Source organism: Eumetopias jubatus, unplaced genomic scaffold (genome assembly GCF_037043125.1).
Source record: "Eumetopias jubatus isolate StellerSeaLion01/CBP00866 unplaced genomic scaffold, mEumJub1_p1.0 scaffold_3, whole genome shotgun sequence".
NCBI lineage: Eukaryota > Metazoa > Chordata > Mammalia > Carnivora > Otariidae > Eumetopias > Eumetopias jubatus.
Genome location: NW_028274809.1, coordinates 35,081,379 through 35,357,263, shown reverse-complemented (window position 1 = coordinate 35,357,263; position 275,885 = coordinate 35,081,379). Strand labels below are relative to the sequence as shown.

The following is a 275,885-nucleotide window of genomic DNA, read 5'->3' as shown; positions in this document are numbered from 1 at the left end:
TGGTACACAAGCATCTTTATTAAAAATCCAAGGAAGATCCAGGGTACAAATACTAGGCCGGTGAGGGAAATTACCACCTCCAGATCTCACTTTCCTGAGAGTTTGGCAGAGTTTTTAAAACATCTAACTGCCTCCTTTTATTTTTTTTTTAATTTTTTTTTAAGATTTTATTTTTAAGTAATCTACACCTAAGGTGGAGCTCAAACTCGTGACCCCAAGATCAAGAGTCTCAGGCTCCGCTGACTGAGCCAGCCAGGTGCCCCTTTTTTATTTTTTTACGTGTTCCTCCAGACGTCCATGGACCTACTTGTAATTGTTTCACAAACTTCTGTTGAGAGCCTCCCAAATGTCAGCACTGAGCTGGGCACTTGGGATACAGAAATGACACACTGCCTGTCCCTTGGGAGCTCACAGTCAAATGCAGGGATCAGATGCGCCAGCAACAATTAACAGTGGAGCATACAGAATCTGGGAGTAGAGCAGAGAGCAAGAGGTGGGATGGGGAGAGACGAGAGAGACTTCTCCAGAGAGCCAAACTGAGCTAAAACTTGAATTGTAAATAGTAGTTATCAGGAGGTGGGGAGGGGGAATGAACGGGACATAGAGAGGGAATTCTAGGTAAAGTAAAAATCATGCACATTGGCTTGTGGCTTTGAAGAACTTGTAACTTTCAGGAAAAACAAGCAATTCCAAATGACTAGGCCGTGGCATGTTGGAAGGTCTGCTGTAACCCCACTCCTACCCCATAAGGTGAGGCTGGGCAGGGAAGAGGCGGCCAGATCCTGATAGGCCTATAATACAGACCTAATGGATATGGAGTTTTTGTACACGTAATGGAGAGCCATTACAGGATTTTGATAAAGGATATTTACAGTTTTGAAAGACCACTCTGGCTATTGTATGGAGAAGATTGGGTTATGAGTGAATGCAGGGTGACACGTGCGTATGGCTGCAGCCCAGGAGAGGGACGGTGGTTATCTCGGATTAGGGTGCTAGTAGTGGAGATGGAGAGAGAGGACAAATGGGAGAGATAGTTAAGAGGCAAAATCAAGAGAGATATTGGTGGCGGATTGGATGTAAGTGGGTGAGAGAGGAGCAGGAGGGGTCAGGAGTGACTCCCTGGCTTTCAGTCTGCACAGGGAGATGTGAAATTAGAAATGAGATACTGGAGCAGAAGCTCCTTTGAGGGATTTTCACATCCTTTTTAAAAAATCCAAAGAGGAGTGACAGGTAGGTAGTTGGAAGCTCGGAGGAGAGGTCGAGATTGAGTGTTTACAGTTACAAACCATTTGGGCTCAAAGCCAGGGGAACAGTGAGTACATAGCTGAAGAGAGGCCCTGGATCAAAGTCCTTAGGGGTTTCCAACAGCTAATGAACAGGTGGAAGGATGAGTGGACTCGAGAGAGTGAGAATGAGGGGTCAGACAGGGCATACCAATCAGAAGACAGGAATTCCAGAAGCATTGAGAGAAGATGTTTTGAGAAGGAGAGAGTGGTCAAATGCACAAAGTATTGTTGAGAGATCAAACAGGAAGAGAACAGAGAGCAGTGACAGAAGTGGTGATGTCAACTATCACAAAAGCAGGAAGGAGTGTGTTGCGGGAGGCATGGGAAGGGAGGAAATGGAGTCAGGGAGGCCAGAGTGCTTAGCACAATTAGCTGAGGGAGAGAAAATAGAGAGCACAGCAGCTAAAAGGGACCTGGGATGGAAGGTTTTGAGTTTTGCCTCTTGTGTTATGAAGTTTGACTGTTGATGGGAAGAATACAGGTAAAAGGGAGACACTGAATACTTACGAGATGGGAGGAGTGGGTCCAAGGCATGGGCTGAGAAACGTCTTCTCCATTTCTTTCAGAAACCCTTCACTGAAGCATTCCTGCCTAGTTTGGGAGGAGGCCCACAGTACCCCCTAGAACTCTGCCTTTTCCCACAGGGTGTATTCTGCCCAATGGCATTGCCTATCTTCTCACGAGGTTGTGAGCTCAAGTCAGCTCTGGGAAGCAAGTATGGTCTTCACCATTGTGTCACCATTGCCTAGTACAGTGACTCTCAAGCTTTTGAGCTTTTGGTCTCAGGGCCACCTATACCTTTAAAAATTACTGAAGACCCTAAAGAGCTTTCTTTTGTTTATGTGGGTCAATGGATGTTTGTAGTATTTGCAATTAAAACTGGGAAATATTTTAAATATTTATTTATTTACTTGAAAACAACATGGGCAAACCCACTGCCCATTAACATAAATAACATGTTATTCATGAAAAATAACTATATTTTTCCAAGGAAAAATCATTGAGAAGAGTGGCATTGTTTCACAATTTTTGCCTAGCTCTTCAACACTGGCTGAAGAGAAGACAGCTGAATTCACATGTCTGTGTCTACATTCAGCCAGACATGATGCCACACAAGATCCAGCCTTTGGGAAGCTCCACTGTAAACTCATGAGAGAATGAGAAGGAAGAAGGCAAATAACACGTTGCATTATAAAATCATTTTGACCTTGAGACCCCTGGAAGGGTCTCAGGGACTCTCAGGGATCCTTGGTTCCCCCTCAGGGAACCAGTGCCCTGACCTGTGGAGAGGAGCATATGAATTATTTCATTAACCAGAGCTTTTAATACGTCCCCAGGGACTTCCATCTCTCTGTCATCCTTTCCAACAGAACACACAACGGAAGGCAACAATGACAGAACCCTTATGATAAAGAACTTCTCATGTAGCCAATCCGCCTTTTATTATTGTTCCCATTTCCATTTCTTTAGTCAGTTAAGCAGCTTCTACCATGATTTTTGTTCAGTGTTGAAATTACTCAGTGTGAAACAATTTATGAAGACACGGAACTCTCACCAAAAGATTTGCCCTTTCGATGGCTCCCACAGTAAACAAAATAGTTCTGCATAAAATGTTTTTACAAGGGTATTATCAAATTTAATTCCAAGGAAAGTAAACAATTCAACTCCCTTGAGAAATGGTTCCCTTGTTTATTATTAACCAGCAGAAGTGGTTTAAACCATGTTTCTTCTGGACACATGGAGCCATTTCAGTTTCAGGGTACTGGGCAGGGAGCCTGACACCCTCCGGGTCATGGTCCCGTTCACATGAACCATCTGTGTCACCTTCACCAGGTCACTTGCCCTCTCTGGGCCTCACTGTTACTTTCTTCTGCAACACTAGGCCAGTGCTTCTAATCCTCGTGTGAAAGAGCAATGGGAAGCCAAGGGCTTTTCCTTGAATACCATATTCTTTGCTGAGCACCATAAAATAGTGGCAAATTTAGTTAGGCTGAGTGGAAAAGGAAGTTTTAGACTTAGAAAATTATATGATCCCTGTACTGGATCAAACCAGTGGGCACAGAAGTTCATTAAAAAGAAAAGAAGAGAAAGGGGAAGAAAAGAAAAAAGTCATGCAATTCTGCACGGTCAACTCTCTGCGAATTATCCTCACAAAGAGTTATTTTTTATTTGTTTAGTCCATCTTACTGTCAACTATCACTTGTGGAGCCATGGCTTTTAGAGAAAAAGATGGGAGGAAAACTTTAAAGAAAGTCTGTCCATTAACTACCTGTGCTAATTGAGAAAAGTCCCAGTTTTCAACTATAGCTTGAAACCCCTCAATTTTGCAGTGGAAACAACAAACCTTCCTCATCGGCTTTAAAAAGTCCAACATTCTAGGCTTTTTGCCTCAACAAATAGCCTCTAAAAGCCAAAAGAGCTTCTAGTCAAATCCGTAATTGTAGATAAAGCAAAGCCAGGCCTAGAGAGATTCTGGGGTTTTCCTAAATTACTTGGCTCACTTGCAGCCAGGCTGGACTTAGAACCTGGGTCTCGTGTTCGCTGGTGTACTCCGTGTTTTTCCACTCTATAAGCTTGCCTGATAATAAATCGCATAAACGCTCCAGTACACATATAGTTTATTGTCTGTTGATGTTCTATCATCATTTGTAACTTAGCCAACAATTATTTCTTTGGTTGAGAAGTTGACATTAGAAATCTCATCTCTGGCACATAAGATTCTTGTTTGTTTATAAGTTAAGATTTAATTAAAATTCACTTAGTTCTTTTTAAGCTATAAGAGATGGAAATATGCAAAGCAGTGAATTTAATTATGAATTGATTAGGCCACTGTTCTGTAAGTGTCTGTCTTCGTTTTTTTTGTTTTGTTTTGTTTTGTTTTTGTCTTCGTTTTGTTACCCATGGTAGGTTCTGTTCATTCTTGTTTGGTTTGTGAGCTATAATGAAGTCTATGTGTTTGTCATTGAGATCAGCATTAAGTCTGCATTTATCTATTGTAGTGGATGGCAGAAGATCTCAAAAAGAAATTTCTGACTGTCCATTGGGAGAAGACTGCCCGGATCACTGTAGAAACCCTAAATGACCTTCCAAGAATGAAGTACCCCCCTCGTGTGATGGGGAACACCTCTCTTGGTGGGCAGCAAAGAACCCACAGTTCCCACATTCCCATATTGAAAATCAAAGTTCATGAAAGAAGATGTGAGTTGTAGCATCCAGTCACCAATGAAAATACATGCATGGTGAGTCAAACCTACCATGTTGCCCAACTAATAGCTGACTTGTTATATAACTAGTATCTCTAGCTCCTCAACAGCAATTGAGCACCTCTTTCCTACTCTGGAATGCAACTGGATTTTTTCTGAGGTTAAAATTTCCATTCTTTAAAGTATCAGTAAATAGTTAAACAGATGTTTCTCTCAGGTTCTAGAGTGAAGAAGCCTGGAGATGGGTTTACTGCTTGGGTCAAATTCCACTCAAATATGGGGGAGGTTGCTGAGGCAAAAAAGCTTATTTGTCGTAATTTTATTTCACTTTGCCTATTAGGCTTATAATAATCACTTCTAGGTCATAGCATAACACAAAACCTAACTTGCTTCTTTTCCTCTTATGATAATTCTACCTTTTAGGGCCTGATAAGAAGTTTAAAGAAGTTTAAAGTTTAAAGAAATTTTCCATCCAAGGGTGATGTCTCTTGCAAGGATTTAGGGATTATTTACAGTGACTCGCATAGAAGAAGGTATGTTCCGTTTATTATAACAAAGTCCTTATGTTGCCGATGTTTCTGCTAAAGAAAGCTAAGGCTATTTGACACTAACTGAATCACAGGATCAGGCAGATGGAGGAAATCATATTTGGTCCTGTGATGCTGACCCACATCTGATCTTTTGAAAAGAGGATGTCCTTGGATTCAGGAAATCCTAGTAGAGATGGTTCATCCTCTCTCGAGACTCCATTTTCTGCTGATAGCTGGGGTTCCACAAACGTTTGTCAATTCATCCAGAAACTCAGTCAGCTGTCTCTAGCCACCTCCATTATTCGCGGAGTCCATATGCTGTTTGTCGCCCCCAGCAGCAGATGAGAACAACTGCCACAGTGTCTCCCACATCACCCGCAGCGTTGTCGCCGGCCCACCCGCCACCAGCTGTTTCTTCAGGGTCCCTCCTCCCACTCAGCAGGACCAATTTCAGTGACTGTCCCAAAGGTATCCAACAGCAAGAGCCATGTATTTTTTTTTTTTTATGTTCACAATTTAGGACTCAATTCTCTAGATCCGTATTGCTCTGTTTTATGAATGTCATCGTTATTCAGTGTTTACCCTGTGCCAGGCCCTGGACTGTAGGCCAGTAAATCAAGCCGACTGAGAACGACAGGATTTCTTCCTGGGGAACTCATGGTATTATGGGAAAGATATTTTAAAAGATAGTTATAGAGTGATATAATAAGTGTAATATTTGACCTTTATATTTTCCTTTATCATCAGGGGAATCTTCCCCCACAATCTAAGGAATGCTTTCCAACTTCTACTGTTTTTGCATTAACCCAGTTATAGCAATGTTTAATTTCAATTAAGGAGTATTTGGGGATTTTGAAGGAAGGAAAAGATGAAAACAAATACCCATTTCAGATGCTGCATACATTAATTGTAAAGCTAGATATAAAGTTATAAGCACTAAGTAAAATAAATACCTTGTGTATTTATCCCGTTATTCACACTTTCTCCTGTATTTTCTATTAACAAATCTGTTTGACTTTGATAATGAGAAAAAATAGGGTTTTTTTAAAAATTGTGTTTTCTATCTTATAGAAATATACTAATTAGATTTGTACAACAAGAGCAGGGGTGATACTAGGGAAACTTCTATCTAATATGCTGTTTTCTGTCATTATTACAGTTTTTTGAATAACTGGAAAACTGTAGTTTACACACACACACACACACACACACACACCCATCTGTTAGTGTTATTGATTCACCTCTGATTTCAATACTGCAGAGTCCCTTCGTGGTTCTGGCTTTTAATCTGAGAGATGAATTTATTTTCTCAATCTTTATTTACTTTGCCTTTGAACTTGGATCATGTGTAGTAAACATCCTTTGAAGGCTAAATAAATATCTTTTTTATAATCTCAAAGGGCAAGTGTTCAATGTCAAATCATAGTCATGTTAAAACAAATCAAATAGGGGTGCCTGGGTGGCTCAGTTGGTTAAGCGACTGCCTTCGGCTCAGGTCATGATCTCCGGGTCCTGGGATTGAGCCCCGCATCGGGCTCCCTGCTCAGCAGGAAGCCTGCTTCTCCCTCTCCCACTCCCCCTGCTTGTGTTCCCTCTCTCGCTGTCTCTCTCTCTGTCAAATAAATAAAAATCTTTAAGAAAAAAATCAAATAAGTTTACGTCCTGAGTTCACAGCAAAATATAAAAGGCCATAGAAATGTGGACATGTAAATAGTTGTCGTCTTTCTAGATGAATCCTTAAGCTCTTCAACTGGGATACTTGTTCTAAGTTAGACTATTTGGTAAGCAAAACAGAACCTTATTGAAAAAAACCCTGCCCACAAATGAACTCATTAGTCACATCTATTTATGCAAATGAAAATTTAAATTATCCTTAATCAAATGGTCTTTGCTCCAAGAAGTACTAAAAGGAAACCTTATTTAAAATGAGAGCTGCAAAGTTTATTTCAGGTTCTTTCTACAAGAGCCTTGCTTTCTGTCCAACTTCCCAAAATTAAAGCATGAGCTCCCTCTGCTGAGTGAATTAATATATGTCGATGAAACAGGAAGGAGGAAGGCAAGCAGGCGGGTCTGCAATTACTTACAGTGTCGCTTAGGATGATGCTTCAATTACAGACGATGCAGGGCTAATCATATGGAACTGGATACAACCTTAGCAGGAACTGAGAGAAAGGGGAGAATTAATGAAGGCATGGTGAAAGAGCTGTGGAATTCAAACCCAACCTTAAAGGTGGGAAGGGTTTAGTCAGGTTAGACAAGGAAACAAGTATTGTGTTAGGCACTGGGGATACGATGTTTTACTAACAAGAGGAGGGGGGAGAGCATGGACCCTGTCCTCACGAAGTCTACAGGCTGACAGCGAAGATGAATTTCAAACAAATAAGCACCCAAATAAATGGGGTGGGAGGGGGGTTAGGGAAGACTTCTCCTAGTGGTAATCAAAGGGTAAGTGGGAGCAACCAGGTAAAAAGGGGGGAGGGGGCACAGCTTGTGCCAAGGGTCAGAGACAGAAAAGAGCACTGTTGCTGGAGTCAGGGAGGAGAAGGCAGGAGACTGACCTCACAGCCTGGGGAGGGGGCACTGTCTTCGTCCCAGGAGCAAGAAGTGGTTCTAATGGTTTCCTTCAGTTTTTCAGGGATTCTAAGTTATTTTTACTCTTTTTCCTATTTTCTGTACTTACAAGGTGGTCTACTACAAGTGTGTGTTACTTAAAAATGAGAAATACACAACATTTATGAAAGAGAAAGGGGGCATTATATGGCTACCATAGCCTTCTTGCCCTACTTGCCTTATGCTTTGTCAGGCTTACAGGATTAATGAAGGTATCTCACTTTCAGGCTGACACCAGGTACTGGCCCGAGCCTGGCCAGGTACAGGGCATCCTGGGAGATGCCACCCCAAAGCTCCCAGTCACAAAGACACAAACATAAATCATCTGAGGACCTCAGGGACATGGCAGTAGATTCTCTTTACCCACCACCTGGGTATGGGTACTTCAGTGAGGATATTCTCTCATTTCATGTTTTTACTATTTCCTGATATAGCCATCTGTGTTTTTCACATGGCTGAATCAGATGGATTCCTTAATTTCACATCATTGTGGCATAAGCCACTAAAATGACCGCCTCCCTGGTCCCCCCCACCCATTACCCAAATCTTGTCTTTGGTTGTCTGTTAGGATCTATCCTGTCCAGAAAGATCTATATTTAATGGCTCCCAAAGGGGTTCTTCAACTTGTTACCTTAGAAAGACAAACTAATGGTTTCATCAAGAGTAACTGGCCTCTTAACAAATGCAGAGGAGTCCAACACAATTCACTCAGCCTTTTAGGGTAATTCTAAATTGTAACAACTGCAATCTATAATAGTAACTATGAAATAGCGACTGTAACATAACACACATGCAAATAACTATATCACTGGGGGCAGAGTTATCCTTGTTAACTCCATGTCTCTCTGCTTGAAAGAATTGTTGGGCTGTGTCTGCAGCCCAGTCTAAATTCCTTCCGTGAGAGTGGTGGCCTTGTGTTTCTGCTGGCGCGTCGGGGACCCCGTGACGTTGGCATTCTAGCTGCCTGAGTTAGAGGCTGCATCTGTCTGCAAGGGCCCTGGGCGGGGGAGGATAGTCTCAGGCCTTGTACCTGCAGGTCATGGTTCAGAGCGAACTGCTCAGAGTTGGAAGCCCTCATCAGCGGCCTTCCTGGTGTGCAGCTTCCCCAGACGGAAGGCCAGGACCATGTGCCCTGCAGGCCGTCTCTCCTCCGCCCCCACTCCCCTCGGACTGTGTCACCGGTCAACTCTGCATCACCCACATCGTTACTGCTGCCGCGGGAAGGATTTTACAGTGCCCGGCCGGGAAGATTTCCATGCCTCAGGGATGTTTCCTGTCCCCTCCATCGCTCACATCCTCCTGCCCTACCCGACACCTCACCGTCTCCCCCCTGCTCCACCCCTACCCTATCTTAGTTCAGGTTATAACAAAACACCGCAGGCTGGAGCTTATAAACAACAGAAATTTATTTCTCACAGTTCTGGAAGCTAGAAGTCCAGGATGGTGCCAGCATTGTCACATTCTGACCAAGGCCCTCCTCCTGGTTCATGGCTGGTGCTGTCTCACTGGGTCCTCACATGGTGGACGGGACTAGGGCTTTCTCTGGATGAGTACCTCTTTTATAAATTACTTATCCCATTCGTAAGGGCTCCGTCCTTATGGCCTAATCACCTCCCAAGGGCCCTACTTCCTAATACCATCATCTTTGGGGGTTAGTATTTCAATATATGAATTGGAGGGGGGAACATAAACATTCAGTCTATAGTACCCCCCCGCCCCCTACACACCCTGAACCCCCCCCCCCGCCACTGCCAGCTTACTCTGCTTCCTTACTGTTTAACCATTTTTGTGTATTTATGCAAGGTACACATGCATCATTTCAGAATGAATTCTTTATACATAAATCATAATTTGAGTCCCTCTAACTCAGAAGTTAGAAGTGGGTGGCATTGAAGTGATTTTCACTATTTGTCTTCATAGTTTCTGTTGCATAAATAAGTAAAGGAATTCATGATTCCGGTAAGACATTTTTAGGATTTGCAAGGACATCTCTCCTGCTGGCATTTTTTATTCTAATTACCCAGAGTGAAAAGAAATGCCGTCCTCTATTTAATTCAGCATTCACAGTAAAAGCCCCAAGGTTGCGGATTCATCTTTCTTTTGGTCCTTAGGAAGCCATGTTATGAGCAGACTTTTAACTTATGACGCCAACCCATTTGGAGTATAGGTAACTGCGTCCTCAAGGTGGTTTCAAAAGGCAGGCTGCCAAACCCCCTTTTAAGTGCTGATGTCAGTTTTGTAAATATATTGAACACAGAGCGTTGGGATAAGATGAACCCTCATTGTTGTCACCGGATACGGAACTAGCTCTTTCTTGCTGTGGATAGCAGTGAGAGCACATGTGTCATGAGGATAGTGGGTAGAAATGAGACACCGTAGGTAATCAGAAAGTACCAGTGAAGCACCGCAACTTGTCCTTCTTCTCGATTCCTTATCAGGAGATAAAACGTTTGCGATTGAAATAAGTTTATGATTAGTGTTATATACAGCAAGGCTGTGATGTAATGGAGCATAGAGGTTTGTTTTAGGGGCAGATTTATTTTAATATCTTTTTGACTTTCTGTCCTGGACTTATATTTTCAGGCTTTAAGAGAGAATTTCCTTTTTTTTTTTATTTATACTTTGGAATCTTTTATGGAAAAACTTTTTAACTATAGTGGAATCCCTGGGAAAAGATTCGTGGGGGTTACAAGACCCTGAGGGCAGGGTATCAGGAGCCAGCTGAATATAAAATATCTAATTTTATACTGAGCTTGTCAGACACACTAATTGGAAAGGAAAGTTTCAACAGGACCAGCCTGGGGAAGTGGCCCCTATGAGGTGAAACTGAAAACAAAACAACATTTTTTGGTTAATGGGCTACAAAAAATATGTCTCTTTCTCACTTGACTTTTGACCAAAAAATGTAATGGCCAGTCTGACCCCTGCCTTACCCATCAAGCTGGCTTCTGAATGTCTTTTACCTCTTACCACTCAAACCCACCTTCAAAGGATAAAGATTTATCGCCACGAGGGCCACAGGCTCTGCAAGAACATGCCCCAAAAGACTTCCCAAAATGTCCTGAGGAGGCCAGCACTATTGAGATAAATGTGTAATCTCTCTTAAGGAGCCAACTTCAAAAGGAATACCATTTATTTGCATGTCTGTGTTTCGGGATTGGGTTGAAAATAATCACATGACTTTCTGGCCATCTTTCATGTACTAATGTTCCTGTTGTCATCTGTACATCATTTGGTGACGTCACTATGCTCCTGAGTCATATACCCATGTTCACCTCTGTCCCTCTTGAGATATTTCAACTCTTTGAACTCACCCTCATGCTCTTCCCACAACACAGCCATCTGTCTTTATCGTCGTATTTACCTGCTGATTCAGACCATTCTGGCCTGTAAATCACACATCGTAACTTTGGCACCGTGCCTCCCATAAGCTGGAGGAGTTCTGCTCTGTTAGCACAGGCAGGAGACTGTTTTCCCAAGGCAGGGTCCCAGGATACATCTGGCTGGGACCACATCATGAGAGAGTCATGATATTATGAGTGGCTACTTTTCAATTTCACTTTAACTTTAGAATGCCCTTTTATAATAAAAATACTACCAGATTTAATAAAGTACAAAATAATTTCTGTAGTATATGGTACCTTTAAATGAAATGCTTCTCCCCCCCCCACCCGCCAACAGAAGGAACACCAGCAATTATTATTTTCTTGATGGAGCAACAAATGCAAGCCTTAAGCCAGGACAAGCCCTGGTTTCTGTTTTCATTACTGTCTCTAAAAAGGTACAAGATTATGAAGTTTATGATGTCCACTTTGATCTGTTTGTTTTAATGGTTTTATTTTTATCTTGAATTAAATTTAACATAATAAAAATAGAATTTTCAGCAAATACCCGATGCATGCCTAGGTGCAAACAATAATAACAGGTTAAATGTTAATCTGTTTCATTAGACAACTTCAAGACATTGCACTATTTTCTTCAAACACTCTGCAAACCTAGGGTCATTTAAATCACAAATCATGTCATTGAAAGGAGTAATTAGCTAGTTGTATAGGTGAGGGACTGAAGTACGAAGAAATTTAATTATTTCAATGAAGTTTCATGGTGAAAGGGAGGCAGAACCAGGACCAAAATTCTTATATAATAAAAATACTGAAACTGAATAGCATATTCTTAAATTTTTTTCAGTAAAATGCTTAGGGTTAGCAGGAACCCAACAACAGGGGGCAGCAGAGACCTCTTCTGGCTGCACATATTTTATGTTCCCAGTTTAGGAATGTGGCTTTTTCTGTGACGTGGTTTCAAAGGTGACAACGTGTAGCAAGAAGGCAGATTTGTGATGAGTTCTTGTCATCTACTAGTGGCTCGTGGCAAGGTGGTATCTCTGGGGCCTTCTCTCCGTATTTTATTGTAATTAAATATGCACATCCTACGTAGCTGGAATCTTGTGGTCCCACCCATCAGAGCCCAATGGATGACATCACCTCTGCTCCTAGGTTTACTGAATTGTGCCGCTGTCTTCTCAGGAAGCTGGCCTTTAAATCACCAGCACTCTCATCTGGGTTTTCCACTGAGAATCCTTTCCAACAGTCAATAAATTAGGCAAAGTAGAGCAATGAAAGTAGGAAACTGCCATAAATTCTCATTTGCCTTTCTAAGCAAACACCAGCAACCATAGTCCTGTTGGCTCCGTGGCTTCTGGGTTGGAAATGAGGAGTGGTTGGGAGGGGAAGATGAAAGATAAAATCTGAATGTGAGAACAAAAAAAAAGGACCAGACTGAACCAGTTCCCTTCCCTCCTACAAGGCGCAGGGGTGGGGCTCGGCGGGGAAGAGGGGTGTCAGTGCAGGCTCCCTCTCCAACCTGCTGCTTCCAGGCTTTTTCCCATGCTTCCGTCCCTTTCCTCCTGGTGTCCTCTCTGCCCTCCCCTGGGTCTCGCATTTGAGACCTTCCTGTGCTTCCCGGTCCCTCACTTGGGACTCAGACCCCAATTTCCACAAATAAAGGGCCGATGCCTATTCCTGCACTTGTCTTCAGCTCCCATTGAAGAAGGCAGTCCTACGCCCAGCTTAGCTGACTGTGGAAGTGGATTTCGTCAACTTTAACCTGTGCTTATCCAGCAAAACAGTCGTTTTCTGGGAACACCTTTTCTTCTATGTCCCCTGGAGTCAGAGTTCACCCTGCCACCTGCAAAGCTGCTTTTAGAAGTCCTGGGGACATAGGTCCTTCATTGGGTCTAGGGCCAGGGAAAGTACAAACTGAAAAATCAATACAGAATGTGTGTGTACACATAAACACATACATATTTGCACTTTCTTAATGTAAAAGTAAAACGTGGCCTTTAAGAGATTGACATATATAAGAACAACATCAAGGAGAAAATTTAAATCTCCTGAAACTTCCCACCCATACACAGCCATTGTCAAACTATTTTTAAAATATTAAAAATTTGATTCTCATACAAATCTCATTAATGAGGAAAGCAACAAGAGGATAAACTGAATGGAAGTGGATTTGAGAGTCTGAGGGTACAGACGCTGACAAAACAGTGACAGAAAATTGTTAGTTTAGATGCAAAACTGGTTAATGTCTTATAGAGAATACAACTGTAACCTCTGAGAGCAGAACTGATTTGATTTGCTACTGGAAAAAAAAAATCCAATGTTATCATGCAAGTTCACAGGGTCTAGGTCCTATTCAATAGTAAATAATAACATTCCTTAGAGTAACGTCCCAGCGGGGCATCAGGTAATCCTTGGGTGGGTCTGCTAGACTGTTGCCATATCACATGGAAAGGGTATACAGTCATGTTTTCGCTTTTTTTCCAAGTTCTAGACTGTTTTTATTTTAATAAATTTTCTTCCATTCTTAAGAATTTTTAGAGCACATATAAATATACGAATAAATAAAACACATATTTTTTCAAAGTGAGGATTAGATAGCATGTATAATCATAAATATTTTTTCTTTCACTTAATAGTACATCATAAACGTGGTCCAGTCTCTTCCCGGTCTCCTCTTCCTCACACCTGTCCTCTTTAGCTTCAGACAGATTAACAATGAGGAAAAGAAAAATCTGGTTTAAGCTAAATAAACTCACTTGGAAAGTCCCTCATCACATGGGGGAAGATCTTTGCATTTCTTAGCAGATATTTCTATCTTATAAACACTCCTGCTGGGTCAATTTGCTTTCTTTTCTTTTTAGAGTAGGCTCCATGCCAAGCATGGAGCCCAGCGTAGAGCTTGAATGTGAGATCAAGACCTAAGCTGATATCAAGAGTGGGAGAGGGGCACCTGGGTGGCTCAGTTGGTTGGGCGACTGCTTTCGGCTCAGGTCATGATCCTGGAGTCCTGGGATCGAGTCCCGCATTGGGCTCCCTGCTCGGCGGGGAGTCTGCTTCTCCCTCTGACCCTCTTCCCTCTCGTGCTCTCTATCTCTCATTCTCTCTCTCTCAAATAAATAAATAAAATCTTTAAAAAAAAAAAAAGAGTGGGAAAGTGGGACGCTTAACGGACTGAACCACCTAGGTGCTCCTATTTGCTTTTTTTTTTTTTTGAGAGAGAGAAGTGGGGAGGGGTAGAGGCATAAGGAGAGAGAGAATCTTAAGCAGGCTCCACATCCAGTACAGAGTCCGATGAGGGATAAATCTCACGACCCTGAGATCACAACCTGAGCTGAAATCCAGAGTCAGACGCTTAACCAAATGGGTCACCCAGGGACCCCCCCCATCTGCTGTTTTTTTAAGCATAGTGTGTAGATCCCCAGCAGCACCCCCAAGACCCAGTTGGACACCTCATCATGCATCATCCAGGTGTTAAATATGGCAGAGGAAAGGGTGCATTTTGTAATGACATGCTGCCTTGGCAGGAGAACCTTTCCTGGCTGTGGTAACCAGCACCAGGCTACATGCTAATATTACACAGAGAAGGGCAGAGCTGGAAGGCCAGTTTTACCCAGTAGGCACTTAAAGGCATAGTGATCTATCAACAGCCTACTCAACTCAATACACTGACTGAAGTATTTCACAAAAAGCAACCCCAACATTTAACTTGATAAAACAAAATTTAAAAGAAAGGGGAGTGGATACAAAAGTAGATCCCTGCCGAGATAGAAAGCTGGTATCTGAAGAAGCAGCGGTTACTATCTGAGAATGCAAAGGGTGAAAACAACTCCGTCAGCTCATGAGATCCCAAAGAGCTTTAATTCTCTCCACTGTTTTTCTGAATGTCCATCTTCCAAGGAGCCTGAATTCCTCGGAGTGCTGGGGACTGAGTATTCGTTTAGGAAACTTGAGGATACGCCCCCAGTGGAAGGTGAGAATGGCACACTCTCCCCAGAGGACGCCTTCCCCCTTAATCCTCCTTCGAACTTTAGCTATGGTTTCTGTCTCCTTCCCTTCTGAGACTGATTTTTATATCAATTGCCAAACCCTCTCTACTTCCTTACTTTCCATTTATGCCTCAACGTACTGCTTCTGCCAAGACCACCAGGGGCTCAACAGTTCTTCAATCAAAGAGACACGCTCCTGCCCTTTCTGCTCTAATGCCGTCTACACTGCAGACCATTCGGTCCTCACAGCTCTACTACCCTGGCTTCTCTGACACTACTCTCTCCAGTTTCTCCTTATGCCTATTTGCTCTTGCTTTAATTCCCCTCTGGGCTCCTCCATCTCTGTCTGGGCCTGTTATTCCTTTGGGAGCCCAGATCCCTTTGAGAGTCTAAAGGCATAGACCTTTCTCCCAGATAAAAAGGACATATGTTCTATATAAGTAGCACTACCAGCTACAACAGAGAACCCCCAAATCTTCACGAATTAGCACAACCAAGGCTGATTTCTTGATTGGACAAAGTCTAATGTGGATGTTCTCCTAGACATGTCTCCTCTGAGCATGACTCAGGGATCTTTTTTGTGTGGCTTTTATGTGGCTCAGCCATCTCGGATTGTTTGGCTTCCAGATGGAAGTCAGGGCGGATGAAAGATGATTGTGATCCTGCCCCCATTCCGTTGGCCAGAACTCAGTCATACAGTGGTACTTAGAAGCAGGAGAAGCTGAAAAAAATGTAGTTAGCTACATGCTCAGAGAGGAAAAGAATTGGATATCAGTGAACACAATGCTAAGGGTCTCCAGACTCCTTGAAGCCTAGAAAAAGAGCTACATTAAATGTTAGCGTTCCATTGGATCCCCATAGTCCATTGCTTGCCCTTCTTTTTCAAGGTCTTATTGGTGCTCTCACTGCCTCTCATCTTTTCTCTGCCCTCTTCATACTGAAAATTACCCACTATGTATCTTGAGCTTTGATCTTTCCCCTGAAGATCTCATTTTCATATCTAAGATATTTCATTTGGTTGGGCCATAGTCACTTCAAAATCAACAAGATCAAAACTCAACTAACCATCTTCTTCCTTAAGCCAATTTCTTACTCTGTTTTTGACCTTAAACAATGACCTTATCATTTACCTACTCAGATAAGGCAGAAAACCAAGTGGCATTTTTAATCTCTCCCTCACCCTCACTTCCTGCAGAAAACCCTCCCAATTACCTCTTAAATGTTTTTTAACTATTCAATATATTTCTCTTGTTTTACTATTTAAACTTTTTATTTTGAAAAATTTCAATCATTTAGAAAAATGAACACCTATAGACACTCTTACCCTGGATTCACCAGTTGTTAATATTTTGCTTCATCTGTGCTCCCCTCCCTCTCTCTGTTCCCCCCACACCCTCCCCTATCAGTGTTCATTCTTCTGAATCGTTGAAATTTTTCAAAATAAAAGATTTAAAAATAGCAAAACATAAGAAAGAAATAAAATGTTAAATATCTATGTATACACACATATTCCTATAACATTATCCTTCATAATCACAGCACAACATTCTTGGGAAACTTAACATTGATAGAATAATATTTCTGATATAATAGTAATATATGAGTCTTATTTAGATTTCTCCTATAGGTTTGATAATGTCTTGAGGTTTGTTTATTTGTTTTTTCTGGTCCAGGACTAAATGCAGGATCATGCACTATATGTCTCTTTTAACTCCTTTGAAACAGTTTCCCAAACTTTTTTTTTTTTTTTTTTTTTTTAATGGCATGAATATTTTTGAAAAGCCAAGAGAGTTATTCAGCGGAATATCCCTTAGTTTGGGTTAGATGGTTGTTCCCTCCTGAGTAGATTCAGGATAACTATTTTTGGCAAGGGTGTCTTTTGAGGGCATCACACCTAGAGGCCCATGACATTTGTGTGGCCCATTATCAGTGATATTCAGTTTGATGATCTGGTTAAAGTGGTACTTCCAGGTTCTTCGTATGCAAGGGTGGCTTTCCCCTTTGAGATGAATAAGCTCTCTGGAAGTGTTCATTTGAGGCTGAATGAATATTCCGTGCCCCAGGAGTCTTTCACTCATTTTAATTTAATTTAATTAGTTAATTAATTAATTATTTCAGATAGAGAGAGAGGGAGGGAGCGAGGGGAGGGGTAGAGGGAGACAAACAGACTCCCCACTGAGCGGGGGCTCCATCCCAGGACCCTGAGATCACAACCTGGGCCAAAATCAAGAGTCAGAGTGATGGGGTTTTGGAATGTAGGTGAGGTTTGGTGGGGTGCGGTCCGGAGCCAATGACCAAGAAAGAATTCTTGAGACATCTTTGGTGCAAAATGGTGGTTTTATTAAAGCCCAGGGACAGGACCCGTGGGCAGAAAAAGCTCCCCGGGTTTGTGAGGGGTGGCTAGTTATCTACTTGGGAGCTGGGGGACTAAAGAAAAGGGAGGTTTCAGAAGGATTTTCGTATGTTAAAGAAGACTCACAGGATACCTGGAGGCCTTGCCACTGTCAAGTTAAGGTTGTTTCCTTCTGTGTAAAATCAATGCACAGAAATCAGTTGCATTTCTATACACCAACAACAAGACAAAAGAAAGAGAAATTAAGGAGTCGATCCCATTTACAGTTGCACCAAAAACCATAAGATACCTAGGAATAAATCTAACCAAAGAGACGAAGAAGCTGTACTCAGAAAACTATAGAATACTCATGAAAGAAATTGAGGAAGACACAAAGACATGGAAAAACGTTCCATGCTCATGGATTGGAAGAACAAATATTGTGAAAACGTCTGTGCTACCTAGAGCAATCTACACATTTAATGCAATCCCTATCAAAATATTATCAACTTTTTTCAAAGAAATGGAACAAATAATCCTAAAATTTGTATGGAACCAGAAAAGACCCCAAATAGCCAGAGGAATGTTGGAAAAGAAAAGCAAAACTGGTGGCATCACAATTTCAGACTTCAAGCTCTATTACAAAGCTGTCATCATCAAAACAGTATGGTACTGGCACAAAAACACACATAGATCAATAGAACAGAATAGAGAGCCCAGAAATGGACCCTCAACTCTATGGTCAACTAATCTTCAACAAAGCAGGAAAGAATGTCCAATGGAAAAAAGACAATCTCTTCAATGGAAAAAAGACTCTCTTCAACAAATGGTGTTGGGGAAATTGGACAACCACATGCAGAAGAATGAAACTGGACCATTTCCTTACACCACACACAAAAATAGACTCAAATAGATGAAAGACCTAAATGTGAGACAGGAATCCATCAAAATCTTTGAGGAGAACACAGGCAGCAACCTCTTCCACCTCAGCCCCAGCAACTTCTTCCTAGAAACATCGCCAAAAGCAAGGGAAGCAAGGGCAAAAATGAACTATTGGGTCTTCATCAAGATAAAAAGCTTTTGCACAGCAAGGGAAACAGTCAACAAAACCAAAAGACAACTGACAGAATGGGAGAAGATATTTGCAAATGTTTTGTCAGATAAAGCATTAGTATCCAGTCTATAAAGAATTTATCAAACTCAATACCCAAAGAACAACTAATCCAATCAAGAAATGGGCAGAAGACATGAACAGACATTTCTGCAAAGAAGACATCCAAATGGCCCACAGACACATGAAAAAGTGCTCAACATCACTCGGCATCAGGGAAATACAAATCAAAACCTCAATGAGATACCACCTTACACCAGTCAAAATGGCTAAAATTAACAAGTCAGGAAACAACAGATGTTGGTGAGGATGTGGAGAAAGGGGAACTCTCCTACACCGTTGGTGGGAATGCAAGTTAGTGCAGCCACTCTGGAACACAGTATGGAGGTTCCTCAAAAAGTTGGAAATAGAGCTACCCTACGACCCAGCAATTGCACTACTGGGTATTTACCCCAAAGATACAAATGTAGGGACCCGAAGGGGTACGTGTACCCTGATGTTTATAGCAGCAATGTCCACAATAGCCAAACTATGGAAAGAGCCTAGATGTCCATCAACAGATGAACGGATAAAGATGTGGTATGTATATACAATGGAATATTATGCAGCCATCAAAAAAATGGAATCTTGCCATTTGCAACAACGTGGAAGGAACTAGAGGGTATTATGCTAAGTGAAATAAGTCAATCAGAGAAAGACAAGTATCATATGATCTCACTGATATGAGAAATTTGAGAAACAAGACAGAGGATCATAGGGGAAGGGAGGGAAAAATGAAACAAGATGAAACCAGAGAGGGAGACAAACCATAAGAGACTCTTAATCTCAGGAAACAAACTGACGGTTGCTGGAGTGGAGGGGGGTGGGAGGGCTGGGGTGGCTGGGTGATGGATACTGGGGAGGGTATGTGCTATGGTGAGCACTGTGAATTGTGTAAGACTGATGAATCATAGACCTGTAGCCCTGAAACAAATAATACATTATATGTTAATTTAAAAAAATTTAAAAAAAAAAGGTTGTTTCCTTCTAGCAAGACATTAACAGTTGGGAGCTTCCTGGAGGAATATTACACTCTGCCCACTTCAAGTATCTGTCAATGAGCTGAGGGTTATAAGGACATTTCATTGTATCTACATTTCCTTCTGGAAGCTAGGTTATTGACAGAAATGCTTTGTTCTTGTAGATTGCTAAGACATTTGTAAACTGAGGGAGACTTCTGTCTTGCAGGATTGCGGTCTCTCTACATTAACTATTTGTTTGTCCTTTCCTTAGCTTTAGGGCAGCCAAGAGTGCCTGAGGAATGTCACACATGTCCCACCTTGAGGGTGGAGGGTTGGGGTATCAGCTTCTGCTTTGTCCTCAGCTTGCCTTCTGCTCCCTCATCAAGAGGCTCAACCGACTGAGACACCCCGGCACCCCTCACTCATTAGTTTTCATGTCACTGATGAGTCTTGCCTGGCAATTCTTCTAACTCTCTTATGCACTTTACATTTATTACTTGGCATTCTTCTATAAAGAACTTTAAAATTTTTTTGTATCAATGTGGACTCAGAGTCTTTTTTTTTTTTTTAATTAATGTGTCAAAATCCATTCTGGCCATTATTTTTGATGCTCAAATTGTCCTAAATGTGGCCAGTAGGAGCCCCTCCAAGCTAGTTCCTATAGCCTTCTAGATGAGGGAGCAGAAGGCTAGCTGAGGACAAAGCAGAAGCTGATACCCCATTCCCCCACCCTCAAGGTGGGACGTGTGTGACATTCCTCAGGCACTCCTGGCTGCACTAAAGGAAGAACAGATGGTTAACTGATAGAGATCCCAGTCCTGCAGGACCGGAGTCTCCCTCAGTTTGCAAATGTCTTAGTGATTTACAAGGAAAAACTTTCTTATCAATAGCCTAACTTCCAGAGACCCGTAACTCAAGTTTCCTGGAGCCGTAACATCACCCTCCCCTCCATGAAATTGAGGGAGGCTGAGGTAGAAGGAAATGTAAATAAAATTGAATTTCTGGTGCTGGGGTGGCTCAGTCATTAAGCGTCTGCCTTCGGCTCAGGTCATGATCCCCGGTCCTGGGATCAAGCCCCGCATCGAGCTCCCTGCTCTGTGGGAAGCCTGCTTTTCCCCCTCCCACTCCCCCTGCTTGTGTTCCCTCTCTCGCTGTCTCTCTCTCTGTCAAATAAATAAAATCTTTTAAATAAAATAAAGTTGAATTTCTTTTGAAACTGCCACCCATTGACAAGGACATGTGATACGAGGAATTTAACATTCCTCCAGGAAACTCCCAACTGTCTTCATGTTAGTGCCTCATTAGAGGGAAAAACAGCCTTAGCTTGACAATAACCAGGCCCCCAGTATCCTGAGAGTCTTTAGAATATGACAGTCCTTCTGGACACCCCCGTTGTCCTCACCTCCCCAACTCCTGAGTGTATAATCAGCCTGCAGCTGGCCTTTCCTCCAAGGAGGCCTGATTACGTTTAGTGGGAAATGGTGTTTAGAAACCAGATCTGATGCTACCGGGCTATCTTTGCTCTTAGGCTTTTTCAGTGGACAGAGCTAGGAAATATATATTTTTTTAAAGAAATGAGGCCATACTGATAACTCTAATTCCAATCTGACACCACAGGATTCTTCCTCACTTTTCCCCATTCCATATTTGCATCTCCCGTTGCCCACAGTGAAAACCTTAGTTTGCAACAATATACATGTACTTATTCATTTGCTCAATCATGCAATACACTCAAAATGGTTTCAGAATCACTACACTCAACACTGCCATATCCAAACTTACTAAACACAGTTAAGCTTTCTTTTTATTCTAACAGTCTTTCCCAGTGAGAAGGTATAGCCCAAATATCAAGTTCAAAGATTACTTGGATTAATGTTTTTTGATAATATCAATTTTATATATAGCTAGGTTCATTTGTTTCTGGTTACACATTCAATTTTAGAATATTTTCTCCATTGCTGTTTACTTAAATTTTTATTATAAAAACATCCTCATAAATATTAATGGCTGGGGGCACCTGGGTGACTCAGTCAGTTGAGCATCTGACTCTTGATCTCAGCTCAGGTCTTGATCTCAGAGTACTGAGTTCAAGCCCCACATTGAGCTCCATGCTGAGTGTGGAGCCTACTTAAAACTGAAATAAAAAAATAAAATAAAAATAAATATTAATGGCTGTGTATAATGCTTCAGTTATTGAGATTTTACTAACAAGATATTTGGCTTAATTTCAGATTTTACAAGGATTTCTTCAGGGGCCCCAGAGAGTTTGCACAAATATAATTAGTAATTTGTTTTCCCCCAGTGCCCCTGTACACCTGAGAGTGTGACATACCATCTCCTACCAACCAACCTACCATGATTATCTAGGTGTGGCTGATGGGGGAACAGAAGGCAAGCTGAGGACAAAGCAGAAGCTGACACCCCTCCAACCCTGCCCCCATGGGGTATATATGACATTCCTCAGGCACTTCTGGCTGCCCTAAAGGAAAAACAAATAGTTAACCTGTAGAGATTACAATCCTGCAAAACCTGAGTCTCCCTCAGTTTACTTACAAAAGCCTTAGCAATAGCTTCCAGAAGGGAATGTAGATATAATTAAATGTCTTTATAGCTTGCAGCTCATCAACAGATACTTGAAGTGGGCAGAGTATAATGTTCCTCTAGGAAGTTCCCAACTATCTGAATGTTAATACCTTACTAGAGGGGTAAAGAACCTTAACATGACAATGGCAAGGCCTCTGGTATCCTGTGAGTCTTCTTTAGCATATGAAAGTTATTTTGGAAACCTCCCGTTTTCCTTACCTCCTCCAACCCCATAGTATATAATCAGCCACCCCTCACAACCCTAGTGCGGCAGCTCTTTCTGCCCACGGCTCCTGTCCCCGGGCTTTAATAAACCACCATTTTGCACCAAAGATGTCTCAAGAATTCTTTCTTGGTCATTGGCTCTGACTCCACCCCACTGAACCTCCCCTGCATTCCAAAACCACATCATATGGCGCCCAACATGGGGCTTTGAGTCTTTACATCTGGACTCTGAGCTTTGGTGCAGAATTGGTGAGTTTTTTCTTTTCTCTTCTTTACTCTCATTTTTGGGGCTCTTCAAAGAGTTATTGGAACACTTTCATATAGATTGCTCTTGATGCAATCCTCTAGCCCGTGGCTACTCTATGGGGAGGAGAAAGCCTGCCTTTTGGCTGGAAGTCAGTACCCTGGCCAGGATGGTAATAAGACCCAGAAACTTGATGCCCTCTCTTTATTCCTGTCCTTATGCAAAGTTGTCTGTCTTGGGCACAGGACAGCCACCTAAGTGACTAGCACAGCTACCAATCTTAAGACTCCATATGAGGTTTCCTCCTGATCTAATGTGATCCCCTTCACATCCCTGGTCTAGCCACTTCTGGCCATGGGAACTTCACTGGGGGCCGGCCGAAACCAGTACCCAATGGAATAAAAGCCCAACCATGGACCGTTTCCTAGGGAAGTTGGCTGTGAAGACCACATGTGTTGGAATGTCGCTTAGATCATGATGGATTTCCATCTTTACTGTTTTCCGTCAAGGCCCTCTACTATTTAGGCTACAAAATTAGGTAATTTCCCCCTTGTAAAACTTTTCTAGTATTTTCCTTGGGTTAAAATGGCAGGGTAGTACGCAAACTTCAGGGCATATGATGGCACGGCATGGGTATTTCAGTCCATTCACCAGGCACCCATCGGCAGCCTAGGGTGCGATGGGGTAGGGGAGGGACCCTGGCATCTCTCCAGGGCCTTTTACAGCAGGAATGCCTTCACAGGAAGGCAGGATTGTGATCATTAGCGATGTCTTATTTGAGGGACACCTCCAGTTGCTTTTGACACATGGGAACCTCTGACATATCCTGCGTGGGATGCCACCTGGGAGTCAGGGGGGATTTGGTAACGGACCTTCTTTACTTTTCTGGGAGCATGGCCTCAGTAGGCTTCTTCAGTTCCCAAGGACTCTCCCTTGTGTGCCTTCTAACCCACTGGAAACAATTTGCATTTGCAAAACTTAGGAAAGGACTGAGCTCCTGTAACACTGCATGGCCTCCATGAGATCTATCAGTTAGATCTCTGCAGGAAATAGGGCAAATGGACCTAGGGTACCTTCATTGCTTGTACCTGGGCCTTCATTGCTCTACACCAGGACCCTGACCTAAGGGCCTCTTGCAGAATGTGTTTGCCTGAATGGGTCAGCTAGTAAACTCTCCTGACACTGGATGATAATTATCTAAATAGGCCTCCTCCAAATCAGGTTGCTGGAGGAAACACTAACTAAAGTTGCATTTTAACTAAGAATAGTAACATGGGACTAAATGAACTAAAAGTTGATTATAGTTTTGTACTCTTTTTTGAAACACTGCTGGCTCTCTAATGTTTGCTCTCCTAGATTAAGGAAACTTTATCTTAAGATCTGATTGTCTTTAAATGTTTGTTGTTTACCTAAGCTAGACAACTTGAAGTAAACTTCAGAGAAATTGCACAATAGTTCATATAGAAAATCTTCATGCTTTTTATTCTGTGGGGATAATAACAGGAACCCATGGACACATGATTATTTAAACAGCTGGAAAATGGGATTGATTCCCCAACAATTGTATAACTCAGCTCTCACTTTGACCAATTCCATGTGGCTGGGATGACAAAATCATTCCCTAAAAGCCAGGGCATACCCCATTCCATAGGGTTAACTATGGACTTGTGGAGATAATGGATGACCCCACTTTCCTTGTGAATGGACTGGATAATGATGTGGGGATGCCCTTATCTCTTGACAAGTCTTCCCCCACTTGCCAGTGATTCCTCATTAATTAAGATATTAAGGCTAGACCTCAAAGAGGGCTTCTTGATGGCATCATCCCTCATAGTTATATTTATCCTAGAAGCCACCTCTGTGGATGTACAGTTACAAGTAGAGGCTTTAGCCAAGCATACAACAGCCCTCTTGGTAGGAGCCTCAGATCTCACAACAGGACAGTCCCTGTCAGTAATGACTTCACATCAGGTCCAGAATGTCTTAGAGAACAAAGGCCACCAATAGATGATAGGAGGCCAGTTTATTAAACACCAGGCAATGCTTATAGGTATGCCTGAAATAATACTTGAAACCTGTCAGACTTTAAACCTAACTACCTTTATGCCTGGACCTGACCATTGTACTTGTATAGAGCATAACTGTTTAGAGGTTATCGATTTTGTTTATGCTAGTTGACCAGATTTAAAAGATGCCCCTATTGAAAATACAAATGACAGGTGGTTTACTGATGACAAGAGCTTCATGGAAAAAGGAATAAGAAAAGCTGGGAATGCTCTAGTCAGTCTAACTCAGACTGTTGAGGCCAGAGCCCTGTCAGCAAACACATCTGCCCCTAAAGCAGAATTAATAGCTCCCACCTGTGCTTTGCAATTGGCAAAATCCTTAAAAATTAATATTTATATCATGACCCAGAGTCCTGGGATGGAGCCCTGCATCGGGCTCCCTGCTCGGCAGGGACCCGACTTCTCCCTCTCCCTCTGCCTGCTGCTCCCCCTGCTCGTACTTGCTCTCTCTCTGATGAATAAATAATTAAAATCTTTTTTTAAAAAAGATGTCATTATAGTGAATAAAATAAAAATTCTATGCAGTGGTGCTTTGATATTAATTTTCAGTTAATTCCTCATCCAAGAATTGGTGAGTCTTCAGCCCATTTTAGCTAAAGACTGTCCTTATCTTCTTTCTCTGCCCCAATTCTACACCATGTCTATGTCTCTAGTGTCTTTATTATCTCCCATGGCTCTGTGGCTGTCCGATTCATGGCCCTCTTGCACTCCACAGATTATTCTCAGTTCCTACAGACACCCAGTCCATTTGTCATTGCGTTTCCCCAGGGGCTGCTCCCACCATCACTCACTGCAAAGAACACCTCCTGCTCATTCTGTGGCCTCTAATCCAGAGGAACCTCCAGGTCTTCCTACCTCTCTATGCCAAGTGTCACCCAGCAGAGCATTCTACACCAGTGGACCAACAAAGTGGCAGGAATCATTTTCTGATTGATGTCTGGGTTAAACGGATCCTGTGCTAAGCAGAAACATAGACATCATAGAAAGAAAGGGAGGCTCCTTTCTTTAAAGTTCCTCCCGTCCTGCTGCTGTGGGGTTACCCTCACCACTTCTCACCTGCAGCAGTGGGACCATTTCCAGCTTCCATCTGGCCACCTACTTCCAGCCCTGCCCCTGTGTCCGCCACACACCCAGGTTTATCTTTGCGGCACATGGGCTGCTGCCACGTAAAAAGGCATGAGGCATATGTTCTATTTTAGTAGTTCAACTAAAATTAGGAGCTTAAGAGCTTCATAAAGGAGGTAATATTAAGTGGAATATTGAAAGAAGAAAAGAGTGAGGTTCAGTATACTGAAGGGAAACCACTAGGTTTCTGTTATGGGAGTCATAATCCGAGGGATGTTTCCTTAGAAGGCAGCCTCTGCCCCTTTTATGGGGTGGGTTGAAGATGGAAATGGCCAGAGAAGACTCTGGAATTTGAACAACTGCTGTAGTTGGGATGCAAGGAAATTAAGTCTCAGACAAGAGGATGGCTATTGAAATAAGAAAGCTGGATCCTGGAAATGCTGTGAGAGAAGAACTGAACGGCAGGATTTGAAGATGGATCAGTGTTTGGATGAAGAATGTGAGAAATTGGACTTAAAACTAAATTTTGCAAAGCAGTTAATCATTGATGTCATTAATGCAAAATGAATCTGGCCAAAAGGTATCAGAAAGGAATAAAAAAAAAAAAGTCTTAACCTATTCGGAGAGTATCCAGTGAACAGCTATTGATGACCAATCTTAAAAACTGAGAATTGTGCACAAAAACAACCGCAAAAAGTGGTCTATCATTACTCCTAAGAAACAGCTACAGAAAAAGAACTTAAGCATTAAGATAGCTTTCTAGCTGCCTCATTTATTGTGAAAAGCAAGAAATTCATAGCTTCCTACTCTTTTCTGGGAGTAATTCTACTCTTTGTCTCTTGTATACGCAAGAGGATATCAGTGATTTCTGGAACATTCCACAAAGCTGAACTCGCAATCTCAAGTCATATAAAGTTGTGATTCTCTTGTTTTCCTCTCTAGGACCTATCCGTTTTGTTCTAGAACATGAGGATGGCATGTTAATAACTGGAGAATGCCTTCCACTGCTTGGTATGTGTTAAGGTAAGTGGAAAGTCATTATATTTCATACAAATTCGGTGATTCACCAACCTGAAGTTCCAAATATCTGCAGAGCCCTGTGCTCACCAGGATTCCCCAGACAGTGTGATTGCTGCACCTTTTTATCAAGCCTCACTGCTGCTATTCTATATGACAGTTGAGTCACTGCACATAAAAGGGAGCAGGGGTGAGAGAAAAGCTAAAAGAAGATGAAGATGTGAGCAGAAGCTATGGCATGTACAGATCTCCAGTTTCTGAGGCCCTCAGGAATACAGATATACTAGGATCTGGGTTGAAACTTATGCAAGCCTGCTTCATCCAATGCATTTGTAACCTAGTTATACAAATGTTCCCACTTCCCTAAAGGATATTCTTCAGGCAACTTAAGCACTGTGGAATATAGCTTTGAATCTAGAAGGAAGCAGAAAATACCACCAAGAATCTAAAATAACCATTGCAAAGCTGCAGCATTAAACCTCAGAAGAGTTCAGGCTGTAAGAAAGGCTCTTTGGTTCTCACTCAGAGCTTTATCGAGCCTAACTTACAAGCATGGGTGGTTTCCCATGCCACCACAGATTAGAAGCAATCCCTACTCAGGTATCATCCTCCCTAGGAAATCTCCCTGAGAGAGCCTAGATTCCCTACAGAATTAGTTCACTCAGCATCAGAATTCATGGGCACTTCCCACTTGCCAGATGCTGTCTCTCCTTCCTGGTACCTAGTACAGACTTTGAGCATTGAACTTCCCAATCTGAATCAAAGGTCTGATTATAGGCCAGTCTCCCTGCCAGACCATTGGCTTCTTGTGGGAAGATGGTCCCTGTCTTTGCATTTCTATTTTCCTAGTATCTAGCACATAAAATACACATAAAAGATGTTCAATGAGTGTGTGCTGAAATGCAGCATGTGAGAGCACACTATAAAGCAGTCAGGGAGGAAGAAGTCATACACGCCTGCCTTCCTTGGAGTGATCATTCATTCATTCCACAGATAGATAAGCAGTTGAGGGTCCTTTGATAGGACTTACCAGAGTATCAAGTCAACCAGAACAGTGATTTGAGAAAAACATCATTAAAAACAGTGGAAGAAACCCAAAATGCTTAGTCTGAGGAACAAAAGAGCTGAGGTACAGTCAAGATACAAGAAGTCCCCTAGGGAGGAAGGGCTGCATGTGTGAATGCTGGAAACAAAATAAAACAAAAACACAGCTATTGGTCAGCCAGGACAGAATTCGCCCCCCCTTCCCCCATCCGCTCCCTGCAGTCTCCGAGCTGGGGCTTTGGATTTCCTCCCCTGCCCTGCCCCAACCCTCTGGCACCTACTGTCACACATAAGAGCTCCCCCACACTGACCCTCGGCAAACCCATCTTCAGCTGATTTAGGCAGCTGGGATTAGGACTCCAGTGCAGCCCATCCAGGGGGCTGGCCCTGCTCAAAGTTCTGAAGAGCTGTGGAAGGAAGGAGTAGAGCCATTCCCGGGTCTAATGGAAGATGCAACCGGGGAACATTGGATACGAGTGGAAGGCAGACTTCCATACTGTATGAGAGCTGGCCAACATAAGAACTGCCTCCCTGATGCTGTTCCTACTGGCCCACAGGAAGGGGTGCTTTAGGCCAGCTTTCAAACTATTTCACCATGTTTCACTTCTGCAGAGCTCAGTCATCCTTTGTCCTCTCCCCCCGACCTCCTTCACCCTAGGCAAGGCCAGTAAGGGTCAGAGGACGTTCTTGGTGTCCGGAAGGAGGGCAGAGTTTTGAGACTGTCCCAGGCAAATCCCTCCTCTGCTTATGGCAAGGGAAACGGTCTACCTACACACCTGTCAGCACCTCCTCCCCAGCCCAGAGCCTGGGCCCATCCTTGGCCCTCGCCCAGGCCCAGCTGCCCTTGCAGTGTCTCATGCTCCAAAATCACAGAGCCCCTCCCATGGCCTCTTTCACTCACTGTCTAATCCCTTGACAATGGGTTGGAAGACATCACTGGCGTCTTTGGCTTTTTTTCCACTCTGCCCCGGTATTTCTGCCTGTCCTAGAACCTTCAGCACTTGTCTTTTCTCAACCTGCTCATTTCATCAGAAGGAAGCCCCACTTGTTACCTTTGCTCCCTAACGAAACCTTAAACGGAAACCCACATTGGACTCCCGAACGGAATTTTCATGACCCACCCACCTATGGTTTTATGACATGCAGGTTTTTTCTTTTTTTTAAATGTTTTATTTATTTATTCATGAAAGTCAGAGAGAGAGAGAGAGAGGCAGAGGCAGAGGGAGAAGCAGGCTCCCCGCCTAGCAGGGAGCCTGATGCGGGACTCGATCCCAGGACCCTGGGATCATGACCTGAGCCGAAGGCAGACGCTGAGCCACCCAGGCGCCCTGACATGCAGGTTTTTTTGTTCATTCTCAAAATAAATATATTCTAATTTAAAAAGCAAATGTGCACTAGCACCTTGGAGGAAAAAATGCTGTCCTGAGATCCTAACTCCACAAAAGGCTGGGAATGACTGCGCCCAAGTGGCAGAACTGGTCTTTCCCTTCTTCTCTCCACCTGGCAATGGACTTGCTGATTCGAGGCCATCAGTACCAAAATGTTTGGTTAGGTCATTATCTGAAACTTTGGACTTTACTTGAGGCTTCATGTTTTAAATATGCAGAAAGAAAAATGGAGAAGATCTCAGGAAATACTAAGGAAGTCTCTAGCCTAAAGGAAAAAACTCTGAGTATCCATAACACTCAACATTTTGAGATGTTAGAAAATTTTTTAAAAAACAAACATTAAGTTGTTCCCACTTCTACCAAATACAGAATATAAATTAGTTCAAGTTGCAGAAATACCTTTTATCTATTCATATAAGTATGGGCATATATACATCTGTATATGAAATACTTGTAATTTAAAATTAAGTAGCTGGGTCCTTTCCAAGCTACCCGGGGAAGGGTCCATACGGCGTTGTTTTGCGTTCCCGTCGTAACTTAAAGGGAAACTTTCACAATGTCCGGAGCCCTTGATGTCCTGTAAATGAAGGAGGAGGATGTCCTCAAATTCCTTGCAGCAGGCACCCATTTAGGTGGCACCAACCTTGACTTTCAAATGGAACAGTACATCTACAAAAGGAAAAGTGATGGTATCTACACCATAAATCTGAAGAGAACCTGGGAGAAGCTTCTGTTGGCAGCTCGTGCCATTGTTGCCATTGAAAACCCAGCTGATGTCAGTGTCATATCGTCCAGGAATACTGGCCAGCGAGCTGTGCTGAAATTTGCTGCTGCTACCTGAGCCACTCCTATTGCCGGCTGCTTCACTCCTGGAACCTTCACTAACCAGATCCAGGCAGCCTTCCGGGAGCCAAGACTTCTGGTGGTTACTGATCCCAGGGCTGACCACCAGCCTCTTACAGAGGCGTCCTTTGTTAACCTGCCTACCATTGCTCTGTGTAACACAGACTCTCCTCTGTGCTATGTGGACATTGCCATCCCTTGCAACAACAAGGGAGCTCACTCAGTGGGTCTGATGTGGTGGATGCTGGCCAGGGAAGTTCTGTGCATGCGTGGCACCATTTCCCGAGAAGACCCATGGGAGGTCATGCCTGATCTCTACTTCTACAGAGATCCTGAAGAGATTGAAAAGGAAGAGCAGGTCGCTGCTGAAAAGGCTGTGACCAAGGAGGAATTTCAGGGTGAATGGACAGCTCCAGCTCCTGAGTTCACTGCTACTCAGCCGGAAGTCGCAGACTGGTCTGAAGGCATGCGGGCGCCCTCGGTGCCTATTCAGCAGTTCCCTACTGAAGACTGGAGCGCCCAGCCGGCCACTGAAGACTGGTCTGCAGCTCCCACTGCTCAGGCCACTGAATGGGTAGGAACAACCACTGAGTGGTCTTAAGCTGGTCTTCCACAAAGGCACACAAAATGGAAATAGAAATGGAAAAGGTTGACGGAAAATAAACAGTTTGTAAAAGTCAAAAAAAAAAATAAGTAGCTGGTCACTGAGGTAGGTTGCTGGGGAACCTGTGAGGTAGTTCTCTCTGGTTGCCTCTGAGAATCAAGTAGAAAAATACATTTCAGAAGGGCTGACATTCCTCCGGCCTGAATAGGGAATTTGATTATTGCCTACTTAAGGTGGCATCAATCCAGATTTCATCACTCTAATCCCCTTTGTACTTGGAACACTTTTCAGGTAATAGAAAATGCTTTACTCAAGCAAAATGCTTATAAGGTTCTTAACCTGTGGGCTCAAGGCCGAGCCTGCAAAACTAATCTGCTGTCCAATAGAGCTTTCTAGGGGGTTGGGTTTTCCCCAAGGAGTATTTGTTTTTTAAAGAATTTTTTTTTTAATTTATTCATTTGAGACAGAGATACAGAGTGAGAGAGAGAACAGGAGCAGTGTGGAGAGGCAGAAGAAGAGGGAGAAGCAGACTCCCTGCTGAGCGGGGAGCCCGATGTGGGGCTCAATCCCAGGACCTGGAGATCATGACCTGAGCCGAAGGCAGACACTTAACGACTGAGCCACCCAGGCACCCCTCCCCAAGGAGTATTTTTAACAGAGACTTGGATGGCAGCTATAGCAGCCAGATGCCACCTGCCACCAGAGAAGTTAACAGACAGGACCTAGTCATCAGAAAAAGTCTTCGAACAGATAGAAGCACAATCTTTTCAGTTCTTAAAACTGTTGAATCTTAAATGCTTAATTTTTCTTCAGTATGTTCTTTCATGTTGGTTCCATAATATTCTACAGGCTAATCTCTGTCATGGACACACATTGTCTGTGGGTCTTGCGAAGCTTGGCATCTTCACCCTCCAGGTTAGGGAGTTAAAAGTGTACAAAACAATTGGTAGGACAACTTGCAAGCAAGAATTTGATCCAAAGAATCTGATAGGATGCTGGCAGAAATGTGTGAAAACTCTTCATACTCTAGCAGGAAAAGAGCTGTAGAGGAATTTAACCAGCAGAGTTAATGGAAGAAGAGAGGAATTGCCATTATCCCAGTAAAATTCTCAGTTAGATTCCAAAGACATTTTATTATCAGGTAATTTTCAGAAATGCTTCTAAGTCTGAAAACAATTTTCTAAGAGCTTATAATAAAAGATGTATTGGTACTGGGCGCCTGGGTGGCTCAGTTGGTTAAGCAACTGCCTTCAGCTCAGGTCATGATCCTGGAGTCCCAGGATCGAGTCCCACATCGGGCTCCCTGCTCAGCAGGGAGTCTGCTTCTCCCCCTGACCCTCTTCCCTCTCGTGCTCTCTATCTCTCATTCTCTCTCTCTCTCAAATAAATAAATAAAATCTTAAAAAAAAAAAAAAGATGTATTGGTACTAACTTTTAGAAAATTATCTATCAACTCTCAAGGTTTTGGTACTGGTTTGGCAGATATGTTTCCATTTGCTATAGCAGTCACATGCTATTGGTTAATGATCAATTACTGACAACAAAGAAGGCCTGTAAGGAAAACTGATACTAAAAACACCAAAGTGTGTTTTTAGATACAGATAATTTTGAGGACTACCTTAAGTCACAATCCCACTTAACAGCTGTTGTCATGCTTTTGTGTAACCCTTAAGTATGACTTTTGGAAGGCTTGTACTGGCCCTGCACCACCTACTCTTGGTTTTTAACCGATTGAAGTCACACGATGGTGAAATTGTTGATTTCCCTTTAGGGCTTCTCATTATAGGCTGTAAGATAAGCCCTTGCCTTAATCATTTCATTATTCCTCTGCAAGCACAAGGCATAAATGTCTGGATGGATGGATGGATGGATGGATGGATGGATGGTTTGTTGGTTAATGGATGGGTGAATGGATTGTTATGTTACATAAATGAGAAGGTGAAACAACTTTTTGAGGTATTGGGTCTTCCTTTCTAATGTCTTTGAAATTGCTTTACTAGTCTAGAAAAATAAGATCCATGTTATGGTCTTTCCTACAAAGGCACAGTGGAATCATTGGAAAACTACAGAGAAGATACCATTTCTGCTAGCGATTTGTGCCATTGAAATCAAGGAAACTCAGATTCCTGAAAGGCAACGTTAATGAGTGCGGTTTTAGAACAATAGTTTTAACTGAGTTTTGTGAGATTACACTAGATTATTGAGAAAAAAGTTGAAAATATATGAACACTGCTACATAGAATATTCAGGGACTCCTTGCCAAAGAGATGAAACTCTACAAGATGTTTCTCTTGCTTCTCGCAACCACCTTCCCATGGGTGTCCCTGGGAAACAGAGCAACTCCAATGTGTTAAACTGCCCCAAATGGATTCATGTGTCTACTTCAGCAATTTCATTTACCACTAGATGATTTGAAAACATAATCCTTACTTTGTTAACAGAGATTTCTTTGAATAGTGTAATTAACCACACCCAAAATTGTGATTGTAACCAACCATTAAGTTCAGGGAAGACAGTGACTAGCTTAGTTTTTTTTTCCCCAAATTAATGTATATGTATATTTACTAACATGCCCAAAGTTGCCTGTGATCTGCCCTCCAGTCATACCTGTCTCCCAGAACTTTTTACCTGACAAGGTCCTATTTGCTCAAGACATTATCCCTTCTGCTCTGGAGAGACACTAACTTGAGATTATAGATTAATGAATTGCACCCACCTGGTAAAATCTGTATTTTAATGAGAGATTTCTAGAACAGTGCCTAAATCTCCATGTTTTCCCAGTTTAGCAACCTCTGACAACATTCAGAGCCCCATCAAATACATACTTGGACAAGGGGTTGCCAACCATTTTTTATACCTGACCACATAGATAGCTGCTTAGTATACCTTCTTTCAAGGAAAAGTTGTTAAAATATATATTTTAGTGGCCAATGTTTTTTTCTGAATGAAAATAGCTTTACTGCTTTTTTAGAATACATTTTTTTATTTTTATTTATTAATTTATTTGAGAGAGCGAGAATGAGAGAGAGCACATGAGAGGGGGGAGGGTCAGAGGGAGAAGCAGACTCCCCACTGAGCAGGGAGCCCGACATGGGACTCTATCCCGGGACTCCAGGATCATGACCTGGGCCGAAGGCAGTCGCTTAACCAACTGAGCCACCCAGGCGCCCTATACTGCTTTTTTAAAAATAAATAATATGCTTTTTGTAATTATATAAATAATACGCTTATTGTTATTATAAAACATGTTCACTGATACATTAATATCCTTTTCTATACCTCTCAATGCATATGTACATGTCTGTATAACTTTACACACTAGAGTTTCTTTTTTACATGCTGTATGTAGTTGTAGGCACATTTTAAAAGGTTTTGCCTTTTTTGTTTTGCTTTGTTTTGGTGGGGTAAGGGAATATTGCCTCCCCCCCCCACACACACACATACCCGCAGGTAACCAGTATTAACAGTTTGGTATACATCCTTCCATTTCTTTCTCCATATTTATATAATCATAAGTAAACATTCATCTACATAAATGGAGTTGTGGCATACAATATCTTAATGTCTTTATGTGAGAATATTCCCTCATCTGCTACTTCCTACCATTCTTCTTTACCTAGTGATTGAGTAAATTGAAACAAACCTAGTATCAAGCTGAGTGGAAAAGCCGTAGCTGAAAGGGAACTGTAATGAGGTGGGGGTGGCAAAGCCTCTCTGCCTCCCTCGGAATCCACATTATATACATTCCCTCTCAAGTCACTTGTCATCTGCTCTCAATCAAGAAAGAGAAAACCCAGAGCCACTCAACTCTGCACACCTTTACCTGGCACCTGCAGTGAGACTGATGATGTAATCGAGGCAATAGGTTGCAAACAGGATTTGCTACTAGGAGGTCTGGGTTTGTGCCCTGGTTCTGTGTGTTGAACCCTGTGTAACCCTGACAGATCTCCAGTTCTCATCTGTTTCCTCATCTGCAAAATGGGAATACAATAGTCAATCTCAGAGGATTGTCAGGTGGATTAAATGAGATAATACATGTGAAAGCATTCTTAAGTTATGAAGTGTGTTAGATAACGTGGGAAATATAAAGGAAGTGTAAATCTTACCCACATTGATGAGATTAACATGGAATTGCTGCAGTCCTGGGGCAGCTGGCTGCTGAAGGGTAGCGCCATACACCCTCACGACCAAGGGCAGTAACTCCTCCGGAGAAGAAATGTGCCCATTCATACGCTGTACCAGCTTCATCCCATTGGTGGAGTGACACCCTTCCATCCATGAAAAACCCTCAGGGAAGGCCCTTGGCCTAGATCACACCCACCAGTTAAGGCTGGGCCCACCGGAGCAGAGCAGATTCAAAATGCTACCTGTCAAAAGTGAAGTCGCTTTTATGGCGGGACTGTTCAGGAAAGCCCTTCCAGACCCCCAGGCTCAAGGGCATTCCTATAAGCAAACAATAATTACCATAACATAAAAGCCCAAGCAAGAAAGCAGAGAGTCATGCTGGTGAGGATATGGCTGAATGTGCACAATTACAAAAATAACTATAAACATTTTACTACACATATCCTCAGACCTACTGCTTTCACTGCTAAGAGTTAACAGCTTCATTGAGATATAAGTCATATACCATAAAATTCAGCCATTTAAAACGTACAATTCAGTGGTTTGTAGTATATTCACAGAGTTGTGTAACCATCACCACAATCTAATTTTAGAATATTTTTATCACCCCAAAAAGAAACCCTGAGTCCACTGTCACTTAGGAATTTAACCAATGAACATATTCACGAAAACTTTTTTGCCAAGGTATATACACAAAGACGTTCATTGTGGGGAGATATTGATATAAGACTTAAAAAATCAATATACAAAGTATGCCTTATTTGGGACTTGTTAAATAAATTATGATGCTTCTATATAATGAACTACTGGGAAGATATTAAAACAAATGAGGTAGACCCATATATGTTGATATGGAAAATTATGTAAGAATTGTGTTTATAATATACCTTTTAAAAATTATTTCAAAATATTTATAACATTCATAAAAATAAATTCTAGAAGGAATTACAAGGAACTGATGTCAGCAGTTACTTTTAGAGGAGCAGGACTGATGAGCGTGCAGGGAGCTTTCATTCTTCATCTCATGCCTTCTTGTATTGTTTGATTTTTCTAGGTACATGTTCATAATCCCTTCTATGGAAAACTTGAGGCCAGATATAGTTTGGAATTCTAAATTTTTTTATTTTAAAAGATCATATCTGTATTACACATATTACATAAAATCTTCAGTGGAGTCTAGAGCAACATACCCTATTTAAACGTGTTAATATTTCTGCAGTGAAGTGTATGATTATTCACACTAACTGGAATTTTTTGAAGACTATGAATCTTATAATTGGATGAGATTGAGTCAGATTTGTCCACCAAATTGGTTGTCAGGGTTTTTTGGAATTCAGAATTGCAGTTAAGGGGTTGTGGACTTACATTAGCACTAATTGATTTTTCTTATAATAACAGGGTGTGTGTGAGTGATAAAATAATGGACCACTTTTGTCTTTATATGTTACTTTCTCTTCTTCCTTACTTATCTGCATGCTTTTTACTCCGCAGAAGCAGCTGAGAGTAATATGCTCAGAGGACTAAGGAGAATAAACTCACTAGGACAATGTCAGTCCCTAAATGACAACTAAAGGCAGTCTGCAATCTAACAAAAGGCAATAAGGTCTAAATTCTCCTGGTTGCTAACAGTTTGAGTCCATCTGTTATTGCTTTGCAGAGTAGGTGAAGCAGGGTGAAGAGCTCTCCTTGCTGAAATCAGCCGCATACTAAAAGAGACTCAGAGAGGAGAACTGTGCCCAGCAGGCCTTCAAACTATGACTAGTTAGTGCTGCAGAAACCAGCCAGAGGACTATGAGACAGCTCATGACCAAAGTCGAACAATATGGTACACATTCGGGCGTTTCCTTCTCGGTTTTCATAGAACGGCACCTTTGCTATTCACAAGTGGCACACACCTTTGAATGAAACCATTGGTCCTGTCCCTAATAGCATGAAACTGTGGCTTTATTCTAGGGGCTTTGGGTAACTGTTCTTGTTAGTGCCTCACTGTCAAAGATTCTGGTACAGGTGGCAGGAAGAACCGATTTCTCATTTTTATTTCCAGGCTGCTTCTCTGGTTCAAGTCTACGCAGATGGGTCTGTATTGGTTGCTCATGGTAGAGTTGAATTGGGGCAAGGTGTAAATACCAAAATGAAACAGGTGAAAGAGGTAGGTTCAGTTTTGCCATCAGTCAAAAGTAGAATTTATGAAATATTCCCAGACACTGTATTATACAGTTTGGGGGCTTTGTGATGCAATGACCAAAATCGCCCACAAGTGTCCCTAAGGAGCTTATTCTGGATTACCAGGAAATAAGTCAGCTGGAACTTGGGAAGGGGGCTTTACCTCCCTTGTCTCTCACCAAAACTCCCCTTCCCCAGGGACCAGTGGCTTCTCTCCCTCTGGCAGAAGGTCTGTAACTTCTCATGGGCTCCTAAGTCCAAGTGCTAGGCTGCCAACATTCCCAGAACAGTCCTACCCATAATTAGCACCCCAGGTTCCGACTTCCTAGTGCCAGACAACCTATCCATTGCTCCATCAACAAGTCTACTTTCTCATGGTCACCCTCTACAAAGGGAACCCATGATAGAGTTAGGGCCCCACCTCCAGAATATTGCATATCCAGCAGGCCTCTCTGTGGGTCATGATAGGATGGAGAATCTGTGCTTTCTCTCTCTCTGAGATTCCCCTTTCCACAATAAATCCTACTTTAACCCCATGCCATGTGATGTTGTAGGATTTGTCCTGACCCATGGCACTTGAGAGGTTTGGGGTATAGAAAAACACTTCCCATTTTAAAACTTTAAAACTCTTTATAAAAATTTTGGTTTGAAAATGTCTATTTGAACCATAGATGATGAATCTCCTTATCACTTTTTGAAAGAGAAAAAAAGCTTTTCTAATAGGTTTAGGTTATTGTCCCAGTTTCACTTTGGGACCAGCACATTCTGTTTGCCTGTGCAGGTGGCCAGCCATGAATTAAAGATACCAATGTCTTCCATATGCCTTGGCGAGATGAATACCATGACAGTGCCCAACACAATTCCCATGGCAGCCTCTACTAGTGCAGATGCCAGTGGAAAAGCTATGCAGGTGAGGATTTTACTGATTCCTAACCTTCTCTTAAGTCTCAAACCCTTTTCTAGAGGAGCCTTCTGCTCCAGTCTAGAAAATTTTTCCTGATGCCTTTCCCCAGGAGCACTGAGGTCATAGATGAGATCCCTGATGTATGGAGAGTATAAGTCACTTGCAGGATGAGAAGAAGCAGAGCCCTTCCATCCTAGGGATGTCCGACTCCAGAACCCAAATCTCTTCACACCACACTGCCTTGCTCTGTGCCCGGTCTAAGGATAGCTCTTGTGCTTGCTGCTCTGGACAATGGTTTTCATGGCCTTGTTAAGTATTCAGCAAATCGTACAGGAAACCTTAACATAAAGCAAATAAAAGCATAGCTGTTTGGGTTGAACTGGGCAAATAGGGCTCACTTTTTATCTGGCTTACCTCTAGCTTCTGGGTGGTCTTGTAAACCCCACATCTCTGTCCCTCTTCTGCAGGAAATCCCAGCCCAACCTCATAGTCTTACATTCCTCCCTTCCCTCAACTCTCAGTTATTCTGCATTTCCACCTCTTGTTCCTCCTTTAACTCCTACCTCAGCAGAATTCCTTCTTCCTCCCAAGACAGACCCTCTAACAGGCTTACCATCCTATACCCTCCTTTCTCCTCTGAGAGTCCATTCTATCAATTATCCCTGTCTTCAGATCTTTCTTCTGGTTCTTCAGCTTCCTCTTACAAATATATTCAACTTGCCCAGATCTATTAAAAAAACAAATCAAACAACAGTTGACTTCTGCCCTCAAAGTCCCAGAGATTGATCCACAAATAAGCTCATTTTTCCTTAGGAGCTTCAGCTTCAAGCCCTGCTGTAGAATGCTGGCCATTACATGGGAACACACTTGGAAATTCCTTTGCATAAACTGGAGGTAAGAAGGAGAGTTTTTCCATAAGATAGAGCTTAATCCTTACCCTGGGCATTCCCGAGTTTGGTTAGCTCCCTTTGGGCCGTGCCCCACGCTTTTTTTCATTAACCTGGGAGGAGGAAGAGTCAGGGGTCAAAGAGGAAGGAGAGAGAGTGTGTGCCTAGCAGCCTCCTCCCAGGAGAGGAGACCCAGGGCTGCCTCTCACCTCTCCAACCTCCCTTTGATGGGGGCAAGAGAGCATCTAGAATTGAACTTGTCACTAGGAAAGCCCTTCTCATTGAAATGTCCTCACAATGAAAGCAGTAGCCAATAAAATATCCTTAGCCTTTGGCCTATTTTGGTAGCAACAGTCTTTCCTTTTAGAGAAGAATGGAGACAAGGAGAACTCTGGATTTCCCTTAGCCCACAGAACAGCCTTTCTTTCTGAACCTTTAGCCATCTACTGCAGGTTTCTTGGGCTGGCTTCCCCCAGTTAATCACATAATGCCCACACAAGGATCTCAGAGCCTGAAAGATCCCACCCCACTCTTCGACCACATGATGGAGGAGCTAACCTGCACTGCTAAAAATCTGAAAACAAGACTCCAAGAACTTGTTTCATAATCAGCTTGTCTGGATTATATCCTGAGCTATTCTCAGGATTTGGGAATGTCTACATAGCAAACCAGCAGTGGAGGCTGCTCACCTTCTCTGAAAAAACAGGTGAACTAGCAGATGATGGTCAGTGGATTCCCTTAACCTTGTTAAGCCTCTAGACCAGAAGCAAGTATAAAAGGAATGTCTTCCACCCCTTCAAACAAGAGAGAGACTGTAGCCTATAATACCTACTCACACAGTTAGACAGGGGGATCTTTCTCCACCACCATCACTACCATCCCTCAACCAAGAAGCAGACTAAGTTCCCAGCACTGTACCTTTTACTGAGGGCCTTCCTTCCTGAAGCCACCCTCACCAGTGAGAGGGTAAACCTAACCTTCCAAAAAGTGAAATCTACAACCTGGAGCAAAGCCAGGGCATCCCTGTTAGCCAAGTTCAGGATGCTAAAGCCGAAAGCTGGTACTGTCTCCTTACCACTTCCCCTTCTAATTTTCCCCCTACCCCATAGGATGCACAAAGGGATCCCCTGTACTTCCTTACCCCCTCCAGTGTGCAGCCACAGATCCCCTACCTGAAGCCAAGCTCACAGAGGTCAGTGTAAATGGAACTTAGCCCATTCTATAGTAGTAACATAATCAGCCCTCTCCGTGGGTGGCTAATTTGATGTGTCACCTCATCCAACTTTCTAGGGCCCCCAGTCCACTCCCTCCTGTCAAGCCAGTTATACTCCAATTTCTCAGGAACTTTTGTGATGTTCATTTTTCCTATTAAAAGTAGCTGAAAATTTTATGGAATGTCACATAAGGGGATTGAGTCCTGGGGTCCCATTTTAATATGGGTGGAGTTTAAGGGCTTCCATCCCCGGAGAATCTAAACTTCCATTTGATTTTTCCATCTGTTTTTTAAGTTTTAAAGACTGACATTGTGTGTGATAGTTGATTTTTTTGCCTGTCTCTAATCAAAGCAGATCTATAGCTGACCCCCAGATCCACTTCATCAGCCTGTTTTTACCCACAAAAAGTGTAGAATTCACTATACTGTACTTCCTAGACAAAGATAGAAATTGTTCCTTTCCTTTGCCCTTTCCTTTGCACAAAGGCAAAGGTAAGCACAGGCTTCCCATCCTATACTCTCCTTCCTCCTCTGAGAGTCCATTCCATCAATTATCCCTATCTTCAGATCTTTCTTCTGGCTCATCAACCTCCTCTTACAAATATATTCAACTTGCCCAGATCTGTTAAAAAACAAATCACACAACAATTGACTTTAAAATTTCTCAGGTGAGCACCTGAGTAGAGTTTTTCAACCTACAGTTCACTGCCTATTAGAGGATCATAGAGTTAACAGACTAGTTACAACCACCATTTTTTAATTGAGTAGAATATATTAGTGTAAAAAATATGAAAATGTTATACACATAATAAGGGAAACGATTTGTTTCTTAAATATCTGTGTGTGTATGTGTGTACATGCACACATGTTGCATAAGTGAGTGTGCTGATAAAATGTAAAATGTGTATCTTACATTGAATTACGGCCAAAAACGTTTGAGGAAACACTGCCTGAAGTGTCCACATCCTATATCCAGGTCAAGTGCAATCCCAGTAAATTTATCTCATACACAACATAGTGTGATACATATCCTTCTTCTTCAGCCCTAACAAGCATCATGAACTTTTTTTTTTTTAAGATTTTTATTTATTTATTTGAGGGAGAGGGAGAAAGAGAGAGAAGAAAAGAGAGAGAGCGCAAGAGCAGGGGGAGGGAGAAGCAGACTCCCTGTTGAGCACGGAGCCCGACACTGGGCTCAATCCCAGGATGCTGGGATCATGACCAGAGCCGAAGGCAGCCACTTAACTGACTGAGCCACCCAGGTGCCCCAAGCGTCATGAACTTAAATCCATTCTGGAACAAGTTTCAGAAGTAACTTTTTCATGTGAATAATTTCATAAAAGGACAGGCTACTCAGAAATTTGGGTCTTGTGTTGTCACTTAGATTTTTTCTTTTAAACAGACTTCATCAAAATAAAAATTTAAATGTCATGATACATTTTGCCAGAATATATTTTCATATCATCAAAATCATCTGTTTCAGAAAATGCATAGCCTATGTGGAAAGGATCACAGGAGTTCTAGACTAGATAAAAACCTATGAAATTCCATAAGCAAGGCTGGATGCCACTGGAACTATGCAGGCCTGTGAAGGTGACACATGATTCCTGCATGCTGCTTTTTCCAGAGAGCTTACAAGAGGGACAGCGAGGTATCTATTCCAGACCCTAGAAACAAGGGTATTAGTGGTAGAAGAACCTCCTTTCCAATGATTGTGGCCTTTTGAAATCCACACAGGGAAAAGGCCATAGTGATGCATCATAAATCTCTTTCACTTATTGACTTTTGTGAGGTGTGCATTTTTCAACCAAGACATGTTTAGATTACAAGAGACCTCTCGATCCAGCACAGCATACACATTGTCTCCTCATTTCCTCCTCCACCTACTCACCCAATCCCATACCGGTCTAGGCCATAGGACAGAGGAGAGTGGGGGGAACCTCAGTGGAGAGCTGGGATTATCAACCTGTCATATATCCTTTCCTTCCCTTTTGCCCTGGGAGGCATTTGTATCCAGGGCCCTGTTCCACCCCATGTCTCTTCACCTTGTGAAGCCTCCCAGCCCTGGAAACTCTGCACAGTGGGCTTCCATCTGCTTGCTCTCCTATGTAGATAGTTGAGGCATGGGGCCGCTAGGCCTGAGCCTAGACCCTGAGGACCTCCACCACCTGTAGCCACCTGACCCTCGGCAGGACACTTGGAGCGCAGGGACCTCATTTCCCAGGGTGGTTGACAGGATTCAACAGAAGGGCACCAGTGGCATCATGCAGAAGGCAGGTGTGAAGAACCACAACCATAGGCTCCCTCCTGCCTGCCAGCAGCACTCTGGCCTGCCCTGTGGGGTGGGAGGGGGGAGGGTGGGAGGTGGCGGTGAGCCTGTGTGCCTCCAGCTGCCAAGAAGATTTGACTCCTGCTGAGAACAGGCCTGGCCCCATGGTCACTGCTGTAGGCCCAGACTGAACCAGTGGGGCTGGGTTAATGAGCCACCTGTTAATGTCACTTGAAAGCCTTTGAAGGCCTTCCTGAGCCAAAATAACTCCCCTACCCACCTGCTGATTCCCAGCGTTAGTCACACTCACTGCTGGAGCGATGTCTGAGGTGCATTACGGGAGGTAGGGCATGATGGACCTGTTAGGTAACGGATTAGCCACAGGGTACGTGAGTAAAGAGAAGGTTATGTAATTCACAGTCAAAACCCTTTGATGGCTTCCCTTGCACTGATAATAAAACACATCATTCTTAATGTGGTTTCCATGATCCACGCTGCCAGGCTTTCCCAAAGCTCCTTGAGCCATGATTACCACACTCAGGCCAACACGGCCTTCTTCGCTTCCTCGAAAGGACTCGTCTTCTCTCTCCCTCAAGGCCTTTGCACACGTCACCTGCATAAGTCAGGATTCTCTAGAAAACCAGAACTAGGGTGCGTACGTGGATGTATGCGTATGCATATGTGTGAATAATATATATACCCACACACATATATAACATATGATTTACACATATATCCATACATGCACATACATACACACGTGCGTGTGCATATATACATATGTACACATATACACACACATATATACACACACAGAAAGATACTTATTTTAAAGAATTGGCTCACATAATTGTGGGCACTGACAAGTCCAAAATCTAGGGCAGGCCAGCAGGCTGGGAAGTCAGGTAGGACTTCTGTGGTACAGTTTTGAGACAGAATAGTTCCTTCTTCTCTGGAAAAGCTCAGTTTTTGCTCTTAAGGCCTTCAAGTGATTTGGAGGCTTGCCCACATTGTCAAAGGTAATCTCTGTTCCTTAAAGTCAACTGATTGCATCTGTTAATCACATCTACAAAATACCTTCACAGCAGCATTAGACTAGTGTTTGACCAAGCTACTGGGTACCATAGCCTAGTCCAGCCGATGCACAAATATAACATCATACCGACTCCCTGCTGGGATTTCCCCTCCCACGGTCCCTCCCCTGTCTACAGCCTTCTCTCCTCTTAGATGACAGCGTAAATATCACTTCTTCAGGAAGCCAGCCCTGTCCCCTCACCTTATGTAGGTACCACAGTTGTTCTTCCTTTTTCCTCTGTTGCCCTGCCCCGATTCTAAGCCCACCTTTGTGTCTGCTTACGTCCTCACTGTCTCTCCCTCCTGGGTCTACGCTCTGTCCGGGCAGGGCCGCGGAGGTTCTGGCCGCCCCTGCATAGCCCAGAGATCATCTTTGGGTACAGGAGGAAAAGGCTCCCTTCCTCCAGGTGGTTGTGCCTGGGGAGTAAAGTGGGGCGTAGATTTCACCCCACTGCCTGGAAGCCCTTGTTCAGGAGTCCACCTGTACAGCCAGGCAGGATGGGAGACAGTGGGTGCTGTCAACAGAGGACAGGGCCAATGAGTGTCCCTGACTCAGCTGAGCAGGGACCAGGTGCTGGGATGCTGAGATTTCATCCGGAGAGGACCATAGGCAAAGAAGGGAGGTTGGGGATGAGGAAGCCAGACTCAGGATTGGGGAGAGGGTGGGACTCAGGCAGTGGGAATGCCTTCACCATAGTAGGGGGTAGGCACAGAGGAGAAGCCTCCAGGGTGAGAGGAAGAGGTCAGTGAGGAACACCCGGTCTCAGGAAAAGGAGGACAGGGTGGGGGCATCCGTGGCAATAGCCAAGGACATAGAAACATATACCGTCAGAATTAGAATAGGCCCCAGGGGAGCTCTCGCCCCGAGACTCTCAATGGCAAGCCCCACCCACCAAGGGGACACATTAAATCTCCAGGGAGGGGCATGTGTACCTGAAAAAGCATTGACTCATTATTAGAGTACTCTAAGTTTATATTTTGGGAAAAGCTTTTTAAAGTCTATTACTTTCTGAATTTGAAGTACAGAAGATAAACCTCTGGCACTGGCCTGACTAGAAGTGTAATCAAAAAGCAAGAAGTTTCTAAGCCTTCACAGCTTTTGAAAAACAGCTCAGTTCCTGCTGTGGATAATCCCTGAAACTTTGGCCAGCTTTGCCAGCCCCACCCACACCATCCCCCGGGGCATCTGCATGCTGGGCCTGATTGTCTCCTGTCATTTGGCAAGCGGGGCCAGCTTCTGAATTGCCACCTGGGCCTACCCTCCTCCAGAACAGGGCTCCTTCAGGGCCCAGATGGTTCCCACAAGAGAAACCAAGCTCTGCTGCAGAGTTCAAAGCTGCCGGTGAATTGGTCACGAGGGACAGTTGAAAATGTCTTAGAAAGAACGAGCCCAGGCAGGCAGTGATTTAGAAGAGGCCAGAGACTGTCAGCCCGGACTGACACATGGTTAATCAATAGTGTATTTATTCGACAGACATTCTCGGAGCCCCCGCGTGGATCAGTGGCTGAGCCAGGCCAAAGGATACAGCAGTGAGCAAGACAGAGAGATCCACTCAGTGCCTTCCCAGTGGTCTGCCGGCTGGCTGCTCCGGGGGTGGAAGGGAGGGGTCCCTTCAGATGCTTTTCTAAGCCAGGTCAGTGTGCCCTCCCCACCATGGGCTCAGTGTCTCAGAGTATGTTTATTAAAACTCCTCCCTTTTAATTTTGTCTTCTCTGCCCCCAGGGCCAGGGAGAGTCAGGAATGTATCTGGGGTTGTCTGTGTTCTTCACCTAACAGACACTAGGACTGCCCCTGGCACAGAGAGGGGCCTGGCCCCGACTTTTACAACGAACAGCCAATTCAAATGGCCTGTGTGGATGGTCTGCAGAGGTGGCATGGGGTCCCTCCTTGTCTTTTAATTCTCTGCAACTCCTTCAGACATGCCTAACGTACTTGAGGGCAGGGAACATATGTTAGTTTAAAAGTAAATTCACAGGGGCTTCAACCCCCCCCACCCCCCGGCAGTTTATCTTCCGATATATCAACTCAGATTCACTTCTCCACACCTCCTGCCTTGCAAAAAGTGGTTGCTTTTCTTTAAAGAACTTACCAAGGGGCACCTGGGTGGCTCAGTCGTTAAGTGTCTGCCTTTGGCTCAGGTCATGATCCCAGGTCCTGGGATGGAGCCCGGCATCGGGCTCCCTGCCCAGCGGGAAGCCTGCTTCTCCCTCTCCCGCTCCCCCTGCTGTGTTCCCTCTCTCGCTGTGTCTCTTTCTGTCAAATAAATAAATAAAATCTTCAAAAAAAAAAAAAAGATTTAAAGAATTTATCAAACTCAACACCCAAAAAACAAATAATCCAGTCAAGAAATAGGCAGATGGAATGAGAAGACATTTCTCCAAAGAAGACATACAAATGGCCAACAGACACATGAAAAAATGCTCAATATCACTCGACATCAGCGAAATATAAATCAAAACCACAGTGAGATACTACCTCACACCAGTCAGAATGGCTAAAATTAATCACTCAGGAAACAACAGTTGTTGGCAAGGATGCAGAAAAAGGGGAACCCTCTCACACTGTTGGTGGGAATGCAACCTGGTACAACCACTCTGGAACACAGTATGGAGGTTCCTCAAAAAGTTGAAAATAGAGCTACCCTACAACCCAGCAATTGCACTACTGGGTATTTACCCAAAAGATACAAATGTAGTGATCCAAAGGGGCACATGTGCCCCAATGTTTATAGCAGCAATGTCCACAATAGCCAAACTATGGAAAGAGCCCAGATGTCCACTGGCAGATGAATGGATAAAGATGTGGTTTATATATATATATATATATATAATGGAATACTACTGAGCCATCAAAAAAATGAAATCTTACCATTTGCAAAGATGTGGATAGAACTAGAGGGTATTATGCTAAGCAAAATAAGTCAATCAGAGAAAGACAGTTATCATATGATCTCACTCATATGTGGAATTTAAGAAACAAAACAGAGGATCATAAGGGAAGGAAGGGAAAAATAAAATAAGACAAAATCAGAGAGGGAGACAAACCATAAGAGACTCTTAACTATAGGAAACAAATTGAGGGTTGCTGGAGGAGAGGTGGGTGGGGGGATGGGGTAACTGGATGATGGGCATTAAGGAGGGATGTGATGTAATGAGCACTGGGTGTTATATATAATTGATGAATCACTGAACACTACCTCTGAAACTACTGTTATCTTGAGAGTTAGGATCTCAACACAAATTTGGGGAAGACACAAACATTCAGTCTAGAACAACCTCTAAACCTCCTTCATCCCTCAAGTTGCTCTTCCTCCCTGAACCTTTCCAGTTGTTGCAGGATTTCTTTTCCTTCGGTGCCCAAGGTTCTTGGTCACACCGCTTTGAAGAATGAAGAGGTCGATCAAAGAGTGGTGGGCAGCAAAGCAAGGTTTATTGAATGATAGTAAAGCAAAGTTTATTGAGTGATGGTACAAAGCTCCCAAAGAGGGAGGGGACCCGAGAGGGTTGCCGCCAGAGTTTCCAAGTCTAGGGGTCTTTATGGGCTTGTTGGCAGGCTGTTTTAATCTGATAAACCCTCCCTGTGCCTGTCACCCAATCAGGTTTTTGTCATCTACCTATCACGTGGGAAAGGGGGGAGGGCTCCTTCCAGGGTAGTGTGAGGGTGGTTTCCTCTTAGGGCTGGGGGCCCCTTGTCCCTGCCTGCCTTCTTCCAACTATCCTTCATTACAAAGACCCAGCCAAACTAAGCAGCCCACATCTGCCCCCCATTACATTTGTGTTCTGAACAACACCATTTCAGTTTGGTTCAGTTCCACAAACACAGTCTGTGTGCCCGCTCTGTGTGAGGTGCTGTGTTGGGCCACGAGAGAACCATTCAGAGGACATAAGTCCCAGCCCGAGGGAGGCCACAGTCTGGTGGAGAAACAGACAGGGAAACAAGCGATCGCCATACAAGCTTTCCAGTGCCAGGGACTGCACACCAAGGGAGCGCCAAGGACTGAGAGATGTTTTCTCACTCAGAGTGCTTCTAATTCTTTGTCCCCAGCTATACGGACTGCAAGCTTTAGAACAGGCAGCATTTCTTATTTCTTCTGCCTCCATCACTGAGCTTCGATACTCACAAAATGCTGACTGACTGGAAAAGTTTTGAGTGACATGGTGGCTTTAAAACCAGATGACAGGGTTCAAATCCCAGCTCTGCCACTCAAACCAGTCATAAGTGGGACCTTGGGCAACTTTTTGACCTATCTGTGCCTCAGCTTCCACATTTGTCAAACAGAGAAAATAGGGGACCTACCTATTAGAGTCCCTGTATTAAATGAGTTTAAGTGTAAAAGTGTTTAACCCAGGATGGGGGCACATGTTAACAACTCAATAAATGTTAGTGATGATTATTATCATGATCTTCATGATGACAAGTATTACTCCTCAGCTAGTCCTTTACGCTTCCTCATGTCTTCTGCTTTTTCTAGCCTACAACCCCATAATGGAGAAGTGAGCAAGGGACGTTTGACTGAGTCACAGTGGCAGAAGAAGATAGCTATCTGAGGTTTGGCAGAATGCTATGAATAATAATCCAATATTCCAACTTAGTACCAGCAGAAACTTCCTTTAGCCACCAAGACGTCTTCAAACCTGACTTGATTAAACAATATATTTTAAAATGCATGTGAAAAAACTTATTACAGTTCTGGATGCGTAAGGTATGTGGCAACCAATTAATAATTGTACTGCAGTTGTTTTTGTGGTTTAAACTGCTAGACTCATTCTTCAGGATCTAAGGCAAAGGAGGGGAGCAGAGAGAGGCTGAGATGCATAATCTGAATGAATAATGTAGTTGTTCAACAAAATCTTAGGGAGCAACTAAAAGTTATAGCCGGGCATCTAAGGAATGGCGAAAATAAATCCAAGATCCCACCTCATAAAGCTTATAATTTAATTATATATGGTCTTATAATGAAAGAAATGCAAGGTAGAAAGTGTTGTGCCAGATGCAGCCCAAATATAGTCCTGCAGAAGGTGAGAGATAACATCCCAGTTAACAGGTAAGATCTAGACAAAGGGGCACAAAAGAAAAGAAATTCCAGGTGGAGGAAAATGCAGAAGCTAAGGATGGAGGTCAGAAAAGATCCAGATATTTACCAGAGCATAGATAATTTGGCTTAGCCGGAGGGTAGACTATGAATGGGAGAAATCTGGAAAGAAAACTGGAAAACTAGCTTGGATCAGATCATAGATATTCTTAAATATATGTCAACAGTTCAGGTTTCCTTCCATCAACAGTGAAGACTTTTGAAGGTTTTTTATCAAGGAAATGACATAATCAGGATGATTTAATCTGGTGGAAGGTATAGCATGAATTAACATAGGAGATAAAAGCAACTGATGGGGTCCAGAGCAGGCTGCTGATGGGGTTCAGAGCAGGCTGCCCCCAAATGTGCCACACTGACCCTCCTCTGTACCCCTAAAAGCAGGAAACAAAATTTTCATGTGAAGGGTACACTCTCTGCACCTGGAGAGTAGAAGGCATCCTTATCACCAGAGATAGGGAATTCAGGGTGAGAAGGCTGTATAGACAAAGAAACCTTGTTACTTCTTCATTAATTTGCTACCCCAAGCCCAAACTTCTTTGTCTTATCAACTCTTCACAAATTTCCTCATCTAAAAGGTATAAAAAGCTGCCTGCTTTGGTCACTTCCCTAAGTCTCATATTTCTATGAGCTCCCATATATTCGAAATTAAAATTTGCCTTTTTCTCCTGTTAATGTCTTGTTTAAATTTAGTTATTTGACCAGCCCAAGAACCTAGAAGGGAAAAAGAGAAAGTTTTCCTCCCCTACACTACTGTGATAGTCAAGAGGTGACAAAGGCTTGAGCGCCGACAGTGCTGGCGGGAACAGAAAAAGATTCAAGGAACGGCCTCTGCCCTCTGACAGGATGGGGTGGGCAAGGCAGAAGAAGCGGGGGGGGGGGGGGGGGGGCGGGGGGGTGTAGGAAGGGGAGGAGGAGGAGGAGGAGGAGGTGCTTTCAAAGGAAACGTGAATTTGATTTTAGATTTAGAACCTGGTTGTCAGCCAAGGGATTTACCCAATAGACAGTTCAATTTGGGATTGGCAAGAGGTCTGGGCTACAGAAAGATTTATGAGTAACGCATGTAATTAGTAATGTAATGTAATTAGTAATCAGAGCCAGGAGACTGGATGATAAAACTCAAAGTGTGACACTGCAGAGAGGGAAGAAAAAAAAATGTGGAAGGGAAGAAGAGAGAGGGAAATAGAAAATAAAAAAGGAAGGAGAAAGAGAGGAAGGAGTAAGTCAAGGACGGCTCAGGGAAGGAGTACCTGAGGGTAGGAGTAGGGGCAGAAGCACTAAACGCCTCAAAACTAAGGATGGGGTGCTTGAGGCTCTGTGCCCACACTCACAGCAGTAACACACCCTCAGACACAGCCCACCTCCGCCGGGGGTGGGGGTGTTACCATTAGCAAGATTTTAAAGGCCCTGAAAAGTCCCTTACTTAATGCCGCCACACCACCCTCACACACACCTACTTAAAAAAACCTCTCCTCTTTTGGCCTCAAACCACTCGATCATAATAACCCTAGAGTGGAGGAAGGCACTCCAAACTGCGGGAAACCTCTCTTAATGTGCCCCCAAATCTAGGGGTGCTCAGGGGCGGGATGGAGCCTGGAAGCCCTCTCTCCCGGCTCTCGCTGTCCCCTGCTCTTACCACACCCACAAGGCTACCACAAGGACCACTGGCCATGCTGACCCAGATCCTCCCGGTGCCCAAACCCCCCATCCCGCCATTCAGTCAGAGCCTGCTAAGGCGGTGCACCTCGTGACCAGACGGAACGCCCGCGCGCCTAGAAACTTTCCCGCTCTGCTCAACTGACACTTGTAGCTGCCACGTGGATCCGCCAACGCTCTGTGCTTTCCAGTAGAGGCCGAGGAACTGCGGCCAGCCCCGCCCACCACGCCTACGCGGGAGGCGGACCCTCCAGGCCAGGACACCGCCCCTGCACGTGGAGGCCGGGCCGTGCCTACGTGCCCCCGCGACACGTGCGGAACCTGCGGCGGTTGGGTGCGCCCGGCCGGCACCGTGGACCTCGCGGCGCCGCCTCCTCGCCGAGCTAGTCCCGGGACCCATACGCCACCAGCCCTGCCCGCGCAGGGACCACGACCAGGTGACCACGACGGGGCCCAGGCGCGGCCACTCCTCAGTGCCGGCTCCGGGACCGCCTTGTGGAGAGCACACCTGACCCGCATTTGAGGCCCGCGACCACAAGGCGAAAGGATGGCGTTGATCGTTGTGCAAAGAGTCTTTAAATTAAGTATGTTTAGGCTCTCCGAGCTGTTTTCTCTTGGAAAGCGTCTTGGTAGGAAAACAAACGGAAAATGGTACGCAGCAGGGGCCAAAGGATTCCACTAGTTCCTGAAACAGCTTCAGACACCTTGATGTTTCTTGAACCCGTTTGTCGGACTTTTCAGAAACTCAGAGAAATTCATTTGTGTTTTAGGAATGCAAGTGCGAATGGATGTATATCCTGCTTTCAAGAAAAGGATTTTTCTTGTTCGTCTAGTGCCTGCTAGATGCCGGTCCAGGAATTTAATTGGAACGGATACCTGGTTCCCCAAGTGAAGGAAAGGTGTGATAATTCTCTTTCCTTTAGCCTGAGCAAGGACAGAAACGTGCCGGCATTCATTTGAGGATTTTATTACCAGTGGTCTGGCCTCCCCGAGAATACTGGACAGAGTATCTCACTATTGCAGAAGGGCTGTCCTCGTTTCCAGTGTATTGGTTTGCTCTGCGCTGGACGGAACGAGGTGGTGGGCGGGACCGAGGAAATCAGTAAAGAAGGCCCCGGAGGGAATGGTGCGAAGAGCCGGAGGAGTTGCCCGGGGGGGTGAGTACAGTTGGTGTGCGCAGGTTGAGCTAATTTGTCACGTAAATTGTGAGCTTGCTCTTTTGTAGCTCGAGACGATGAACCACGTGGCAGGTCTGTCCGCTCACCACTCTGAAGCGCCAGTATTCAGATTACATTCGCCCTCTTTCCATACCAGCACGTGTTCAAGTTGGACAGCAAAATTCTGATCTTTGTGCGTCTCCTTAAAATTTTCTGTGTAGATCACCAGGAAAGAAACAGCCAATGATTGTCATGGGCAAAATGTGGAAAGCTGAGAGGCTCATCAGCTGGAACTTTGCAAACTTGTTACGCCTGTTTTAAATTTAATGACCCCACGGAACTAAGTTAAGGTGCCTAACAGTGAAAAAGTTTCTCTCTGAATGACTTTCCTTTGTCATGCTCCTTTGCTTGATATATAAAGGAAAGATTAAAAGTCCAGAAAATGTCTTTTAAGACTATGCTATGAAGGGGCACCTGGGTGGTTCAGTCGGTTGAGCGTCTGCCTTCAGCTCAGGTCATGATCTCGGAGTCCTGGCATCGAGCCTGGCGTCAGGCTCCCTGCTCATCTGGGAGCCTGCTTCTCCTTCTCCCTCTGCCTGCCGCTCCCCCTGCCTGTGCTTGCTCTCTCACTCTCGCTCTATCTCAAATAAATAAAATCTTAAAAACAAAAACAAACAAAACTGCTATGAATACATCATCTTGTGCTTTGGGTTTCTAATGAACAGACAAGTACTGAAAAAATTCAGGAAATTCTGTTCTGTGCAATAAATACAAATTTACTTTTTAGATAAATTTTGCCCCTACCAGATATTAGTGAATTCTAGTTATCTGTAAATCTTCCCTTATTTACATAAAAGATTGGTAAAGGAAGAATTTGGTAGCCTAAATGTAAATTGTTTTACTTGTGTGTTCAGCTTTTTGCACCTGTTCCATACCGACTCCTTCAGTTCCCATATCCCTCCAGTGACCACTTGGTTTTAAAGACTACATTAGTTTTTTGGTTTTTTGAAAACCAAAAGAAGATGAGCTCTTTTTTTAACTTAAGACAACTTTATGCTAATTTGTCTTTGCTTTTACTTTATTTTACCTCTCCTTATAAGAAAGAAAAAGAATTTTATTTCTTTTAAAGATTTATTTATTTTTTAAACTTTATTTCTCAGCATAAAGCAGGGGGAGCGGCAGGCAGAGGGAGAAGCAGGCTCCCCACTGAGCAAGGAGCCCAATGTGGGACTCAATCCCAGGACCCTGGGATCATGATCTGAGCTGAAGGCAGATGCTTAATCAACTGAGCCACCCAGGCGTCCCAAGATTTATTTTAGAGAGGGAGAGCGAGAGAGAGACAGAGACAGAGCACACACTTGAGCAGTGAGTAGGGCTGCAAGGGGGCAGAGGGAGAAGGAGACAAGCAGATGCCCTACTGAGCGTGGAGCCCCACTTGAGGCTGATCTCATGACCCTGAGATCATGACCTGAGCCAAAACCAAGAGTCAGACACTTAATAAAATCTTGCTTTGTCATTTGTACTGAATCATTATATGCAACTGTCAGTTTCTTGAGGGCATGGATTGTGTCTTGTATGTTATAAACATACACACACATATAAACCCCTCAGAAATAAACATTCTTAAACTGACTGCCAGGTTGTTAAAAGTAGAAGATTTGCTGGATTTGGTGATGAAGGAGCTATTAAGGCCATAAGGAGACTAAGGACACCATCAGAGAGGACTGTAGGAAAATCTGTGGTGAAGGGGCCAAAGTCAGCAGGCTGGACACAGGGAGAGAAGACTCTAGGAATCCCCCTCATCAGGGTTAATGCTGGGCCAGAGCCCTTCACATCTTGTATACAGAAATCTTCATTATATTTAATGGCTAAATTGTTTTCCATAGTACCCTACATACCATAGTCAGCTATTTTTTCCATTGAAGTGCATTTGTCCCAAATTTTTGGTAGGATGAACAATGCAAACTTATAGCATAAAGTTGAACATAATGGTTATATCCTGGTTCTTATTCCTAATTTTGTTTATTTGAATTTTCTCATTTTAAGCATACTTATTAGATATTTAAATTATTAGATTTTCAAAAAAAGAGTTTTGGTTGTATTTATCAATTCTACCCTTTTTTCATTTCCTAAATATTTTTTCTGCTTTTGTCATTGTTATATACCTATATCTACTTTCTCTTGATTTTTCTTTTCTACTTCCTTGAGATGAAAATTTAGTTCTTTTATTTCTAATCACTCTAGGTTAAAAATAAAAACATTTGAAGGTAAGAAATTTCCCCCTGAATATAGTCTTAGTTGCATCCCATGGATACTGATAGCTAACTTTTTCATTGCTGTTTATTGTTATGTCTGTATTTTCTGTTTTTATTCCTTCTTTGAACCTAAATACTTAAAATTTAAATATTATCTGTGGCTAGATGTCTTTTTTATCTTTAATTTCGAATTTGGTAACATTGTGATCACAAACGATTGTCTAAAGGGAAAATGAGTAGAAAATGAAATAAGGAACAAACTGGGAGGGGGGAGGACAAAAGCATGAGACATAGCACTAATGAGCAGAGAAAAATAAAATGAGCATAAATAAGAAAAGGAAGTAAAAGGGCCCAAGGCAGAGCAGAGGACTGAGTTTTGAGAGTTACTGGCATGGCAGTAGGTTTGGATTGTTGTATAGGGTACATGATGCACAATAGTGTCAGGAGACCAGAAGGATAGAGGAGAGGAAGTGTATGGGAAGAAATGCACAGGAAAGACAGTCCTCGGAGAAAATCCAGCTGCTCCTTGGTTGTGACATGGAAGCCTAGCAAGGAATGTCTGGGCACCACCTGATATGCTCTGATGGTTTAAGTGTTAAGATTTAAGACATTAACCCTTTTCTGGCATCATTCCTTGATCTTTTAGCTTCTTGGGTGAATTTAATTATTTCTGTATCTTCCATTAAATTAGCAGACTGGACTTCAACACAGAAAATGAGCCAGGAACCCAAACTGAGGAACCCATCCCACTTGTGTTATTTTCTTCATTCAACAGTCTTTTTGAGTTCCTATTATGGCCAATACTGTGCCATAGGATAAACACAAAAGGTCATCATCAGCTTCTAAACATCTAACTTATCTTCAGCCCATATCTGTATGCCAGTTTTTTTTTGCTGAGCAGAAGCAGCTTCTCCCACTTGAGAAAGAGTGACTGGCCCAAGCAGCAGTTACTTCCCAGCCAGAAGAAAATTCCATATACCCACCATCTACCTGCAGTACCACAGTCACCAGGGGAGCAGGAGATGAGATGGGTTCCCTGAGCCACTCCCTAATAACTTCTTTCATTGACAGGCTTGATTAATGAAGCTACCCAAAAATATCATAGCCTTCACAAGTCCCTAGAGACGCCCCTGGTACTTAATAGTGACCAGCCAGGACTCTGGAGCCAGGCCGCCTAGGTTTGAATCGTGGCCATACTATTTATTAGAGTCTGACCTTGGGCAAGTTAGTTAAACTCTCATGCCTTGGTTTTTCTGATCTATAAATGGGCATTATAATAGTCCTTGCCTCATTAATTTGGTTTGAAGTTTAAATGGGCTAACACTTAGAACAGTGCCCAACACATACTAAGCACTCAATAAAAATGAACTCTCATTGTTATTCCAGAATTCAGATGCCCTCACCACTGTGCAGTCATAGAGACAGTGCTGGTCCTGCAGAGAGAATGAAGCTACCAAAGAGAACACAGATACAGGATGCTCAAGTTAAACAAAACCACAGCAGCACAAAGTCCTTACCATTAGAAAGTTAAACAGACATCTGGAAAGCTGCAAAGCAAACTGGAGAGAGGCCAAGACTTCACTAGAAATCACTGATGGGGATTTCATACTTCATGACTTTTCCTTGAGCAAGTGCAAAAGCAAAAAGCTGAAGAACTGTCTTTGATGAGCACTAAGAGTCCTGAAATAGAATGGGACTCACAGAAGGACAAGAACTACATAGATCACCCAGAAGAGGGTCCAGAAGGAATACAGATTATTCTCAGCCACACTGCATAGGTTTATCATCAGTTCTTTAGTGAGGAAGAACAAGAAATCAATAGCAGACCCACTCTAAAATCTTTACTATAAAGATCTCATTATAGTATGGATTCAGTCATTCTTTAAAAAAAAAAAAATCTTTGTAAGTGCCAGACATTGGAGACACATGGTTAACAAGACAAATACAGACCCTGCCCACATGGGCTTTATGATCCAATAAGAGAGACTGGTATTAACCAAGTAATCACACAAATGTCATTGCAAGCTTTGATCAGTGCTCCAAAGAAATACGAAGTGGTCAGTGAAGATAATATCAGGGGCTTTTAGATTTGGGGGGTCAGACTCCTTCCTGAGAGAACAACAGTTAGGCCATGCCCTGAGGGATAAGGAGGTGTTACCCGGGAAGGAACTGCAGCAGATGGTGCCGAGGGAATAGCATGCTTGAAGGCCCTGGGATGGAAAATGAGGGGTGTGGTCCAAGAACTGGGACGCCTGTGCTAGGAGCATGTCAGTGGGATGAAGAGTCTGCATGGGGCAGGGCCAGACCCTCAGACCACGTGGGCCATGTGAGCATCTTTGTTTTTTTTTTTTTTAATACAGGGCAAGTTACAGAAAGACTTTAGGCCACACACAATTGACACTGACATATTCAGATTTGTGTTTTTAATGGATCATTCCAGCTGCATTATGGAAAACAAGTTTGAGGGACTAGAATGGAAAAGGGAAGTCCATTTGGGAGGCTTTGGGCCTGGCCATTAGAGTCAAGGCTATGGTGAACACAACCACATACGAAGAGCCCTTTGCTGTGTGGAGTCCTGAAAGTTTCACATCTCTCTAGCTCTATATCCTACAGAGTGGCACCCAAATCATAGAAGTTCATATGAAGTAGAGTTCCTCAAGTAGTAAAATTTTTATTTGGATTAAATTCAGTTGAATGAAAAGGTATCAGAAATAACATTTAGTCATATAGTAGTTTGTGAAAAGAATGGCTTTGACCCACTGAAATAAGCAGCTGGGAATTTGGGCAGAGAAATGGTTGTTTGTGCTGATGTGCCAGAGTTTAAAGAGGTCACCTGGATGCAGGGCAATTGAGCAATAGATAGAGAAGTTAGAGGAGGATCAAATTACTGTACAGATTTTATTAAAAGCAAAGCTGGAGAATTTGGTTTAGGTCTGTGGGCAAGCAGTGTTGCAAATATTTCAGCCCTGAATTCAACCTGCCCCAACCGACCAAAGTAGGCCCTGCAACAGGGGGAGGTGGTGCAGGATAGAACCTGTTTTGGAGGCTTTTGCCTTTGTGGGCTCCTTCCTCCATAAATATTGAAATTGTATTTTACAACTGCATTGGTACAAAAGCACAATCCAATTTCATCGGTACTCATTTTTTTGCTTCTGATTTTACAAGGAAAACATTTTCGTGGACCCCTAAACTGGGATACATCAGCCCACCAGAGGTCAGAATCCAGGAATTTTGGGTGGGTGGGTCCTGAGATAGAGGAGGGGCACTTGAGCTGAAAAGTGCCAATAACAGACAGTGTTGCTCTCATAGGGTCCACCTTCCACCAAAGTACACTAAGATTCAGATGTGTTCTGGTTCTGGATGACCAGATTTGCATACTCACAGATTTCATGTTCCCAGGGATCTGTGTACCAGCAGCACTAAGAAATATAGCCTGGTAAGCAAAAATAATGTTAATATGTTTTCCAATCTTTGTGTCTCTTGAAGAATGTTCATCGAAATCTGTAACTCATCACAACACTTCTAAAAAATCCAATGTCCTCCTAATTCTCTCAAGCCCCCCAACTGGTCTTTCTCCAAAACCCACCAAATTCTCTCCCTAGTCGCACTTGTCTGTCTGCCCCCAACTCCATCGTCGTTTTGTTTCCTCCCTTCCATGACCCGGCTTGTTCTTAGGAAAGCACAGAGACCAGTGAGGAGGAAGAATGCTCCTCCCTAGGAGAGGTAGATGGGACGAAGGAAGGAGTGCTGAGGATACACCTACCTCATCAATCTTTGCCCAATCACAACTGCAAAAGCTAAAAGCCTTAAAAATGACCCATTTTATTACAACCTCAGTATGAAACGTATCAACAGAAATGCCCTTTGCGGAGACCAGCTGTCTGCAGAGATGCAGGAGAAGGGGGAGCATAGGGGTAGGTGAAGTGCCAGGAGAGACCTGCTCTATCTCTCGGCTCTGACACATCCACGGAGAATTGCTGCAGCAGTCCACTTTTTACCGGAAGAAGTAAATGTTATCCAGCCCTCCATGGGAGAGTTTTAGTTCCTGGAGTAGATAACTGCATGGCAGAAGAATGCTATGGAGCTCTGGGCTAGCCACTTGGTGGCAGAACCGAGGGCTCCGTTTTATAGATGAACCAGAATTCAAAAACAAAATCAAGTACCGATTGTAAATTATAGACCAAAGCTACAGAAATGTTGGAGGAAAGCAGTACTTTTTAGACTGTTCTGTCCCAAAGAGCCTTATTTCTGTCTCGGTGTTTGATTCGTTACTGGTACTTTCTGGCTGGAGAGGGGGAATACAGGATGAGGTCTCCAGACCTGCAAGGCAGCTGAGCTCTGAACACCACCTACATTTCTGGGGAGAATGAGACTTCCCACCCAGACAATGAGCCGTCCATAGTTTTATGTCTGAGCAAACAAATCCAAGCCTACTGATAATGCAGGCACTCAAGAGCTATCGCTCCCACGTGTAATTGTCCGTTTTCACATAGTAGGAGTGACTGCATCACTGTATTGTTACAAGCTTAAAGAACCATAGGGCTCTGGAAGGATCTCTGTGCTATTAAATCTCTAACAGCTGGTATTCTACTCACCAGGGAGACACTGCAGCTCCATCTGCCTGGGAAAAAAAAGTCAAAAGAGCCTGGACCTGGAATTGCCAATACACCTCAGGAGGGTCATACTGGGTCTTCCTACTAAGCATGTCCCATCAGTGATAAAACTAAGCTAAACCAGCTGGTGGCTGGAAGGCACCCAGAATCGGGCCTTAAGAGTTTTTGAAAATTTGCTGGATAAAAACTAGGAGAAATTGCACTGACATTTAAAAGCTGCAGTCGTCTGCAGTGGAAACTTTACCCGGTTAGGGTAAAATATCTAGCATTCCAGGGAAACCGAATTATTCTCTGTCTCACCAGGGGGTTGAGGAAACAAGTGTGTGAAATTTTAGATAGAATTATTTGATAGGGCACAGACTCATGTACAAACGTGACTGTATCCTCTGAATGCTTCAGATCCCTCATTTGTAAAATGGAGACTTTATCCCTACCTTAAAGTTTGTCATGAGGATTAATTATGCTAATACAGGGAAGCATTTCCCTTGGCATATGCATGAGTACTAAGTGAGGTTGGCTCTTACACAAATGTAAAATAATATAGAAATAGATGTATAGACACAGACTTAAATTCTGTCTCAAGCTCCATTCCACCTGGCAGCAGAAACTCAGTCCCGCTCAACTAGAGGAAACCCCGTAGTACCAAGTTCCTGTAGTAGATTCAGGACAGAGGCACGGGAAGAGGACACTTGCCTTTGGCATTCCCTGTCTTTGGTCCTGGCGTCTCTGCCAAGAGCTTCAAGGGCCTCTTTTGAGCCTACACTAGATTTTTTTTTTTTTTTGCTGCATTCCTGCCATAAGGACCCACTCTAAAGGCCAGGAGTGTGCAATGCCCTCACTTACACCTGCAGAATGGGGAAAGGAACGGCCAGGAGGAAGCACATCGGCCAATATTTCAAAATATCTTGCCACAAGAAGTGTGACTTTTTTTTCTGGTACTTTACAGTTCCCACAGAGTGTGTGCTTACATCATCTGTGAGCTAATGATTCTTCAGTTGGCTTCTTCAGTCTGGACTTCTCTGACCTCTGGATTCCTGTATCCAACCGACATGCGCACTTGGAAGTCCAATTAGCTCAAACTGAAGAGACCCCCTTGGTTCTACCTCCAAAATTCATATCAATCTGTTCCCTTCTCTCCACCTCTGCTGCTACCACCCTGCACCCTGGCTGATGCTCCTATCAGCCTCTAACGGGGAACAGAGAAATGGCTTCAGAACTGGTCTCCCAGCTACCCTCTTGCCAGCAGTAACTCGTTCTCTGTACAGTGGGATGATATAATACAAATCACACGATCTTACATCTTCACTCAGAAGTCTCCAGTGGCATCCCTTCCCACCTTAGAAATCTGCAAACCCCTCGTCCTGGCCCCTACCATCTCTCTGACCTCCCCTCACTCCCCGTTCGTCCTGCTGTTCACAGTCCACCACACTGGCCTTTTAGCATGCCAACCTCAGTTCTTTCTCAGGGCCACGGGAGGCTCTTATCCCATGCCATCTCCATGGGCTTGCCTTTAGTACTCAGGTCAAACGCACTCCAGCACTGACTACCCAAAACTAAACTAGTCTCCTAAGTCTCTTTGTATCGCCTTAACCTTTGATCGCCTTGCTCACCATCTCCTGAAGTTACCTTGTTTCTCTAATTTATTATCCACCACATTAGGAATACATGTCATTTTATCTAATGCCTTAAGGTTCCCACAGAACTCACATATGCACACACACACCCCTAAGCTCCATGAGAAAAGTGATCTTGTCAGACACACAAATATTTTTGAATGAATGATATTATTTGATACTCATTTCTGTCATTCATTCCCATGCAATTCACACATAAGGATAAAACTACTTGTAAATCTCTGAAACATAATATGCAATTTCAGACTTCCTTGACTTTACACAAATGGTTGCCTCTGCTAAACATGTCCTTTCTTTGTTCTGGTAAACTGTTGGTCCTTAAAACCCCTATTTGGGTAGGGAGCAATCAGAATGAGAATAGGAACTGTGGAGGCAGTGAGGCAGGGGAGTATGTAGGCATACTGCTCTGTTGGTGAGGTCAGAACTTGGAACTTAGAGGAAGACTGGATTGGAGTCTCTGAGGTGAAATTCTGCCCCAAATCTGGAGTCTTCTTTCTCCTCAAGACAAAAAACAAAAAAAAAAACAGTTTTGAATATCCAGCAACCCACTCACCATCTCCATTTGCATGTTTTTTAGGCTTTCCAAATTTAACATGTCCAAATAGAACTTACGGTGGATAGCCTTGTCCACCTGCCCAACCCAAAAGCTGTGGAGACATCCTTGACTCGGGGCCCCCAACACCTCACATCCAGTCGGTCGGCAAATCTGACCCCTTCTTACACATCTCCCCACTGTCACCCTTGTCCTAGCCTCACCATCTCTTCACTGCGCCACCCTCTAACTTCGGATCATCTCTCTTCCACTCTGGCTCCTACTTTTCGTTCTCTGCAAAGCAGCCAAAGCAGTCTTTTTAAAACTTAAATCGGATCCTGTCATCCCCTCCTCAAAACCCCCCAATGGCTTCCCATCATATCTAGAAGACTCAACGTAACCCTCAATAGACCTACAAGACCTCCCTACATATTCTGGAGTGCCTACTCCTCCAGCCTCGTTTCCGACATGTTTCCATGTGGAGCACAGGAAGGAGATTAAAGACACAGACTCTGGAGCAACTCTGCCACCCATTGCCTGTGTGACACTGGGCAAGTTGTTTAATATCTCTGTGCTCCCATTCCTTTGTCTCTAAATCAAAGATGATAAGACCTTACCAAGCTGTTGAAGGATGAAAGGAGTCCCAAGAACAGACTGGAGCATGCATGGCAGGCCCCTGTACATGTTTATGGTTTTAGGTAGGTTGATGTCATGAACCCTTAAATTTGAAGAAACAAGGTGAGTACAAAAAAAAGATTTAGGAAGGAGAATATACTTGCTGGTTGTTATAGTTGAGTTTTAAAGACTCATGAAGTCTTTAGTTACATGCATGGTAGAATCTTCCCTTTGCATGGGAAAAATCAAAGAAAGTTTTAGGAGTTTTAATAGCACTGTGTTGATTGATGACTTGGCCAGATAACAGCCTGTTTAAAACTCACTTTTTATTTATTAGTCCCTGGCTTTAAACACCTTCCCCTGGGGAAACGAGTCAGATTCCAAAAGGGATGGGCAAAGACACTGACTTGATTTGTAAGAAAGGAGGAACAGGGCGCTGCCAAGAACCATTCAAAGTCCCTGTGGGCGGGGGGCGGGGGGCGGAGGGCAGAGAGCCCTGGTTGGTGCTCCTCATGTGGCAGTGTGACTATAAATCACCCCATGATGTCGGCAAGGCTGATAGTTACCCAGGTTTTTGCTCTAACTTATCTGCTCTTTAGAACAAACAAACAAACCTCTATTCTGGTGGAGGCATTCTTTTCCTGGTATAATGGCTTCTGTTCCCAATTCTGATGAACTGATTTTTTTTGTGAATGGAAGAAAGGTAAGTTTATGAGATGATTAATGTGAATTTTTGTATACCAGGGACAAAAGCCAAGCTTTTTTTTTTTCACTGCAATGCCACTTGTTATGTCTTTATCCTCTCCTCTCTTTTTCAAGTCATATATAGTAGTGTGAACCTGAACATCGATCATTAGTTCAAGGTTTGGTGCAAAGTATTAAGGCATTGGGGCCTTTGCTTGCTCTTTGCTTTTCTTTTGGAATCAGTAAGGAACTCTCATTTTCTTTGTTATATTACAACCAAAGTAAATTCTGACACAGGTATGAAAAATTGTCATTCCCTCTTTTATTTGCATATTAGCTCTACTTGAGCTCACCCATGCTATTTTAATAGAAGGCATATATGACATTGAAGGTAATAGTAGCAAAGAATGATTTTGTTTTGTCTTAAGCGTCTCACACTGATCAATAAACCTAGAGGCGGGAGCCTCTCTGTCTGAAACATGGAGTACTAATTAAGCTACCTTCTCCAGAAAAGATGTGGCAGCTCTAATGCTTAGCCTGGGCCAGTTGTTCTCAACCCTGTACTTTAATGAGCAAAATGAATACATGGAAAGTTTGAGATGCCTTGGGAAAATTAGAGGGAAAAAATTAGTAAATTATTAAAATGAAAAATTATTTTGGACAGTCATTTGGTGCTAATGCTTTTGCTTCTCGAGCCTCAGTTGTTTTAGATTACTGATGTTCTTCCATAAAGAAAGAAACACAACTTTAATCAAGGCAAAAATTCTTGGGATTTTTGCCTGTCAAATAGCAGGGAAATACCATTTTTAGGAAGTCTATGAACTAACAACAGAAAGAAAAAATAAAAAAACGAAGGAAAAGTCTGGGTTTAGCAATAATGTTTACCTGTAGGTCAGGATCTTGAATGACCTGAAGCCAACTGGAACATCAGAAAAATTATTGCTGAGCGAGAATTTGTAGTAATTCAAAAGCTGAGAACTTACTCTGAGTGTGAGGAAAATGGCTTTGCTGCTTTTCCTTTGTTGGGGAATAAAACCATTTCTCCCTTAATATCACATTAGAATGATTATTCCCTTCAATCTTTTGAAATCACAGCTGATATTTTGCTGTTTTTACCCTTCTCTGTCTTACAAATTTCTAAGACAAGTTACAGATGGCCAAAGGAGGGAAATTATACACCTCTTTGAAGAGATTGGTTTTGTTGTTATTTTTGTGGTTGTTTTTCCTTCCTTTAGACCCAGGGGCACAGAGTTCAGCAAAGCACACTCATCTCTGGCTGTGGCACACCATCATCACAGTCTGGACAAGGCTCCTCTTTCGTTTTATATTATTTCTTTTTTTTTTCTTTTTATGTCCTATCTTCTCTTTATTTCCTTCCCCCATAAGCATCCACTCTTGTGCATTTTAAATATATGTCCTTCCCATCTACTTTCCATATGGTCATTTAGAAATATAGGTATGTCTTTGAAATATACAGTATTTGGCCTGCGGAGTGTTGTGCACAAGTGTGTGTGTGTGTGTGTGTGTTCTTATGCAAGTGGTGTCGTGACTTATGAATTCCCTTTGTGACTCATCACTGTTCTTGAGATTTATCCATGTTGTTCTTTGAAAACCTGTGACTTCTGCATGCTAGTTCTCCAGGCTATGCACATCGTTCATTCTGCTTATCCAGGACCCTAGCAATAGACACATAGGGTGCTTCCAATTCCCCACTACCCCAAGAAATGCTGCAGTGAACATCCTACGATGTGTCTCCTCGCCAACACTGGCAAGAGAATTTCTAAGTGAGATTGTACCTTGCCGATTTCAGAGGTCCTGACAGGTGGCTTTCCAGAATCTTGCACAAGTTACCTCTCCCACAGTTCATTGCATGACAGATGCTGTTTCCTTGCCAAGAGATGATTTGCCAATCTTTAATGTGCCAAAAGTTGTTATAATCAAACTTCCTAAGGTTCCCTAATCTAATGGGCATGTTGTCTCGGGGGTTTCTGCTTGCATCTCTCCAATTACTAGTGAGCTTTCCCCTGTTTTCATATACTTACTAAAAAGGGATTTATTTCCTAAGTGTCTATAAATTACTGGAGGAAACAGGATGTACCTATATAATTTTGTGAGTGCGGCTATTGGTGTGACCAGTATTTCTCATATGATTACTGAAATATTTTTTTAAATGACTGGGAGTACCATATATTTGATAGGTCAGAATTGCAGTTGGCAGCCTTTAATTAATTTCCCAAAGTCTAATCTTGCCTTTTCCTGCATTTGGAACCTGAGGCCATGTCATGATTGAAGGAGACAGCATTAAATCAAGTGTTGCACTCATTGGGCAGCTAAAGTGGTTGGGGAAGGTTTACTATTTAACTGAAATGTTGTCTCAGGTATATCAATGTCTTTATAACACAGAATAGGGTCGTCAGGCTGTATTCCCCCATTATAGAGACAGGAAGAAGTTATATTAGTCCTGGTTTGCACACCATTACTCCCTATCCCCTCTTTTGTTCCCACCTTTGGAAATAATTCCCATAGCCACACAATTAGGGTGTTAAAGTAAATCTAACTATAATGCTTTGTTTCTGAGATGCCACTATACTTAGCCTCCTCCTCATGCTATGATTCCGAGTGGAGGGGTGATAAGCTCATCTCTGGCTGAGTAAAGCTAATGAGGACTCAGAAGTTTTGGAAATAGGAGGCAGCATATGAAGAATAATGTGGCCTGTTGCCTTTTTCTGGGGTGATAAAAGTAAATACTTTTAATGGAACAATGTCCTCTGTTTCTGGGCTCATTGCTACACTTCCTTGTAAATTTCTCTCCCGTTCTCCCTAATCTTGCCTGACTGTCTCTAGCAGAAGAACTGTCTGAGCCAGTGAAAGCAGAGAGTTTTCATCTCATGTGCCAGCTTCTATCTATTGGCAGTAACAGCCAGGAGTGCGACATGAAAGGCAGAGCCAGATTCATGCTCCCTTCTGCTCTTCCTTTGCATGGTGGCACCTCCCCTTCACTAGGGGACTGGGAGCTGGGTATGGGAACAGGAGGGGCTCCCGTTATAACGTGCATCCCATGACTCCATTAAGAAATCTCTGGCTAACCTCTTCTATGACTTCCTATGGCCAGGAGTTATCTGAGTCAGTTTTGGAATCTATGTATCTGTTTCCCTATTTGGGCCCTTTCTGGGTAACTATAAGGAAAAGCAATCCAGAATTTGTAATTGTCATATATATTCAGAGACATTGAAATAATGCTCCATAATTTCTTTAAAATTGGTTCCAAGTCTTAGAAAGTTTTCCTTTGTTATTTTTTTCCCCTGTGAAGCTACCATCTGTTAAAAACATGCCCCCAAAACAATGGCTAGAATTGCCCTAACATGTTGGTATTATCTTCCTAAAATCCCTGTTCTCGTTTCACAATGTAGGTCATAGAGAAGAATGCTGATCCTGAAGTAAACCTCCTGGACTACCTGAGGAAAGTCCATATCCTTATATTTTACTATAATGAATCTGGACTGGGTGGTAAAAAGTGAGCATGCTAAGTCTTCTGAAGAAAGTCACCCTGTATTTGCTCAAGGTTAATACCCTTGTGTTCGATCTGTAGAGTCTAGTTGGAATTGACAAAATGCATCCAAGAGTGAGAGATCCATGCCTTATTTGTGATGTTTTTCACCAGAGCAAAACCAAAAGAATCATCCAGTGAGGCATGAGTGTGCTAACTTTCGAAATAACTTTATGACCTTTTGAGTCTCGTGGCCCCCTGACGACAGTTTTATATTCGAGAGTGTTAAAGTGAAAACATCCAGCCAGCTGCTCAGGGGTACATGGTACCGACAGTGGTCTCCCATGAGAACTTCCCTGACTTGTCACTTAACACCTTTTCATAAGTCTTATTAGAGAAAACAAGGTTCAATAAACATATTTCAAAATTCCAACATAGAGCTACTGTACTCTCAGCTCTCCACCTCTGATCTGGACCTTTTTTCACCCCCTACCCCTCCCAATACCTTCAACAGACCTGCAATAAATAATTCAGGAAGAATGTCTTGGGTTTGAGGAAGCACAAGTAATTGTGGCAGTGGTGACAGAGATCTGTCTGTGAGATAAAATTGCCTAGAACTGTACGTATATGGTATGCGTGCATGTGTAAGTGGTAAAATCTGAGTGAGCTCCCCAGTCTGGTTATCATTGTAATACCCTGGTCAACTTCCTGCTTTTGATGTACTATAGCTATGTGGGATGTCATCTTTGGGGGAAGCAAGGTGACAGGTATTGTCACTATATTATTTTTGCAACTTCCTGTGAAACTATAAATATTTCAAAATAATAAGTTAAAATATATATGCTTATTGAACACCTACTAAGAGCCAGGCACTGTGTTAGGCTCTGGGGATTCAACGGTATACAAGATAATGTTATCCCCCCTCTTCGGGATCTTCACTTCCTTGCCCCCACTTCTGTCTTTTTGCCTCCCAACATACCCATCTAAAAACACTACTTTGTTTCTCCCTGTTATTTCCTTGCCAAATTTATCTAAGAGATTATGTGTACCTGATGCCTCATTTTCTCTCCAGACTTTGTGTCTCACTATGTAACCCCTTGCAATCTGGTTTCCTAACCCATCATTCCAACTGCTCTAGCCAGTATTGTCCCTTAATGTCCCATTCAACTCACTATTCTGCCCAAGCCAGTTATGATCTCCGCCCATGAAATCCTTTTTAAACTCACCCAGAAAAGGCCCCAAGCAAATTCAGTAGATTCTTACAGAACCTAAAGCAGGAGATTTAATATATTATTTGTTCTCTCTTTATGCAAACATCTTACAGGGAAAAGGTACACAGTGCTTGTTGACATTACCAGTTTAGGAGCCATGGTTATTAAATTAATATTCTCTAATCCAATAAGAAGGTAGACGCATACATTGGTGAACAGAGCAAGTTAAGCCTCCCAGAGACGGTTTTCCAAATTTTCCCATGCACTACTTCCCAGCACCTCCACAGTGACCCATTGTCCACAACTCTGAATTCAAAAGCCTTTTTACACCTCATTTGGATGTAAACCCTGATCTCTCACGAGGCGCTTGGTAGTCTTCCTGTTCCCCGTCTAGTGTGAATATCCCTATGGTTCACTGTGAAAATATTAATGTGTTTGATTACAAGGTACTGCCCTAGCCCCACTTGGGAACACTATCTTACTACCTTTGTAAAATATGGAGATTTTTACATTAGAAATGCATCCGGCCAGGAGAGTTTCAGGTAAGGCAGTGTGAGTCTGTAAGGATTTCTTCTCATCTTTCATCACTGGGCTCATTTATATGCAAAATAATGGAACAGCTGTCTAAACAAGACACCTCGGTGAGACTCAAGAAAACATGTTAGTCGTTACCTGTATCTGAGGAAGAACAGCGTAAAAAGCAAAGTGGCCTGCACCCCTCTTTTTCCTTGACTCCCTTCCTTCCACTCTATCTCACGGGCACCAAGGACAGCTGTGGGGGAGGGGGCTGCGGCGCCTGCACTGTCATGATGTCAAGATACAACCCCAAGACCAAGAAGATCCAGTATCCTTTGTGTCTGGGAAGGATGCAAAGCCTCCATCTTTTCCTGCCCACAGGCACTCCCCTCTTTTCTTTCCAGGTGTTTATCGCACTCAACACTACCTCCCAGCCTGCTCAGCCCACAACTTCCTAAGCTCTGGATCTTTCCCGTGGACTTTGTTTCCATGAGAGTGTACCTGTCCTTGGTGCCCCTCTCTCAGGGTCATGGTCTCTGTTGCTATATAAATGCTGCTTTGCTTTTAAGCAAGAGATTTCAGAGTGGGGGGGTCAGGCAAGAATGGCTTAAACACAAAGTAGTGATACACTTCTGTCTTGGTAGAAGATTTAGGGCTTTGACATACACTAAGAGGAATTTGCCTGGAAGGGCTGAACAGGGTCTCAAATCACCTTAGCCTAAAATGCAAATTTGCTCACTATGATTGAAAGTGGTGGTGAAGGAGTTGTCTGGCATGATTCCAAGTTCTTAAGTCACTGGGTGGTGCTGTCCACAAAGTAGGGAACTTGGGAGAGGAGGCACAGAGGAAGGGAAAGCAGTAAATTTAGCTTTGGACACATTGCACTAGGGCAATTACGGGACGCCTAAGAAGGATTGTACACAGGCATCAAGATAAACGGTTCTCTCACTCGGAGAAGAGGTCACATCTGGGGCTATAACTTCCTGGAAGTTATCACTGTAAATATCAACAATGGTAATAAAAATAGCTAACGCTTTTTGAATGCTTATCATATCAGTGTTCGAAGTAGCTTGCATATATTACCATATTTAGTCCCCAAAGCAACTTTGAGATAGGCCTTACTATCACTCACATTGAAAAAAGAGGAATCCAAGGCAAAGAAAGTTAAATAACTGGCTCAAGATCATGTGGGCCAGTTGGCAGTGAAGGCAGGTGTTCAGCCCTGGGCCATCTGGAATGTAGCACACTGCAGAAGAATTTAGGAGTGCAGGACACTATAGAACAACAGACATCTCACAGAGAGGAAGAGGGAGTAGTCCGAGTTGAAGGAGGAACAAGAGGAGAACGTTCCAAGAAGGTAGAAGTGATCGAGAGTATGAGACTCCAGGGAGTAACCCACTGCCATTAGATTGCTCCTGGAGCAAGCAAGGTCAGTGGAGAGACGAGGCTGGAGGATGAGGTACAGATGGCACAGGAATGGCTGAAAGGCTGGGAAGTTGTGGACAGCTCTTAAGAAACTTGACTAAGAAGGGAAAGAAAGATGGGCCCATAGCTGGAGAGAGACATTGGGTTTGGTTTGGTTTGGTTTTGTGTAGTCACAGCAAACACTTGAATTTACTTTTAAATTCAAGGGAATTGAGGGAAATGAGACTGTAGAAAGGAGAGGTTAGGAGGACTGTCGGTGGTGGAGCAGGTCCATGGGGAGAGAAGAATGAATGAGAGCCGGAACACAGGAGAGGAGGAAGGATTCCTGCCCTCCTGGCCTAGAACGCAGGGGAGTGACTGCGACTCTGGGTGAGAAGTGGTGGGCTGAGAGTGCATGGGGCTTATGCTTCTATTTTCCAGATGAGGTACAAGGGTAAGACTGAGGAGAGCAATGAACACTGGAAGAGCTGTTGAGAGAAAGGAAAGGGGAGGTTGAGATTAAGAGGGAGGAAGTTATACGTAATATGGGAGGGGAGTACTTAGAGGACACAAAAAACAAAAATTTATCCGTTGCACACTCTCTCTGTACACCAAGCACTCTCTCAGGGTCCCCCGCCAGCCAGCTGGGTGGTTTCCAAACACCTCTGACCAAAGGGCTGGTGGAGCCAAAAGCAGCACCCTTTTTTTTTTTTTAAGATTTATTTATTTATTTTTAGAGAGAGAGAGGGTACAGGGGGTGGGAGGGGCAGACAAAGAATCTCAAGCAGACTCCACACTGAGCACAGAGCCAGATGAGTGGTTCAGCCTCATGGCCCTGAGATCATGACCTGAGCCAAAATCAAGAGTAGGCCATTTAACCAACTGAGCTTCCCAGGTGCCCCTGTCTTTTCTTCAGACCAGCATGCTTACTGTCTTCCAGGGTAGGAGAATAAAGGAAAAATTCCTTAGGAGAAGGACAATATCTCATGCCTGAAAGAGAATAGGACTTAGTCTGAGTGGGAATAAAGAGCTAAATTAGGCTAATGAGGTCTGGACCCCATTCCCAACCAGTGAGATGAGAATCTGGTGCTAACCACAGCCACTTCATCATTAACACAGACTCTACTGTGGGAAAGATGATCAAGATAAGGGCATAAACGGGTGGCTTCCATACATGGCCATACATTGGAATTGGCTAAGGAGCTTTAAAAAGTGATGAAGTGATCTCGCCCCACAGATTCTGATTTAATTGGACTAGCATGCAAGCAGAGTGTCTATATATTTAAAAACTGCATGTGGTTGAAAATCAAATGGGCTAAACTACCCCATGGTGGGGTTTATACAAGTCAGTGTTCTGTCTGAAGAATAAAAGGTTTCCTCTCTCTAGAAAGAGAAATAATAAAGAATGAGGGTCTCTTGGAGGTCTTACACAAAACTCTTCATTATTCTTTTTCTCCATTTCTCTCTGCCATTTGATGCCAGCCATATGTAAGTTCTTTCCTAGAAACTTCTAGAAATCTATGGGTTTTTATCTAGTATTCTCTGTACTCTCAGGAAAATAGAGTCCCTTGACTTCCCTGGGCTCCCCGAATGACGGTATTCATTCCCTATGATTCCAGTGTGTTCTCTTTACAAATACCCATCGCAGTCACTCTCCAGTTACAGCGTGCCTGGTGCCCATCTGCTCTCTGTATGGGGCTGCTGTCACAACAGTGGAAGGTGTAGGAAGCATCAGCACCAGGATTCATCCCGTGCAGGTAAGAGCGTAATGGGACTGGAACCAGGTGCTGGTATAGGCATCCCACATAGTCTGTTGTACTCTCACCAACTTTGAAATCCTCCGTGCTTCTAAATTTTCATTTTGCCATAATCAGTGCTTCATGACTAAGGTTCTTTTTAGAGACTGGTGTGTAAATCAAGATTCCTTCTTTGGTTTTCATATATCTTTACTTCTCAGCCCCATCCTTCCCCTAAATTAAAACAAAGACACTTTATACTACTTAAAATTGATAGAAGCTACAAATTAGGTTTTCCCCAGAGATTCGGTTGCTAAACATTTACCATCACATTTACAGCCAGGTTTATATGCCACATCCGAAGCAACTTGCCATCTAGCAATAAATCCAACACATTACCCTCTAACATTAGAACAATATCTGTCCTTCCAGCTGAGCTACAGATGAAGTATTTGGCTTCCATCTTAGGGGTGAAACATTTGAAAAATGTTTACTTAAAAACCTGTGAAGCACACTTGAGCCAGCCAGTTGAGTACCCTGTGAGAGACACATAGAAAAGAAACACAAGAGGGACCCAAAGAGCCACCTATTTTTATTGTTTTGTTGTTGTTTAAATGCATTAAAGTTAAATGTGCATGAATTAAATATATGAATGGTCCAATACTACTAAGTTATGCTTTACAATTTTCAAAGCTTTTGTATAGATTTTCTCATTTAGTCCATCAAAAATTCTATAATATAGATAGAGAAGGGGATGAAAATGACTTGCCAGAGACTAAGTGATTTGCATATACTCGTTCATTTATTCTCACAACCATCCTGTAGGGTAGATATCATTATTATTCAAATTTTAAAGATGAAGAAAAGTCAAGTAAATCACCAAGGCACACAGTTAATGAGGTATAATAGGGACTAAAACTCACAGGAGTAGGACTCCAAAGCATTTTACTTGTGCCCTAAGCTACATTTCTTATTTCACAGATGAAGAAATCAGTCTAGAGACTAAAGTCAATTAATACCTGCCACGAGGCTTTTCTATTGAGAGGAGAAAAAAAAAGGCTTTTAAAAATAGAAATATTTCAAGAAATAGAAATATTTTTCTTCCAGAGTGACATCTTTTACCCTGCACTCATTTCTGGAAAGCTAAATAAATAAGCTGCACTCCTTTCTAGTGTCCAGGGTAGGGAAACAAGAGGTTTGAAGCATAAATAGTGTACTGTTTCCTCCCAGGAAAGACTTGCCAAGTGTCATGGCACACAGTGTGGCTTCTGCAGCCCGGGGATGGTGATGTCCATCTACACACTGCTGAGGAACCACCCAGAGCCAACCCTGGAGCAGATAACCAAAGCTCTTGGAGGTGAGCCTTCTTAGTCCTCTGTAGGCAGGGCCTAGGGTGGGAAGTGCCCAAGTAACTAGGAAAGGAAATCCCAGCCCATGAAGAGACATCGTGGCACACTTTGAGGTTCCAGGTACCTGGCTAACATGAGGCCCTCTTTAGTACCTTTAATACTTTCCAGTAAGTATTGCCTTCCTTTTGTGAGCAGTGATGCCAAGAACTGGGGCAATATTGATTTCATTATAAATCTTTCTCCCTTAATGGATCCCAGTGTCCCCCTACAAAGCATTCAAATAGGCTCTTCTAACACTTATAATATTATCTTTTCCCAATGTGGAAATTTGGGTAGTGTGGAAGAATGAGATTTTGTGTTTATTTTTAAATTAATCTGTTAGAATCATTCATTAACTCTACTTTCTACAGAGGATAGACTTTCAGACACTTTACTCTTTATGTTCTGGTTGGATTAGGAAGTCATGGGCAGCAACTAGTTATCACAGATAAACTTAGTGGGAAATTCAGTCTTCTAAAATGAAATAACTATCAAGTTTAATGGATAAACACAATTTTCTACAAAAACAAAACAAAAGCATGTAAACAAATGTAGTTTTCTATAACAAACATACCCACTTTCAAGGTAACTGGCCCCTAGTTCTTAGAAGAAATCTGTGAAAGTAAACCTCTAAATATTATAAGAAAGCTTTTTGTCCCTTTCAGTAAACAGACCTAGACAGAAATTCAGTATTATGATGAAAAGATGTAGACTAAAACAAAGGGATGCAACTTAAATTTTATGGTAAGTGGCATATAAAATTTCTTTAATATTTTCCCTTGTTTCTCAACAACTTCTTCACTCAAAATTTTTCAGTTTCTTATAAAGTACTACTAAAACTTTGGCCTATGGTTTCAATTATAATTTTAACCCAACATGAATGGATAATCTTTATTCAATGAAATAATCCACACTAAAAGGTGTGTCAGTGTTTAAACCTACCCAATCCACACATTTATATTGCTTCTGAAATTGTTAAACTGCATCTGAACATAATCATTTTAAATTAATTTTTACTATAAAAACAACACATTCCTATTATGAAAAATGCAAAAAAAAAATTACAAGGGAAAAAACTCATATTTCTGCCCTCAGAAAACCACCACAGATACTTCTGTTTCCTTTCAGTCTTTTCTGTGCGTAGTTTTTTTCTTATTTTAAATACTGTAGCTACTGTATATATGATTTTATATTGTATAAACAATTTTAACAGAATAACATAAGAATTTTTTCATTTTATTAAAACCTCTTCATAAATATCATTTCTACTGGCTACAAAATTTGAATATACTTTGTAAAAAGACAGTCATTTCCTCATCTTTTCCACCATGCTTTGGAAATATTGACTGATTAAAACAATACTAAGTACTTATTGAACACCCATTGTGCTGTACTGGGAGGGTTCATGAAATCTAAGACACTCCTCTCCTTCTCCAGGAATGTTAAGTTCCATTGAGGGAGATGAAGCATGTACATAAATGACCCTACTCTAGCAGAATTGATAATAGGCCTGCAAAAGGATCCAGACAGTGAGTGGTACAGCTCTGGCTGGGGATTAGAGCAGACGCCATGGAAGAGGGGGCTGGGGCCCTGCAAATGGACATAGTCTCCCTAAGAGAACACGTAAGAAAGAAAAGACTGTGTAAGAAAAGCTTAACAAAGAGACACATGAGATGTTATGGGAGTGGCAGGGTTACATGAGTTAGGACGGGTGGGAAATAAGGCAGGAAGAGTTGATTGGAAAAATTATGGAGAGCTTTGTGATATTTCAGGAAGAAAATGTAATCACAAGATTTTTTTGAAGAACATTGCTGTTTCCAAAAGAAACAATAAAAGAATCTAATTACAAACAGAGCTATTTCACTGAAAAAATGAAGCACAAATAAGGAATATATTTCATTACTATTCCTTAAAAATTGATCTTTTTTTTAAAGATTTTATTTATTTATTTGAGAGAGCGAGCACAAGCCAGGGGGAGGGGTGGAAGGAGAAGGAGAAGCAGGCCCCAGGATCATGACCTGAGCCAAAGACAGACGCTTAACTGACTGAGCCACCCAGGTGCTCCAAAATTGATCTCTTCTTCATCAGGTAATTTGTGCCGCTGTACTGGATACCGACCAATTGTAGAAAGTGGAAAAACTTTCTGTGCGGTAAGTTAAAATAAAAAATTTTTTTCAGTTGATTTAATATATTAATGAACATTTGCATAAAATTATCCTATTGCATTCAGTTATTTCTAAAATACCCTCATGTTGACCTTTCTGACATTGAAAGTTGTTGAATGCCACTGTTGGTATTTTTTAAATAAACCTTTAGCATATATCTTATTTATAGTCCTAAATTAGGCACTTTCCTAAGAAGTAAAATATAATGGACATGACTTCAAGAAATGCAAACTCTATTGAACTCTATTCCTTAGTCTATACTATTTTAGACTAGTAGACTAAGACTATAGACTTTTTAAAGAAAAAATATATTTACTAAGAAATAATAAAGACAATTAAAAAGCAAGATATTAAAAGTTCAGTATATCCTCTATACCGTGTATATCAGTTTTGAAGGAACATGAATTAAAGAGAATTAATCAGTGGGAAGGGAAGACACAAAGGAAGCATTGGAGAAGGGGAGCTTTTTTTTTTTTTTTAATTTTTTATTGTTATGTTAATCACCACATATTACATCATTAGTTTTTGGTGCAGTGTTCCATGATTCATTGTTTGTTCATAACACCCAGTGTTCCATGCAGAACGTGCCCTCCTCAATACCCATCACCAGGCTAACCCATCCCCCTACCCCCCTCCCCTCTAGAACCCTCAGTTTGTTTTTCAGAGTCCATCATCTCTCATGGTTCGTCTCCCCCTCTGACATACTCCCCTTTTCTTCCTCTCCTGTTATCTTCTTCTTTTTCTTTTTTCTTAAAATATGTTGCGTTATTTGTTTCAGAAGTACAGAACTGTGATTCAACAGTCTTGCACAATTCACAGCGCTCACCGTAGCACATACCCTCCCCAATGTCTATCACCCAGCCACCCCATCCCTCCCACCCCCAACCACTCCAGTAACACTCAGTTTCTTTCCTGAGATTAAGAATTCCTCATATCAGTGAGGTCATGTGATACATGTCTTTCTCTGATTGACTTATTTCACTCAGCATAACACCCTCCAGTTCCATCCACGTCATTGCAAATGGCAAGATCTCATTCCTTTTGATGGCTGCATAATATTCCATTGTGTATATATACCACATCTTCTTTATCCATTCATCTGTCGATGGGCATCTTGGCTCTTTCCACAGTTTGGCTATGGTGGACATTGCTGCTATAAACATTGGGGTACACGTACCCCTTCGGGTCCCTACATCTGTATCTTTGTGGTAAATACCCAGTAGTGCAATTGCTGGATCGAACGGTAGCTCTAATTTCAACTGTTTGAGGAACCTCCATACTGTTTTCCAGAGGGGTTGCACCAGCTTTGGAGAAGGGGAGCTTTGAGCTAGGTCTTAAAAGAAGTGATAGGAATGAATGGGTGAAGAGAGGCCAGCAGAAAATTCCAAGTAAGAAAATGCATTGAAGTAGGAAAAAGATGTCCAAGGTTCAACTAGGAAACTGATGTAGCTAAAGCACTAGGGAGCAAAAAGATACTATTCTGGGCTAAGGAGTTTAGACTTAAAGGTGGTAACCAACATATAGTCATTGTCTCTTCTCAAGCTAGGAGTAACATGGGAACAGTATTTCAAAGGGAAATTTCTTGGCACCTGCTAGTAAGAAGGATAAGCCTGAAAAGGGATGAGGGCATGACTAGTGCAGTCCTCCATGAATGAGGGAATGAGGACCTAGAGCAGTGTGGTAGATACGGACCCAACAAGATAACTTTCAGGGAGGGGATTGCCAGAATCATAACCTCCAGACAATAAAGGATACAGTTAAGAAGAAATCCAAGTCATCCTCAAAGTTAAGAGATTAAGGAACCAGACAGGATGAAGGAAGTTTGTAAAGAATGATTTAGTCTATGGCACAAGGTGGGGGAGGCTGTAGTTATGAGATATATTAAGTTTTCAGAACGTTAAATATCAACGAGGTTTCAGTTAGGATGGATTTCTAGTACCCATTTTTTATGGTAAAATTAATTTTATATAATTTTGGTTGACCAAAACCAATTCAAGTTACACAAGTTAATTCCAAATACCAAAAAGTCTTTGAAAAAAAATCTACTTTTAGGCCAGTAATGAATCCGAAAAGCTTTATAAACCACAGCTATTTTGAAATCCTGGGTAAGATACCATTCATTTTGAAACCTATGAATGGTCAGTTTTCCACCATTTTGACTCACAAAAACAGCTACTTCATATGATTCAAGATTCAACCTAATGCTACATGATTATTTTCTTGGAGACCAAATCTACCTATGAAAAGATAGATATTTTTATCTCACTCACTTGTGTCCCCACATTCAGCTATTTGTCTTTCGTTCCTTTATTGTGAACAGCATTGTCACAAAATCCAAATCCCTTCTTAAGTCTATAGAAAATTCCTTACAGGTAAAAATATCAACCACCACTTCTGCAGCACTTCCTATGTGTCAGATACTGTGCTTACCATTTGCATATTTAAATTGAACAGACCTGTTTGGGAGGGGTTTTATTTTCCTAATTTAACAAACTCAACCCAGTTACTATGTGTTAAAGCAGAAACTAGAACCCAGGACTCCTTGAATCCATGTACAAAGTCAAACCATAGGTCTCCAAAGCACCCCAAAGCCTTGGGTTGTGTCTACACATGAAAAGGACAAACAAGAATGAAAACAATTAGCTAGAATTGCAGTAACTGACCAGGGCATTCAGGCCAAAACCACTAGTTGGGGTCTGCATGAAGTGTCCTGAAAATAAGGTAAAATAGTTTGGGACTTGAATCACGCAAATAATTCAGAATAGTTCCAATAACACCCAAATAAAACTCAGGTTTTCAGTTTATTTTTCTTTGTGTATAGTAAGTCTTAAAAGCAGTTTGCCTTCCCAGGACTTTGTTAAAGATACATGCTGTATCCCTCTTAGGATAAAGAAAAGCCATCTTTTTTGGTTTTTTTGATGATCTCCTTGTTAACTACTCCATTTACCTCACCCTAGTGGAAGCCTTAGCTGGCTGACCCCACCTCCTCTGACCTCCTTCATGATCCCCTGGGATTTGAGTGACACATTAACAAGACCCTATCATAGCATGGTTACACACTCCCTGTAATTTTCCCTAATTGTTCAGTGATGACTGGCTTGTTCTCTGCTCCACCCCATTACAGAGCCCTTGAAGGCAAGGACATGCTCTGTTACTTCTTCCATCACTCCTGTGGGGCCTGGGGACTGCAAGTACTCGGGTTGATGTTTTAAGAACTGACCAATGAATTTATTTTAAATTCTTGCATTACTTCCTAAGGAATCAACTGTCTGTGGACTGAAAGGATCAGGAAAATGTTGCATGGATCAAGAAGAGAGGTCTTTTGTAAATAGACAGGAAAAAGTAAGTATCTGGTGTTCTCCCTCAGCTGGGATTGACTGAAAAATACCCACATAAATGCAAATGTATTCATTTCCTGTTTTTCCAGTGAGTAAAGTAAAAGGAAGTGAATTCAGGAAGTAAAGAGTCTTAAAATGCTTCAAAAATTAGCAGGCCCATGCCTTCCATGAGGCCAATCACCACAGAAGCATTTTCCTTCAGAAGCTTTACAATTTTCTGTGCCTTATTCTGGTTTACCACCACCCTTCCCCTCAACAAGTACTATGAGAGATGTAAGCAGTGCATCTTCATGCTCATGGCAAATAAATATCTGTTAATAATACCTGAGACCCAGCACAGAAGCTTAAAACCTAATTCCTGATGCCAAATGAGGAAGCCCAGAGTCCAGTAAATCTGCCCAGGAAACCATTACAGTCCTCTAAGAGTGGGAACAATTCCACTCAGGGATACTCTGTGACTCTGGCACCTCCATTTTGTGTCCGGGGTGTCAGAGGTATGGTCCTGACTCTGAAGTCTCACACTTAGAAATTCCTGTACATCTTTCAGTAACTCTGAAGTTCTATTTGTATTTTGTTTTGTTTTTGTTGAGATGTGTACCAAACTGTATAATGAAGATGAATTCCAGCCCTTGGATCCATCCCAGGAACCTATATTCCCTCCTGAACTAATAGTAAGATGCTTTACTTTTGTTGTTTCATAACATGACCGTGGTACAAGCCTTTTTGCAGTATGCTCTGGAATTACTGAGTTTTAGACATTAGAATTTGGAAGTGTGTCCAGTGTGATAACCCACGTTATGAATTTGTTTGGTTCCACTATAAATAATTTCAAGCAGATAGCTTAGAAGAGTGGTACTGCCAGGACCTCAGACATGCTTTGGTTCACCCCTTCAGTCAAAGATCCTGAGCTCAGAGAGTATAGGTAACTTATTCAAGGTCACACATTTACACTGTGAGATATGTTAAAGATATTTTGTAAAATGATATTTATTATAATGGAATTACTTACTATTCTTACTATTAGTTTCTGTGATTTCAACTCAGTGGGGAGAAATAGAATAATATAAATAGTGTGTATGTTCATCATTGCATTCCATGACTATGCTCAGAAGAGAACATGAGATGGGGGATATGATTCTACTGGCTTCCCAGAGGGTCACAGTCCCCACACACCCCTCAGAGTGTGAGAACTTGGACTCACTATTTAAAGAATATACACACACGTGTGACATATATATGTGTGTATAGAGTTGTAAAAAAAAAAAAAAACAATTTACACTATACCTGGTGAATGATTTAAGAGATTTTTCAAGGATAATTTTGCCTATAAGCAAATTTTGTCATACTGAAACACCGAATCCCCAAAAATGAGACCCCTTTGAGTCACTGTTAGGGCAGACCTAGAACAAGAAGCCTGGCCCTTTAACTAAGACACTTTCATTTTCATTTCCCATGATGCCTCCTCTTCAGACACTCACTTCACAAATATAGGTAGAGTTTGCTCTACTCCATATGCAGTTGTTGATGGAGAGATTCCTATTATGATGTTTATTCAGTGGTGCCCACATGGATCTTATCAATCTAGTAGTTTCAAACAGGCCATCCTTTCCTGATCAATACAAGGTAGGTCACCTCAGAAACCTAAAATGACCCATCAGGCCATTTGGACAACCAGAGCAGTGGATATACTCACGGCATGTAGCTCAGCAGCCTTACTCAAAAGACTGTTGGATTTGTTTCTCTGCAGAGAATGGCAGAAGATCCAAACAAGAGAAGGCTGACATTCCAAGGGGAGAGGACCACCTGGATTGCCCCTGTGACCCTCAGTGACCTTCTGGAGCTGAAAGCCAATTTCCCTGAGGCCCCCCTCATCATGGGGAACACTGCAGTGGGTGGGTGGTTTTTAAGCGTGTTCCTTAGTCTAGCTTAGGTATATAACTTAGACATCTGTCTCTCTTTTTAAACTCTTCAGAAATGCAGTTTATTTTCATTAATAGATACCTATGGTCCTTTAGAATGCTACATTGTTTTCTTTTGCAAATGGTGTTGTTTGTGTCACAATTTTCACTCTAGATTATCAGTGAGCAACATCTGTTAGCACCCATTGACTTCCTTTTCTAATTACTTTAAATGCTTTTCTCCTTAAGGACCCAGCATTAAATTCAGAGATGAATTCCATCCAGTTTTCATATCTCCACTTGGGCTTCCAGAACTATATTTTGTGGACTACACAGATGATGGTATGAACCTTCTTTTTCCTTGACTGTTGATAGGCTATGAGTAATTATATGCACTGGGCTTATTTGAGCACTTCATAGAATATCCGACCTCATTTATTCATTCAGAAATATTTATTGAGCATCTACTATGTGTCCTCTATGAGCTTTATCAAACTGAATTATTTCAGCTATGCCACTGAGTACTACATGGTCCTAGGAGCCATAATGGTGGGAAGATGCCATGTTGGTTGTCCAGATATGGAGAGATTGACTGAATAAGGAGACTTAAGACATTGGCTGACCTGTAGGAAAGGTTCTTACCAGTTATTAGTGCCTGATTCATAAGTTTGGTCAAGGCTCAGCTTATACCCACACATATTCAAAAAAAAATTCTGGGACACAAAATTTGAAAATTTAATTGTAACTATCTTATTTATTTTTATAGTCTTTTCACAATTTACCAAATGCTTTCTCATCTCTTGTTTCTTTTAATCCTCATGACAGTCCTGGAAGGCCGAGATAGCAGGTGGTAGCCTTTGTATCTCCTTTCTCCTAAAGAAGATAAAAAATCAAACTTAAGTAAATTTCCCAGCTTCACACAGCTAACACATGATCAAATCAGGACTAGACTCCAGGGTTTCTTACTTCTAGTCAAGTTCTCCTTCCACATAATGCCCTGAATAAGACTGAGAAACATATCCAAACTCAGCATTTGAATAGATAACAGGGTATAGGAGATAAAAATTCTTTTTTTTTTTTTAAAGATTTTGTTTATTTGACAGAGAGAGACACAGTGAGAGAGGGAACACAAGCAGGGGGAGTGGGAGAGGGAGAAGCAGGCTTCCCGCGGAGCAGGGAGCCCGATGCGGGGCTCAATCCCAGGGTCCTGCGATCATGACTTGAGCCGAAGGCAGGCGCTCAACAACTGAGCCACCCAGGCGCCACCTAGGAGATAAAAATTCTACTTTAAAATGAGTAAATGAGTAAATAGAAATCAAATGAGAAATTATCTGCTTTCCCCTCTGATCTGCTTGCTAATTTAAGTCAATCTGCCTATTCACTTTTTTTTTTTTTACCTGTTGGAATGTTCATATCAGTGGACTCATAGGAAGAAATGGGGCAAGGGGAGGCCAGGCTGACAGAGGAGAGGGTTGGAAGTAAGGTGTTGGAGGGACTTGGTGAGGGTGGGGTGGGAGTGAAGGGACAGGGGAGGAGGGAGAGCCTATAACACTAAGTCCATGTTTCCCAACCTTTTCGTTATTGCCTCACTAGGGAGCAATAGACATTTTCCCCCTAATCATCCCTCCACGAAGTTTTAACACCATAGATAGACCATATATCTGTTTATGTACAGTATGTATATCAGGGCTTTATACATCAAAAGAGTAAGATTTTCTTCACCCCCTTTGGGCTGGTATTACCTTCCTTGAGAATGTATGAACTAGATGACATCACTACTCAAAGCATTCCCTGAAAGCACACTTGCAAGCAAAACTGACCCAAAGTACAGACAAGTGTCTATTCTTGTTGTTCTGTTAAGGGAACAATATGAAGAGATGGCTGTAGAAGAAGGGCAAATGGGCAATGCATATGTGTAGGTCACTTCCCACTTAGACTTAATGATCTTTTAAAAGTCTTATAGAATCAGGGCGCTTTGGGTGGCTCAGTTGAGCATTGACTCTGGGTTTTGCCTCAGGTCATGATCTCAGTGTCTTGGGATCAAGCCCCACATGGGACTCTGCTCAGCTCAGAGTCTGCTGGAGATTCTCTCTCTTTTCCTCTCCCTCTGCTCCTCTCCCTGCTCGCTCACTCTCTCTTTCTAAAATGAATAAATAAAATCTTACAAAAATAAAAACACAAAAGTCTTACAGAATCTTAACTGAAATTTTTATATTTGATCAATTTATTCAGGAAAACACTAAATTGGGAATTAACAAAGTAATGAGTTTCAGATATCTGTGGTTGATATGTCCTGAAATGTATGGCACATATGATTGTATACATGAGAGAAAAAAAATTTGGTACTTAATATTTGGGAATAAAGCAAATTGCCAGAAATATCTTTACCTTTCATTTTTCTAAGTTAATATAAAAAGAGAAGATATACTTGAAAGATTATTTCTGTGCAGTCTATACATCTTGTTATAATTCACCTTCAGTTTATATCCCACTGTCTTATTTTCAGGAGTGACAATAGGTGCAGGTTGCAGCCTGGCCCAGTTGAATGATGCCTTACATCTTACTGTTTTGGAGCAACCAAAGGAGAGGACTAAGACTTACTGTGCTCTCCTGAAGCATCTGAGGACACTTGCTGGAGCTCAGATAAGGAATATCGCGGTATGCACCCTAGTGTGATATGAAAGAAGCCACAGTTATAGACAGTCACACAGTGTGTTCAGTTTAGCAAACATTACTCTGAAGAGGAATCCCCAGTCAGTGTCAAACAAGTCCCTACAATGTAAGTGTGAGTGTGTGTATCTAACCAAAGTGAGAGTTACCACACTGCATGTATGTGTGTGTCTTAAGTGAGAAATGGCATATTATATCACAAGATTATGGTACTGGAGTCTGAAGATACCCAAATTCTAAACCCAGCCTCTCACCCATGAATGGTATGATCCTGGAGAAGCCATTTGAACTCTTTAAGCCACTATTTTTTTCATTTTAAGAGTTAAAGTTCCGGGGCGCCTGGGTGGCTCAGTTGGTTAAGCGACTGCCTCCAGCTCAGGTCATGATCCTGGAGTCCCAGGATCAAGTGCCGCATCGGGCTCCCTGCTCAGCAGTGAGTCTGCTTCTCCCTCTGACCCTCCCCCCTCTCATGCTCTCTCTCTCTATCTCATTCTCTCTCTCAAATAAATAAATAAAATCTTAAAAAAAAAAAGTTAAAGTTCAACCAAATGGACTGTCCAGCTCTAACAGGCTATGAAATATGTCTTATCCAAGGTAGAGTAAGAAGAGCCTACATCTTGAAAATACTCTTTTATGGCTGTTTCTTGTCTTAAACCTTTGCACTGAGCTCAGTGTCTTAACATGTGCATCCCACATATTTATTCTTTGATGCCCCCCAGTTGTCTAGCTTATTGAGGTTTCCTTATTATTTAAGATTTAAGAGTAATTGGTTTGGACCACTGCCCATTCCACATATGATGGGTAGTTCAATGGGACTTTGGTGGGGGGCATTTCTCCTGATTGTCTCTGCCCTTATTTCTGTTGGTTCTCAAAATTCACTATGTGTTTCCACCTTCTGCATCTTCTGTTTCTTTTTTGGACCAGGTTATTCCTCTCAACATCACCCCTTGCCCACCATCCCCTCAAAGTTTCTCATTCAAATCTATGTCTGAAGCAACTTTATTGATGGTTTGGAGTAACAGAGACGAATTCTACCCCACAGCAGTACAGCAAGCATTTTGAATGAGAATGCTACATATTCCAGTTCTTTAGAGTTTGCTCAGAGTCTAGTCCCCACTCCCCGCCCCCATGTTATTGGACACTCATACTAGGGTCAGCTCTCAAAGAAATTTTCTTCCTCTTTGCACATAGAAAAAGAACATTTTCTCAAGCAATGAGTTTGAACTGGGGTCAGGGGTGGGAATCTTGCACAATATGTGGCCTGACTCTATTTAGTTGCCCTAAAACCAGCACCAGATCATTCTATGAAACAAGAGAATTAAAAAATTAAAACTTACACAAGATCCCTGTGCACATAATTCCTTATTTGTCAAATAACTAGCTTAAAAATGTTATCTTTTTTTATTTAGACTTTAGGAGGACATGTGGTGAGCAGACCTAATTTTTCTGACCTAAATCCCATTTTAGCAGCAGGAAATGCTACCATCAATCTGATATCTAAAGGTAAGAGATAAGCTTTAGGCATTCTGTTTTATAATTATCACTGTCAGTTATGTAGCTCCTTTGATAAACCATGAATTAGGAACCCAAGTATATCTAACTTAGACTCACCAAATATATAGGCTATATCTATATTACCTCTAATGTAAGGATGAAACTGAGATCAATTATCCTGTTCTCAGATGTTCTATATCTTGTAGATCAGGTAAGTTACTGCACCTGAGAATTTTTCTTAACTATTTGGCCACATTTATATACAGTCCAAATTATAGTATCAAAATATTTTTTAAATGAGATGTATATCTGCAGTTTTAAAGCTTTATAGCACATTTCATTTCAAAGTTTTATAAAGATGGAAATTTTTCTTACAGGATTTTTCATTCTTTTTTTTTAAGACTTTATTTTGAAGTAATCTTATATACAATGTGTGGCTCAAACTCACAACCCCAAGATAAAGAGTCACATGTCTACCAAATGAGCCAGCAAGGCACCCCTAGGACTTTTCATTCTAAACAAAATCAAGTTTGTGGGGCATATTACTCATTACTTCTCTCTTTATTCAGAGACAGCTTGAGCTTTGCCAAGGGAAAATTATTTAAACTTAGTGAAATAACAATAAATGCATATTATTCATAGAGCTATTGATGTAAGATACCCCCTCTTTGATTAAAATCACATCTTTAGGGGCATCTAGGTGACTCAGTCAGTTGAGCATCCAGCTCTTGATTTCAGCTCAGGTCATGATCGCAGGATCATGGGATTGAACCCTGCTTCAGGTTCTGCACTGAGCAGCGAGCCTGCTTGGGTTTCTCTCTCTCCCTCTCCCCCCCAGCTCATATGCATGCTCGCTCTCCCTCTCTCTTAAAAAAAAAAAAAAAGAAAAGAAAAAAGAAAAGGAAAGAAGGAAAGTAAAGGAAAAAATCACATTTTAAAAAGTACAGTGGATCAAATAAGAGTATTGTAAACTGTTTAAGAAAAAAAAAGCTATATATCAGGCATTTCACCTCTGCCACTTGTCCCATCTCTAGCACTTTGAACAGATCATTTAACCTCTCTGGATCTCTGGGCCTCAGTTTTCCCACTTGTGAAACACATTGTACTATGTTGTTTCCAAATAGCTTTAAAGTTCTTCAAGGCCAAAATTTGCGAGTGGTGTATAATGGGTGCTAAGAACCAGAAAAGACTTTTCTTTTCTTTTTAGATTTTATTTATTTATTTGAGAGAGAAAGAGAGAGAGCAAGCATGAGTGGGGTTAGAGACAGAGGGAAAAGGAGAATCAGACTCCCTGCTGAGGGGGGAGCCCAACACCGGGCACGATCCCAGGACCCCAAGAGAATGACCTGAGCCAAAAGCAGACGCTTAACCAACTGAGCCACCCAGGCACCCCCAGAAAAGACTTTTCAGATTATCTGGTCCAGCCCTGTCGTTCTACAGATGAGGAACCAGAAGCCCCAAAAGGGTCTGTGACTTGCCTAAGGTGACCCAGGTTGGACGCTGAAACCAGAAACCACATCTTCTGGCTTCCAGCCTGCACTCTCTCTTTCCACCAGATGCATCACACCTATCCCTTGCTGCGTATTCTCCTGTTCGATAAATTCATTCTAATCAAGGTCATTTTCTCTACTAGAAGGAGAACGGCAGATTCCTTTAAATGGCCATTTCCTTGAGAGATCACCTGAGGCCAGCCTTAAATCAGAAGAGATTGTGTTATCTGTGTATATTCCCCACTCTACTCAGGTAAAGGCTTCCTGGCTCACTGCCCACCCAGAGGGAGCTCAGCTTACCCTGCAGGGAGACTTTGGGGCTGCTCTTAGGAAGGGGCAAATTCTCAGAGGACCATTTGATTTGCTTTCATAACAGGGCAACATTGTGACTTTCCTGGACCCTAGACACTTTTGACTTTGTGGCTCCCTTCCTCCATAAAAAGTAAAATAAAATTTAAAAAAATATGACTTTTTCGTATAAAGATGAAAATAACCCAAATATCATTCAGTGTTATATACTCATTATTATTATATTCATTTTATTTTGTTTTTAAAAGAACTTTAAAGGAAAAAATTTCTTGATATTCTAAGAATGTTGTAGAGTGATAGATGGGAGCTACACTTGTGGTGAGCACAGTATAAAGTATAGAGATGTTGAATCACTATGTTGTACCCCTGCAACTAATGTAACATTGTGTGTCAACTATACTGAAATAAATTTTTTTTTAAAAAAAAGAATAACATTTCTGTGGGCCCTCTCTGCAAACAGAGAGCCCTTTGTGTGAGGAGTTGAATTTTTGGTTTCAGATAAATACTCATCTTAGCCAAGATTGAGTAAATTTATAATCAGTTTCATCTACAGCAAGTTAAAGTTCATGATCATAAAGATACTTCCAAATCAACTAACATTTATTAATCACTTTAAATAAAATTATTTATGTATTAACTACCTACCACTCGACATGCCAAGCACGGTGCTGAATCCAGAAGACACTCCATGTATTCATAAGACATGGGTTCCTGTCCTCAAAGGTCTCTAGATCTGAGAGGAAGGGCTTGAAATTGGAAATGGCTAATCATCTCAGACAGGGAATAGGTGCACAAAGAGCCAGGGCAGTTTCAGTGACAGGGAGAAGCCCTCCTTTGGTGTTGCTCAAAAGGGATGGAAAGCAGCTGGGATAGAGCAAAGATCAGTAGAGAGAAGTGGGTGCTCATTCCAGGCGGGAGAACAGCTTGGGGGCGGGGGCTAGGTGGAATGGCAGGTTGGAGGCCAGACAATAGGGCAAAGGGGCTGGGGCAGCCCTGTGAGATGTGGCTGGGAGGGAGGCTGGGGCTCCATCACCAAGCAGATCTAATGTTCCATCAAGGAGTTGGTTTGCACATGTCCTAGCAGATAGCCATCTTTGAAGGCTTTAAAGCAAGGTAAAATCTTAATGAGAATGGTATTTTAGGAATGCCAATCTAAAATAGAGGATAAGCTGGTTGGAGGAGAAACTGAAGGTTGAATGGCTAGTTAAGAGGCTAACGCAGTCATGCTGTAATTCAGGTGGGTGAGCATGAGGGTGGTGGCAACAGGAATAGGGAGGAAAGTCCCCACCAGTCAGTACAGTGGACTAAATAGGATCAAGTGTGTCTCAAGCATCTCTTTATCACTTTTGCTTTCTAAATCAAAAGTGTTTTATCTTTGGCAGGGTCCATAGTGGCACCCCTACCCCCACCAAGACACTGGCCACACAAAGAGGTTCCCCTACTTTGTGGCTCTAATATTTCATAGTAGTAATGAGATTAAACCTAGAATGAGAGATTGAAATCTGGAAGGCACTTTGAAGACCATGTGATCCAGTGGTTTCCAACCTTATTTTTTTTAAGAGTAAAACTCTTCATTCACATGAAACTTACGTAGAATGCCAAACTAAAACAGTTAAAAGTGGAGGTGTTGTAGTTCATCCTGAGAGGCACCACACCTCCTGATTTTCCCTTACCCCTTTCAACAGCCCTGGAGGCACCATCTGATCAAACCCAACCTTCTCATTTTTAAAGAAAATTAAGACCCAGACAGTTCAAATCACTTGCCTGAGGCCACAAGTGGTGACTCAGATTTGAAAGTAGGTGACCATCAACTCTGGAGCCAGACTGCTTAGATTTCAACCCCAATTCTGCCACTTACTGTATGACCTTGTACAAATTACATAACCTCTCAGTTTCCTCATCAGTAAATTAGAAATAAGGACAGTTGCTCTGAGGATAAAATATTAATACTTGTAAAGCATGCTAGCCAGTACTCACAGCCACCACTGTGGTCAAAAGCATTGTTTACAGGATCCTGTTCAATATAGCTGTTCATCAGAGTTGTTGCTATACAGCAGACAATGGAGAAGAACACTAAATATTCTGAGTGTTTTTCGGTTTTCAGTGGCACTTTGTGTCAGGACTCCGGCTGGCCCAACGTCAGGAGAATGCCTTTGCCATTGTCAATGCCGGCATGAGTGTGAAGTTTGAAGATGGTACAGACACGATTAAGGACCTTAAAATGTTCTACGGAAGCGTTGGCCCCACTGTTGTCTCTGCAAGCCAAACGTGCAAGCAGCTCATTGGGAGGTATGTCACAGCACATCTGGATATGAAACTCAGGACTTTGTATTTTAATATTTTAATGAAAATAGCACTTGGAGAATTTTTTTCTGATTACATACATATTACATAATCATATAGGAAATTTAAGCACTGCAGAAGAATTTTAAAGAAAAAGTCACCCAAAAGCCAACCTTTTTCAAGATACAATTCTTTTATTGCAGTTTCTATAATAAGATGAATGTACAAATTAATCTGAGTAGATAATATCATCAAATTTTCATTTTTAATTAACCTGCAAAATAAGTAAATGTTTCTAATACTGTACCCTAAGACATCTGAAAATGTCCTTAGACCAGAGAAAGAAGATGAAATAGTCTAAAAGTTTAAATGGCCTTCCTCCTATCACTCTCGTTGCTTCTAGTGTTTGGAAAGTAAGTTTTTAAAAATTCTTCCCACCAGTGCTTTTACAATAATTTTTATCTACCCAAAATATTCATTGTCAACCATGCGATGCAACTTAATGCAGTTTTTTTTCTCAGATACTAAAATGAGTCAATGCTTTCGAAACATTTCTGTAGAAACTTTCATTTGTGAAAATGTTACAACTATCACCAATAATTGGGTCATTTGCTGGTCATTAGCCTGTCTGTGAGTGCCAGGCATGGCCTTTTTGCTGGCGATGCAGCAATGATGAACAAGACAAAGTTCCAGATCTTGGGAAACTCTGACTTTAGTACTTTGTTACCCCAGCTCTCTGAGCTAAAGTCAACATTCCCAGGCCATGGAGTTACAGATAATAATAAAGGAGGATGGTAAGGAAATCGGAAACCACTGCAGCAGATTCTAAAGAAAGCTAGTGATATATCAGAGGGTATTTTGTACAGACTTCAAAGATGAATACAGATTTTCTCCTTCTTCCCTTGCTCTGTCTGTTTAGTCTGTCTTCCCCTCTCCTGTGACGTGTTTACATTCTTTTCTTTTTTATTTTTTTAATTTTATAACTACATTTTTTTTTTATTTTTTAATTTTGCTACGAGGCCGTGGGATGACCACATGCTGAGTGATGCCTGCCAATGGGTCCTGGATGAGATTCACATTCTGCCAGCAGCTGAGGGTGGCATGGTAGGGTACAGGCGAACCCTCACCATCAGCTTACTCTTCAAATTCTACCTCAAAGTGAGGCGAGGACTGAATAAAATGGTAAGTGACTTCTCTGGGCCTCTGAGTGCCTTGACATTCTGAGCGTGAGTCTGCGCATGAAGGACTTCCCCTTTCCTGCCCAACTGCAGCAAGGGTATCGGGAAGGGATGGAGCCGCAGTGTGGTGCTTCCCAGCTCCTCTGTCCCTCTCCTGCCCTCTCCCTTCTCCTCCTCTCCTGGGCTGGGAAGGGGACAATCTTGCTATTACATTTGTCCTATAGGTTGTGTGACAATACTAATACACAATGTCAAGTTGATCTACAGGAATGAAAAGCTTTCAGTAATGAAATTATAACATCTTTTCCTATTTTAAAGAAAATTTTCTTGTTAAAACAATACCTTCTTTAATAGTTAGAAAATGTGGATAAGCCAAAAAGGAAGAGAAAATCTTTTGTAATCCCATCACCTGTAGATAACTGTTACTAACATTTCAGTGTGTATCCTTCTAAGCTCTTCTTTATGGATGTGTGTATATATATGTCACACATATACATCTATAGAACTGTTTAGCATAGCTTGCTTGTTTCACTTAATAACAAACAGCTTTCAGTGTCATTAAATATTCTTCATGACAAAATGACATAATGGTTGCATGATGTGTCTATGGATAACCATTATTTGATCTGTTCCTTATTTTTGGATATTTAGATTGCTTCTGGTTTTTTAACTGTTTTTTTTCTTACCTAGCCTAGTTTAAAATGACCTTCACAGGCAGTGTTTCTCAGAATATGGTCCATGACTATGAGTGTCCCCATGACAAGAAGTGAGCTGACCCAAAAATGGCAGATAAATGGCTACACACATTTCTTTTAAGGCTGAAAGCTTTACTCTATTAGTTCAGCCAGTCCTTTTTTATCATTTTTATTAACATTATTTATTAGTAGCATTATCATAATACTCTTTATAAATTATTGTATACACTTATTTATTACATATATTCAGTATATATGTATATAATCTGTGTATATCTAATGTTATTACATATAATTTATTAAATATATGTCTCTTGTTTTCTATTCTTATATATTATCATATGTTCTCTTACAGATTATGATTATATATTCTATCTTTATAGAAAATGCAAAAACAGAGAAGCAAAAATTTAAAAAATCAACTGTAAGCCAATAATCCTACCATAAAAACTGTTAACATTTGGAATACATACATATATATTTCTTTTTTCTTTTTTTAACAAGAAAAAGGGATCATACTGTACATAAATTTTTGTGATCCATTTTTTCACTTAATTATAATTCATGAGCATTTTTAATGTCTATAAATATACTCATAAAATTATTTTTAATATCTGCAAAATATTATATCTTATGGATGTTCCATAATTTGTTTAGTCAGTTCCCTCTTATTGGATATGTAGGTTAATTCTAGTTTCTTTACTATGACAAATGATCTGTAGCTGAACGTCCTCGTAGATTAATCTTTGTCTGCTCCCTCAGTTGCTTCTTTGAGGTATATGCCCAGAAGACTGGCCCGGACTTGAAAGCACAGCCTCTGTTTGGAAGTGCACATATTTCCACCCGTTCGAAAGGAGAGCTGGTCATAAAGGAGGTCTCCACTTCCTAGAAATAGCATTCACTTTCCTGTTTGCATGAGCAGATATAGTCATGCTGCTGCTAGCCTAGGGAGCTGGAAGCTCAGGACTCTCTCCCAGCAGATTTGGGAGAATAAATTGGATAACCTATTTCTTTTTTTTCTTTTTAAGATTTTATTTATTTGACAGAGAGAGACACAGTGAGAGAGGAAACACAAGCAGGGGGAGTGGGAGAGGGAGAACCAGGCTTCCCACGGAGCAGGGAGCCTGATGCAGGGCTTGATCCCAGGACTCTGGGATCATGACCTGAGCAGAAGGCAGACACTTAACGACTGAGCCACCCAGGCGCCCCGGATAACCTATTTCTCCATGTGTTTCTCCAAGCTAGTGACTCAGAATGTAAAATTAAATGTGAAATGATCTTCTTTTCAGGATCCCCACAAGTTTCCTGATATCCCAGAAAGGTTCATGAGTGCTCTAGAAGATTTCCCCATAAAAACACCCCAAGGAATTCAGATGTTCCAGGTCAGTGGGGAAAGTTTTTTATTTTTTAATCTTTCTGTGCATTCAGATGCATGCATTATGCATATATCTCCCTCTTTCAATAGCTATATTTTTAATTATTTGTAAGGGCCATGTCTACCAAAGCCAACCAACATTACCCATTGTCACTCACATACAATTTCACTATTTGCTTGGTTTAGCTTCCTTGCTTTTACTCCAGGCTTTATAAGGAATTAGATTCTAAATGTCCCTCCTCAACTATTTCAGTTTTGTTGCTTAAAACGTTCTCCTTTTCTTAGTGAATGCCTGTCCTTTCTTCAAAACCTAACTCTACATTCACTACTTCTAGGAAGCCTTCCTTGCTTTAATAAAGCCATCCTAAATCCCCCAAGAACTTGTGTATTTTCTTTGCACCATATTAGCTGTATAAACTGTTCTTTATTGCTATATGAAGTTGATCATGTTATTTTAATGTGTGTTTGTGTGTGTTATGATACCCTTACAAGCTTGTAGAATCTTTAACGATGAGAACAGTGTCTTCCTTTTGGAGAGGTGAGGGGTAGATTATAGCCAGAATATATCTCTTACCATGGTACTCAATGGACATTTATTAACTTTGACTCACAGATATGGATACCAACTGCCTATAATTTTCTTGACATGTGAGTAAGCCAGATATATCAGATCCAATTTTCAGTGCATGAGAATGTCTGGAAGTAAAATAACTGCTTTATTCATTGACAGTGTGTGGATCCCTACCAATCCCCGCAAGACCCCGTCGGCCACCCAGTCATGCACCAATCAGCCATCAAACATGCCACAGGGGAGGCTGTATTTAGTGATGACATGCCCCCTATTGCCCAAGAACTCTTCCTGGCTGTAACCACCAGCACCAGAGCTCATGCAAAGATCATGTAAGGAAATAAAAGATGTTTCTTTTTATTACTGGAATGCATTCACAATTTCACATTAAAATTGAGAGCTTATGGGACGCCTGGGTGGCTCAGTCGGTTAAGTATCTGCCTTCAGCTCAGATCATAATCCCAGGGTTCTAGGATTGAGCCCCGCATCGGGCTTCTTGCTCAGGGGGAGTCTGCCTCTCCCTCTCCCTCTGCCTGCTGCTCCCCCTGCTTGTGCTCTCTCTCTGCCAAATAAATAAATAAAATCTTTAAATAAGTAAGTAAATAAATAAATAAAATTGAGACCTTATTATATATTTAAATCAACTAAGAATATTCATTTCCTCTTCTGAGTGGAAATCAGTCCTTTTTTAAGCAAATTATTGAAAGAAACTAATGCCAAGAGTCCAAACACCTGCTAAACATTGGCACTTTTCAACATAGAATTTGGTCCCATGATTTAGTTGTGAGGTCCATTGTAGTTTTTCCCTGCGTTTGAGAAATCATTTATATTGTACCCTGAATTCACCCCTGCAACTTTGATGTGCACTTTCGAATTTTCCCTCCCAGATCAATTGATGTTTCAGAAGCCCTGGCCCTTCCAGGTGTTGTTGATGTGATAACAGCAGAGGATGTTCCAGGAGATAATAACCATCGGGGAGAGGTCTTCTATGCGCAGAATGAGGTGTGTGATTTGTATGGGGCCTGTTATTCAAATGCTCATTTAGAAACACCAAAATGACTATTGTTTATGATTCTAATATCTGTGGATTCATATTCACGTCACAAAGACTTACAGAGAACCAAGGACTCCACATCAGTGATTCTCAAATTCTCTCTTGAATTGTGGACCCTTTTGAGACTCTGATCATAAGCCATAAGCCCTGTAAAGACGGCTTCTTAAAAAAAAATTGTGAAAACCATAGAAGCAATATAGAGCATAGGACATTAAAAGAACCAACAGAATTTCAGGATGACTGGATTAAAGTGTGCAAAATGGGAATAGTGAGGAATGTACCTGAAGATAGTCAGAAGCCAGGTAATTAAATTCTTCACCCAGTTTTTGTACCCTCTAAAGCCCACTCAGTCCAGTGTTTTAAATTTCTTCTCATAGGTAGGGGCACCTGGGTGGCTCAGTCGTTAGGCATCTGCCTTCAGCTCAGGTCATGATCCCAGAGTCCTGGGATTGAGTCCCACATTGGGTGGGCAGGGAACCTGGTTCTCCCACTCCCCCTGCTTGTGTTCCCTCTCTTGCTGTATCTCTCTCTGTCAAATAAATAAATAAAATCTTTAAAAAAAATTTATTCTCATAGGTAGAAAGTAATCTTTCTTTTGGTCACAAGAACCCAGTGGGTAAATGTAAGAATGTGGGAACAGTTAATTCCTTTTTTAATGATTCTGTGTCTTAGCTAATGGTGACATGTGGCTTTTCTGCAGGTGATTTGCGTGGGTCAGATCATCTGCACTGTGGCTGCTGACACCTCTGCTCATGCAAGAGAGGCGGCCAAAAAAGTGAAGATCACTTATGAAGACATAGAACCAAGGATTATCACAATAGAGGTAGTCAGGCCACTTCGTGTCTTCTAGAATGACTAGGGCGGTATACTTCTGGCAGAATTCAGCTGGTGGAGTCACAAAATAGTATAATCTGGGCTCCATCTATATTCAGTGTTATCTATAGTTTCAGAGTGAAGGTTCTAGCAGTCTGCACCTAGAGACATAATACTGAGAATTTCCCTGCTTGGATTTCCCCTTCCTTCTGGTGACCACTTCTCCCATTGTCTCTTGCTAAGGCATGTCCTCCGAATACAGATAAGTAACACCAGAGGAATGTCCTTATGACTTCATGTAAAACTAGCCAGTGGGCAAATCCAGAGCACTGTGGACTGAGAACAGTTGTAACACTTACTGAATTACAGCCTGGGTCCTCTGTCTCTGGCCCACTGCCTCCAAGCTCTGGAGACGGAAAACCCGGGTTTGTACCCTGACTCCATCTTTTGGAGGCCTCTTAATAGCAAGGAAATTTTGGCGAATTACTTAAATTCCTCATACTTTCACAGCTGTAAAATGGGAACTATAAATGCACCTACAGAAAAGGTCATTGTGAGGGTTGGAGGAGAAAACCCAAGTAAAATGCCTAGAACAGCACCTGGGAGACATGGAATGCATGCAGTAAATATTTGCTATTATTTTTGTTTTAGTTGCTGTTATTAATGGGGGGATGGTGCTTTGTAGCCCCAGGGTTTGGCAAAGAGCTAAGCCCGTGTTCTGTCTTATTAAATGTGATGGAGGGAGAGAGAATAGGTGGGTACATGAGCAGTATGAAACCCAGCCAAGTAGGCTGCAGTCTTCAATATCCTCTGATTCGCCTCTGTTCTTCCCAAGAGTTGCCAAGTTCAAGTCTTTTCCAGTTATCTTTTAAATGCCTTTAAGTCTGCCCCTGTCTTTCCATCGCAGTTTCACCCCCATCACACCCTTTCCAGCCCAGACCTCACCATTTATTGTCAGACTTAACTACAGTTACCGCTTAAAGAGGCTCTTGTACTCCATGTCAACCTGTCTACCCACCACATTAACTTTTCTAAGCCTCAGTGTTCATCAGGTAACTTTCCTTACACGGTCATGTCCCCCTCGAAAAGGTTCTTAGCATAGAATTCAAGGTCTTTCATAGTCCAACCTCAGTTTACCGTTGAAGCTCATCCCGCTGCTTCTCGATAGAAAACCTGCTCCCCAGCCAGCCTGACCTTGTTCTCTTTTTGGCTCCTCAGCTTGAGTCCAACCTCAAACTATTGCTTTCTGAGGTGCCCTTGACTTCAGATGATTTCCTCTCCCACCTCTAACTGTCCTAATTCCATGCAATTCAGCGCCTAATTTAGGTCGCCCACACAAGGCCGTTTCTGGGCGTTTGCAGCTCCACCAGTCTCCTCCTTGGCCTCTCTCAACCCTCCTACCGCACTCCGCACTCACACCATAAAGTTGGCACCTGAATACCCAACTGCCTCAGGTCATCCCTCAGCAACCTAGAGGGTGAGGCCCTCTATGTCTGTTCAGATATGTCTGTCCCCTCAGCCCTCTCTCGGAGCCCTGAACAAAACTGAGTCTCCAAGGCCTGTAGTCCATCGTACCCCAGGTTCTGCTGACCCCCACACTGTTCAGATCATCTCTTGTGCTGTGTGAATATCTGATAAAGCAAAAGCATAGCAGTCTGATAGGGGATGAATGGCTTATTAGGATGTGAAAAAACAAAACTTTTTATTGTTTTGGGTTATTTGTTTTTCCTTTGCAGCAAGCGCTAGAGCACAATTCATTTTTTTCCACTGAAAAGAAAGTTGAGCAAGGAAATGTAGAGCAAGCCTTTAAATATGTTGATCAAATCATTGAAGGTAAGTGGTCTTGGGCCAGAAAAGTAACTTCTCTGAAGTTGAAGACTCTAAGTTCAGTCATCTGGTTTGAGAAATACTGAAACTTCAAGGCAGAGCTCTCAACCCTAGTGTGATTTTTAAATCAAAATTTAAAATGCACAAATAAGTTTACAGTTTGAAATTTTATGTATCTGTACAAATCTATGTAAACACTACCCACATCAAGATACAGAACACTTCCAGGGCGCCTGGCTGGCTCAGTTGGAAGAGTACGCAACTCTTGATCTTAGGGTTGTAAGGTTGAGCCCCACGTTGGGTGTAGAGATTACTTAAAAATAAAATCTTTGGAAATATATATAGAGAACACTTCCAGCAGCCCAGAAAGTTTCCTCTTGCTCTCTCTCAATCAGTAACTCTCCCAAAGGTCTTTATCACTACAGAAAAGTCTTACCTCTTTTGAACTTCATACAAATAAAATCTTACAGTATAACTTTCTTTGTGCCTACTTCTTTTATTCAACATTGTGTATGGAAGATTCATCCAATTGTAACATCGATCAGTAGTTCTTTTTCATCGTTTAGGAGTATGCCATTGTATAAATAATTCCACAATTTATTTATCCATTCTATCATTGATGGACTATTCAGCTATTTTTCAACATGATGTTATGAATAAAGTTTCTATAATATTTTACATATCTTTTGGGGGCCATAAGCAGTCATTTCCATTGAAATATACCCAGGAGTAGAATTGCTAAATAATAGTGCTTTTTATATATTTACCTTTAGTAGTTAATGCCAAACATTAAAAAAAATTTTGTTCCAAGTTGTACTCCTATTAGCAATTATGAGATTTCCATTTTTCTGTTGTTATCATCAGTCTTTTTAGTTTTATCTAATCTGGTGGAGTACTATCTCATGTGGTTTCCATTGAATTTCTTTTTTTTTTTTAAGATTTTATTTATTTATTTGAGAGAGAGAGAATGAGAGACAGAGAGCACAATAGGGAAGAGGGTCAGAGGGAGAAGCAGACTCCCTGCCGAGCAGAGAGCCTGATGCGGGACTCCATCCAGGGACTCCAGGATCATGACCTGAGCCGAAGGCAGTCGCTTAACCAACTGAGCCACCCAAGCGCCCTCCATTGAATTTCTTTGATGACTAGTGATATTGAATCCTTTTCATACATATATTGGCCATTTTTAGGTCTGCTTTTGTGAAATATTTGTTCAAGTCTTTTGCCTGTTTTTTTAATTAATTACAAGTGATAATTATAATTAACATGTTATGTTGCTATAATTATATATAATTGATTTTAATATAATTAGTATAATAATTACTTGATTTACTTACAAATTTATAGGTTTCTATGTTTTTGGTATAAGTTCTTCGTTGGTTCTAAGTATTGCACATATCTTCTCCCAGCCTGTAGATTGCATGTTCAATGTCCTCATTGTTCTTTTTCATGAACAAAAGTTCTTGATTTTAATGTAGAACAATTTGTCAGTCTTTTCTTTATGGTGCCCAGTGTTGTTGAGCCCATGAAGAAATTCTTGCCTATCCAAAAGTCATGAAGATACTTTTCTATGTTTACTCCTAGAAGCTTAATAATATATTTTAGCCTTGACACTGAGGTCCATGATCCATCTCAAATTAATTTCTCTGCCTGGTATGACACAGGGGTCAAGGTTCAGTTTTTTTCAAGTGGGTATCCAGTTGACCCAGCACCATCTATTAAAAACTATCTTTTCCTTTAGTGAATTGCAGTGCAGCTTTTATGGTTTTCCATGTGTCTTCATATGTGTTGTTCTATTTCTGAACTCTTTATTATAGTCCATTCATCTGTTTATCTATCTTTGTAATAGACCACACTGTCTTACTTGCTGTAACTCTAATTTAAGTTTGAAATCTGAGAGTGTAATGTCCTTTTGCTAACTCTTTCTCAATATGACCTTAGCTATTATAGGTTCTTTGCATTTCCATATACATTTATCGTCAGCTCATCAATTTTCACTAAAAATAACTTGCTGGGATTTTGACTGGAACTGCATTGAAACGATATCAACTTAGAGACTGGAAATCTTAGCAGTATTAAGTTCCAATCCATGAGCAGGATAGACGCTGCCTTTTATTTAGGTTTACTTTAATTTCTCTCAGTAACCGTAGTTTTCACTATAGAGATTTTGCACATCATTCTTAATATTTATACCTAGTATTTGGTGTTTTATAATGCTGTTTTTTTTTTAAGATTTTATTTATTTATTTGACAGAGAGAGACACAGCGAGAGAGGGAACACAAGCAGGGGGACTGGGAGAGGGAGAAGTGGGCTTCCCGTGGAGCAGGGAGCCCGATGTGGGGCTCGATCCCAGGACCCTGGGACCATGACCTGAGCTGAAGGCAGACACTTAATGACTGAGCCACCCAGGCGCCCCATGATGCTGTTTTAAATGACATTTATTTTTATTTAATTTTCTACTTGTTTATGTCTAGTATATAAAAACACAATTAGCTTTTGTCTATTTAATTTTTTTAATTTTTTATTTAAATTCAATTAGCCAACATATAGTACATCATTAGTTTCAGATGTAGTGTTCAATAACACCCAGTGCTCATCACATCACATGCCCTCTGCCACAATTAGCTTTTATATGTTGATCTTATATCTAAGAACTTTATTAAATTCACTTACTATTTTAATAGTCTTGTAGATTCTCTTGAATTTTATGTATATACAAACATATCACGACAGTTTTATTTATCTTTTCCAATCTTGATACTATAGTTTATTTGTTGGTTTATTTGTTTGTCTGCTTTGATTTACTGAACTGGCAAAGACCTAGTTAGTATGATTTTTTTTAAGTTTTTTTAATTTATTAATTTGAGAGAGAGAGAGCACAAGCAGGGGGAGCAGCAGAAGGAAGCAAGTCCCCCACTGAGCGGGGAGCCCGATGTGGGGCTCCATCCCAGGACCCTGGGATCATGACCTGAGCTGAAGGCAGACACTCAACTGACTGAGCCACCCAGGCGCCCTGATTTTTTTAATACCAATGCCCAAATCCCACCCCATCAGAACTTTGAGTACAAGGTGAGAGCATCAGTATTTATGTAAAAGCTCCCCAGATGATCCTAAGGTGTATCCAGGATTGAGAAACACAGCTCTTTAAAGAAAATTACTTCCAGTCTTGGGTAAGAGAAAATAGTAATTTTTACAGAATCTATTACCCTCTTCTAAAGAGTTGGAATAGAGTGTTCTGTAAGCTTTTAATCTTTTATGAAAACCTGGAAGAGAGCTTTTTTTTTTTTTTGGACTTTTTGCATGACTTACATTTTGTTGTCCAAAGAAATAATTTCAAGAAATCCTTTGACTCCTGGCAAAAATAACTCCTCACTTATTTTAACAGCACAGGAATCTTTTGGCTAATTTTTGTTGTTGCTGTTATTCTTAATTGAATTATAGTTAACATACATTAAATACTGAGGTATTTAGTATTTTATTTCATTTTAAAGTAAAAATGCCTTCCAAATACTGAAACTAGGGCCAAATGCCTCTTCTGGTATGACCTAGAAAATGATAAGGGTATACTGAGCAAGCAAAAATCTCAGCTAAACCAGCAGGAGCAGGCTGGTTTTAGGGAGAGAAACAACCTCAGCTCTGCCATTTTAAACCTTTGTGTCCTTTCACCATCTACTGATCTTCCGTGACTCAATAATCCTGACATCACCAGACCGAGATACATATTGTTACTACCCTCCCCCCTCCTGTTTTACAGAGGAGGAAATGAGGTTTTAATAACTTGGCCAAATTCACCAGAGATGGTGGCACCTGGATGTGTGGCCAGGTGTGTGGCCATGTGCTCAAGTCCAGCACATCATGGATCTCGCCACCCCCACTCAACAGATGAGGAAACTGAGGCCAAGAGAGGGGAAGTGAATGACCCAGGGTCATACAGCTGTTTGTGCCCAATAAGTCTTAATTAAAAAAAAGTAGTTTACCAAATGATATAAAGTCCAGCTCTCCATAAGCTAAGGCAACACACTCCTCATAAACAAAATACCACTGAGAGCCCCCAGCTTGGGACTTTCAACTAAGCATTGTCCTGTGTTTATGACTTACAGGTGAGGCCCATGTAGAAGGGCAGGAACATTTCTACATGGAAACACAAACTATCCTGGCTATCCCAAAGCAGGAAGATAAAGAAATGGTGCTATACCTTGGAACACAGTTTCCAAGCCATGTGCAGGTAACAGGATATTTTTGGAAAATGAGACTCCAGATAATGGTGTGCTATAAGGCCCTACAACCAGGCACTCTGCTCTGGGGAACTTTGGATTCCTTCCACTCCTGTGACTCAAACTCTCTGTATATTTGACATAAGATACAGTCCAGAATGAAGAAAATGGGGCAAATATTTCCCTAAAAGGGCAGACTTTTCAAAGAAATGAAAATTTTGCTATCTTTCAAAACATGTGCAAGATTTATCTTACCCTTATAACAATTGATAGTGTAAAACCTAATGTCAGGGAGGTCACAGCCTTAGTATTATATTTAAACTTCCCCTGTGGTTCATTGGTGTCACTTCTCTGTCTTAATGTTTGCATGCATTGGTGATGCACATTTAAAGTGATTACGTTTCCAGTGCAGTAGCAGGTGATTTCCAGTCCTATTCCAGTGGTTGAGATATAAGGCATTGCTGCACCCAGGCAAGTAAAGGAAATCCTCTGACATTCCCCTCTTCTGTGATATGGAGATGTTGGTTCTAAAATAGTGTCTGGCACAGGGGTTACTTAAACAGTTGTACTGTGAGGAGGAGTAATGACAAGCATCACTGAGGGGGAAAGCTGAGGGCTTCCTGGTAGAGCAGAGTGAGTTGGTGCCTTGGGGTCCTGCAGGGGCGGATAGGCTCAGTGGGAAGAGGAAGCTGCTGTTCAAGGCAAAATGAAAGTCTTGAGGGCACTGATGTTGAGCTGGGGTTTGTGGCCTCCACGGTTGCAAGTTCTGAAGCGGACAGCAGAGGAGTGAGGAGTTATGGTTTTGCCCCTAAAAAATTATGTGATCTCCCACAAGTTGCCGGGCACCAGTATCTTTTTCTATAAATTGAGGGAGGTGATAAAGATCACCTCTGAGCTCTTTTGACAGAGAGTATGCAGCTCTGGGCTCCAAATGGATAAAATGTATGTCCCAGGTTACCATTGCTATCTATCATCAATACCTTCTAAGGTACAATTAGTTAACTTCATGAGGCATTTCCCAGAGGTAATGAGGGTACAGGGTGCTCACAGCCCACAGCCCAGAACCCCGGGGCAATATCTAAAGCAGGCCCAATAAAGGATTTGAACAGATAAAGAAGGTCTATGAATGACTAATAAGCACACGAAAAGATGCTCACAGCTTTGTCACTAAGGAAATGTACATCAAAATCACAATGAGATACCACTCTACATCCACTAGAATGGCTGTAATCAAAAGACAGTAACAAATGTTGATGAGGATGTGGAGAAATTGAAACCTTCATACATTGCTGATGGGCATGAAAAATGGCACAGCCTGGAAAATAGCATGGCAGTTTCTAAGGATATTAAAGATAGTGACTACATAACCCAACAATTCCATGACTAGGTATCTACCCGAGAGAATTGAAGTCATCTGCCCACACAAAAATTTATACGTGAGTGTTCATAGCAGCATTGCTTACAATAGCCGAAAGTGGAAACAATCCAAATGCCCATCAATTGATGAATGGGTAAACAAAGTATAGTATATCCATACAGTGGAATATTATTCAGCCATAAAAAGAATGCAGTACAGTTACATGCTACAACATGGACAACATGCTTTCAACAACCTTGAAAATATTATGCCAAGTGAAAGAAGCCAGTCACAAAAGACCACATATTGTATGATTAAGTTTGTATCAAATGTTTCAAACAGTAAATCTATGGAGACAAAAAGTAAATCAGTAGTGACCTAGTGCTGGCGGGGCTGGAGGAAGATAAGGAGTGACTGCTCAGTAGATCCAGGGTTTCTTTGGGGACACTTAAATGTTCTCAGATTATGGTGATGGCTGCACAACTCTAAAGATTCTACGTTATGGAACTAAGTATGTTCTAAGTATTTGTTCTAAGTAAATGTTCTATTTCTTGAATTACGGGGTTTCTTCAACTAGGCAGAGGGGAGGTACACAGGTGAGGAAATAAACTATCAGATTGCACTTACGTGGCTTTGGGGACTTACCTCTTGCAGGAATTTGTGGCTGTAGCATTAAACGTTCCAAGGAGTAGAATCGCCTGCCATGTGAAAAGAACTGGAGGAGGGTTTGGGGGAAAAGTGACCAAGCCTGCTGTGCTAGCAGCCATCGGTGCCGTAGCCGCCAACAAGTAAGAGTCGTGGTAGCAGCAGTTAATGGCAGCCGCCCTGGTGCTGCAGAGACCATCGTGTCCTCTGGTCCTGCACCCCAGCTTCCGTCCCATGGGTCACAGCCTTTTGTCTCGGGGGTGGGGGAGGGGCGGTTAGCAGGTCGGGGAAGGAACACTGGACCTGAGCCAGAAGATCTGTGTTCTAGTCCTGCTCTTGAACTGCCGCTCACTCACAAGGTCACCTTGACAAGCCACCTCAGCTTCTTCACCCATAAACTGGTGAAAATAATATCTACTTGTCTTGTAAGATTATTGTGTAAAATAGATGTAATCACTGTGTGCCTTGACTCAGATGTAACCATGTATTACTTTTTCATTGACTTTAACTCTTTAAAATGTTTATGTTTTAAACTGTTAAAATAAATCAAGCTGAGATTGCCTGAGTGGAAGGAGGGTCAAAACCCTAACCTTACAAGGGACATGTTTTGTCATGAAATAAACCAGGGTCTGCTGCTTCTGGGAATGTTCACTTAGCCTCTGCATTATCCAGATGGAGTAGCCAGACACAGGAATAGCCGTGACTTTTGTGAACCTTATAACTACTAAACCTCTCATAAATCTTCAAGACAAACTTAACTTATCCTAGGCTACCGCTACAAAAGGAAAAACTGTGAACGACCTTAGCTCATTGGCACTTTCCAACAATAGAAAAGGCTGTCTTATACATGTGGGTGTGCAGGCACTCAGAACATTCCTTCAGAAGCCAGAGTCCTTGATGGACATTTTATGAACAGGGAGCCTGAATGAAAAGGAGCCTGAGCTCAATAGAGCATGGTTCTCAACCTTTCCAGCCTCAACATCCCTCATGGCAGTTATTTTAATGCTCCTTTTAACATCCCAAAGTAAAGTTCATAATATTATAACCTACTTATATACATAATAGCAAAATAATCATACAATGCCTTAATGTTATATTAAAAAATTAAAAGAAAGTAACTTATAATGAAATAATGTAGCATTTCAATATATAAATTCTCAGACATGACTAAATCAGGATAATAATAGTAATCGTGTTTTTTTAATTTTAATGTTCCCACAAACCTCTGAAATGTTGTTTAAAGCATGTAACTTCCCGCATTAAAAACCACTAAGCCTGATTATCTCAAGCCCCCTTCCCCATCTCTTTGTCTCTACAATTTATGAAGCATCCAGCATATTAACGGAGTCATTTCCTATAGGACTGGCTGCCCAATCCGGTTTATTCTAGAGCGTGGTGACGACATGCTGATAACTGCTGGCCGCCACCCACTCCTCGGAAAATACAAAGTGAGTGAGATCAGAAATTTTAGGAAACGGCCTAAAACGTTCAGTGATAACCAACCAACCAACCAACCAACCAACCAACCAACCAACAGGAAGGACAATTACTAAATTCCATACCATCCAGGAATATTTGGATGCTGCCTACAACTGACCAGAACTTTCTGTTGGGATTCTAGTCAACTTGGGCATCAGCCTAAGTGTCCCTCTGGTGACTGTCACTTTGAACCATGTTCATAAGTTAGGTAGACTAACAACTGTGATCACATGTGTTTGTGTAGTAACGTGGTTGTATTGAGAAAGTGGTTTTATTTATATCACTTTGCAGATAGGATTCATGAACAATGGTGTGATCAAAGCTGCTGATGTTGAATATTATATCAATGGCGGATGCACTCCGGATGAGTCTGAGTCGGTAAGAAGTATGCTTTTCCCAGAGGCTACCAGTTGAGCTGTATCTGTCATACTTTATTTGCATGAATATTTGTCATACAAAATAGATAAGTTCTGTGAAGGGTTCTAGTTAGAGATAAAATTAGGTTAAGTGGTTTTGAATATTTGATAGATGTGAAGTCTTGTTGTGTTTTGCTTTAATTCAGATAATGGAGTTCGTTGTGCTGAAATCTGACAATGCATATTATATTCCTAATTTCCGGTGCCGGGGTAGGCCCTGCAAAACAAATTTGCCATCCAACACAGCCTTCTGAGGATATGGCTTCCCCCAGGCTGCAGTGGTAGTAGAAGCTTACGTAACTGCTGTGGCATCTCAGTGTAACTTATCCCCTGAAGAGGTAATAAGTCAGAACCCCCTAACGAAACAGCTTTGGTTCGGGGCGCCTGGGTGGCTCAGCCGTTAAGCGTCTGCCTTCAGCTCAGGTCGTGGTCCCAGGTGGGATCGAGCCCTGCCTCGGGCTCCCTGCTCCGCGGAAAGCCTGCTTCTCCCTCTCCCACTCCCCCTGCTTGTGTTCCTTCTCTCACCGTGTCTCTCTCTGTCAAATAAATAAATAAGTTCTTAAAAAAAAAAAAAAAACAAGGGTGCCTGGGTGGCTCAGTTGGTTGAGTGGCTGCCTTCAGCTCAGGTCATGATCCCAGGGTCCTGGGATCAAGTCCTGCATCGGGCTTCCTGCTCAGCGGAGAGCCTGCTTCTCCCTCTCCCTCTGCCTGCCTCTCTGCCTACTTGTGCTTGCTCTCTCTATCTCTGTCAAATAAATAAATAAAATCTTTAAAAAATAAAAAAATTTAAAAAAATTTAAAAAAAACGAAACAGCTTTGATTCAAATATATCTTGAGTATCTACATATAACATTATATCAGCTTCTAAGTAGATACAAAGAAATAAAGAACACCATCCGTGTATCAGTTAGCTTTTGATATGTAACAAGTCAACCACAAAATTTAATGGACTAAAATAATACAAAATATTTCTTCTGGTTCTCAGGGTCAGCTGGGTAGCTCTTCTGGTCTCAGCCGGAGTTTTATGGTTTAAGACAGCTTCGTTTACGTGTCTGATGGTCACTGGGCCAATTAGTCTGGGGAACATCTCAGCTGAGAAGGGTCATGTCCACTTCACAGAGTCTCATCCTCCAGCAGACTAGCCCAAATTAGTTCTCATGGTGGTGGTCACAGGGGTCCCAAGAGTGGCAGGAATGTGGCAAGCCCACAAGTGTCTGCCTGTATTAATGTGTATTGCCCCATGGGCCAGACCAAGTCATATGGCCAATCCCAGAGTCAGGGTGAAACCACCTAAGAGCATGAATACAGAGAATGAAATGATTGCCATTTGTGCAAACATTCCACCACAGCTCCAGATTTTGAGGAGCTAATTTGAACAGTTAAGAATAAGGAAATGTTATGTAGGGGTAGAATAATTTTGAATGGGGAGAATTTTGTCTCACCACTAACAAAACTTGTGACAGGGCTGCTATTTCTCAGGGTTATGGTGAAGTTAACTGAGATAATACACTTACCCTCCAGCCTGGAGCAGATGAAGTGTTCACCAGTAGTTTCTATTGTTATTGTGGTTATTGTTGTTACTGTGATGTTTACATATGTATATTTGCACTTGCATATTTATAGCCATTTAAATAGTTTCCTTTTTTAGAAAAACTTTCTTCATATCAGGTACATAACAAAAACCCATGCTCCACTAATGGAATAAGCATATATCCTTAAAATCCATTTTATTGTTTTTCAGGTTAAAGAAATAAACATGTATGAGACAATCAGCAAAACAACCTACAAGCAGACATTTAATCCAGAGCCCTTGAGAAGATGCTGGAAAGAATGTCTGGAGAAATCTTCATTCTCTGCTAGGAAACTGGCTGCAGAGGAATTTAACAGAAAGAACTACTGGAAGAAGAGGGGGCTTGCCGTGGTCCCCATGAAATTTACCGTTGGGTTCCCTGTGGCCTACTACAATCAGGTGAGGTTGAGAGAGGTGTCCGTCTTCTCACCAGAAGCCCTTTTCCACACGACTGGCTGTCTGAAAACGACCATCTTGTGCAACTAGGGATGGCCCCTGTGGGGAGAAAGAAGAAACCGGGGCAAATTCCTACAGCAGGGAACAAAGCGGGTTTAGGCAAGTGATGGGCACCATAGGTATCAGGGCAGATTAGGTGCGACACAGTACCAGGGGCTCAGAAGGCGATCAATGGGCAAAGTCTAGCTCGAGGGGTCTGACCTTGGGCAGGGCCCCAAACATAAGCACTGGGGCCTGGGGTCTAATTTCAAATCCATGAGAGAATCGGGAGAAATAAGAGGATCTCTTTCTCTCTTTCCTAAATTCTTAGTAGCAGCAGTGGGGTCATTTGAGGACAGAGCTTTCAAAAACACACGAGAACAGACAGAGCCACCCTGTTGGTGCAGGAACTTGGAGTTACTGTGTGAAAGCTTGGTGACTGGTGTGCCTTGTTTTTAGTGTCACCTTGAACAGTGTTTCATGGGGCTCTGCTCTGGATTCTGTCTTATTTTTTGCTTCTATCCGCATCGACCTCTGAAATGTCCCCTTAACAAACCCATGCCGAGGAAGGAATAGAGGCCCCCTTCACGGTATGAATGTCTCTCACCAGATTATCTTCCAGATACACCCTTCCTCAGTGCCCACGAACAAGGCAGAGAGCAAAATGGGAGGGCAAGGGGGGAAGGCCAGGAGCACCGCACCGGTTGGAGCAGCTGCTGTCTTGCCCCCGGGGGGGTGGGGGGCTTCTTAAGCTACAATAACACGCAAGACCCCCTTGAAAGGAAAATTTCTGTGGACTCTCAATGATCACTTACATTATTTATTTTGATGTTATTTAACTGTGAATAATCTCAAAACAAGGAATAAGCTTCTTATAGCTCTTATGCCTTTATAAAATACAAACAAAACTGGAAGTTAAATAAAAATAGTAATATAAATGCCAGTAAGAAAATAGTAACATTAACTTAATGTAGTGGCTTCTTTTTTTTTTTTTTTAAGATTTTATTTATTTGACAGAGAGAGACACAGCGAGAGAGAGAGACCACAAGCAGGGGGGAGTGGGAGAGGGAGAAGCAGGCTCCCCACAGAGCAGGGAGCCCAATGTGGGGCTTGATCTCAGGACCCTGGGATCATGACCTGAGCCGAAGGCAGACGCTTAATGACTGAGCCACCCGGCGCCCCAAGATATGGCTTCTTTAAAACTCAATCCTCACTCACAAAATGATGATAGTTCCGGCTGCTGCTGTACCAGGCATTTTGAAATCTTTATCCTAAATGTCTGCGCAGGGTGTGCTGACTCACCTTCCCACCTCTTGTCTACGATATGCCCCATTAATTAAAGTAGTCCTATTTAGTGGTACAATCATCAACATAGAATGTAACATGGGCTCTGAAAGCATGTGGCAATACTCACTGTTACATGGTTATCCGTTACTCTCGTTAGATTATCATAAGGTGAAAACACAAAGTTTAAAAGTTCTTGTAGAGAACTTGACAGTCCTGAGAATAGAGTCTCATACTCAAGAGACCAGCATAGGTAAATTAGTTGATATTTTCCATACTTGGTAGCAGGGGCACAAGCATCAGCACAGGGGTCGAGGTTCCAAGGAGGCACCTGCAGGATGCTGGGCCACATGCACCAGCTTGAGAGAGGAATTGATGTAAAGAAGAATTCCAGCAACTTGCAAACCACCTAACGTAGGCCAGCCTCCTCCCTCCTAAGGCCTGATTCCTGGAGCCACTTGCACAGACTGTGGGTTCTTCCACTGGAACAGTCAGCCCCAGAGAGAGACAACAGCAGTGAGTTTGAAGAAGACAGCCTGGCATGGGAGTGGAGGACACTGGGCTCAAGTTAGGAGTTGTGGGTTCCAGTCCTGACTCTGTCACAAACTAAGCACCTGGGTCTGGCCATTCTCCTCTCCAGAATTCTGTTCCCCCATGTGCAAAGTGAAGAATTTGGACCAAATCGTTGGATCCCACACCTGGCCAATCATCAAAATCACCTGGGAGCTTAAAAAATAGATGCTTAGGCTCTACCTCCAAACTTCTACTGAGTTGGAATTTCCAGAATGAGACCCATACTTTTTCCCTACCATGATGCTGAAGGTCAGCAACATTCGGAAACCGTTAAAACATCTCAAGGTTCTCCTAGCTCCTCTAGTATCCCAGGCAGTTTGTGCCCAGAAATTTACTCATACAGGTTCTATTTGCTTTAAAATGAATTTTCATGCCTGGAGAGAAGAATAATAAACTATTGTACAAGTTGAGGCTTTGGAGTGGCCTCAGAGCAATGACACAAGGCCTCCAGAAGGCCAGGGACTGGTAGGTGGGGAGATGAGCCACCATGCATACATTGACATTGATGGTTCTCCGGTCTGGGGTTTCTTGACAGGGGTTGTCTGTTGCTACCTGTAAAGGCTTTCTTCCCTAGTGCAAACACTGAGAGATTGGCTCAATAAAGCAAAACTGTTCATCTGGCAACCTCAGCTAAACTCTCTGCAACATTTGGCCTCATCATTTTCCAAACTGGTGTAATTATTTCCCCTAGGCTGCCGCTCTAGTCCACATCTATCTTGATGGCTCTGTCCTGGTGACTCATGGTGGCTGTGAAATGGGACAAGGCCTTCACACCAAAATGATTCAGGTGAGATAAGTGCCCGTCATCACCACTGTAGCAAAGTATAGCCCCTTACAGTCAGCTGAGCAGCTTTTTTCCTGTTAAGCAGGAGAAATACCATCATGCTACATGCATGGATCCACTGTAAGACTCATCTTGATTTCAGGAATGCAGACTGCAGGGGGGTGAGGGAAGCGAGTGTCAGAACTGAGGAAATATGTGATCTTATTCTTCCTGAAAAAAAAAATCAGGTCTTCTGAAAAATGTGATTCCGGTTTTTTGTTTTGTTTTGTTTTGTGATTCCGGTTTTTTTTTAATCTTTTATTTTATTTTATTTATTTATTTGAGATAGAGAATGAGAGATAGAGAACACAAGAGGGAAGAGGGTCAGAGGGAGAAGCAGACTCCCTGCTGGGCAGGGAGCCTGATGTGGGACTCGATCCTGGGACTCCAGGATCATGACCTGAGTCGAAGGCAGTCGCTTAACCAACTGAGCCACCCAGGTGCCCTGTGATTCTGGTTTTTAAAGACAAAATATTTTTCAGCTTTGTGGCACCTGCTCAAAGCAGTACTATGTTAATTCAGATCTTCAATTAAAAATGGATGGGTTGGGCGCCTGGGTGGCTCAGTTGGTTGGGCGACTGCCTTCGGCTCAGGTCATGATCCTGGAGTCCTGGGATCAAGTCCCACATCAGGCTCCCTGCTCGGTGGGGAGTCTGCTTCTCCCTCTGACCCTCCCCCCCCATGCTCTCTCTCTCTCTCTCATTCTCTCTCTCAAAATAAATAAATAAATAAAATCTTTTTAAAAAATGGATGGGTTTAAAAGGATGAGAAATTATGTTCGTAGAATCACAATTTAATTAGGAATGCCACATGACTGGACATTCTGTGTACTAATTCAAAGAAGTGTTTCTAATACTTTTTAAAGAGCAAGTGATTATTTGCTATAGGAAATTTTTCCTTCTTTTTTTAATATTAAATAAGAATTTGTTAAATATGACACCTGAATCAAATTTGGGGAGTGGGTATGTGTGTGGGAGGTGGGGGGAAACAAACCTTCTCTCCCAATGAGAAATAGGGAGAAGATACTTTCCTTAAGGAAATAATAATATTTAATAGAGTGCTTGGAATTAGGAAATTACAAAAATCCACAGGGCCTTCTTTGAACATATCTTGCTTCTTTACAACAAAATCCTTATGCCCTCAAAATTTCCCATAAAAGAACCATAATCTGCTAAATTATCTGTAAATCACAAGCAGATGAAGGTAAAACAATAAGACCAGGCCTCAACCTCGCCTGCTGCATGTGTCCTACTAAGCTAGATGTCCGAGAGTGACCGTACTGCTCTTATGAAACTGGTATAAAAAGTAAGCACGAAAAGATTCTTTGGTTGTTTCAAACTCATAATCCACATATAAAACCCAAGATGTTGTCTTAAATGTTTGTCCCAATAGGACAGTCAGGTTGTATACTCAGTTCAAAAAAAGAACTAAAAAGTTTTAATTTGGGGGGGTGCTTAAAGTCAATGTAACAAAGAATATTCTCCTGCTTCTGGCAGGTGGCTAGTTGAGAACTGAACATCCCCCAGTCGTATATACACCTGTCTGAAACAAGCACCGTCACGGTGCCCAATGCTAGCTTCACGGCGGCGTCAATGGGGACAGACATCAACGGGAAGGCTGTACAGGTGAGTTTTCTTTCAGTTGCCAGTCACTCAGTGACAGTGCTGGAGGAGACCTTGTCCCACCCCTTCTTTTATGGAAGATGAAACTGAGTCCAAGAGAGGTCATGTGGCTGGTTGCAGATTATTCAGCTAATTACCTGCAGAGCCAAGACTCCAAGTCCAGTTTTCTGAGGCTCTCATCTGATGCTCTTTCTGCTGTCCTGGGCTGCTTTTCATAATTAATGTTCGGTTGCATGTAAAACCTGCAACTTTCAGCAACTTCCCGTTAGATGAGAGGATCCCTCCCTGCTCTCACCCCAGCACACCAGAGAAGTGCAGAGTAATCGCATCACTAACAGGACATCCTCATTCCAGGAAGGGCTTGACCTGTCTTTTAACCTCTCTAAGGATCAGTTTCTTCTTCTGCAAAACTTCATCCATCTCATAGAATCACTGGGTGGCTTGCAGAGATCATGCAACAAAGCCACCTCCACCTCCTCCCTTCTCCCTACCCTCCAACCTCCAGAAAACCACTGATTGACCATTAGTCACCCACAAAAGATAAATGCCTAGAATTAAAGAGAAAATTTCAGCCTGTTGAATATGCCCATATATCATGTGAACCTTGGATTCCCAAAGTACATTCCTTGGAACAGTGGTCCCATGACATTCTCAGTGGGAAAAAAGGATTCTGTAGTCAACAAGTTTGGAAAATGTTGCATACAACATCCTACTCATAGAGGCTTGTGATGCATATTAGCATAATAAATGCTCTGACAAGTCCTGCAGTATAGAAACCTCTTTAACTTTGTTTCACTGTTTTACCCAAGCTTGCTTACCCATGAAAACATTTTCATTAATAAAACCCCTCCTAATATCTGTAGAATCAGCACCCAAGAAAAACAGTCCAGGAAGTTCTAATTTGGTTAAAACATGTAGGTGACTGAGTCGGTTTTTCACCTTTTATCTAGATTCTAGTTGCCTTGCAAGCACAGGTGGCACAAAGACACCCAGTGCATGGCTAGACATAATCTCAGGCATTGATAAAGCAGACATACTAAAAAAAGAAAAGAAAAAGGAAACTAAATATTTTTTAAAATATTTTTATATTTTATGGTGAAGAATCATCATAAAAAAGTCATAAATTTGTGTGACTTCTTCACACTTATTTTACTGATCCCACATTGATTTAAGGAACATTTACAGAGGGCCTGCCATGTGCTAGGTAGTATAAGTACTAAGGGTAGGTAAGCAGTAAGTGAAACAGGACAAAGTCCAAAGAGCTTGATCTCATAGAGCTTACATTTAAGCAGTCAATCAATCCTTGAGCCAGGTTGTGAACACAGCAAGAAAAGAAGCCATGCAGGTTATTTGGGAGCAGAGGGAGCTAGCTTACTGTGCTCGAGAAGCTGCAGCAGGCCTGGGGGACTGGAGCAGAGAGAGCAAAAGGGAGCAAGGTAGAAGAGCTAAGAAAGATAGTGGAGGAGTGAGATTGGGGAGTGTATGTTTATTCTTAAAGCTGGATAAGGGGGCTAGTGCCTTATTCTCTTGACTTTTATGTATTTTAATTTTTTCTGTAATGCAAAAACTGGAAAATTTTGTATCTGGCATTTAGAGCTTCAATAGAGGGAGGTGACCCTACCAAGGGATATGAGTTGAGAGAATTCTCCACACAAAGAAAGGAGTTTGGGAGGTCACAAAAGAATGAAATTGTTCTCTGCAGAAGACTGCCAGACTGCGGAGTGTAAAGTTCTGTGTAGGAGTGCAAGGTCAGAACTCGATTAGGAGAAGAATACCTGATATTTGGGCAGGCAGGAACACTGTGACTCCGCTTTGCCTCACTGTGGCCCTCTTTTGGAAGGCACCCATTTGTAATAAGGTCAGTGATTGAAAGCTGAGTGAACCAGCAAAGAGATTTATGAAAACAAGGCGCCTGGGTGGCTCATTTGGTTAGGCGGCTGACTCTTGGCTCAGGTCATGATCTTAGGGTCCTGGGATCGAACCCTGTGTTGGGCTCCCTGCTCAGTAGGGAGTCTGCTTCAGGATTCTCTTTCCCTCTGCCTTCCCCCTACACACTCTCTCTCTGTCTCTCTCTAAAATAAATAAATTTAAAAAAAGAAAGAAAGAAAACAAGGATCTCCCTAACACATGAGAAGCCAGAAACCATTTCCCAAAGAGGGCATGATAGAAAAGAAGGAGCAGAAACTAAGAGGGTGCATGAGAGGTGATCTGAGGCTGAGGCGAGTACATAAGGGCAGGCAAGAACAGATTCATGTTTGAATTAAGGGTGGAAGCCAAGTTGGGGCCCACTGATACCAGGAGTCAGCAGGTGTAATCTCAAGGGTCCAAGAACATCATTTTACTGATGTTTTAAAAATTTAAAAAGCACACTTTGCATCATCAGAATGACCACTTTATAAGTGGAGTGTTGCCATGAGATCTCTTTGCCCACATTTGGGACCAAGAAGTATACTTCGTGTTAAGGCAACAAGAAAAGAGCAGTGATGGACTTCATAAGTAAATGCTGTTTTTTCTTGCCCAGTGAATAGCTGATGATGGCAAGGTATAAAGTGCAGATGAAAATCTAGTGGCAAAAAAAAAAAAAAGAAAAGAAAATCTAGTGGCGATTTACATAAGAAGAATGGAGAGAAAATTTCTCTGTTGGCTGGCACGCAGCGGGCACACTGAACTCCACCGTACGTGGACGAGAGCAGCCAAGTTGGCCGCATTCCAAGCAGCAATTCAGCTTCAGAGAAACAGCATCATCAACCAACTAAATTAATGTTATTTTGAATTTTATTGGTATATAGATTGGTTTGTGTGCTTTGTCATTTTATTTTTGCTTTGGAGGTACAAAAGAGCTAACTCTAAGGAGACTCAACCTAGCTTTATGTCAGCATATATTAAAACAACATTATAATAAAAATAATGGGTTAGCCTGGTGATGGGTATTAAAGAGGGCACATATTGAACGGAGCACTGGGTGTTATATGCAAACAATGAATCATGGAACACTACATCAAAAACTAATGATGTACTGTATGGTGATCAACATAAAATACTAAAATTAAAAACAAAACAAAACAAAAATAATAATGGGCATCAACATCGCAAGATCCACAAGAATATTTGTTTCCTTCAAAGGGGTTCCCTACATTTACTCAACTTTAAGAAACTCTGCCTGGAGGACTAGCAAGCAGGTTCACAAAACTGACAGATTCCCTTTGAATTGGTTTGAATATTTAACATTCTGCTGTTTCCTGTGCCTTTTATTTCTGATGTGATTTCAAATATTTATTTTTAGAATGCCTGCCAAATTCTTATGGCCCGTCTTCAGCCAATCATCAGAAAAAACCCTAAAGGAAGATGGGAGGAATGGGTGAGTATTCTCTTTATTACCCCTGCCAGGAAAAGGCAGATACATCCAGATGGGCAATGGCCCTAAGTGCCTGGGCTGATGGGTGGTGCCCATTCAAGAAACAAAGCATTTATTAACATTTACTTCTGCCTTTCTGAAAAAGCAAAAGCGATGTCTGGATTCATTGAAAATTGACTTTATTTCAGAGCTTGATTTCTCACAGAGCACAGTAACAGCATGGGCTCTAAAGTAAAACACACATTAGGGTTACTGTCCCTGCTCTGTCACTACTAGCTCTGGGAGACAAGTTTCACCCTCAGTGGTTTTCTCACCAGAGCAACAGAGATAATAGCAGTCCTACTATCAAAGGATTACTCTAGTTTTAATACTAATTATTATTATTACCATTAGTATTCTTGTTCCTAGCCCTACCCAGGTTACTCCAGTAGGGAGACAGCCAGTGAAATTATTTGGGAAAAAAGCAGAGTAAAAGTACATACATATATAGACACACACATACACATAGAAACGTGTGTGTATATGTACATATTTTGTATGTAGATACTTACATACAAAAGTACATGAATATGGTGTAGCCCTATCCCAGGGTCCTGGGATGGAGTCCCGCATCAGGCTCCCTGCTCAGTGGGGAGCCTGCTTCTCCCTCTCCCACTCGCCCTGCTTGTGCTCTCTCTCACTGACAAATAAATAAATAAAATCTTAAAAAATTAAATAAAAAGCCAAAAAGGGTTAAAAAATAATAAACTTTACACTGTGCAACCCAAAACAATAGAGGGCCTCCGAGCACAGCTAGCAGCTGCCCCTACACATCTCTCTGGAAAAGCATGACCTGTGGCTTGTACAAGCTGTATATCTCAACTGAGATGAATGTGGGTAGAAAGCTTGCTCCAAACAGGAGGAGGAAGGTATTTTTCATTACTTTCCCTAAATTTATACTTCTTTGTAACCAATCATCTCTTCCAGATTGCAAAAGCCTTCGAAGAATCCATCAGTCTCTCAACTACCGGATATTTCAAGTAAAAGACATTTTTACTTTGGGTTAGATTACAGCTGGGCAGAGATGGTGCATACTCATCAGTCCAAACAGATGCCCAGAGAGCCCGGGAGCTCTCCTGTGTCCCCGCTGTCAGCCCTCAGTCCTGGGTCATGGCAGGGAGGCCTAGGGACTCCACCAGGAGGGACATCATAGCTGTTGGCACACACTCGAAAACCCATTCCACTAACTGCCTCCTGGAGGGTAGGGGTCAGACAGTAGTGTGCCTTCTCCCCGCGCCTGTGGTGGAACTATACAACTCTGATCACACACCCCCCTTGCCAAAGAAGGGGAGGGAGGCCGGCAGCCATGGGGTGGGTGCCCCATTTATCTCCAGGTCCCACAGTACAGTGGCGATGAGACCACTAGTGGGGAAAGGGCCTGTCCTTTTCACTGCTGATTTCTCTTCTCAGAGGCTACCAGACATATATGGACTGGGAGAAGGAGAAAGGTGACCCCTATCCATATTATGTTTATGGAGCATCCTGTTCTGAGGTTGAAGTTGACTGTCTGACTGGGGCTCATAAGGTAAAGAGCAACATTTGTGTTTACCATCTGCATAGTGTAAATACAAACATTGATGTGTTTTCCATGCTGTACATGATAATCAACTTGATCCTTCAGGTGGAAGAACCAGGGACAGATATATAATTTTAGTAAAGATCTATTTTAAATAAATCATATTTTCCACTATATATTTTCTTCTGGAACAGTTCCTCAGGACTGACATCTTCATGGATGCTGCTTTCAGCATAAATCCAGCCGTGGACATTGGACAGGTGCGTGATAACCAGTACCCTCGACCACAGGAACTTTTGATCAATTCCATTCAGAAAAGTATTTCCCAGAATCCTCCAAATGTTGTTTACACCTGGTGCAAGTACTCTGCAGTATATATTATATATTGTACATACACACACGCAAATAGATAAAATATTGGAAGAAAATTCAAGAAAAAGTTAACAATCATTGTCTTTGTGTGGCAGGAATATGTGTGACTTATCCTGCTTTATAATTCTCCGTGCCTTCTAATTTTTCTTCATGAATATTAATATGTTTATAATTAGGGAACACTATATAAATACATAATAATAAAGTTACATTAGTATTCATATTAATATTAAATTTAAACAGATTGCAACTTAGGGAAATATAAAAGAAAAAGAAATACTTAAACATAATTTTTTGCCTCCTGATGAATTTAATTCTGATTTTGATCTTGCAAACAATAAAATTAATTCACCAAAAGTCTTTTTGAACTTTGAGTTAAAACCTTTCCAGCTGTTGGTATAGCTTTGCTTTTTTCTAGCCTTGTTACTGAAGGTGGAGCCAGTGGACCAGCCACATCAGTCCACCCCAGACCTACTAACCGGCCCCCAGGTGAGGCAGGGCAGCTGGTCCCCGGTGTCCACCTGAGTAGCACGCTGGAGTAGTTGAGCAGCTTGGCGTCACACCTGACAGACACATGGTGCTTTCATCTGCCAACAGGTCCCCAACATCCTAAGTCCTAAGAAATTGGTTTACCTGGGTTGGCCATTGGGCTTTATAAGGAACAATTTTATTGATCCCTCTGTGCTTCTCAAAATGTGGTCCTCAGATTCTGCAACAGAAGAACTTGTGTTTATTGGAAACATGGATTCCTGTACCCAGGAATTCAGCCCAAGCTTAGACTTACTCCATCTTAACTTTCCGGGGCTGAGACAGAAACCGGCACATTTAACCTGTACCTGAAATTCATCTTAAGTCTGTAAAGTTTGAGAACCACAGCTCACCCAGTCCTTGCCTCCCCTTCCCTTTCTTACCCCTCCTCCCAGCTCCTCTCTGCCTCTTTATTGTTTAAGCAAAGGCAGAAAGGGAGATGTCATGATCAGGAAAACCCTACATTTGTCTCATTAGAAAAGGAAAGAACACTAGAAGTATGTTAGACTTGATCTCTTAGACTTCGATCTTTTCCTTTAGGGACAAGCATTTGGAAATATCCAAATATAGAATTTAGATTTGTATACGTTATTCCTTAATTTTACATTTTCAATAAAATGCAAACTATAACTCTCCTTCAATTCTTTAACCTCCAGGCAAACACCCCTCAAGCCTTTTTCCTAGGGCGTATTAGTTTGTAAATAGAACTCAACATGACATTTAATAAAAAATATTTAATTTAATAAAAGTTTTTTCTATCCCATCTTGTTTAACATTTATCTACTGTACATGGTAATTTATAAAGGGAAGTAAAGAAATCCAGATATTATAATAACCTACAGTGTTCCATTTATTCTAGTTCATGTTCCTTTAATGTTAGCTTCTTTTCCCTCTAATTCAACAGACATTTATTAAGAACCTATGTGCCAGACCTCATGCTAATAACAGAATACAAGAAGGCCAAGGCCTCAAAATGCTCATAAACATGAGAGAGAGCAAGACGGAAGATGTGAACAAGGAAAATACCCTCTGAGAGCCACCATGATGGGTGAATGTGTTCAAGATGCAGTGAGCCTAGAGGAAGTAGTTTCTAAATCCACCATGGAGGTGGTAGGAGGATCCAAAAGGCTCCAAATAGGCAGGAACTTGGAGGATAAATAGGAATTCTCCAGGGGGACAAGCTGAGGTGGGGAGCAGTGAAGAGAGTCAGGGGAAACCACAATACAAAGACTTGGAGGTCTGAATGAAATCTGGTGGGCTTGAGAATTACCCGGAACTTGTCCACTGTCAGGTGCCTGGAGGGTGGGTCACCTGGGCAAGAAGAACTAGGGATGAGGCCAGGCAGGAGGGCAAGCACCAGACCCTGAAGGACCCTTTGTAAGTCCACCCCAGCCTGTCAAGAATGACTCACTATGGTTCGGAGCTCCATTTTCAGTCACATTTGAATATTTATTCAATCAATATCATGTACTTATAAGTTGTGAAATTTTTGCCTGTAGATTGAAGGAGCATTTATCCAAGGCATGGGATTCTATACCATAGAGGAACTGAAATATTCCCCGGAAGGTGTGCTCTACTCTTGAAGTCCAGATGACTACAAAATCCCGACTGTCACTGAGATTCCAGAAGAGTTCTATGTCACTTTGGTGCATTCCCGAAATCCCACAGCCATCTACTCATCCAAGGTAAGGAAACAAGACCTCTATATTAGTTTGTAGGGCTACCATAACAAAGTACCACTCACTGGGTGGCCTAAACAACAGGGATATATTTTCTCACGCTTCTGGAGGCTAGAAGTCCGAGATCAAGGTTTGATTTCTTCTGAGACCTCTCTGTGGCTTGCAGATAGCCACCTTCTCACCACGTCCTCCCATGGTTATCCCCTCTGTGGGCACATGTCTGATGTCTCTCTCTGTATGTCCTAATTTCCTTTTCTTATAAAGACACCATTCATATTGGATTAGGGCCCACCCTAAAGACCTCATTTTAACTTAATTTCACCTCTTTAAAGACCTTATCTCCAAATATGGTCACAGTCTGAGGTAGGGGGTTAGGACTTCAAAATACGAATTTTGAGGGAGCACATTTCAGTCTATAACAACCTACTCTTTCAAGAAATAATGAAATAGTCCCCTGAATTTACTTACTTCTTTGAATTGAAAATCCCAACAAGAAAAGGGAAAAGAAAAGCAAATTCATGGCAGAGTGGTGCTTATTGACTTCAGAAGACTGAGTAGACTCTTCACTCATGAGAGAGATCATGAAACAAATTTAATCAAACAAGAAAGATCAACATCTTGGGTCATTAAGCTAAGTGCTACCATGAGATAAAACTGAAATTGTAGGCAGATTTCACCAGCCCAGAACTTTCTTTTCTACACTCTTCTCGCATGTTCTCCAGACTCAATTCTTTCTTGTTTATCTTCCTCTCTCCACACCTCCCCAAACTGGAACAGGCTTTCAAACAAGTTTCTATTTGCTGAGCTGTTAATAGTTGCTGATATAAGAGGTATTGACCCTACGTTCCTTGGAGCATATGGGCTCTAACTGGCCCATAAACACCTATGGTGAGGCTTCTTGAACACAAATGAGCAAAAAAAACACAACTTCCCCCAACTTAACGTTCTATTCTGAGCCCACATCTGACCAGACAGATGGCAGGCTACCCTTAGATTTTTCAGGAAATTGCCTCTCCTTCTTAAAAGTAGGTCAAGATTGTTCCTATCTGATTGGCCTCTATCTCTACTTCTGCACCAGGAGCATCTCTAAAGACCATCCTGACACAGGGTGCAATCCTGCCTTTTAGGGTCTAGCCACCTCCCTGCCAGTTTGCTCCAAATAGGACATAAGACCTTTCTGCTCTCTTCCTCCTCACTTCAGAGGAAACCCCTCCTTCTACCAGCTCTACCTCCTTCTACATTTGCTTTAGAGTAAAAATCAAAGCCAGGGATAGGCTTTATTTGCTTGGAGATAAAGGCCAGTCTCCCCACTACGGCCCTGAGCACAGACCACAGACCAGATTACTTTGAAGGAAGAAAGAAGAAAAATCAGTACAAACAAGCATTGGTGAATCATTCAAAATATAATACCACTACAGTGTTAATTCGGAAACATCCAACACACACCAGGGAAGTTAGCACACATGTAACTTCAGCAGCTCACTCTTAAGAGTCAGCCACCTCACTGTCTTTAAAGCTCAGCCACAAAGATTGTGGTTGTTTTGTTTGGGTTTTGAGTTAAACAAAAATGGTCTGGAGCCCAAAGTGGAATATTCTAGAGTGCACCAAGGGCTTTGGTCTTCAGGATTTTACCTGGGCCGAGGAACAGGAGGTTTTAGCTGCCCCACTATCCTGATGTTGTGGGGCATTTTCATGAGCTACTTTGAGGAGGACCCCACACACAAATCAACAAGGGGCAGGGGGATTCGGTTCTGGCAATTCAGACACTCCATTCTAAGGATTATGCAGCCAAAAGAGGTGAGAGAGTGTGTGCATGTGTGCATGTGTGTGCGTGCGTGCATGTGCACATGTGCATGTGTGTGTATACGTGTTTATGCGCACATCTGTGTGTATGCACATGTGCGTGTGTGCGTGTGCACAAATTTGTCCCAAGAGAACCATGCATTTCTGACAGCCTTTTGCCCTCCTCTCAGGGCTTGGGTGAGGCTGGAATGTTCTTGGGATCCTCCGTGTTGTTCGCCATATTTGATGCAGTGACTGCTGCCCGCAAAGAGAGGGGGCTGACCACGACCTTCACCCTGAATAGCCCAGCAACTCCTGAGTTTATTAGGATGACTTGTGTGGATCTGTTTACTGACATGGTAAGGGTGGTGAGGAGAGGTCCTTGTTGTAATCACCACTTACCTGGACTTTCAGGTTCTTAGTATGGATTTGGTAACAATGATAAAACCCCAGGGCAGGTTCACCTTTTCCAATGAAAATTCTTGCTCTGCCTCTACCTGCTACTACCTATATACTTTAAAGCAACTGCAAAGTGAGTGAACCTCTTCAAATGATGGTTTGTTTCAGACCCCAAAGAAAAGCAGACTCAATTGAGCCAGTGCTAGTAGCAAATCCACATGGTAGCTAACTTCTTGAAACATTTTATCAAAATGCAGTTGATGTGGTATTGTGATCACCTAAATAACTAGATTAGATGAAATGGATATCTGATCTGGTCAATTATTCAGAAAGCATTTGTTAAGCAAACTAGTAAAAATAATTCAAATTAAAATATGAAAATCTGGGCACTCTTTGATATGCCTTGTGATGACACACTAATAGAACACAGTTTCATTTTCCATCTGCTGAAAATATGTCTAGAACTATCATTAGAGACTCTTCCTACTATTTTTGCTTACTGCAGCCCTAACCGAAGGTCTGGTATAATATTAGATTGCACTTTATGCCTTTGAAAGTACAGGGCTTCTGAATAAGATGCATCATATCCCAAACATAAGAAGTTTATGAGGCTAAAGAGATTTATGACTCAAGAACTGAAAGGAATAGGAAAACTATATATTTTTGATAAGAATAAAATGGACGTTGACTTGTTCTTTTTTAAAAAACAATTTTTCTTCTAAATTACAAGTTTTTCATATATAACATTTTATTAATAATTATCTTCCCTCTTTTGATTTTTTTTTTTTTTTTTTTTACATTCCTAGAGATGATCCTTCAACATTTACACCTTGGTCCATCCATGTGTCTTAATCCTATGTTTCTCTTAGAAAATGAAAGAATACATGATTGACCTTAAAATTTTCAAACCAGAGCAAAGTATAGACAGGCTCCTGATTGTCAAGGATAATTTTAGTATCTTTTAGTTATTCTCTGTGGTGTAGGTCGCTGCATGATTATATTTTAGGACATAAATTTATACCAAAAGATATAATGAAGCTTAGAATAAAAAATTCTTCTTTTCATTTGTATTATCTTGAAGATCTACAACATCATGACTTTAAAACATGGTGGAGTTTTCATTACCATGGAACAACTCAAGAAACTACTCATGCTTTGTTCTTCAGAAATCTGATCGTCCCTAAAATCATCCAACCCCAAAATTCTCAGGATTGGATCCCCAAAGCCAACGATATGATGATGATAACCAGCTCACCTGGAAAAATCCATGATTGATAGTGTTTTGCCAATTTCTGTGGTGTAAAGACACCCACCTTGGCCAATTCCAAGCCACTAACAATGAGGTCTCTAAACATGGGGTTGGAAGAAATGTCCATAATTGGCTTTTGTGATCTCCAGCACTGCAAGCCTACCACAATCCTCATGTTCCTACCACTGCTGTGTGGCCTGTTTAGATGAGGCTTAGGGTTGTAAACCATCCAAAGTCTCCAGCTGGTCCTCACCTGCCATGAGCTGTGCTCCTCCTACAGTGTCTTCCTCTCCTGGGAAACCACATAGAGTTAAACAATGATTTCAAATCATTCTGCAGTCCCTTGCTTTGACTTAGTGTCTAAAAGATGAAATCAGCACTACCTTCCTTTTGCCATTTCAGAGGAACCCAAAAGTCCTGAGGGGGGTTTTTTTGTTTGTTTTTTGGGGTTTTTTTTTAGTTATTTCTTAGCTATTTTACATTGCATTTTCCTAAGGAAATGCAGGGTTATGCCAGAGAAGATGTTTGGTCCCTATGAGTTTTGAAACAAAATAAACAATCTAAATCACTTGTCGGAATCTGTGTGCTAGATATTAAAGCTCTGCATTTATTAATAGTAATTCTGTGGTGGAAAAATAAGCATGAATGACTGTTCATGTGTGTTTGAGACCAAATTGGAGGAAGAGAAGGCTGGCAGTAGAAAGGAAAGGCTTCTTTCCAAACTAAAGTCTCACCAGTCAGTGTCTCTTATTCTAAGAGAAGCGTGTGTATATGTGTATGTGTCTGTGTGTGTGTACATATATTTTTAAATGTCTGTTTGAATTCATCCAATAATTTAGTTTGCCTAGAACCCAACCCACACAAACTCATTGTGCCAGACAGAACAGCAAAAATAGGATTACTGATATATTTTTCTAGTGGTAAAATAGGAAGACATATTTATCACAGACACAAATTAATTTAAAAAAGTATTATACTTCACAGACCATGTGGTCAAAACCTCTGAAAACGCAGAAATTGAATTTTTGCAAAATAAGTCTGATCACTTCAGCAGTACTTAATTAACTTGAAGAATTGGGTTTTGGGCTAAAGTATTCACGAAAATAGTACATTTTATAGGATAGCAGTTTCCAAACATAGGATTAAAATTCTAATGCCCTTAAAATTTGACAGTTTTTAGTATCTATTATATTAAAACTTAATCCATAATACTAATTTAGATAAGTATCTTAAAATTTAATTATTGACTGTCTAATTTTAAAGTGTTATCACAGTGAGAGTTGCACAGAAGTGTAAGATACGATCTTTCTAACCAGTGATCTGTAAATGGTCAAGAGCCCTTTCGATGATGAAAATGCATAATCATTATTAACTTTGGGCAAAACTGCCATTGCTTCTTACTTAGAAACCCGCCATGGCTATTGCTTAATTGCGGGTTCAATAAAAGTTCATCAGAAGAGAAGTAACACGTGCCATGCTCCTCCTTGCTCCGTTGCACCTGCGAGGTCAAGGACATCTTACTTCTCCTGTAACAAAAGCTTATGAAGGACTGGTCTTGTACCGTCTGACAAAAACACTGGGCAAATGGAGCTGAGTGAGTAGTAGTAGGGAGGGATTTGATTTCTGTTCAGTGTCTTGAACCTGCCGACACTCACATGCTCTCAGGTTTTAGAAATGGGATTGGTCAAAAAGAGGGCTGGGACGGAAGGCCTGGGACATCTACAGTGTTTCTTTTGAGGAAAAAATCTTTAAATCTTCTGTACTTGATGCTTTCAGTGGTATACATTGGCCAAATTCCTCACAGTATCAGAACACATGGAATCACAGGCTAAGTTTTCTGGAAGCAGATGCCGAGACAGAGTGTGGGGAGCAGGGTGTTTTTCAGGGATCAACACCTGAGACAGGAAGGTAGGAGAAGCAGAATCGGGCAGAGAGAGAAATCAAGCAAGACCCTGGAGGCATCAGGAACTCAGCATGGAGCCTTGGAACAAGCACTGCCCCCACGACTTGTCCCTGTTAGGCTGAAATGGACAGGCCTGTGTACCCCCCAGTCACTCAGTCATGGGTGGGCTTGTCCCAGGAAGGGCACAACCTTGAGGAAGGAGGCTCTCTGCCCTCGAGGCTGACCCTGAGGGAGCTCCCTTCTATTTGCTAGATGGGATGCTGCCCAATTCATGAACTGTTGCAGAAAGCCAATTAGATCCTTACATTTACTCAGTTGAATTTTATTTTTTAACAGTATCATGTGTCAAATACATAATATAAAGTATCTTAAACTATGGTTTCCATCTTTTCATTATTTTGCTGGTTCATTATTTTTGCTGGTTTCAGGGATGAGTAATTTCATTTCTTCTCTTAATTTTAAGGTTCTACTATACCATTGGTTATACATTTTCATTTACTTTAAGAAACAAACACATATTTGAAAACAAGATACCAGTATTCACCCATGAAAAGTTACTCTCCCGGCCTCCTGCTCTGTCCCCATATTTCCACCATTTGCCCCAGTGAAATAATACTTTTGTAACTTTTATTTTCCCCTCTCCCCAGCAACCCCCAACCCTTAAGTTGTTGAGGCTGTGGTCTAGTTTAGTCCCAGACTATTAATTGAATTTCCTTTACTATATGACTCTTTCACATTTATATTATACTTTCCCTAATAGCCTGCCCTATCCACTTAGACTTCCTCTCCCCTTTCCCTTTCCATCTGAATTACTTTATTGTTTGATCCTTTTCTCAGATGGGTTTTGGTCTTTCTCCAGAAGGGAAGAGGATATTTTGCTTCACCTTCATGGTCCCCATTGCCCTTCTTTCCTCCCAGAAACCTCCTGCTCTCTAGCCGTGACTGCAGCAGCCAGAAGCTCGATGCTGGGAAGCAGGTGCTCACCAGACGCAGAATCTGCAGGTGCATTGATCTAGAGCTAGGACCTGGGAGGAGAAGGTCAAAACAGTTGAGACTAGAGGGTCTGAATATAGGTGTTTAATGACCAACCCAAGAGTCCTAAAAGCGCCCTATTATCGGTCTGCTTGCCTGTGTTTTGCCTTTGGGTTTTGAAGAGCTCACCACAGAAGGCAACACCCTAGGGACACTGAAGTCATGGCCAGTACTTTTCCATTTACATCCGTGAACAGGATTTGTTGCAGGTTTTTTCCAGAAAGAGGTTTGTTTGGATTGTTGGGGAGGACAGTGTCACATGCAATATTAATTCTTCCACTGGGTAACGGGAACTTTTTAATGTAATTCTAAGACCTTTTCTTATAACAAACATAGAACCTCATCGGTCAATATATGTCAAGTTTCTCTCACCAGAATAATCCATTTTAAAATGAAGAAATTTAGCATTCCCTTTTTATAAAGGAAAAAAAAAAACAGTGGTGGCTTTTTTTCCTTTGTCTTGACTAAGATCTGAGAGTCAGAAAACCTTGGCAGAGACTGCATGCTACCTTCATACTGTGGGCAACGTTTTGTTCACTCTGCAGTGAGTCATTTTTACACTGAGTTCCCCAAAACCCTGGGGCCTTCTGAAAGAGAGAAAACCAAGGACTTCAGGCCTCACCCCCAGCCCTCTGGGCTAAGCAGTAACCCTTTTGTTTAATTTGTTTACACTTTACAAGATTTCATTCAAACAAAAGTTTCCCTGGCTGAAACAAGCTTGAAAAACACTTCTCTAAAGCCATTCAAGGTCAGATTTCAGTTTCCCAGCAATTAATGTATTTGGTTCCGTAATTCAAACTACTTTTATATCTTCCAAATTTAATACCATAATCACACTTTACTACCCTAAAACTGTTCTTCTATGTTAAATGGCTTATATTTTTTTAATTTTTTATTGTTATGTTAATCACCATACATTACATCATTAGTTTTTGATGTAGTGTTCCATGATTCATTTTTTGTGCATAACACCCAGTGCTCCATGCAGAATGTGCCCTCTTTAATACCCATCACCAGGCTAACCCATCCCCCCACCCCCCTCCCCTCCAGAACCCTCAGTTTGTTTTTCAGAGTCCATTGTCTCTCATGGTTCGTCTCCCCCTCCAACTTACTCCCCTTCATTCTTCCCCTCCTGCTATCTTCTTCTTCTTTTTCTTTTTTCTTAACATATGTTGCATTATTTGTTTCAGAAGTATAGATTTGTGATTCAACAGTCTTGCACAATTCACAGCACTCACCATAGCACATACCCTACCCAATGTCTATCACCCAATCGGCTTGTATTTTATGTTGACACTGAAGGATTTATTCCTATAAGTATTTTGAAACCCCATGATCCATGCCTTTCATTGTCAGTGTGCATGCTCCTGTCAATAGGAACCATGAGCTCTTGGTGTTCGCTAGTTTCCCTCTCCTAGGGGCAGAGCCAGGTGGCGAACGGACTGTGGACCCTGAAAAACAATCCCTGTGTCACTTTTCTCCTAAATGGAAGCAGCCATAAGAAGAGCCTCTGTCTCCCCAGGCTGCCTCCCCTCCATTCCTAGATCTAACAGAATCAGCTCCCACTCTTCTGTCAGGACTAGATGTCCCTTTCTCAGGCCTTCCCTGATCCCCCTCCCCAAAACAAAGCTAATTCTCCTGCTCTGTGCTTCTCACAATGATAAATATTTAATGGTATGTCAGTACCTACTGGGTGAAGGAATGAATGAATCACTAATTCCTCCTTCACTTAAAAGTATCTTAGGTAACCAACCAGGCATATATTCATTCCCTCAGTAAACAAGTTGTCATTCATGCTGAGCACTGTGGGGGATATAACCAGCTATTCTAACTTCCAAGAGCTTGCTACCTAATTGGGGAACATGAGATACAAACATCAAGTAGACAACCAACTATTAGTGGCAGATAAGAGGCTAGTTTCCTGGTTCCCGGTTTATTAAATGAAAAGTAAAGAAGCAGTTGGTTGGATCTGCAGGTGCTTTTAGAATTGACAGAAAGAAGAGAGAGTGAAAATGAAAACACAACTCTGTAAAACCTTTGGGCTGCAGCAAAGGTGGTCCTAAGAGGGAAGTACATAGCAATACAAGGCTTTCTCAAGAAACAAGTAAAGTCTCAATACACAACATAACCTTACACCTAAAGGAGCTGGAGAAAGAACAGCAAATAAAGCCTGAACCCAGCAGGAGAAGAGAAATAATAAAGATTAGAGCAGAAATCAATGAACTAGAAACCAGAAGAACAGTAGAACAGATCAACAAAACTAGGAGCTGGTTCTTTGAAAGAATTAATAAGATTGATAAAACCCTAGCCAGACTTATCAAGATCAAGAAGAAAAGAGAAAGGACCCAAATTAATAAAATCATGAATGAAAGAGGAGAGATCACAACCAACACTGAAGAAATGCAAACAATTATAAGAACATATTATGAGCAACTATATGCCAACAAATTAAGCAACCTGGAAGAAATGGATGCATTCCTAGAGACGTATAAACTACCAAAACTGAAACAGGAAGAAATAGAAAACCTGAACAGACCCATAATGAGCAAGGAAATTGAAGCCTTAATCAAAAATCTCCCCAAAACAAGAGTCCAGGGCCAGATGGCTTCCCAGGGGAATTCTACCAAACATTTAAAGAAGACTTAATATCTATTCCTCTGAAGCTGTTTCAAAAAAAATAGAAATGGAAGGAAAACTTCCCAATTCTTTCTATGAGGCCAGCATTACCTTGATCCCAAAGCCAGACAAAGATCCCATCAAAAAGAATTACAGACAAATATCCCTGATGAACATGGATGCAAAAATTCTCACCAAGATACTAGTCAATTGGATCCAACAGTACATTAAAGGGATTATTCACTACAACCAAGTAGGATTTATTCCCGGGGTGTAAGGATGGTTCAACATCTGCAGATCAATCAGTGTGATACACTACATAAAGAAAGGACAAGGACCATATGATCCTCTCAACAGATGCAGAAAAAGCATTTGACAGAGTACAGCATCCTTTCTTGATTAAAACACTTCACAGTGTAGGGATAGTGGGAACATACTCAATAATATAAAAGCCATCTATGAAAAGCCCACAGTGAATATCATTCTCAATGGAGAAAAACTGAAAGCATTTCCCCTAAGGTTGGGAACACAGCAGGGATGTCCACTATCACCACTGCTGTTCAGCATAGTACTAGAAGTCCTAGCCTCAGCAATCAGACAACAAAAAGAAATAAAAGGCATCCAAACAGGCAAAGAAGAAGTCAAATTTTCACTCTTTGCAGATGACATGATACTCTATGTGGAAAACCCAAAAGACTCCACCCCAAAATTGCTAGAACTCCTACAGGAATTCAGCAAAGTGGCAGGATATAAAATCAATGCACAGAAATCAGTTGCATTTCTATACACTAACAATGAGACAAAAGAAAGAGAAATTAAGGAATAGATCCCATTTACAATTGTACCAAAAACCATAAGATACCTAGGAATAAACCTAACGAAAGAGGTAAAGGATCTGTACTCTGAAAACTATAGAACACTCATAAAAGAAATTGAGGAAGTCACAAAAAATGGAAAAATGTTCCATGCTCATGGATCAGAAGAACAAATATTGTTAAAATGTCTATGCTTCCTAGAGCAATCTATACCTTCAATGCAATCTCTATCAAAATACTATCAACATTTTTCACAGAGCTGGAACAAATCCTAAAATTTGTATGGAACTAGAAAAGACCCCAAATGGCCAAAGGAAAGTTCAAAAGGAAAACTAAAGCTGGTGGCTTCACAATTCCAGACTTCAAGCTCTATTACAAAGCTGTAATCATCAAGACAGTACGGTACTGGCACAAAAACAGACACATAGATCAATGGAACAGAATAGAGGACCCAGAAATGGACCCTCAACTCCAAGGTCAACTAATCTTCGACAAAGCAGGAAAGAATGTCCAATGGAAAAAAGACAGTCTCTTCAACAAATGGTGTTGGGAAAATTGAACAGCCACATGCAGAAGAATGAAACTGGACCATTTTCTTAAATCATACACAAAAATAAACTCAAAATGGATGAAAGGCCTAAATGTGAGATAGGAATCCATCAAAATCCTAGAAGAGAACTGTTGCCTGTGCAACAGGCTCCCTGTGCAGCAACCTCTTTGATCTCGGCCACAGCAATTTCTGGCTAGACATGTTTCCAAAGGCAAGGGAAACAAAGGCAAAAATGAACTATTGGGACTTCATCAAGATAAAAAGCTTTTCCACAGCAAAGGAAACAGTCCACAAAACCAAAAACAGCCTACAGAATGGGAGAAGATATTTGCAAATGTTTTATCATATAAAGGGCTATTATCCAAAGTCTATAAAGAACTTATCAAACTCAACACCCAAAGAAGAAATAATCAGTCAAGAAATGGGCAGAAGACTAGGTGATGGACATTAAGGAGGGCACATGATGTAATGAACACTGGGTGTTATATACAATTGATGAATCACTGAACTCTATCTCTGAAATGAATAATACACTATATGTTAATTGAATGTAAATAAAATTAAATTTAAAGAAAGAAGGGAGAGGAAGTTCAATGCTGCTTTTTGATGGTAGATAAAGAGGGAGGGAGGGCAATCATAGCAGGATAGGAACAGGGTTGTTCTGATTGTAGACACGGAAGAGCCTTCTTCAGTCATTTAACAAATACTTATTGGGCATTTGTTCTGTGGGAATTTACTCATTCTAGGATACAGTGGTGAGTTGAAAGTAATATTCAAACCCTCGTGGAGATTATGTTCTAGAAGAGAAAGCAAATAGAAAGATGAACAAATATCCATGTCAGGTAGCAACAAGTGCTGTGGAAAAAATGAATCAGCATGGTAGAAAAGAGAGTGCCGGAGATACTACTGAAGACTGAGTGATCAGGGAAGAGCTCAGACCCACATAGCAAGAAGGCACCAGCCATGCCAACATCTAAATGAAGAGAAGTTTAGGCCAAATGAATAACACGAACCAAGGTCTTGGGACAGGAAAGAATTGCACATGTTCAAGAAGCAGGGGAAGACCAAGATAGCGGGGATTACAGACAAGGAAGGAAGTGGTTGAAGATGCACTTGGACAGGTGGGCAGGGCCAGTCCCATGGGGCCTCCATGGAAAGCATATGTGGTTTTGCTAAGTGCTCTGGGAGGCCGTTGGAAGGTTTTGAGTAGAGCAATGCCATGTTTAAGCAGAAGAATGGCAATAAGAAGAGTAATTTGGCTGGAGCATGAGATTTTTTTTGAACAGCAAAAGTCTGAGGCCTGAAATAAGGACAAACAATGGAGGGCTTTGCATCCTGCACTAAGGAGTTAGGACCTTATGTTCCAGGCCTCGGAGAGCTACTGAGGGTATTTTTAGCAGGAGTGACATGATCAAAAACACTGACCTAAAGGTTATACCTAATTCACAGCATGGTCTCCAACATCTCCTCTCAGGACCTTGTTGTGGGTTTATTCAGCAACTTTTAACACATGGGAAACACCTGCATACACACCAAAACACATGTGTAAACACTCATCTCCACAAGTGTAGGAAGATGCCTGGAACCTCGGCATTAGAATTGTAAAGAAAATTGGAAGCTACCTACTCCATTCGGTTAGGAATGTTTCTGGACTAGCTCTGTGGTGGGCAGGATTCTGAAGCCACATGGGGACTAAGTAGGAAAGAGGATCGTCCTCAGTTAACCAAGTCAGGGGGATGCTAGGTCCTCGCTGTCTCTGGCCTGAGGCCCTGTCACAAAGTGAGGTCATCTTAAGACAAAGGGTTGACTCTAGCAATGGTGTGCCAAGGCTCCGTGTACTTGTGAAGAAGTGTTAGGGAGCAGAGAAGTCTGGCCTCCTCACTTGAAAACAGTCCATTTGAGCAGCTACCTGCTTTACTCTTATGTGAGGCCAAGTCCTGGGCATTACTTTAGCTGAAAGAACAAGAACTGCTTGATTTTTATCTCCTCATATCTAACTGGAGAGCTTCAGAAAAATAAAGAATTATATTTTTCTTTTTATTAAGGAATCTGTCTATATACTTAAGGTGTTTTAAGCCAGGAGATCTTGGTTTGGTTTCCTACTTTGCCACTTAACTTTCTGTGTGACCCTGAGCTACTGATCTCACATATCTAGGCCTCATTTTATTCACCTGCAAAGTGGTTGCTTTGACTATATCACGCTTTTCCAATGGAGCAATCCTCTAGGTATGAGGAAGTAGGGAGGGGCTGGGTGGATGTGGCACCCCACCCTTCCACTTTAGGGCACAGAGTGCACTCATCCATATGTTTTCCTATGAGGACATTTCTGCAGCTAGAGTAAGAAAAAAGTTGGGAAAAGTGGGAGGTCTCAGAAGGCCCACTTCTAGCTCTCTTCGAGAAGAATGAAATCTGCCCAGAATATATTCCTGGGGCTGAGACAGTGTGCAGAGTGGGTTTAAGTTTAGGTGGTTGTTTATGGTTTTCACACTAAAGCCCTCCAACTCACAAGAAAGCAAGAAGAGTGGGCTGTGCATGGAGGGAGCTGTGAAGCCAAGATTGGTGGGAAGCAGAGGAAGAGGCCGGGCCACACAGGTGCGGTAGACTTAAATGGCCACAAAACAGGGAAATCTCCACCCCTTGCCCTGCTCTCTGGGGCTCTAAGCTGCCTGCTTCTGCACAGGGAGGAATTTCAGTTGCTTGGCGCTAAATTTTCATTTCTATGACTGGTGCCAAAGAACATCTGCACCTAGAGTTGTAAGGCAAAATTTATTTAGGTGCAATGCCTTGCCCATCGAAACTGGATGACTTGATTTTCTTTGTGAATGGGAGAAAGGTAAGTGTTGGGTGATACTACTGTGGCTTGCAGAGACAGCAGGAAACTACTAGCTTAAGGGCAATTCTTGTCCAGTCAGGCACAGGAAACCAGGGACTAGGAACCCATACTAATTTGGCCTCTTGCCCACTCAGCCAAGGTTCAGCTTCTGAGAAAATGGGGAGGTGGTAAAGCATCAGGGTTAATCACACATGCCTTGGCATGAGGCAGTCTGGGTCCAATCCAGCTCTGCCATTTACTGTATAACTTTATGCAAGTTACTTCACCTCCCTGAGCCTCAGAGTACCCATCTCTAGAATCTACTTCCTAAAAAGATTAAAAGCAAGATGCTTCTTTCATCTAGTAGGAAATCCCCTGGGTCCTTATAAAGCACTTAGCACTGGGCCTGATATCCTGGTAGCACTGTATCTAGTAACATATCTTGATCCTCAAGCCCAGGAGGACAAGAAATAGAGCTTTGTTTATTTTTATATTTATCAACTTAATTTTTCTGTCGAGATTTCATTAATCAGAATTAGTTGAAATGTAATTGCCGTCAATTTTCAGTCCCCTTTCCCAGGTTGCAACTAAGTTCTAGGGGGAACCTATGTGACAAGAAGAGTGGGCGCTGCCATTGTCGCCCTCCCCTAGTATCCCCCTGTCAGTGCCCACGATCAGGCCACACAGGCTGCTGGTTGACCCTCAGTGCCCTCTGCCAGGCCCGCTCTGCTCATGAGCCTCTCTCTCTCAGGGGAACCTTTCTGTAGTTCCCAAAGCATGTGGCTTCACTGCGATCTTGCCACCTCTTCCAGGGCCCCTCTGCACTCCAATCCCACAAACCTAACTGGCCGGGTCCACCCTCCCACCCCAAGAAAGGAGATAGAACATAGAGTTTTCCTCATGTCCCTTGTAACTCTCTCTCCTGTAACCAGCATCCACAGCCAGCAGCCACCCTACATTTTTCCAAACCTTCTTTCATGAGCTGAGTCCTAACTCACTTGTTCCACCTGCCTAGGCTTTGGAGTCTCCTTTGTCTATTTTCTGTTCCAAATCCCTTCTGAATCATGAGCCCAAAATTATTCTTAGGGGGAGGGTCTACACAAATTCATGTTTTTCTTCTAGGAAGAAAGGAAGACCCTAACATGAATAGCCCACTGTGTCTTCCTTTCCTCTGATGCCACAGAATGGCTGGAGGTGTTTAGAGGACACTCTAAAATAAAGTCAAAGGAAATATCCCAAAATAAGCAAGTGGGAAAGAAGCACCAAAGAAGATCCCTCCAGGCTTCTGAGTGGTAATCCCCCACTTCTCGAGGAGAGGGAGGGAGAAATTCTAGTGTACCACCAGAGACACCCTGAGTCCTGAGCTGGGACAAGTCTCACCATTAGCCGCTCTGCCATGAGTGGACTGGCACACTCAGGGACCCCTTCAGGATGACAACAACTCTCCCCACCTCCCATTTCTGCCACCAACTCTTGAGATCGCTCATATTATCCATGTGCTCCCCACTGGAGGTGTCTCAGAGGTGCCAGATGAGAAACTTCCTATCTAGATGTCTTCCCTCCAGGACCCTGCGTTGTATACACACACACACACACACACACACACACACAGACACACACACACACACACACACACACAGCATCCAAGTCTCTCCCCAGTTTCAAATATTCCAGGAGTACAAAAGACTGAGTTGGAAGATTCCACACACACAGGTAATGGAGCAAACATGAAGAATGTAACTCCCAGTGGGGGTTTACCCAGCGGTGGCCCCCCCACTCTAATCACATATAAAAGCATTGTTGTCACACTTGGTAAGTCTCCAGCTCTGTACATGTATGTGAAACTTGTTTGCCTTCAGAGCAAAAAATAAATGGGTAAATGAAAGTATTATACCCGAGTACCTAAATCAAGCAGGCCACGGCAGACATTACTGTCGGTCACCCTCTCGATCCCCAAAATAAATCTCTTTTCTGTTTCCAACGCAGGTGATAGAGAGGAATGTGGACCCAGAAGTCACTCTGCTGACCTTCTTACAAAAGAACTGGATCCTTTTGATCAAAATCTGGGCAGTGTCTATGTTTGCCTTAAAACTTAAGCCTGCTATGATTATGAAAACTAATCTAACTTCTCTGTCTCCAGTCAGCCCCGTTGGCCCTTGCTGTCTCTGCTTTTGGCAGTGGTTTTAAGGATAGTAAGTTAATTGGGCTATTTGGAGAGCTTCTTATATCTGGATTTAATAGCAATGAAACAGAAGCTAAGCTCTTTACTTCAGCACTAATTATTCCTTTAAGGGCTCTCCAAATCCCCAGGAGGGTGGTTATATAATAGAGATTTATGTTGCATGTACCCTGGCCTGGCGGGAAACCAGATTCTCCAGATTCAGGAAGAGCATGTGTCATCAGAAAAGATTGCCTTTCCCTACATCTGTTCTCATATGAGAGATTTTTCCTGACCATTTTATATTCTGAAATTTAGATCTTCATAATGACAAACATTTTAAGTGGTAGGTCTAATGTATCTCTCCGAGAAGCCAAAAGGTAAGTAAAGAAATGGCAGAAATTATAAATTTATGGAGTCAGCCCATGGACAAGTTTTGTTTAAAAGTCCACATGGTGTTTAGTTAGTTATCAATGCTTGAAAATTAGGAAATCTCATATTTTAAAAACTCAAGATTTTTGAGCTTCTCATGAGAAACGAGAAAATAGTCATTGCTGCATGGCAGCCATCTTGCTGAGCAGGGAGGGACTGCCCTAGTGCCCTATCTAGAATGGGCACAAGCTCTCCAGTTACACGCAGCCCACTCCACTCATTTACATGCCTCTCTGATAAGCATCTGATGTTAGAACTTAGTTTAGATGAACAAGCCTTATGGCTTAAAAAAAAAGTCAGTGATTCTGAAATCTTCTGAACCAGCCAAATGAATTACATCCAATCTCATAAACTAAACTGGCTGGAAGTGGACCACAATTAGGAAGAAGGAGGAGTAAAGAGAGGGGTGGAGTCTGAGCCTGGATTTGGGCTTGGACTCTGACCAAGCGAGAGCACAGGAACACATTAGGTGAGATCTGAAAGTAAGGATGGGAGTTTTTGCCAAAGGCTCAGTCACTTGTTTTCAAACCATAAGACTTAATCATAGGAAACAAACTGAGGTTTTCTTGGAGGAGAGGGGGGTGAGGGAACGGGGTAGCTGGGTGATGGACATTCAGGAGGACTTGTGATGTAATAATGAAGGATGGGTATCATATAAGATGATGAATCACTGACCTCTACCTCTGAAACTAATATGTTAATTAATTGAATTTAAATTTAAAAAATTAAAAAGAAAAAATAAAAATAATTAAAAAACAAAACCAATGCAATACAAATGGACAAAACTAGAACACATTGAACTGCTAAAAATGTGATCTTCTCTCCCAATTACATGATTGGGACCCAGAATACCTATAACGAAATAGGGCTTTTCAAAGGGTTTTTACAGCCATCGTCCTATAAGATGCTCATGATAAGCCTGTGAAGATAAAGTAGGTATTACTTTTCCCTCTTTGCAAGTGAGAAAACCAACAGGAAAAGTTAGTATGTTCAGTATCACACAACTAATAGGATCTAAAGTGGCCTTTAATGACTTCTCAGACCTACCCTTCACCCCCCAAAAGAAGACCTTCCTCACTAGTGACACCCCAGGGAGGCAGCTGTAAGGGGGTGACATGTGTGCCGTGCATCTTTTCCTTGAACAGCCCTTCTAGTACGCCTCACAGGAACCAAGTACACCTGTGGAGGAGGAGGGTGCGGAGCCTGCACTGTGATGGTGTCGAAGCGTGACCCGCTGTCCGCGAAGATCAGGTATCCTACCCAGAAGCCAGAGGCCAGGGGGGCTTTGTTTCTTTGCCAGGCTTATATTCCCATCTGAGCACAAAATGTCTCTAAGCCCTTGTGATTCTGACCCTCCTTAGATCTTCAACCCCTCTGAAAATTGGACAAAAGCTATGAGCTCTCTACTCAGAAAGTACATAAACTAATTATATTTTGCACATAGTTTCAGGGAGATTACAGACCTCCTAAGGCCCATCTGTGTGAGAATTCATAATGCCTGTCTAGAAAAGATTTAGTAAACGCACGCCTCCCTGGGTGAGACGAGTTGAAAAGCAAAGAAGGAGTGTCCAGAAAACTGGGTCCCTTTAAGGTTTCTGGGCTGAAAACAGCCAGATCCTCGTTGCGGCTCAATATACTCATCCAGGGAGTAAATGCTTGACTTAGGAGAAACATTTATCTTTGGCGGTCATGTACTCCATGTACTCGCTGTCTACACATGCGTCACGAGCACAGCTTGTTCTAATCACACAATACTCCCTATGCCATTGCCCTGATTATTAAGGCTTCACAGTCCTTCCTGTTTTTCTTATTCCCTTGTTGTGTTGATAACATTCACAATAAAGGTGGGAGCAGAATCCAGCTTGGGACCTTTCGCCACTAGAGCTTCTGGTCCCCCCCTTGCCTTCTCCTTTCTCCTACTAAGGTGTCCGGAGTAATCTTTTCATTCACCACCTCAGGGTTTGCTGGCCAAACCCAACACATCTATGCATCCCTGGTTAAGAAACCCCAATTTAGGCAAACCATTCATTTTACAGATGAGGAAACTGAGGCTTAAAGAGATGAAGTGACTTGTTCAAGATCACACAAGTTTCTAGAACAAGGACTTGAACCCCCACATGTTCTGGCTCTGAAGATAATGCCTTTTCTACTGCTGGGTTGAACCAACCCTGCAGAGCAGGGACCTGGGCCACAATTGCATCCTTTAATTAAGGGCCAGATTCCAGGACGTGGGCTGCTCCCAAATCCACTGGCCCAAGAAATCAAGAAATAGCCTCAGAACACATGTCATTCCACTGTTGAATGAACTTATCCAGAGATTTTAAAATTAACAAGCAAAAAAATTCTCAAATGTAAACATAAAAGACATAAGTGTACCTTTTACCTGTTATGGGGTCAATATCCTAATGAATACTAGTTGAGATCCAATCATATTCCTGATGACATGAGTCCATTCCCATTGAGTCCAGACCCAAGTGGGTCTGTATGGGCTTAGAAAGTTTTTCTGAAGTTCAGAATGCCCAGGTTCCCTCTAAGGATCCTCAATTCTTACAGATAGTACAGTGTCAGCAGAGAGGACTCTAAATTCTCCTTCCCTGTCACCCCTCCAGTTCCCCATCCCCCAGGCTGAATGACAGGCTTGGGGAGTTTTCTGCTGCCCTTCTTGGGTCCCAGATTCCCCAAGAGGCAGGACTGTGTTACTCTCCTTGATTTTCCTTGTGTTGCTCATATGAAGACACTTCTCCATTACTGCATGCCTGGTGCCCATCTGCTCTCTGTATGGGGCTGCTGTCACCACCGTGGAAGGTGTTGGAAGCATCAACACCAGGCTTCACCAAGTGCAGGTAAGAGCACACTGTAGTTTTCTCACTTCTTAACTTTTTCTTTTTAACCAATGCTGTGTTGACTCTGCTGCCTGGAGCTTCTAGGTTGTAATCAGGTAAGTAGAAGCTTTGGATGCATATTGATCAAGATAATAACACTGAGGTGATTTAAAGAAAGCTGGAAATCCATCCACATTTTATTAGATGATCATCTTTTTTTCTTACTTTTTCCACTTGAATGATAAGCAGGATTATCAAAACATTGATGCCTATGTGACTATAGGCTGGAGTATATTGTACACAGGATATTATTCATAGGATAAAATGTCAGAGGCGAACAAGATAAAACTCAGGATCATTCCCTGTGGCATAGGAGGTCTTGGGAGTAAAATCAGAACTGAGGCTGACTGTACCAGAGCACATGGACAATCATTTCTCCAAATCTTAACTTGAAGCTGGAACACAGAGGCTGGTTTTAAGCGTTGGCAGGAAACACATCCACTCTTCTGTCATTGTCACAAAGAAGGGAGCTAGAGAACTGGAGAATCATAGGTTCAGATCCACCAGGACTGCAGGTGCTTCCAGCAGGAGGAGCCCAGAGAGTCTCTGGGTTTCACAACATGAGAATCAATTCCAGGAAAGGTCAGCAAAGGCCAAGGACCGAGCAGAATTTACTAGAATGTCTGGGGAGATCAGAGAGGATAACACTCTGAAATCTAGAACAGGGCTTCCCAAATTTTAATGTGCTAAGAATCATCTGGGAGCTTGTTAAAAATACAGATTCTGAGTCAGGAGTTTTGGAGCAGAGGCCTGAGGTTTTGCACTTCCTACAAGCTCCCGGGTAGAGCCGACACCACTGGTCCATGGACTACACTTTAAATAGCAAGGATCTAGGACACAGACAAAAATCTTGGCTCTTTGAAAGTAGAACTCCTTTTGAGCCAACACAAAAGAATTTAAAGAAGAAGGTAAAGTGAGGTCAACAGTAAATAGTCTCCAAATCAATCAAAAAGAGGTGGCCCCATGGTCAGAATTAAGCTGGACGAGATGTGGAGGTATTCAAGAAAATCATTTCTAAAACATACACATACTTTCCTTATAATTATTGATTTCCAGACAATTCTCACTCTGGGAATAGAAGCTGCACACTGTTAACTCCCAGTTAGAAGGATCTGGGCATCTGAGCTTGAGAGATGATTATAATGATAGAATATGGCTTCTGAGTCACCTCCTCCAGAGCAGCATAGGAAAGGGGATGGCTGGCCATCTCTGAGCCAGGGCAGGGGTGCACTGCTCAGGCACTGGGTTCCAGCATGATAAGGGAGGTGCCAGATGGGGACTCTGGTGAGGAGTGGTGACAACAGAAAGGCCTGTGATCATGCATGTGTCCTTCTAGGAGAGGATTGCCAAGAGCCATGGCACCCAGTGTGGGTTCTGCACCCCTGGGATGGTGATGTCCATGTACACACTGCTTAGGAACCACCCGCAGCCCTCAGAGGAGCAGCTCATGGAAGCCCTGGGAGGTAGGGCTGACATGGAAAAAACCACCACACGCTTCAGGCTGCTCCACCCCACTCACAAGGTCATCTCAGCCCCACTCAAGGGCCCCCTGGTTGTTTCTAAAGTAGCTACAGCTCACCCAGGAGCAGAGAAGAATGGCAGAGCACTTGCTGGAGAGGCCACACACACCTCGTGACACCTGAGTTCTCTATCCATTGACTTACTTGGCTGCCTTCACTGGGTCTGTCATCACCGTGTCACCAACTAGGTCAGTTAAAACAACAGGAATTTATTCTTTCACAGCTGTGGAGGCTACAAGTCTGAAACCAGGGCGTCAGCAGGGCCGTGCTCCCTCTGAAAGCTCTAAAAGAGGACACCTCCTTGCCTTTTCTTTGCCTCTGGTGCTTGACAACCAACCTGGCATTTCTTGATGCATTGCTCTAGTCTCTGCCTCTGTCTCCTCATGGGCTTTCTCCCCTGTGTCTGTGTCCAAATTTTCCTCTTCTTATAAGGACACTAGTCCTTATAAGGATTAGGATGGACTCTAATCCGGTATGACCTCAATTTAACTTGAGTATATCTGCAGAGGTGCTATTTCCAAATAAGGTCACATTCATAGGTTCCAGGTGTCAGAACCTCAACATATCTTTTTTGGAGGACACAATTCAACCCACAACAGAGCCCTTCACATATTGAAAGGACACTTTTAAATTTAAAAATGAGTTTAAGTTACTAGAGAGGAGTACCTACTCATATCCCTTTTGCAGGATCAATAAACACCATTCTCAGGTGTCAACAGTCTCTAAACAAGTCATCTGTTAGATACACAGATTCTTAGATGGAGACCTGAAGGGTGAGCACAGACACCCTGTAATCTACCAGTTGCTTCCTTTGCTCTCTCTGCCCCATTACAGAAAATCATACCATGCCTTAGAACTTGCCTATGTTTTCTTGTTTTAGGATCCCCTGTATCTTACATAGACACATGTTGAATGAATGAATAAACTAATAGATGGATGCAAGTGAGCTCACCAGATGGATGATCATCTGCTTTAGGACAGAAAATAAAACTGGGATTGATGTGGTCGGAAGGTTCATATTCAAAGAAGAGGAAAAAAGCATTGGACAGTCTGGCAGATATTTAAACACTCTCAAAACAAACAAACAAACAAAAAACTAGGTCTGTTTTAACTTTGGAAAGAAACTAGTGAAAATAAAGCCTACTGATAAGCATGCTTCTTCTCTGATAAGGTAATCTGTGCCGCTGCACTGGGTTATCAGCCAATTCTCGCAAGTGGAAGGACCTTCTGTGTGGTGAGTAGGTGACTGGGGACACCCTACAGAGCACGAATGACAGTGACAGCTGGTCAAGGCTGGGAATACAGGGGTTGAACTGTTTAGATCATCTAAACAGACTATAAGGGAGGCTATGTGAGTTAGTCTCAACTGACTCCTGAGAATTTTAGCTATTTTTTGAGGATAGGGTGAAAGTTACACCACCTCTGGTGTTGCACACCCCACCACAGAGGGCAGGCAGGTGATCTAAGCAGGCATCCAGGTATCTTCCATGACTAGTTACGCAAGGCACCAGGACAGCACAGGTAGTAGGGTTCCAGCAAACCCAAGGAGACAAGAAAAGGTGTGGAATTGGCTTTGGGGAGGCAAGGGTAGTTCCAAGAATTCAGACTGGCTGGGAAAGTGTAAGCAGGTAAAGAAACCAAATATGCAGTGTAGAATCCAAAATTCAACCCCAAGTACAAGAGCACAGGGAGTTTCCGTCATAAAATGGGGTGATGGACACCTGGGTGGCTCAGTCGTTAAGTGTCTGCCTTCGGCTCAGGTCATGATCCTGGGGTCCTGGGATCGAGTCCCACATCAGGCTCCTTGCTCAGAGGAAAGTCTGCTTCTCCCTCTGCCTGCCGCTCCCCCTGCTTGTGCTCTCTCTCTCTCTGACAAATAAATAAAACTTTTTAAAATAATAAAATAAAATAAAATAAGATAAAATGTGGTGCTTCACTGGGCTGCTGTGAAGATCAAATGAGAAATCATTGGCAAAGCATGTAGCAAAGTTCTGGCTGGCACTTAGTGGCTACAGTTTACTGACGGTGCTGTTGAGGCAGGATGGATGTGGGCAGTACTGCCCTTATTCCCAAGCAAGGGGGACTCCACATTTGGAAAGGCCCCTTGCTGGTCCCTCCTCCAGCCATTCTCAGGAGACAATGGAGCCAAGGTGACTTGTTTAGCTGGACCCTTCACCCTTTTCTAGACCATGCTCCAGATTTGGTCTTGACCCCATTCCCAGGCCTAACACCAACCTCTTCCTGAGCCCATCTTCCTAGGGCAGATCATAACAGCCAGTGTGTACCCCCTAGGTTAGAGGGCAGCCAACAACTGGCTGTTTCTGGAAAGAGTGGATGGAACTAAGGCATTCAGGCCGGGAGGTTCACACAGGTGTTTGAGGCCCCTCAGTTCAGAACAGAGCCAGGGTGGGAAGAGGAGGGCAGCAGGCCAAGGCCGGGGCATCCATTTATACTTTTACCCTCGCTCCACAAATAGCAGAGGTGGGCCTGGAAGTGGACCAGCAGGTGTATCCCTCTCCCCAGAGCCAGGAAGCCCCCGTAGGCGCATGTCCCAGACTTCTGCGGCCACACGGGGGAGCCAAAGTTGATAAGCTGAGAAATAAAATGAATAGCTTGTAAACCCATTAAATTGCCAGTGTAAGTGAAGCACTTGTCAAATATGAATAAAGGAAGTTAAAGGAAACCTCCCTCTCTCTGGAATATGGATGTTATCCACCTTTCCAGGCACAGACTCTGGGGATAAAGGCAAAAATGTGGTCAGAGATCCACCTGCAGCCAGCTAGCCCCAGGGACTTTAATGGGTGAAATAAACTGGGCCCCAATGGAAATACCCGAGGCTCACATCTACTAGGTCAAGAGAAGATGGGCTGTTTCTGTTATAGTTGATTCATGGCCCGTCGTGGATGCTCTCAGAGCTCTGAGTAAGAGAGGAAGCTCTGGTCGCTGGGCCCAGACGGTTTTGCTTCTTGGACAGTTAGGAAGATGGCAGCCTGAGGCATTTGGGCAGAGAACTGGGGTATCTGAAAGAAAGTATTTTACTAGATACTGAGGAGAAATTATTTAAGGAAGAAGACACAAGAGGTAAATTTGGAGGAAATGGGAAATGAAAGAACCAGTAAATGGAAACCTGCTGTGAAATTCAACTGTCCATTCATTCCCAGTCAGTCCCATGCAGATCCCAAATGTCTAGAAGACCCGGTTCCAAAATAGGTTTTTTTCTCCATCTTTCTTTATTTTTTTCTTTTCTTTTGTCTGAAAGGTCCTTATATAAATGATAACATTCAGTATTGCTAGATCTTATATATTCTAGAGAATGATTAAATCATCATTTCCCTAACAGGTATCATATCAATTAATTCTACCACTAGGAATTCACCTATGAAAAAATTCAGAGACGTACACAAAGCTGTCCATGTAATGAACAGAAATGTTCATATGTTTTTTATAGTTATACAATGAAGGGAAAAAACCTAAGTATATAACAATAGCAAATGTTATGAATATATTGAATATATATATGAATATATATGTATATAAATATATATATTATATATAAATATATATGAATATATGATAGAATAGCCAGAAGATGGACTTTTATATGATCAGCAAAATTATATTTTAAAGACATTTTAGATGTATTATATGTTGACTAATTAAACTTAAATTTAAAAAAAAGACATTTTAATGATATGGAAAAGGATTCACAATATAAATGAATAAATAAACACATAAATGAACAAAATAATAGGCAAATAAATGAATAAAAAGGCAAAATAAAAAGTATATTGTACTATAAATATAGTACATATATAATATATAAAAATATTATCAGTGGAATAGGGTAATTAGAGTTTCTTTTATGCTTCTTTATATTCTTTATTATTATATAAATTATTATTATACTATATATTATATTTTTCTATATATTATACATCATATTTTATATTTCATAAAAAATTTATTTATTTATTTGAGGGAGAGAGAGAGAGAGTGAGCACATGCACACAGAGGGAGAGGAAGAAGCAGACTCCCCTCTAAGCAGGGAGCCTGATACAGGACTCAGTCCCAGGACCCTGGGATCATGATCTGAGCCAAAGGCCCGCGCTTAACCGGCTGAGCCACCCAGACGCCCCAATCATTCTATATTTGAAATAAAGCAAAAGATCTTGTGATTATCCCTGTTCCAACAGAAACCACCAAAAATGACTAAAAAAAGTCTGGCGTCTCATTTAAATTGCCAAGCCTTTCGAGGCACACACCCATTTACCTATTAAAAAGTTTTTCATCTAAAGGCATTTCACTGTCCTAGGAGTCAAATGGCTGTCAACAGAAAGGAACAGGAAAATGCTGCTTGGGTCCTGGAGAAAATGATTCTTCCTCACTCCGCAGGGAAAGTGACGTGAGTCCCTGTTTGTTTCGTCCTCTCCCTGAGAGTATTGCTTAATGCTGGCCCCCTGTTAAACTTTGCTTGTTCAGTGTTGATGGTCATACTCTGCATTACTTTCAAATCTCCAGAGCACATGCATGAATAAAGCACTTTTCATTTGGAACCTGATAACAGGGTGATTCGAAGCCAGGCTCTGATTTTCCCCTTCAGTCTCTGGAAGGATGAAATGAGAAAACATAAACCCACTCAGTATTGCTAGATCTTATATATTCTAGAGAATGATTAAAGGAATCATAAAAGAGGAAAAGACCTGCCCCAACTCTGGTGAGTCCCATCCTTGGGTGGGAAGGGGGTTTTGTGCCTGGCCCCACTCAGGCAGAGCTGTCCTTTATCACCACGTCCTCTCCTTTGCAGAGAGAGGGCACTGCAACCTCAGGAAGGGAGCCTGTCTAAAGTCACATGGCAAGGGCATGATCACCACAGCTGGGAAGTTTAGCCGGAAACACTGCGGTCTCTGGCTTTGCTCTCTGAGAGATAGTAGTTTCCAAAAAAGACCCACTGCCAAGTTCTTAAAGGAATTACTCAGAGAAGTTGGAATAAGGATAAAATAGGGTCCGCTCCCCATAGACAAGGAAATCTGAGAGAACAGAGCTGCCCTTAGACAAAACCAAGCCCATCATCCCCCTGCTGTATCTATTTCTATCCCGCACACCTACCTTTAAGGAAGAAGGTCTTGGCCTCCCACTGTCACCTCATTTTAGTCTGAAGAAGATGTGCAGAGAAATAGAGGGTTATTGCCAAAGAAGGTAGACTGCACCCTCCAAGAACACTTCACAGAGGATCAGTGTGCCTCAGAGGGGTCAATACACTCAATTATCCTCGATTTTGTCATACAATACAATTATCCTTGATTTTGTGGCCTCAGAAAGTCCATCTGGGTAATGACTGGGCTCTGGGGACAACCTGACTCACTTTAACCAAACTCAAAAGAACATGATATTTAAACCGGAATGTGCCCTAATATTCATTTACAGAAACCCAATTATAAAGTGGATCTTATGGTCACTGAGCTGCATGTCCTTTCCCTATAGGAAAACACACATAGGAAGTTCCATTATAATGAGGTTGCTTAGTGAACATGGATGCAAAGCAATTGGATAATCTTAAGGGTAATACCGCAGAAGACCCCTCTCTTCCACCAGGGTAGACCAGCTGGATGGCAGGGGTCTGCCCCATGACTCTCCCTTCTCTTAAAGCTATGTTAAGATCTTCTATTATTGGACCAGCTATTAAGCCCTGGTCTAACACCTGTTTGGTGAAACTTTAATTCCTCAGATCTGACTCTGTATGTTTTTTTTTTACATTTTCATTCTCACACACCAGCTTATTCCTAGGTTTTAAAGACATACCGCATTATTGCCCCCAGGTACTGCCTACATTTCTAATTCTAGCTAATGCAAAAATTGATCATTGAGACGTTGGCCTGTAATTCCTCAATCTGGGGTCTTACTAAGAGCCTTTATAAGGAACAGTTCCAAGTTTCTCTTCTGGAACCTGGGAAGACCCCAGAGAAACAGAAAAAGAGGGGGAGTGTTGGACAAATGTCAATCCATTTCACCTAATTGTCACAAGTTACCCTAAATATACATTATTTCCATTTATCTTTAGAAAGGTTAAGTACCTTTCTTTCGGGAGGGTCAGGGAGCCAAATTGTGGCAGAGCTGAGAATGAACCCAGATCTGCCCCTGATGTCTACCCATGTTCTTCTCCAATACACAGACCTCTAGCTCTGCTTCCCATGGTTCTCCCAGTTTGCTGCATGTTTTTAGGAATGTTTTCTGGGAGTAAGTGATTCCAAAGCTAAAACAGATCTCTTTCAGACAAGATTAGAGTTTGTGTAACTTTCCACTGTGCTTTAGTTTCCTAATTGGTAAAAATGGAGATGATAATTTACATTCTTTATATAATTGTTGTGAGGACTAAACAAATTATTAATACATGTAAAAGCACTTGGAATGTAACACTCCATAAATGTTAGCTATTGTTATTAAAATTAGTGGGGGTGGTTTATGCATAGGCATGTATGTCTAGAGTCATTTTTATTTAAACTTCAGGACTTCTTAGAGCCTTTAGCATTTTGAATCCTGACTTGACTGGTGAGAGGACAGTGGCTGGGGCCCAGTGAAGATGAGTCCCCAGACTTATTGACCTCTGATAATTTCTCATATACTGCCTTGGTGTTTCACAGGGGACTCTTTGAACTATTTCAAAGAATACTCTTTTCCTTAGTATCATATCAGGGGCAAATCAGTATTTCTCTTACAACAAGGTTCTTATTTAAAACTTTGATTTGGTTTGAACTATTTCCCATTACTCTCATATTAGGAGAGTAGGAGAATTATGACTATGTTCATTTTGCCTAATTAATGTAAAGAATTACAATGCTGTTTCTGGTTTAGCTGGGCTGACAAGACCATCTTCTGCCCTTTATAAAGATTTGCACAGAGTTATTTGCAGAAGTTGAGTTCCAGCCCTTGGACCCTACCCAGGAGCTCATATTTCCCCCAGAACTCTTGGTAAGACAAGTTGGGTGCTTTATGTGTTTGTTCAAATGTCACTGATTATAAACTAAGTTTTATAAAACCACCTTTCCTTCCTGCAAAGTTGTCAAACTGTGGAAATATTTGGTCACATCAAGAAGCCTGTCCCCACCCAGGTCAGCAAGCCCTCCCTGGCTGATGCCCTGGACACGCTCCCTGAAGCCTCAGCTGAGGCTCTTTGTTGAATGACTTCGTCATTATGCTCACCGTTGTCATCTGCAGCATTTCTGTTGACTGTCCTAGCCATCCAGCTTTGCTCAGCTTCTAACTTGGTCTTCCAGCCACACTAGTACATTGACCCCAAGAAGTACTTCCAGGGCGCTCCCTATGACCTACCCTTCCCTCTATCAGCATCTCTTTATCCTCTCTGGCATCTAGTGGTCCCATTCTATAAAATACCTATTTCTGAAGGGGTTCTGATGTGTTTATTCACTCATTCAACAAATATCAATCATCCACCAACTTGCCAGGCACTGTTCTAGGTACTAAATATAGAGCAAGGAACAAAACTAACACAAAACCTACCCACAGGGGGTTGTCATCTGGTAGGAGAGACAGGTAATAAGCAAGATAATAGATAAGAGATACAGCATGTTAGCCAGTGAGAAGTGGTAAGAAGGAAAAAAAAAAAAAACTGAGAAGGGAGCTGGAATACTGGCCAGAAAAGATTTCTCTGAGAAAGTAACATTTGAAAAAAGTTCACCAGAAGTGAGGGAGCAGCCTCGACCGTAGGGAAAAAGCAGTCCAGGCAGTGCATGCAGCAGGTGCAAAGGGGTCAAGGGTAGGAGAGCGCCTGCCCTGACCAAGAGGCAGAGCAGGGTGCAGCCTGGCTGGAGCACAGTGAACGAGGTCAGAAAGCCACTGGGGAACAGACCACAAGGACTTAGGCTGCTGACTTTTACCCCGTGAGAAATGAGAAATGATTAGGGAGGTTGGACGGGGGAGTGGCAGGTTCCTATTAATGTTGTAATGGGATCTGGGATCTTTCTGGCTGCTGGGATGGGAAGAGCCTGGTGAGGGGCCCAGGAAGGAACAGTGAGCCTCGTCAGGGTGGTAGGTCTATCCTGAGAGATGGTGGTGTTGGACCAGGCTGCCAGCATGTAGCTGAGAAGAGAGTGGATTCTGGATATATTTTGAAGGAAGGGCAGTGGCCATTGACAGAGAAGGGGAAGACCTCAGGAAGAGCAGGGTATTTTTTTGGTGGGGGATCCTTTTGGGGGGCTTCAGAAAGGATGGGGTATGAGGAGTTCCGTTTGGGATATGTTAAATCTGAGATGTCTATTAGACATCTCAGAGGAGACATCAAGTTCTCATTCAGATCTATGAGTTTGGATTTCAGAGGAAAAGTCCAGGCTGACGATGTTAATTTAGGATTATTAGTATAATTATGATTTTTAAGGCCATGATACTGAATTGTGTTCAATTATCTATAATGAAGTATCATTGACAGGTGCCAACCTATATCATCACTTGCCTGCCAAGAGCTACATATATTAACAAGTCTTAAGTTAAAGAAGTGAATATCTAATTATGGAAATACAGGCATTAGTCAATGAGTGTAGTGAGTCTTTTCAGTCAAATGGACCCCGGGACTCCTGCAATCTCTCTAGAGGAATATACCTCCCTCGGGGAACCTGGAAGGCAGGTGTGCGCATGTGCAGACACACTTGTCCTTTGCACTTAGAGAATGGCAGAGAAGCCATAAAAACAAACCCTGACCTTTTGTGGAGAGAGGGTTACCTGGATCTCCCCTGGCACCCTCAAGGATCTCCTGGAGCTGAAAGCCAAACATCCTGAAGCCCCTCTCATCTCGGGCAACACCTCACTGGGTGAGTGATTACAGCATTTCTCACGCCACTGTTAGAGCCGAGCCCGACCTCCCATCCCCTACTTCGCTTTCAGTCTACAAACACTCCTTTTTAAGCCTCATCCTTTAGAATAAAAAGGTTATAATAGAGTAGTGCATTATAGAAATTATTATAGAAATAATTAGATCATTATATCATATGATATATAATATAATAGTACACAATATGCTATTTCGTGTCATGAATATATGTGATATATATCATATGATATAATGATCTAATTATTTCTATAATTTTAGATATAAATAATATGTATAAATTGTATATATTATAATAATATAAAAGAACAATACAAATATTATATTATAATAAAGTGGTCTCCAAAGTTGGGTATACCTATACCCTGGGAGTATGCAGCATGACCCCCTGAGGTGTGGAGAAAAAATATTAGAGGGGTTTTTTATCATTTAATTTGTCTTATCTTTTTTTATTTTGTTTTTGTTAATTAGTGAGTAGATACAAGAGAAGTTTATAAAATATGCATGGGTATGTTAACAGTGCACACCCAGTTATCACCTACACCCAGTTTAAGAATGAGAACTTTACCAAGAACTTTGAAAGCCCCCTGAGTCCTCCTAACCACATCCCCTACCCTTCCCTTCCTCTCAGAAGCACTCATTAGTCCAAATGTGATGGTCAGTCACTTTCTTGTTTTTACAATTTTACCACATATATTTGAGTCTTTAAGCAATATGTCATTTAGCATATTTTTGAACTTCACGTAAATAGACTGACACAGTATTCTTCTTCAATTTGCTTTGTTTGTTCAACATTCTTGACCTGAAATACACTCATAATGTTGCAGGCAACTGCTAGATTCCATTGTATGACTGTACAATTTGCTCATCCATTCTACTGTTGAAGGACATGGAGTGCTTTCCAAGTTTTGGCTATATGAATATTCTTTTTTTATTATTTTTTATTTTCATTCCAGTATAGTCAACGCACAGTGTTATATTAGTTCCAGGTGTACAATACAGTGATTCAACAATTCTGTATATTGCTCAGTGCTCATCATGGTGAGTGCAGTCTTTAATCCCCATCACCTATTTCACCCATCCCCCCACCCACCTCCCCTTTGGTAACCATAAGTTTGTTCTCTGTTGTTAAAAATCTTTCTTAGGTTGTCTCTCTCTTTTTTTTTTTGCCCTTGCTCATTTGTTTTGTTTCTTAAATTCCACATATGAGTGAAATTGCATAGTATTTGTCTTTTTCTGACTGACTTATTTCACTTAGCATTATACCCTCTAACTCTATCCATGTCATTGCGAATGGCAAGATTTCATTCATTTTTATGACTAATATTCCATTGTATATATATATATATATATATATATATATATATATATATATATATATATATATCTCACATCTTCTTTATCCATTCATCTATTGATGGACACTTGGCTTGTTTCCGTAATTTGGCTATTGTAGATAATACTGCAATAGACATAGGGTGCATGTATCCCTTTGAATTAGTATTTTTGTATTTTGGGGGTAAATACCCAGTAGTGCAATTACTGGATCGTAGGGCAGTTCTATTTTTAACTTTTTGAAGAACCTCCATACCGTTTTCCACAGTGGCTGCACCAGTTTGCATTCCCACCAACAGTGCGCAAAGGTTACTTTTTCTCCACATCCTCACCAACACCTGTTGTTTCTTGTGTTTTTTATTTTAACCTTTCTGACAGGTATAAAGTGATATCACACTGTAGTTTTTATTTGCATTTCCCTGATGATGAGTGATGTTGAGCATCTTTTCATGTGTCTGTCAGCCATCTGTATGTCTTGTTTGGTGAAATGTCTGTTCATGTCTTCTGCCCATTTTTAATTGGATTATTTGGTTTTTGGCTGTTGAGTTGTAGTTCTTTACACATATTGGATACTCACCCTGTATTGAATATGTCATTTACAAATATCTTCTCCCATTGAGTAGGTTGCCTTTTTGTTGCTTGTTTCCTTTGCTGGGCAGAAACTTTTTATTTTGATGTAGTCCCAATGATTTATTTTTGCTTTTATTTCCCTTGTCTTGGGAGACATAGCTAGAAAAATATTACTACAGATGATGTCAGAGAAACCACTGCCTGTGTTCTCTACTAGGATTTCTATGGTTTCAGATCTCACAGTAGGTTTTTTTAATCCATTTTGAGTTCATTTTTGTGTATGGTATAAGAAAGTGGTCCAGTTTCATTCTTTTGCATGTTGCATGTTGCTGTCCAGTTTTCCCAACACCATTTGTTGAAGAAACCATCTTTCTCCCATTGTATATTTTTGCCTCCTTTGTTAAAAGTTAATTGACCAAATAATTGTGGGTTTATTTCTGGGTTTTCCATTCTGTTCCATTGATCTATGTGTCTATTTTTATGCCAATACCATACTATTTTGATTACTACAGCTTTGTTAATATAATTTGAAGTCTAGAATTGTGATACCTGCATTTTTTTTTTCTTGTTCAAGAATGCTTTGGCTATTCAGGGTCTCTCATGGTTCCATACAAACTTTAGGATTGTTTGTTCTAATTCTGTGAAAACTGCTGTTAGTATTTTGATAGGGATTGCATTAAATCTGTAGATTGCTTTGGGTAGTATAGACATTTTTACAATATTCTTGTAACTCATGAGCGTGGGATGTCTTCCCACTTCTTTGTGTCATCTTGAATTTGTTTCACAAGTGTTTTATAGTTTTCAGAGTACAGGTCTTTCATCTCTTTGTTTAAGTATATTCCTAAATATTTTGTGATTTTTGGTGCAATTGTAAATGGGATTGCTTTCTTAATTTCATTTTCTGCTGCTTCATTATTAGTGTATAGGAATGCAATGGATTTCTATACATTGATTTTATATCCTGCAATTTTACTGAATTCATTTATCAGTTCTATGTTGTTGTTGTCATTTTTGGTGGGATCTTTAGGGTTTTCTATATATAGTATCATGTCATCTGCAAATAGTGAAAGTTTTACTTCTTCCCTACCAATTTGGGTGCCTCTTATTTCTTTTTGTTGTCTCATTGCTGTGTCTAGGACTTCCAGTACTATGTTGAGTAAAAGTGGTGAGAGTGGACATCCTTGTCTCGTTCCTGACTTTAGGGGGAAACCTCTCAATTTTTCTCTGTTCAGTTATTGTTAGCCGTGGGGTTTTCATACAAGACTTTTATTATGTTGAGGTATGTTCCCTCTCAGCCTACTTTGTCAAGGGTTTTTATGATGAATGGATGTTGTACTTTGTAAATGCCTTTTCTGCATCTTTGAAATGATCATATGGTTTTTATCCTTTCTTTTATTGATGTGATGCTTCATGGAGATTGATTTGTGAATATTGAGCTACCCTTGCATCCCAGGAATAAATCCCACTTGATGGTGGTGAATGATTTTTTTAATGTATTGTTGGATTTGGTTTGCTAGTATTTTGTTGAGGATTTTTGCATCCATGTTCATCAGAGATATTGGCCTGTAGTTCTCTTTTTGAGTCATGTCTTTATCTGGTTTTGTTATCAGAGCGATACTGGCCTCACAGAGGGAATTTGGAAGTTCTTTTTTCTATTTTTTGGAATAATTCTTTTGAGAAGAATAGGTATTTTTTTTTTAAAGATTTTATTTATTTGTTTGAGAGAGAGAGAATGAGAGAGAGAGAGCGCACATCAGAGGGGATAGGGTCAGAGGGAGAAGCAGACTCCCCGCCAAGCAGGGAGCCCGATGCGGGACTCGATCCTGGGACTCCAGGATCATGACCTGAGCCGAAGGCAGTCGCTTAACCAACTGAGCCACCCAGGCGCCCCGAGAAGAATAGGTATTAACTCTTCTTTAAATGTTTGGTGGAGAGGCGTCTGGGTGGGCTCATTTGGTTAAGCGTCTGCCTTCAGCTCAGGTCACAATCCCAGGGTCCTGGGATCGAGCCCCACGTGAGGCTCCCTGCTCAGCCAGGGGCCTGCTTCTCCCTCGCCCTCTGCCGCTCCCCCTGCTTGTGCCCTCCTGCTCTCTGTCAAATAAATAAATAAAATCTTTTAAAAATAAATAAATAATTCAATGTTTGAGAATTCACCTGTGAAGCTCTCTGGTCCTGGACTTTTGTCTGTTGGGAGTTTTTTGATTATTGCTTCAAATTGCTAGTAATTGGTCTGTTCAAATTTTCTATTTCTTCCTGCTTCAGTTTTGGTAGGTTATATGTTTCTTATTATGAATATTCTTATATATGTCTCCTGCTTCCAATGTGTAAGAGCTTTCTAATAACCTCCCATTCATTCTATTTTCTATTTTTATAAACATATAGTAAATGTATAAATAAATACATACATATACTGGGAGAGCATCCTTATAAATTTACTTTGCAGGACATATAGCTACTGCTTTTACATCTATATACATTTATTATCAATTTTTTAAAAATTAGTATCTGAATATTTTTATGAGAAACTTTAAATGCCAAGAAAGGGCATTTTCTCTTTCCTAAATCTCTCTAAAATATATGTATTTACTTTTCAGGACCTGCAATGAAATCTCAAGGACATTTTCACCCAATTCTCCTCTCTCCTGCTAGGATTTCTGAGCTCAGTATGGTATCCAAAACAAGGGATGGTGAGTTCCTGGTATTCTTAGTAAAACATTAGTGAACCAATGCCTGCACAAAGCTTACACTTACCAAGGAGCTTGGAACCTACTTACACATTGTCTTGTCTGGCCTATTTCTAACTCTTCATCATTTTTCTGATGTGATATAATATCCCTACCATAAAACTTTACTATCAAAAGCTTTGCACAGAATATGAGGTATTCAGATGATATCATTTAAGACCTTGTAGTCATTTGCAGGATTCTTGCCTATAAAATGCCATGGTGACCCAAAGACAGTAAATTTGCAGTGTAATTTTGATGGCAAGACAGCAAGAGAACTAGTGCTATCCATCAGTTGAATAGTCAATTTCTAGGAGGGAGGATGTTTGCAAGGAGAAAGTAGGAGAAATATTGTCTGGTGCTTGAATGCTACTTACTTCATGTGGACAATGGCAAGAGGTAAAATGAGACAAAGACCTGCCCAGGCAAGCACCCCAGTCACTTACAATGTCCTTAAGGGACATTGTGGCCCACTACATGCAAATACTACTACATCAGGCAAGGTGGTACTCACAAAGTAGGAAGAAAACCTGCAAGACTTTGCCTTCAAGATGCACAGCAAACCCTTTGACAAAAGGAATTTTATTTTACTCCGTTCCTCATCCCCCAGAGCTCCTAGCATGTAAGCACATGCATGTAAGTACTATACATGCATATAAGTGCTCAGTTCAATGACTGACAAATGAGTTAATGGGAAAAAATGAATGAATGAGTGGGTCAGGAACTTGAATTTGTGATACAGTGGTAATGATGACTTTCTTAACTTAGGCAACAAGGAGGTAGACTGAACTGAAGGCTGAGTCAAGACTGACTTGTAGGCCATTGTGTGCTTATGGACATCAGTGGTAGGCAGGGGAGGGGACCTGCCTTGGCTGTATCACTGCCATCCAGGAGTCCCACCTTCCTGGCTCCTAACCAGTATCAGCCGAAGTTGGACTGTGCAGCAGACCAGCAAGCATGCCTTTCCCTGGCATCATCCTACCCATTTGCGAGGGGAGGGACCCTTCCTGGTTTTGCCCAGCACTGGGGCCTTGCAGCTCCAGCCTGGGGACGACTCAGGTAGCACACCTGAGTGTCACTCAGAAAACAAGGGGAATGTGCTTAGATTCACTCAAAATCTTGGTGAGAACAGAAGGGAGAGAAGAGGTAGTGGTAGACTGGGTGGATTGGGAGCAGAGGTAACAAATGTAAGCAGGAGGTTAAGGTAGGAAAAACTTTCCCTAATCTTCACCCCAGGTATTATTTAGCCCAGTTTTCAGACTTCTCTAACACCCCAACCCTGCCTTCACAAAAAAAAAAAAACAACAAAAAAACCTTAAACAGAATAAATAAATGAAAATAAGCTGCTCTGTTCAAAGGAGAGATGAGACTTTTCACCATCCCCCTATCACTGAGCCCCCGTATGTCTGTGCCTGAGAGGACCCTTCTGAGCACAAATCAGATTCCTCAGGGTTACCCAAATCCCTCATTTTTAGGAATTCCTCATGAGGAAGCCAAGATGCAAAAGGAGAGTAGACTTGCCAAAGGTCCCCAAACTGGCTAGTGGCCAGGCCACCAAGCCACACATCTCCCATTTCCACTTGAGAACTATTTCCCTTACTTGATGAGCCTTTCCCCATCCCCCAGGTTCACTCCATAGCCTGCCCAATTGATGGCTGGAATGGACTGCTCAGTTTGGATCTGCAAAGTAGAGCCGGATTCTGAAATCTGAGGAAGCTGTAGGCCTTCCTCAGGCCCTCTTAAAATTAAAGTGTGAGTACCCTCTAGTGGCAGAATGTTCCTCCAGGAACTTTTCCCAAGATTCCCAAATTTTTCCTAAGGCCCAGAAGAATGCCAACATTGGTGGGGGAGGGGTACATTGGAGCCAAATGTGTGTGTTCCCCCCTCCCAGGACCCCTCCCACGGGAAGTAAATTTCTGTGAAGGTTTATATTTGTTTAAATTTTGAATGCTGATCCAAATCACGTACATGTTTGACTTGGTGTACATTTTTTCCCCTCAAAATCTTTAGTATAGTAAGTACTCCAGAAAGTCCCCACATCTTTATCCCATAGACCCATGCACTCTGAAAAACACGAAGTTAGAACAAAACCCACATTCTAAGAATAAAAAAAGTCGAAGCTCTTTCCAATTATACAGGCTAGGTTTTGTGACCAAAGATGGAATAAAATGTGAATAGGAATACAGTAAGTAGAATTTTCTCAGTACAACCATGTCAAGCCTAACACAAAGTCAGGGGGTAATGTGAGCAATGGAAATAGAGCAGAGCAGACAGCCAGCATTTTACTCTACCCTGGGGCTGAACTGCCCTATTTTACCTGTGTCAAATAAGAGATGGTCAGGCTGGTCTGTACAATGCTTCCGACCTTAAAATAACAACAACAACAACATCCTTTTGTTTCTGAATTCTTCCCTACTAATAAGGCTCTGGGTCTATAAGGTAGGAGGGACTGCATGACAGGAAACAAGCTTGGACTTCCCAGTGCTCCTGAGAGCAAAAAGTATGGCCAGGATTTTTGCAGAAGTTAAAGACCAAGCTCCGATGGATCCTATGGTGATAGGAAGCAATGAACCATCGCTGATGGGTCTGAGATGGGCTCCTATGTTACAGAGTGCCTTTTATGAAACACTGGGCAGCAACAGGGTGGGGACTCTAGGTTGAGACATTCCAGGGGGAAGAGAAATTGAGTTATCTTTAGGCAAGATTTGCTTCGTATAAGGATAATAAGGAACAGATAATGGTTTCCCTGATCAATTAGGTTAGCTGTGATTATTGAAGCTGCAGGTATGTTATGTGTTATATGGGTATGTTGGCAGGGGTGGAAGAAGTATTGTGCCAAGTACATTCTTAATATAGATAAAAGATAAAGCTATGCGGGAGGGTAAAATATTCTCAAAGATTAATCCACAAGAGAAAAATCAAAGCCTAGCCTGCAACCTGAGGAAAACAGACTAACTAAAGTTAGAACCCAGCCCTGGAAGTGATGTCAAATCAGACTCTATGTGTGGGCAATTCATTCTACAAAGGCAAAGAAGTCAAGGATTAATTTTAAAAGACCAACTAAGTGATCCCCTGACGGTTTGGGTGACTTCTTCACTTTCAAAGATTGATCTGACCCTTTTCATCTCTATTGTAGGGAAACCCCAAAGCTGGTGCTAATAGCCTGCCAATACTCACAAGTATGCCTGCAACACCTGTTTATTTTTAATTACTTCCTTGTCAGGTAGCAAATAGCATTGCCCCAATCCTCCTGGATGATGTCCCATCACTCCCACTTCCCTGGACACTCCCTGGGGACCCCCGATGTCCCCACACCCAATAATACCCAACATAATATCTGGGGAAGGTCCTCAGGAGCTGTATTCATTCTGATTGGCTGGCGCCCTCTTGGAACTGGTTGTCAAGGATTTTGAGTATCAACACTACCTGTAGAGGTGCAAATCGGCAGTCAAAGCATTATTGATTATAGACAATGATCTAAGTGATTGAAAATCCTTTGTCATTATTTTAATGCCATCAGATTTATTCCCCTTAGTCACAAACATCTTTGCATAGTTTCACTGTGGTCAGTCAGGAGAGTTCTAGTAAGGTCTGCCACCTGCTAGTTGTCACTCTCATTCCTTCTTTCTAGCCTCTATTTCCTTGCATTTGTCTAAAGAAGAGTAGAGACCAGCCCAGGGATTGCTCCTGGCTGCACAGAACTACCTGGGGAGCTTTTGAAAAAGCCCCGTGTCTGGAAATTCCGACTTAAGTGATTTGGGAGTAAGGTATCTGTGCTGTTTTGAGTTCCCAGTGATTCTCTGTGCAGCCAGTGTTGGGAGCCAAAGCACCAGCTGAATGCGACAGCTCTGGCACCATGATTATAATTCAGTTGCTCCTCCCATGTCACCTATAAAAACAATTTTGCTTCCTAGGACTGACAATAGGTGCCAGCTGTAGTCTCGCCCAAGTAAAAGACATTTTGGCTGAGCGAGTTTCCGAGCTTCCAGAGGAGAAAACTCAGACATACCGAGCCCTCCTGAAGCACCTGAAGAGTCTGGCGGGCCAGCAGATCCGGAATATGGCAGTATGTTCTGGGGGCCAATCATCAGACACACTGCACCTATTTCTTAATCTCACTGCAGTGTTGAAATAAGCATTGGCAGAATCAGTATGCAAAAGGTTCTCAGCAGATTGAAACAAAAGGGACAATAAATAAATACTTAATATTTAGCAAACATTATTAAAAATATATTTAAAAGAGGACTCTAAGTCAAGTTCAACATAATAGCCAAGTAACAATGTAGGTCATAGTTTTGCTAATTTCATGATAAGACTATCAAAGAACCTAATTTAGTTTTAGGCTGCATTAACAGAAGTATAGTACCTAAAATAAGGAGGGTAGCCTTCTCTACTCCATACTGCTCAGAATGCAGCTGGAGAATAAGGCTCAGATCTGAGAGTCACACTTTAAAGTCTGGCTGTTTCTGAAGAAGAAACAGAAGAGACATGGGTTTTCAAAATAGGCATGCTCCCTCTGCTACATACCCCCAAATGGTAGTTAAAAATCCTTGGGATATGGGAAATTAAGGGAGTACGTATTTCTTTTGAAAAAGCTCTTCCAGTGATTCCTCCTGTCAAGAACTCTAACACCTTGCAGCCTGGCGAGGAGATGGTGGCAGGAGAGTGCGGGGTTGGAAACCGCATCAGAAAGAGGAATGGTGGAGATTGGGGCAGTCAGAGGGATCACGAGCGCTGCCTTCAAATGTGTATAGATTCACAAGGGCAGATGTGATTGACTTCATATAATCCCAAAGGGTAGAAGTATGACTGATAGGGGAAAATCCAGGGAGGCAAATTCAGCTCAGTGGAAACAAGAACTGGAACATCAAGCTATTCCTAGAGGAATGGGGGTTCCCTGTCCTCACCCATGTTCCAGCCCAGACCACAGCAACCCAAGGTGGCCACTGGAGGCGCCATCACTATGTGGGGAGGAGAGTATGATGTAGAATGGCCAGTCATTTCCCTCCCAAGTTCTGAGATGCTATAGGTTCAACCAGACCCCAGAAGAGGAAAAGGGCAGCTCTCCCTCAGTGGTGTAGGAGCCCAGAGCCCCAGCACACCCACGTGGGGTCTGGCCATGCTGGAGGCAGTGTTAGATGTGGGACAGCAGCTCTGCAGCCGGTACCACAGCCACCTGTGCTGTGGCCGAGGCGGAGCAGGGGGTGGTTCACAGTGGGCCATGGAGTCCCACTACTTGGGTTTGAATCCCAGTCCTGCCCCTTCCTAGCTGGAAGACCGGGCTCAAGTTTCACAATTCCTCTGTGCTCAGTGTCTTCATCTGAAAAATGGCATCAATTTCACTGGGTTGTCAAGAGAAATGAGTGAATGTGTGTGAAGAGGTAGAACAGACCGAATGCTGTGTGAGAGATAGTTACCATCAGTTCCTCTCCTGATCCAAAGTAGTGGGCGGGAGGGGCCTCCCAGATGGTCAGAATGGAGTCCCTCTGCCAAGAAGAACAAGACTCCTTGTGACTGCGAGAGGACCTTAAGCAGGTGCCCGTGGGGCATAGGACCTGAGGGATAGAATGACCGAGGTTATAACTATCTCTTCTTAGTCCTTAGGGGGACATATTATAAGCCGGCACTGCTATTCGGATCTGAATCCAATTTTGGCTGTGGGCAACGCTACCCTCAATCTGCTATCAGAAGGTAAGCTACCCCAGAACATTCTGAACTGCACCAAAGACTTTCTGTCTTGGGCACCTGGGTGGCTCAGTTGGTTAAGCGACTGCCTTCGGCTCAGGCCATGATCCCAGGGTCCCGGGATCGAGTCCCACATTGGGCTCCCGGCTCAGCGGGGAGCCTGCTTCTCCCTCTGACCTTCTCCCCTCTCATGCTGTTTCTCTCTCCCTCACTCTCTAATAAATAAATAAAATCTTTAAAAAAAAAAAAAAAAGACTTTCTGTCTTTCTTTTTAGGGAATGGCTGTAAGTGAAAGCCCTGGCCTGGGGCTCTTAGTCCACCGCAGGGAACTCGGGCTCTTGGAGGAAGGCACACAGATGCGAGGGAGTGGCTAGCACTTCCTGCTGGCACCACACACCCCCACCCACACGGACACTCCCCCCCACAGCCGTGTGACAGCCAGGGGTGGTGTGCAGAGCCCCAGCCCAAAGCTCTCTGCTGCCTGAGGGCTGCTCCCTCCTCCTTTTCATGCCCACCCCTCTCAGTTGCTGTGTGTGAAGCCACCAGGCCAGGGAGGACACACTGCAGACACCAGGGGACCTCTGGGGACAGGAGGAAGGGAATGACTCATTTTACATGCTGGCTGAGAACATCATTCCTTGGGGCCGTTCCATGCAAAACTACCCTTGTTTCCCCGGAAACGCTCATCTCCCTTGGTGCCTCCGCTGCTCCGCCGATGCCGACACGCCCATTTCCTGGGCGCTAACCATGGCCCCCGGCTGTGCCGGACGTCGGACACACAGCCTGTCTAGTCCATCCAACCGCCCTGCCGAGGCCACCTGTAGAGACAGACATGGGATGGGAACCATTGTCTGCAATGGGCTGCCTCCCCGGGGTTCTGCTTCTCCCTGTGATCGCTCCTACCCGTCCCTCACCCGCAACCCATCAGATACCCACTCCTTCCGCCCACCCCACTTGGCCAGCCAGTCATTCACCCCTCCTATGGGCGGCGGGACCCAGGGGCTAGGGTGCAGGGAAGCAATCACAATCTGCTCCCCACGTGACCCCTGGGGCGAGGTAACCCTCTCCAGGGGTTTGTTGGCCATAATATGAGCCCATCCCTAACGGTGGGGAGTGTTGGGAGAGGCTTTGTGCGGAGGAAAAGCTCTCGGTGTCCCTCTTCAGCTTTACATGGGGCCCACCCAGGAGTGGGGAGCCGAAGGGCCTCAGCCTGGCCTGGCCGTGTCACACATTTTTCTGAGCCCTCCCCGCCTGCCGTCCAAGACAACCACAGCCTGACCCCTGAAGACCAGGAAAGAAGAAGCAAGACCCTGGAGCACCGGGATACAAGGACGGCCTGGCCGCACGCAGCGCAGGGCCTTCTACGTCACCGGTGGTGGGAGTGCCAGTAGCGGTGTTCTCCTCCTGGGCTGCTGGCCATTACCTCTGGCTTAAGGTCTCTGTTTGCCCAGCTTTGCCCAAGCCACCTCCGCCCTGAGCGCAGCCTCGCTCCGGCAAGGCTGGTAGACGTGCTTGCTGACCCAGCAGCAGGATAGGCCAGCAAATGTCAGCAGGGGCTCCTTCCGGGCACTCCCGCCTCCTTCGGGACCCCCCACCCCCCGCCATGTTCCAATCAGCATCTTGCCGCTTTTGTCAGGCACAAACCCACCTCAGACTCTCTGGGCTGCAGTTTGATCTCCTCATGGCACTGCTGTGCAGCCACAAACCACGTTTTATAACGGGGCGCGGGGCGGGGGGGGGGGGGGGGGGCTACTGCTCTGACCGCTGAATTGTAACACTTGGGCTGAAAGGAGGTTTTGTGAATTGCTCACTTCGTTTTAAGGATGTAGGTATCCAGCAGCAGCAGCAAGAACAAAAAGCAAATGCAACGATCTGAGCTCTGCTGCTAGTGGAAATAAACCCTGTCTCCGCGGAAGCTACGCCCTTACCTTGATCATAGCGTTGAAAGAATTAGATTTAGTCAACCAGCCTCTGCCTAAAGATGAAAATGGCATAGGCCTGACCGGCCTTGGAGGGGGCAGGAGCCCCAGCTCACAGAGCACGTGAATGCCCAGGGGAGTCCGCCACCCACCCTGGGCAGAGGAGCGGGGCAGCCCTGGACTGTCACGCACGCAGACGGCTGCCTCACTTGGGGCAGAGGAAGGTGACCTTTTCCTCTTTGCTGCTGACATTTAAGAGTACGGAATACTCCAGCGTTCCTGTTGCAACTGTGCAGAAATGTCATTTTCTTCAACAGAAGGTACACGCCAGATTCCTCTAAACGAACATTCTCTTGGCGGGTTGGCAAGTGCAGACCTTAAGCCAGAGGAAATTTTGGAATCTGTGTACATCCCACACTCTCAAAAGGTAAGAATTCTGCTGGCTGCTTCTGAGAGTTGTTTTTCCCTTTCCGTAACTGAATGCAGTCATTTTAGAAATCTGAAAACAGATGGAAGGAAAATACTCTGCCCTGAAAATCTGTTTCCTGTCCACTGTGGGCTGGCCCAGCACCAAAGCTCTCAGACACCCTCGGGCGAGCAGCTCTGGGGTGTGGATTTGGGGTTGTTGTTTCAGCTGTGGGGTGGGGCCCACTGAGGGCATGTGGTGGTGTTTCCACACTACTTTCTGTCTACAGATCGACTCTGGGAGGCGGAAATTAAAGCTCTCCTGCTATGGAATGAGCTTCTCTGCCTCACCCACAAAGAGGCAGACGCTGGGGCTGGGCGTCCCCACTTCCCACTCTAGCTAACTCCAACAGCTCAGAGGAACACGAGGGCCTCCAGAAGTTTGTTCACACAGGATATCTGGGGTTGATGTGACCACCCAGCTGGCTGTGGCATGGGTCCTCTGTCCTCACTCAGTGTTCCGTGTCTCTCCCCAAAACCGTACCTGAGTCCAAGAGTACAGTCTTCCCAGAGAGAGGCAATTCAACACACACACACACACACACACACACACACACACACACACACACTCTGATCAAAAGCCAGGAGTTAGCTTGGTTATGCAGGAAGTCTTATATTAAGTCCTGTTTTCAGCCATGTATGACCTTCATTTATTTTTCCTTTGCAATGGAAACTTTGAGATGTATTCCAGTCAAATGTGCATCTGCGTAAAGGCCCCAGACAGAAAACCAGGCCAACTCAAGCACAGTGCCCTCAGTGGCCATATAGTTGGAAACACACTTGAGACACAGGTCATCACCATTAACCCCATGTCAAAACATCCACAGTCACGGTGCCAAAGAGCCCAGTGGGGCAGCCCATCACCCTCCTGACTCTTGTTCCTGATACAAGAGTCCCTAGTCCACTGTCAGAAAGTTCTAGTCGACTCCTTTGTGACCTTTGCAAAGTGGAAATGTGGTCATTTCTACAAACCAAGAAATGTGGTGGGTCTCTTTCACACTGTAAGCAAATTGTATTTAAAAGCACCTATGCTGGGGCACCTGTGTGGCTTAGTCTGTTAAGCGTCTGCCTTTGGCTCAGGTCATGATCCCAGGGTCCTGGGATCAAGCCCCACATCGGGCTCCCTGCTCGGCGGGAAGCCTGCTTCTCCCTCTCCCACTCCCCCTGCTTGTGTTCCCTCTCGTTGTGTCTCTCTCTGTCAAATAAATAAATAAAATCTTTAAAAAACAAACAAATAAACAAAAACTACCTGTGCTGGGAGGGCTCCTCCAGCCTCATGAAGTCTGAGGCATCTGGAGACTAGAGGGAAGAGCCCCTGGAGACAGAACACTTGGACATGATCCAGGCATCTTAGCCTCAGGAAAAGTGCACAGTGATCCCTGTTCCTTGAGGGTGCCGGGCAATGGGGATGGGCCTTCGGGAGGATGCCATGCTCACTCTGAATGAGAAGGCAACCGACTTGTCCTCTAGCTGTGCCAAATGTCTTTTGTGTCCTCTTAGATTGAGTCTAAGTGATGAATTAGTAGCACCGAGAAGCAGAAGCCATGCTCTTAGTTTCAACATGTCAAACAACCCCAAATGGTTCTTGTCCCCACAGTGGGAATTTGTGTCAGCCTTCCGACAGGCTCAGGGCCAGCACAATGCCTTGGCCGACGTGAGTGCTGGCATGCGGGTCCTCCTCAAGGAAGGCACAGACGCCATTGAGGACCTGAGCATCTCCTACGGAGGGGTTGGGGCCGCCACGGTCAGCGCACAGAAATCCTGCCAGCAGCTTGTGGGGAGGTAGGCAGTGAACCCTGCACCCCAAAGGTGAAACCTGGTGTCAAAAAAGAAAAAAAAAGGAGATTTGGCTCTGGCCAATGTTGTTAAAAGCCCTGGGAAGATGGAAACTCCTATATGTAGAACACACTGCTTGTTCTCTCTGTAATTTTGCTAATGAATCAAACCTCACTTGACTTTGATTAACGAGGGGCCACACTGTGGGTGTGGGATACAATGAAACTGGCCCGGGACCGCGTTCAGTCTCTGTCCTCACGCCCACGCCAGCCCTCCAGCAAACCCACACCAGCTGGTGTCCGAGGGCACCTATCGCTGCAACTGCTGCTCGGGAACACTCAATTTCTTCCTCAGTAAGGGCCTGTCCAGTTCCCAGTGGAATTGTCCCTAACGGGCTCTTTGTTTAATGCCTGGTTCCAGCATGGTCTGGCTCTTGAACATGCTTGGTTCATGTTGCAATGAAAGGGTCCCATCCTCACCCTGCCATGACCCTCAGGCTGCTCAGTGCCTGGATTTTCCTGAAGGGCTTGGTTAGAGGATTTCTAAGTTCCCTTCCAACTCATAAAAGGAGACCGGAGGTTCTCTAAATTGTCACTATCCAATATCTAGTACACGCTGTGCGGTTGAAACTGCCCTTGAACTCATCCCTTCCCCGCCTCCAACCCCATCAGGCCCTAGAATGAGCTGATGCTAGAGGAAGCTTGCAGGCTGCTTCTGGAAGAAGTCTCCCTCCCAGGCTGGGCTCCAGGGTGGAACGTGGAATTCAAGAGGACTCTGGTGGTCAGTTTCTTCTTCAAATACTACCTGGAAGTTCTGCAGGAACTGAAGAAGCTGGGAAAGCTGATGCCTGTAAGTGCTCTGGCGTTCCTGTGCTTCTTGCAGCCAGAAGCTCCCAGCTTTTCCACTCCTTGTGCAACCTGTCTTGTGGGCAGCCTGGGCCATTACCTGTCACCTGTTCTGAGGTGGGTCTTGTCAGTTCCCAGCCAACCCTTCTTCGAGAATTCATCCCTGGAGGGCTGCTACATGAGGCTCAGGATGCCAGGCTGTCTGCATTTCTTAGATGTTCACTGCGTGCCCTGAGCAGCACAGCATCACAGTGCCCCTGCCCGCAGTGTGCAATTTCTTTTTCTTTTCAACTCAGTTTTACTGCAGTATAATTACATATAATAAAATGCACCTATTTAAACCCAATGAGTTTTAACAAATGTGCAAACCCACGTAGCCACCATCAAACAAGGTATAGAGCATTTTCATCACCCCCAAAAGTCCCTTTTGGCCCCTTTGCAGTCAATCCTCCCAGCCCTGCCTCCAGGCAACCTCTGATCCACTTCATGGCACTAGAGATTAGGTTTGCCTGTTCTGGAATTTTATATTCAATATAAAATGTAAGATAAAATTTTATTTTTCAAAAAAAAATACTAAAATTTATTTGTATGCAAATATTTAAGTGGCTTCTTTCTAGACTTTCTGATTATAAATTTCTGGAATAAGTTAAGCAAAGCAAAACATTCTCTCACTCTCTATTTCTTTCCCTGACTATGAATATAACTCTCACTCTACCTTGTACCCCCTGTTTCCAACCGCACCCCACCCCAACACTCCTCACGTCACCCAAGGTGTCCAATTTTCATTTACTCAGAGGTACCAACCACATTCACCAGGGCAGTCATCCTGCCATTTAATTTCTGAATCAAAACACTTGGTGTGTTTCAGACACCCAGAGAGCTTTCCCAATTTTACTGCTGAATTGCTGCATTGTTGAGAAAAGCAATCAGGGTGTGGGCTTTTTTGTGTACAGTGAACTCCATTTCATTCTGGGATGGCTGATCCAGCCCCCAATTTTCTTTCATCTCCTGCCTTTACCCAGCTCACTGACAGGTCTCTCCATCCTCAGGGTGACTGGAGGATCAGATTCAAATCAGTCAGTCCAGTTCCTCCTTATGTGGAAAGGAAGGGAGGGCAAGATACCTTCATAAAAAGGGAGATCCTGGGAGGGGATGTGGATTTTGGTCCTCCAGGTTACCCCAGGCTTGCAATTTCTTGGATAATTTAGGCAGGTCATTTTCACACACATCAAAGCCCAGTTTAATCATAGGCTAATCGGTTCATCTTTATTGTTTTGAATTGTCTCTCAGGACAGCCATGATTATCCTGAAATTTCAGACCAATTCCTAGGTGCTCTAGAAGATTTCCCTGTCACAGGACCCCAGGGAGTCCAAAGGTACCAGGTCAGTGAGTATGATTTAATGGAAACCTAGGACTTAAGAGATAAGCGATAGCTACGTGAGCTAAGCAAGCACTTCAGAGTTGTGATTTATAGTTCCGACTTTCTAGTTTTTGCTGGTACATTGCTCTTTGTTCAGGCCAAGTCAGGGAGCCACTGTATCTAGAATCAGGCCTGAGCTACCACTATGCATACTCAAGGCTGAACCAACCTGGGATGGCTTGACCGTCTGACTAATAATTGATAATCTCCTCCGACTGATGTTCTCTGCGCATTTGTTTGAAGAGCACCTAAGCCAGGTGTGGGGGAAGGACTGAGCAAGACAGTAGCACGGTTCAGCCTCCAGCCCTGATTGCAAATGTCTGATCTCCAGTCAGCAAAGCAAGAGCCCTGCCAGTACCTGAACCCACCCGTCTTGAAGGACAATTTAGGGAAAGTATCTATTATTATCTGTTAGCACCCAGCCCCTCCCCCACACCCCCTCTACACACACACAGATCATCCGTGAGAAGCATTCCAGAGTAAACACCTCCATCTCCTTATCCTCCCAGGGATGTTTTTGGACCACTTACAAGGGCAGCCAACACACCTTGGTCTGGATCTGGGTGGACTCCACTCCATTAGCTCTTCTCCCCTCTCTCCTGCCCCAGGCCCCGTTCAAGTTGACACTCAAGGTTTTGGCTTAGATTTTGGTGCCCTGCCATCGGGATTTATATCACTTTAGGCTTCATCATCATGATCAGTTTAGTTGTGAACAGTTTTGTCATGAGAAAGGTAAGAAAGCAGGACATGGAGGCCCTCTGAATTCCAGAATAAAGCAGTACAGAGGCACGACTTGGAAAAAGAAGATGCCAAAAGGAAAAGTTAGGGTCCCCCTTCACCTACTTCACAATTCTGCCAAAAGGTCAGCATTACCACATAACTGACAGGACAATTTCCCAGTCTAGTTACATCATTAAATTGTCACATTTATCATCTGACCCACTCCAGTGTTTGTTGCCTGAGGGCAACTGATTTCTTAATCCTGAATCAGGAGTGTTGGTAATTGGCCGGGCCACTTGCGGAGATTCAGGTTTTCCAGGGCAATTCTTGTCTCCCTCTGCAGAGTGTGGATTCTCACCAATCCCTCCAAGACCCAGTTGGACGTCCCATCATGCACCTATCAGATCTTAATCATACTACAGGTGAAGCCATATTTTGTGATGACATTCCAATGGTGGATAGAGAACTTTTCATGGTTTTGGTGACCGATACCAGAGACCATGCAAAAAAAAAAAAATGGAAAGCTTTCAAAAAAATTTTTAAAATCACACCTGCAGTTTCCCTCAGAAGAATGTGCCTGTTCTGCCGTGTCCTAAACACAAAGAACCTAAAATTGAAAGAATAAAGAAAAGGTCACCATCCCCAGGAGCAGAAAGGGAGGCTATCTGGAAATGACCATTAAGAAAGAGAGAACAAAAATAGTAGTTATGGGCTCCTTGCTTCTATTCTAACTTCATAATACCTCAGCTCTCTGCTGGAGCCTCAAGCGTGGCTCCCAGGAGTAACTCAGAGTAGGGCGATACTCAACTGGGGATAAAACCCTGAAATACTGCATTTCTGAATGGTAAATGCCCAGTGTCCTAAGCTTCCTAAGAAGGTCCCTTGCCACAGCCACATGGTCCCCGACCCTCTCTCCCCTCCAGTAGCTGAAGTGTTACCCTAACTCAGCAGGGAACCTCCTGGATCCTGGGGCAGCTCAGCTCTTATTGGTCAGGACCCAAGACTGTTGTAATTTTTATTTTCAACAATGTTCTATCTCTCCCTTAGGTCTGGGGCCCTCAAAGTTTGCTGATTTCTACTTCTTAAATATTTATCTTTTTTCAGATCAATTGACTGGTCTGAGGCCCTTGAACTACCTGGGGTGGTTGAGGTGATAACAGCTGAGGACATTCCAGGCACCACTTGCACTGAGGATGACAAGCTGATGGCTGTAGATGAGGTACAGAGCATGCCTTCTCAGGTGACTTTGTGCAGATAATCACCAAGGTCCGACCTCGAGCTGGTTTTCAATCGCCCCCCTCTACCCACCCCCCCCCATTGGGGGATAAAAGTGCCAATTCTTCCAGCTTCTCTCTACACCTAACATCTTTATTCAGACAGACTTAGAAATTACATAGTAAAAAGGACATTTATTGCAGAAAAACAAGTCCTAGTTTTCCTACTGTGTGCTCTTGAGTCAATTTACCCTTGTCTGAAGAATAAATGTAGGAGCTGACTGTGTCAGGATAGAATACCCTAGAAAAACCTAAAAAGGAGAGTACGAAAAATACAGCTACTCCCTGTTATTTATACTAAATTCCCCTTCCTGGACCAACCCCACATACACACCCCCACCCCTACTGACTCTTACACAGGCCATTTGTTATAAAGTTGCTCTTGCCATCCTTGACCTTTTAATTCAATTCCACGATCATTCATTGAATACTTGCTTTTGGAACCACGCTACCTTGGTTCATGTTCCAGCTCCACCCTCACTAGCTGTGTGCCTTTGGGCATCATTATCTGTAAAATGGGAATCATCGTAGCACCCACACCGTTGTGTTACTGTGAGATTTAAATGAGCTAATGCATGTAAAATGCTTACAACAGTGCTTTGCACGCAAAGGCTCTCAGTAGGTGTTAGCTAGTACTGTCAAGTCTCAATGAGTCACACAGACTGTTTCTCCAACCATGAAACGAATCACTGTTCTTTTGGTTGCACTCCAGAGGAAGAGGTCAGCTGTTACTTAAGAGCTCTATTATCTGCTCAGGAGACCATAACAAAATACCACAGCCTGGGTCACTTTAACAAAACTGAAACTTATTTTCTCACAGTTCTGGTGGCTGATCAACCAAGATCAAGGTGTTGGCAGGTTTGGTTCCTCCCGAGGCCTCTCTTCTTGCTTTGCAGGTAGTCATTCTCTCAGTGAGTCCCCACACGACCTCCTGTCTGTGGATGAGCCTCCCTGGTAGCTTCCTATTCTTGTAAGAACATCAGTCCTACTGGGTTAGAGCTCCGCCCTGATGACCTCACTTAAGTTTAATTACCCCTTTAAAAGCCCTGTCTCCAAATAACATCACATTGGAGGTTAGAGCTTCAACATAGGAGTTTGGGAAGAAGGAGGGGATGTAGCGTAGTTCGTAACAGGAATCACACTGTACAAAAAACACTTTTCCTTCTCTTTAAATTCTACGATGATAACTCATACCATGAAGATGACACGTGTGAACCAGGCTTGACAGAAGACACAACAGATTCCGGTCACAGCCAATCTCACATCCACTCTGGGGCTGACATTCATTTAATAAAATGGCCAGTGGAATCATCTGTATTATTTAAATTATTTTTTAATTAATTTTCTTAGCCAAGCACATGTGGTTGAATATGACCTCCAGTATGGTTATTATTGCTAAACAAGAATAAATAAGACACCAGCCACTGTTGAGTAAGCCTATTTCTACAGATATTTTTCTACCTGCTTCATGCATGTACTTTCCACAGGTGCTTTGCGTGGGCCACATCATCTGTGCTGTGGTTGCAGAGACAGATGTACAGGCAAAGGGTGCAACTGAAAAGATAAAGATCACCTATGAAGATCTGGAGCCAGTAATCTTCACCATCAACGTAAGCAGGGGAGGAAGGTTTCTTTCCTGTAAGGTTGTAGAATCAAAAGCACCTTTGTAAATTTTTTTATTTTTTTAAAGATTTTATTTATTCATTTGAGAGAGAGAGGGAAGGAGAGAGCATGTGCAGGGGGAGGGGCAGAGGGAAAGGGAGAAGCAGGCTCCCCACTGAGCAGGGAGCCTGATACGGGGCTCAATCCCAGGACCCCGAGATCAGGACCTGAGCCAAAGGCAGACACTTAGCCGACTGAGCCACCCAGGCGCCCCCACCTTTGTAAATTTCTTAATGCAAGACTAATTCTAACTTTTTCTTGTCACTGATTCATTCTGGAAAAATCAGCTTTCTCTAGAAGGTATTACTTGTATGAATTAAAATTAGCTTTGGCTCTAAGAAATGAGGGGGAAAAAACACACCAAGAATTGAAGTTTCTTTCTCTCTCACATTCAAAAAATCTAGAAGTCAGTCCGGGGCTCATGTGGGGTTTTATGTTTCAGGGATCTGGGCTCCTCCTATCTAGTTGCTGCATCATGCATGGTCTCTATACTCCACGTCATACTTTGGTCCACAATGGCTGCTGAAGCTTTGGCCATTAAGTCCACATTCCAGACAGCAGAGAGAATGAGATGATGAAGAAGGGCATGTCCCCTCCCTTTAAGGACACTTCCCATATCTCATTGGTTAACACCTAGTCAGATGCCACACCTACATGCAAGGGGAGCTGGGTAATGTAGACTTTATGCTAGGTGACTACATATCCACTAAAAATTGGGTAAGATGATGAGAATGGATATTGAGAACGATCATGTTTTCAAGGTGGGGCCCCCAAAAAACAGAGTGACTTTCATGATAGAATTCCACAGAAATTTCCACTCTTATTTTTGGGTCTGGCTGATGGAATACAAATGCTATTTCCAAAGCAGAAAGAATGAAGTTAGAATAGGAAATTCTGATATAGACTGGGATTTGCAGGTTCTAACTCAATGAAGGGCAAGTTCAGAGTAATTGAGCTGAGAAAAGCTTTCTTATTTGTGCACTTGTGACAGAAAATAGAATTTTTTCAAAGGCCCCAGTGAACCACTTGACATTTTTAAAATGTGCCTAAAAGGTACAACTCGATCAATATTCAAAGTGTTAAAAAGGGCATATTTCTTGATCTTTCTAAACCAAATCAATTCTGTTCCAAATTCCCATTTTGCCAAGTTTGCAAGAAGTCCAGACCCTTTTTCTTGGCTCACTCTCCATCCCTGGGTTGTACTAGGATTCTAATATCAGTTTTTGAAATCTCAGTTCTAATCCCATTTTCTCAAGGAGGAAATGGCACCCAGAAGAAAAACCACGAAATATCCTGGGATTCAGAATGGTTAGAGATCTAGAGTTCTCTCAGAATGGGACTGTCCAGAGTCAGCTAAAAATTTCTTTTGTGAACGAAAGTAGGTAACAAAATAGTCATACATACCAACACTTATTCACCCATCCATCCATTCTTTCATTTCAGTGCTGTATATGTGAGAGGCAGTGGAGGGTAGTGGCTAAAAGCACAAGTTCTAGAACCAAACTGCTAGGTTTGAACCCTGGATGTGCACCTGACTAACCATGTCACCTTCAGTGAGTTAAGGTGTCATGGTTTCTTCACCTGTAAAATGGAGATAATAGTAATACCTACCTCTTCAAGCTGTTACGGGACTAAATGAGTTAATACATGGAAAACACTTAGCACAGTGCCTGGCACATACTCAATCCTCACTAATTAAAGCACATATTACAACAAGATTATATGATCTCATGATGCATTTCCAGTATGGCAATAAACATACTTTCACATGAACTCGGGTGGCTCAGTGAGATCTTGGTGTAGAAGAAAATGAAAAAGTCCACTATCTGGTACACATTTTCTGCTGCTTTAAGAAATCAAGTATTCTTCACCAGGCAAGAGGCTTCTGAAAGCTAAGCTGGGGCTTGAACGCTGCCTCCATCTCTTATTTGCAGCATGACTTTAAGAAAGGCATTTAACCTTTCTAAGCCCAGTCTCTGCATCTGGAAAACAGAGATCATAATGGAATTAATGTGAGAATGCATGTACATATGCTGTGTATTGTGCAGTGCTTGAACAAAGTGAGCACTCAGTAAATATTGGCTGCTCTCATTATCATTATCATAATGAGCAAGATAGATGATGAACTCTAAGGCTGTTGGAGAGAAAGAATGCAGGAAACAGGTGCCATTCTGAAGTATGGAAAATCACGTTGGGCCAAGAGGCTCAGCAAGGATCAGCTGTTAATAGGTGAATCCACAAAGCCTCAGAGTGGGATGGCTTCCAGTCTCCACATGTAGTCAGTTCACACTATTGTCAGAAAGAAAACATAGAAGAAAGGGTTAGAAAGGCCCTTATGAGATATGCCAAATACCCAAAGAAATGAACAAACTTCCTGCAATGTCTGTTGGGCTTTCTTGCCCAGAGATGTGTTAGGACTTGAGTCTTCTCCCTCAACTTGGCTCAGTTCTTTAGATCCCTCAGTTAGAGGTTCTTGTACGTGAGCTACCTAAGTCTTACACAAGTATTTTTCTTCAAGGGGAGGATAAAGAGGGAGGGCCTAGAACCTCACCCGTACTGCGGTTAGACCTATCACCTGTTCCCTGGACATCCACACTGAAGATGAGAAATGAGTGTTTATCATCCTGGACCATCATAGCATCCCAAGATCTCAATTCTTCACATTTCCCTAATCCTTCTTGTTGGTTTTCCCTGCAGTCTAGAAGACATCCTTCTGACATCCATCTCATCTCTACCACGAGCCCACTACTCTAGTACTTCCTTGCTTGATGGTTCCTTTCGTGGCTATTTTAGGGAGTTTCCTGGCCTTTGATTAAGAAAAAAAAAATGCCATTGGAAGAAAAAAAAATTTTAATTGGCTTGTGTGTTTTTTTCCTATCATTTAGGGTGCCATAAGGCACAACTCATTCCTATGCCCTGAAAAAAGACTTGAACAAGGAAACGTCGAGGAGGCATTTGAAAAAGTTGATCAAATTATTGAAGGTAAGTGGCTCAGGACATTTAATAGAATCTTTGCACGATTTCTATTCCAAAGCGGATATTGAGAACATGTGACTTCCTCTCAGAAAGGGTATCCTCTAAAGACTCAGAACTTTGCCAAATTTCTCTTATAGCTCTTCCTCTCAGATTGTGTGTGTGTGCATGTGAGAGAGAGAGAGAGAGAGAGAGTGTGTGTGTGTGTGTGTTGCCTTTAGAGGTGGGGTGTTGGGAGCAACAGAATATATAGAAGAAAAATCCCTAGGACTTTGATTAGTAAAGGACAGAGGAATAGAACCAGACACTTTGAACTTGTTATCTAAAACTGTAGTCTCAGAAACAGATTGCCCTCAGTTGCCACAGGACAAGTGCCTGATCCATCAGTTCCTTGGTCTGAACAAATCCAGACTGGTCAGTCCACATCTTACTTGCTTCTGAATTCCTCAACATAGTAGTTTCCAACTAGCACAGACTTTCAAGTATTTCCCTTTCTTGCACTTAACAAGAATTTCCCTATCTTGCACTTAACAGGAGAGGTCCATGTTGGAGGACAGGAACATTTTTACATGGAAACGCAAAGAGTGCTTGTTATTCCGAAGGCAGAGGACGAAGAACTGGACATTTATGTGTCAACACAGGATCCAGCCCATGTGCAGGTAAGGCCCAGGATCGCCTTTACCTTCCCAAATTCCTAATTCCGTCATGGCCTTTGATCCCCACAGCCTCACAGTTGGCAGCCATTTTACCTGTAGAAACTTGATGTCCAGGTACTAGACCCCAGTGGAGCAGCTAAGATACCAGAACCCTTTTATTTTGTCTGGTCTTGTCAAGTAAATAAAAGAACAGTCGAGGTGAAGGGGATTAAGAGTACACTTATCACGATGAGCACTGAATAATGTAGAGAATTATTGACTCACCATATTTTACACCTGAAACTAATATAATATGTATGCTAACTATACTGGAATTAAAATTAAATAAATTAAATTAAATCAAATTTTAAAAAAAGAACAGCCACAGTCACTTGAGATTTAAAGAGTGCATTCATTTGCAGCATGCTTAAATGAGCTCTATGATTGGATAACAACACTAAATAATATCTGTATGTGGTTTTTCCTCTAAAATAATCATTACAGATAACCTTCGGAGTGAACACATCACTTTGTGGCACATTTTCATTTCCCAGTTGCAAAGTGCCCTAGGGTTTAGCTGCAAACATCTTCTTTAGCAAGTTGTCCTGAGATTGCTGATTTTTCACCTTGTTGGGACTTCAGGTCTAGGCATTTGGCTATGATTCCAGCTTCTGACAGGAATCTAGGACTCAGACAGTTTCCCTTCTGGAAGATACCATTTTTCTGCTGGAAAGGCTGTTCTATAAGATTAACAATGTTTATGAACTCAATAGAGCTCTGCAAGACAGATTTAGACTATCTTAGTTTTTTTTGTTGTTGTTTTTCTGATAGTAGGTACGGATGAATATTGCTATGATGTTGTTTCAGAAAACAAAAGCCTTCTTTGCCATTTCTTGGAAAACTTCCATTATCTAACTTTTACAGAAAACAGTGTCCTCTACTTTAAACATCCCCATCAATAGGATCACCTGTCACGTCAAAAGGGTGGGTGGAGGTTTTGGCGGGAAAATAGGAAGACCAGCCGTATTTGGAGCTATTGCAGCTGTGGGAGCGTGCTATCAGGTAAGTGCACTTGGGGATATAGGAGGGTATAAAATGTACAGAGCTAAGGGTAAATCAGTGAGTCACTGAGGGTCACTTGGATTGCTGTCACAACCACCTGAGTGTCCTTGGGCAATTCAGGCTCCTGTCTCTTTTTCTTTATAATTATAGATAGAGTACCCACCCTCCTAGAGTTATTTGAAAAGTCAAATGTACACAGGACTTCAAATAGGCTAATTTCCTATAAAAAGGAAAAGTGATATCATTAGTTAAATAGTTCCAAGGCTGAGGCTGCCCTGTCCTTGAGTTTCAAGGAAGGTGACCCATTTAGGGGTGGGACAAGTATCCTACCCAAGTGGAACACCGAGGGTGGGTCCTCCCCCACTTTTCCTTCCTACTCTAGCTGCAGACAGGGTGGAGTCAGGAAAGAAAGGCTCCCACCCTCTGCCTCTCTGCACCTGGGAAGGGCTGGCTATTCAATGTTGGTTTAATGATAAATGACATCCTCAAAGAAAGTTCCTGGGCTAACCTCAACCAGAAAGTTTGCTCTTTTGCTGTTTATGCTATTCCATTTGCTGGCTTTTCAGATCCTTGTTCATTTTCTACGACTGTTTCTTGGTAGTAACAAAGTACTGTCAGAGCCCCAGTCAGCCCACAAAGTTCAAAGGTCCTGCTTCCTTTGACAAATTCTGTGTAGTTCAGAGCTAGCTCCCAAAGCACACAGATGTGTGTCTTGTTCTGCAATGAGAGGTGGAAAATCACAAGATCTGAATCCCATCTCCAGTTCTTCCAACAGAGTAGCATTCATGGGTAGAAATGAAGATGCTAACCCAGCAGGCTAAGGACAAGTACTTGGCCTTGTTTTTGCAGTTGTGTTGTTAAGTTTGCATTTATCTATTTGCTCTCTTTCTCTTTTGTAACTAGTGGTGGGGATATGCAAAATGGCTGGATCTGGGTTAACAGCAACTCTGAAGCCATAAGAACTCAAGTTAGGGACGCCTGGGTGGCTCAGTCGGTTAAGTGTCTGCCTTCAGCTCAGGTCATGATCCCAGGGTCCTGGGATCAAGTTCCACATCGGGGTCCCTGCTCAGCGGGGAGCCTGCGTCTCCCTCTGCCTGCTGCCCCCACTGCTTGTGCTGTTTCTCTCTCTCTGACAAATAAATAAATAAAATCTTAACAAAAAAAAAAAAACGCAAGTTAACTGGCATGTGACATTAATCGCTTTAGCTAGATCTCCAACCTTTGAGTTATAGGCTACAGCAACAGTAGTAATTTGGTCACATGTTAATTCGGATCAGTGCCCAGCTCATTGTATGCACTCAGGGAATGGATGATTAAATGAATGGCTGGATAAATGGGTGGGCTAATGGATGTAGGATGGATGGGTAGAAAGGTAGATAGATGGATGGGAGGGTAGATAGTTAAATGAGGGATGAATAAATGGGTGGGCGGATGCTAGATGGGTAGATGGATGAATAGGGGAATGGATGGATGGGTGGGTGGAAAGGGTGGAGAATCTAAGATTTGTTTTCTTTAGAACTGGTCATCCCATTCGTCTTGTTCTTGATCGTGAAGATGATATGCTAATAACAGGGGGAAGGCACCCATTATTTGGAAAACATAAAGTGAGTATTAAAGATGAAATTATTAAAATACCTCATTTTATCTGAGTGGTTTTATAATTTTTTATTATTTTGATTTTGCTACATTCTAAAAACAATAATCTTACCTAAAATATTAAATGAAAATGCTGTGTACTTGAATACTCATAAATTTTATGAGGAACTTTTAGTAAATCTAGTATAGATTATGAAGAAATTGAATGATAACACAATTTCAAATGATAAAATTTATTGAAGAATAAGATTTTCATTGGCGGTTCCTCAAAGACAAAAAAAATGAAAGAAGCTACAAGAACTTGTTATACCAAAACTTCCTGACTATAAAAATATTTTGTGTAGCGGCACCTACACAAAAGGGTGGCTCAGTCGGTTAAACATCTGCCTTCAGCTCAGGTCATGATCCTGGAGTCCCGGGATCAGCCCCGCATCGGGCTCCCTGGCTCAGCTGGGAGTCTGCTTCTCCCTCTGCCTGCCCCTCCCTCTAAACGCCTCCCCACCCTCCCAGCCCCCCACTTGCTCATGTTCGCGTGCACACTCTCTCTCTCTCTTTCTCTCTCTCTCTCACTCTCTCAAATAAATAAATAAAATCTTAAAAAAAAAAGAAAGTATTTTGCAGTTGAAATGTTTGGAAACAATTTACCATTGTAACTACAAAATCATTTTTACAAGTGTTTCCACTAAGTTGTTATGAAAGTGTCACAAAAGTTCTTTGCAAATAGGAAAAAAAGAATCCACTAACTAATGAAATAATTTTATATTTTTTCAAACCACACTCATTGCATTTTATACAACTATGGCATAAACACCATTAAAAATACTGTTAACATCCAGTTGACAACCATAGTACCTTTCAAATTTGTGACTGAGTTTTTAGGATAGTTCTAATGTAATGTTTCTATATCAAAGATGTTTTATCTGGGAATTGCTTATAGCATACACATAGCTAGATATTCTACCTGATATCATCGCCTTAGATTACTAAAGTGTTATATTTCCTGGATTACTAAAGCCATACCACAGCACCATTGTATTTCTTCCATTGACATTAGTAATTTTTATAATTTGGGAGAAAAGGACCACACTTGGCCATTAAATTTTGTATTTGCCTTCAAATGCACAGAGATTAATACAACTACTATTATCTTCTAGCACCAAGAATAACGTAGAGGCACATTCTGGGATTACGGCAGTGTGTTTTGTTATGGTGGTTGTTGAGTTCTTTGGTTTTGGCCTGAGTTATAAATCAGACTTTATTTATATTGCATTATGAGGCTGTTTTAGTACTAGTCCTTATTAAGAAAGTTCTAGACTGTAAATATTTTAGTAATTATAGTAATGTAAAATATAATTAAAATGAGGGAAATAGACTTTAGAAAATCCAGATTTTATTTTACTTTTAAAGAAATATAATTTTATTTCCAATATAGTAAGATGTGGGTGTGAGAGAGATGTGTGTGAGTATATATATATATATAGAGAGAGAGAGGGTGAGATCCTCATTCAAACCTAGCTAACCAAGTTTTGCTGGGTTATTCAGAGCTATTTGTAAATTAACATAATAGGTGTTTATGTGTAAATAGGTTCTTCTGAAATTCTTGAAAAGTTTATAAACAGTTTAAGAATTCTCTCTACTACCTTATTTGTTATACTGTTTTGCTTAGCAGTCCTTTCTTCATGGAAAGTCACAGGTAAACTTCAGACTAACATTTGTCAAAATTACCATAAATTCTGAATTTGTGGATTTTTCTACACGTGCTAAGTGCTCTGCTTTGTTATCCAACATCTCCATAGATGATAATAGCCATATAGTTGCACCTCAAAAAGGCAAAGGTACCAGGGCCAATCTTTTTCTGGTGGAATTACACCAGGAAGTGGGAAATTTTCAATCTGGCCTGTGCAGACCAACAGGTCTAGGTGGGTGGGAGGGGAGTGGCAACTTCAGAAAAATGCAAGGTGCTTATTTGAGTCCCAATAAGAACAGTAGCACTAGCTCACATCTGTTACATCCTTAATCACAAAGCACTTCATCAGCCCCCTAAAATGAGAGCAGCCATTCTCATGTCCCTTCCCCAGCCTCAGCTTCCAAGACTTTCCCATAACGAGATGCAGTCTGGAATTCCAGAGACTTTTCCACAAGGGGGGGAAACTACAGACTAAATTAGAAGGAAAACTAGCAAAAAGTGAAGGAGACTTGGGGCACCTGCGTGGCTCAGTCGGTTAAGCATCTGACTTCAGCTCAGGTCATGATCTCAGGGTCCTGGGATGGAGCCCCCGTAATGAGCCCTCCCATGGGGCTCCGTGCTCAGCAGGGAGTCTGCTTATCCCTCTCCCTCTGCCCCTCCCCCGACTCGTGCTCAAGCTCTCTCTCTCTCTCTCTTTCAAATAAATAAATAAAATCTTAAAAAAAAAAAGTGAAGGAGATTCTTCCAGGAATAAAGAAGAGGGTAGCAATTATACACCAGGAGGCAAGCAAGGACTTTGGAATTCCATACTGATTGTGAAGCCAGAAAATGACGCCTCAAAAGAATAGGGCTCAGCAAAATTCAGGTCAGAAGGTCTTTGTCAGCCAGGCAACGAAAAAAAGGGGTTGGCCAGGAAGGGCACACCACCAAGCAAATGGGAGCAGAGTCGGCCTTCAGTCGTGCCCAATCCTAGAGCTGGGTTGTGACTTCAGCTTGGCTTGTAAATCTTAAACAGATCATAACATGTCCTTCATTTGGTGACAGGTGACAGGTGGGATTCATGAACAATGGGCGAATCAAAGCTCTGGATATTGAGTGCTTCATTAATGGAGGATGCATGCTGGATGACTCTGAGCTGGTATGTGCATCAGAAACCAGCACCATCTTTAATCCTGAATAGAATGCAGAATTTCTAGATGAGTCTTTATGGAGCATGTTTCTTCAAGTACTTACCCAAGTTCCACAAGCAGTTAGACTCTGTACTTGACTTTTACAGAAAAAAAAAACAAAGTATTGTCCAATATATATTAATATCTCCTTTCACTTTAGGTAACAGAATTTCTCATATTAAAGCTGGAAAATGCATATAAAATCCGCAACCTCAGGTTCCGGGGCCGTGCATGCATGACAAATCTACCATCTAATACAGCCTTTCGTGGATTTGGCTTCCCACAAGGAACCCTGATAACAGAATCTTGCATCACAGCTGTGGCAGCCAAATGTGGCCTTCTGCCAGAAAAGGTAAGGTTGTAATCAAGGTCGTAACCAAGGCTGGTGAAGAATCAGATGAGGTAGGGAACTAGCTACCCAAGGAAAGACCCTAGAAGAACCATTCAAATTAGCCCCAGCTCAGAATTCGAGGTAAATTAAGTGCTACCTGAAAGAAATGACTTTCTGCTAGCTTCCTACATCCTTATGCAAACAACTTTCTGTTTCTTTCTTTTTTCTAATTTGTACAAAAATAATTGCTCTTTTTAAAATTCTAACTACATTGAGGGAATTAAAATAAAAAGTGAACGTCCCCTTTCTCATCCCATCATCCCTACTGATCAAGGGTAACCATTGTTAAGAATTCTATGCTTATTGCTCCAGGCCTCTAGATTCGTACACACATATGTAAACATTGATGTATTATGTGTGTGTGTGTGTGTGTGTGTGTGTGTGTGTGTGTGTACATAGAGAATTAGTTACCAAAATGGGACCATGATAAGTATATCATACTTTTTCTGCTTGATAGTAGGCCACGGTTATCTTCCTGTGTCAATAGAATGATCCACTTCATTCTTTTTCATAACTGAATAGCATTATGTAATAGGGACTTACCATAATGTATTTAGCCACTCCACTAAGATACACATTTATGTTGTTACCCATTTTGGGCTACTAAAATGATGTTGCAAGAAACATCTTGGTACAGATATACCAAAATATACATGTATTTTTGCCCTATTGTATATATCTGAAGGATAAATTTATAGAAGTGGAATTGCCAGTACACTTGAAAATTTTTGAGAGATATACTGCCAGAAGATGCCCTCCAAAAATATTATTTTGTACAGTATCCTGGAAGGTGCACAGTACAGACAGGATGCTAGGCCAGAGAGAGGCAGGCCACTAGCAACTGAGATAATTATTAATAACAGCTTTCTAGCCTTCACACATTTCAATTAGGCCCTAGCCTACTTTTTACACTTCTTTTCCCTGTTTCCCCAGCATAGTTTCTCTGCTCCAGAAGCCACACTTAATATATTGCCCTTTGAACCCCTTGGCCCCCAAGTTCAACAGAGAGGACCAGCAGGTTTGTGATTGTCAGGGTACTTCTTACACACAGGAGAACGAACACCTACACATGGTACCAGGAAGACCATAGTTATCCTAGAGAAGTCACATAAAATGTTCTATGAGTACAAGGGAGAAAGACATCACTTTGGCTTGCGGGGAGGAGAGTCAGCAAGAACTTTCTGAAGAAGATGACACTTAAGATAGGCCTTGAAGAATAATAGGCACAGATAATAGGAAGGTAATCCAGGCAAATGGAGCGGCTCCAGCAAGGAGAGGCAACCTCTTTGTGGTTCAGTTTCCTTATCTATGAAACAAGGATGATATGACTCACCACACAGAGTTCCTGCAAGAATCAAATGAGTTAGCACTTGTTAAAACATTTGTTTCCATAAACTGGATGGTATTATTCCAATGTTACTGCTGATAATGATAATTATTTAATGTTACTAGAACGAAATGGGGAGAATGAAGACTTCCTGAGCATATCTCAGTGAGCTCTCCTTCTTTATCAAATCTTGCAGGCTTCCAGGAAATACAACACCCCATATTCAAATACATTTTTAAAAAGATTTGACCACACATTCCAGAGGCAATCAGAAGGCTTAGAGTAGATCTGCTATTTGTTACTAGCTGCTATGCTATTCCTCTGTAGCAGAACAAATCTTCAGTTATGACAATAAACCCTTGCTTTTATGTATAATCTACCAGTTTTTCCTCATCCTCTGAACCTTGTAGGAAAGAAGGAGTATCTGCTTCCCTCAGCCTCTCCATCCTGCTGCTCTCCAGGGACCAGTTACTACTGCTACCCTCCACTTGAGGAGGGAGAAACCCTGATTGGTACACTGAAGAAGAGATGAGAAATAACTTCCGTTATCTTTTTTTAAGATTTTATCTATTTATTTGAGAGAGAGAGAGCACAATCGGGCAAGGGCAGGGGAGGGACGGAGGCAGAGGGAGAAGCAGGCTCCCCGTTGAGCAGGGAGCTGCCATGGGACTTGATCCCAGGACTCTGGGATCATGACCCGAGCTGAAGGCAGATGCTTAACCTACTGAGCCACCCAGGCACCCCTAATTCCCATTATTTTTACAAAAGCACATGCTGTTCAAAGAAAGAAGCAGCACCCTGTCTTCTCCCCACCAAAGTTTGTGTTTTAATGGGGAAGCTTTTCAAGTCTCTCTTTTGCAGTCAGTTTCTGTCTTACCATAAACTATCAACTCAATTTCTCACCCATTTCAGATTAGGGAGAAAAACATGTACAAAACAGTTGATAAAACCATCTACAAACAAACGTTCAGCCCTGAGACCCTGATCAGATGTTGGAATGAGTGTCTGGACAAGTCTTCCTTTCACAGCAGGAGAATGCAAGTGGAAGAGTTTAACAAGAAGAATTACTGGAAGAAGAAAGGCATGGCAATCATCCCCATGATGTTTTCAGTGTGCTTTGCTGCAACAAGCTATCATCAGGTAAGGCTTTTCTACATGGTGAATAACCCTCACATCAGATGCACTTCTCGCCCTGTCAGCTCACGTTGTCTTTGGGAGAGGGTCACATTTCCCAAGCACCGAGCCCCTCCCTCCCCCCAGCACCTGGGAGAAATGTAAGAACTCTCCTGAGCAGCACCCCCATCTACAAGCTCGTTCAACACAGTGCAGTAGAAAAAATGTCTCAGTGTCAGAAAATGGCATCAGCAAGCCTGGCTGCCAGGACGCAGCAGTGACCACAAGCACCACCCCACCCCACCCTGAATTGTCCCTATGCCAAAGGGAATGAAAGCCCACAAGGGATGCTGAGCTCTCTGATCCCAGAGGTTAAGGCTTGGGCAGGGAGTGGGCCTCTCCCGGTCTGTGCCCCAGACCCCTCAGCTCTCCTCAGTGCCCCAAAGTCTAGGCAGAAGGGTCACTGCATGTTGCCCTGACAAGCTGGCTGTTTCCAGCCACCTCTCCCAGGAATCTGTGTCAATTCTAGTGGGGAAACAGGGGTGCATTGTCCAAAAATCCTTCCAGGTAGATTGCAAAAGGAAGAGGCAAGTCACTCAGAGGCCCCATCCAGAAGGGAGGAGGAAAGGTGCAAATAGATGAGTCCATTAAATAACACAGGACGTACAGACAAGTGTTCCCAGCAATCCCAGTGGGTCCCATATGGGAAAGCTGTTTACAAAACAGGGAAATAGTATTGCCTCCCCATTACTGTCCACCAGAAGCAGAGACTCCGCAACTGGAAAAGTCTCATGTGCATTAGATCTAAATCTAAATCTAAAATGCCTTAGATCTCCCTGTGCGTATAATACCATTGAAAGCATTTTCCCATTTACACCCAACTACCAGCAGCCAATAGACACACACGCGTGCTCACACCACAGAAGCTGCCCTGTCCAGGGAAATCCTTCTTAGGGAGTAAAGTAGTTGCCCTCAAACCCTAAGCAACTGGAGTCAGGTGGACCTAAGAAATCCTTGGCCCTGCCACTTACTAGTTGTGTAATATTAAGCAAGTTATTTAACCTCTCTGAGTCTCAGCTTCCTCAATTATAAAATGAGAATAATAATCCTTTCTCTTAGGATTGATGAGGACTCAACGAGCTAATAAATGTAAAGCACTTGGCAGGGTTACTGGAGCACTGCGTAGTTATCCAAGCCAGCCCACACCCCTTCCCCAGGAGATCTCAGACGCACGTCCTCTCAGGGCTGTGGCTCCTCCAGCAGATAGGATGAGACTCCCCAGTCTCCTGAGTCACACTCCTGTTCAGGTCCAGCATGCCTGTTCTACACAGAGGTGCAGGCAGGTTGACTGTTACACCTACGGGCCTGGACTAATTCAACAGCTGGAGCATAAATTATTCTAGATATCTGCCTGTGTGGGTTTTTTTCTCTGACACCAAATGTTGTGTTTTTTCTGCACCAATCCTCCAACACCAACTGAGTGTGCAACCGTTCAATTCAATTCTGACGTTAACTACCCAGAGTTAGCACAGACCCCACAGATCAAGGGCTAAGTCCCACAAGACTGCCTCCATTTCCGATACCAGCAAAAGTAGGTTACCCAAGCTATTCACACTTCTGTCCAAGCAACTACAAATTCAGGGGTTTCCACTACCCACCTCCCTTAGGTTTGATATTTGCTAGAGCAACTCACAGAACTCAGGAAATCACTCTACTTACTATAACGACCAGTTTGTTATAAAAGATACCACCCAAGAACAGCCACATGGTAGACATGCATGGGGCAAGTTATGTGAGAGGCAAATAGGGCTTTCACGCCCTTTTCCTCCAGCTTTTGGCTGTGGTCACCAACCCAGAAGCTCCCAGAACCCTGTTGTTCGTGGGTTTTATGAAAGGTTCATTACATAGCCACAGTTGATTAAATCATTGGCCATTGGTGATTGAACTCAATCTCTAGTCCCTCTCCCCTCCCTGAAGGTCAGAGGGTGGGGCTGAAAGCTGGAACCCTCTAACCTCATGTTCGGTTTTTCTGGCAACAATTCCCACCCCCTAGAAGCTGTCTAGGCTTCTCCCAAGAATGATCTGAACAGCAGACAAAAGACAGTAAATTCCCAGGATTTTTGGACCTCTGTGCCAAAAATCAGGGACAAAGAACATATATTTATTTTTTTATTATACAACACTTCCCCTCACCTGGATGGCTGCCCCTCACCTAAACCACAGTCTACTCTCTGCCATCATCCACAGGAGTCAACTTCTTACCTCGCTACACACACACACACACACACACACACACACACACACAAATCCTTAAATCAAGCAATGACTTTAAAGCTCTATTTGAAAGGCCTCCAGCTTCTTCACACAGAGTTCCAAATTGATGCATCCAAGAGTCACCAGGATAAGAGTTGAAATGTGTTATTTCAGGGCAGCTGATGACTCACAAAGCTGGAACACCTACTTTCCAAACTAGGCATGGGGAACACTGTCAGAGGGAGTCAAAAGGCCCACAGTAATAAATACTATTATTAACATCTATAAGCCTGGATACCCCAAAGCTCCTCCAAGCCATTCTGAGACAGAATAGACTGAAATCCTAATTCCTCCCCCTTCTTTCCCTCCTCCTCCTGGAATGAAAAATAACACATTTCCATTTGTCCAATTCAACATTTATTTAGTGTTTCTGTGATTCAGACTTGCTCTAAGTTCTCTACAGGACACAAAGCTGAACGAGACCAAATGCCCTTCCTCCATGAGACTCTCACAGAAGAGCTGGTCACCCCCTGTATTCATTTCCTGTGGCTGCCATAAGAAAGTACCACAAACTGGGTGACTTACAACAAATTTATGTTCTCCCACTTCTGGAGGCTTGGAGTTCAAAATCAAGGTGTCAGCAGGGCAATGCTCCTCAGAAGCCCCCAGAGGAGAACACTTCTTTGTCTCTTCCAGCTTCTGGTGTCTCCTAGTATTCCTTGGCTTGTGGCCACGTCACTCCAATCTCTGCCTCCATCTTCACGTGGCCTTCTTTGTTGTGTGTCTTCACACCGTCTCATATAAGAACACCAGTCATTGAATTTAGAGCCCACCCTAATCCTCTATGACCTCATCTTAACAATTTTATCTACAAAAACTCTATTTCCAAAGAAGGTTGCATTCTGAGGTTCCAGGTGGACAGGAATTTGCAGGGGACACTAATCAGCCCAGTTCACCCCTGTAAGAGGAAGTGCAGAGAAGCAGGTAACTGATCCATCCCAGATGGGAATGAGAAGTGTTTGGGAAACTTTAACAGAACGGAGATCATAGGTGTGGGTCTGATGGCTGGGGAGCAGGCCAGGAAGTGAGAACAGCATAAGCATGAGCACAGGTCAGGAAGGAGCAGCAGTAAGGCAAAGCAGGAAAAGACAGTGATGGAACTGGAAAAGTACACTAGACCAAATCTTAAAAGACCTCAGATTGTGCAAAGGAGCTAGGCTTTCCCACCCAGACAATGGGGAATTTTGGCCCACCTTGCCCAGTGGTGGACCCTTCTTCCCTTTCATGATCCCATTCAGTTGTCTCTTTGGGGAACCCTTCCCCAAGCTTCTCAAAAGCAGTTCGATCTGTCCTCCCAGGTCCCTAGGGCCCCTTATACCATGCCCATTGCCTCACAAATCATTCTGCATTATGACTTGCTCTCCAAACTGTCCCCCCATTACAGTGGGAGCTATTAAATGTTGAGGAAGAACCACATCTTGTTCATCTGTGTATATCCAGAGCTGAGCGCAGGTTGGAACATAACATGTGTCAAGTACTTAACAAATGTTTAATTAGTTAGCTGAACGGTCAGTCAGAGACTTTAAGCAGGGGAGTAACTTTCAAATAGTTGGAACCGATATTCATAACTCCTGGTATCCAAAGGGGCGCCTATTAAAATCAGGTTCCTGGGACTCCTAGGTGGCTCAGTCAGTTAAGCATCCAACTCTTGGTTTCAGCTCATGTTCTGATCTCAGGGTCATGAGATTGAGCCCCATGTTGGGAGATCAAACCCCATGTCGGTCTCTGCACTCAGTGTGGAGTCCGCTTGAGATTCTTTCCCTCTCCCTCCCCTCCCCCCACTCATGCTGGCTCATTTATGCTCTCTCTCTCTCTCTCAAATAAAAAAGTAAAATCTTTAAAAATTTTTTAAATAAAAAATAAAAATAAATAAACAAAACCAGATTCCTAAACAGGAATGTTCTTTACAGGTGACTTTTGCACAGAACAGAACTAAACGTCAGAATCCCACCAGGAAAGCTTGCTTCTCTGACCCTCCCCCCTCTGTGAAACGGGGCTCTCACTACCTCATTTGTTTATATTCAATCTCACTAAACTTGCACTGAGCGGTGCCTTCTGGGTTGTTTTACTAGGCAGCTGCTCTTGTTCATATCTACACAGATGGCTCTGTATTGGTCACACATGGAGGCAACGAACTGGGACAAGGTATTCACACCAAAATGCTGCAGGTAAGCTACATAAAATTAAATTGTTAATCTCTCTATACATTGTTGACATGCCTGACATTTGGCACTAATTTTAGGGGAGATGATCAAACCCTAAGATCTTGACTATTTGGTTGAAAAACTTCTTCCATATCAAATGGAATGTCTGAGGTAGCAGAAATCCCACGTATGTACAGTCCTAGAGCATGGCCAGGCTTTATGGGTGGAAGTGGTTGTTAGTGAAAACACCACTAATGAGCCCCTGGAGCGCTGTGGTAGGTGCCCCATGCAGACTTTACCTAGAGTACGAGTTTCTCAGCTTTTCTATTTTGAGACCAGTATGCATGATTTCTAAAGTTTGGACAACATTAGGTTGCTAATATACATTTTGGACAAGTAAGAACAAGTAAGTCATCAACTGTCATCATGCTATAATTTTTAAAGTATATTTTAACACACACACATACATACGCATGAAGTAGGAAGATATGATCTCAAGAGGAAAAAAAAAAGAAGAATCCTTTAAATTGAATAAATTTCACTATGACAAATTTATTAGATTATTATAGTACACATCTGCAGCTTTTGACTATCCAGCCCCTTAGCTCCTTTGGAATACACCCCCTACATTCCATAGAGTCCTAAAGGACTCCTCAATTCTGGTACCTTTTAGCCCCATTTCCCTCCTTTCCCCAACTCCTGCCACAGATAGAGTCACAGGTGCCAGGCCTAGCTAGTCATGGCTCCTGAACCCACTGGCTGCAGGGATGGCTCCGGGGGAAAGCACAGGACCATGATCCTTTCCTGGGACTGATGTGTAGATGCTGACAGAGAAGAACTAGCATTCCCTTACAGCTGCTGAGCTCCTCTGCTATAAGTCAGGGGTTGTCAGAGGCAATTTTCCTGTGCCATCGAGGAAGCATGCCTATTCTTGGAAATAACATAGCCATCATAGGAAGAAAAGCAAATGTGAGAGGCAGCGAGAGGTCGCTGATGAGACCAGAAAGACTTAGATGCAGATATATGTGACACAGTCTCCACTTGTCCTTCCCATGTAGGGGACCCAATATATTCCCTTTGGCTCTTCATCACCGAGAACCAATAAAATTGTCCCTTTTTTTTTTTCATTTTGCCTCTTTCTGGGGTAACTTAATCTTACAGCAGCATTACTCTCCAGATTAGCACTTGGGAACAAGTCCATAACCGTAGACATCTGGAGAAAGAGTTTTTGCCAAAACTAAAAGACAAAAGAAACCAAAATAATGCTTTTTCTCTTCCTTCCTTCCTTCCCTCCCTTTCTTTCTCTCTTTTTCATTCTCTGTGATTAAATATCTTTCTTTCCACGTGTCTGCTAGAGAGACTGGAAGAAAAAGAACAGAAAAGAAAACAGTGAACGGCAAATACTAGAGGAGTATAAACAGGAGGGAACAAATAGAAGACAAGGGGGAGAATCCAAAGATAAGGTGGGAGGCAAGAGAGAAGATAGGCCCTCAGGGTCATTTGAAATTCATCGGATGCTCATACCAACAGATTTAAGACCAACCTTTGAACCAGTCCGTCCCGTCTCTCTCTTCCTGCCAATGCCACCAAGTAAAACTCAGAAACAAAGGAAATCCTTCACATCCTAAACTCACTAAGTTTGAATGGAAGAACCATTATGGAATCTTACCAAGAAAACACTTTAAAAATCAGCATGAGGCTCTACTAAGAAGTGGTTTTCATTTTTTTAAGACACATTATTTTAGGCTTTCAAGGATTTCATGGATGTAATAAAAACGGTAGTGTTTTATAATTTAAAAAAATGACTCAACTCTTCCTAGAAATCTTTGCCGGACTTGAAAATGTTTATTTTTCACATACGTGGCCAGCTGTGAATTAAAAATACCCATGTCTTCTATGCACATCTGTGAAACAAGTACGGCCATGGTGCCCAACACCATTGCTACAGCAGCTTCCATTGGTTCGGATGTCAATGGCAGGGCTGTGCAGGTGCTGTCCCCTGTCTTTCCCTTCCACACTTTTTCCATATTGCTGGTTTGCTTAGCTGGATACAGACACAAGCAGTTGGCTTCAGAGAAGTCATCTGTGGCAGTAAACATAGTCTCAGGATAACCAAAATGTCAGGAGAGTGTGCTAGTTTGAGTAGGCTAAACTGAGGTGACACATAGACACATAGTATACAGTGCCTCAAACACCACAAAAGTCCCATCCTTGCACACGTAATAATCCAGAGGGAGCTTTCATCATTAGAGTACCCTGAGATTAATGGCAATTCCTCCACCTTCAACATGTGGCTTTCAAGCCTGCCCTGAGCATCATCATCAGGGAAAAAGCATGGAGGTCAGACCTGGAAGTGATGCAAGTCACTTCTACTAATCATCCACCAGCAGAACAAGTCTCGGGCCATGTCTAAGTGCAAGGGAGGTTGGGAAAATGTGGAGGAGTACACCACAGGCCCAGCTACTATGGAACAAGGGGAGAATGGAGTTTGGTGAATAAACAGTCTCTGTCGCTGGGAGACAAAGAAGAAATCTGGGTACCAAGTAATGCAGAGCTGGGCAAGTCTCTGACACAAACAAGTTCTTGCAGGCAGGTAAGCAGGCAGAACGCCATCCCAGTAGATCTGGTTCAATTAAAGTGTTTCCGTCAGTGCAATTCAACCACAGCACTCATGCCTATCCTTTGTATTTATTTTCTAACTGATATTTTTTAAAAACTGCTAAATTTTCACTTTTTCAGAATAGACTATGACTCCCATATTCCTTAATTCAGAGATCTGATCACATGTACTTTTTTTTAAGATTTTATTTTTTTATTTGATAGAGACAGCGAGAGAGGGAACGCAAGCAGGGGGAGTGAGAGAGGGAGAAGCAGGTTTCCTACTGAGCAGGGAGCCCGATGCGGGGCTCGATCCCAGGACCCTGGGACCATGACCTGAGCCGAAGACAGACAATAACTGAGCCACCAAGGCACCCCTGATCGCATGTACTTTTGAAGTGATGTCATGTTTCTGTTATAAACTGTCCACTTTTTCCATTGGGATGTTGTGGAAAGTCATATTCTCAGAACACTGCACTTATGCTACCAAAAGGAACCACTTTCAAATCCATCTGATCTTCACAGAGACACTTGTTAAGGGCTCTTTCACTCAGAACAAATCTGTAGGAAACTTCAAATTCTTGAGACCCAGTTTTGGGTAGGATCAAACACAAGATAGGAATAGCTCAGTGCGTATGGGGGTTTTCAACCCAAACTAAGTATTAACCCATCTTCTAAAGCTTTATGTTTCTGTGTTAAGGATCGGAAACCTTGCGGATCTAGATGATTATAAAGACAAATTTAATTATCTTCTCACTCCACACACAAAACCAAGGCCTTAATTACAGTACTTTGATGGTGGACGGATAAACAGATGGCAGGATGGACAGAGAGTTGAATAATATTTCAGGCCTACAGGAATATTGGCATGTTATTGTTGCAGACTGGAAAGCACAAATTAGAATGAAAATAAGATGTTTTTTTCCTTTAATTTTAATGGCTGGAAAATACAAAAGAAGGTGTAAGTTAAAAACGTAGAAAAAGAAAAGGAATTAAGAGCACAACTAGAAAGGGGACCTGAAAGTAGAAATTCAGCTGAGCCCGTATTTTCATAGGAAATGAACCAGGGAGGTTTAAAAAACAAAAAACAAACAAACAAACAAACAAAAAAACCTGCAGTAACTGATACTTTCAAGGTCAGGGACTGGGTTGTTATTGTCTCTGTGTTCCCAATGTATCAGTATCAAGCACTCCATAAACATTCACCAACCTAATCAATTATCAATTACTATTCTTCCACACAAATCCCAACCACCGGGCTCTTCTCTAATGAGGCTTCATTTCTTTACCCCTTCAAGAACGCTTGTCAGATCCTTCTGAAACGCCTTGAGCCCATCATTAAGAAAAATCCAGAAGGTACATGGGAAGACTGGGTAAGTGTTCCACTCTGTGATGACAAATGAGAAAACATTCCAAAGCAGGGCCGAGAGCATCACAGCAGCATACAACCCCCACCACACACAGAGAGTTTTCCTAAGAATGGACTTCTACAAAAGGGCAGGATCATGAAAGGCTGAGACAGCTTCTCCATGCTGTATACCAGGTACATGTGTGAGAGAGTGCCCAGGGAACAGCATCACTGAGAGGAGGAACGGAAACGTATGAAGAACACCTAGAAGGCCTTACCCATTCCGTTTAAATAAGAAGAGGAAGAGACTTAGTCTTCCTAAGCCATAAGAAAAAAAAATTGTTGTTTTAAATGGCGAGGAGGAAAACCAAAAGGCCTAATTGCCATTAAACATGTCTCAAAGGAAATGACTCATCTAATCCAACTTTACAACATCCTTTATCTTATCTCATTAGAACAGTTATCTCATGCACACACACTTATCTAGAGTTCTAACACTGAGAAACGAAGCCCTAAAAATACCTTGTGAACTCAGCCCCTACATCATGGTTGTGCAGCAGGAATCTATTTTATTTGTTTAATTCAGACATCTCAACCCAGTCAGAAGGAAACTGTTAGTGTACCAGCTGTGGAAAAAAATATTACAATTAGTTCCATTATTGGTAACAAAGCACCAGCAACAATTATCAGATGTCAGTTTTGATATAGGGAATATTTTCATTTTCACCTCTCAGATAATGTATCTATTTTCTTCTGACTAAATATGCCCATTCTGCAGATAAAAAGCTGCTTTTGAACAAAGAATCAGTCTTTCGGCCACTGGTTACTTCAGGTAAAAATTATAATAATGTCTGGGCTTAGCTGAGAAAATATAAGGTAACCCAATTGCTCTGGGCCTTAGGTCCCTTATTTGTAAAACAGGTTTTTATTATGTGATCAATGAGGTCCCTTCTAAGCCTAAAATTATATGATTTTATGTAAGCCTTTGAACTATGTCCAGAGAAATACTAAATAATAAAAATACCCTTATTCGGCAAAAAAAAAAAAATTTAATATGACTTAGAACATCTGATCATCATTTACTATTCATTGTTGAGTAGTAAAAAAATAGCATCATTAGAAACAACTTCCAACTCAGTTTTACAAACCTCCCTCCCTTTACCATAAAACCTTTCTGTTTTGAAGCCTCTCTCTGGGCCGGAAGAGATGCGTAGGATAATCACCAATCCTCATTTGCGCAGTTTCTGTCAGTGGGAGGCCCTCAGTGAATTCATGTTCATTGAATGAAGCACAAAGAGGAGAACTGATGGTCAAGTTCAGGAAGTGTATGACATCACTTTTATAATCTAGTGAAACAAATCACCAAACTAAACACACACATGCACAGAGAGAGAAAGAAAACACTAAAGCAATTTTTTTATGAAGGAAGGAAGGAAGGAATGAGGAAGGTAACAGCCCAGTCCAGTGCCCTGTACTTAATGAGCTCTAAATTTCTGAGTTCAGTTACCCAAGAAGAGAGCAAATCAGCCCTCTAGCCAGGTACATCTTCCATTGTACATTAATGCATTGAATGAAGTGCCCTTTTTCACCATCCCTGAATTATCATCACTTCCCCAGTTAGCACAGTCTAGGGGGTCCCTTTGGAAATGCTGATAAAATCGGTTGAGGTTCTCAATCCACAGAGCTAAAGCTCAAACCCTAAACCATGGATACAGACACACTGGGAGGTCCAGACCAAAACAGTCTATTGGATTCTCTCTCTTTTTGTCATCCTAACTGTAGCACAAAGAGTGTCCTCTTTAAATGGAGGCCCATGATAGTGCTGCTGTAATTAGCTAGGTTGGAAATACAAGTAGCAGTTTAAATGAGTTTAAAAAGCAGTTGAAATAAGTATCAATAAAATGAAATACTATCATAATAACTTTTAAAATGAGTCAACATTGTTTGCAACCCCACCACCACCACCACCACCCCAAGCTGATGGGCTTTCTTTCTTCCATTAGGGGCTACAAGGCTTTCATGGACTGGGAGAAGGGAGAAGGAGACCCTTTTCCGTACTATGTCTATGGAGCAGCCTGTTCCGAGGTTGAAATTGACTGCCTGACAGGAGATCACAAGGTAAGCCAAATATAACTTTCCTCCTGGCAAATTAAAACAACAACCACAAAATTGTGTTGTATGATAAATAGCCCAATTTCATTATGTAATACTTGTACAATAAGAACAGGATTTTTTCAGTTCCTGGGGAATGTCTAGAGATCCAACCTCATGCTGAATTTCCACTTAAGAAGTCGTCAAGAAGGAATTGCTCCTAACAGTGGTCAGTGGTTGCCAGAGGTGGGGGGTAGGGGCTTAGATGAAAACAGTGGAGGGGGTCAAAAGGTGCAGTTATAAAATAATTAAGTCATGGGAATATAAGGTACAATATAGAGACCATAGTTAATAATACTGTATTGCACATTTGAAAGTTGCTAACAGAGTAGATCTAAAAAGTCCTCATCTCATGAAAAAAGATTTTTTTTAACCATGTGTGGTAATGGTAACTATGTTAACTAGACTTATTGTGATAGTCATTTTACATACAAATATCAAATCGTTATGTTGTATACCTAAAACTAATATGTTATATGTCAATTATATCTCAATTAAAATTTAATTTAATTTTTAAAAAAAATTTTAAAGAAGTAGTCAAAAAAGAATTGTTCATGACAGCCTAAAATGCATTGTTTTTTATTCCATTTCAGACAATAAAGTTGCTTTCCAAAGTCTTTGCCAAGAAAAAAGGGGTCTGTTCCTAAAGTAAGGTCAAGTTATCTAATCCTGAAGGAATAGGTCATTTAGTAAATTGTCTTGAGTAAACATCTGAGAGAACATAACAATGTGATGTTTCTCTGAAGTCAGTTATCCCAAGGGTACTACTGTCCCTAACAAAATAGACGGGAGAGGGGTGTGAAAATAATTTCCATGTTTACTACTTAATCAAGCATCCTACTGGAGGCAGGGAATCATATTTAATCAAAAGCTAACAACTTCCAAAAAAAAAAGTTAACATCTACCATAAAAGGTAAACCATGAATATACCTCAGATATCATTCTCAGAATAGAGAAATTACAGAAACCTTAAATAGAATATAGTATATCCAGTAAGAAACTCTTAACTATAGGAAACAAACTGAAGGTTGCTGGAGGGGAGGTGGGTGGGGGGATTGGGTACCTGGGTGATGGGCATTAAGGAGGGCATGTGATGTAATGAGCACTGGGTGTTATATGCAACTAATGAATCCCTAAACTCTACATCTGAAACTAATGATACACTATATGTTAACTAATTGAATTTAAATAAAATAAGTTATAAAAAATATATAGAATATCCAAAGCATAGTAATTGTTAGGAAATTTACAGAATGGACCAATGACACATCTAAATTCCATATACAGATTATTCCAACATCATCTTGAACCATCTTAGCTGAAACTAGAAATGATCAATTTATGTAAAATAGGAAGGAATTTGCAAATACTGACTTGGAAATCTTATCAAAATGTCTTTTATTGCCCCAATGTTAGTAAATTTGTCCGTAACTTAAATTTTATATAAATAAGATAGAAAATACAGTAAATGAAGAGATGTCTGGAGAGCAGTCACCCTCACATTCCACTTGAGTTCATCCTTAGGATACGTTATATCCCCATTTTCACTCTAGATCATTGTGAGGAAGTAAACCCATGAAAATAGGAAAAAATTGTTCATATAATTATTTTAAAACTGTGTTTCCTAATGCTTTTCACATCGTGGTACATATACATAATGATAATATTTGCACAGCACATTTACAAACAAGGACCTCGTGTTGGCAGGTAACCAGCCTGAGAATCCTGCCCCAGACCCCACAGAAGTCCAAGTGTCAGGGTCCTGACACACCTGTAACTCATTCAAGGCTCCACACTCAGTGGAAAGCTGTTTTTAAACTTTTTTTTTTAAGATGTTATTTATTTGAAGGAGAGCGAGTGAGCGAGCATGAGCAGAGGCGGGGGCAGAAGGTGAGGGAGAAGCAGACTCCCCGCGGAGCAGGGAGCCTGATGTGGGGCTCAATTCCACGACCCTGGGATCATGACCTGAGCTAAAGGCAGATGCTTAACTGACTGAGCCACCCAGGTGTCCCTGGAAAGCTGTTTTAGAAATCAACTAATTTTTCTGATCCTCCACCCTGAAGGTGGTATTGCCAGATTTGTAGCTCGCAAATAAAAATACAGGATGGCTTATGTACCCCAATGTTCATAGCAACAATGTCCGCAACAGCCAAACTGTGGAAAGAGCTGAGATGCCCTTCAACAGATGAATGGATAAAGAAGATGTGGTCCATATATACAATGGAATATTACTCAGCCATCAGAAAGGATGAATACCCAACTTTTACATCAACATGGATGGGACTGGAGGAGATTATGCTAAGTGAAATAAGTCAAGCAGAGAAAGTCAATTATCATATGGTTTCATTTATTTGTGGAACATAAGGAAGAGCATGGAGGACACTAGGAGAAGGAAGGGAAAAATGGGGGGGAATCGGAGGGAGAGATGAACCATGAGAGACTATGGACTCCGAGAAACAAACAGGGTTCTAGAGGGGAGGGGGGAGGGGGGATGGGTTAGCCCGGTGGTGGGTATTAAGGAGGGCACGTACTGCATGGAGCACTGGGTGTTATGCGAAAACAATGGATCGTGGATCACCACATCAAAAACTAATGATGTATTGTATGGTGACTAACATAACATAATAAAATTTAAAAAAAAAAGAGGATGTTGAGCTGGCTTCACATCTTCTTAAAACAAAAGTCAGATATTCCTTGACTTATGTCATACAGGTCTATATGGGCCTCTATAATGTGAGAAGGCTTAGAAATTAATTAAATAATTATTTTAAAAAATAAGGATGGCTGGTTAAATTTGAATTTCAGATAAAGAACAAATAAATTTCTGGTATAAATATGCTTACTGCAGCATTGGGGACATACTTATTTTATCTGGCAATTCTATCTGAGGGCCTTGGTATAAATCCCTGAAGAAACAAATCTCACGGGGATATTCCACAATTTATGGTACCAGTAAAGTTAAAATCTGGTTGTCCCTGTGCCTTCCTTATTACTGGCTAAGGTTCAGTCACTGTGGTATCACTTCAACCCTTGAAATGGTTTATTCCTTGAAGAGGCAAAACTTCTTTTAACTAAAGGGAAATCAGAGAAATTAAATGACAGGCCTATTGCTGCTGGGCACTTGTGGATACTGAGTCAAAACGTGTCCCATTACTCTTCCCACTGTCCAACACCCTTAATGCAAAATATACCCATTTTCACGGTGGGAATAAATCCAAGGCCCACTCTGAGGTGTGTCCAACCTCCTGCCCTATCTGTTGAGAATAAATGAAGGCTGGTCCCAATGCCCATAGAAGGTTGTCTGAAAGGTCAACATTTGAGTCAAAAGAGAACTGTCAACCCAAAGGACCAGATGGAGAGGAGGAGCCCAGCTAGTAAGCCTAAACGGAGAATGCTGATGTTGTCAGAAAAAGCACAGGACATGGGGGCAGAAGGAAAGCCCAGAGATATTCCCGAGATAGACCACTGGCACGCATGGGCTTTCTGTAGCTCCTTAACAACCCGTCTGCACGAGCCCCGTGCCAAAACATAAGGGCCAAATTAGTGTGATGTTTCTCAGGGAAGGAAAGAGATTAGCATAGTCAAAGGTAGTCTCAACATTTTCCCTTCATATGTTCCAAGATCTTTCAAATCTCCAATTTCATACATGCCACTATGGCTACATGATTTCCTCCGTAAATCAGCAATAATACCACCTCCATCAAATCATCATGAGGACTTGATGAGCTCATGAGTTGTAGCAGAACAACAAATCCAGGGGTAGAATCAAATGAGCAACCAGGATCAATTTTTCACTAAGTGACACTCAAAGGCACTCACATACCATGGACTTTGGAGTCACTTAAGAGAAGTCAAACCAGGGGCGCCTGGGTAGCTCAGTCGTTAAGCGTCTGCCTTCGGCTCAGGTTATGATCCCAGGGTCCTGGGATTGAGCCCCACGTTGCGCTCCCCGCTCAGGGGGAAGCCTGCTTCTCCCTCTCCCACTCCCTCTGCTTGTGTTCCTTCTCTCACTGTGTTTCTCTCTGTCAAATAAATACATAAATAAAATCTTTAAAAAAGAGAGAGAGAAGTCAAACCAAGATTATGTAAGATCTCCTGGGGTCACTGCACTAAAGTGGAAAAGTTTGGCAGATTTCTTACCACCTCTGATACTGATGAGGTTCAATGCAGTGTTAATTATCCAGCAAGAGTTCTGGAATAACTGGAGACCTTTTAAATAAATCTTAAGATAATCTTTTTAATTCAAGCTTTTATGGTGAAATATTTTCATTTTTGGCAGAAAATCAGAACAGACATCATCATGGATACATGTTGCAGCCTAAATCCCGCCATTGATATTGGGCAGGTAGGTGCTGGCCCACGGAGATGGATGCCACTTCCCGAAAGTCATTGTGGGGAGGCTAAGTACGTCTAAAGAGCATACAGCCTCACAGAGCTTGACATTTTCCCCTTTCAGGTTGAAGGTTCCTTTATTCAGGGAATGGGCCTTTATACCACTGAAGAGCTGAAATATTCCCCAGAAGGTGTTCTGTACTCTCGAGGCCCAGATGAGTACAAAATTCCAACCGTCACTGATGTCCCAGAGGAATTCAATGTCTCCCTGTTGCCATCATCACAAACCCCACCAACCATCTATTCATCCAAGGTAAGCACTCAAACCTACTGCTATGCAATGTGATCTATCAAGTAGCATGGTAAATGAAAGCAGGTAGACAAAATAATAATAATAATAATGTCAACCTGTATCAGGACCAAATTACAAGAGACTGTAGAATTTGGAGAAGAATCACCTAGAGAAAAGTGAGATTCACAGAGGATAAGTGATCTCTGCCTAATGGCCATCCTTGGCCAAGGTCTTTATTTATTAGTATCTTCTTTCACTGGAAACGCTAAAATTTGGTGAAAAGTTCTGATTTGATAGAATAATATTTTCAGGGCGCCTGGGTGGCTCAGTCATTGAGCGTCTGCCTTCGGCTCGGGTCATGATCCCAGGGTCCTGGGATCGAGTCCCACATCAGGCTCCCTGCTCAGCTGGAGACCTGCTTCTCCCTCTCCCACTCCCCCTGCTTGTGTTCCTGCTCTCGCTGTGTCTCTCTGTCAAATAAATAAATAAAATCCTTAAAAAAAAAAAAAGAATAATATTTTCACTTAAGAACCTTAAGACTAAAATATTAAAAGTGATTGAAGGCATGATACTACTAAAATCTTAGGAAGAAGTGGCAGCTTGGGAAGAATCCTAGACCGGGCCTCAGTGGACCTGGGTTCTTAGCCTAGCCTCGCCAGCTCCCTGTGATCATAGATGAATCACTCACCTCTTGGGGGCTCAGGGTCCTCATCCATACCCATAAATGGATCCAGAACAATGGTTCTCAACTGGTCCCCAGGGTACATTTGGCAATGTACCTGAAGATATATCTGGTTATCACAGCTGCGGTTGTGGAAGGAGGAGATGTTCCTAGTCTGGGTAGAGAGGCCAGGGACGCTGCTAAATAGCCTTCAGTGCACAAGACAGCCCCCCAACAAAGAATTATCTGGCCCAAATGTCAATGGTGTCAGGAAGCAAAGACACAAACTGTTAGTAATTGCTAAAGTGGCAGAGTTGCAAATGAAAATAAAGGTCAGCATTTATTGTCATTGCTGTACGCAGATTATGTGAAAATCACTCTGAGTAGAAACTTTCTTTAGGTTTGAGATGTATTGTTAAAATTTTCTTTTAAGTCTTTTAGGAGACTTCTTACTAGGGGTGATGAATTGATATAAGAGAAAATGAGTTCATTTATATCTGCTGGAATGTTATCATTTCCAAACTGGAGAACAGTGTCAGCCCAGGAACTTTCTCTGGGCATACGGTGATGGAATTGGAGTGTGGAGAGGTGTGGGGGTGCAAATTTGAAAGGAAGGACAATCAGCATCCCCTGTGGGTTCTCATTAGGCTGGAAATCACTCAAAGAGCAGCATTCAAGCCACCAAGAACAATGGGACAGGCAGGACCTGAGTCCTATGGTTGTGACCAGCCACTCATAGGCAGACCCTGAGGAAAATCATAGGTTTACAGGTACCCCATAGAGTATATTCTGTAATAATAACAGGGACCTACCGAGTACCAGGCACTATGCTAGGAGCTTTTGCACTTGCGAAACTTTACAACACCCTGTAGCATAGATATCATTGCCTGAATTTCACTGATAAAGGAACAGAGGCTCAGAGAGATAATCTCACCCAGAGAAACAGAGGGAGTAAGGGCCAGGTTTCAAACTTCATGTCTCTAGCTTAGGGTTGCAAATTGGGGGCCCACTGGCTGAATCTAGGCTACAGATGTGTTTTCTGTGACCCACACAGTGTTTTTAAAAATCAGGGAATTGTAGGGGTGTCTGGGTGGCTCAGTCAGGTAAGTGTCTGCCTTCAGCTCAGGTCATGATCTCAGGGTCCTGGGATAGAGCCCTGCATTGGGCTCCACATTCAACAGGGAGTCTGCTTGAGATTCTCTCTCTCCCTCTCCCTCTCCTTCTCCTCCTCTCTCTCTCAAATAAATAAGTCTTAAAAAATCAGGGAATTGTACATTAAAATAAGAATATCTAAATTCCCTTGAAAAATTGGATGATCTGGTAATTTTGGCTACATTTTTAGAAGACACCAATGGCCCCTTTAGACAGGATATGGGGGTATCTCTACTTCACCATAATTCCCACTTTTCTCTGCTGTCCTTCAACTGCCCACATCCTCTCATTTATATTACCTGATTGTTCCTGGCAGATGATAGGCTTGCAACTCATCATCTGGTACCCAAGTCTGTACTGTTTTAGAGTACCCTACCTCCCCTGATGCTGGAGTCATAACGAGGCATTTTTCTCTCTGCTTATGAAGTTAACCATTGAATGTGCTTCCCTAAGTAGGATATCACACAGGGTGCCTGGGTGGCTCAGTCAGGTAAGTGTCTTCAGTTCATGATCCCAGGGTCCTGGAATTGAGTCCTACATCGGGCTCCCTGCTCTGCAGGCAGCCTGCTTCTCCCTCTGCTCCCTCCTTCTCTATCTCTGTCTCTCATGAATAAATAAGTAAAATCTTAAATAAATAAATAAATAAATAAATAAATAATAGGATGCCCCCCCAACACACACACACATGCACACATGTGCGTGTGCATCCACCTTTCCTATAGAACAAAGATTTAACCTAGATGGCATTACAGATATGGGAAGTTCACGTGGTGTTGCAATTTTTAAGAGTACTCAAGCTTCATTCAGTCAATAAGTTACTGAACAAATTATTGTGAGCAAGACACTGTGCTAGGAGTTAGGGATACAATGGTGAATAAAGACCTGGGTCCTGAAATATAGTAGCTTGTAATCTAGTATAGAAGATTCTAAAACAAATGTGTTTTTTTGCAGGGCCTGGGGGAGTCCGGGATGTTCCTGGGCTCATCTGTGTTCTTTGCCATCACTGACGCGGTGGCCGCGGCACGCAGGGAAAGAGACATAGCTGAGGACTTCACAGTGAGGAGCCCAGCAACGCCAGAATGGGTTCGAATGGCTTGTGCAGATCGGTTCACAGAGATGGTATGGAATTATTGATTATTTTCCTAAAAAGTGGCTTTTCTATCTCTTGTTTCTTAGACCTCTAAGGTAAATTCATAACCTAATCTGATCAAATTACAAGGTCAAATTATAAAATGGAAGCTTATCAAAGTATTAAGAGGCGGGATGCCTGGGTGGCTCAGTTGGTTAAGCGTCTGCCTTCGGCTCAGGTCATGATCCCAGCGTCTTGGGATCGAACCCCACATCGGGCTTCCTGCTCAGCGGAGAGCCTGCTTCTCCCTCTGCCTCTGCCTGCCTCTCTGCCTACTTGGACTCTCTATCTCTCTGTCAAATAAATAAATAAATAAAATCTTTTAATAAAAAAAACAAAGTATTAAGAGGCTAAAAATAAATCACACAAATACCTTGTGTATCTGTAGCAATTCTAAATTTTTAAAAAGCATTTCTACATCTGTTATTTAATTTGATTGTCTCAGCAACCCTGAAGTAGGATGATTTATCATGCTTCAAAAACTAATAGCTAAATATGAAACAACTGGATGATTTCACTGAACCATTTTATTTTTCTCCCTCTATCCTACCTAACCTACTCTTCAAGAAAAACAAACACAGAAAATAATCCATGTATCATGTAGCTATATTTGATAATATACTGTCCGTGTTCCCAATACAAACACAGAGTACACAATCTACCTTTCCTTGAGAAGAACGGGATCTTATTATCAGCTGCCACTTTTCCACTTCATGACAATGCCCCCCAGCCCAGGAGAGGGATGACTGGGAGTCACCTGCTAGATGCCCATGCACGCAGCAATCCCAGCCTGCTGAATGCTGTAGTGTCACCACCTCGGGGAGGTCACTGAGTCTGCCTGTGCCCGTTTCCTCATAGCATGCTAATATATACATTAACACTCGGTAGCGTTGATTGAGCACCGTCCTAGATATTTTACACAGATTATCTCATGAGTCACTACTCTAACTCTGTCAGGTAACTGGTATTATTTTCTTCATTTTACTATTGAGGAAACTTGGCCCAAAGTCAAGATTCAAACCCAGACCATCTGGCTCCAGTATAGTATATTGCCTCTTAGAGAGAAAAGAATTGATTCTCTACCTCTTAAAGGAAATTTGTGTTTTCAGATCTATACTGAAAGAAGCCTAAATACTTAAATGACCTCTCCAAAACATCCAGCCATAGAGTGAAAGAATAATGTGACCCAGGATTTGGGAATACTGCTCAAAGGGAAATGTCATCATGGCACATTTCCTTCCCTTACATGATCCAGCCCTCTTCCCATCTCCAAACCTGACTCAACACTGCTTGTTCTCCAGTCATACCAACCACCCCCTCTTTCCCACCAAGGGTCCCAGCAACAGCTCTGCCCTCCCAGGCGGCCCCTCACCTGACTGTGCTGTCCACAGAAGGTTTACGATCACCTACCTCAGGTCAGTCCTGCTCAGTTGGCCGCGGTCAGGGAACCAGCACTCCTCCACTGCAGGGACCCCTTCCCAGGACTGAGTTGGGCCTAGAGGGCCCTGTCCATCTCCTCCCAGCAACAGTGGTCACACAGGTAACTGCAGAATTGCTTGATCTCTACCCCAATGCATAAGCACTCCCAACCTTTCAAAAACTGTTCTCAGTCTTCTTTTGCAGTCATAAATATCCTTTCCCAAAATGCGGCAGATTGGCAAAATTAAAAACATGCAGCAGCAGGTTCTAATTTTCCTTTCTTGCCCATGTTTAACTTTGTCAGTCTTCAAATGGTCTGGCTCTCAGAAAATGAATTCCTTCATTTCCAAATTTTTAGGCCATTATTAATAGTTGGGTTATCTGGCAAAGTCAGTCTGTCACATGCAATGGTAAGAAGTGAATCACTTGGATTTCAATTACTATTTGGGACTCAGCCTGCCAGGTACCTTGCCCCTGGGAAGGGGCCGTATTTTCTTCCAAGTCTGATGGTTTTTTGGTAAGACTAATTTAATATGTCTTTGTGGATATAAATCATGTACTAATTCGTATACCCACCAATCAAATGCTCAGGGTCAATGTAAAAGTAACTTCACATTTTCTTTTTTTTATATTTTATTTTATTTTTTAAAGATTTTATTTATTTATTTGAGAGCAAGAGAGCGTGAGTGACTCTCGCAAAAGAGCACGAGTGAGAGACTGTGAGCCAGTGGGAGGGGCAGAGGGAGAGGGAGAAGCCGATACCTCACTGAACAGGGGGCCCGATGCGGGGCTCGATCCCAGGGCCCTGGGATCATGACCTGAGCTGGAGGCGGACACTTAACTGACTGAGCCACCCAGGCGTCCCTTCACATTTTCTAAAACACGCCTAAATAGCACCTCATGTTATAATCTAGATTTGATATATAAACCTCATTTTAGTAACATGTATTACTTTTTATCTTCATAAAAGTAACACATGTCCATTATGGAAAAGTAAGAAAAATATTGCAAAGAATAAGATGAAAGTTAAAATCAGCCATACTCCCACTAATCAGAAATAATCATAAAAATTTTGGTATTTAGGCACACCTGGGTGGCTCAGCTGGTTAAGTGTCTACCTTCTGCTCAGGTCATGATCCCAGGATCCTGGGATCCAGTCCCACACTGGGCTCCCTGCTCAGGCAGGGAGCCTGCTTCTCCCTCTGCTGGCCACTCCCCCTGCTTATGCTCTCTCTCTCTCTGACAAATAAATAAATAAAATCTTTTTTTAAAAATTTGGTATTTATATACATTCACACACACTTGTAATCATCTTTTAAGTCATAACTATTTTTATGTACAATTTATTTACATACTCATTTTCCAAAATTGAGATATCCCTGATATAAATGTTTAAAAAGATTTGATCAGTATAATTGGGAGTGACTTCATGATGAGAGTATGGGCTTCTTCAAATTCTTGACAGTACTTCAGGGATTCAAGAGTTTCTCTGTTCTGACCTCCAGACACCCACAGCAAAAGGATAACCAGAAACCAGCCTTCAGTGGGGCCTCCCAAGGGAAGCAGAGAGGAGGAAGTCCTGACTCTTGGTTTAACAAAGAGGACCAGAAACACACGAAATGTAGATTCTGCTACTTCCTGTCACAGGACATGGCAATACTCCTCCATCCGTATTATACCACAAAGCAGGTGCCAGACATTGTTCTGGGGGCTGGCAAGTCAGAAGTGAATGAAACAGAGAGCAGCCTCTCCATTTGTGCAGCTTACTTTCTAGAAACCCGAAGTCTACCTTCCATCTCTCTAGCCTGGGTTGAAGCAGCCTCTTCGCTGGCCTTCCTATACCTAGTGCAGCCAGAAAGTTGGGGTGTGACAAATATGATCATGGCACTCTAGCATGTACGGAGGTGAGAAGGTTCCCATTGCTCTTCAGATAAAGATGTAACTTTTTAACTTGCCCTGCCAAACCTATAAACCTGCAGGTCCGGCATGACCATCCTCACCCACTTCTCCAGCTATGCATGGTACCCTACCCTGCCTTCTCTCTCCATGCTTGCCGCCTCCTGGCTGCTCCTCTTGTCAAGGACAGAGGCCTCCACCAAGCCCTGCCTTCTGCTAGGAACCATCTTCATCCTTTTCCCAGGCTAATCCCACTCACCTTTCATATTTTTAATCAAATTCAAGAAATCAATTCAATACTTTCCTTTTTGCATATTTTGAGGTACTGGGAGTATACTGGTGAACCAGACTCACAGGTACCTGCTCGCAAGTTGTTTACGGTGTAGCAGGGGAGAAAGACAAATAATTACCATGAATTGTAAGTGCTCAGCTGACTCTGGGTTATGCCTGTGAATTAATAGAACAGAACTTTTCTAACTTAGCCTTAACCTTTTCTTAAAGTCAAAGAGGTCATAGATTTGGCCCCAGCTTTGATCATTCATCATGCAATCAATCATTAATTTTTCCCTGCACCAGACACTGCTGGGGAACTAAAGAAACAGTGAGCCAGTCAATCCCTGCCCACATGGAGCTTACATTCTACTGGGGAAACCAAACAGTAAACAAGTAAACAAACACACAATATAATTTCAGGTGGTGATAAATACTATGAAGCAAAATAGAAAAATCGGGGACTAGAATGTGATGGAGAGATTATTTTAGATAATTTTTGATGGTTTATTAGAGAAATTTTCTCTAGGGCATTGACATTTGAGCTGAGGCCTGAGTGAAGTGAGGGAGCAAGCATAAAGCTGGTAATGATATGGTTAGAGAATAATTAATGCAAAAGCCCTGTGGCAGTTTCATTGGATTCAAAGTAGCATGGGACCAAGTAGCCCTCAAAAATGGCCTTACCTTGTAAGTCTCTGATATTGGTAGAAAAAACTTGTAACTAAAAGGCTGCAGTTGTTGTTCTTCCTGGCATAAAGATATCAGAAATAAAAACATGTGGGGTGCCTGGATGACTCAGTCGATTAAGCATCCAACTCTTGATTTCAGCTTAGCTCACAGTTTCAGGGTGGTGAGGTCAAGCCCCGCATCAAGCTCTGTGCTGAGTGTGGAGCCTGCTTAAGATTCTCCCTCTCCCTTTCCCTCTGCCCCTCCCACACTTGCTCTCTCTCTCTCTCTAAAATAATTAGTTAATTTATAAATAAATAAAAATAAAATTTGTGACTTACTTATCTCTACATCAGGAGGGTGAAACCTGAATAATCCTTATTCCAGCTTCCGTTGCAACTAGCGTCTATCACAATCCAGGTCTATATCTTCAGTTCTTTAGAAATTACGATTTGTTCACACGGCAGGCCTCCTAAAGTCCTCATAGCCTGGCTCCTCACACAGACCAGTCTCTTTAAAGCATCTTAGAACAAATCTGAGCCTATCAGATTTACATTTAATCAAACAACAACATGGTATTTTAACCGAAATACAGTCTACCCTTGAACAACACAGGTTTGAACTGTGCAAGTCCACTTATACCCAGATTAATACAGTACAGCGCTGTAAATGTATTTTCTCTTCCTTAAGATTTTCTTTATAACCTCTTCTTGTCTCTTACTTTATAATAAGAATACAGTATATAATACATATGTGTTAATCAACTCTTTTATCAGTAACAGTTCATTTCAGTCAACAGTAGGCTATTAGTACTTAAGTTTTGGGGGAGTCAAAATTATAAGTGGATTTTCACCTTCACGGGGGGTCAGCATCCCAGCCCCCAAAATTGTTCAAGGGTCAACTGTATATAATGATCCACTCTGGCATATAAAACTGTACTATGCAAAAAAACAAAAACCAAAACAAACTTTTTTGAGAAACAGATATTAACACTCCTAGTATATTTGGCCTTTGAATTCTGTTGTCAAAACACAATTTGTTCTGACACATAAGAAGGCAAGAGATTCAGAAGGTCTGTGTACCAGAACGTGAGCCTTGGAAAGTCTAAAACCTCCTCTTGTAATAACCTGAGGAGGTTATTACATAAGGTAAATAACAGCCTGCCTATATCTATTTCTTAAATAGAAATGACGGTCAAACCCTCATTTTGTCCTTTGGAATTAAATAAAATAATGCATGTAAGAATATTGTGTAAATACAAGTCACTCTGTAAATATTAAAGTGAAGTTTCCACCAAATACCCATAACTACTAATGACTTTCTTCAAAATATGCCTCTTCCAAAGGGCTTAAAAAGAATTTCCACATTAAATCAAGCTGACCTGCTAAGGGCTGAAAAAAACAACCCTTAAGACTAGCAGCCTCATTTTCACAGATAATTAGTTCTAAGCTTCACCAAAAATCAGGCCAAAAAAAAAAATTCTTCTCTTTGAACAATCATTTACTATATCAAAGATTGTTTACATCTGTGGCTTTGGTTACCTTGATCAAAGTTGTTGATTATTGTTTTTATCCATGGGCCCTTTCCTAGGTGCTTAACTCCTGGTCAGAACAGTGTTGCTGGTGGTAGGTTCTGTTCAGAGCCCAGCAGAGCAGCCTGGCTCAGCCAGACCCAGCCAGAAACATCATCTGTATATATTCGCCTTTCTGGTGATGCAAGAAAGAAAAATGTATTTCTTGGAAAATGTGTTTTGTAGAGTCACTTAAAATTCCACAAGGGAAAAAAAAGGAAATTTCTCTTAAAGATATACAGAAAATACCTAATTAATACTTTCAAGTTAGAACTTTTCCTTAGAAACAGTGATTTCATCCAAAAAAAAAATCTTTAGGATTCAGAGACAAGAAGAGCTCCACAGCCTTAAAAATTAGAAAAATCCTGCCTTAAAGAATTTGGCAGTAGGACAAATACAAAAACCTTGTTATCACTAGCAGCAAAAAGTATTTAAGTATTTATTAAAGTAGCTACAACACCGTGGTGTGTAGGGGCTGCCACCGTGGGAAGCCATGTAAAGTCAAGGAGCAGATTCAGTTTCCATCTCCTGGAAGCTAAAATCAGACACTTAGCTTCGAAACAAGTATGTAAACAGGTTTCAGTTCACCCCACATTTTGAAGGGGCAGCTTTATCATGCTGACTCATAAGGAATACTTGCAACCACAATGAGTGGGTATGTCATGTGTTAGGCGGAGGCCTGACTTTAGAGTAACTTCATGGGAACCAGTCCTTCCATTCTAGACCGGTACCTAGTTCTGATGGCCATGCCTGCCCTGCCCTGTTATTCTGTACAGTTGCTGGGTGTCTGGTTTCTGAAGGCCTTTACCCTCCCCACTCTACAAACCCTGATGCAGCCTCCTTCCACCTGCTTCCTTCCCTCTACATCACTAGCACCTTGCCACCCCCATGCTTCGTTTTCCCTTCCTGCTTCTTTTGCATTTCTAGATGCCCAGACTCAGTGAGAGTTGGCAGCATTAAAAGTGCCACCTGTTCAGTTTAGTAAAGGGAGCCCTTCCTACCAGATGAAGGAGAGACACAGGAACATTTCCTGCACTGTGAGCAGCCCGGTTTGCCTACACTCCCATCAGCTGGTTTGCCCCCAAACACTAGTCCTCAACCACATATCCTGTGTGCCACCTTGCATTTCTCTGAACAGAGGGACATGTACCGCCAGTCCTACAAGATTGTGTTCTATTTCTTTGTAGTGTTGGAACCTACCCCCATCACATGTAGAAACAGGCATTCTACATCCTGTCCTGCTAAAGCTAAGCCACAGATACTTGGCAAGGCCTTAAAACTAGCACAGACACACCTCAGCCCCATGGGTTCTGCGAGCTGGAGCGCAGACACAAACGCACACTCAGGAGATGACTCGCAGTGGAGGCTCCCATGGTGCCTTCCTCAGAATGCTGTCTACCCTTCTGCACACACACACACACACACAGACACACAAACATTACTCACATGCACATGCACACACGCTCAGACAGGCACATGCCCTCTAGTTCTTCATCACGTTCTCCTCCCAGCCTCTCATGCTATCTGGGAAGACATTTTACCGGCACTCGAACAGGCTGGGAAACTGGTTCCATGTTGAACATTCTTGTCCCAGGGTGCAGGGGCCAAATCTGTTCCCTGCCATGCTTGGTGACACTTGACACAGTGGCCTTTCTTACTACTGAAGGGTGATTATCTGACACTGTTACTGAATGTATATTTTTGTATCTGAAAGCTCTCCTACCTGGTCTCTGGAAGGTAACTCCTCTAGTTGAGAGAAGCAGAGGAAGAAGAGAGGTAGGGAGAGCACCTAAAAAGGAACAGGGCAAAGCTGGAGGCATTCCTCAGATGAAGAGAGAAACAAGCAATGCAGAATGTGACACAGGAAGGAGGCAGCCTTTTAACTAGCAATGGACAGGAGTTCCAATGTACTTAGTGGTTAAGACACGGGTGCTGGAGTCAGAAGGATGTGGGTTAGAATCCTAGCCTTACCTTTGGTGATTTATATAACTTCTCTGATCATTTGGTTTCCTTATCTATAAAATGAGGGGAGAGGTCTGTGGAGAGAATAATTCTAATTACTTTACAGCATTGTTGTAAGGATTACGATAATGCATGAATAGCATTTTCACAGTTGTCACATGTAGGAAGTGGTCAATACACACTGAAGGTGAGGATGAGGATGATGATGATAATGAAGATGATTCAGTCAAAAGTCCACGAGACCACCTTCAGATTTAATGATTTGCTAGACGGACTCACAGAACTGAGAAAAGCTGGTATATTCATGGTTATGGTTTATTACAGTGAAAAGATACAGGTTAACATCAGCAAAGGAAAAAGGAACATAGGGCAGGGTCCAGGACAGACCAGGCACCAGCTTCCATTTGTCCTCTCCCAGTGGAGTCACATAGACAACACCTAATTCTCCCAGCAATGATGTATGAGAAGATATACAAGGTATTGCCAACCGGAGAAGCTTACCTGAGCCTTGGTATCCAGAGTTTTTATTAGAGATCAGCCAAGTAAGCATAAGTTGTCTGCATCTGACCTTAGTTACTCAGTGTCCAGACCTTCCTGAGGTTAAATGATACCACATGTCTCAAGGCCCCAGGTAAACAAAGACATCTTATCAGGTGGGATTTCAAGGGCTTTGGTGTTACCTCTCAGGAGCTGGTCTGGGGCTAAAACTTTTTTTGGAACGTGCAGAGTTTGGACAACCCAGGCCTGCTGACTTACTCCTTTACTGCACAGTGATGATGATAAAGATGGCAACTACGCATTGTCACTAGACCTTGAGACCAATGAGATTGGGCCAGATATAGCTCAGAAGCTGAGAGTTAATGAAAAGCAGAATTGGTCTTGACAGTCATAGTGACTATTGCCTTAATTGTTGAGAACCAACAGGGAGAGATAGAATGGAGAAGGAAGGGGATGATGGCACCAAGCAAAGAAGATAAAGGGAAGATTACCCAAAGCCAATGAAGAGCAGCTTAAGTCCCAGAGGTGGGGCCTTTGAGACCAAAACAAGAGTTAGGTCCTCACTCCAAAAGCTAAGGAGTTGGTGAGACTCAAGAAGGCCAGGAATGACAATTGATCTGTGTTCCAAAGCAGAGGGGCACCTGGGGGCCTAGGTCTGGTGAAAAGAATTAGAAGCAGGTTTTGGAAAAGACTAAAAATTCCATTCCATTTAGCAGAGGAGCTGACCTAAAACCACCTTAGACTAGACTGAAGCGCTTTGTCCGAGTCTAGCCCAGCCCAGGTGCAACAGGATGATTCTAAATGAGATAGCCAAGCAACTCCCCAAGCCCCAGTTAAGTAGAGAATACGGAAAGGCCCTTTGAGAAAGGCAAACCTAGCCCCCATTTACATTTCAATACAGACTAAGAGCAAACAGAACAGAATTTGTAAAGATAACAGGTTAGAATTTGAGGGTTTTTTTGTTTGTTTTTGTTGCCTCCTTTTTGTATTTCTGTGAAAGAAATATTAGGAGAAATGCTTTTTGGGATCTTCATAACTTTCCATTACTTATGGGAAGTTTGTTCTTGTTTTTAACACTTTTGTAACTAAAAGTCAACTCTCCAAACAAAAACAGGACAACAGCAGAGGGGAGGAATATCTGCTTCCTGCCAGACCTTAGGGGGGAGTTCCCAGCAGAAGACACGGGAATTGAGGAGCACAAGGAAGAAGGATAAACAAGTCAAAATCTTGGGGCCTGTAGCCCAGGATAGTAGAATAAGCCTGGGGGTTAATTAGCAAGGGCGCTGTTCCACACAAATCATTTGGCTAAAGGTGTAGATGGGGCTGTTCTCAGATCAGTGCAGAGGAGACCAAGTCTGTAGGCTCCAACGCAAACAACTCTCAGCCTAACCACTCTCCCCTTCCCACTATCCTCCCCCAAACATCTTCCCAAGACATATCATTCTCAGGGGCGCCTGGGTGGCTCCGTCGTTAAGCGTCTGCCTTCGACTCAGGTCATGATCTCAGGGTCCTGGGATCGAGCCCCGCTTCGGCCTCCCTGCTCTGCGGGAAGCCTGCTTCTCCCTCTGCCTGCTGCCCCTCCCCCACCTGCCCCCACTTGTGTGCAATCTCTCTCTCCCAAATAAGATGTATCATTCTCTTTGGAATTCACATCTGGGAAGCAAAGAAGATAGGTAAGTAATCAAAGTGCCCTCTTAAGCAAAATTTAAGTATAGCAGAGATCACAACACGGAATCACTGTGACTTCAGAGTTGTCATGAGAGGAATGGTACCATCCCATTCCTCAGGAAAATCCTGACTCCTCCTCTCAGAAAATTTTTCAAGTGTTGCCTGGGTGGCTCAGTCATTAAGCGTCTGCCTTCGGCTCAGGTCATGATCCCAGGGTCCTGGGATGGAGCCCCGCATCGGGCTCCCTCCTCCGCGGGAAGCCTGCTTCTCCCTCTGCCACTCCCCCTGCTTGTGTTCCCTCGCTCACTGTGTCTCTCTCTGTCAAATAAATAAAATCTTAAAAAAAAGAAAGAAAAATTTTCAAAACCTACAGATTCGAGATAGTTTTTCTGATGAGATATTGCAATGGCATTATGACATTAAGTATTTTATTTGCTTTCTTTCTTAGATCCCAAGAGATGACCCAAAGACATTTAAACCTTGGTCTATCCCTATAGCGTAACATTGCTGTCATTTCCTAAAAGGTAAGATTATTAAGCTGAAGGATAATTACTCAGAAAGAAAAAACATCAGCCAGGCCAGTAGCTTTCAAACTGTTCTAAGGAAGTTTAGGATTGCACAAATGTGTAAATCTAGTTTCTTTTTTTTTAAAGATTCTTTATTCATTTGAGTCAGACAGAGAGAGAGAGAGGGAGAGGAGGAGCAAGGGGAGGGGCACAGGGAGAGGGAGAAGCAGGCTCCCTGATGAGCAGGGCATCCTGCCGCCCAGGACCCTGGGATCACGACCTGAGCCAAAGGCGGACCTTTAAAACTGAGCCACCCAGGAGCTCCTCTAGTTTCATTTTTAAATCTTATCCAACATTTAATTTTTTAACACTAAACATGCATGGCTTTGGATGCTGACAAGGAAAGTCAAGGTATTTTATCCAAGAAAAACATAGCAATTTTTCTTTTCATTTTCTTCTCTTTTCTTTTTTAAAGATTTTATTTTTAGGTAATCTCTATACCCAACATGGGGCTCGAACTCACAACTCTGAGATCAAGAGTCACATGCTCCATCGACTAAGCCAACCAGGCGTCCCAGTTTTTCCTTTTCCTCTTAAAATAAATGAGAAAGCTGGGATGCCTGGGTGGCTCAGTCGGTGAAGCGTCTGCCTTCAGCTCAGGTCATGATCCCAGGGTCCTGGGATGGAGCCCCACATCGGGCTCCCTGCTCGGTGGGGAGCCTGCTTCTCCCCTGCCTGCCCCTCCCCCTGCTTGTGTTCTCTGTCTTTCTCTCTGACAAATAAATAAGTAAAATCTTTAAAATAAATAAATAAAATAAAATGAGAAAGCTCTGGATTAAGATATTTTAAAGATCCTATTCCCTGATTCTTTTGAGAATCACTTATATCTTGAGTGCAAAACACCAAACTAAAATCTATTGCTTCCCACATTTGTAATTAATTAGTGCTATTTAAAAGAGGTATCTAGTTGTATTTGTTGAGTTCAACCCCTACAATTTTATAGTGCAGCTTAACACAAAACACAGAGCACTGAAGGCTTTGGAGCATGACCACCAAAACTGCCTGGGAAATGTATGCTGACAAAAAGAAACATTGGAAAATTGTTGGAAAATTGCATTGTTGGAAAATTAAACTGTTTTGTGCACACTTACTGGGCAACAATTTTTAATGTTGAAAATGAAAGCAGAGTTGAGAACTACATCATAGATTCAGAGAAAAATTTTTTTTTCTTCAAACTCTAATTTTCCAATTAAATGTCTAAAACAACCTATGTGTATTAACAGATATGTTTAATTCCATTGTGCTTTGTCACATAAGAACTTGCATTGGTAGTTTTGCTAAATCAGACTAAATAATTGATGAGATTTTTGTTTCTCCTTTCACAGTAACAACAAAAATCAAAATAGTCAACATTTAAAATTATATTTTAAATTATTATAAAATAGTAATTAAAAAACATACACCCACGTATAGAGGGCAGAATAGTTAGCTCTTTAATTATTCTCTCTCCCTACCTCTCTCTTTCCGAGTATTAAAATTAAATGTGGATATGCTGGCAAATTCACTCTAATCCCTGTATAAAACAAGGTTTGTAAAGTGCACAGCATTGTGCCTGACACTAGTACTCAATCAAGGAAAGCCACACACACACACACACACACACACACACACACACACACACTCAGATACACTAAGTGCCAAACTTTAACAAATTGGAGACAACCAGTGAATGAACTGGGTTGTCAAGTTTTTGTACAAACTTCAAAATAAAGAACATCCTCAGAGTGCAAGAGAAATTTAAAAACCAAAAATCAAAGCCAAACCAAAAAAAAATCTCTTTTGCTACTTTACCACTTACAGCTATTTATGTGTCAGAATTATCTCCATGCTGTGCAGTTAAAAAAAAAAATGCAGATATAAATTACATTCTGAGTCTTTAACTGTCATCCTTTACCCGCAATTTCAGATTTTTGCTTTCTTCAAAGTAGCATAATTGTTCTCACATATTTGCTTTATAAGCAAGTGTTAAACATTGACCTTATTAAATTTGTACCCCACTAAAATCATGTGTGTGTGTGTGTGTTCCCATAACATTTTAAACCTCTGCTAAAAATGTGTGAAAATCTCTGAGCTCATCCAGCTTCTCATTTATTTTATAAATGAAGACATGGAGGCCAAGGAAGAATAAGAACTACCTAAATGTGCTTATTCAGATCCATAAAGCTTTACCAATCCAATTTTTCAACTATTTATTGTTTTCCTTACAAGCAAAAGTTGGGGGATTTGCACACTTTTATAATTATTCTCTTTTCTTTTTTTTCCAGGTGTTTCAGTTTTTCACAAGTAAAAAGGTGATTTGTTAATCCAAACTGGTATTCTTATACTGTGGTGGAAAAAAGACACAAACTTTAGAAACATTATTCAAGTCTGATTAGGTTAAAGATTAATCACTATTTATAAATTATTTACTTAGACTTTCTAGGCTAGAGGCCACCAGACAAATTTTGCAATATACACAATAGCCAAGTTTAAGTTTGATTTGTTTCTGAAGATATCATGTAAATATTGCTCTAAAAGCAAATTGTTTCTTTCTGTGTCCATCCAATCTAACTGGACTAGTAATGCAAGTTACAAACCTATAATGAAAGACACTTCTCAGTAAATAAATATGTGATTAGGTTTTGTTTTGTTCCTACTGTGAATTAGCTGTGGGTCTGTGCATGAGCATTTGACAGCAAAGGAGTGGTATTTTAGTCATGTAGGTCAGCTATTCAACTGGTTAACATTCTTTTGGAATTTGGAGATAAAAAGGCAATGTAAAAACATATTCAATGTATTATCATAAAACCCTTTAGTTTTTTGTCTATAGAAAATATCTGATCTAGTATCAGTTTCAGAAATACTTCCCTGTTCAGTTTCCCATATATTGAAGGGAGTAACACAGAGCAAAAGAGTTCTAAATTGTAATCATCCCAACGTTGTAGTTTAAAACATGTGGGATCCACCAAATTCCATTGATCTGAGTTTTTGAGGCCATCAGAGGAGAATATGAATTAGGCCTTATTTGACCAGAAAGTCAGGAGGTAAACTGACACTCTGTCAGCCAGAGTTTGCATGATGAAGTCACCAAGCCACCGTCTGCAAGGACTCCAGAAGTGAATGAGCGATAGGGGGCTGATCTGAGAGCACTGAGTGACGTGGAGGCAGAGATCAGGATTGCGGTAGGGGAGGCTGTAGGTCGCTGGAGGCAGTGAGCACATCTGGTTGAAGGGACTGGGATACGGTTGTGCACAGGCCTGTCCACTGACTTTGGAGGCTTCACTAGGGCCACAGAAGTTTAAGGGAAGAAGTGAGACTGAAGCACAAAGAGAAAGGAGACTAGAACAGAGAAGTCATAGGCAGGACAAAAAATTACACAAGGTTTTTGCACACATAAGCAGAAGAGCTTGGGAATTTAGTGGGAGTAGCCAGGGCAAAATAAGCTGAAAGTAAAAAAAAAAAAAAAAAAAAAGTTTTGGCTCTCAGAAATAAAATCCTTAACTGTGTAATCTAATGTGAATATAAGAAATTTGTTTTGGGGCACCTGGGTGGCTCAGTCAGTTAAGTCATAATGGGGGGGTCCTGAGATCGAGCCCCACACTGGGCTCCCTGCTCAGAGGGGAGTCTGCTCCTCTCTCTCCCTCTGTCCCTCTCCCCCTGCTTGTGCTCTCTCTTTTTCTCTCTCTGTTAAATAAATAAAATATTTGAAATTTTTGTTTTATCATCTGTATCATTTTAAACAGTGGTAAATATAATTCATATTTTGTAAAAATTTGGTCTTGTTGGGGCTAAGGATGGTTACCAGGCGTTTTGTATTTGTCACAGTTGAGAACTATAAAGCAGCAAAAATAGAGGGGTCTATATAAAAATTACTTGTGTGAGTTGATGCACTAAAATCTGAATGGCATGGATATCAATCAAATACTTTTTCAAAAAGGCACAGTTGAAACCACATACTTGAAACCAGTTCTTTGGGCTCTAAGCATCGTTAAAGGATAGTTACTAAATTTTTTAAATTAGCAATACATTCACACAGTTCAAAAATATAAAAAGGTATATAGTGCAAGGACTTACTCTCATACCATCCCCATCCAGCCAATTCTCACACAAGCACAAAATATAACCACTATAAAGAAAAAAGATTTATTTATTTATTTGAGAGAGAATCCCAAGCAGACTGCATGCTGAGTGCAGAGCCCTGCCGGTGTGGGGCTCCAACCCACAGCCCTGAGATCATGACCTGAGCCAAAATCCAGAGTCGGACACAACCAACTGAGCCACCCAGGCGCCCCAACCATTTTTATTACTACTTTTTTTTCCCTCTTCAGGAATAGCTGGTCCCGAAGACCCCTCCACTCTTGTCAAGATTAAAGTTACTCTTGGTCCCACACATGGATGGGACACAGTGACCAAATGTTGGGATGGTAGTGGAAGTCTAAGGTGTCAGGACGAGCAGCTGGTTCCTGCCTATGTTACACCTGCTGGACCCACTGAATGAGGTGCTGATCCCCCCTCCCCATCGAGACAATTCTATCCCTTTCCCCATGTCTGCAGCGCCCTGGTGTCTGTAACAGTGAAGAATATAACCCTTAACACTCATCATGGCTCTGTGGATCCTCCTGTTTTCCCCATGGGTCTTGGGCACACAGAAGGCATTTGTACTCTTGCTTTCTGAACCTGGGCTCCCTGAGTGGGTTTCCTCTCCTGAAAGGAAAAACAGCCTGCTCCAGCTCCACCCCCGGAATAGTAAAAATTAACATTTGATCTGTCTCATATAACTGTATAGACAAATAGCACAAAGAAATCACTCCTGATTCATAAGATGCTGAAAAGAAGTTTAAAAATTAGGCAGAAATAGTTGGAGACAGAAAATAAAGGCATTTTCTCAGTCTCCTTACACAACCTTGAATGAGTTGATACTAAGATATCACTGAATACAAAACAAGAATGTTCTTTCCTTGGCATAGCCACCATAGCAGGACAGACATTCCCACACTCCCTTTACTTCATTTTAGATGATGTCACCAGCTGTCTAACTGGTCTTGTTCCAAACCATTCTGTGCCTAGCTGCCCGGATAATCTTTCTCAACATCTATAACCACCTATCCATCCTCACTGGGTAAAAGAGTAACATTCAACAGGACGGTTTCTTCTTCCAAAAAGGACTGTACTGTAATTTGTGTGGTAGTCACCAGTTGTTTCTATCTGCTTGGGGGTCTTTTCCTTTGGGAAGTTTCCCATCCTCCAGGCCATGTGTTCCAGGAGGGCTGCTGGGCAAGGCACAGGATAAGCTGGGTCTAAGTCTCTCCCAAGAGTGAGACTCTTGAGTAAGGTCCACGAGGTTAAAAGGCCACTGGTACAGACTGCCTGGATGGCCCAGCTGTGGAGAGCAGGTCCACAAGCTCTGCTGTGAGACCCTCAGAGGTGCTCCTGTCCCTGTGCATCTCAAGGCCTGCTTCTCCAGTTCTGCCCTCAATTCTGTCTGCTAGGCAATATCTTCCCCATTTTATTAGTTTCCTAGAGCTGCCATCACAAATTCCCACAAACTGGATAGCTTAAATATTTATCCTCTCACAGTTCTGGAGGCTAGAAGTCCAAAATCAAGGTGTTAGCTGGGCCATGGATTCTAGGGAAGAACCCTTCCTTGCCTTGTCTAGTGGCTTAAATATATCATATCGTTTACACTAAATTTCTAAAGTATTTTAAAGTAAATTAGTACACAGAAAACAACACCGATTAAGACCAAACTCCTTAATATATCTGCCTAGGTTGTTCTCAGAGTAACCCTCACTTCATCTCCGCTGCTGCTCCCCCAACACACACAGACATATGTACAAACTACACTCCACACTAGACACACCGAGCTGCTCCCTGCTCCTAGAAGGTGGCAGCCATCGCCACTTCTCAGGCCTTTCCACATGCTGCTTCTTGCCCCTACTTCTCCATCTGACTGACCTCTTCTCTTCAAGTCCCACTTTAGCTATCTCCTCTTCAGAATCGTCTGGGAGCCCCTTCCTTCCCAGCCCTGCAGATCTGGCCACTCCCTCATCCACATTCTAGTGGCATCCAGTGCAGGCCTCTCCATCTGTACGTTCACAGTGTTACTGCGCTTGTCACTATCATCTGTGTCCCTCGCTGGACAGTGCACGTCATAAGACCCACAAGTTATTGTTTTCCGAACTCTATTACAGCACACCAGGCACATAGTAGGTACTTAGCAGATATGTGCTGAATAAAACAAAAGTGAAGGTCCTAGAACATTTCATTTCTTACCTTTTCTGCCAAGGAAAAGCAGAGACCTTCCTCACTGTTCTTAGCAAATGCTTTCCTCAAAGACAAATCTGTTGCTTACATATTGTTCTTTCTAGACAAGTGATTCTCAAAATGTCATAAGACACCAAAGTTCTTCATGTTATTCCATAACACTTTTTACCTGGGTCCTAAAAGTTCATGGAATTTGTGCATTTTAAAACTTGACTAATATTCAAAGTAGTGGGTATAGAGAATTGCTGCAGATTTTCACATTAGCACTTCCTATGACAATTTGCCTAATGCTAAGAACCTCTGTTGTGGACAAGCCTTACTGTATAAAGCCCTCTGAGGCCACAACCACCTGCACTATTTGTCATATATGTGACATATATGACCTGCACAAATAACCACCCAGTTATTTGACTATTAATAATATTTACTATTAGTGGGCGCCTGGGTGGCTCAGTTGGTTTAGCGACTGCCTTCGGCTCAGGTCATGATCCTGGAGTCCCGGGATTCAGCGGGGAGTCTGCTTCTCCCTCTGACCCTCTTCCCTCTCGTGCTCTCTGTTTCTCACTCTCTCTCAAATAAATAAATAAAATCTTAAAAAAAAATAGTCAAATAACTACTAAAACTCTTCTATACAGCAAGTGAAATCGATGGTATATATGAGGGGTGCATGGTTAGCTCAGTCAGTAGAACAAGCAACTTGATCTTGGGGTCATGAGTTCAAGTTCCACCTTGGGTTTGGAGATTACTTAAATAAAAAAAAATTTTTTTTAATGGTATATATGAGGGACACCTGGGTGGCTCAGTCGGTTAAGCGTCTGCCTTCAGCTCAGGTCATGATCCCAGGGTCCTGGGATAGAGTCCCACTCCGGCTCTCTGCTCAGCAGGGAGTCTGTTTCTCCCTCTGCCTGCCGCTCCCCCTGCTTGTGCTGTTTCTCTCTCTCTCTCTGACAGATAAATAAAAATCTTTAAAAAAAAATAAATGATATATATGAGATATGTAGCAACTATTTAACACATTTTCATCTAAAATGAAATTATTTGAAAGCTCACTGCACCTCAACACTTTTTCATTGTAAAAATCTTGTGGAACCTATGAAAATATTTCTAGCCACACACACATACATACATTCATATATATGTAGGAGTACACATGCATTCATATGTACACGAGTATGTGTATGTATTTGTAAACATACATATATGATACAGTATTGAAGTCAGAATCATAAGGTGTTCTACGATCTTCTATCCAAAGCATAGGAATATAAATACTTTTCCCAGATCATTTTTAAGGGAAGCAATGTGCTTTTTGAAACAGGGCCTTGGCATCTTCCTAGTTTTTGAAAGAAAAACCTATTGTTACTTGCCCTTGAAAAAGAAACATGTATCTATTTCCACCACCAACGTTAAAACTAATATTAAGTTCACATGTTGCATCTAGCATCTTTCATCTAAGTAGGTCAAAAATTTTAAATCCAAGAATACAATGGGGAACTTGCAGCAATGGCAAAATGAAGATGTCAGCAAATCCTCTCTGCAAAACTAATGATAAAACTGGGCAATATTGTCCCAAACTCCCATTTCAAGACCGTAGAATAATTAAACACAGGCCAACAACAAATTGACGCATGTCTATTCATAAAAAACTGTTAAACCTCAAATAAGAACAGGAGGTGGGTGGTATTCTGTGGAAATCAATGAAATAAAAAACAAAACCAAAAGATAGAGAAAAATCAATAAAACCAAAAGATTTTTTTGCCTTGAAAATGTCAACCAAACTGGTAAACCATTAGCTATACTGACTCTGAAGAGACACAAATTATCAAATGAGGAATGAAACAAAAGACATCACAACTAACTTTACAGATATTAAGAGGATTATTAGAGAATTTTATGAACAACTGTATGCCAACAAATTAGACAACTTAGACAAAATAACAAATTCCTAGAGACACACATATTACCAAAGCATACTCATGAAGAAACAGGAAATCTGAACAGATCTCTAACAAGTAAAGGAACTAAATTATTGATTAAAAATCTTCGCACAAAGGAAAACCCAAGCCCATATGGCTTCACTGATAAATTCTATCAAATACTTGAAAAAGAAATAATCCCAATCCGGGGTGCCTGGGTGGCTCAGTTCTTGAGCGTCTGCCTTCAGCTCAGGTCATGATCCCAGGGTCCTGGGACAGAGCCGGGCTCCCTGCTCTGCGGGAAGCCCGCTTCTCTCTCTCCCACTCCCCCTGCTTGTGTTCCCTCTCTCGCGGTCTCTCTCTGTCAAATAAATAAATAAAATCTTTAAAAAAAAAAAAAGAAAGAATCCCAATCCTACACAAATGTTATGAAGAATACTGGGAGTGATTACTGAAAATATCTTCATTCATGAAATAAATCTTCATTTAAAATAGGGAACCGAGGGACCCTTGGTTGGCTCAGTCAGTAAAGCGTGCAACCTGATCTCAGGGTCATGAGTTCGAGCCCCATGTTGGGTGTGGAGCCTTCTTATAAGTAGATGGATGGATGGATGGATGGATGGATAGGTAGGTAGACAGATAGATAGACAGACAGATAGATAAAAAACAGGGAACTCAACCTGGCCTAGCAATGATGAAAAAAAGTTCCAAAATACTTTTATCATAAGACATTGTCTTGAATGTTGCTAATATTTTACCAAAAACTTTATAATTTACATGCTGGAGTTTGCAAGGTTAGCCATTACGGAATTCTTAACTGAGCACTAATAAAAACAAAAGGCAATTTAAAGCAGGCTCTGACCTTGTCTTATGAGGCATTTCCTCAAAGATCTGATTTATCCCTGTTCTCAAGCTCATTAACTTTAAGCTCCTTAAACTTAAAATTATCACTTTAAGCTCCTTAAACTGTTATACTAGTACAGCATTTATCAGGTAGGCATGCAGTATATTGTTGGGAACTCGAGTCAGTTTAAGGATACCAATAACAAATCTACAAAAAGATATGGAACCCCATTTATGAGCGTTAGAAGGGTCTTAGCTGTCACGTAAAGCATCCATACTGACATTTTACAGAGAGATTGACTCAGGTAAAATCTCAAAAACAGCCAGGGACGAGATTCTCCTTTAAATGTCTATCTTCCGGCATTGCTATAAGAAACCATGTTGACCTTCTTTGTCACCCTTCTTTCTCCTCCATGGTCAAGTCTCCTCCACGGAAAGTACTAGCTTTATCAAACTCATCCCATACTCACTAAAGCATGTTCCTTGCCATACACTGAAGCACAACTAAAATGAGTAAGAAATTGCCATCGCCACCAAGAATTTCAGTATAGGATAGGACAGTTGCAAATTCAAAGTAGGTCAAATATCAGAAAGTACGAAGAAGTTCAGAAAAGAAATGTGTTCACATCGGCTGCAGTGACTAAGAACGGCTTAAGGGAAGGATAGTATTTGAGATAAGGCTTGAAACGATAAATAGGATTTTGACAGTAAAAAATGAGGGAAGGGCATCTCAAGAAGAGGGACATCTCAGTCTGACTAAAGCATAGAGTTCAGGTGTTTGGAACCTTTTCAGCCGTGATACAGTTTATAAACATTTCCCTTGCGAGCCCACGGCACCTATTTCCGTGGGCACACCTGAAAGCATAGATAATATAGGCTGCCTGCCATATACAATGCCCAGGGACGCCCTCCCTCTCTGAGTTTCAGGTACATATATCAGAATGGAAATAAGTGAGAATGATCTTGTAATAGATAATCTTCAATCTGCTTTAATTTTTAAGGAAAATCACTTGCTGGGGCACCTGGGCGGCTCAGTAGGTTGAACACTTACTCTCGATTTCTACTCAGGTCATGATCTCAGGGTCCTGGGATCAAGCCCCACATCAGGCTCCGCGCTCAGCAGGGAGTCTGCTTGAGGATTTTTCTCTCTCTCCCTCTTCCCCTGCCCCTCCCCACTCTCTCTCTAAAAATAAATAAATAAATCATTTAAAAAAAATCACTTGCTAAATTTAATATAGCTCTTCGTCAAAAATTGCTTGCTATACTCCACACAATGGAGGGCAATAACAGATTAAGAACCACCAATGTGATGGGAAGTAAAGGTGAGAAACATTGGTCAGAATGATCCCTGGGTGATCTGGAGTACAAACCAAGGCATTTAAATAGTGAAGAGAAATGCTTCAGGCTGAATTTGGGGAGATTACTCTGGAAGTGCAGAGAAAGGGATAGCAGTTAGGAAGTTATTGCAAAAGTCCCAGTTAGGGGAAATAGAGGCCTAAATGAAGATGATACTGGAAAAAGATGATGGAATTGAGAAATGTGACAAATATAAAAGCTAAGCTTTGTGAAGTCAGAGGTCTAACTTGTCACCTCTGTATCTCTAGTGGTCTTTAGCTCTGTAACTATTTGTTGAATGGATAAATTAGATCTTGGTGGCAAGGCAATAATGCTATAGTGGTGCAGCCAGACTGCCCGGGTTCAGATCAAGCTTTTCCATTTACTAGTTCTATGACCTTGAGTAAGTTTCTTGACCTCTCCATGCCTGTCTTCCAGTCTATTAAATGGGGCTAATAATAGTGTCTAGATCATAAGGTAGTTTTGAGGATTAAATAAGGTGAAGTGTTAGAATACATGACACATATACCTGCCACATAAAGTAGCTATTATTTTTATTGGTAGAACATAGTATCTTTAACAGAACTTCAGAAATGAGAAAAACATGGGCGCCTGGGTGGCTCAGTTGGTTAAGCGACTGCCTTCGGCTCAGGTCATGATCCTGGAGTCCCGGGATCGAGTCCCGCATCGGGCTTCCTGCTCGGCAGGGAGTCGGCTTCTCCCTCTGATCCTCCCCCCATTCATGCTCTCTCTCTCTCTCTCTCATTCTCTCTCTCAAATAAAGAAAATCTTTAAAAAAACAAAAAGAAATGAGAAAAACAACTTTGGGGTGGGGGGAAGAATAATCAATAGCGCTGAGTGTTTAGTTTGGCATTTAGTGGAGAGACCAGAGAGTGGGGCTCTGCAGCGTGGGGGAAAGGTTTAGACTTAGAAATCTGGCTCTTAACCACTCAGCTGTGCTCCCCACAGACCTCCCATCTCCCACCAAGATCCAGTCACACTAGCCCCTTTCACTTCCTCCAACAGGCCAGGTTTCTCCTACCTCAGGACTTGCCCACTGCTATTCCCTCACCCTGGAAGGGCACAAAGCCTAAACTCAACAAATATTTAATGATTCAATAGAAGAGTGTGGCATTCATTGAAAAGTTAAATCCCTAGGAATTTACGGAGAGTGTCATGTAAGAAAGCATGATGGAAGATATAAGGTATGAGCACAAAAAGGAGTATCTGGGAGGTAACCAAGACAACTGGAACAAAGTTTTGAGGAGATGGGTAATGCCCTAAATGCTCAGAGGAGGAAAGGACGGTGAGGACTGAAAGATCCCTGGAGTTGGTAATAATTTCAGGAAAGAACTCTGAGAAGTAATTCTCCAAAAAGTTGCGAGGGAAAAGGGGCAGAGATCAGATAATTAATAAATCAACTAATACAAACTAATTTATCCAATATGTTTGGTAAGGAAGAGAAGCAGAGTCCAGGAAAGGTGACTGTAGGTACAAACCCTGATTTTATGGGGTTTTGCTGTTGTTTTTTTTTTCTTTTTTTTGGTAGGAGGATAAGTAACAATGCAGAGGCGAACCACTTAATACAAACGGAATAAAAACGCGAGACAAATAGCATCGCTATTTGTTCAGTTTTATAATGTCCACAGTGCTTTTCACACACATTACCCTGATCCCCAGCCCTCTAATTCAGTGGTTCTCAAAGTGTAGTTCCTAGACCAGGGTCATCAGCATCACATGGAACTGGTCAGAAACGCACATTTTTGAGTCCCACAACAGATCTACATAATCTGTGCTTGTGGGACCGAGTAATCTGTGTTTTAAAAAGTCCTTCAGGGGATTCTGATGCTCTCCAGGTCCCCGCAAACACTACACTCAGAGGAGAGCGACAAAGACCACTCACTGCAAGGAGTAGCGGCCACAGTTGGAGGGCAGATTTTCTTCTGAACCCCTCCATCTGGATCTCCCTCCCTCCTGAGAGGCAGTGCACGACCCACCCCGCCAGCACCGCAAAGCAAAGTCACCCCGCTTCGGACTTAACCTGGGCGAGTTGTACCAGCCCCGGCGGGAGCCCAGGTCGGCAGACCGCCCCTAGGCCAAGCTTAGTCACCGCTCCATAAGGGCCCAAGCGCAACCGGCCCTGGGACTTCAACTTCCTGCCCTGGGGGTGGGGGGAACGTCTACGGGAACGGACTCCGGACGGACGTGTCCAACTTCTTCAGGACTGGAGGGGGTGGGGGCGGGGTATTTGCTCTTCTAACCCTTCCATGTGCTAAGAGGCCGGATGAAGCGGAGAAGGAAAAAAGAGAGGCTAGTCTAGGATAAGTTTCCGGAAAACCTGGAACCCAATAAAGAAACAAAGAAGCCTTGAAAACTCTCCTTCCTCTCCTTTCCTACTGTCCCACCCCGAACCCCACGGAATGGAAAAGGCGGAGGCTCAAGGCCACGACAGAGAGGGTGGCGGGGGAGGACGCTAGGGGAAGAAATCTCGCGATAGGAGGCCGGCCGGGGCGGGGGTGACACCTCTTCCCTCCTCCTCGCGTTAGTTCCGGTCGCAGAGGAGACACCGCCACAGTTGCCGCCACATCGAGGATTTCTGGCTCTTTTCTCTTCGCCTTAAATTCGGTGAGGCGCGACGCCCGCTTGGCCCTGGCCGAGGTTGTGGCCGGACGTCGGACGGGGCGGGTGGCAGGTCAGGTGCGGCCGGGCTTGAATGGGCCCGAGCGGAGGCCGCCGCATGAGGTCAGGCCGGATCCGGGGCCTGGATTCGAGGGCCACCGCCGCCTCCGCAGGGAGGTCGAGGGGTTGCGGCCCGGGCCGGAACGTGGGGCCCGGGTGTGCGCTGCGGCACCGGAGACCGAGGCAGTGGCCGAGGCAGGCCCCCGCTGCCGTCCTGCCCCGTCTGGGTAACAAAGCCGCTGCGGCCTCTGTTGGGTGATGTACGCGTGGGGGGTTCTGGCGGGCGGGGCGGAGGAGCTGCCACCACCTCTGCGGCCGCCTCCACCGCCGCTGCTTTCGCTGGAGGGCGGGCGGATGTACGGGGCGGCGGGGCCCCCGGCGCGAAGCGCCTCGGCTCCTGTGGTGCGCTCGTTGCGGCGGCCGCCACCGCCGGCAACGGGGTCAGTGGGGAAGGGGCTGCGGGCCAGGAGCAGCCCCTACGGCGCCCCGCGCTGGCCAAGGGGGTCCTGGGGTGGGGGCGCGTTATCGCGTTCGAGCGGCAGACACAGGAAGGGTGTGGAGGGGGAGACACGTGCCCGGGGAGGAGACTTGGATTGCAGGGTATGGGGCAAAGGAGGCTAGGCCGGCTCCCAGTTCATTTTGCAGGCTGGAGTGGTGCAAGCGGCCGCTGCGGTCACAGGCACGACTTGGTAGGCTGGTGCTGCTCATAAGCCCCTCTGTAGAAGGGATTCGCCTTTGCCGGTGTCTGAAAATGGACGTACACGTTTTGGATACCTCCTGACTATGGTGGTAATCTCTTTTAGTCTACTGTGGTGCTTAGAAGTAGTGGAATACGTAGGGGAATTTAAAGAGGAACAAGGAGGAAACCAAACAATTATGTTTATGATGGGTGATTTGCCACCGGTCACTATGGAGCTGTAAAGTCATTTAAAAAAGTGTGCACCACATCTTTAAAGGGTTTCTTGTAGGGAGAAACGCAGGTTTGAAGTTACATTTAATTCAGGCAAAGGTAATTAAGGCCTTATTTTTCTTTTCTTAGGGTGTCTTTTATGAATAATCAAAAGCAGCAAAAGCCAACGCTATCAGGCCAGCGTTTTAAAACCAGAAAAAGAGGTAAATATTTATGTTTTAATATCTCTCTTCAAACTTCCAGAATAACTTTTATATCTTGGTTTCTCTGGCAGGCACTCTCTTAATAGTAAACTTTAAGAGAAAATACCAGAAAGGAACTTGAATTTCTAGTTGACTGCCATTTCAGATAATATCCTTAATATTTCTACTGTTTTTCTAAGCCTTTAGTTTTTAGTATCAACATATATATCTTTAAGCAGGTTACTGAATGGTCTTTTTATTGCTAAAGTACATTTTTTTCAAGTATGGAGTGCATTTTCACTAGCTAAGTTTTATTCAAGCAGACTTATGGTTGAGGGAAAAAGTTAACTTATGAAAGGAGAGCTCCTAATGTGATTGCTAATTCCTCCCAAACTTTGTGAAGGTTTGTGAGAGAAAAACCAGACCTTATGCATGGAAGTTAATTATGGAACAGAGTTCACACTGTAATATCCTTTGAAATTAAATATTTCTCACAGACTTAGTAAGAAAAGTACTAGGATTATGTTAACTGCTCCTGTTAGTGGGTGGTTAGGTGAATATTTAATTCTGTAGCAAGGCACTATACTAGTGATACAAAGTTAAATGAGATGTGGTCTCAGGTATATTTTGTATTGGGCTTAATACTTTCCCCAAAATCTTTCAGTGTTATTGCTCAAAAACACATACTGACCGTATTTTACAGGAAATTTTGAGGAAATAGAACTGGATCAGCTACTGGTTATAAATTATTTCTCTGCCCTGGGTAACAAACACTTTGAGATGTGTATTTACAGAGTCTTGTAATCCCTGATCATAGACTGCCCTCTTGTAGTGGGGAGACTGAAGAAGATTCGATTCTAGCCTTAGCAAATTTTTTTAGATTTAACCTAGTAAATTTCCTCAAGAGGAGGAACAGAAGTTGGAAACCAGAGCATTTCAGCAGTGATGGGGGAAGTCTGTATCCTCTTGCGTATGTGGTAGTGTCAAGTAATTTTATTGTTACTGGCATCAGAAAGAGCTGTCACTTCCCCAGTTCCAGATTGAGATCACTCATGCCCTCCTAGTTTTGATGATGGGGTTCTGGGTAGCATGAACAATCATCCGAATTTGTCTGGGACTGAACACAGTTCGCAGGACATAGGCTTTTCAGTGCTAAAACAGGAAAGTCCTGGACAAGCAGGGAGGAATTGATCACTCTGGTGCTGTGTGAAAATTAAGATAGCATCTAACCTAGATAGGGAAGTCAAACCCTCTCATGGAGTGTGTGATAGCACCTCAGGAAAGGCTGGATATGTGTGTAAGGCACTGTTAAGTACCAAATGAATGATTTAAAAAACAACAACAACAACATAGAAAGTGTTATGGGCATTTAAAGAAAAGAATGAAGAGTTCCAGTGTTTGGACAAAATTTCACTCAAGAAAAAAATTTACCTGAAATTTAGAGGATGTCCTAAATTTCAGAAAAGCCCAGAGGCAATAGGAGAGCATTCAGGGTAGAAATTGTCTCCTGGCCGTAGGAACACACTAGCTCGTTTAACTCGTTTATGAGACTTATGTAAAAAAAATAGTGGGAAAAAAGCCACACAATTCTTGTGACTAGGCAGTCGTGCCTTGCATTTGCGGAGAGTGTATGGTTAGGTCTTTTCTTGTGTTTGTGTTTTCCAGCTGTTGAAATAAATGAGATTGTGCTAAATGTGGTTAATTTATTCAGTACTTACACTTTTCATAAGGTGGTGGTTTTGTGGCATTTTGGTAAGCCTTTTAAACTAAATGTTGTGGGGTTTTCCCCCCAGATGAAAAAGAGAGGTTTGACCCTACTCAGTTTCAAGACTGTATTATTCAAGGCTTAACTGAAACTGGTACTGATTTGGAAGCAGTAGCAAAGTTTCTTGATGCTTCTGGAGCAAAACTTGATTACCGCCGATATGCAGAAACACTCTTTGACATTCTGGTGGCCGGCGGAATGCTGGGTAAGTGGGTTTTGTGGGAGGTGTAACGTATAGAGATTATGTGGAATCCAGAATATGAACTATTTGACAGTCCTGTCAAATTGGGATGGCTTTGTTTTTGGCTTTTTACCTCTTTGGGATTTTTCCATATTTTTTCCTCCCAGATCATAGTAACTTAGCAAATTATCTTGCCTTGTGCCTTGTCTAGCTTTATAGTTGAAATCTGTTACAAAACCATAACACTTGGGGATGGCTTTTCTGATACTTATGTCCTTAATACATCCCCAATCAATAATTATTCCAGGTTGTGTTTGAACATTCTTAGTTAATGGAGAAACCCTTACCTCTTCTGTCTTATGAAATACTACCTCTGTATGCCTAAGGGCTAATACTGCACTCTTGAATACATCAGCCACTACCCACATGTGGCTATCAATCACGTGGAATGTGGCTAACTAAATTGAGAGGTGCGATAAGTGTCAAATATACACTGGATTTTAAAGACTTAATAGAAAAAAGAATGTTAAGACCTCTCAATAATATTTTGAATACTGAAATGTTAAAATCAATATTTTTGATATGTGGGGTTAGAGTATATTAAAATTACACTTTTTATTTTTAATATTCTTAATAAAGTTCCTAGACGATAGGAAATTACATCATGTGGCTCACATTCTGTTTCTGTTGCACAGCACTGCTCTAACTTAACTTCTACCTCCACCCTCAGCAGCTCAGGGTATCTTAAGAGAATGTGCCGTTTAGCTATATATATTCAAATGATGATGGCAGTTTCATTTCCATAGCTCTTTAAGATATTTCAAAATGTTTTCACAGTGATAACTATTGACCCTCACAGCCAGGCTGATAGAATCAGAACTCTATTTGTAAGCTTGCAGGGTAGAGGCTTAGAGAGGTTTTAGTGACTCACATGCAAATAATTACTCAGTGGTAGAACCAAGGAATGTTCATATGTTCTAATGCCTAGTCCAATGAGTATTTCCTTCCACTGCATTACCAGTTTATAGTAAGAAAAATCCATTTTCTAGTTACAGTATTATCAATAAGCCTTCTTTTAAAATTCTTTTTTTAAAACCTTTACTAAGGAAATTTTTGAAGATACCCTAGAGAGAATAGTGAAACAAACTTCTTGTCTATTACCCAGCTTCAGTAATTGTCAATGGTCTTAGTCTGGTTGTGTCCCCACTGACTTCATCCGTCTCCCCAGATTTCAAAGTGTATATCAGACATCACTTTATCCATAAATATGTACAAATGTATGTAAAACATAAAGTCTCTAACTTGTAGGTTTTTATAGCCCAGCCTCTTTGGCAACTTGAAGGGTTGTTTTCTGTATGAAAAGTTACATTATCAAAACCAACTCAACATCTCCACTTGTGTGACAGATTTGATACTATTGAATGGTTAGTACAGCAAGTTTAATTGGATTGCTGAAGGGGGTTATTCCCTTAAATTGTTTCACTTTTTTCACACATACTGAACCAACTAGCCATGTTCCTACTAAGATACTGAATTTGCTTTCAGGTCATCTTTTAGAATTTTTATCGTTTCATTTTATAACGGGAATCCTTAAAGTAAGATGGAAACAATTACTAATTTTAAATGTCACTGCAAATTTTTTGTAAAATATACCCTAGCCCCAGGTGGTACACTGGCAGATGACATGATGCGTACAGATGTCTGTGTGTTCGCAGCACAAGAAGACCTAGAGACCATGCAAGCATTTGCTCAGGTAAATGAGACTTTACATATTTATTTCAGTTAGCTGCTATCCATCTGAATAGGAATAGTCTACTTTTAAGAGGTTGTGGGTGGAAAGTTGAAGGAATTAGAACTGAAGATTTAGAGATACTTTTGGGTGCAATATAATGAAATGGGTTAAGGAAAACAAAGCAGAAAAGATTGAATTAGTTATTTTCCTACTTGTTCCTTTGGAGTTAGTCCATTTTTAAGAGAAACCTCAAGCTGAAAAGGAAAATCATATCCTTGTCATGATTTGCATCATAGAATTATTCTGCATATAACTTTTAAGATTTTATTTATTTGAGAGAGAGAGTATGAGCAGGGGGAGGGGCGGAGGGACAGGCAGGGGCTCAATCCCAGGACCCTGAGATCATGACCTGAGCCAAAGTCAGACACTTAACTGACTGAGCCACCCAGGCGCCCCTGCATATAACTTCTTAAAGATGAATGGGTTATAGGCAGATTAGCTTACCAATCAAAATTTCATTTGAAGGTTTCGTACATAGTTAGGTTTGTGTCATTGTAAGCAAAGAATTCAAGTGTATCTAGCCTAGATATTTGTTGTCTGTGTCATTAGGAAAGTAGAACCATATTCTGTGATCTTACTCTGTTAATATCCTACAAATGGGTAAATGACTAAAAAAAAAAAAAAACAAATGGGTAAATGACTTGTATTTGAGCAATGATTAGTCCTTGCTTTAACATTTGGCAATAAAAATCTATTGTGGGGTGGCTTAAGTGTTAAGATCGGTATATTGTAGGGTTTGGGAGTTGACAGACTCTTCCTAAGCTGGCTTTAACAGCTTGTAAACTCATCCAGTGGAAGGTTTACTTTGATGTTTTAAAAAGATACTATGAGATACTCAGATCTTTTAGGAATCTGGCATCTGTAGTTATGAAATTATTAAATTCCTTCACTGTTCTTAATAGGTTTTTAACAAGTTAATCAGGCGCTACAAATACCTGGAGAAAGGTTTTGAAGATGAAGTAAAAAAGGTATGAAGAACAGTATGCTTTATGGAAACAAAAGGTTGGGGTCAAAGAGGAGAACATTGTATCTTAATACTGCCACAGGTTTGAAATGATTAGCTGTTTACATAGGCCTGAAATGTGGTTTGGGAGTGTATCATTTAGTTTAATTTGTTATATAATATTTCTTAGCTTTGTGTCCAAACAAGTGACAAAAGGCTAAAGATCAAAATGGGGTCTGTTCAAGGTAGGGGGTAGAGGATCAGAGCTAAGCATATTGAGAAAGAAATTTAACATACTTGTTATTGGAGTCTTAGGTATTCTGTATATAGGCAGACCAAAAAATGTAGTAATGTAATAATAACATCACATTTCAGGCACCATTGTAGTTATTAACTCATTTAATACAAAAACCCTATGAGGCAAGTTTTATTATCCACATTTACTTATGAGGAAACTGAGGCACAGAGGTTAAGTAACTTTCCCAGGATCACTCAGCTACTATTACAACTGAGATACAAATTTGGATGGTTAGCCCAGAGCCCACACTTGTAACCAATATAGTTTGCCTTACTGCTTCTCTTTATGTAATGTAATTGCTCTTTTAACCTTTAATTATTTACTTTTATAGCTGCTGCTGTTCTTAAAGGGTTTTTCAGAGTCGGAGAGGAACAAGCTGGCTATGTTGACTGGTGTTCTTCTGGCTAATGGAACACTTAATGCATCCATTCTTAATAGCCTTTATAATGAGAATTTGGTTAAAGAAGGTAATCAGCCTTTAGTAAAGAGTTGTCTTTCCTTGGCTGAGGGGATAGATAAGAGCATGAAAGATGTGAACTGATACAAAAGCTAGGATATAGTTTATGTAGATACAGCTGTGGGATAGTTTTCTTAACTATCCTTAAATTTAATAAAATTCATTAGATATTTCATGTATACCTTTGGCTATCTTTAGGCATACAGCAGATATCCAAAGCTCAGACAAAATGTGGTTATAACATAAAAAGAAGTGGGAGGGAAACCCAGAAATAATAATTCCGGTTGGGGGAAATATTGAGCCAAAAAGAAAATAAGGTCCCTGTTGTCATTTTCATAGTTAAATAATTCTCTACAGTTAAAAAACTAACTTTTTTTATTTAAAAAATTTTTTTAAGATTTTATTTATATTTATATTTATTTGGGAAAGGGAGAAGCAGGCTTCCCGCTGAGCAGGGAGCCCGATGCGGGGCTCGATCCCAGGACCCTGGGATCATGACCTGAGCCGAAGGCAGACGCTTAACGACTGAGCCACCCAGGCGCTCCAGAAACTAACTTTTTTTCAACTAGAGTACTAAGTACTTAATGTGCCTTATTTCCCACAATGACCCTGTCTGAGTGTCAGTACTATTACCCTCATTTTACACATTTCAAAGGCAGTTTAACGACTAAAATACATAACTAACAAATGATAAAAGAGAAATTGGAGTGAAATGGTAAGCAGCTTAGTGGCAGAAGGAAGTTTAGGGATAAAGTGAGTAATTCTGTGTGGTTGAAATGAGATAAGAGTGGTTGAAATCCACTTACACTTCTGTTAAGTAAGCTCTCTTGTTCTACAGGGGTTTCAGCAGCTTTTGCTGTAAAGCTCTTTAAATCATGGATAAATGAAAAAGATATCAATGCAGTAGCTGCAAGTCTTCGGAAAGTCAGCATGGATAACAGACTGATGGTTTGTAATTTGTTTCATTCTTCCCATTCTTGCCAACACTTGGTGTAACAAGGGAATTTTCTCATTTCTAATTTGTGAAGAGAGGAGGTGTTTTTCTTGATAGGATTAAAGACCGTTTAATCAAATTAAATTCTCCTTTCAGGAACTTTTTCCTGCCAATAAACAAAGCGTTGAACACTTCACTAAGTATTTTACTGAGGCAGGCTTGAAAGAACTTTCAGAATATGTTCGAAATCAGCAAACCATAGGAGCTCGAAAGGAACTCCAGAAAGAACTTCAGGAACAGATGTCCCGTGGTGATCCATTTAAGGATGTAAGATATTTTTGTTTAAACCATCTTAATGATTTCTTTCTGGCTAAGAAAATGTTTATTCGCTTGACTAGTTTTAAAGTATTTCACCAGAGTGGGTTTTAATTAATAGCTATAGGATGTTATGCCTGGGGCTTTTCGTCATTTTTCATATTTCGTGCTTTTATTAGTGCCCAGAAATTGAAATGCTTGGGGATTTTGTAGAGTGCAAGCCAGTGGATAGATCATCTGTTTCCATCTCCGTCCTTTCCTAGCCAGTTTGCCTGTGTGTAAATTAAGGTTTGGACTACAGGCCCATCCCTTCCAGTTCTAAAAGTTCTCTGATCACATGTGGCACACATGTGGTCATTGCCAATTGCATGGAAAGGTGGTTTTACGTTTTTGTATAAGGTCTGAGTTTGATGTGTAGAGTGTACATACCAAAATTGATTTCTTTTACTAAAATCGATCTTTTTGCAGATAATTTTGTATGTCAAGGAGGAGATGAAAAAAAACAACATCCCAGAACCCGTTGTCATTGGAATAGTCTGGTCCAGCGTAATGAGCACCGTGGAATGGAACAAAAAGGAAGAGCTTGTAGCAGAGCAAGCCATCAAGCACTTGAAGGTATTAGAACTATGCCTTTGCAAAATATTCTGCTTTTTAGTGGGGATAAGTGAGGTGTTACTGTACTTAGAGGATGTATCACATCCTGTGGTTCCTGGGGATAACCACCAGTGAGTAGACAAATAACTATTTGTGATAGTTATAAACTATTGATAATCTTTTAAAAAGTCTGACTTCACCTTTCTTTGGTTCACAGGTTAAAAACAAATACACGTTTAAGGGGAGTGGGGGGATGGGTTAGCCTGGTGATGGGTATTAAGGAGGGCACATTCTGCGTGGAGCACTGGGTGTTATGCACAAACAATGAGTCATGGAACACTACATCAAAAACTAGTGATGTAATGTATGGTGATTAACATAACAATAAAAAAATTTAAAAAAACAAATACACATTTAAAAATAGCATATGCCTGCAATTTGGTGTTTGCTTTTGAGGGAATATTGGAAAATAAGAGCACTCCTTTTTTATTCTCTAAATTATTAACATCGTATTGACAGTTGTCTGGAATCCCTGGTGCAGTATTGCTTATTTGACTTAGATGCTTAGTAGATTCTTCTGTTTTGTTTTATTTATTTGTTTGTTTTAGTTTCCACTACATGGGATATAATTCACAGTGATTTTAAAAGGTCTGTTTTGTATTTTAGGAATTTTGGAATGGAGGGTCATTATAATAAATGACAAGACTTTTTCTCCTTTCCCTTTAAAAGCAATACAGCCCTCTACTTGCTGCCTTTACTACTCAAGGTCAGTCTGAGCTGACTCTGTTACTGAAGATTCAGGAGTATTGCTATGACAACATTCATTTCATGAAAGCCTTCCAGAAAATCGTGGTGCTTTTTTATAAAGGTAATTTAAATTTTAAATTTGGTGATAAAAATCCTAGGGGCGTCTGGGTGGCTCAGTCAGTTAAATGTCTAACTTCGGCTTGGATCCTGATCTCAGGGTCCTGGGATTGAGTCCCCTGTGGGGCTCCACACTCAGCAGGGAATCTGCTTCTCTCTCTCCTCCCCCCCCGCACCCTCCTCTCTCTCTCTCTCAAATAAATTCTTAAAAAAAAAAAAAAATCCTAGAATACTCCCTAATAATTCCAAGGAATAGTTGTCTGAACATCAGCTCCATGAAATATTTTACTCTAATCATAGGACAAAATTGTTTCTAATTAAATTGGGTATTTTTTAGTCCATTAATATCAAAACATCTCTAAATCATATTAAGTTAAAACCTAAAATCTTCTTGATGTGGCCTCATACTTCACCTCCCATTCTCTACCAGTTCTCTTCCCCAGACGTAGTCTCCAAATCTCTCTAGTCTTTGGCCCATGACAAGCTGACTTCCCTTCATCCTACCCCATTACCCAAAGTAGACTTTTACTTGTCTTTTAAGACCAGTTCACAATGCTTATTATAAAACCTGTTTCAGTTATTCTCTTTTCTGTGATCCTATTTCAGAAAACTGGTCTGAAGTGGTTAAGAAAGGTAAGGACTTTGTTGGGAGAGAGTCCATTGCAATATTTAGTTTACTATGGTTGTTAGTAATGTTTTCTTCGATTCTGCATAAATCAGACCAGTTTGACCCCAGTAAGTGTAGTTTGTGTGCACACGTATTATTTCCATGACCTAGTTTACATAAATGATTTTGATGGTTCCTATATTCTAAACTTAGAACAGAGGTCTATGTCCCCATCTCCAGAATTTTTTGTTTTTAAGAAAGAATAGGGTAATGAACTCCTAAGTAAGTACTCCATGCTTTGGTTATAGTTAGGTTTCTTGAAAGTGTACCCCCATTTACATCCTCCTCCCACTCTAATTATTTGTAAACAAATCCTAGAAACCTTTAATTTTTCAAAAGTATGGGTTTATAAAGTACATGGACTTTTTTTTGTTTTTAGTAAAACCACAGTACCATTTTCACACCTAAAAATTTTAATGTAATCCGTCAGATACCCCTGGTCATTTATTGCGTATCCCTGATAGTTTATCGCAACGTTTCTCTACCTTGGTACAACTGGTATTTTGGGCCATTTAACTCTAGTTGGTAACAGTCCTGTGCATTGTAGAGTGTTGAGTAGCATATCTCCCCAGTGTAACAGCCAAGAATGTCTCTAAACATTGTCAGATGTCCCAGCAAAGGGGGGTGTAAATTGCCTTCAGTTGAGAGAATCACTGGTTTAATAAGTGTTTTTCCTAGTTGCAGGTCATATGTTGGCAACAAGTTGATAAAGCAATTTTTTTTTTTTTTTAAGATTTTATTTGACAGAGACCAGCGAGAGAGGGAACATAAGCGGGGGGAGTGGGAGAGGGAGAAGCAGGCTTCCCGCAGAGCAGGGAGCCTGATGCGGGGCTTGATCCCAGGACCCTGGGATCATGACCTGAGCCGAAGGCAGATGCTTAACGACTGAGCCACCCAGGCGCCCCTGATAAAGCATTTCTTAATAGAGGGCTTGCCTTTAAAAATTGAAGAAACCAGTTGAGTGTTTTGAATACAGTAATTGTTCGTACCTAACTTTTCAGTAGGCTTTTTTTCGCCATGCAGGCATTTGCACGTTAAATGGCTTCTGACTGCCTGAAAACTCCCAAATGTAATGATTGCTCTCTTTATAGCTGAAGTCCTGAGTGAAGAGCCCATTCTGAAGTGGTATAAAGATGCACATGTTGCAAAGGGGAAAAGTGTCTTCCTTGAGCAAATGAAAAAGTTTGTAGAATGGCTCAAAAATGCTGAAGAAGGTAAGTCTTTTCCTTAGTGCAGTTTGTTTGGTAAAGCCCGAGAACTAATTTTAATGCGGCCATACAATGTGCTACCGTTTTTGAGATATCATTTTGTACCTTGAGTACAGATTTTTGTTCGTGACAAACCTGCAAATATTCATTTGCTTTAAGACAGGTGGAGAGAACTTGACTTTGGCTTGACCAATATACTAACATACTTACAAGGGAAATTGAAAATTTTAAGACTATTTAGTAAATACTAGGTTTACAAATGAAGGCTTTTGAATATTCCCCTCATAAGTAGGGGATTATTAATATAATTACTTAATTGTAATAAAGAGCTTCAAAGTTATAAATGGGAACTTCTGCTTTCTGATATTTATATAATGCTTGACTGCATTTTTCCCCTTTTCTAGAATCTGAGTCTGAAGCTGAAGAAGGTGACTGAATTTTGAAACTACACCCTCAGTAAAGCAAACAGGAGTTGTAGATAAAATGTCATGTCTCATGTGTCCTGGTTCTTACATCTTCCTACCTCCCTATATCAAGCATGATATAAGGGCTTTCATGGCAAATTTTATTTTAACTGTTTCTATGGTTACTGGAAATGTTGGGTTTAGTTTCTAAAACCATGTTTTAAGTAGCTACAGGAGCTATAGATTTGAATCTAATGTTGCATTAGTCTTTTCAGTTATCTTCTACCTCCTGTATTTTCTACTGTAATAATGTAATTTAAGGCCTTCCACAATGAACAGTTCACTTTATTCCCTGGGTTTTCTATATAAACAGTTTTCAAGATATGATTTGGTTAAAAATAATTTGTTATAAAAATTCTGTTTGCAAATTAAACTGTAAAAGTATCCAAAGTCTCAAAAGGCAATGATTTGTGTGATAATTTGGTATGCCCAAAGCCCTGCTCATCAATGAGAATCTCATATACAGTAATTGAATTCATTAACATGAATCTTGAGTATTTGGACCATTGCTTGCATGTTGATATTTTCTTGCATTTTTAACCCCTGATGTCCTTGAGCTTGGTTGGTTGTTCTCTGGTTTTCATTCGTTAGTAAAGCCATTGAGAACAAGCTTAAGAGTGAGTTCTTTGGGAAATTGTATGAGGCAGAGGTTGTGGGAAGAAGAAAGTTGAGCTTTTTCCCATTGAGAAACTTCTGCATTCAGTTTGTATCTTTCCAGGCAAAACAGGTGGATATTCTTTTCATTACAACCATTTTCAAATGTACCTTAGGAAAATCTTGTCATTTAAAGTATTTCACACTTGTCATGCACTTCAATTGAAAGGAAAGGATTCAAAAGAGTGTGAGTTAGGGGTGCCTAGCTGGCTCAGTTGGTAGAGCATTTGACTCTTGATTTCGGGGTCATGAGTTCAAGCCCCACATTGGGTGTAGAGATTACTTTTTAAAAAAATAAATAAAAATAGTGCGAGTAAAGGAAATGACTATACTAACCCCAGTAAGTTGTTAAATACTAAGTGGTCAGCATGTTCTAATTGAGACTCTAAATGTAACTCATTTCCTCTTGGCTTAGAGTATTTGTTGTAAAGAATGAAGTGCAATGGTAATCATACTGGATCAGCTTCATTCCCTTAACATACTCACAGCTCAGGCACCTGGCTATTAACATACCTGAGTTGCCATCTTTTTAAATTGCCATGAGCCAAATATCTCTTCTATACAATTGATCCATTTATTTTAATGGCTGCCTTTTAATTTCCATTTTTCTTTTCTTGCTGCTACCCATATATATATTTTATATATATATACATATATATATATGTAGTCATTAGAAAACAAAATACGACCACTTTGGTGGAGAGACATCATGTTAAAAGTGAACATTTTGAAAGGTGTTTTTTTTTCTTGATGAAAGAAACTAGCTTGGAATAATGCCACCAGAGACTGAATGGAAATTGCCCCTTTCAAAGGTGCCATTCTTATGAGCCAAGAATTTGGTGTTTAAAAGTTCATCTTGAGGGAATAACATGTAATATATAACCTTATGAAGAACATTATAACTGATACCATTGTGAATGGGGTGAAATTGTTAAATGAATAATTTTGATAAAGTTTTCATGCACAGGCAAAATGTATTCACTAGGTTTCTACATAGTGATCTGCTTTTACTTTGTAATTTGTAGTCCTCAAAAGACTTTTTTTAAAAAATAAAGTCCATCCTTACACTTAGGTTATAGGACAGTCTTCTTTAATTTTTTTTATATATCCCATGTCAATACCTAGGAGTAGCTGTATGTTACGCGTTCAGACGTCTCTACTGTGTAAGCATTGAATAACTCCTCATCCTTAGGACCCCCAAACCGTAAACACCCGCACAGAATTCTGATGTAGTGGAAACTACATTTACTATTTCTACAGCCAAACCATTGCATGTTACTGTCATACAAAGTGTACCCTATTTTATTATATACTGTGTATAGTGAAAGAGTGTGTAGTCTTCCAGAACTACATTATGATCTTTGACCGTAGTTTTTTTCTTCATAATGACAAAGTAGTATTTACTTACCTCAGTATTTCACCTGTGACAGTATAGTGTAAAGAAAGGGAATGCTTCCTAAAGACTGCAGATTTTCATTTTGAATTTTAAGTGGTAATTTTGGAACTCAGCTGCCATTGCCCACCTAAGGCCTCAAATATGTAATGCTTAATCTAGATGTTAAAATTGTACTTCTAATTATGATTGGATAAATGTTAGTTGATTTTCCAAACTTGGTGTTGGTTTCTAAGGATAAGTCTCCTTAGGTGCCATAATTAAATATGTGTTTAGAGCTGATCATAGGTTTCTTAATTATTCTGGGAGTATTGTCCTAGAGATATTTATTACTCTGTTCTTAGAAAATTCCAAATACCAAAAATGCCACAGCATATTTGGACATAGCATAGTGATGGAGGTGAGAGGAAATGCATGTGACTGAGAGATGTATCTGCTTTATACATGAAAAAGAGTAAGGGTGATTTTTATGTTTTTTGTTTTTGGTCCCACTTGGCAGTGACATCACCCCTATTGTGAATGCATGACCTAATATATCTTTTTTTAAAGAGGAGGGTACCTAATGTTAGACCTTTGCATTGGCAAACATATCTTTACGTGTATCCATATCCTGAGATAGTATTTTTTTTCTGCCAGTCTTAACAGTTGGGCTTTACACTCCAGCCCACCATAGACAACAGACATATCATTCCACATTGGCTTTGAAGGTCTTAACAGGTTCTTGATTGTAAATGTATCATAAGTAGAATCATTTGGGATCCTTCCAATCTATAAAAATCAATTAAAATCCTAGGTGAATGGTTTAAAGTTGTTAGGCATAACACATGGATAATGGTATTGAAATTTTACTAATGAAACTTTACAGGAGATTGGGAACTGACAAATATTGGTTGGCTTTAAGTGTAACATGCCAACATTTTAGTGTTCATTATCACTTGGACTACTGAACTACCTTTGTGAAAATTTTCCTCAGATGCTATTTACAGGTACCATGTAAAGTAGGCTAAGCATTTCTGTGGGAATTCTGGTAAATTGCCTTGCTATGATTTTTTTTTTTTATGTAAAGTATTTGTCCTTTAGTATTGATAGGTGTTTCTATTCACCAGCCTACTGAGGCCTAAAGGTTTAAAATATAAGTTTTTCAGTAGGCTTTATTTAAGTGGACTCTAAAAGATATAAGTACTTTTGACTTCAAAATAATGAATTTATAATTGGCTTTTGTTTAAAAATGAATTGCAATAGATTTGTGTCTAAACCCAGTCATGCATAATTGTATGACACAATGTGGATTAGAAAGGCTTCCCAACTTTTTCTCCCTTTTTAACTGGGCAGTGAGCAGCCATATCAAATCCAATCCTTTTTTTAATCTCTTTTATTTAAATTCAGTTAGTTATACAATACAGCATAATGTATTGGTTTCAGAGGTAGAGGTCAGTGATTGATCAGTCTTATGTAACACCCAGTGCTCATTACAACACATGCCCTCCTTCATGCCCATCACCCAGTTAGCCCGTCCCCCATCCCCTTCAGCAGCCCTCAGTTTGTTTCCTCTAAGAGTCTCTTAACGCTTTGTCTCTCTCTCTGGTTTCGTCTTGTTTTTTCCTCTCTTCCTCTATGATCCCCTGTTTGTTTCCTCAATTCCACATATGAGTGAGAGAGACCATATGATAATTGTCTTTCTCTGGTTGACTTGGCAAGTTCAATCTTTTATTTTCCATGCACTTAAAATTTTTTCTCATTCTAGGAGCATAGTCTCACCTCTTAATGAATTGAAAAAAGGATGAGGAGGGCGCCTGGGTGGCTCAGTTGGTTAAGCGACTGCCTTCGGCTCAGGTCATGATCCTGGAGTCCTGGGATCAAGTCCCGCGTCGGGCTCCCTGCTCGGCAGGGAGCCTGCTTCTCCCCCTGACCCTCCCTCTCTCATGCGCTCTCTCTCTCTCATTCTCTCTCTTAGATAAAAATCTTTAAAAAAAGAAAAGGATGAGGATATTTACAGATGCACTCAATCACTGTCACCTTAGTAATTTTTAGTAAGAAACTTACTTAAATGAAAAGCTCACCTGCTTGTGGTGCCCACTGTAGTGCCATGAGGAAACACTGGTGAGAAATCTGCTGAGTCTTCTGTTTCATAGACTATCTGGAGGGACCGATACCTTGTTCAAACGATGACAGAATGTTGATGGCTGTTGATGGCAGGCTTGGGAACTGTGCGTTAAGTGTATACAATGATTTTGGGTTGTGACAAACTTATCAAATATAATTGAGCTATTCCGTTTCAGGAGTTTCCAGTCAGTGTAACTGTCTTACAATATCTAAGGACAAAAATAGTTTAAACCATTTTTTAAAGCTGAAATCCCGAAGGCTGTGCTTACGCAGTTGACTTAGAGGTTAACCTATTAGGGAAATAAGTGACCCATTATAGACTGAGGCCTCTATTCTGTGTTCTCTGGCATCTTAATATTTTCTCTGTAAATACACCTCATTTCCATTCTAGTTAGGAGTAATGGACCCCGGCATGGCAAACAGTTGAAGAACGGAGAAAACTGGATAGCTGACCTTCCAGATAGTTGTTGGCACTCAGAACCACCTCAAGTACAGCCATCCAAACCAGTAATTACATTGCTGCATTATTTCTGTGTTAACTGTGAAATCTGCTGCTTGTCTGTACCCTTGAAATGGAATAAAATTTCATGAGACTCCTTGTTAACATAAAGAGAGAAGCAATGACTGTTGCATTGGTTGTTCTAATAACCTTGACGCACTGGAGTTGGCTGTGGCTCCAGTTCTCGTCTTGGTCCTTTCGGTTTTCCCTTGGTGTTTTAAATACCATCAGAAGGCCTGTGCCTCCAGAGAACTTTTTTCTTCAGGCCGCTTTTGCTTTTGTTTGGCTCACATATACTTCAGACTCATCCAAACGGTCAAAAAATATTCAGTGTTTCACTTCATAAAAGTGCCATCTACCTGCCCTGGAAAGTTTCAGCTCACTTCCCTTTCAGCCCTCCCGTCTGATGGATCAAGTTCTGTCCATTTCAACTCCCAACTCCAGTGCCACCACTCTAATTCAGGCCACCGGCACCTATTAACAGAGTAGTCTCTGAATGCAAGTAAAACAGTTTTAAGACCTTTTTGCCAGGAGAGACCTGCATGATTAATTCTTTAGCTTAATCCGCCTTTTTTTCATTCACCCCTATATGCCTAGCATGTAATAGTACTTGTCAGGTAGCAAGCATTAAATACTAGGTAAGTGAAGAAGTGAGAACATGCACAATATTACTTCCTGGGTTTAGTCAGAATACTGAAGTTGATATGAAAAACGAGGGGTTGTTGCAAGCACGAGGTTCTGTGAATTAGAAATAGGTAAATATTTAGAAGCAACTTAGCCCAAGGTTAAATCCAAGATACGTCTGTCCTGTGGTGAGGATGTCTATGACAAGTGACCAAAGTAGAAGAACCTGTCAGCCAACAAATTGTAAATGCATGTTGTCCGATGCTCTGCTGAGTTTTAGCACTATGGTAATAAACAGAATTGGATACCAAAATTCAGGTTTACAGGAGGAGATAGGTAATCAAGAGTGAGGTGAGTGCAAAACCAAGGACACGGTAGGTACTGGCAAGTCGGAGTGTCTGGTTTCAAAGGTTACATAATCTGTAAATGATTAAAACCATGGGAGACAAATTACACTTCAAAAAAATACGGTTTGTACTCCCTAACATTGAACAAAACAGACTGTATGTGCCTACGTGAAACGTTGGAGAAAGATACTCAGCTACTCGCTGTGTCGCTGGGCAAAGAGTTCAACCTCCAAGCCTTGTTTTCTGCGTCTATAAAATAAGAATTACAGTGGTTGAATGATGCCTATCTCATGGAGTGGTTGAGAAGTTCACAATAAAATACTTAAAATGAAAGGAAGGTACTTAAAACAGTCCTGTCCTAATAATCAGTCCGTGAACTGTGGCTGTTCTTGTTAGAGCAAAAAGCTACTGACACTACTAAAGCCCTGAATCCAGGTTTCTTGTTTGATTTGAACTAGTAGAAGGTAATTAAAGTCCCAAAAGCCATCATGCTTGCCTTAGCCACTGTAGAAAGAGACACAAGATGAACTGAAATCCTCATGGCCCAGTAGCAAGAACGGAAGCCATGTTTTGTGAGTGTGGTCAAGTACCCAGTCAATGTCCATTCGAATAACCATGTAAAAGTTAGAAACCCACAAAGAGTCGATGGTAGATGACAGATAAATCATGTTGAAAGAAAGCAAGCGGATAGGTGACCAACTGGTGTGGCTTTAGCTTTCTCTGTTATGCTAAGCCCCTGCAGTGCAGCGGAGAGCCAGCCATAACTTATTAGATCAATACTACAGGACCAAGGGAAGTGTCAGAAGTTGGGGGCACTGGTTTCTTTTAAGGCAAGGAGCAGGGCTGAAAACAGATGAGACTATTGGAGTCTAAAAGGAGTAGCCACCTTCTCTATGTGCTCCCCTTAACTTACACCGCCAGGTGACTGCCCTTAAACACAGCAGAAAACAGGTTTACCATCTGCAGAAGTTAGGGAAAAGAGGTGGGGCCTGTGGACTGGTGGATATGGTAAGAGTAAGGGCACTGTATTAAAATTTAAAAAAACTAATATAACAGGTAGATCCCCAGCACTGTACACCTGTGTGGCCGAAACTAACAGTGTTCCCTGATATTCCCTGATTTTTTTCTTAGAATCCCCAACTTTTAGCTGGACACATGACTGCTCAAAAAGTATCTCCTAGCCTCCCTCGGAGAGACTAGGAGTATGGCCACATGATTAAGTTCTGGATGGTGGAATGGGCTATTTCCAGTGGCCTTGAAGAGGTCATGTCTTCCCTTTCTCCTGCCTGTAGCTGGGAAATGGGCATGGTGACTGGGGTTCAAACAGGGCTTTTGGACCGTGAAGATGAACAACGGACTTGCTGAGCATTACAAAGCAACAATAGACAGATCTGAGTTTTTGTTTTTAGGATTTTATTTATTTGACAGCACAAGCAGGCAGAGCTGCAGGCAGAGGAAGAGGGAGAAGCAGGCTCCCTGCTCCCTATGCGGGACTTGATCCCAGAACCCTGGGATCATGACTTGAGCCAAAGGCAGATGCTTAAATGACTGAGCTACCCAGGCGCCCCTGAATATTTGTTTTCGTTTCTCTTGAGTATATACCTAGGATGGAATTGCTGGGCCACATGGCAACTCCACATCTTAACTTTTTGAAGAAGGACCCAAATGTTTTCCAGAATGGATGCACAGGGGCGCCTGGGTGGCTCAGTTGGTTAAGTGTCTGCCTTTGGCTCAGGTCATGATCTCAGGATCCTGGGATCGAGCCACGCATCGGGAACCCTGCTCCGCGGGAAGCGTGCTTCTCCCTCTGCCACTCCCCCTCTGCTTGTGTTCCCTCTCACTGTGTCTCTCTCTGTCAAATAAATAAAATCTTAAAAAAAAAAAAGAATGGATGCACAATTTTTACATTCCCTCTAGCAAATTTCTCTACATCCTCAACACGTTATCGTTGGCCTCTTTGATTGTAGCCGACCTAGTGAGTATGAAGTGTTATCTCATTTTGGTTAATTGCAAGGAAACCTGATAAGTAATAATGTTGCATATCTTCTTGGCTGTTTGTATATATTCCTTGGAGATATGTCTATTCAAATCTTTTGCCTATTTTTAAGTGGGGTTACCTTTCATTATTGAGTTGTAAAACTTCTTTACATATTCTGCATACAAGGGCATAATTTCTTTATATGGCTTGCAAATATTTTATTTGTAGGTTGTTTTTTCATTTTTTTGATGCTATCCTTTGAAGCAAAAGAAAAAAATTTGAATTTGTATGAAGTCCCATTTATCTATTTTTGTCTTTTATCCCAGGTCCTTTCTTGTCCTATCAAAGTAACCACTACCTGATCTAAGTTCATAAAGACTTATTCCTATGCTTTTTTATAGTTTTAGTTCTGACATTTAGGTATATGATCCATTTTGAGTTAATTTTTCTATGTTGTGTGAGGTAGGGATCCAACCCCACTCTTTGCATGTAGAAATCCAGTTGTCTTAGCAACAGCTCCTGAAAATATTATTATTTCCCCTTTGAATTGTTTTGGCACCTTTTTCAAAAATACCCAGTTTCTCGATTCTCATTTCAACTCCATTGATCTATATGTCTATCCTAATTACAGTACCATCCAGTCTTGATTCTCACTGTAGCTTTGTGGTAAGTTTTGAAACTGAAAAGTGTGAATCCTCCAACTTTGTTCTTTTCTAAAATTGTCTTGGGGGCACCTTGGTGGCTCAGTTGGTTGAGTCTCCAACTCTTGATTTCGGCTCAGGTCATGATCTCAGGGTCATGAGATGGAGCTCCATGTTGGGCTCCACACTCAGCATGGGGTCTGCTTGTCCCTGTCCCTCTGCTCTTCCCCTCACTTGCCTGCTCTCTCTTTCTTTCAAATAAATAAATAAATAAATAAAATCTCTAATAAAAAAATAAAATTATCTTGGCTATTTCCATGTACATTTTAGAATTAGCATATCCGTGTCTGCAAAAAAGGAAGCTGAGATTTTGATAAGAATTGTTACATCTTAGGGCGCCTGGGTGGCTCAGTCCATTAAGCGTCTGCCTTCTGCTCAGGTCATGATCCGTGGGTCCTGGGATCGAGTCCCACATCAGGCTCCCTGCTCAGCAGGGAATCTGCTTCTCCCCCCCACCACCCTTCCCCCCACTTGTTCTCTCTTTCAAATAAATAAATAAAATCTTAAAAAAAAGAATTGTTATATCTTAGATCAATTTGAGTATTGCCATCTTAACAACAGTAAGTCTTACAACCCATGAATATGAAATGTATTTCCACTTACTTATGTTCTTTAATTTCTTTCAATGATGTTTTAGTAGTTTTCAGTGTAAAGCCTTGAACTTTTTTGGCTAAGCTTATCCCTAAATATTTCATTCTTCGTGGTGCTACTGTAAATGGAATTTTTTAAATTTCATTTTCAAATTATTCACTGCTAGTGCATAGAGATACAAAAAATTGATTTTTATATATTGGTCTTGTATCTTAGAATCTTCCTGAACTCATTTATTAGTTCTAATGCGTTTTTTCAGTAGATTCCTTAGGATTTTTCTTTCTCTTTTTTTTTTTTATTGATTCCTTAGGATTTTTCTTGACACATATCAAGTTCATGTCATTTGCAAATAGAGAATTTTTCTTCTTCCTTTCTGAGGAATTCTTGCCTATTTGCCTTGGATAGAATCTCCAGTTCATTATTGAACCGAAATGCCAAGATCAGACATCCTTTTCTTGTTCCTGATCTTAAGGGGAAAGTTTTCAGTCTTTTTACCATTAAGTACAGTGTTAACTGTGGGTTTTTCATAGATGTCCTTTATCAGATCGAGGAATTTTCCTCTTTCAGCTTTATTGAGATATAACTGACAAATAAAAATTGTATGTGTTAAGGGTATACAAAGTGATTATTTAATATACGTATACACTGAGAAATGATTACCACAATCAAATTAATTAACACATCCATCACCTCACATAATTTACCGTGTGTGTGTGTGTGTGTGTGTGTGTAGAGTACTTAATATCTACTCCCTTGGCAAATTTCAAGTACTCAATACAGTAATATTAACTATAGTCATCATGCTGCATATTAGACCCCCCAAATTTATTCATCTTATGACTGAAAGTTTGTATCCTTTGACCAACATCTCTCCCATCCGCTATCCCTCATTCTCTGGCAACTACCATTCTACTCTCTGGTTCTATGGTTTTTACATTCCACATAAAAATCAGAATTTACAGTATGTGTCTTTCTGTGTCTGGCTTATCTCACTTAACATAATGTCTTCCAAGTTCATCCCTGTTGCCACAAATTGCAGGATTTTCTTCTTTTATATGACTGAATAATATTCTAGGAATTTCCCTTCTATTTCAAGGTTGTCGAGTGTTTCTATCATGAAAGAATGTTGGATTTGTCAAAGACTTTCCCACATCTGTTGAGGTTATCAAGTGTTTTTTGTCTTTTATTGTATTAATTTGGTGCATTACACTGATTGATTTTCATATATTGAACCATATTCTTTGCATTCCTGGGATAAATCCCATTTGGTCACAGTACCATCTTTTCATACGTTGCTGTATTTGGTTTTCTAGTATTTTGTTGAGAGTTTTGCATTTGTATTCATAAAGGATATTGGCCTGTAGTTCTTTTGTTTCATTTTGTTTTTAAAGATATTATTTTTGAGTACTCTCTACACCCAACGTGGGGTTTGAACTCACAACCCTGAGATCAAGAGTTGCATGCTCTTCTGACTGAGCCAGCCAGGTGCCCTGGTCTGCAGTTTTCTTTACCTGTGAGGCCATTGTCTGTTTTTGGTATCTGGTTAACATTAGCTTCATAGAATAAGTTGGGAAGTGTTCTTCTGTGTTTGCTAAGAGTTTACAAAGAATTGATGGTAATTTTTTTAAACATTGGTAGAATTTACCAGTGAAGACATCTATGCCTGGGCTTTTCTTTGTGCAAAGATTTTTTTTTTAAAGTTTTATTTAAAGTAATCTCTACACCCACATGGGGCTCAAACTCACAACACCAAGATGAAAAGTCACATACCTTTTTGATTGAGCCAGCTAGGCCCCCCTCTTCATGCAAAAGTTTTTAACTACTAATTCAATCTCTTATTATGTCTTCTGTTCTATTTTTTTAAGATTTTATTTTTTTTTAAGATTTTATTTATTTATTTGTCAGAGAGAGAGTGCAAGCACAGGCAGGGGGAGTGGCAGGCAGAGAGAAAGGAAGAAGCAGGCTCCCCGAGGAGCAGGGAGCCCAATGCAGGGCTCAATCTCAGGACCCTGTGATCATGACCTGAGCCAAAGGAAGAGACTTAACCGACTGAGCCACCCAGGCACCACTAAGATTTTATTTTAAAAATTTTTCTTAATTTGATTTTTAAGTAATCTCTACACCTAACTTGGGACTCCACCCCACAACCCTGAGATCAAGAATTGCATGCTCTACCAACTGGGCCAGCCCTGCAGGCACTCCTATTCTATTTCTTCTATTTCATCTTAAGACAATTATTGGTGAAAGGAAGTTTGGCATTATGAATCAAAATTTTAAATAAGCATATCTTTTGATTTAGCTGTTCCAATCCCAGTAATTCATTTCCATTATATATTGCTATGTAACAAATCACCCCCAAATTTGGTGACATAAAATAACAACTGTTTTATTATGTTCACAGATTCTGTGGTTCAGGAATTTGGCTAGGGCACAGTGGAGACTGATTGCATCTGTCCCATAATGTCTAGGGCCTAACCCAGGAAAATTTGAACAGTTGGGACAGGGGAGTGACTCAAATGACAGAGGTCTGGAAACACCTGGAAGGTGGTTTGGGATGACTTGGAGACTGGGGCTATTGACTTACATGTGGCCCTTCTCAGTGACTTGGGCTTCTCATAGCATGGGAGCTGGATTCCAAAAGGCAGTCCCTCAAGAGAGAGTTGCTGAGAGCAAGTGTTCCATGAAAACAAGATGGAACCTGCAGTTCCAAAGTGAAGTTGGAGACATTTTTAGAAAAAAATCTGCCACACCTATCTTATAGAAAACTTGTATTTGTTAATTAAAAAAGCAACAGGCACAATCTTATTTGTGAAGTTAAAAAATGGGTACATATGTACAGATACAAATACACAGAGAGAGACCTGAAAGGGAATGGGATTCTGTACCTGTTACCTCGGTGACGGGGGTGAAGGAGGTGGGTGAAGCTGGGCTTCCAGGGGCGCCTAGGCGCCTCAGTCAGTTGAGCGTCTGTCTTCAGCTCAGGTCATGGTCCTAGGGTCCTGGGATCGAGCCCCGCGTCGGCCTCCTTCCTTGGGGGGAACCTGTTTCTCCCTCTGCCTGCCGCTCCCCCTGCTTGTGCGCTCTCTCTTTCTCTTCTCTCTCTGACAAATAAATAAATAAAATTTTTTAAAAAGCTGGGCTTCCATATATTTTGATCTATATCATATTGTTTGAATCTTTTACAATGAGAATTACTTATCTGTTTTTTGCATAATAAAATATCAATGTTGAAAATATCAGTAAAAAAAGAAAATACCAGTTTTTAATAAATGACATAATGTATGGATGCCTTCAATTTACAAGACAAAAAAATAATGTAAGGCAACATGTATATTGTAGAGGCTGCTTTTAACTTGATCAAGGCAAAAGGGCCCACAGCAATCACCGGGCTGAATATAGACAGGTCTATCAGGTGACCCACCACAAAGTATCCATAGGCCCTAACTAACAAATGGGTTACTTAGAATCAGGCACACGTAACAGAAAAGGGAAAATTCCATATGTTCCCATACCTCCTCACCTTCCCTCTTTAAAAAACAGCCCCCACCTATTGCCTCGTAGCAGACAGTCTCTGCTTTGCTGCCCTGCCCCCTGCTCCTTAGCACTGTACACAATAAATTTCTATCTCCTTTGTTCTGCCTTGGGTGAATTCTTTCACTGCCCATGCCACTGTCCCCCCACATCATCGCCCCACATCTGGGGTCCCCCATCTGATCAGGAGAGACACTACATATATGACATAATAAAATACCACTGACTAGGGCTCAGGGATTAGAAACACAAGGGTGAGGGCGTCTGGGTGGCTCAGTCAGTTAAGCGTCTGCCTTCAGCTCAGGCCATGATCCCGGGGTCCTGGGCTTGAGCCCCTCATTGAGCCCCGCATCAGGCTCCATGCTCAGCGGGGAGCCTGCTTCTCCCTCTCCTCCCAGCTCAGTGCTCTATCTCTCTCTCTGTCAAATATTTTTTTTTTCTTACAAAGAAACACAGGGTTTTCCAGAGGGATGTGAGACATATGAAAGGAGACGTTCTAGAATCTGCAATTCAAAGCTCTTTGTTAAAGGCAGAACGATGGGATTTATTCCATGCTTGACACTTACCAAACTTAAAATCTCGCAGTGGAGGTAAATTCCACATGATGCAGGGAAACTAAGAATTTACAGTAGGCAATACAGATTTACAAATATTTATTTGCTAATCTGCATGCAAAATGAAAATCCCAAGTTTTGCTGTTTAGGAGAATGTACCAAGGGTTTTTTGTTGGTTGATTTAAACAAAATCTGAGGGATCCTTCCCATGTTCTTTTTTCTCTTCAATATTTTGTGGCTGTGATTTTTGCTTCTGGCAATGGCAGGATAACTAGAAAATCTGAACAAAATGTAAAATGCATAAGCTTGCAAAAACTGAGGAGTTACCAAGGCAGCGATGACTTGAGGGAACCAATATCCTTGAGAAAAGAAAATGTGGGGGGACCAAGGAAGCAACCCTTCAAAGTATTAGGGAATTTACCAATAGTGGCTGAAAGGTTGAGCAGAATTTTAGGTCGCTGCATGGGGTGGAGGGAAAAATGGGTGCTGGAAGCCTGACAAGGAGGACCCCAGATTTTTTACTTGGGATCCTGTGGCAGACACCATTGGTGCCCTGCCCATTTCCCTCAGGTTTTCCCATTACAGTAGATGGAGGTTAACTTCCAGCGACTGTTATCTCATTTGCATTTCTTTGTCTGAAGGCCTCTTTTGGCTGGCAGAGCCCACTCTATGTTTGGCAGGCTGAAGTGCCAAGAATTTATTCTCTCCACCCTAGCTGTCCTCAACATTGCCCCTTGGGGAGAATATTCTGAGGTTCTTCTACGCTGGCTCCCAGAGTTCCACAGAGGTATTAAGTTCCAGGTACCCACAATAGGAACTTCCTTGATAATACCTTTTGTCTTGGACGTCATCACTTTTCCCTCTCAATTCTCTACTCTCTTACAGGTGTTTTCTGGAATCACCTCCCAAATAAACTACTTGCGTTTGAAATCATGTTTCAGAACTTCTGCCTCTGGGAAAACCACAAACTAAAGACTTTGGGCCAAGAAATGGTCCTACAAAATGGGGTTCCCAAGATGGGACTCTTGATTGGATCACTCACTGACTAGATGGTGAACAAGAACCATATGTGGGGTGCTGATAATCCCCGGAATGCTGTAGCACCACCACCTAGACCCTCACTTGTGAACTGAGATAGGATGCAGGTGGTAGGAGATGTGCTGGCTTATACAACATCACCGGCTTTTGAGAGATGGCAATGGGAATTATAAAGACCGAGGCTTGTTTTGTTGTTAAGTGCCATCAGTGGGCCTGGCTCTAATTTTGGTGAGCCACACGGGAGCATGCTTTCAATTTGTCCAGCCTCCTCGGGATTCTCCAGATGGAGCAGTTGGCCTCAGAAGCTCACCAGGGCTCACTCTTTGCCTCCCGAGCAATGGCAGTGATAGATCGGGGTCAGCTACTCTTGACTGCTCGATCTCAGCCGGGAGGACGGAGATGTCGGAGAGGACAGCTGCCAAAACCTGTTTCGTTTGGAGGATTTCCTTTCTCCCTTGCCCAGAGCTGGCATGGACTGCCTTAAGCGCATTTGGTGAAGCAGAGAAACAAATTAGAAGTAGCGGGCCTTAGAAGTTTTCTCCTCGTAAGTTCCCCGGATAATTGCACATCCGACCCCATCCCTCCTTGGTTCCCAGCTGTTGAGTTCTTTTGAACCATTTGTGGTTTTTTTAAGATTTTATTTATTTATATGAGAGAGGGAGTGTGGTGCGAGTGTGAGCGGGGGAGGGGGGAGGAGCAGAGAGAGAAGGACCAGCAGACTGTGCTGAGCGCAGAGCCCACACAGCCCTAGATCATGGCCTGAGCCGAAGTCAAGAGTCAAATGCCTAACCAAGTGAGCCACCCAGGTGCATCTCTTCTGGGTTTTCATAACCCATTTGTTCAGGTTTGCAGAGTGTAGAGAACAAAATGGAGTCTCTCATGTCAAGCAAGAGGCTGTGTCAACCAATGACACAAGTAGTTAAAAGTACTGCAGCATCAGCTGATAACGAGCAGAACCAATGCAGGGCTGCAGGGGCCCAAGACCAATTAAACCCCTTTAAAGATTTTATTTATTTATCAGAGAGAGAGAGAGAGAGAGAGCACAAGCAGGAGGAGAGGGAGAAGCAGGCTCTCCGCTGAGCAGGGAGCCCAATGCAGGGCTCTATCTCAGAACCCCAAGATCCTGACCTGAGCCAAAGGCAGATGCTCAACCAACTGAGCCACCCAGGCGCCCCTGATTAAATCCCTTTAAAGAGGGGAAGATTTTTGCAGCAAACTGTCAGACTCTTCAGACATGACCTCTCAATGTCTGACCACCTACAAAAGGCAACTGCCATGGAAGGCTCTGCCCGATGCATCTCCAAACAGAACAGAGATCCTTCACTGCTTGAACGTAAGAAGCAGCAGTTAGCGCCGAGAGCTGACCTGGGCCTGACCGAGACCTTATCTCAGCTGTGTGTCTGCAGGCTGACTTCCCATTTGGTTCGTTCACTTCCTACACCTTTCTGTTATCTTGATTATTGTGTGGTTTGTCTTCTGTCCTGCTCTGTGTGCTGTGTAAGAAGCCAAGTTTCATCCCATGGTGAAATGTCATGGAGTTTGGAGTCCTGAACCTGCCTTATACAATTGGATTAACTTTGCTTTATGATTGAGTAAAGCCAACACTGTGGAAATACACAGCTTGTGTGTGCACCTTCACAGCGTGCTCATGACCCATCGCTGGAGTTGTGGCAAGGGCCGCTTGTAATTGGTGAAGGGACCGTTGGAGAGAGAAAGGACGTGAGGTACACGGGAAGCCAGGGAAGGCATTTGGCGAGATCTCTGTTGGAACTGGTGTGTGTGTGTACCTGTGTACAGGATAGGGAGTGCTAGCTCTATCCCTTCCCAAAGACTCTGAGGAGGAGGTTGGCTGACTGGTCTAATTTTATTTATTTATTTTAAGATTTTATTTATTTGGCAGAGAGACACAGTGAGAGGGAACACAAGCAGGGGGAGTGGGAGAGGGAGAAGCAGGCTTCCCGCGGAGCAGGGAGCCCGATGCGGGGCTCCATCCCAGGACCCTGGGATCATGACCTGAGCCGAAGGCAGACGCTTAACGACTGAGCCACCCAGCCACCCCCTGACTGGTCTACTTTTAATTATAAACTTAAGAGTAAGAAGAAAATGATTTTTATTGTAACACCACCTGGCCTATGTCTCTGTTAAGCTCTGAATGGCTCTCTTGGATTTCTTCCTTCCATTTGGTTGCCTCCAAACAGCAGGTTTGGGTTTAGCTCTCTTCTCTTTTCTAGGAAGCTGTTTGTTTGGTTCAGTCGGTGAACTCTCCCCAACCCCCACCACACACACTGATTTTGGGGAAGAACAAATGCTAACAGCAGAAACTCTGGGCTCAGTTATAGATTTGTTTCTTCTGTGTTCTTTCTGAACTTTTGACAGGAAGGTGGGGAATACTCCTGTTCTCGAATAAAGTCCACCAGGACGTATTTTGAATAAATGGGGCAGAGGCCTGAAAACCAGAGAAAAAGCCTATTTTGCAGGAGGGAGAGACAGGAGATGGAGATAAAGCAATGTGAGTCCAAACTTAAAATCGACCTCAGCCTTGCTGGTGGCACCCCTGCTGCCTCTGCCCCTGCCTCCCGCTCCCCCCGCCCCCATGCCTGTCACCACCAGCTCCTACACCATCCTCAGTGCCTGCAGTGCCATCAGCCCCTGCTCCTTACCCTCACTAGAGAGGAACAAAACACACCCCAAGCTGTTGGGCCACCTCCTTATGAGGTTCAAAATGCAGCATCTCCCAAGTCAACATGAAGGGGCCCAAGAGCTCCCCTGGACTTAAACCACCCACTTCAGATTTCCCCACAGGAGCCCCAAGTCAAATGGATGGTGGAGAAGAAACTGACTTTTAGTGGACACAGGTGCAACATATTCAGGATTAAAGGTAATTTAAGTTTGTTGGTTTCATTAAAATAGACACATCTTTGGAGCTATCAGCATTAAATGTAAAACTTTTATTCTGCCAATGTTTACTAAAGGTCAAATAAGTTCATGTCATTTCTGCTGCAATTTGTCAGCAGAAAGATGACATAAAATGATATTAATTTTGTCTGTGTCATAAAGTTTTTGTGTACAACTTAAGAACAAGTAGGTTGAGTAAATGAAAAGGTTTAAAGCTTTCAAAAACTTTTGGTAACCTGAAACTTCAAAGTTTTGCTAAGTTAAATGATGAGTTGGGTTGAATTCATTGGCTATCTAAGTCGTTTTCAAGTAAGATAGAATACTGAAGCATTGATTACAGAACATAGGTTTTGTTTTGTTTTGTTTTTGTTTTTAAGATTTTATTTATTTGACAGAGAGAGACACAGCGAGAGAGGGAACACAAGCAGGGGAGTGGGAGAGGGAGAAGCAGGCGGCCCGCCAAGCAGGGAGCCCGATGTGGGGCTGGATCCCAGGACCCCGGGATCATGACCCGAGCCGAAGGCAGAGGCCCAACGACTGAGCCACCCAGGCGCCCCTACAGAACATAGGTTTGTCTTCTTTTGGCTTCATATTGCAGAGAAACTGAGGATGCTTGGGTCTGTTGGTAAACCTGCTTTGTGCTTTACTGAAAAAAACACATTTTTAGGAATTATGAAATATATTGATAAATTTCTGATCTAAAGAATTCTGGTGTAACAGAGTTTACAATTTTTTTTTTTTTAAGATTATTTGACAGAGAGAGACACGGCGAGAGAGGGAACACAAGCAGGGGGAGCAGGAAAGGGAGAAGCAGGCTTCCCGCGGAGCAGGGAGCCCGATGCGGGGCTCGATCCCAGGACCCTGGGACCATGACCTGAGCTGAAGGTAGACGCTTAACGACTGAGCCACCCAGGTGCCCTGAGAGTTTACAATTGTTTACCTACTTAGTTTTCACTGGAGACTAAGGTTTCTTTTCTTTTTCTTTTTTTCTTTCATTCATTCAATTCCAGTATTGTTAATATACAGTGTTCTATTAGTTTCAGGTGTGCAATATAGTGAGTCAACGCTTCCATCCTTTACTCAGTGCTCATCGTGATAAGTGTGCTCTTAATCCCTTTCATCTGTTTCACACATTCCCCCACCCATCCACCTCCCCTCTGGTAACACCCAAGTTCTCTATATTTAAGAATCTGGGTTTTTTGTTGCTGTCTGTCTCTTTGTTTTGTTTTGTTTCTTAAATTTCACATATGAGTGAAATCACATGGTGTTTGTCTTTCTCTGACTTATTTCGCTTAGCCTAGTACCCTCTAGATCCATCCATGTTGTTGCAAATGGCAAGATTTCATTCTTTTAAATAGCTGGGTAATATTCCATTGTATATATACACTGCATTTTCTTTATCCATTCATCTATTGATGGACACTTGGGCTGCTTTCATATCTTGGTTATGGTAAATAATGTTGCAGTAAAAATAAGGGTGCATGTATCTTTTTGAATTAGTGTTTTTGTTTTCTTTGGGTAAATACCCAATAGTGTAATTACTCGATTATATGGTAATTCTATTTTTAATTTTTGGAGGGACCTCCATATTTTCCACAGTGGCTGCACTGGTTTGCATTCCCACCAATAGTGCACAAGCATTCCTTTTTCTCTACATCCTCACTAACACCTGTCGTTTTTTGTGTTTTTGATTTTAGCCATTCTGACAGATGTGAGGTGATATCATTGTGGTTTTGATTTTTCGTTTCCCTGATGATGAGTGATGTTGAGCATCTTTTCATGTGTCTGTTGGCCACCTATATGTCTTCTTTGGAGAAATGTCTGTTCATGTCTTCTGCCCATTTTTAATTGGTTTATTTCATTTTTTGGTGTTGAGTTGTATACGTTTTTTGTACCTTTTGGATAGCAACCCCTTATCGGATATATCATTTGCAAATATCTTCTCCCATTCAGTGGGTTCTGTTTTTGTTTTATTGGTGGTTTCTTTCACCTTGCAAAACCTTTTTATTTTGGTATAGTCCCAATAGTTTAATTTTGCTTTTGTTTCCCTTGCAAAAGGAGACACATCTAGAAAAATATTTCTATGGCTGTTGTCAGACATTACTGCTTATTTTCTTCTAGGAATTTTATGGTTTCAGGTCTCACCTTTAGGTCGTTAATTCATTTTGAGTTTATTTTTGTGTATGGTGTAAGAAAGTGGTCCAGTTTCGTTCTTTTGCATGTAGCTGTCCAGTTTTCCCAACAGCATTTATTGAAGAAACTTTCTCCCATTGTATATTCTTGCCTCCTTTGTTGAAGATTAATTGACCATATAATTGTAGGTTTATTTCTGGGCTCTCTATTGTGTTCTGTTGATCTATGTGTTTATTTTTGTGTCATTACCATACTGTTTTGATTACACCAATGTAGTATATTTTGAAATCTGGGATTGTGATACCTCCAGTTTTGTTCTTCTGTTTCAAGATTGCTTTGACTATTTGGGGTCCTTTGTGGTTTCATATAAATTTAAGTATTATTCTCTTTTTGTGAAAAATGCTACTGGTATTTTGATAGAGATTGCATTATATCTGTAAATTGCTTTGGATGGTATGAACATTTTATCAATATTTGTTCTCTCAATCCATGATCATATATTATCTTTCCATTTGTGTCATCTTCAATATCTTTCATCAATGTTTTATAGTTTTCAGGGTACAGGTATTTTACTTCCTTGTTTAAATTTATTCCTAGGTATTTTATTATTTTTGGTACAGTTGTAAATGAGATTGGTTGCTAGTTTTGTTTTCTGTTTTTTTGGTTTTTTTTTTACTTGATTTTTAAGTAATCTCTACACCCAACATAGGGCTCAAACTCATGACCCCAAAATCAAGAGTTGCAGGGTTCAGGGGCACCTGGGTGGCTCAGTCAAGCATCTGATGCTTGATTTTGGTTCAGGTCATGATCTCAGGGTCATGAGATTGAGCCCTGTGTAGAGCTCTGTGCTCAGCAGGGAATCTGCTTAAGATTCTCTCTTTCTCCTTCTCCTTCCGCCCCTCCCTGCTGTGCTCACACTCCCTCTCACTCTATCTCAAAATAAATAAATCTTGAAAAAAAAAAAAAAAAGAGTTGCATGCTCCACCAACTGAGTCATTTAGGTGCCCTGAGATTGTTTTCTCAATTTCTGTTTCTGCTACGTCAGATTAGTGTACAGAAATGCAATAGATTTCTGTATATTGATTTTATATCTTGAGACTTTACTGAATTCATTTATCGATTCTAGTTTTTTTGGTGGAGTCTTTAGGGTTTTCTACGTGTGTTATCATGTCATCTGCAAATAGACTTTCACTTCTTCCTTACCAATGTGGATGCCTTTTACTTCTTTTTCTTGTTTGATAGCTATGGCTGTGACTTCCAGTACTATGTTGAATAAAAGTAGTGGAAGTGGACATCCTTGTCTTATTCCTGATCTTAGAGGAAAAGCTCTGTTTTTCACTATTGGGTATGATGTTAGCTGTAGGTTTTTCATATATGGTCTTTATTATGTTGAGATATGTTCCCTCTAAACCTACTTTGTTGGAAGTTTGAGACTAAGGTTTCTAAAAGTAAAAATTCTGATAAATGTAATTAAGACTGCTGGAAAATAAGGAAAGGAACTTTGTATGCAAGGAAAGTGAGATATGTTTTTGATAAGAAAGGTGTGAGGAATGGGAATACAGTTTTGTTGAGGGAAAGGAAAGTAATTTTGTCCTAAAATGAGATTGGTTATTTAGAGAGAGAAGGCTTAAGACAAAATCGGAATGAAAAAGAAAGTTGTAGGTTTTGAAGGAAATCTTTGGAAAAGAATTTTATGCGTGGTCAGAGCTAAGATTGGAATGAATGAGTTTTAAAAGTACACTGGTTTAACATTGAGATTTGGTTTTTCTCTCCATTAAAAAGACAAAGTTTTCTTGGATTGTTCATCTGCTCTTGATAATAAATTGTAAACAGAGGTTTGTTTTGTTCTCTGTTTCCAGAGAACCAAAATTTCTATGTTGTCTTTATCAGGTCTTTGATTACTTAAACTTAAAACTTCTCAATATTAAAAGAGCTAAGTTTTGCCAACAAGTACATAACCTTCTGTATTTGCATTTAGAATCTCTTAATGCCACCTTAAATAAATAGATAATTAAATATTGAGTTTTATAATGTGTAATCCTATTTAAGCATGGGCTTTAAATCCTTCTGAGGTTTTTAACAAACTTCCCAGGATTTGAATTCTAAATGAAGTCTTTTTGACTAATCAGGCTGTTTATTTGGTATATTATGTGGGAAGCATTGTCAAACATATGACAAAAAACATTCTTAGGTTATATTGCATGGGCAAATGCTATAAGTGTTCTAGAAAATATATTAAATTCCTAAAACTGGGCCCTGGTTACAGCAGCATTTAAAGAGAACTTCTTCTCCTACAAAAAAAAAACAGGCCCTGTACCTGACTGTGGAAGTAGGAGAATCTAAAGAAAGCTACATTTACAGCCAGCCCTTCAGTGTTAATATCTGGACCCTGGTCAGAGAGTGGGGTTATCTGACCTGGAATGGGATATACTTGAGAACCTTGAACCTCCAGATTCCCTGAACCCTCTGACTCGGTTGAAGTTGCCCACTCCCCCCCACCCTTGCTAGAGGATAATGTCTCCAGTTTTTCAGATGACCACAAAAAGCCTTCACATAAAGCAGATGCCTCACAAAATGATTTATTTCCTCCTGAAGATCCATCGTTGCCTGTCCTCATTGCTTCTAGACTATAATCAGATTTTCACCGTGGCCTATTTGGAGAAATCCTATGACTGCTTTGGGAAGAAAGGTATTTACCAAAAGTGTCACAATACCTGGCTAATATGTAGAGCAGGAACTGGGAGAACATGACTGGAATTGAACTTGGAGATGTTGGACCAGGGATGGAGAGAATGGCATGATACAAGGCTGGGTAAAGAAGAGTTTGTTGATATGGGGAAATATTCCCTTGGCTGAGGACTTAATTCCAAGGGTACCTGAAGCTTGTCCTAGTATGCTGCTGAGATCACACCTTGAAACTCAGAAAAAATGATGACCTACAGTAAAATAAGGAGGGGATGCTGGAATTGTCTTGACAGAATGTTGAGGAAAAGGCCAGACTTCTTAGAGTGATACTAATAGACATGCTAAAGTGAATTTATGATGTTAGATGAGAGAATCCATCAGCTAACCATGCTCCATAGGAGCCACAGGACACTATCTTCACTAAATCAATAAGGAACAGGACACCTAGCATCACTGAGAAGCTTAGAGGTAGGTCTCCCCTAAAGGCCAGGATTATCAGTGGGGGATATTACTAAAGAACTGGGTTTTTAGCGTCAGTTGGGATAAATGGATTACAGAATAGCAGAGGTCAGGGTACACTATTTCATCATCAGAGGCAAGGTGGATGTAATGTGTCAGCAAATTCAAATTGGCAGCTAGGAGAGCCCTGACCTGCAGGGATCTGTGACAACTATGTCACCCCTCCTAGTGTTGAGGTAGCATTTGAGAGTGCTGCTTGATGTATATAAAAACCAGAAAAGTTCAAGAACAAAAGAGCAGAAGGCTGATGTTAGCTACCATGGTAAAAGATCGCAGTGCTCCTCCAGTTGCCAGGCTTGAGTTGGTGCTCAGACTGACAACCCATAGATTGAAGGGAAGGCTGGGTTCCCCTTAAGGAAGAATCCTTCAGCACTTCAAGTGTATACAGTGCCAATCCTTCTTTGCTTTCCCCAAAGGCCATTACCATAGTAAATGTAAACTGGTGAAATTGGAATATCTAGAACTTTTGAGGGCCTTTTGAGTCAGGGTCTGCTCTAAGACTGAATGCTTGTGTCCCTCAAAATTTATATGTTGAAATTCTAATCCCCAGTGTGGTGGTATTTTAGAGATAGGGCCTTGTAGGAGGTAATTAGGAGCCTTCATGATGGGATTAGTGCCCTTATAAGAAGATACCAGAGAGTTTGCTCTTTCTCAGTCTCTTTCTCTGCCATGTGAGGATACAGCAAGGTGTCTGCAAACCAGGAAAAGGGCTTTCACTGGGAACCAAATTGATCAGCACCCTAATTTTGGACTTCCCAGCCTTCAAAATTGCAAGGAATAAATATTATTTAAGCCACCCAGTCAATGGTATTTTTGTTTTAACAGTCCAAAATAAGGCAGGGTCTGAATTGGTATTTATCCTAGGGAAACCCAAATAACCATCATAGCCTTCCTGTTAGAGTAGAGCACATAGAGTCCAGATGGTAAATGGAGTTCTGGCCCAAGTCTGTCTCACAGTGAGTCCGATGGGTCCCAAGGTCTTACTCTGTAGTCATGGCCCCATTCTTTGACATAAGGATGGACAATTTAGCAGTTGATGAAATCTTCACATTAATCCCTCAGCTGCAGTAGAAGAGATATTGAAGTAGGAAAGGCCAAGTGGAAGCCTCTGAAACTTCTTCCCCACCCCAGCCAAGATAGTAAATCAGAAGCAATTCTGCATCTCAGGTAGACTATTAAAGATCAATGAATGATACCTTCAAAGTCTTTAAAAACGTGGGGATGGTTTTATTTCCCATTTAACTCATCCATTTGACATCTATAAAAATAAGATGGATCATGGTGGATAACAATGGATTACCCTAAATTTAACCAAGTGGTAGCCCTAATTTTAGCTACTGTATCAGGTTTAGTATCTATTAGATCAGATCAACAGTCTATGAAACCGTATGCAAAAAGCAAAAAACAAAAAACCAGTATGCAGCTAGTGATTTGTCAGGTGCAGTCTTTATAATCACATAAAGATAGAGGATGAGAACAGAAGAAAGTCACATTTACATGGAAAGGCCAGCAATTCCTGTCCATGGTCTTGTCCCAACGCCATAAGCTCTCCTACTCTCTGCCACAGAATCGGCACATTCCACAGAACATCACGCCAGCCCACTTTTTCAATGACCTCATTTTTATTTTTATTTTATTTTATTTTATTATGTTAGTCACCATTCATTACATCGTTAGTTTTTGATGTAGTGTTCCATGATTCAATGTTCATGTATAACACCCAGTGCTCCATTCAATACGTGCCCTCCTTAATACCCATTACCGGGCTCACCCATCCCTCCCCACCTACCCCTAAAACCCTCAGTTTGTTTCTGAGGCCTCTCATGGTTCGTATCAATGACCTCATTTAAATCAAACCTGGGGAAGTGGCAGGTACACTGCTCTGGAAACACACCTGTAAGTCAGAGGGTGGGAAGTAAACCCTACGAAGATTGAGTCTCCCATATCAGCGAAATTTTCAGGAAGAGGACCTACCAGTACATTCTCTGCAAAGTAGTAGACCCACTGTAACTTCTACCACTAAAAGAGAGCAGCAGTGGTTGGTAGACCTCTTTATGCTTTTGGAAATAGCACATATCCCACTTAGAAATACTGCTCTTACTCATTTACTATGTAACTGAGAAGGCTTTCAATTTTGAGTGAGGCCCAGTGCAAGACCGAGCAATGCACCAAGTCAGGCTGTGGTATGAACAGCCCTGCCTCTTGGGTCAGGGAATATGGTGTGGTGCTGGAAGTTTCCATGTAGAGAAGGATGTTGTGGGAAAGCCTCCAAAGAAGTGTGGCAGCATAGATCTCTCAGGTTCTGCAGCAAGGCTGTGCGGTCTGTGGCAGGGATCTGTTCACCATTTGAAAAGTAGCTTCTGGCATGCAGCTAACCCTGACCATGAGACATCAAGTGAGTTTGTGATTCGAGCTGCCCACTCAGCTGAGTATTCTCAAACACCCCCACCCACCACACACACATGCGCACACACAGTCATGAGGTCAGGTGGGCAGCAGCCATCTGTCAAGTCCAAAACTGGGAAGGTCTGAGACTTTATCTATCCTGGATGATCCAGTCAGCCTGCCACGCCGTCACAGTGCTACACACGCACACACACACAGCCCATGAGACGTCTGGATTTAGACAACAGAACATTTTCTCACACAGCATCTTTGCAGTGCTGACTCCCCACCTCCCCACTCTCCACGGGGCCATGTGATGAGGGTCAGATATATCTGCAGTCCCCCAGGGTCGCTTCTGAGCAGAGCTTTGAAGCTGTGAGACTCAGATCTGATATAGGGTGGCTGGCACATCCGTGCCTTCTCTATCTTTCTCTTTTCTCTGGGAGGAAGACGGGGGAGAGTCCCTAGGTTGGTTTTTGTTGTTCTTGTTGTTTTTAAGTAGGCTCTACACCCAGTGTGGGGCTTGAACTCATGGCCCCAAGATCAAGAGTCTCATGCTCCACTAACTGAGCCAGGCAGGCACCCTGAGAGTCCCTAGGTTCTTATTAGTCTTAGAATATAAGCAAGTGGCCCCAGGGCAGATGAATCTTTAAAATTTCGGGAGTAATTCACTATCTCCAATTTCTAAGATATGTTTGTCATTCCATCATTCTTTAACCCAGAATGACAGTCATTTTTGAGCAGGAAGCCCTAGTTGTGCAGAAATATGCAAGTGTTCATGGAGCATTGTCTTCCAACACAATCTATTGATGGGATGCTAAAGGCAGGTCCAGAGGGCACAAGTAAGTCACATCATGTACTTATGTTACACCAGCTTCTCTCCCTTATCTGACACCTTAGAGCTTGGGGCAGTGGAGGGAGGAGGTGAGTGGGTGGCCTGTCATGGATGGGACAGCTCAATAGGATGGTATAGCTGAAAATGGACTGCTTTTGCAGTCCTGCTCAGGGGTGACTCTTGAAGATTGTGGTGAGGGAAAGACTGGGCAGAGCTTTGAGCAGTATACCTGGCCATTAACCTGTTTTAGGGACAAAGGTGACCTGATGTAAGTATATACCTGGACTCCTGAGCATCAGGGGCAAATAAGTTAGTGGGTAAGCCAGGGGCCTGTGAGGACTAACAACCGAGAGATTGGAAACAAAAGATCTGGAGAAAAAGCATGTGGACAGACCCACAGGTGTGGGCAGGAGAAGATACCCATTTACTCAGAGCACGGCAGGCACTGCATACTCAAGTTTTTCGGATGATCCATCTATGAAAGGCCAGCCACCCCCTTTCCTGCCCATGGGGCCTTGAAACTAATGACGGGAATGGAGACTATGAGTGGGCCCAACAGTAAAACTGTATTCTATCCAGTGGGGACATTAAGACTGATATAACTTCTCCACTGCTGTCTGTCTGACCTGTTGGCAGCAGAAGTTGATGTCTCCCAGTATGCTACTTCACCTTCAGAAGACCAATGAGCCATCTGGTGGCAAATTTATTGTATCAGACTGCTTCCATTCTGGAGGGGACAGCAGTTTTCCCTAAGTGAAACTGGACACATATTCCAAATACAGGTTAGCCTTCCTTGCCCTAGTGCTTTGGCCAGCACCACTATCCAGGGTTTTACAGAATGTCTGCCTTATCACAATGGGGTCTTGCTTAAAAATCATATCAGTTTATGACGAAAGAGGTATTTTTTTTAAAGATTTTATTTATTTGAGAGAGAGTGACTGAGGGAGAGAGAGCATAAGCGGGAGAAGGGGCAGAGGGAGAGGGAGAAGCAGACTCCCTGCTGAGCAGGGCCTGGGATCATGACCTGAGCCAAAGGCAGACACTTAACCGACTGAGCCACCCAGCAAAGAAGGTGTTACAATGGGGACATGACCATGGGATTTACCAGTCCTATTTTTATACCACCTCACCTACAAGCTATTGATCAGATAGAATATGTAACAGCCTCTTAAAATTGCTGCCAAGACACCAACTTAGGGGTAATAATCTGAGAGAGAGCACTATCCTTCATGATGTGGTATATACTTTGAACCAGTGACCATTGTATGCTGCTATGTCCCCACTGGTTGGAACACGTGTCTGGGGAACAGTAAGTGGAGGTACAATGGCTTCTTTCACCACTGCTCCAGCAACTCACTTGGGAACAGTCCTGAACTAGGAGGTTCTGTTCCAGGGACAAGAGGAAGCTTCCACAAGGGGATACCCAGTGAGAGTTCCATTAAACTTGCTGGTATGACTGCTGCCTGAATATTTGGGGCTCTTCATGCTGGTTGACCATCAGCCAAATAAAGATGGTAGCATACTGGCAGGGAGTTTGGCCTGATTATTATGAAAGACATGGCTGCTGCTATAGGAGCTGGGCAGACTCTCTCTTGTTACATCTACGACTTGATAATTACAAGTGGGCAATTGTACCAACCATGGCCTTACAAGGGCAAGGTAAGCAGGGACTCAGTTGCCTCAGAAGGGATGAAGGTATGGGCATCCCATTAGGGGCAAGCCTTCTAGACCAGCAGAGTACAAATCTAGAGTGTGTGGTAGACGAGAGAGGAGATAAATATCAGTATTGGCCTCAGGGCCAATTACAGCAGCGCAGACTTTACAGCTTATTCTAATGAATCTCCTCTTGTAAGTTCCCCTTTCTAAAGATTTTATTTATCTATTTATTAGAGAGAGAGCGGGGGTGGGGGGTGGAGTAGCAGCAAGAAAGGGACAAGCCGACTCCATGCTAAGCACAGAGCCCAATAGGGGGGTTGATCCCATGCCCCTGAGATCATGACCTGAGCCAAAATCAAGAGTCAGATGATTAACCAACTGAGCCACCCAGGTGCCCTTCCTTCTTTTTTAAAATTATGACCAGCCACCACCTGGAGGAAGCAGTAACAGGAAAGAGTAAACTTAATGTAGGTCCTAAGTGGATCTCAACAATGCAAAGAATGAACTGTGGTAGATGTTGTACCCTCCTTATCCCCTCAGGACTTAACAAAATAGTACACACAGGTCCCACTTCTCCTATCAATACTTGCATCTTTTTGCCTGAGGACTTTGCCTGAGCCAGAGCCCAAACTGCCTAAAAGCAGAGTCCAGAAGTGCCAAGAATTAACACCCCCCTGGTGTTTATGCAGCGCACCCTAAATCAGTGACTAACAGGAGCTGGTGTATAAATCTCTCTCTGGCCCCTCAGCTGGGATAACTTTAAGACACCTGTGCTTCCCAGAGTTCCTCGGTGGTATTAAACTCCAACTATCCACAAGTGGGTAACTTGCTTGATGATGTACCCTATATTAAATGTTTCTCCTTCCCTGTCTCATTTCCTCATTCCACAACTAGTTCTCCATGGAATTACCTCCCCAATAAACTACTTGCATTCAAACTCATGTCTAAGGGTCTTCCTCTAGGGGAACCCAAACTGACTGAGAATACCTGAGTACATACCTCAGGAGTAAAATTAGCCTGGAAATAGATTAGTCCTAAAAAAGACTGAAACCTAGTTTCAAATCAGTACAGTACCTAATTAGATTAGAATGATTTTCCTTTCCTCTATTTCCATGTCAGAAGTAAATGTAAATCTTTCCTGGAGAAAGATAACATCTTGGGCTCCAAACTGTCTCAGTAATTTCATACACAATGCCTGGCATTCAAATAAAAGTAGCCAGGCAAACAAACAAACAAAAAAACTGACTGAAAATCAAGAGGGAAAGTAGACAAGAGAAACAGATCAACAGGAGGTTCCAGATTTTAATATTACCAGATATAATTAAATTATTTTCAAAGAATTATGACCATATGTTCAAGATAACAATGGAGGACTTTAGCAGAAAACTAGGAACAATGAACTAGAATCATTATAAAAACCCTAGAGCCAAAATATGTCTGAAATTGACTTCAATAGATGAAATTAACAGAAGACTGGACAAACTAAAGAAGATTAGTAAACTGGGAAACAGACCAGAAGAAAATCCCAACTGAAAAATAGAGAAGATGGGAGATACAAAAACATGAGAGACACTTCCAGAAAGACAGATTGAAGTACTTTTCCCTGCTCCTTCAACTAAGTACAACTAAAATCCCCAAGCATTATATATAAAACAAAAGAAGAGACTTGAAAGGTTCAGAGAAGGCAGAGCAGCTGGGGACCTTAGCTGGATCTGAGGAATAACATGGTTGTTTTTCCTGGCTTTTATTTAAAAAAAATTTTAATTTTTTTATTATTTATTTATTTTTTTAAAAAGATTTTATTGATTTATTTGAGAGAGAGAGACACAGCGAGAGAGGGAACACAAGCAGGGGGAGTGGGAGAGAGAGAAGCAGGCTTCCCGCGGAGCAGAGAGCCCGATGTGGGGCTCGATCCCAGGACCCTGGGATCATGACCTGAGCCAAAGGCAGACGCTTAACGACTGAGCCACCCAGGCGCCCCCACCAAAAAAAAATTTTTTTAAAGATTTATTTGACGGAGAGAGAGTGCACAAGCAGGGGGAGCAGGAGAGGGAGAAGCAGACTCCCCACTGAGCAGGGAACCCAGTTCAGGGATCTATCTAAGACCATGAGATCATGACCTGAGCCAAAGGCAGATGCTTAACGGACTGAGCCACCCAGACACCCCCTGGCTTTTCTTTATCTGTCCTAGACTTGATGCTGGAGAAGTTGGCAATGTGGAAACACCAACAGCTGCAGACAAAAATCTTCAATAGTGTGTTCTTTCTAGCCAGGGGACCAGGAAAAGGGCAGCCTAGCAAGACAGAACACTTTTTTCTTAAATTTTATTTATTTGGGAGAGAAAGAGAGCATGAGAGCATGAGCAGTGGGAAGGGTAGAGGGAGAAGCAGACTCCCCGCTGAGCAGGGAGCCCAAAGTGGGGCTCAATCCCAGGACCCTGAGATCATGACCCAAGCTGAAGGCAGGTACTTAACCGACTGAGCCACCCAGCTGCTCCAAGACAGAAAACTCTTAAAAAAGACAATGATTGCTCTACTGCAGCCAAATACCACAGGAAAAACAAACAAACAAACATGGTCCTACTTCTACTCTTGCCAGCAAAAACTTAAGTGGGGATGCCAGGTTTCCACCCTTGCCAGGCTCTAACAAGATTCCTCAAGCCCTGATGAGGTAGTGTCAGAGAAGGCTGAGTAGGGAGCTGGGACTCTCATCCCTGCTAGGTGATAATGCTCCTTCCAGCCTCCTGTTATGTCCACTTGGAGAGCCTGGACTTTCATCCTCATTCGTGGTAGAGAGGTACCTCCTCTGTCTTCCTGCTGGTGTGGCATTTCAGGAGACCGGCTGGAGAGTCTCAGATCTTTGATGCTGTCCAGAGATAACATCGATTGAGGCCACTCCACCCTGTGTCAGGGGAGCTCTATGAAGTAAGAGGCAATGAAGCAATCCTGCCCCTCCTAGCCAGAGTGATAGTAGAGGCCTAGTGGGGATTCAGAACTCCCAACTCTGTCCAGCAGGGAAGAGGAGGAGGAACTCCTCCCTGACTCTGAGTGTTAACATAAGCTGAATGGAGATCCTGGACTCCCTGCTCCCCTCAACCCACCAACCTGGTAGTAATAAGGCAGTACTGTCTGTTTTCCCACCACAGTGTGTCAGATGAGGTCTAGTGAAATAGAATATTTAAGTAAGATCCAGAGTCTTATATAAATGCCAAAAAATGTCCAAGTTTCAATTAAAAAAAAAATCACTTGTCATACCAAGAACCAAGAAAATACCAACCTAAACTTAAAAATACCAACAGATGCCAGGATAACACAGAGCTTGGAATTACCCAACAATTTTAAAGCAGTCATCAAAAAATGTTGAAATGAGCAATTACAAAAACACTTGAAACAAATGGAAAACTAGAAAGTCCATATGGAAATTTTATAACTGAAAAACATAATTGGGGGGAAAAAACACCAATGGATGGGCTAAGCAGCAGAAAGGAGGAAAAAACTGGTATTCTTGAATAATAGAAATTATCCACTATTAGTAACAGAGAAAATAGATGAAAGGAAAACAAAACAAAACACGAGAGGATCAGGGGCCTGTGGAACTATAACAAAAGATCTATTATTCATGTCATTAGAGTCCCAGAAAGAAAGAAGAAAATGGGCAGGGCTGAAAAAGTATTCAAAGAAATATGATTGAAAACTCCCAAATTTGGCAAAAGACAGAAACATTCAGATTTGAGAAGCTGTGTATCTCTAAATAGGATAAACCCAAAGAATGCACACCAAGGTACATCACAGTCAAACATCTTTTGAAAACCCAGCCACCCAGTATTTTTAGAAAGTTTTACTGGAATGCAGTGACACATTCATTTACATGCTATCTACAGCTGCTTTCTCACTACAAGAACAAACATACACACTTAAAACATATATAAGAAAAAAAATACCATGAACTCTCACTGATCCATCACCCAGTTTCAACTATTACTAGCTCACGGCCAATCTTATTTTGTCTATACTCCCCTACACCTCCCCTCCACTTCTCCCAACCCCTCTGGATTATTCTGAAGCAAAACCAAGACACCATAACTTTTCTGGGAATCCTTTTGTGAGACTCTTGAAAAGGAGGCAATTTTCTCTCTTCCACTGGGAGAATATAAGCCAGGGGCTGCAGGCAACCATTCTTGCAACCACTCAGAATCTTCTAGTGACAACCTATCTCATACAGAACTCTAGTCTTTACAATAATCTACAAAGCAGAGGTGCCTGGCTTGCTCAGTCGTCAGTAGAGCATGCGACTCTTGAACTTGGGGTTGTAAATTCAAGCTCCATGTTGGGTGTAGAGATTACTTAAAAATAAAACCTAAACAAAAACCACAATCATCTACAAATCCCTACATGATCTGGCCCCTGGATCTCTCTCTAACCTCATTTCCTAACACTCTAACACCCATTTAGCTTCAACTATACTGTTCTTGTTGTACAGTGAACACATTAAGGATGCTTCTGCCTCAGTGGCAGTTACTATTTCCTCTCCCTACACAATCTTCCCTGGGTTATTATCTGCACGAACCTCTCCCTAACTTCCTAAGAAAATGTCATCTCCAAAAGGAAGGTCATTATCCACTTGTTCAACAAATATTTACTGAGCACCTTCAATCTGCCTAGCATTGTTACAGCTTCTTGGGATACGCAGTAAATAAAACAAAACATCTCTGATGTCACAAAGCTTACCTTTCAGCAAAGAGTAAATAAACTCCTGTAGAGAAAAACAAAGCAGAGAAGGGGAGTATGGGTGGTATTAACAAGGGAGGCTGTGGCAATTTTAAGTAGTCAGGGAAAGCCTCACGGAAATAAACATCTGAGGAGTGAAATGTGCACGTCCAGAAGAGGAAGGACTGTACCTGGTATGTTTGAGGAATGAGGCCAGTGAGGCCAGAGTGCTGTAGAGGAGAAAGTAGCTGGCATGTGGCCAGAAAGATGGAGTGGCACAGCAGATATTAGAAAGGTGATTATAAGGACTTTGGTAAACTGACATGAAAGCCTTCAGAAGATTTTGAGATGAGTAACTAGACAATTTTAACAGGCTCACTCTGGCTTGTTTGTAGATGTTTGTAGGGGTGGGTTTTTGATTCCACTGTTGGTCCAAATTCTCTACCACTGCTTTTGCCTACACCTTTTGCCACATAAGCTTGTTATGTCCTCCCATGTAAATGCTGGGACCCGGTTGTGTGATTTTCTTTGACCCAACAGGATGTTAGCAAATTCACTCCGGGACACCATTCCTCGGGGGGCAGGCTAAGCCTCACTGCCTCACTTCCCCCCCCCCCACCACCCACCTCTCTTTCCTTTTAAATCTGAGCCCTTAAAGGTTTATGTCATTCAATCGAATGCATCTTACTTTCAGTCAAACATGTAACCAGTGCATTTCTCTCACATCTTAGGGTGTTAATTAGTACAACTGAATATCCATGTCACCATCTTCAATGGCAAAAATAACTCAAAAATTAGGGCTATAGCCATCATATATAATTTGAGATTATCTAATGTTATCATTTAAAATGTACTGTAACGGGCGCCTCAGATGGTTAAGTATCTGTCTTTGGCTCAGGTCATGACTTCCGGGGTCTGGGATTGAGCCTGTCAAGCTCCCGGCTCAGCGGGGACTCTGCTTCTCCCTCTCCGTCTCTCCCCCTGCTCATGCTGTCTCAAATGAATAAATGAAATCTTAAAAAAAAAAAAGTACTATCATAGGGTGTCTGGATGGCTCAGTTGGTTGAGCCTTCGGCTCTTCATTTCAGCTCAGGTCATTTCAGGGTTGTGGAATCAAGCCCTGTGTTGGGCTCTGTGTAGTCTGCTTGTCCCTCTCCCCCTGCTCTCTCAAATAAAATCTTGGGGCACCTGGGTGGCTCAGTTGGTTAAGCATCTGCCTTCAGCTCAGGTCACGATCCCAGGTCCTGGGATTGAGTCCTCCATCGGGCTCCTTGCTTAGCGGGGAGGCTGATTCTCCCTCTGCCTGATGCTCCCCCCCCTGCTTGTGCTCTTTCTCTGACAAAACATAAATAAGATCTTAAGATTAAAATAAATAAAATAAATAAAATCTTAAAAAAAATAATGAAGGGGCGCCTGGGTGGCTCGGCCAGTTGGGGGTGTGACTCTTGATTTCGGCTTGGGTCGTGGGATCAAGTCCTGTGTCGGCTCCATGCTCAACAGGGAGTCTGCTTCCAATTTTCTCTCCCTAAGACGAAGTAAAAAAAAAAAAAAGGTGCTAAAAAATAAAATGTACTATCATTTAGGGTTTACTCAAGAAAAAAATTCAGACACCCTCTGCACAGGCAACCTTAATGTAATTTGAATGGGAATTAACCTTAAGACTAATTGTATTGCAAGGGACCAAACATGCAAAATACCAATCAAGATATACATGGTTCCTTCCAGATCAATAGCTTATATACAATCTAGGCCACTATTCCATTTGTGTTTGTATTTTTTTTTAAGATTTTATTTTGATAGAGAGAGAACATAAGCAGGGGGAGTGGCAGGCAGTGGGAGAGGTTGGAAGCAGGCTCCCTGCAAGTAGGGAGCCCGAGTGGGGCTCGATCCCAGGACCCTGGGATCATGACCTGAGTCAAAGGCAGACGCTTAACCAACTGAGCCACCCACGTGCCCCACCACTTGTGCTTTTCATCTATTAAACATAAACATAACTCTGAGAGGTAAATGCCATAATATTCCTGTTTTACAAATAATATAGATAAGCATAGACTTGGTGACATTCCGAAGTCCTGCAGCTAGTAAGGGCTAGTTTTCAAACTACACAGTCTGACTCTGGAGTTGAGATCCTCATTCTAGCATCAAGAATTTATATGGCCTACAAATCTGCTTAATTTTTAAATTTCTAAAAAGCCCCAAAACTCTTGAACCAACAGTGCAGGAACTGGACATCCACACATAAAAAGATTAATCCTTCACAAAAATTAACTCAAAATGGATTAGACTTAAATGTGAAACACAAAACTTTTAGAACTCCTACAAAGAAAACCTCGATGATCTTGGGTATGGTGAATTTTTAGAGACACTAAGGGCATAACCCATGAAGAACTGACAATCTAGATTCTAAAAATCAATTTCTGTGTTAAGACAAGCCAGACTGGAAGAAAATATTTGTGAGACACATCTACTAAAGGACTCTTAACCCAAATATAAAAATAACTCTTACTATATCCTTACTATTTGATCTAGCAATCACTCCTTGTTATCTATCCAAAAGCAGTGGAAACATGTCTACACACAAACCTGTCCATGGATATTTTTAGCAGCTTTATTCGTAATTGTCTTAGAAGCATGTAAGATGTCCTTTAGTAGGTGAATGGATAAGCTGTGGTACATCCAGATTATGGAATACTAATTCAGAACTAAAAAGAAATGAATGATAAAGCTATGAAAAGATGGAGGAAACAAATGTACAATTAAGTGAAAAATCTGAAAGGCTAAATACTACAGTATTCCAATTATAGGACATTCTGGAAGAGACAAAACTACAGTTAAAAGATCAGTGGTTGCCAGAGTATGGGAGGGGAGGGCAGGGCAGGGCCGGATAAAAGGCAGAGCACAGATTTTTAGAGCAGTGAAAATGCTCAGTATTCTGTCATGATGGATTCATGTCATCTTCCATTTGTACAAACCCACAGAATGTAATGCACTAAAAGTCAACTAGAAAGTAATCTATGGACTTGAGGTGATTATGTCAACATAGATCCAATTTTAACGAATGTACCCATTGGTGAGGGATGTTGATTAACAGAAAAGGCTATACATGTGTGGGAGCAGGAGGTACATACGGAATCTCTGTACCTTCCTCTCAATTTTGATGTGAAGCTACAACTCTAAAGTCTTAAAGAACTTAATTAAAAAAAAAAAAAAAACTGACTGTAGTCTTAAATGATCAAGCATAAATAAAACCATAGACAAATGCCTAACTTTGACCAGTCACTTAATATTTGACACTTGGCTACAAAGTATTCTGGAAAGATTTTTTTTTTTAAGGATTTTATTTAATTAATCTCTACACCCAGTGTGGGGCTCAAATTCACAACCCTAACATTAAGGGTTGCATGCTCCACTGACTGATCCAGCCGGGTGCCCCTCTGGAAGTTTTTTTCTTTCTTACGATTTTTGTTTTTTGAGAGAGAGGACAAGCAGGAGGGAGAGGGAGAAGCAGGCTCCCGGCTGAGCTGGGAGAGTGATGTGGGGCTTGATCCCAGGACCCTGGGATCATGACCCAAGCTGACGGCAGACACTTAACTGAGCCACCCAGGTGCCCCATGGAAGCTTTTCTGTTATTTCTTACCAGTCTTGGATGAGAATAGGACCTGAAGCCATTTGTAGTATCCCACTCAGGGAGTATTTGAATGGGAATAAAGGGAGAAAAAAATTGGGGGCCAATCTCCAGTTCTTTTTATTCTGTAAAATTTGGATTCATTACATTTGTTTTCAAGGAGGAAGGCAGAAGCCCCGATGCTGGCCATCCCTAATATGGAAACAAAGCTAAATATTTCCAAAGACTTAAAGGAAACCTCCAAAAATGGAAATATATACAGGAAGAAAAACAGTGCTAAAAACCGTGCAGGAGGCGCCTGGGTGGCTCAGATGGTTAAGCGTCTGCCTTCAGCTCAGGTCGTGATCCTGGAGTCCCGGGATCGAGTCCCGCATCCGGCTCCCTGCTCAGCGGGGAGTCTGCTTCTCCCTCTACCTCTGTCCCCCTGCTCATGCTGACTCGCAAATGAATTAAAAAAAAAACACAACACTCTACCTTTAAAAAAAAAAATGTACAGATTCCTATAGATTTCATAAGCACAAAAAATTTATTCTGAATAAATCATTTTATACAGTAATTACTGGAAAAAAATGTTCATTACTTTAGCAATTTACTTAAATCAAATTATCCAAGCAAAATAAACAGCAATACAAAAATGTAAGAATTTTACAAAAGCTATACAAAATAACTTATTTAAAAATTAGACTGATACAGTCTATAAAATATCTTCAAGAGAACTATAGATCTATGGAGCTTTTTTAAGGGGGTAAAAGAAGGGATGCTTTAAGGCTTCTTTGAGAGTAATCCTTTTAGCTGGATCATACTCCAACATTTTCTCAACAAGGTCAAAGAGAAGCTCATGTTCAGCATCCTGAGAGAGCATAAATTGCTGAAAGGAAAAGAAATACAGTCAACAGTCTTTTAAACTACCACTTATCGTAATTTTATTTCTTTACCATAAAGAGAAGGGAAAACTCAAGGTTTTAATCATTTAAGTAATGGTCCAGACTCACCTTCAGAGGTTTACAGCGCCTTGAAACATATCTGCCGGCAGAACTGTGTTCATCCCAGTCTAATCGATCATGATGGAAATATTTACGTTTCCTAAAAATAAGTCAATATCCATTGATGTTTATAATGCTGACAATGAAAACTTAACACCTCTAGGAAAATGATTGGTTTCAATTATTATGCTTTTATAGATCAAAGATTAACACTTTACTAGAGACTTGAAAACATAGCCTAGTTATTGCTTCCCAACAAAGGAATCTGTTATTTAAGTGAAAAAGCATTAGGACTTCATTGTTTATATTAAAAAGTTCTAATCAGAATATAAGACCAAGTGGTACAAAGGATGGCACCTACTCTTAAATAAAAACATACCTGGTTTTCTGTATCATATGTTTTGGTAAAGGTCCAAGAATCCTTTCCATCATTGCCAAATGCTCCTTACTATCATGTGTCTAAAACAATAAACAAAACTTGTTAATAAGCACATTGTATACTTTGTTCTCATTTAACATAGCTGCTAAATTTCTAGTCCATAGAGATCAAAAGAAAGGTGATTACTAAAAAGGGCAAACTGTTAGCAAGTTACAGCTGACAACAAATATTAAGGCCCACAGAACAAGCTCACCAATGTTATCTCCAAATGAACAGGTAATTGTTTATAATATACTTAAAAAATTTTTTTAAATGATAAATTCTTAAGGAAATGCAAATATCCAATAGCATCAGCTACAGAATTTTTATTCCTTTATACTTAACAATTAAGTCTATTAATTAGGAAAAAAACTTGCCTAATGCCCAAATGTACATACTTTGCGCTTTAAAGTGCTCATTCACATAAACAATTTTTTTGAGCAAAACCACTGAAACAGATCACTGTCACTTACTGGAAATACTGTAAACCCAAGGTAGTATTCAATAAGAATACAACCTATACTCCAGACATCACATGGCTGGGACCACCCTAAGGCTGCAAAGCAAAAGCAAACTGTTAGAAAAAAAACTAGTATTTCTCAAAGACATTAAAAAACAAACATGAGCTTAAAATCCTTAATGTGTGTTTTTTTTTAAAGATTTTATTAGAGTGGATGCGCACAAGCTGGGGGGCGGAGGGGCAGAGGGATAAGCAGACTCCTTGCCAAGAGTGGAGCCCCCCATGTGGGGCTCCATCCCAGGACCCTGAGATCATGACCTGTGCTGAAGTCAGACACTTAACCGACTGAGCCACCCAGGCGCCCCCTACCCTTATTGTGTTTTAAGTTACTAATCTCTTAAAGGGAAAAAGATTTTAGAAAAATCCCCACAAAGAATAAGACTAGAACTATAAATTTTAAAGTTAGTTTCAGGGGCACCTGGGTGGCTCAGTCATTAAGCGTCTGCCTTAGGCTCAGGTCATGATCCCGGGGTCCTGGGATTGAGCTCTGCATCAGGCTCCCTGCTCCGCTGGAAGCCTGCTTCTCCCTCTCCCACTCCCCCTGCTTGTGTTCCCTCTTCTCTCTCTCTCTCTGCAAATAAATAAAATCTTAAAAAAGTTAGCGTCAGTAAAGATATATACAGGTTCCCAAAGCACAATCAAGTAACTTACCTAAAATAACTTCAGGTGCCCTATAATGCCTTGTAGATACCAGTGTACTGTGATGTTCATCATCATATGTTGCGCTTCCAAAGTCTACAACTTTAATATCTGGATTTATTAAAGTACGTTCATCACGTTTCTGCAATCACAAATGATGGGTTAAGGACGCATAATATTAAAAAGACATAAGAGCTTCATTTCAAACAATGAAGGTATACACCTGAAGACTTACCATTTTGGGATTATATGCTTCTGTGTAGTCAGACTGCACAAATAAGATGTTTTCAGGCTTTAAGTCTGTGTGAGTCAACTTGTTACTGTGCAGAACTGAGAATGAAACAGAAAAAGTTGTGATCTGAAAATCAAAAACCTAACCAAACTCAAAAGCCCTACAACAAAAAAAACTCTCTGATGAACATGTCCAAAGTTGTCAACATGCAACCGCCTGCTAGAAAACCACCCACTACCCTCAAGGTTAGTCCACCACCAGCTAAATGCTCAAAAAGTGAAGTATTTTTATTCATGAAGCCGAGATTTGCCTGTTTCCAATGATGGCTTGTAACATTTGTAAAATTGTGTGAATTTTTTGGGTGGGGAAAGCATAGAATCTTAAAATCTATTTTTTTAAGCCATTACTTGGAAAGCAGATCCGTAAATGAGAAAGATTATCAAAGTCGATGCTACGTTGACGAATACAGAAATGACTACAGTCAAGGATGTGAACCTGGACATCGTCATAGAGACCATGAAAGCAGGTATCAGAACCATAGTAGCAAGTCTTCCGGGAGAAGTGGAAGTAGTTATGAATCAGGCTAAACTAGTCTTCTATATGACATTATTACATGATGGACAATATACTACTTAATGAAATGCAAAACTGACCAACAGCTTGTCATCAACATCTTCCTCAAACCTACCCTTAAGTTAGGCTTAGATTCCATTTTTTTCTTAAAATATCCAAATCAGTCTGGCATTAAATTAGTCTTAATAATCTCAAATTTCTGGAAGATATGCCAAGTACTTACAATTCACTGACTTGCATATCTGATATGCCATCTTCCTGATATGATCCAGACGAAATGGCAGAAAACCATTTTCCTTAATGAAGTCATAAGTACTAAGTCCTAATAGTTCAAACACAATGCAAATGTGACCATGATGCTCAAACCACTCCAACATCTGGACACAGCGGCTATAAACACATGAAAAATAACTGAGTACAGATTCTCACAATTCAAATGTACCCGAGAGCATTTTCTGAGTTCTACTTTGATACTTACAATGTACTACTGGGGTCTGTTGTATTCAAGTGTTCCAGAACCTGTATTTCTGAGCGAGCAGCTTCACAGTATCTATCCACATTTTTAACTATTTTTACTGCTACATGTCTACTTCCTCTGTTAGAGAGAATTAAGTTCAAGTTAAAAAAAAAATGTTAAAAATGATGTCCTCTTCCATTTCTCTATCACTCTTTTCAAACTGTACTACTTCTAGTTTAACCCAATGTATTTGTTTTCTTGAATTACGGTCTAGCATTCAGTTTTATCTGACTATACGTTAAGTACTCTCTTCTAATTGCAACTCACTGTAAGCACCGAGAATGATCTTTAGCTATATGGTGGAATCAGATGATACAAATACATGTTGAATGACACAATTTTTTTTTTTCATCAAACCACCACTCACCTGGTTTCTTTTTTTGGTCCTTCAACTAAACTATATTTAATAGCTGTAATGTAACAAGAATATTAGGATATCACCACTTCAATTTGCTGTCCAACTAAGACTCAAAACACATTATTTTAAACAGTTCTCTTGTAGTACCTGTCACTGGCAAATATTTTATCAAATTCTTCACTTTGTCTAGGTTACCAGAAAAGTTGGGATATGGGAAAGCATAGTAAGGAGCTCTACTTCTCAGGGCCTTACTAACCAAGAGTAGGAAGCCCTTCCCAATAATTCACTTAGAAAAGCTCTGCCATTCAGAATGGGGGAAAATTCAAATAGGAAACAAAAAAGATACTGGAAAAATTTCTTATACTATCTCAAGAAATTTCAACCAGTAGGGGTGCCTGGGTGGCTCAGAGTACCACACTGGGCTCTCTGCTCAGTGGGGAGCCTGCTGCTCCCCATGCTTGTGCTCTCTCTCCTTCTGACAATAAATATAATCTTAAAAAAAAAATTTTCAACCAGTAGTTTGAAAGGCACAAATAAACATGTGATACCAATTTAAAAGGGTTCTCAACCCTAGCTATGTTATCAATTATAGCATTCGTTGTGTTATGAATTATAGCATTTTCTAAATAGAGATTCCTAAGTAACTACCCTGAAGACTGTGTCAATATGTCTTGGGTAAGCCCAGTTTCAAATACCCCTAACATAAAACCAAGGCTGTGGCAAGTTCTGATTTGGATCACTGATATGGGGTGTGTGTGTGTGTGTGTGCGCGCGCTGCCCAGTGGGACAACAAAATACTTTGTAAAATAATAAAATCCATCCTCAAAATCAGAGACTACATATACTATTAATAGCTAACGTTTAATAATCTAAAGGGCTGGTACTTTTTTTTTTTTTTAAAGATTTTATTTATCTGAGAAAGGTAAAAAAGCAAGCACACACGAGTAGGGGGGCTGTGGGCAGAAGAAGGAGCAGCATACTCCCTGTGAGTAGGGAGCCCAGCGCAGGGTTTGATCCCAGGATCCTGAGATCATGACCTGAGCCAAAAGCAGATGCTTAACCGACTGAGCCACCCAAGTGCCCCTTAAGGGCTGGTACCTTTTACTGGGAGTTTCCTAGATCAAAGTCAAAAAACCAAGTGAAAGTATATAAAAATATATCTAACTTACGGTCAGGCAATATTCCAAAGCTAAAAAAATTCTCTACTATTGCTGACAACACCAAATGCAGTCTCAGGCTAGGAAACTTACGCTTTATGATCAATGCACTCCACGACTTTTCCAAAAGCTCCTTCTCCTAAAGTATCAACAATTTCATCTAAAAGAGAGAAATAAATCTCAGTTATACCAAGAAGTGGAAATAGTTTACTTATCATAATAAATACTATCAATGCAGATTATTCTAGTTGATGCTACAAATTTCCTTATCACTAGACATTTTATTGGTCAACACTGTCAAAAAACATTTTTAACTATTTTTAGGTCTAATTTCATTCTTAAGCTCATTTTATTAACTTGATTTACTGTTCTGGAAGTTCTGCTTAACAAATATTAAATTTCTAAAGAAAGAAAAAAAACACAATCCCCCCCCACCAAAAGAAATGAAAAACAAACAAAAAAACAGAGAAAGAAAAGATTTCCAAATCCCTGAAATCTTTATATATAGATTATGTTATCTGAAAAGTTAATAAGTGTTGAAAAATATTCTATACATCTTGCACTTAGTACGTCTCCACTCTGACAGATCAGGTGACCCTCCTCATCATCCTCTACACTCCTGGTTCTTTTCCTTCGGTGACTCTTCTGGAAACGTCAAGTGGGCGGCACCAAGATCATCCAGCCAATCAATATACCCGAGTGAATTCAGGGCAGAATACGAAATTCATTCAGCGGGGAGATATTCAGGCATTCAGATACACGCCAGGCCACAAACGGTTGGCAGGAGCAATTTCAAATTCAGTCCCCAGAAATTCACAGGGCACATAGTTTATGTTAACAGGAGAAAAACATGGCAAGGAACAGATTTTCAGATAAGATACTCAAAGTGGCAAGGCAACAAAACATAATACAATTGTTTTTCTTAAAAAAAAAAAATGCTTAGTTGTAGCATTCACTGAAACATAATTTTAAGTTTCTAGTGTTCTAATTTAATGTTGCAAAATTGTAGGATGTAATCTTTACTTGGTCAAAGTAGACTGTGGCCAAATTAAGATTTCCTAGCTAATCTAAGAAAACAAATATTAAAACAGTAAATAAAATTAAAGTCCTTATTTTGGGGAGGAAAAAAAAGATTTGGCATACAAGAATAACACTATGTCATTTCAAATGTCATCTGAACTGATCTTCAAATTAACCCATTACCCATAATGTTCAAATCTGTTAAGTGATTTGCTTAGTGAAAAAATTAGAGCATGCTTTGCTAGAAAAAGGCATGCCTAAACCCTCAACCATACAAAAATAAAATGCTTATTCTATTGTGACAAAACTTCAATTTATCAAATAAAATTTCCTGAAATACCATAAAAACAAACTAATCTAATTACCTCCACTGATTCACTGGAATGACAATTAGTTGCCAACTACTAATAAAATGTTACTATAAAACTTAATATGTACTGTATTTCATTCAGCAATTTTCTATTCAATGCACAAACAGAAAGAATCCAAGTTAAATTGACATGACTTCTTTTTAAACAGAACTTTCTCAAATGATCAAACACAAATTCAAGTATTACTGTTCCACGTGGGAAATAAACTTTACAAAATGTTTTAAAAGAGCTCATACCCCATGTGAACGATGGTGTGAAGTACTGTGGTGAATCCTGTGTTTACTTTTATAACTACTTCTTCCACTTCTCCCAGAAGACTTGCTACTATGGTTCTGATATCTGCTTTCATGGTCTCTATGACGATGTCCAGGTTCACATCCTTGACTGTAGTCATTTCTGTATTCATCAATGTAGCGTCGACTATGATAATCTTTCTCATTTATGGATCGGCTTTCCAAGTAATGGCTAAAAAAAAATCAATTTTAAGACTTTATGCTTTCCCCACCAAAAAAAATACACACAATTTTACAAACATTACAAGTCATCTTTGGAAACAGAAAGGAATGGGATTTATCCTTACTTAAGTGATACTATAACTTTAATCAAGAAAATATATCCCCCTCACACACTTTTACTGAGACATAGTTGACATACTGCATTGTAGTGAAATGTATTTTTACACTGAGACACTCTAAGTACCATCCTTACCTATCAGATGTTTTAGAATGATTATATTTGCAGCGCTTGTTCTCCCGGGCACTGCTATGGGATCTCTTCTTTCTTTTATGACTGCTACTGCTTCTCCATTTTCCACAGTCCCAATCTTTTTCATCCCAATCAGGACAGTAAGTTCTCTTTGAGTGTCTCATCTACATAAAAAGACAAGTTTTCCCAGTTAAGTTGTATCCCACCTGTCAACATTGAGCAGTTTAATGAAACTCTTCTTTGCAAATTCACTCTAGCTGTGATTTTTTTCTTTTGTTTTGTTTTTAAAGATTTTATTTTTAAATAATCTCCACACCCAATGTGAGGCTGGAACTCACAACATGGAGATCAAGAGTCTCACGCTCTACTGATTCAGTCGGACCGGTGTCCCTAAAATGTTCTTTTAAATCCAAGTTCAAAAGTCACTGTCAACCAATCTAAAATCATTAATAAATCCAACGAGTGCGCTGTGTGCCAAACTGTGGAGTCCAAAACTCTACTAATAGGTATTATGCACTATACACCTTATGCTAAGATTTACTGAAAACAGGTAGGAAAAGAAATAAAAGGGGTGGGGGCCAGAAAATCCAATTTATCAATTCTGGTAAAAATCGTACTCCTTTCCTGTCAGCTGCACAAATTTACTATAGGTCCATATATGTAACCCTCCCCATTTAAATGTTTATCAGAAACTAGCCTCCAACTCAAATGCAATCATAAATGTTCTTTGCGAAAGAACCCTCATTATTATTTCCGTAAAGCAGATAAATCGATCAAACTACCAACGTCTTTTATTATACACAGAAGTCAACGGTGGCATTAGAAAACCACGAAATACCATATTTTGGGGTACCCAGAACATGCTATATGTAACAAAACCTAGCTTATTCTAAAAGCAATCTTATATGATCAATTTGGGGGACGGGAGCGCCTTCCTTCCAGTAACGTTTCGAACGAAAATCAACTACCGTTCTTACCAGTACAAACTGCTAGGACTCCACCAAGTCTTTAACATAACTGAATCAAAACACTCCAATTGTTCCCTAGGGGTTGGGGGGGAAGGGGGCGCAAAAATTCCAACGCATAAAATGTCTCATAGCCTGACTTCTCTCACACACTCCTTCAAATAAACCCTATTATTTCTGCTTCTCCGGGTCCCTAAATCTGATTTTTGTTAACGCCACCGAGGGGAAAGGCACTCGCGATTTTCACTCGAATCTTTCCAAGACTAGTCTAGACGTTCGGTGATACCGCCTCATATCAGGTCAATGTGTTCTCTCCATTTGCTACAAGAGAGTGACACGCACATTCCAGGACCCAAGTAAACACCACCCCCAGCAGAAAGGTTCGCCTCCTCCGCCCCGCCGCCATCTTACAGATCCGCCGAGGTGGCCAAGGCCGTCGCCAACAAAATGGCGCCTATGGGCGCCTGGCCCAGCCTTCCAGCCTAGCAGTCGCTCACTAACCCTCGCCAGGGTCTGGGGCGTCGCGCTTCAAGGAGAAACTCGCGGCAACAGGCTCGACAGAGAAAGGAAGACAAGCCCGCCGCCTTCGTGCAACCCAGGGGTGAGAGGAAAAAAAGGGTCGTCGTGTCGGGGATTAGAGACAGCCAACAAGCGAGAAGAGGGCATCACCAGGCGCTGTCGAGGCACAGAAAAAGGGCCCTGACACCTAGCCCGCTTCCTCCGGCATCTTACCGTCCAGGCCACAGAGTCCAAGCCAAAGGAGACGAAGTTTGCAACGCGAAAACGGGAAAAGCCCAACTGACTGCGACGGGCTCCAACAACAAAATGGAGCTGACAGCCGCAGCGTCGGGACTCTACTCGAAAACACTGGTGACGCGGCGAGCGCGTACCCCCGCGGGGCGGGGCGGGGCCGGCGGCGCCTGCACCCGGGGATGGAGGGAGACGAGCCGTGGCCGCCGTGTGCGCAGGCGCCGGGTCGGGAACCCGAAGACAGAAGGTGGAGGTGGGGAAATCGGCCGTGGCTGCCGTGTCGGCCATGTTGGCGACTGTCTAGGTCTGAGGAAACAATGTAGGTAATGGGGAGAGGAGTCTCGAACGTGCTCATTAAAAGTGGTACTTGGGAACGCTGGGTACAAGAAAAAGTGAGGAAGGCATGATACTAATAGCCTGTGCCCTGATCACCTCCATCATGTAGCTGTACATTAGTAATTGTCTGGATTTCGGCTTTTGCTAAGGTTCTGAGACCTATTTAAAACTAG

At 41.9% G+C, this 275,885-nt stretch overlaps 4 protein-coding genes and 1 pseudogene across 5 annotated transcripts; 4 read left to right on the top strand and 1 right to left on the bottom strand.

Annotated features, from left to right (window-relative positions):
- The first annotated feature begins 29,527 nt into the window (after positions 1–29,527).
- On the top strand, positions 29,528–30,562 carry LOC114224108 (small ribosomal subunit protein uS2 pseudogene; annotated as a pseudogene).
- A 30,756-nt stretch (positions 30,563–61,318) lies between these two features.
- On the top strand, positions 61,319–119,190 carry LOC114225005 (aldehyde oxidase 4-like). Its single transcript, XM_028124341.1, is given in 35 exon segments — positions 61,319–61,372; positions 64,764–64,821; positions 66,799–66,895; positions 69,620–69,728; positions 70,938–71,064; positions 73,184–73,245; positions 76,519–76,602; positions 77,189–77,269; positions 78,346–78,490; positions 78,746–78,838; positions 81,003–81,154; positions 82,576–82,669; positions 84,294–84,403; positions 86,564–86,748; positions 87,762–87,924; positions 89,905–89,997; positions 90,721–90,890; positions 91,446–91,560; positions 92,313–92,435; positions 94,162–94,258; positions 98,351–98,475; positions 100,476–100,609; positions 101,827–101,914; positions 102,237–102,323; positions 102,508–102,699; positions 104,103–104,330; positions 106,915–107,010; positions 108,543–108,671; positions 111,952–112,026; positions 112,990–113,042; positions 113,473–113,587; positions 113,773–113,838; positions 115,978–116,163; positions 118,131–118,298; positions 119,137–119,190. Coding segments are annotated over 35 exon segments (4,008 nt in total).
- A 10,092-nt stretch (positions 119,191–129,282) lies between these two features.
- On the top strand, positions 129,283–209,826 carry LOC114225222 (aldehyde oxidase 2-like). The gene is given in 37 exon segments (XM_028124739.2): positions 129,283–129,336; positions 131,302–131,359; positions 133,060–133,156; positions 134,640–134,748; positions 136,124–136,250; positions 137,479–137,498; positions 137,500–137,541; positions 140,620–140,709; positions 143,193–143,273; positions 144,982–145,126; positions 149,643–149,735; positions 153,686–153,837; positions 155,369–155,462; positions 157,693–157,802; positions 159,438–159,622; positions 160,288–160,465; positions 161,752–161,844; positions 162,946–163,111; positions 163,703–163,821; positions 165,364–165,486; positions 168,424–168,520; positions 169,046–169,170; positions 170,071–170,198; positions 171,725–171,812; positions 174,543–174,629; positions 174,821–175,012; positions 177,291–177,518; positions 181,877–181,972; positions 183,809–183,937; positions 185,845–185,923; positions 186,681–186,726; positions 187,898–188,012; positions 192,325–192,390; positions 192,502–192,690; positions 195,434–195,601; positions 206,009–206,084; positions 208,391–209,826. Coding segments are annotated over 36 exon segments (4,023 nt in total). The 3' UTR covers positions 206,063–206,084; positions 208,391–209,826.
- A 9,156-nt stretch (positions 209,827–218,982) lies between these two features.
- BZW1 (basic leucine zipper and W2 domains 1) lies at positions 218,983–235,483 on the top strand. 2 transcript variants are annotated; one of them, XM_028122489.2, is made up of 12 exons: positions 218,983–219,088; positions 220,182–220,255; positions 222,028–222,204; positions 223,839–223,933; positions 224,875–224,940; positions 225,545–225,680; positions 226,509–226,618; positions 226,761–226,931; positions 227,388–227,534; positions 228,243–228,381; positions 230,136–230,258; positions 230,657–235,483. In XM_028122489.2, exons 2-12 carry the CDS (start codon positions 220,192–220,194, stop codon positions 230,686–230,688), a joined length of 1,260 nt encoding a protein of 419 aa, XP_027978290.1. In that variant the 5' UTR covers positions 218,983–219,088; positions 220,182–220,191; the 3' UTR covers positions 230,689–235,483. The 2 variants fall into 2 exon arrangements, with proteins under 2 accessions (XP_027978290.1, XP_027978300.1); XM_028122499.2 differs by lacking the exons at positions 218,983–219,088; positions 220,182–220,255 and having other exon boundaries at positions 222,034–222,204; positions 223,839–223,844.
- Positions 235,484–266,671: 31,188 nt separating this feature from the next.
- Positions 266,672–275,476, bottom strand: CLK1 (CDC like kinase 1). The gene is made up of 13 exons (XM_028123162.2): positions 275,359–275,476; positions 273,665–273,825; positions 273,193–273,421; positions 272,120–272,210; positions 271,659–271,725; positions 270,012–270,128; positions 269,757–269,923; positions 268,964–269,058; positions 268,741–268,870; positions 268,043–268,125; positions 267,531–267,610; positions 267,161–267,251; positions 266,672–267,036 (listed from the first exon to the last, which is right to left on the bottom strand). The coding sequence occupies exons 2-13, from the start codon at positions 273,823–273,825 to the stop codon at positions 266,893–266,895; spliced, it is 1,455 nt and encodes a 484-aa protein (XP_027978963.1). The 5' UTR covers positions 275,359–275,476; the 3' UTR covers positions 266,672–266,892.
- Positions 275,477–275,885: the final 409 nt, after the last annotated feature.

Coding starts and splice junctions, on each gene's coding strand:
- CLK1 (XM_028123162.2), bottom strand. CDS start 273,825: ATGAGACACTCAAAGAGAACTTACTGTCCTGATTGGGATGAAAAAGAT. Junction 269,059..269,756: donor GATATGCAAGTCAGTGAATT/GTAAGTACTTGG, acceptor TTTCATTCTCAG/TTCTGCACAGTAACAAGTTG. Junction 267,252..267,530: donor CATATGATACAGAAAACCAG/GTATGTTTTTAT, acceptor ACTTATTTTTAG/GAAACGTAAATATTTCCATC.
- BZW1 (XM_028122489.2), top strand. CDS start 220,192: ATGAATAATCAAAAGCAGCAAAAGCCAACGCTATCAGGCCAGCGTTTT. Junction 222,205..223,838: donor GGTGGCCGGCGGAATGCTGG/GTAAGTGGGTTT, acceptor AATATACCCTAG/CCCCAGGTGGTACACTGGCA. Junction 228,382..230,135: donor CGTGGTGCTTTTTTATAAAG/GTAATTTAAATT, acceptor CTCTCTTTATAG/CTGAAGTCCTGAGTGAAGAG.